At 48.7% G+C, this 279,464-nt stretch overlaps 2 protein-coding genes across 6 annotated transcripts; both read right to left on the bottom strand.

Moving 5' to 3' along the window:
- Positions 1–5,306: 5,306 nt before the first annotated feature.
- Positions 5,307–79,659, bottom strand: limd1a (LIM domains containing 1a). 4 transcript variants are annotated; one of them, XM_038796572.1, is made up of 8 exons: positions 78,448–79,654; positions 47,086–47,187; positions 26,009–26,076; positions 25,092–25,154; positions 20,686–20,816; positions 15,493–15,544; positions 13,863–13,931; positions 5,307–7,329 (listed from the first exon to the last, which is right to left on the bottom strand). In XM_038796572.1, exons 1-8 carry the CDS (start codon positions 79,523–79,525, stop codon positions 7,195–7,197), a joined length of 1,698 nt encoding a protein of 565 aa, XP_038652500.1. In that variant the 5' UTR covers positions 79,526–79,654; the 3' UTR covers positions 5,307–7,194. The 4 variants fall into 4 exon arrangements, with proteins under 4 accessions (XP_038652500.1, XP_038652502.1, XP_038652501.1 ...); XM_038796574.1 differs by lacking the exon at positions 78,448–79,654 and adding an exon at positions 55,153–55,194; XM_038796573.1 differs by lacking the exon at positions 15,493–15,544 and having other exon boundaries at positions 78,448–79,659.
- A 42,239-nt stretch (positions 79,660–121,898) lies between these two features.
- lars2 (leucyl-tRNA synthetase 2, mitochondrial) lies at positions 121,899–225,168 on the bottom strand. Of its 2 annotated transcripts, none has more exons than XM_038796576.1 (21): positions 225,107–225,168; positions 221,650–221,902; positions 219,539–219,667; positions 214,919–215,010; positions 197,391–197,451; positions 195,041–195,130; positions 193,902–194,045; positions 188,784–188,891; positions 187,505–187,664; positions 174,953–175,057; positions 173,218–173,333; positions 171,164–171,447; positions 169,761–169,859; positions 167,273–167,410; positions 163,585–163,688; positions 160,728–160,910; positions 157,524–157,693; positions 148,458–148,535; positions 139,627–139,738; positions 128,777–128,904; positions 121,899–122,555 (listed from the first exon to the last, which is right to left on the bottom strand). In XM_038796576.1, the coding sequence occupies exons 2-21, from the start codon at positions 221,881–221,883 to the stop codon at positions 122,376–122,378; spliced, it is 2,715 nt and encodes a 904-aa protein (XP_038652504.1). In that variant the 5' UTR covers positions 221,884–221,902; positions 225,107–225,168; the 3' UTR covers positions 121,899–122,375. The 2 variants fall into 2 exon arrangements, with proteins under 2 accessions (XP_038652504.1, XP_038652505.1); XM_038796577.1 differs by lacking the exon at positions 225,107–225,168 and adding an exon at positions 223,224–223,241.
- Between the last annotated feature and the right edge of the window lie 54,296 nt (positions 225,169–279,464).

Here is a 279,464-nt window from a genome sequence, read left to right on the forward strand (position 1 = left end):
TCATTTACTTTATTCTGAATACTACGAGCATTCAGGTAAAGTACACTTATGTTGGCTTTTATACCTCTGTTTTGAATCTTAACACCTTGATCAGTAGCCTCTCCTAAGTTATTTTTCCTCTTAACGTTTCTCCTAATTTTCCTTGTCATTGAACCCATCACTTCATGTAACAACCTGCCGCGTCACTTTCCATTTAGTTTTTACTTCCCGTTTTATTCCTGTTAGCATTACTGGGCCTGTTCACTGAGCTCCCCTCAGTTACTGTACCCTGTACTGTGGCCCTTTTTGATTTTTGATTATGGCTTCTCTGCCTTACACTTTCCCCCTTACTGCCTTTTGTTGCTGTCCCTGTTTTACTACATTTACTACATTCTGACTTCCTTCATGGACATTATTCATTATGCACTTTCAAGAACTGGATAACATCGAACATTATTTGGGGCGAGTGGGTGGGAGGGGTGCTGTGTGGGTTAATGGTGACTATGGGTGATTCCTGATTCTTTTTTGTCATTTGTTTGTGTGAACATGTGGGCTAATGTTTGGGGTTTGGTGGGAGGATGGGATCGTTGTTATTAATATGGGGATTGACATATTTGTTACTGATTATTGTTTTTTTTTTAATAAATTTAGATTACCCAATTATTTTTTCTATTAAGGGGCAATTTAGAGTGGCCAATCCACCTACTCTGCACATTTTTGGGTTGTGGGGGCGAAACCCACGCAGACACGGGGAGAATGTGCAAACTCCACACGGACAGTAACCCAGAGCCGGGATCGAACCTGGGACCTCAGCGCCGTGAGGCGGTTGTGCTAACCACTAGGCCACCGTGCTGCCCTTTACTGATTATTGTTGGTGGGTGTAAATTTGGGAGAAAATGTGAAAAAGGAGAATTAAAAAAAACAGTAGGGTGCTCTTTCTAAGGGCTAGTGCAGACTCGATGGACCGAATGGCCTCCTTCTGCACTGTAAATTCTATGATTCCACGCCACTATTCTGACCGGGGGTCTCTCACCACCACCCCCCTTCCTATTCGCCATCATCGTGACCCCGGGCCCTGCCCTTCAGGATTCACATGCCCCATCCCTTTGTTGCCATTGACACCCTCCCCTCTCTCCCAGAATCCCCCCATCCACTTCCTCTTGCAAACACCTCTCCCAGTATCGATCCCATCGCCCCACCTTTCACACCTCCCAGGCCCATCAAAACCTTTTCAAACAGATCCTAACACCCACGGCCCCTCTCCCCACCACATTCCCATTCAGTAGCCAACCTTCGCTTGCTGGTGTGGAGGCCCCTGCCCAGGAACCCCCTCCTCTCAATCTCCTCCCCCAAACTCCAGTCCCTGAAAAAAACTAACAAAGCCAGTGCCAAACCGCGCCCCAGAGAGCCACCATAACTGCAAAGCCCAATATAATTGTAACCAGCTATAAACAAAGGTAAACCACCCTCCCTGTTCAACAAGCTCCAAAGCCCAGACATTCCACCCCGCAAATACAGAACAAGAAACAACCAAAACCCCACCCCCTCAATCCCAGTCCCATCTCTCATTTCAGTCCCAGTCCTTCGGCCTTCACGAATGCCTCCTCTGTCTCGAAGTAGAAGTCCCTCCCATTGTAGGTCACCCTCAGCTTCGCCGGGTAGACCTTGGCAAACCTCACGCCGTTACTGTAGAGTTCCTGTTCCCTCGGAAGGCCGCCCGCCTTCTCGCCAACTTCACCGTCAAGTCTTGGTGTATTCGAATACCCGCACCTTCCCACTTCACCTCGCGCCTTTGCTTCGCCCAACTCAGGACCTTCTCCTAAAAGTGAAACTTATGGAAGCAAATTACAATGGCCCTCGGTGGGTCGTTTGGTTTCGGCTTCGGCCTGAGCGATCATAGAATTTACAGTGCAGAAGGAGGCCATTCGGCCCATCAAGTCTGCACCGGCTCTTGGAAAGAGCACCCTACCCAAGGTCCACACCTCCACCCTATCCCCATAACCCAGTAACCCCACCCAACACTAAGGGCAATTTTGGACACGAAGGGCAATTTAGCCTGGCCAATCCACCTAACCTGCACATCTTTGGACTGTGGGAGGAAACCGGAGCACCCGGAGGAAACCCACGCACACACGGGGAGAATGTGTAAACTCCACACAGACAGCAACCCAAGCCAGGAATCGAACCTGGGACCTTGGAACTGTGAAGCAATTGCGCTAACCACAATGCTACCGTGCTGCCCTGTCCAGCTCACATCAGGAGGGTTCGTCCCCCTCCCCCGAACAGCTCTGCCAACTTCTTCGCGAAGTACTAGGTCACCCTCGGACCCTCCACCCCCTCAGGCAGGCACACGATTCGTAAGTTCTGCCTCCTTGGCCTGTTCTACAGGTCCTCCACCTCGTCTCTCCGCCCTTTGTTAGCCTCCGCCACCCTCTGCAGCTCCTCATCCATCAAGGTGAACTGGTCGCTGTGCTGCGACAGAGCCTCCTCCCCCCCCTTCAACTTCTCTCTGATTATGCCACGTAAATATGGTGAATAAATATTGCAGGCGAGAGGATGGGCAGAAACAAGTGTGGCTGGTGGTAGGAGTAGTGGAAGAGGACAGAGACGGCAAGAGTGAGGTAGGAGACGAGATCGCTAGCTTAAAGAGGGGCCCTCCTGTGGTGCGACCAGAATACTAGGACAGTTAGATACTGAGTTTACATTCTTAGAAGAGGAGCGATGAAAAGATCTCAGAAGGCTACTGCAAAAGCAAAAGAGGCAGTCTGGAAACCAGGCAGATTTATTTTTGACAAATTAACCAGGTTAGCAGTCATTTCAAGTTAAGTATGTTACTCCACTGCTCATTGATAATGCAGTAGTTTAAACTCTCACCTTGTTCGCTTAAGCAAACTCTTTGATAAACCAGCAAAGAGAAATGAATCAAACGGTGATCAGGGCAGCGCGGCAAATAAATGCTCGGTAAAGAAATAACAGGTAGCTCAGCATTCGTGACTGTGTTAAACCATGGCCGAGCTCTCAGTTCCCCCGAAGGCTCCCCTTTCTCTGGTCCTCTAGGGACTGAGACAGCTTTTCTGGACTTGACAACTGGTTGTAAGGATTCGCCTGTTAACAAAGGCATTTTGCCAGGTGTTTTAAAAACTATTTGAAAACATAAAGCAGGGAGGGTATTTGGGCAGCGCGGTAGCACAGTGGTTAGCACAGTTGTTTCACAGCTTCAGGTCTCGGGTTCGATTCCCGGCTTAGGGTCACCGCCTGTGCGGAGTCTGCACGTTCTCCCCGTGCCTGCGTGGGTTTCCTCCGGGTGCTCCGGTTTCCTCCCACTGCCCAAAGACGTGTGGATTGGACATGATTGGACCTTTTGGTTAGGTGGGGGAACACGGATAGAGTGGAGGTGTGGGTTTAAGAGGGGTGCTCTTTCCAAGAGCCGGCGCAGACTCGATGGGCTGAGTGGCCTCCTTCTGCACTGTAATTTCTATGATTGATGGGGTATCTTTAAAGACTGGACTGACAGAGTGAGGAACATCCACTACACTGAGAAACAGACTGTTAGCTTTTCCCGATTACACTTGGCACAGTTCTGTAGCTTTGAGATTTGTTTGAGCCCGGCGTTGGGCAATGCGAACATTTCTGTAAATCGTCAGTCGTTAAGCAGAATCCTCGGGGACGGGGGGGAAAGCATCACGGCCCCTACAATCCTTACAGAGACAGCCAGCGCAGATGAAAATGTGTTACTGTGGTTACCGAATCGCCCACTAAGATTTGCGTTGATTTAATCTTTCCTCAATATAACTTGTGCTCTAATGTTTAATATAATTTTCATTTAAATTACTAGCAAACAAATGGAAGAAGGGGAGATGGTGGCATAGTGCTATTGTCACTGGGCCAGAGTCCCAGGGTGATGCTCTGGGGACCCAGGTTCGACAGATGGTGAAATTTGAATTCAATCTATAAAACTAATCTGGAATTAAAAGTCTAATGACGGCCGTTTGTCGATTGTCTTAAAGACCCATCTGTTCACTAATGTCCTTCAGGGAAGGAAATCTGCCGTCCTTACCCGGTCTGGCCTATATGTGACTCCAGACCCACACAGTGATGCCCCCCCCCCCCCCTCCCCCCACTGAAAAGGCCCAGCAAGCCACTACAAGGGCAATTAGGGATGGGCAACAAGTGCTGGCCAAGCCAGCGATGCCCACATCCCAAAGAAAGAATTTTTTAAAAACACAAGGATTTTAATTGCAATTTATCCTTCCCGTTTATTAGAGATCATCAAAACAGGGGAAGATCAGGAAACAAGCCAAGATTTGAATCCCACTGCCATACATATCCATCCCCCACCCTCCCACCTAGGCAAGCAAACCCCCATCAGAGGCTGCGGACAAGGACAGTAATATGATCCATTGTTAGTAACCCATTCTCAATCATCTCTCCAGAATAAGAAATGTTTTAAAAATAAATTTAGAGTACCCAATTCATTTTTTCCAATTCAAGGGCAATTTAGAGTGGCCAATCCACCTACCCGACACATCTTTGGGTTGTGGGGGTGAAACCCACGCAGACACGGGGAGAATGTGCAAACTCCACCCGGACAGTGACCCAGAGCCGGGATCGAACCTGGGACCTCGGCACCGTGAGGGAGCAGCGCTAACGACTGCACCACCGTGCTGCCCTCCAGAATAAAAAGTTAGCATTGCTCCATAATATGTTTTAAAAATCAGACAAGTATGTCACATGGAAAGTTGAGTAACATGACGCGGCCCAAATTTAGAAAACCATTTCCAACTCCGCGCAGATTGTTTGGACATGTGCAATCACCAGGGTTGTCAACTCATGACTGAATGTATTCTTGTGAAGTTTCATCACATGACTTTCAACTCATCCACCCTTGTGACGTATGACCTTCCTACGCCAATTAGAAAACAACTGGATGATGCTCGGCTATCGGCCAAACAGCCTTTGTTCTTAAACCCCCATTTACAACAGTTGTGCATCTGATAAAAAAAATAAATTCATAAAGAAAATGGCAAAAGATAACAATCTTTTTTTTTTTAATGCCCCGATTTTTTATTCTCCAGGGTCGCAACCAGCAGCTTCCTGGAGACCCCGGACCGATCCTGGAGGGTTGGCAACAGTAACAATCACTGCTACAGGCGAGGGAATCACTTCACACACAAGCCTTCCAGGTGGGAGACCTTCATTCCACTTGTACGGGCTGGATTAGAATTCAAATGCTGGAGGCCCCACCTAGCCCCAATTGCGAATGTTTTCCTAACTACAACAGTGCAACACCCAACCAGGAAAACCATGTAGTGCCATGAATATTTAAATAATGTCATAAGTTTCTTTATTTCATTGATGTCCCATTGTTTATATGCAATTTTGCCTTATCAATTACATGCTATTAACTGTTTCCAATGAGTTCAGTACCTTGCTAAGGTTCCATCAAATAGAAATGCTTCCGCATTGAGGAAGAACTTTTGTTTTTGCACTCGAGATAAATAAACTTACAGGATTAGCGGAAGAGAGCCGGGGGGGGAGGGAGACAGAGAGAGACAGAGAGAGACAGAGAGAGAGACAGAGAGAGAGACAGAGAGAGAGACAGAGAGAGAGAGAGCGAGAGAGAGCGAATGGGACTGATTGGTTTCCCCCTCCCGAGAGCTGGCAGGGATTTGATGGGCAGAATGGCCATTTTCTGTACCATAAATGAGACCATATGCAAAGACGACGTTCCCGAGAATGCAATTTTCCCATTTCTTGTCCCAGAGTGGAATCTGAGTTCAGACTTTTAAGAAAGGTCAAGGGGAAATTTAACTTGGAACCGTGCCGCTTTAAATGAAATGGGTGAAAATAAAAATCAAAAAGTAGATTCCCAACATGAGTTTGTTGTTTGAGGGTTTTTTTGCGATTTAGAATGCAATACATTTTTTAACCTTTTTATTTCAGATTTTTTTTTGGATGTGCAATGTGTTTCGGTTTCTTTAAATGATAGAACTTCCTAATTGAGAACTGTTTCTTGCAAAGGGCTAGCAGGATGACAACGGGTCGAATGGTCTCCTTGGTGCTGCAACTATTCTGTGATTCCAGAAGCACATTCCTCAGTTTATCCCAACACTTCAAATTAAGACCATCATATTTTTTCTTCAAATCAGCTACAATGCGAGTTATTACACGTCATACACGATTACAATCTTCGTAAATCCAGGGCGTGGGTGGAGGAAACCGGGAGTCACATTTGAAATTTGGATGCCACTTCAGCATTGGAACAGCGAAACGTGTCGACTAAATCAGGAGAGTGGATTGAATTTCAGTCATTAAAAAATTAATAATTCACCTGGAAAACAGTCTTGGCCAAAGAGCAGAAAACACAGCACCAAAGATGTCTGCAGATCCTCAAAGCAGTTCCATTTCCCCAACTGAGTTACGCATCGTCGATGTGCCAATCAATCATTTCTGTTTCTCCTTTCACGGGCTGTGGGCGTCGCTGGCAAAGACCCAGCATTTATTACCCATCCCTAATTGCCCTTGAACTGAGTGGCTTGCTCGGCCATTTCGGAGGACATTTAAGAGTTGCATATAGGCCAGACCAGATCCGGAGGCCTTCATAATACTGGACCAGATGGGTTTTTAATGACAACTGATGGCACCATTACAGAGTCCAGTTTTACATTCCAGATTTTTAGCTAATTTAATTTCCACCAACACCCCTGGTGGGATTTGAGCCCACATTCACTGGAACTTTCATCTGTCTCTCTGGCTTACTAGTCCAGTGACGTTGCCACTAACACCACCGACTTCCCCCTTCAATCACGTTGATACTGCAGCAGACCGTTCCACAAAGAGCCGTTCCTGTTTTGGGAATTTAATTAATGACAAATTCTGTTTCAATACACAAAAAAAACTTTTTAAAAAATGTGCATCCTTTAGAACATTCATGTAAAGCTAACTTCAATACATTTTGGTAACACTATGGTTCTGTAAAACAGGGATTCTCAGATCAGTCTTTCCTGTCTTTTTTTTATATAAACGTTGCGATTGAATTGATCGAAAATGTATTTGGAGAAATGTTACTCATTGAAAACCTTGTGTCCGCTTCTGATTTCTCCCTCTTCAGCGGGCATTAACATCACTGCCATTGTGTGGACTCTTCCAAGTGATCAGACTCAATGCTTCATCGTCAGTCTAGGCAGACTTGAACTGAACCTCTTAGTGGCGGGTCTAGTATTTAGGCTGGTAGATGGAGCCAGGGGTCCCGCTGTCAATGTGTTGCAGGTGGCACGCGTGGCATAGCAAGCGTCCGTCCAGTGGGTAGCAACGGTGATCCTCTTCGTCATTCAGCTCCATCCCACATTCCTAGAAACGGTAGAAAAATGAGCATCAAGATGATGTTAGCAAGGGGGAGTGGGAGGGATCATTACAATGGGACAGGCAGGCATGCATGGTGAGGGGACCAATGAAACCATTCACATATTGGAACAACGTGGATTGCTTTGGTGAAATAATTCAACAACCAATGGCACTGATGACGCACCCAATTCTGCTGAGAAAATGCCTCTGTTCTCAGCTGCCCTGTCAGACTGCCAGGGTCATCGAGTATTTTGTAAGGCAGAGATAAGATAGATTCTTGACTAACGAGGAAGTTGGAGCATTTCAGGGGTAGGCAGGAAAGTGGCATTGAGGCCACAATCAGATCAGTCGTGATCTTATTCAATTGTGAAGCAAGCTCCAAGGGCCCAATGGCATCTCCGAATTTGTTCCTTTGTATGATTCCACATCCTAACAACAGCCATTTTAAAATGTTTTCTTAACTCTCTGTTACTTGACTGTCAATGATACCTTGGTGAGTTCTGCCATGCATCTTGTAGATGGCACACAGTGCTGCCATTGTGCGTCAGTGGTGGAGGGAGTGAATGTTTAAGTTGGTGGAAGGGGCACCAATCAAGCGGGGCTGATGGTGTTGAGCTTCTGGAGTGTTGTTGGAGCTGCGCTCATCCAGGCAAGTGGGGAGTATCCCATCACACTCCTGACTTGTGCCTTGTAGATGGTGGACAGGCTTTGGAGAGTCAGGTGGGGAGTTATCCGCTGTAGCATTCCCAGCATCTAACCTGTTCTTCTAGCCATAGTATTTAAGTGGTTGGTCCAGTTCAGTTTCCAGTTAAATTGATCAATAGTATCCTTCAATATGGCATGAGATTCAACATTCAACATCATGAGGGGGCGGTTAGAAGTTGGAGATGGTCATTGCCTGCGAGGCAAAAATATTGCTTGCAACTTATCAGCCGAAGTTTGAACGTCATCCAGGTCTTGCTGCACACAGACCAGTATCCCTCTGGAATGTGGCCCAAATTCTCCTTTGTTAACTCTCAGCATATCAGGCTCTGGGACAATGCTGACTGGGAAGCTGCTCTTAACCGAGCCCTCATCCAGAATCACAGTTACAGTGCAGAAGGAGGCCATTTGGCCCATCGTGTCTGTACCGGCTCTCCAGACGAGCATCATGACTCAATGCCGTTCCCCTGCCTTTTCTCTGCATCCTTGCACAAATAATCATCTAATTCCCTCTTTAATGCCTCCATTGAACCTGCCTCCACCACAATTCCAGGCCGTGCATTCTAGACACCAAGCACTCGCTGTGTGAAAAAAAAAAAATTCAGCACATATACTTCTTTTAAATCCGTGCCCTCTCGTTCCCGGTCCTTTTACGACCGGGAGCAGTCTCTCCCTGTCTACTCTGTCCTGTCCCTCCATGATTATGAACATCTCGATCAAATCTCCTCTTAACCTTCTTCTCCCCAAGAAGAAGAGTCCCAACCTCTCCTATCTACCCTCACAACTGAAGTTTCCATTCAACCATTCTTGTAAACCTCTTCCTCGCTCTCTCAAATGCGTTCAAATCCTTCCTCTCGTGTGGCGCCCAGAAAGGTGTACAATATTCCAGCTGAGGTCTCACTTGCGTTGTTAAGTTCAGAATAACCTCCTTGCTCTTGTACGGAATGCCCCTATTAATAAAGCCCAGAATACCATCTGCTTTATTGACTGCAGTCTCCACCTGTCCTGCTACCGCCAATGATCAAGGCACATCTGCACCCAGGCTCCTCTGCTCCTGCACCTCCTTAAGAATTTTACTCCTTATTTTTCATTCCCTCTTCACGTTCTTCCCACCAAAACGCATCACCTCACACTTCTCCACATGGATCCAAAACCCACATACATGCATTTTCCAGCAGGGGTCAATCGGACAATCAGCAGGAGTGGAGTGGAAGTCCTTCCCGATATTCTCAGACCCAAGGAGAAACAAATCCAGCTATTAGTGCCCATTGTTATGGGCCAGGGTTTAGAGAACCACAAAGTGTATCATGGAGTTCACCTGACCCGCAACGTTTAAGAGATTGTGGTATGGGGAGCACACGGCCCACTCTACAGGTGTGGCACAGCAGAAAAGTATTTTTTAAAACAAAACAATGTTTAGTCTATGAACTCAAGTTAACCTTTTTAAACCTGTGGGCAGCACGGTAGCATTGTGGATAGCACAATTGCTTCACAGCTCCGGGGTCCCAGGTTCGATTCCGGCTTGGGTCACTGTCTGTGCGGAGTCTGCACATCCTCCCCGTGTGCGCGTGGGTTTCCTCCGGGTGCTCCGGTTTCCTCCCACAGTCCAAAGATGTGCAGGTTAGGTGGATTGGCCATGATAAATTGCCCTTAGTGTCCAAAATTGCCCTTAGTGTTGGGTGGGGTTACTGGGTTATGGGATAGGGTGGAGGTGTTGATCTTGGGTAGGGTGCTCTTTCCAAGAGCCGGTGCAGACTCGATGGGCCGAATGGCCTCCTGCACTGTAAATTCTATGAAATATAATTCTATGAAAAACACAGAGTGAACATCTTAGCAACCATTAATTCAAATACAACCCCCAAAGAATACAATACTAAGTAATCCTTTAAGCTTTCCTTTTAACATCCATAAGACTTAAAACACCTTTTACCAGAAGCACATCAGGTTAAAGTCACAACTGTTATTAGTTTTAAATCACCAGGATCGATTTACAGTCTTTAGGTTACAGAGAGAGACCCTCATACCCCTTCTGGCTGTGACTGCAGCTATCCAGCTCTGAAAACGAAACTAAAACACACCCTGCAGCAAACAGCCTAAAACAAAAGTAAAAAGCTGACAGACAGCCCAGCTCCACCCACTCTGACATCACTGCAGTAATAAACACCCATTTCTGAAAGGTACTCTCACATGAGACCATCATTGAGCTGGCCGAGATCAGAATTTGGATCTCCCTCTATTGGATACTCAGTTATTCTATGGATGGTGTGGCTATTACTGTGGAGGCTGCAGTCTTTGCATTGTACGGTTCCCCTGATATGCCTCCATCGTGATGTTGCTTATTGTTGCAACTGAACTGCGCCCATAACTGAAGAATAAACGTACTTGAAGTTTACAGCAAAGGTCCCGGAGATGAGGGGATTGTCGCATGATGAGTGGCTGAGTAAATTGGGCCTCTACTCTCCAGGAGAAGAGAGATGGTCACATTGCGACATACAAAGTTCGAAAGGGGTTGGACAGGGTCAAGAGCCCGTTTCCTCAGACTGGGAAATGTAGAACATGGTGTCAGGATAAGTGGCCGGTCATTAGGACTGAGATGGGGAGAAATATTTTCACTCCAAGGGTTAGAATTCTCTTACCCCAAAGGTTCGGCAAGCGTCAAGGCTGGGATAGAGTAGAGGCAGGAATACTGTCATGGACCCAGCGGGGGTGAACTAGGTATTTAAGGACTTTTATAGTAAATTATATGAGTCAGAACCCCCGGCTGGGGTGGAGGGGATGAGGCAATTTCTGGATCAGTTGAGGTTCCCGAAGGTGGAGGAGGACCTGGTGGAGGGGCTGGGAGCCCCAATTGAGATTGAGGAAATAATCAAGGGGCTGGAGGGCATGCAGTCGGGCAAGGCCCCGGGGCCTGACGGCTGCCCGGTGGAACTCTATAAGAAGTTTTCAGAGATATTGAGCCCACTGCTGGTGAGGACATTTAACGAAGCAAGAAATGAAAAATGAAAATCGCTTATTGTCACGAGTAGGCTTCAATGAAGTTACTGTGAAAAGCCCCTAGTCGCCACATTCCGGCACCTGTCCGGGGAGGCTGGTACGGGAATCGAACCGTGCTGCTGGCCTGCTTTAAAAGCCAGCAATTTAGCCCATTGAGAGAGGAGGGAGTTCTCCGCCCAACAATGATCTTGAAACGGGAGAAGGATCTGGAGCAATGCGGGTCATACAGGCCGATTTCTCTACTGAATGTGGATGCGAAACTGCTGTCTAAGATACTGGCCACAAGGATAGAGGACTGTGTCCCGGGGGTGATAGGGGAAGACCAGAAGGGATTTGTTAAGGGCGGGCAACTCAAGGCCAATGTTCGAAGGCATCTAAATGTTATTGTGATGCCCTCGGAAGGAGAGGAGGTGGAGGTAGTGGTAGCGATGGATGCGAAGAAGGCTTTTGATCGGGTGGAGTGGAATTACCTGTGGGAGGCGCTGGGAAGATTTGGGTTTGGTGAGGGCTTTATTGACTGGGTGCGGTTGCTCTATCAGGCACCAGTAGCGAGTGTGCATACGAACCGGCTGAGGTTGGGGTACTTTAAACCACACCGAGGGACGAGGCAAGCGTGCCCCCTCTCCCCGTCACTGTTTACTCTGGCCATAGAGCCATTGGCAATGGCGTTAACAGCATCTAGGAACTGGACAGGGCTAGTTCGCGGGGGGGGGGGGGGGGTTGGTGGAGCACCGGGTCTCGCTCTACGCAGATGACCTACTCTTGTATATTTCAGACCCGTTCGAGGGGATGGAGGAAGGTAATGCGAATCTTGGGGGAATTTGGCAATTTTTCAGAGTATAAAATGAACATGGGGAAAAGCGAGATGTTTGCGATCCAGGCAAGAGGGCAGGAGAAGAGACTGGGAGAGCTGCCGCTTAGAATGGTTGGGAAGAGCTTTTGATATCTGGGAATCCAGGTGGCCCGGGAATGGGAGGCACTGCACAAGTTAAACCTATCCCGGTTGGTAGAACAAATGGAAGAGGACATTAAGAGATGGGACATGCTGCTGCTATCACTGGCGGGGAGGGTACCGACCGTGAAAATGACGGTCCGCCCCAGATTTCTGTTCGTCTTTCAGTGCCTCCGCATCTTCATCCCGAGGGCTGTTTTCAAGCGGGTGAATAAAATTATTTTGGGCTTTGTGTGGGCGGGTAAAACCCCGCGAGTGAAGAAAGTGGAGTGCAGTCGGGGGGAGGGTGGGTTAGCGCTGCCGAACGTCTGCAGCTACTACTGGGCGGCTAATATAGCGATGATTAGGAAGTGGGTAGTGGGGATGGGAGCAGATGGAGGCAGCGTCATGCAAAGGCACCGGTCTGGGAGCATTGGTAACGGCACCTCTGCCGTTCTCGCCGGCCCGATACTCCACAAGTCCAGGGTAGTGGTGGCTCTGAGGGCAGTGGAGGAGATACAAGAGAGTGGAGGGAGCATCGATTTGGACCCCGATTTATAACAATCACAGGTTTGTACCGGGTAGGCTCGATGGCAGGTTCCAGAGGTGGCAGAGGGCAGGAATTTGAAGGATGGGGGATCTATTTATAGATGGGAGCTTTCCCAGCTTTAAAGCTTCAAAGGATAAATTTAAATTGCCAGCAGCGAATGGGTTTAGGTATTTGCAGGTGCGCGACTTCCTGAGAAAACAGGAACAGGCCTTTCCGCTGCTGCCACCACAGGGGATACAGGATAGAGTAGTCTCCAGTACCTGGGTGGGAGAGGGGGTATCAGATATTTACCAGGAGCTTTCGGAGGCGGAGTGGAGGAGCTTAAGGGCAACTGGGAGGACGAGCTAGGAGGAGAGATAGAGGCGGGTCTATGGGTGGATGCCCCAAGCAGGGTTAATACCTCCTCATCATGTGCCAGGCTGAGCCTGATACAATTTAAGGTAGTCCATCGGGCACACATGACGGTGGCCAGGATGAGCAAGTTTTCGGGGTAGAGGATAGGTGTGTGAGGTGCGCGGGAAGCCCAGCAAATCATGCTTAAGTGGGTCGGTGCAGACTCGATGGGCCGAATGGCCTCCTTCTGCACTGTATGTTCTATGTGAACTAATTCCCAATGTTGTTGGTGGATTTGACCCAAACGCTTCACTGCCGCAATTCAAGGGAGTGAGGTCACTTCCCTGGACATGAGATTAATGGATTGTGGAATTCTGTCATTGGCTTAAATCGAGTTTTCACCCACTTCCTATTTCCATGATTGGGATGAGGGAGCCTGGACAATGTGTCTCAGTGCTTTGTCTGGAGTGGCTCTTAATCTGATCAGAGCATTTCGACTGGGGTAAGGTACATCCTCTCATCAAATTATGGGGGAGGAGTCGGATCTGAAGGAGCTGATATGCGATGGAAGCATATAAATTTCTTATAAATTTAGTGTACTCAATTATTTTTTTCCAATTAAGGGGCAATGTAGCATGACCAATCCACCGACACGGCACATCTTTGGGTTGTGGAGGTGAGACCCACACATACACGGGGAGAATGTGCAAACTCCACACGGACAATGACCCAGAGCCGGGACCGAACCTGGGACCTCGGTGCCGTGAGGCAGCAGTGCTAACTACTGCACCGTGCCACCCGCAGTGGAAGCTGACCGTGATGGCAACATTCAAATTTAAATCTCCCGAGTCGCATGGTCACGTAACTCAAAAGGAAATTGCAGAAAGACTAGCTGGGTTTTATATGATTACTGCTAGCTTCGAATACATTTATTTTAAGGCTTTTCTTCCTCGGCTGGGACTCGTTAATCCGAGATTTATGGTCAAGTTAGACCTCCAGTTTCCTGCCACTTTAAATTGACACACATACCTCGCACTGATAGCAATCCACATGGTAATCCTTATCCATAGAAACAACACGAATCGTTTCATCAGAGCCCTGTGGATATAAGAGGATCAATGTTAAATATCTATAAGCAGTTGTCATTTCCACTATGGTCAACTTGTATCACCCAGCAAACCCGCCCAATGAGGATGTGTTTGAGGTCAGCTTCCAGGTGCCGGGCAGTGTGCCCAGTGCTCACATCCCAGGAAAACCGGAAACACGGGAACAACAGTAGGCCATTCAGCCCGTTCAACGTTGCAACATTCAATTAAATAACGGCTGCTCAGTGACTCAACTCCACGGAACCTGCCTTTGCCCCAAATCCTGAACCTGTTTAGTTCATATAAACTCTACCAATCTCGGGGTTAACATTAACAATTGACCGGGCATCAATTGCAAATTGCGGAAGAGAGTTCCAAACATCTGCCACCAAGTGTTTCCTCATTTCATTCCGTAAAGGTCTAACTCAGCTTTTCAGACTCTGCTCCTCTAGTCCCAAGACTCTCCAACCAGTGGGAACAAGTTTTGTCCATCTACCCAATCAGCTCCCCTTATAATCTCGAAAACTTTGATCACATCACTCTTTAGTTTTCTAAGGTACAACCCCCATGTGCGTAATCTCTCCTTGTGATGTTACATTTCAGGATGCAGGTACGGCGCTAGTGAATCTACACTGTACTCCACGCGGACTGCAGCGGTTCAAGACGGCGGCTTACCACCCGGCAATTAGGGATGGGCAATAAATTCTGGCCGAGCCGGCGAGACTCGTATCCCACGAATGAATTTAAGAAAGCCCCCAACAAGCACAGTATCATCTTCCAAAGCTGTGGTGCCCCACAGCTGCCCATAGTGACTCCAGGTGTGGTAGGTTCAACCATAGGTTTGTATAACTGAAGCAGGACTTCAACACACAGCTCTCGCTACCCCCCCACCCTCCCATATTCTAATCTCCCAGATACAAAGACCAGCATCCTTTTGGGACAATTATGGTCAGTGCTATTTCTCCACTGACGCTATCTAAGTAACACAGCACCGAGCAAGGACCCATTCAAATGAACAGAGGCGCATTTCTCTTTCCAGCCATTGAGTGGCGCCAGATCGTAGGCATGAAGTTCAGAGACAGAACTGAGGAATCGGGTTTCTAAGTTTACACTGGATCCACACACAGGTGTACGGAATTATTGGGATAATTCTGTTCCTGGCTTCCCCCCCACACATTTCTGGGAACTCACTAATCTGAGCTCGAACCCCTGAACATCACCACTTCTACAAGAGGCCCAACAGTTGTTGAAATTATAAATGGATGCTGTTAACATGGGGCAGTGCCTTAGAAATGAAGTTTGCAAACAGGCTGTCTCGTAACAGGATAATATGTAGACACACTTCAAAAGGTTGTGCGAGAAGACAAGTCTTGTCGAGGCCACCAAGATATAGAACTATTGAGGTAGTATGGCAACCACAGTTACAAGCTAGAGCAGCCTAGTTATGAGGGGAAGAAGCCATATACTGAGCAATATTGGTGAGTAAAATGGGGCGTAAGCTCGCTCTAACTTCAGTGACTGTCCTCAGTTACATATCTTGCCCAAAGCAAATAAAACTTCAGTGCAGTACTGACCTCTGCTGGTAGGATGGCTTGACCACATGCAGCACACTTTGGAGCTAACACTCTGGAAGGGAAGAGTAAGCAGAAAGACACAAGGTTTTAGATGTTTATCTACACTGGCTGTATCTCAAAGCCCACAGTGCACCATATTAAACAGAATCCAAGCTGATTGATGAAATCAAAACCAAGACAGAACTTTACTTCACCGAGTGAGGTTGGATTTATCCATTCTCACAAAGGTGAAGACGGCACAAAGGAAGCGGCTGAACTCTTCACCGGACATGCACATTGTCCATCCTCTCCTCCTGTGGACCTGATTGGAGCGAGATCGTGAGGCCCAAGCGAGTTCCCTGTCACAGTAAGCAAGCGTGGCGTGTCGCCAAGGTTGGCAAAATTGGATCCCAGGAGAAAAAGTTTGAAAAACACCAAATTACTGAGGTCTCCAGGGTTGTGGGGGCGAAACCCACGCAAACGCAGGGAGAATGTGCAAAATCCATACGGACAGAAACCCGGGGCCGGGATCGAACCCGGGACCTCGGCGCCGTGAGGCAGCAGTGCTAATCACTGCGCCACTGTGCCGCCCCTAATTTGCACCGGATGCTAATAGAACACACACACACCACATTGAATTGGAACGACTGTTGTTTGTCCACGCACTTCAATATAGACTCAATGTGAAATCCCGGATCAGAGCTTGAAACTGTAAATACTGGCATAGAGAGGAACAAACACACCACTGGGATTGACGGAATAGGAGTAAAGTCCAGCCTTCGCTTTGTTGGATAGTTGTGCCATTGAGGACGAGAAAGCCATAAAATACCGTCCCGCCAAAAAGGGTTTCTAATCATTGCTAATAAATTTTGGCATCAGAAGTCGACAGCCTTGTGGTTCACTCCAGCCTCTGGGACCCTTCCTTAGCTCCGGGAAAACTGAACAAACTCCTTTGATGGGAGTTTTCCCAACACTTTTATTTCAAAAGCATTAAAACCAGAAGAACACAGCCCGATGCCAGTCTCCCTGTCCTTTCCCCCTGCAACAAGAGCACTAAATGATCATTCCACACAGACACAATCATTCTATGGAACTCAAAATCTATCGACTGACAATCTATGAAGAGATTCTCATTGTCTTTCACCTCGCAGGAACGTGGGTAAAATTTACCAGTGAAACTTGGTGACGTCAATAATAAGAACATGCAGGGCAGGAGCTGGCGCCTTTCATGGCTGAACTGACTGTTGCATCAACTCCACTTTCCTTCGACCCCTCATAACCCTCGCCTCCCATGTCAATCAGGAATAGGTGGCCAATCCATCTACCCTGCACATCTTCTTGTGTTGTGGGGGATGAGACCCATGCAGACAGGGGTAGAATATGCAAACTCCACGCGGACAGTGACCCGGGGCCGGGATCGAACCCGGGTCCCCGGCGCCGTGAGAGAGCAGAGCTAACCACTGCGCCCCCGTGTTGCCACCTACTCCCTATTCTTGCGTGTTCCTGTAATCTCAATCACACCAGGGCTTTGTAACGATTTTAAAACCTCTTCATTCCTGTCTTACAGCTCTGTCTCACAAACTGCAGACTTCACATTGACCAGTTCGGCCCATGTGGCCAGATCCCTCCTGGCTACACCACTCAAACAGGTCCCAAGAGTCGGAATTTAAAACAGTTTAAGTTAACAAAAAAAGCTCGTGCTTCCTGTCCATTTTCCTTTGCTCCCACCGGAGAGAAAAAACTTTTAATTATTTTTGTTTTATTTTGTTTTGTTTTATTTAATTAGTTAATGCCCAATTCCAACTAATCAAAGTCATTGCTGGCTCTTTTTGTTTTATTTTGAATTCACATATCTTCCACTGATCAACAGGAATATAGGATCAGCTGGAGATACTACGGTTCTTTGCTCTGGGGCCACTTCGAGTTAACTTCCCACGGGTACCAGGCTGTTTAGCCATTTAAACAGGGCCAGTGGTAACAGCAGATAGATTCATCCTTGGGGACCATTCCTGGCAGTGAGTGGCATTTGAATAATATGGGGATGGGGAGAAGGCCACATTCGTTCGTCCACAGCTGCCATAGAATCCATACAGTGCAGAAGGAGGCCATTTGGCCCATCAAGTCTGAAAGAGCACTCTACCTCGGCGCACTCCCATGTAACCCAATCCAACCCACACATCTTTGGGCTTTGGGAGGGAACCACAGCACCCAGGAGGAAACCCACGCAGACACAGGGAGAACGTGCCAACTCAACACAGGCCAAGACCGGAATCGAACTCAGGTCCCTGGTGCTGAGAGGCAGCAGTGCTAACCACTGTGCCCCACAGACGACGACATGATTACAATACTTTCTGCTTCCATAGTAATGTTAGGTGGGGTATAGTGATGCCAGTGCACTAGAATCCAGAGGCCCAGGCTAATTCTCTGTGGACATGGGTTCAAACATGAACAATACATGCAGGACTATCCCTCCCCATCATCATGATCAATGCTTCATTGTTTTTCACCCGATCAACATTCCATGACACTCCCAGTGTCTGGAAGCCTCAACCATAGCTTGCATAAAATCACCCGCAAGTTTATTTTTCATATCATTTATTTTTAATCTATATAATTAAACTGAAACAAAGACTCCTTTCCTGAGGCACAGCGCCAAGCGATAATGTTGTGTCGCCTCAGGAGATTACATTTATTCTTGTGAGAAACAAGCAAAAATCTTTTTCCCAGATTAACGATGGATTTGTGGGAGAATTTCTCCTCCGGAGTGGTGAATCTTTGGAATCCTTTACCCAGGAAGCTGCAGAGGCCGAGATTGTAAATCAGTGGGGGAATTCAGGGTTAGGGAGATAAGGGACGGAATTCGCCGTTTGGGAGACTAAGTGCCCGGGCTGAATCACGTGCAGTTCGCCTTCCCGTTAGGGGCGCTATTCGGGGAACAATTCAGGGTTTGCTAATGGGTCAGCACTCTACTGGTGCGAATGACAAGCAACTGCCGGCCCAGCAGGCGTTCTAGCCACCGGGGCCTGAGGTGGCGCCAAAAAGCCTGGCAGCTGGAGCTGTTTTAAGCGCTCCATTTACCACACACTCATTGCAGCCACCAAGATGGCCGAGAGAAGATCTGCACCCCCCCCCCCCCCCCCCCACACACCCACCCCGAGGTCGAGTGTCCGAGGTGGACCCACAGCTCCAGGCCAGTGAGAAACAGAGGGACACCCTCTTCCCCATGGGTGGGCCGCAGACTCAGTCTGACCTTCTGAACACTGCCTGGGAGGTGGTGGCAGAGGCAGTCAGCGCTGCCAGCCTCGCCAGGAGGAGACCGCTGGTGGTCCGGAGGGATGGGGGGGGGGGGGGGTTTGGACAATGGTGAGAGGGGCAAGGAACCAGGGAAAGTGCCAAAGGCTGTGGTGCCGGTGCCCTCTGCTTGGGGTGAGCTCAGCTGAGCCCCTGCTTCCTCTGCAATGGGGCAGCGCTTCGAGGAATGCCAACACTTGGTTGGCTCCTGATTTGAGCTTGGCCCTTGATGATACAGCTGGGGGCTGAGGGAGTCCAGAGGGGCGGCCTGGGTGGGCTCCCAGATGACCCGAGGCCTTCTGAACCATTAAAGGACACCGGCATCGCTCAGCAGTGTGAGCGGCCAGGAGCCTGGAGGTAGCACCAAACGGGTGAGTTTAAAAGACAGACGGCGGGCGGTCTGAGCTTGGCCACCCCGATCCCGAGCGTGACATTCCAAGGCCACGGACTTGGCACCAAAACGCTACTCACTACTGCTCCCGGCCCGAGCAGCCACCCCCACACAGGCCCGATGGTTTTTCAGTGTTTTTTTGCCTCCTGCTCCCCCTCTGCAACCATGGTGCCCAGTCCACATTTGTCAATACTTGAAGTAATTCACGCCCGGGAGACTTCCGCTTGAGAGATGCGGAGCATCATGGAAGTGCAGAGCATATTGTGTCCAACCCGCTATTCACATTTAAATGCATGCCGGCGCGGGGCGCTAACCTAGTTAGGGGGTTCAATTCCCGTACTGGCCTCCCCGAACAGGGGTCGGAATGTGGCGACTAGGGGCTTTTCACAATAACTTCATTGAAGCCTACTTGTGGCAATAAGCAATTATTATTATTAGTTACCGCCACCAGCAAGGCGTCCAAATCAGCGCCAGGCACGGACCTCAAATTTGGCCGGATGCCCGATTCTCCACCCAACCGTGCATCGTGTTTGCGAACTCACCTAATTTAGCCTAAGGCAGGAGAGCGGACTGAGTGCGAGATCAGCCATAATCCTGTTAAATAACAGGGCAGGCTCGAAGGACTCAATGTCCATCTCCTGTTCCTATTTTTTATGGTATTAAAAGGTGGAGATGGTGGCATAGCAGTAATCGAGGCACAGCCGAATGCTCTTGTGACAAGGGTTCAAATCCCACCATGGCTACTGGTGGAATTTAAATTGAGTTAATCTGGAGTATAAAGTTAGTCTCAGTAGTGGAGACCATGGAACTATGACAGATTGTCTGGTCTACATGTGACCCCAGACCCACAACAAAGCGGTTGACACTTAACTGTCCTCTGAAATGGCCAAGGGCAATTAGGGATGGGCAACAAATGTCGGCCTTGACAGTGACGCTCATATCCCATGAAATAAAGATTATAAAAATCAGTTACACCTGCCTCGTGTTAACTGCTGGCCCTCAGCAACCATCCTACAGAGTATGGAAAGAGCAAATGTCCAGTATTCCACTCAGAGCTGACCATTACGGTAGCACAAGTGGATAGCATTGTGGCTTCACAGTGCCAGGGACCCAGGTTCGATTCCCCGCTGGGTTATCCTGTGCGGAGTCTGCACGTTCTCCCCGTCTGTGTGTCTGTGTGTCTGTGTGTGTGTGTGTGTGCGCGCGTGCGTGGGTTTCCTCCGGGTGCTCCGGTTTCCTCCCACAGTCTAAAGACATGCAGGTTAGGTGGATTTGCCATGCTAAATTGCCCTTAGTGTCCAAAATGTTAGGAGGGGTTATTGGATTAGGGGGATAATGTGGAAGTGAGGGCTTAAGGGGGTCAGTGCAGACTCGATGGGCCAAATGGCCTCCTTCTGCACTGTATGTTCTATTACCCTCACCTGCAAACAAACTGATGATTTGTTATCAGTGTAACAAAGAGGATAGGAAAGACACACCAAGAGTGAGGTCAGTTATTGCAATACTCCACAGGGAAGGACTGTATCCCTTACTTGTGATAGTCTCTGATGCAGTAGATCTTGTTCTCTGTGTCGACTGTGAACGGGACCCCATCCAGGCACTCATTGCAGATGACGCAGCGGAAACATCCGGGGTGGTACGACTTGCCCAAGGCCTGGAGAATCTAACACAGAGAACACAGATGATTGGTGACAAACAGACTGCAGTCCCTCAACACCGAAACCCGCATTTTATATTCTGGCCGACGATGGCCAGAAACGAGGGGTTCGACTGGATGGAGTAGGGCGAGTGATCCGGCTTTGGCTACACCGGGAAAACTAGACTGCCAACCAGACTGACACCGCAGTTCGTGTCTAAACGGCATTTACATGGAAGTGGATTCCCAATGGATGTTATTTTTCAAATCTCTTTGTTCACAGTCAGAAAGGAACAAAGGCACCCAACACATAGAAGGTGAGGCGTTCATCAAAGCCAAAACAAGCTAATGAATTGATTGTATCTCGTCTATGAGAAGCTCCCAAGCTAACTCATTAGCATTTAGTCACCTAATTATTTTGCCTTTTTTTACTTAAAAGAATCGGAGAGAGTATTGTGTGGTTTAAAAAAATAGATAGTCATCCTTCTTCCTGAAGATGTGAAATTTGTTCAGATGGTTGAGAATCTTTGGAACCCTCTGCCCCAGAAATCTGTGGTACACAGTCGTGGAGTATATTAAAAACAGAACATTAGGTTTTTTGGGCACATTGGGAATAGGCGAGGACTATGGCAATAGTGGAGAGGTAGAGCCGCCATGAGGAGCCACAAAGACCCGATCGACCTGCACCAGCGCCTTTTAATCTTTTTAGAAAACCACAGAATCCCTACAGTGCAGGAGGAGGCTATTCGGCCTATCGAGTTGGCACCGACCCTCTGAAACAGCACCCTACCCAAGCCCGCACCCCTGCCCTATCCCGTAACCCAACCTAACCTGCACATCTTTGGACGGTGGGAGGAAACCGAAGCACCTGGAGGAAACCAACACAGACACGGGGAGAACATACAGACTCTGCACAGTCACCCGAGGCCGGAATTGAACCCGGGTCCCTGGCGTTGTGAGGCATAGTGCTAACCACTGCGCCATCTGGGAGCCTATAAATTTAAGCATGGAATTGTTAGCTCACAACAAGGTAAACTGGAGATGTCCTTTCTGAGTCAGAGAGACAGAGAGAAAAAAAGAGACAGCAAGAGATCACATGCGCACTGGAGTGGTAGATCTGGTCAATCGCAAAGCGGCTTTTGCAATGCCTGCAAATCCTGCTGAGCAAGCAGCTTACAATGCTGACACTTGGTGCAAAGTAGGTGTTGGTTTCTGTGGTGACAGCATCACTCTCCAAACCGACAGGCACAGCCGTAGTTTCTCTTTACAACAGACAAGGAATTATCCCAAGATTCAACTAATATTCAAGTTGCTTTTGTCCAAACAACAAGACAGTTGAGGTGACGGGAGTTTCACTTTGTGTTGGGGGGGGGGGGGGGGGGGGTATAATGATATGTCTAATGTAGGGAGTGTAAAGGGTTAACAAGGTGATGTTCATGTATCTCAACACTAGATGGCACCACATAGTAGTCATATAAATAGACTGTGCCTCCGAGAGTTCTGGGAGAAGGTGTCGGAGGAAGGTTGAGATAGGGCGTTAGTTATATTATAGATTTCTGTAGCATAAATTTAATACTGTTCTTTTCTTAGCTATTCCTTGGTACGGTGTGTGAATCATTTAAAGTACTGTAAATAAACTAGCTTTGTTTCAAATACATAGCTTGACGTGCTTTGTCAGCACTACGACTTTAAGCCATCTTGAAGGACTTTTCAAGGAACATCACGGGGGTGGTGTTTCTGCTTCACATTAGCTGCTGCAGAGTTTGACAGGATACAAATCATTGGAAACTTGGCACGGCTTGTAGTCAAAGCACATCAGAAACATTGAATTGTGTTCCCAAACATCAATACCTCCGTCGACTAATTTGGGCTCCATTCCATTCCAAAGCAAACTGATTTTTCTTACACAAGCCTGCAGATGTTAGGAAGGAGGACCTTGCTACCCATTTGGCCCAGATTCAGGGCAGGGTGATATGCAGATGTATCTGAATCCTAACTTGGAGGAGTGTGGAAGGGCTTTTTGAAGTGGACTTAATTGCTCTGGAATTGCCGACTGTGCCCAAGGTGGAAGCTCTATCCCAATTAACAGCAACCTTTTTTTTTTAACCTGAAGAGCCTTTCTTTTTTTTTTAAATGGCCAAAAATATAACATTGGTAGCCATAGGATAAAAATTTGGCATTTCTTATCCAAATCTCTCTCTCTTCGGGCCCCAGATCCTGAGGGTGTTGGTGACTATGGGCCTCCATGTTAATCTTGCTCTGGAGGTGCGGATCACTGTTGCTGCTGGTGCGCTGGTCTAGTTTGTAAAGCTCTTTAAAAAGATCGCTCTTTATTTACCTCAATCTCTTTTGCCATCTTTCCCAACATCATCGGGACTTTCTTGGCACTGCCCAAGAAATTCCAATTTTCTTTTCAATACTCTCGATCAGGAGGGTTGTCCTGGTCTCTGATTTTACATGGCAAATTGCCAAGTGCAGAATTGCAGATTTCCTTTTTTAAAAAATATTTTTTATTCTCCTCCTTTCTCCCATTTTCTCCCAAATTCACACCCACCAACAATAAACAATAATCAGTAACAGATATGTCCATCCCCATATCAATAACAACGATCCCATCCTCCCACCAAACCCCAAACATTAGCCCGCATGTTCACATAAACAAATGAGAAAAAGGAATCACCCATAGTCACGATCAACACACACCGCCCCCCTCCCCAACTAATGTTCGATGTTATCCAGTTATGAAAGTGCATAATGAATAATGCCCATGATTTGTAGAACCCCTCCGTCTTTCCCCTCAGTTCAAACTTAACCTTCTCAAGGGTCAAGTATTCCAACAGGTCCCCCCGCCACGCTAGGGCACAGGGTGGAGAGGCTGCTCTCCATCCCATCAGGATCCGCCTTCGGGCGATCAATGAGGCGAAGGCTACAATATCTGCCTCCGCACCCATTTCCAACCCTGGCCGGTCCGACACCCCGAATATAGCCACCCGGGGACCTGGGTCTAGTTTCACGTGCACCACTTTAGAAATTACCCTAAAAACCTCCTTCCAGTAATCCTCTAGCTTTGGACAGGACCAAAACATATGGCAGACTACCTTTTTAAGCATAATGAAGTATCATATAAATTTAATGTAAAAAGGGCCCATTTCCACTTGCTAAAAAATAAACCAGCTTCCGATCTTGCACATTCGAATAATTTATAATTGCAGCTATATTCGAAATAATACTTGTCACAACCGCCAAAAGCCTGTCCCTTGAACTAAAGGTGTTATCTACAGCCATGATAAGGCTAAAGCAATCAGACAGGTTTGTTTGGAGCACGGTGATGTTTTTTGTTAAAACAATCATTTGAAACCAGAAAGTGCAGCATAACATTAGCCTGCCAGCCCCATCATAAAAACACAACACTTGGTTTTCTTGTCTTAATGTGAAAAAAGCCGGAAAAAAAGGTTACCGTAATCCAAAGAGAAAAGGTTTGGAGCCTCGAAGGAGATGCGAAAGATTCACACGCAGCTCTTAAGCCAATGGTTGCAGAGTCCTGCTCTGTCCCAATGACCATATTTTTTCATTGTTTTTGTTTTAATTTTCTGTCCCAATAACCATACTCAGAACCCGAAAAAACATAGATCTTGGGAATTAAAGATACCCCATCAATCATAGAATTTACAGTGCGGAAGGAGGCCATTCAGCCCATCGAGTCTGCACCAGCTCTTGGAAAGAGCACCCTACTTAAACGCACACCTCCGCCCTATGCCTGTAACCCCACCTAACCAAAAAGGCAATTTATCATGTCCAATCCACCTAGTCTGCACGTCTCTGGAATGTGGGAGGAAACCGGAGCACCCGGAGGAAACCCACGCAGACACGGGGAGGCTCCGCACAGACGGTGACCCAAGCCGGGGAATCGAACCTGGGACCCTGGAGCTGTGAAGCAACTGTGCTAACCACTGTGCTACCATGCTGCCCAAATACCCTCCCTGCTTTCTGTTTTCAAATAGTTTTAAAACACCTGGCAAAATGCCTTTGTTAACAGGTGAGTGTATGCAGAAGGGGAGGAAAACGGATACCAAAACAACTGCCTCAGCTTCAATAGGAATTCCATCGCTGGAATAAACAAGCTGCAGAGCAGACCGTGTGCGGGGGGAGGGGGGGTGGGGGAGAGAGAAATCGGAATGTAGCTACAACCTCGAGACTGCAACTTTCAGACGCATTGGCTCCAAGCACTGGAATGCCAAATCTCCAGGAGTTAGCAGGATTACAGTCGCCAGAAGATAACAACGTCATTTGTCCTCAACTCACCATGTCCATTATCAGGTGGCCGCAGGCAAAACACTTGTCAGCTGATTGCTGGAAACCAGAGTACTGGAGAGAGGAAAATAAATTGGAGTTACTGACTTCCGACATTCTATATATACACAGCGGGAGAACAAGGTACGACATTAGACCGATCAGAGGTTTCACCTCAAACTCCCATTTTGTTCAGATAGGTATTAGATCAGATTTTAACCTCAGGCACTACAGCTGGCCGCCTGCCCTCCCATGCTTGTTAGCAAGAGACCAGAGCCATTACCAAGGACGCCACCTCATTTAAAGGGCCAGCAACAAGCTTAAGGCACCTCACCAATTGTGGGGGTGGTGGGAGAGTCAGAAGGGGGGAGATTGGCTGGTTAGGATGTTGAACTGACTGGAAGGGTTTAGGTGAAGGTTGGAACCTCAGGCTGGACTTGTCTGCACAGATTTCAGAGTCCAGGAGTAGCAATCCCATATTTCCTGGCTCGTCTTTCTTTTTTTTTTGGATCGGCCTCCAGTGGTTCCTTTAAGAGTCACTGGTTTAGACTGCTCACCGCTGGATCCAAATGCATGGCAAATGCTCTGCCCGTTTGTACTCAAAACAGGCATTCAAGGCCGCCTGTATGTGGTCAGATTTTCACATTCCACTTAGGTGGCCAGAGTATCTGCCTGCTCCATCTCGGGGCTTCACCCAAGATGGTGGTGGTGGAACGTGACCCAGTATCACGTTCGGGCACTCTCGCCCAGTGGGTCAAGTTAGAACTCAGCCCTTTATTCTCAAAGAATGACCATGTCCTCCAACTTCCCAAAAATCAGAGGTTGTGGCATACGCAACGTGCTGATCCTCAATTAATATCCATCCTGGGAGGGAAATTATTCAGCACACCCAAGTTAGCACCAAACTACTACATGGAAACGAGCCTTACCAGAAAATCCTCTTCACAGTACACTCTTCCATTGACAAAGTAGAAAGCTTTCCCCCGCAACCTTCGACCTATGGAGACAGCAAAATAAAAAGGGATCAGTGATTTTTAAAAAAACAAACTCTTGAGCGCGAGTCATAAAGAGGTACGGTTCTGGAAACGCAGAGTTAACACACAAACATCTGAGAGAAAGAGAGGTTTACATTGCGAGGGAGGGCTCTGTAGTGAAAGAGTCTGGCACACGTAGGGTTAACGCGGGACTGCGAACAATACTGCTCACACAGGTGACAAGAGAGCGCATGACCCAGGGACAGTTGAGCGTTGGATAGAGCCATGTACACCAGCAGCAGATCAGAGCTTGTACCCGTTACTGTAGGCGGAATTCTCCGCTCCCGGGAAAAATCAGGAAGGCCGTCGTGAACTCGGCCGAGTTTCACAACGGCCTCGGAGGCCGCACCTCTCACCGTATTCACCCCCACCCGGGGGGCTAGGAGCGGCGCTCCGTTGTTCTCGGCCGCCGGGCCTTGACGCCCGGCGCGCTGAGAATGACGCGACGGCGGCGCCTATGTGACGTCAGCCACGCATGCGCAGGTTGGCTGGCTCCAACCCGCGCATGCGCGGTGGCCATCTTCCCCTCCGCTGCCCCCGCAAGACGTGGCGGCTTGATCTTGCGGGGCGGCGGAGGGGAAAGAGTGCGGCGCTTTTAGACGCTGGCCCGACGATCAGTGGGCACCAATCGCGGGCCAGTCCCCTCCCGAGCACGGCCGTGGTGCTCACTCCCCTCTCCGCCCCCCACAAGATTCAAACGGGCCTTTGGCGCCAATGTTCACGACGGCAGCGACCAGGTGTGGTTGCCGCCGTCGTGAAACGGTCGCGAACGGCAGGCCGCTCGGCCGGAAAATCGCCGGTCGCCGTGAAAAACGGCGAGCGGTGATTCTGCGAGCGGGGGAGGGGGGGGGGGGGGGGGGGGGGGGGGGAGAATCGCAGGGGGCGCCAGGGGGGCGTGAAATGAGTCGCCCGGCCCTCCCGCGATTCTCCCACCCGGCGTGGGGAGCGGAGAATCGAGCCCTGTATATTTGTAAATACTGTAGTTCTAAGAGTCAATGAAGACCAACAGTTAATCTACATTCGACAACAAAGACTTGTTCATATCTACCGAATCGTAAACACCCGACAACAGGCTCCTCATTAGAAATGGCAGATTCAACTGCGTAGGTGGGTGGGAATAGGGAGACTGGTTGTGTTTATCCAAGAGTTTGGATCTAATCCAGTTTTGAGAGAACATAGAAAATACAGCACAGAACAGGCCCTTCGGCCCATGATGTTGTGCCGAACTTTTGTCCTAGATTAAGAACAAATTAATCTACACCCCACCATTCTACCGTAATCCATGTACCTGTCCAATAGCCGCTTGAAGATCCCTAATGTTTCCGACTCAACTACTTCCACAGGCAGTGCATTCCATGCCCCCACTACTCTCGAGGGAGCGTTCTCCGTTGTATTATCTACCGCCTATTGATGGCTTCTGGAGATGAAAAGCAAGATGTTGAAATGCTGACAATCATAAGAGATTGATTTAACTTAAAGCCAAAACCATCAGAATCAGCCATCTTTTTAAATTAGTTGATGGTCAAGTATGTCCCTCTCTGTGCAGTTTGTCCGATTCTTGCTTTTATTTTAATTCAGATTGTCAGCTGGTAACACTGCCACCTGCCAGGTCTCCTCCGCCATCCTGGGGGAAGATGGTGGCACCGAGCTATTGTCACTGGACGAGTAATCCAGAGACAATCCACTGGAGTCCTGGGTTCGATTCCCACCTCGGCAGAATTTAAACTCACTAGAACATCTGGAACTAAAAGCCTAACGATGGCCATGAAATCATTGTCAATTGAAACCCATCGTGTTGCCGAATGCCATTTCAGGAAGGAAATTTGCTGTTCTTGGCCTACATGCCCCTGCTGATCTACAGCTATGCGGGTGACTCGTAAATGGTCTCTGGTGCCCAGCAAACCACTCAGTTATAGCCACTGCTATGAAGAAAACGCAAAGGAATGACACCATGGGAACACCTGGCATCGACCCAGGCAGCGGAAACCCAGCCCTGGTGACCCTGCAAACTCCTCCTTACTAACATCTGGGGGCTCGTGCCGAAATTGGGAGAGCTGTCTCTCAGGCAACAGCGTAAAATGGTCATACTCACAAAATCATACCCAGGAATAGTGATTGTCTGCAAGGCATGCCCTGTCTCACCAGCAGGGCAGACCCAGCAGAGGTAGCAGCACAGAGTTGCCCTGGAAGTCCTCATGGCACCAGGTTAAATACATGGGCAAGGAAACCTCCTGCTGATTACCACATACCGTCCACCAATAGCTGATGAATCAGCACTTCTCCATGTTCAATACCACTTGGAGGAAGCACTGAGGGTGGCAATGGCGCACAATATACTCTGGGTGGGGGAGGGGGGGACTTCAATGTCCATCACCAAGAATGGTAGTACCACCACAGACCGAGCTGGCCGGTTCCTAAAGGATATAGCCTCTAAACTGGGACTGCAGAAGATGGTGAGGGAACCAACAAGAGAGTGGTGAGCATACTAGACCTCATCCTTACCCAACTTCCACAGATGCATGTGTCCATGGCATTAACAGTGGGAGCGACCAGCGACCATAGTCCTTGTGGAGACAAAGTCCTGTCTTCACATTGAGGATACCTTCCACCATGTTGTGTGGCACGAACACCGTGCTTAATGGGATCAACTTCAATCTAGCAACGCAAGACTGGGTATCCATGAGGCGCTGTGGGTCACTGTTGTTTGGAATTGTACTCCACCAAAATCTGTAACCTCATGGCCCGGCATATCCCCCACTCCACCATTACCACCAACCCTGGGCATCAACCCTGGTTCAATGCAGAGTGCAGGAGGGCATGCCAGGAGCAACATCAGGCAGACCGAAAAATGAGGTATCAACCTGGTGAAGCTACAACACAGGACTACTAGTGTGCCAAACAACATAAGCAGCAAGTAACAGACAGAGCTCAGCAATTCCACAACGAATGCATCAGATCTAAGCTCTGCAGTCCTGCCACATCCAGCCGTGAATGGCGGTGGACAATTTAACAACTCACTGGAGGAGGAGGCTCCACAAGTATCCCCATCCTCAACTATGGAGGAGCCCAGCACACCTGTGCAAAAGATATGGCTGAAGGATTCGCAATACTTTTCAGCCGAAGTGCTAAGTGGATGACCCATCTCGGTCTCCTCCAGAGGTCCCCAGCATCACAGATGTCAGTCTTCAGCCAATACGATTCACTGCAAGTGACAAACATCTGCACTGGATACTGCTAAGGCTATGGGCCCTGACATTATTCCGGCAGTAGTACTGAAGACTTGTGTTCAGGAACTTGGCGTTCCCCTAGCCAAGCCGTTCTGGTGCAGCTACAACACCGGCATCTACCTGGCAACGTGGAAAGTTGCCCAGGTGTGTCCTGTGCACAGAAAACAGGGCAAATCCAACCCAGCCAATTTCCACCCTATCAGCCTACTCTCCATCATCAAAGTGACGGAAGGAGCTATCAAGCGGCACTTACTCAGCAATAACCTGCTCACGGACGATCAGTTTGAGTTCCAGCAGGGTCACTCAGCTCCTGACCTCATTACAGCCTTGGTTCAAACATGGACAAAAGAGCTGAACTTCATAAGCAGCATTTTACAGAGTATGACATCAAGGAACCCTAGCAAAACAAGTCAATGGGAACCAGGGGGGGAAACTCTCCGCTGGTTGGAGTCATACCTGGCACAAAGGAAGATGGTTGTGGTGGTTGGAGGTCAATCATCTCCGCTCTAGGACATCACTGTAGGAGTTCCTCAGGGAAGTGTCCTAAGCCCAACCATCTTTAGCTGCTTCATCAATGACCTCCCTTCCATCATAACGTCAGAAGTGGGGATGTTTGCAATGACTGCACAATGTTCAGCACTATTCACAATGCTTCAGATAATGAAGCAGTCCATGTCCAAATGCAACAAGACCTGGATAATATCCAGGCTTGGGCTGACAAGTGGCAACTTACATTTGCACCATGCTTTTACCAGGCAATGACCATCTCCGACAAGAGAGGATCTAACCATCAACTCTTGACATTCAATACCATTGCTGAGTACCTCAACATCTGCATCCTGGGGGTTACCATTGATCAGAAACTGAACTGGACTAGCCATATTAATACAGTGGCTATCAGAGCAGGTCAACGGCAGGAATCCTGCAGCAAATATCTCACCTCCTGACTCCTCAAAGCCGGTCCACCATTTACAAAGCGCAAGTCAGGGGTGTGACGGAATACTCTCCATTTGTCAAGAAGCTCGACATTATCCAGGGCAAAGCAGTCCCGCTGGTTTGCCCTTCCACAAACACAGAATCTCTCCACCACCGACGAACGGTGACAGCCTTGTGTACCATCTACAAGGGCACTGCAGTAACTCACCAAACCCACGACCACTGCCATCTAGAAGGACAAGAGCAGCAGATACCTGGGAACCCCACCACCTGGAGGTTCCCCATCAAAACACTCACCACCCTGACTTGGAAATATATTGGCCATTCCTTCAGCGTCGCTGGGTCAAAATTCTGGGAAACCCCCCCCCCCCCCCCCCCCCCCCCCCCCCCCCCCCCCCCCCCCACAAAGAGCACAGCAGTGCACCTCCAGGACTACAGCGGTTTGAGAAGGCAGCTCACCACCACCCTCTCAAGGACGACCAGGGATGGGCAATAAGTGCTGGCCTAACCACCCACATCTCGCAAATGAATTTTTTAAATATTGGGAAATGAATGCTGTTCTTTCACCGTCGCTGGGTCAAAATCCTGGAACTCCCTCCCTAACAGCACCATGTTCGACATTGTTACCTCACTGCTGTGGTTGGGCAACCTGATCCTCAGTTCACTCACAGCTCAAGATGATTTGTTGAAAGGTTTTCATTTTTGAGTCCTCCGTTGCCAGAACCTCTGGCTTGATCCAAGTAGTTAATAGTTTCATTCTCAGTCATGTGACTACAATTAAGGGCAGCACGGTGGCGTAGTGGGTTAGCACCGCTGCCTCACAGCGCCGAGGTCCCAGGTTCGATCCCGGCCCCGGGTCATTGTCCATGTGGAGTTTGCACATTCTCCCCGTGTCTGCGTGGGTTTCACTCCACAACACAAAGATGTGCAGGGTAGATGGATTGGCCACTCTAAATTGCCCCTTAATTGGAAAAATGAATTGGGTACACTAAATTTTTTTAAAATGTGACTAAAATTATAGAATCATAGAATCCCTATAGTACAGAAGGAGGCTATTCGGTCTATCGAGACTGCACCAATCCTTTGAAAGAATACATTACCTAGGCCCAATTCCCGACCTTATTCCTGCAACCCCACACTTGGGGGCAATTTGGCACGGCCAATTCACCTAACCTGCACATCCCTGGACCTGGACTGTGGGAGGAAACCGGAGCAGCCGGAGGAAACCCACGCAGACCCGGGAAGAAAGTGCAAACTCCACATTGTCACCAGAGGTCAGAATTGAACTGGGGTCCCGGGCCTTGCGAGACAGCAGTGCTAACCACTGTGCCCCCCTAAAATTATCCCATCAAACTAGTGTGCGCTTTTAAAAAATAATATCATTCGGCTTTTTATTTTCAAGTCCTCAGTTTGCATTTGGTAGCCTTCATCAGAGCCGTTTCCCCAGGCTGCAGATGTACCAGGCAGCTATACGGAGAGAAAAGAGAGGAAGGAGAGAGAGGAGAGCGTGGGAGAGGAAAGAGCGCACGAGAAAGAAAGAGGGGAGCAAATTTGAAGAGGGGAAGGGAAGAACAGATGGAGTGAGGGAAACACAAGTGGGGAGAGAGAGGGAGGGAGAGAGAGGGGGAGAGAGAGAAAGAGACACACACAAACACAGTGCGAAAGAGTTTTTCTTCAGTTAATAACAGTGCAGCTAAACACCATCTGAACATCAAAGTCAATTGCTCAGAGCCTCACGATTCAGAAAGTGCTGGGTATGAATTACAACAAGATACATTCCAAAAAACTCAGCCCAAACAAGGCTTTCCACATCAAATCAAATCTCCCGATTGTCATTACTATTTTTACCCCCCCCCCCCCCCAAAAAAAATGAACAGCTAATCTCGGATGTAGCAGACCACAGCAACTTCTTTCACATCCTTTGTGATAACATTCCAGAACATTCCACACTTGTTGGGGGGAGGGAGTTGATGTTCCAAAAAAAAAAGAATGCACAGCTGGCTACACACACACACACACCAGCTGGGTGGAACGCAAAACAGTAATGTTGCCAAACTCGTAAAAGAGCATGTTTCAGCATGAAAGAGTGATAAACGAATCAAATTTATATTGGGACTACCAAACATCACTGGGTGATTATTTTACTCGCATTCTGTTCCTGGCCATGGAGTTAACCTTCCACTATAGTGGAAGAGATTGATTCATTGTATTGTTGAACTAAGCTGAAACGATTTCCTTGTCCGTATGGCACGCGACCAAATTTCTGAAAGTCCGCCAATGGACTCCCAGCATACATCAGAAAGGAGAGCAACAATATCGCCTGTGATTCTGACCCAGACTGGGGGGGGGATTGGATTCCGGACAGCTTTTGCACAGGTTCCAGCACCAATCACCTGACCCAGCGCGGAAAGATTGGAGTATTTTAAAACACTCTTCGGTTATCATAGAATTTACAGTGCAGGAGGCGGCCATTTGGCCCATTGAGTCTGCACCGGCCCTTACAAAGAGCACCCTACTGAAGCCAATGTATCCACCCAATCCCCGTAACCCAGTAACCCCCACTTAACAAGGGCAATTTAACATGGCCAATCCACCTAACCCGCACTTCTTTGCCCAAAACGACTTGCGTTCATGTCTTCCACCAACCTTCCTTTGGCGAACACCGCCTCAAGATTCAATTTGTGGGGGCAGCATGGTGGCGCAGTGGCTAGTGCTGCTGCATCAGGAAAACAGTCGACCGCACGCCTCAGAGGTTGACAGAGAAACATCGATTGCAGGTTGACCTTGCCTTTGTAGGGATGTTTCTCTTGAATGGATGTTCCCCACGTACCTGCGCCCGACTTTGTTCTCAACATAACTCAGAACGACAACGGACCACTTTCTGAAATGATGACTCCTAGAGTCGAGCATGGTCCACTTCCAACAGTATCACATACTTTGAACATACGCACAAAACCACGCGTGTGCCGTGATTTATTTTCTGATCGCTTTGCATCTGTCTCACGTTCCCCACCAAATCCAGATGTGCGCGTTGGCAATGTTTCAGCGGCAACTCTTGACGGCGTGATGCCAGTCGTAGCCTGTGGTACTTTGCGGTAACTCAGGAGGAATCTGGGAGACTACCCTCCAAATCACATCTGGATAACCTCTTCACACCAGCTTTAGAGGTCTGAAGTGCTCTTTCGGTGAGATCATTTGACAAAGGATGCCGGGGGCCAGATGTGGCGGACGCCATTCAGGTCGGTGAACCTTGGGAATTCTGTGCTGGTGAAAGCGGTTCCATTGACAGAGACAATGATCTCTGACAAACCAGTGGAGTGACACAGCTTCCCAATAGTTGCAGCTGTTGGTGACTTTACCCGATAGGCATCAAGCCACTCGAATGTGGAATATATAGCAAGGACAGGGTGCCTAGAAATGGTCCCACATTGTCAATGTGCACCCAACCCAAGGACATCCAGGCAACCAGGTTTAATGTTAGAGGCCTCCGGAGTATCGATTGCCACACATTCCTTGATGTGCTGTCCAATTTCGACTGCTGATAGACATGACATGACTAGCTTGGTGTACATGTCATCGATGCTGGGAATGGCGTACTCGTCTAACCTTACTGCTCGGTTAACCAGCAGGTTGCAGTCACCACATAGATATTTGGTCTGGGCACACTTGAGAACTGGGACGATAGGTGTGGCCCCTCAAGAGAATCGGACAGGCCGAATTATTCCCAGGTTTTCCTACTTACATAACTCTGTTTTTCCCCCCCGAGGGAGTAAGTCACCGGCCTGGCCTTGAAGAAGCATGGTGTTCCCTGGGGATCGATGTGTATTTTGGCTTGCATGCCCTTTGCATTCCTCAAAGAGAGTCACGTTTCCTCAAATGGAATACATAAGACCAGTCTAGTTCTATTTTTGTTGCCAATCTTGACTCAAAAGGCTGGGCCCCTCCCCTTCTGTGACAATTACAAGACTGGCCCAGTCTGCTACAAACAGCAGATAGAACTACAACGATACCCTTGACATGAATGGACTCTCCAATGTCAACGATGTACTCCCTTCACTGAGGTGCACGAATGTGTGCTCCCTGGGAACAGTAGCTAGGGCACTAAAATCCCCCTCCACCTGCAGTTGTTTACCATTCACCTGCACAGATCCAACAACAGTCACACGATACAAAGAGAATGCAGCAACAGCATTAAATTCTGCAATGGCGTGGGCAGCACAGTGGGTTAGCCCTGCTGCCTCACAGCGCCGAGGTCCCAGGTTCAATCCCGGCTCTGGGTCACTGTCCGTGTGGAGTTTGCACATTCTCCCCGTGTCTGCGTGGGTTTCGCCCCCACAACCCAAAGATGTGCAGGGTAGGTGGATTGGCCACGCTAAATTGCCCCTTAATTGTAAATAAAATGAATTGGGCACTTGAAATTTTTAGAAAATCATAGCAATTAGGAAGTTTGGCTTTCACACCATCCAATCCTTGGGCTGTTCACAGCAAGAGGTAGGGGCTTGATTTATAATCAAAGTGATTTCAATTCAGTAATCAGCCCAGCCCAAATGAGGAGCGAGGTAAGAAGTCGGGCCATTAATTAGCCTCTGGCATTCCCAAATATCACAGTCACTTCCATTACGTCAGCTGCATTGCACACGTTAAACAGTCATACTGGTGTACATCAGAACACGAATGGAAGACGGAGTCCTCCACCCACACTACCTCAGCAGGTCAGTGGGCTGCTGTTTCAGCTCCAAGCCGCAGTTAGATTCTCAGAGACCAAAACCAACATTGAATTTCCTCTAGTTCCAGATCCTTCAGTGCACCAAACCCTCCCGCTGCTGTACAAAAGAGGTTGTGTTCAATTGGGTTGGCAAACCTTTATAAATAGAGTGCGACTGCTCATCAGGGAATACTTCAATGTGTCCAGTGTCAAATTAACTTTGTGCAAGCTCAGAAACCTCCACCTCCTGCAACCTTCACCAGCCAATGATTCCAAACAAAAGCGGCCCCCGACAAAACCGGCCCGCTCACACCCAATAGCGATCACATGGCACAATGAACACGCACCGGGAAGACCACTGGTACACCTTGGCACATCCCGACAGAAATATTCCTCTCCTCCCCTCACCCACTCCACGCCCCTGCCTCCATCCCCCTCGCCAGCACATTATCAAATGATATCTTCAACGTTTTTTCCCTTCGCTGCTTTACTCAGAAAACAAACAAACCTTGGCATGACGAAAACGTTTTCCTCCTGCTTCAGATACCCTGCCCGAAGAGCCTGGCAACCATGGACTTCCTTTTGTTTGGTCCATGATCATGCTTGGCAAAGCACTGCACCTCGCCCACTCTTGGAAGGATCTGCAGGCTGGTAATCAACCTTCTTTTTTTTTAAAAATATACATTTAGAGTAGCCAATTATTTTTCTTTTCCAATTGAGGAGCAATTTAGTGTGGCCAATCCACCCAAGCTGCACATCTTTGGGTTTTGGGGGGTGATACCCACGCAGACATGGGGAGAATGTGTAAGCTCCACACGGACAGTGGCCAAGAGCCGGGATTCGAACCTGGGTCCTCAGTGCCGCAGTCCCAGTGCTAACCACTGTGCCGCATGCCGCCCCTGGTGATCAACCTTTTTGGCAATGTGACGGACACACCTTCTGTGGCTATCAAGTCCTGAGGTTGGACTTCCACCCGCTTCTTGTTCACAGGTAAGGGCACGACGCACTACGCCACAAGACCTCAAAAATACAGATACCCGTCTGCAATTTCATTTTTACTCATTTAAACCGGAGAATGTGCAAGCTCCACACGGACAGTGACCAAGAGCCGGGATTCGAACCCGGGTCCTCAGCTCCGTAGTCCCAGTGCTAACCACTGTGCCACCATGCTGCCCTAGCAGATGGCATACTTGCTTTTATTAGTCAAGGCATAGAAGTTTAAGAGTAGGGAGGTTATGCTGGAACTGTATAAAACATTGGTTAGGTCGCAGCTAGAGTATTGTGGGCAGTTCTGGAATCCATATTATAGGAGGGATGTGATGGCACTGGAAAGGGTGCAGAGGAGATTTACCAGGATGTCGCCTGGGCGGTAGAGTGTTAGTTATGAAGAGAGATTGGATAGACTGGGATGGTTTTCCTTGGAGCAGAGGGGACTGAGGGAAGACATGATTGAGATGTGTAAAATTATGAGGGGCAGAGATAGAGCAGACAGGAAGAAACATTTCCCCTTTGTAGAGAGATCAATGACCAGGGGACATAGATTTAAGGTAAGGGGCAGGATCTTTAGAGGGGATGTGGAAAAAAAAAACTTTACCCAGTGGGTGGTGGGAGTCTGGAACTTGCTGCCTGACAGGGTTGGTGGAGGCAGAGACCCTCATAACGTTGAAGGAGTATTTAGATGTGTACTTGCAATCCCAGGGCAGACACGGCTATGGGTCAAGTGCTAGAAAATGGGATTAGAAGTTAGGTGGCTGTTTTTGACTGGTGCAATGGACCAAAGGGCCTTTTCTGTGCTGTATGACTCTTATGATTAGCATACACTGCCTATGCCAACAACCACAGTTTCAATCTATTTCTATTTATAGAGGGAACAAGTGAATCACCAGCTAATACCCACTATTTAAATACAATTAGATATAAACAAAACAAATAGATCTACTTTTTGCATGTCACTGACTGGTATCCTGAATGCTCCACTAAGATCACTCTGAACCACTTCCTCTGAGCAATGAAAAATGCATGTTTGCAAGTTCCTCGAAGCCCTTGTGGCCTTTTTCCAAACTGCTCTTGGTGACTGAACAGTTGATCATAGAGTCATAGAATCTACAGTGCAGAAGGAGGCCATTCGGCCCATCGAGTCTGCACCGGCTCTTGGAAAGAGCACCCTACCCAAGGTTAACACCTCCACCCTATCCCCATAACCCCACCCAACACGAAAGGCAATTTTGGACACGAAGGGCAATTTAGCACGGCCAATCCACCTAACCTGCACATCTTTGTACTGTGGGAGGAAACCGGAGCACCCGGAGGAAACCCACACACACACGGGGAGGATGTGCAGACTCCGCACAGACAGTGACCCAAGCCGGAATCAAACCTGGGACCCTGGAGCTGTGAAGCAATTTGCTATTCACAATGCTACCGTGAGTTCCTTTGTATCTCACGACCAGAAGTGATCAAAGGTGTGGTTTGACCGAAACGTGACCTTCTCTTACTATATTTTATTGATAATGGTAGAGTCTGCAGGCATTCATCCTCGGGGCTTTGGGATAATCACTGCCTTTGTTTCCGAAAAGACAGATTCAGGTGAAGAAATCTCTTCAGAATGGTCTCAGGAGATGAGTAGTGACACCCTTAGCCCAGAGTGTGTCCCCTTTTGTCTTTGGGACAGGGTGTGGCAGTGCTTAAACGTGCAAATTATGTCAAATGATTCTCAGTGGCCATCTTGTGCAGCCCACTGGTGCCCTTTTTCAAAAGATATGCCTGTTCCAGACAATTCCGCACCAAAATGCAGTTTGTGTTTCAAAATGTTCAAGAGCCGCCACTGTAGTTTCTTCAACACGGGATTCCAATTCTAGATCATTCCCATTTATAGAAAGCCTCGTCATCTCCCTCCTTACTTCTCAGGGGCTGGTTTAGCACAGTGGGCTAAACAGCTGGTTTGCAATGCAGAACAATGCCAGCAGCGCGGGTTCAATTCCCGTACCGGCCTCCCCGAACAGGCGCCGGAATGTGACGACTAGGGGCTTTTCACAGCAACTTCATTGAAGCCTACTCATGACAATAAGCGATTATTATTTTGTGGTCTGGTTCCTGACCTTCCTGAATTTGGAATATTCTTTCATGGATTTGGACATCATTGGGCAAGGCCAGCATCTGGTGTCCATCCCCAACTGTCCTTGAAAAGGAGCAACCCGCTGGCCATGTCACAGGGTAATTAAGACTCGACCACATTGCTGTGGGTCTGGAGTCACATGTAGGCCAGAGCAGGTAAGGATGGCCGACTCCCTTCCCTAAAAGGACATTAGTGAACCTGATGGGGTTTTACAACAAGCGATGATAGTTACTCCCCATGTATATTTGATCAAAACATTTGATCCTCTTTTTAGAATTTGGTAAACATTATGCGCTCAAATTCGATTCAATTGCCCATCGTAAGTACATGCTTAATCGGAAAGGGAGGTGCTGTTCCTCCTTTGCAAGGGGCTTCACTGGAGCACGGCACAGGTCAAGGACTGACATGTGGACGTGACAGCAAGATGCTGAGTTGAAATGACAAGCAGCAGGAAGTTTGGGATCGTATTTGCGGACTGAATGAAGGAGTTCCGCAAAGTGGTCACCCAGGCTGCATTTAGTCACCCAGCGTAGAGGAGACCGCATTGGGGGCAGTGAATACAATCAGAAATGTTCCAGCCCTCAGGACTCAGCATTGAGTTCAACTGCTTTAGACGGTGATCTTTCTCTTCCACCTTTTAAAAAAAATATAAATTTAGAGTACCCAATTTCTTCCCCATTTTAAACGGGCACTTTAGCGTGGCCAATCCACCCAACCTGCGCATCTTTTTGGGTTGTGGGAGTGAGACCCACGCAGACACGGGGAGAATGTGCAGACACGGGGAGAATATGCAATCTCTCCACAGACAGTGACCCGGGGCTGGGATCGAACCCAGGTCCACGGCGTCGTGAGCCAGCAGTGCTAACCACTGCGCCACCCTGCCGTCCTTTTTCTCTTCCACCTTAACCATTCTTTTATACATCCCAAACCTTTTTGTAGTTCCAATGCAGAAACCCTCCCTTCTCCACCGGGCCACCTGTCACTTGTTTTTACATCTTTGTGGCAATCTCTCCCAGCTCCTACTGATCACCGGCCTTCAACGCTGTCCCAGCCCCGCTGATGCAGGATATAATCCAACAGATTTCTCCCTCTCTTCAGCTCTGAAGATGCATCAACCGGACTCAAAAGCATTTTCTTGCCCTGTCAGATGTGCTGAGATTTATCAGCATTCCCCTTTCCTGTTTCAGGGGCAGAGGGACGCGGCTGTATACGCACTTAAATATTTGAAAGTAGCAGGATAGGTTGTGGGAATGATTGATAAAGCAATAGGGGCTTAGAGTACAAATGCAAGGCGGCTATGTTAAACTCCGCAAAATACTGGTTCAGCTCAGCTGCAGTATTGCGTTCAGCTTCGAGCACCACACTTTAGGGAGGGGATGCGAGGGCCTTAGAGAGGTTGCAGAAAAGATTCACGAGAATTGACGCCGGCATGAGGAACTTCAGTTACTTCGAAAGATTGGAGAAGCCGGGACTGCTCTCATTAGAGAAGATCCAGAGATTTATTAGAGATCTTCAAAATCATGAGGGGTCTGGGCAGAGTCGGACAGGGAGAAACTGTCCCCCATTGGTGGAAGGTTCGAGAACCAGAGGACATGGATTGAAGGTGATTGGCAAAAGAAGCAGCGGGTTTCCGTTGGCGGCCATGCACGAGATGGCTGTGTACCTGGTGGCTCCCGCGCGGGGAAACTGTTTTACACCCCGTAAATCCCAGTCGGACCTCTAAACGCGGTCCCGACTCTTGCAGGGGACGGTGTTGGCAATATTTTGAGGGAATGCACACGGCCAAGAGCAACGGCAAAAAAAAACCTTGGCTGCAGGCAGATCGCGAGGCACTGTAGAAGGCTCAGTGGTGGTGGACCCGGAGTCCGCACTTCCGGCCCAGTGGTCCACAGCTAAGTCGGTGGACCTTTTGACATGTGAGTTCCATAAACAGAGGCTGGAAATCTCTGAAGATCCGGAAAGGGCCATTGATCCGATTAAGACCGCAGTGGTCAGAGTAGAGTAGACGCGAGGCTCAGGGTGCATCGCTCCAGAAACTGGAGGAGTCTGGTGCCGACCACGAGGACCGGCTGTCCTTGGTGGAAGCAGAACTTTCCTTGGTGGCTGACAGCTTCAAAAAAGTACGTGACGTGGTTGACGCGTTGGAGAATCACGGAGCGTCGGCAAATTATCAGAATGGCGGGTCTGCCAGAGGGGTTGGAGGGCTCACAATTCTCGGAGCAGGTCGCACAGATGCTGCAGAAGCTGGGAGGTGAGAAGGTTTTCAGTCAGCCCCCCCCCCCCTGGAGATTGATCGTGTACACAGAGCGCTGGGGCGAAAGCTGAAGGTGCGCGAGCAGCCAAGGGCGATGGTGGTGCGTCGGCACCGTTTCCTGGACAAGGAAATCATTCGGAAATGGGCCAGGCAGGCGAAGAAGAGCTTGTGGGAGGGCAGCGGGGTACGGAACTGGCTAAACGCCGGCAGGATTCAACAAAGTCAAGGCGGTCCTGCATAAGGAAGGTGAGAGATTTGGAATGTACCTGGCCTGCGTGTGGATCACCTTTCATAACCAGGTTCACTTTTCAGACACCCCGGAGGAAGCGAGCAAGTTTCCTCGTGACCAGGGGATTGGAAATCCGTAAATATGTTGAAATGCGGTTGTTCTGTGCCGTTGATGACATTGTTGTTAGTTTGGTTGCTTTGAATTTCTGTACCTTTGTTATGTTCTTCTCTATCATTCTCCTTCCTGTTTTCTTTTTATTGAGGTGTGTTTGACGTTCCGGGATTGGGGAGATGTGGAGAGTAGGATAGTGGTTATTTTTGGATCGGGTTCGGGCGATATGGCAGGCTTGGAATCTCCGCGGCCTAGACGGACCTGTGAAAAGGGCGCGCGTATTTACTCGTCTGAAGAACCAGAGTGTGGACTTGATGCTTCTCCGGGAGATTCGCTTAAAAAGGTGGCAGACCAGGTAAGGTGGAGAAAGGGGTGGGATGGTCAGGACTACCACTCGGGGCAGTACGGTGACACGGTGGGTTAGCACTGCTGCCTCACAACGCCGAGGTCCCAGGTTCGATCCCGGCTCTGGGTCACTGTCCGTGTGGAGTTTGCACATTCTCCCCGTGTTTGCGAGGATTTTGCCCCCATAACCCAAAGATGTGTAGGGTAGGTGAGTTGGCCACGCTAAACGGTCCTTTAATTAGAAAAGAAAATGAACTGGGAACTCTAAATTTAAAAAAAAGGACTATCACTCAGGACTTGACATGAAGTCAAGAGAGGGGGCTGTGTTAATAAGTAAGAGGGTGGGGGCAGCACGGTGGCGCAGTGGTTAGCATTGCTGCCTCACGCGCTTAGGTCCCAGGTTCGATCCTGGCTCTGGGTCACTGACCGTGTGGAGTTTGCACATTCTCCCCGCGTTTGCGTGGGTTTCGCCCCCACAACCCAAAGATGTGCAGGGTAGGTGGATTGGCCAGGCTAAATTGCCCCTTATTGGAAAAAATTAATTGGGTACTCTTAAATCTTTTTTTTTTAAATGCAAAAGGGTTGTGCATGGACTTTGCACATTCTCCCAGTGCCTGCGTGGGTCTCACCCCCATAACCCAAAGATGTGCAGAATAGATGCAGACTAGACTATGTGCAGGACACGCTAAACTGCCCTTTAATTAGAAAAGAAAATAATTGGGTACGCTAAAAAAAAAAATTTCTTTTTTTAAAAATAAGTAAGAGGGTGTCTTTTGAATGAAGGTCATTGCTGATCCGTGCGGAAGATTGGTGCTGGGTAGTTGAAGGGTTCCCGGGTAGTGCTGTGCAGTATATACTATCGCTCATGTTCTAGATCCGGGAGGAGATCGGTGATGGTGGGGGAGCTGTCGAGATTCATGAAGCTTATGGGTGGCGTGGATCCATGGCATTTTGGGAGACTCAAGACGATGGAGTTTTCTTTCTTTTCATATGTTCACAAGTGTTATTCCCAGATAAACTCTTTTGTTTTAGATAAGACGTTGATTTCACGAGTGGCAGGGAGAGAGTACTCGGCGATCGTGATGCCTGACCGCGTTCCGCACCAGGTGGACCAGTGGAGATTGGACGTTGGTCTCTTCGCAGTGAAGGGAATATCTGAGGTTGGAAGGGGCCATTTCTAACTATGTGAATCAGAGCGTCACAGGTGCACTCTCTGCTCTGGTGCTGAGAGAGGCACTGAAGGCTGTGGTTAGGGAAGAGCTCATCTCGATCTGGGTGCACAGACCAGCAATGGAGCGAGAGGAGCAAACAAGATTGTCGACAAAAGGAACTGCGGTGGACCTTGTGCTGGTAGGTTTTCAAAAGTGTTTGACAGATAGAAACTTGAAGTCACATCATATTAAAGAGAATGTAGCAATATGGATAGGATTTATAGCATAAAAGACGGCCATTTAGTCCACCGTAACCCATGCTGGCTCATTGTTGGCGCTGTCCAATTAATTACACCCTGGCCCTTTCCCCAGAGCCCTGTTTCTCCTTTCAAGCATTTCTCTTTTAAATGCTGCTCGCCAAATCTTCGTCCACCGTCCTTTCAGGTAGCGCATTGTAGATCACAGTAACACTGCGCAAATAATGAATTCACGTCACCTCTGATTCTTTTGCCAATCTCCGTAAATCAGTGTCAGTGTCTCTGCCTCTGGAAACAGTTTCTATTCATTTACTCTCCGCAAACCCTTCACGATTCTGAACGCCTCCATTAAACCTCCTCTTAACCTTCCCTGCTCGAGGGAGATCAACTTTTCCAGCTTTGGACTTCCGGTTGCGGCTATGCGGAGCTAAGCCGCACGTTCGGCAGCTCCCGCCAGGAACGGACTTTTGGGCTCTTTTAAGGGCCCCCAGCGGTACTTGCTCGACGGTTCCCGACGTGGGAAGGTGTCTGCAGCGGATCCCCAGTGGTCTATGGTCTTGATCAGGAGTGGGGCCAGCAAAATAGCGGTGGCAGCGCCTAAGAAAAAGCGGGGGAAGAGAATCAAGATGGCGGCCGGCAGGGGCCTCGAGGAGTGGAGGCAGTGGGCGCAGGTGCAGCAGGAGCCTCTCCAGCAATGTTTTCAGGAGCTAAAAGTGGAGCTGCTGGACTCGCTGAAGGCGAATACGGACAAGCTGCTGGCGACGCAGGCAGCCCAGGGGGTGGAGATCCGGGAGCTCCGCCAACAAGCCTCCGAAAGAGAGGATGAGGCCGCGGCCCTCGCGGGGAAGGTGGAGATGCACGAGGCGCTCCATAAGAAGTGGCAGGAGCGGTTCGAGGAGATGGAGAACCGGTCGAGGCGGAAAAATATGCGGATCCTGGGCCTCACGGAGGGGCTGGAGGGGTCGGACCTGGGGACCTATGTGGTCGTTTTGTTGAACTTGTTGATGGGAGCTGGGTCCTTCCAGGGGCCCCTGGAGCTGGAGGGGGCCCACAGAATACTGGCTAGGAGGCCCAAGCCGAATGAGCCGCCACGGGCGGTGCTGGTGCGATTCCACCGGTTCACTGACCGAGAGTGCGTGCTCCGGTGGGCCAAGAAGGAGCGGAGCAGCAAGTGGGAGAACACGGAGGTGCGGATCTACCAGGACTGGAGTGCGGAGGTGGCTAAGCGGAGGGCCGGGTACAACCGGACGAAGGCGGTGCTCCACAGAAAGAGTGTGAAGTTTGGCAGGTTACAGCCGGCGCGTCTGTGGGTCACTTTCAAGGACCGGCACTTTTATTTGAGTCCCCGGAGGAGGCGTGGGCCTTTGTGTAGGCCAAGAAGTTGGACTCTGACCGAGGGTCGGGGGTTTGTAAATAACTGTTAACTTTCGGTGGGAAGGGTCTCTGTTTTATGCTGTTTTAAGCTGGGTGTGTGTTGGTTCTTGGGCGGGTGGGGTGCTGCCATTTTTGCGTGGGGGGGTCGGGCAGAGGGAAAGTGCGGGCTTTTCTTCTGTTTCCCGCGCTGAGGGTGGATGGGGGCGGGGTCGGAGCTGAGAAGCGCGGGCGGCGGAGGAGGAGGGTCTGCTGATGGGTCTGGGGGAGGAGGAGTAGCGGCAGTCGCCGGGGTCAGCAGAAGTTAGCTGGCTCACGGGAGTGCTATGGAGGGAGTAACGCGGCTGGGAGGGGTCCTAGCCTTTTGGGGAGGGGGGGGGGGGGCGGGGGGTGGTTGTACCGGGTTGCTGCTGAAATGGCCAGGAAGGAGCTGGAGTATGCAGGGGGGGGCAGGGGATGGGTAATGGCTAGTTGGCAGGGGAGGGGGGCAGGGAGCCCTCTGATCTGGCTGATGACCTGGAATGTGAGGGGGCTGAATGGGCCGGTCAAACGGGCCCGGGTGTTTACGCACCTGAAGGGGCTGAAGGCAGACGTGGCTATGCTCCATGAGACGCACCTGAAGGTGGCGGACCAGGTTAGACTGAGGAAGGGCTGGGTGGGCCAAGTGTTTCATTCGGGGCTAGATGCAAAAAATCGGGGGGTGGCGATTCTGGTGGGAAAAAGGGTCTCGTTTGAGGCATCATACATGGTGGCTGACAGTGGAGGGAGGTATGTGATGGTGAGCGGCAAGTTCCAAGGGCAGCGGGTGGTGCTGGTGAATGTCTATGCCCCAAATTGGGACGATGCGGGTTTTATGCGGCGCATGCTGGGCCGCATTCCGGATCTAAAGACCTGATACTGGGGGGGGACTTTAACACAATGCTGGATCCCCCATTGGATCGATCCATGTCCAGGACGGGCAGGAGGCCCGCGGTGGCTAAGGTGTTGAGGAGGTTTATGGACCAGATTTGGGGGGGGGGGGGGGGGGGGGGGGGGGGTGAGACTGCTGGCGGATGAGAAGGTGGGCGGGTGGGTTCGGGGTGTATCAAGAGGTATTTAGAGGCCAATGATAATGGGGAGGTCCGGGTGGAGACGGTTTGGGAGGCATTGAAGGCGGTGATTAGAGGGGAGTTGATTTCCATCCGAGCCCATAGGGAGAGGGGATAGCAAAAAGAGAGGGAGAGGTTGGTGAGGGAGATGGTAAGGGTGGACAGGAGATACGCGGATGCTCCGGAGGAGGGACTGTTGAGGGAGCGACGTAACCTTCAGGCCAGGTTCGACTTGCTGACCACCGGAAAGGCGGAAGCTCAGTGGAGGAAGGCACAGGGAGCGGTGTACGAATATGGGGAGAAGGCGAGTAGGATGCTGGCGCATCAGTTACGTAAACGAGACGCGGCCAGGGAGATTGGTGGAGTGACGGATAGGGAAGGCAATGTGGTGCGAAGGGGGGTGGACATTGATGGGGTCTTCTGGGACTTTTATGGGGAATTGTACCGGTCCGAGCCCCCGGTGGAAAGGGGGGGGATGGGGCGCTTTTTGGATAGGCTGAGATTTCTGAAGGTAGAGGAGGGACAGGTGCAGGGGCTGGGGGCGCCGATTGAGCTGGAGGAGCTGGTCAAAGGGATAGGCAGCACGCAGTCGAGGAAGGTGCCGGGGCCAGATGGGTTTCCGGTCGAATGTTACAAAATGTGTGCAGACCTGTTGGGCCCCCTGTTGGTTAGGACCTTTAACGAGGCAAGGGAGGGGGGGGGCTTTGCCCCCGACTATGTCACGGGCGCTGATTTCCTTGATCCTTAAAACGGGACAAGGACCCCCTGCAGTGTGGATCATATAGGCCAATCTCGCTGTTAAATGTGGATGCCAAGCTGTTGGCAAAGATCTTGGCCACAAGGATAGAGGACTGTGTGCCGGGGGTCATTCATGAGGACCAGACAGGGTTTGTGAAGGGAAGGCAGCTGAACATCAATATATGTAGGCTTCTGAATGTTATAATGATGCCGGCGGTAGAAGGAAAGGCGGAGATAGTGGTAGCATTAGCCGCGGAGAAGGCCTTTGATAGGGTTGAGTGGGGGTACTTGTGGGAGGAGCTGGAAAGGTTTGGGTTTGGGGAGGGGTTTGTCAGTTGGGCGAGGTTGCTCTATGAGGCCCCGATGGCGAGTGTAGCCACGAATAGGAGGAGGTCGGAGTACTTTCGGCTGCACCGGGGGACGAGACAGGGGTGTCCCCTGTCCCCCTTGCTCTTTGCGTTGGCAATTGAGCCCCTGGCCATGGCGTTGAGGGAGTCGAGGAATTGGGTGGGGTGTTTGGTTTTGAGGGTTAGTGTGTTTTTCTTTTTGTTGTTGTTAATACTGTTTTCTTGTTGTTATTTTCGGTTTTTGATATGTTTTTGAAAATCTCAATAAAAATTATTTAAAAAAAAAAGCTTTTCCAGTTTTGCCCCGTAACTGAAGGCCCTCACCCCGGGGTACCAGCCTAGTGGATATCCCTTCCCTTCGACACTCCCTCGACAATGCCTTGGCCGTTTTAGGCAGCTCTTCGAATTCTGATTCAACGTCGCACGATGGAAACACTGACCTTGCTCTCGGGAGTGTGCATTACCTAACGCCACAGCAATCTCACCATCTGGGACCCTGGCCTTTACAAATAGAAAGCACCGGGCACAACAGTCAAAAGGTTAAGCTGGACCTACATAAGAAGCGAAAAGAAGAGCAAAATACTACAGATACTGGGACAGGAGCCTGCGCGGCGAGGAACCTTGCAAGGCGAGGGAGCGCGCGGGCAGGTATTCAAAATCATGAAGGCATTAGGTAGAGTAAAGAAAGAGAAATTGTTACTGTTGGCACAAGGGTGTCGAAAACAGGGGGCACAGATTTAAGGTAACTGGCAAAAGAACCAGTGGCAAGATATGGAAACATTTGTTTCTACGCGAGATTTGGAACGCACTGCCTGATAGGCTGGCGGATACAGATACAGATTCAATAGTAGCTTTCAAAAAGGAATTTTGTAGATATTTGAAGGAGAAAGGAAGGTGAAGGGGATTGCTCCTCAACTGGCACAGCCTTGTGGGGCTGAATGGCCTTTCCCCGGCGCTGCATTGACTCTTACAAGTTCAAACAATCGAGGGGCTGCTGTGAGGCAGCGTTATTCCGAGGTAAATTTCCGAACAGGTTGGTCGCCCTGCCCGTGACTGGGCACTCAGTCCCAGCACATGGCTGCTGGAGGTGTTACTTACTGCAGGCACTACAAGTGAAGCAGGCGTCGTGATACAGGTTCCCCATAGCCTGACAGGCCTGCTGCGCTCCATAAACCGCTTTGCTGCACTTCACACACGTTCCTGTAAGAAAAGCGACAGGGAATGTTCGAGTTAGTTCCCGTTAATGGCAGGAGGAATGTCAACAACATGAATGTAGAGCAGTGATGAAAGCAGCCAGTACGTAGAGCCAATAACTTTTTAATAAAAGCGCCACCTCAAGGGGGCAGCAGAGAACCCGCACCGTGTGGAAGTGGCAACATACTTTGGCACAAGGATATTTCAAAACAAGTAGCAGCTTGCGTGGTTCTACAAGCAAGTTACGAAAGAAAAAAGGCTTATTAAATACTTCATTTCAGTTTTCCCTTCTGCCACACATCTGGCTCTATCTAGGCTGGGCAGCATTCCATTAATTTTATGGAGTACAACACTACACCTCCCCGCAGAGAGGCCCTGACACCAAGGCCCTAACACCAAGGCCCTAAATATAATGTGTTCCATTCACTAGCTCCAACAGCACACAATTCACACAAAAAAAATAAAAATAAATGACATTGAATTGTTGGGATTGTTTGAAATGTAGCATTCTAGAACTTGTACTGATGAGTGCAAAATGAAAAGCTTCGACAGCATGTCCCTTTTCAGCAAGATTCAAGTTCACCTCTACCAAAGCGACGGATTGAGTTTTCAGTAGGGAAACAGGCCATTCAGCCCAACTAGTCCGTGCCAGTAATGATGATCCACACAGCCCTCCCTCCATTCCACTGCACCTCGCCCATCAGCAAATCCTTTCACCTTCATTAATACTTCTCCATATTCCCCTTAAATAAGTCGCCTCAACTCTCAAATCCCCCACATGAAGAGTGTTGGCACAAAGATGTACAATATGCCATTGAAAAAACAGAAGCTGTTTTGTCGGTGTACCATTTGTCAATGATTTCTGTTGATTATTCTTGTGTCTACGATGTACATACTGTGTACGTTCCTCGGCCGCAGAAAAATACTTTTCACTGTACTTTGGACAAATGGTACATCGACAAAACAGCTTCTGTTTTTTTAATGGCATGTTGTACATCTTTGTGCCAACACGTGACAATAAATCAAATCAAATATTAAACGGTGTGCGTTAGCATAGAGTGCTGGGCGGGTTTTGCTAGTTACCTGCCGCTTGGCAGAATGTTAAACGGTGTTCACACATGGCATTAAGTATCATCTTCTTAGGCATGCACTGGACTCCAGTAAACAACAAACACGCACAGACAGAGCCAGCCCCCCACACGCAGGCAGACCCACCCACCCCACACGAACACGCACAGACAGACCCACCCCACACAAACAGACAGACCCGCCCACCCCACACGATCACACACAGACAGAGCCAGCCCCCCACACGCAGGCAGACCCACCCACCCCACACGAACACGCACAGACAGACCCACCCCACACAAACAGACAGACCCGCCCACCCCACACGATCACACACAGACAGAGCCAGCCCCCCACACACAGACAGACCCACCCACCCCACACAGACAGACAGACCCACCCACACGAACACGCACAGACAGACCCGCCCACCCCACACGCAGGCAGACCCACCCACCCCACACGAACAGACAGACCCACCCCACACAAACAGACAGACCCGCCCACCCCACACGATCACGCACAGACAGAGCCAGCCCCCCACACACAGACAGACCCACCCACCCCACACAGACAGACAGACCCACCCACACGAACACGCACAGACAGACCCGCCCACACGAACGCACACAGTTAGATACCCATGAACACACCTCCCGCACACAGATAAGACAGACCCTCCACACACACACACAAATAAATTAGAAAAAATATTACATGCAACAAGTGAGTTTGGAAAACAAAACATTTATCACCTTCTCAATGCCGCCGGCAGTATTTTACACTGGTGCTTTTGTCTCTGCTTTACACCCGTTCAGCAACTGTAAAAGAGAACCCCACCTGCCCCTCACCCCCAAGCCCCCTTTCAAGCAACCATTTACTGTTGGAACAGAAGTCACATCAATAATCTCATCAAATCTGAGGGACTACAGGATTTTCCCATTTCCAAATACACGGAAGTGCTTGACTGATCCAATCGCAAGTGGCTCGGGCCAGCGTGGCCAAGAGACCATCAGCGGAGGTGGGGGCCTGACGTTTTCATGTCATGAGCCCTTGAACTAAACAAGCTATAAAATTTATCCTTCCCAAACTATATTTTGCATTCTGAGCTGTTTAACTCCGCTGACATTTGGGCTAACAGCACCTTTCGATTCCCAGCTATCCAGCCTATAGCCTGCCATTTGCTTGCATCAATCTCATACATTCACCTTTTATATCTCAATTCATTACTACCTCCCACCCTGGTGCTCCCATCCGGTTGAAGGGACACACTACACAATACACAACTGGTTAGCTATTCATCAGAGGGACTGGTTAGACCATGTCAAGCATCATCCTTCTCCAGTTTCTCTCTCATCTCCCCTCATGCCTGCTGCAGCTCACCTTGTTCATGAGGCCTACGCCTTGTTCACTTGACTCGATCACCACTTAACCTCACTCATCTTCTCTCCTGGATCCCATGTTAGCAAATACTCTTAAATCGTTCTTTCTCCTCCCGTCAGTACCTATTCTCCACGCAATACGACCACCTTTCAACCTCCTGTTTCTAGCCAATCACTTTAGACAAGGTACAGTCTCGCAAATCATGCCCATCTCCTGGAGCTCCATGTTTGAATCTTCCCGATTGACAAAGAGTTCATCCCAGGAATCTGCCTGGTAACCCTCTCTCCAAACGGCTTCCAATTCCAATATCTCCGGTCATAAATCAGGAAAAAGTTACAAATGACATTTACTCTTCCTTTAACCATGGTGGGCTATTTCCCCCCCCCCCCCCCCATCCCTCGCTTCTTGACCGGTCTCCAGCCTCGGACACTGCTGACCCCACTATCCTCCTCCAATCTCACTCCTCCGTTGGGTTGCCCTGCTCTGCTCCACCCTTAGCAACTCAGACTACAGCCACAGATCACCTGCAATGGCTTCTCAATTTACAAATGATGCCAATGTAGCAAATAACCTTGGGGGGGAGGGGGGGGGGGGGGGGTGTTTAACCTTTTGCCGTTTGCAATGAAAATTAATATATCCTTTGCACGAACATTTATGATTGCACTACACAAAGCATAAAGGGGACATCTGTCTACCAGTTGACAACACTACATCCACTGATATCCACCACACAGACAACCTGGGTTTACATAGCGCCTTTAACTTCGTAAACTATCCCAAGGTGTTTCGCTAGGGGCTTTATTAGACTAAATTTGATAACACAACACATGGTGTTAGGGCAGGTATGAGGTAGAAGGGCGAAGGGGTCTAGGGAAGGTGTTCCACAAGGGCCTTGGGTAGCTGCAGGCCCAGTTGTTAATTAGAGGCCTATTCCAGGGGATGTGTCAGAGAGCAGAATTAGAGCAATAGGGCAGCTCAAGTGGCCAGCACTGTGGCTTCACAGCGCCAGCGTCCCAGGTTCGATTCCCCGCTGGGTCACTGTCTGTGCGGAGTCTGCACATTCTCCCCATATCTGCGTGGGTTTCCTCCGGTTTCCTCCCACAGTCCAAAGACGTGCAGGTCAGGTGGATCGGCCGTGATAAATTGCCCTTAGTTTTTTTTTTAATAAATTTAGAGTGCCCAATTCATTTTTTCCAATTAAGGGGAAATTTAGCGTGGTCAATCCACCTACCCTGCACATCTTTGGGTTGTGGGGGTGAAACCCACGCAGACACGGGGAGAATGTGCAAACTCCACACGGACAGTGACCCAGGGCCGGGATTCGAACCCGGGTCCTCAGCGCCGTAGGCAGCAATGCTAACCACTGTGCCACCGTGCTGCCCAAATTGCCCTTAGTGACCAAAAAGGTTAGGAGGGGTTATTGGGTTACAGGGATAGGGTGGAAGTGAGGGCTTAAGTGGGTCGGTGCAGACTCGATGGGCTGAATGGCCTCCTTCTGCACTGTATGTTCTATGGTCTCAGTGCCTTCTTCAGACAGAAACATGGGCGGGGGTGCATTCCGGCCCTGCCCACAACCGGGATCTTCCAGTCACGCCAAAAGGCGATGGGCTTGGCTGGCGAGGTAAATCCCGGCCTTCGTCCGTCATCGCCCACCAACAAAATCTGATACGTTTTGCAAGTGCTTCCCACAATTTATCCTGCAGCTGTATCGAGCAGTATCGGAGGGCTCCCAGCACCCTCCCAGGAGGTGGCAAGTGCAATAGCCAGGCACGTTGCGAGCACTGGGTTTAAGCAACCGAATCAAGTGGAACAACTAATCTCAATGAGCAGTTTTACAAAAACAAGTTAATTAATTTCCTGATCTTTCCAAACACAAGCTTGAAATGTCAAAGGTTTATTTCATTATGTCTCGCTAGGTCAGGCTGGTTAGTGTCACTAATGGTTAAAACGCAGTCCTGAATTAATACCGGCCATAAATCTTGGGTGGAAGGGAGGGCAGAGTTCAATTTTCAAGGATTCCTGTTTGAGCATCAATGGACTCATGAAGGTGCTACATGCTCAGTATGTAAATACAAGCATGAGGCGCTCAACCAGTCTTGAAATGCGTTGCTTCTTTAATATAGGGGCTGGTTTAGCTCACAAGGCTAAATCGCTGGCTTTTAAAGCAGACCAAGCAGGCCAGCAGCACGGTTCGATTCCCGTACCAGCCTCCCCGAACAGGCGCCGGAATGTGGCGACTAGGGGCTTTTCACAGTAACTTCATTGAAGCCTACTCGTGACAATAAGCGATTTTCATTCATTTTCATATAGGCTGGGAAGTTTAGAAACAGGGGTCAGGATAAAGGTCAGCCATTTGGGACAGAGAGGAGGAGAAATTTCCTCACCTCAGAAGGTTGTGGATTTATGAATTCTCTAACCCAGAGGAATGTGGATACTCTGTCCGTGTACTGTGTTGATTTCTGAATATTAAGGGATACAGGGGTCATCTGGGATAGGGTAGTTGAGGTGGAGGATCAGTCACGATCATATTGGAGGCATGGCAGCACAGTTGTTAGCACTGTTGCTTCACAGCGCCAGGGTCCCGGGTTCGAATCCTGGCTTGGGACACAGTCTGTGCGGAGTCTGCACGTTCTCCCAGTGTCTGCGTGGGTTTCCTCCGGGTGCTCCACTTCCTCCCACAAGTCCCGAAAGACATGTTATTAGGTGAATTGGACATTCTGAATTCTCCCTCTGTGTACCCGAAAAGGCGCCGGAATGTGGCGATTAGGGGATTTTCACAGTAACTTCTTTGCAGTGTTTTTGGTTTTTTTTAAAAATATTTTTATTCTCCATTTTCACATTTTTTTCAGAATTTACACCCCACCAACAAACAGTAAACGGTAACGAATACAATGTCAATCCCCCTACCAACAACAACGATCCCATCCTCCCACCAACCCCCAAACAATGGCCCACCTGCATCAAATAACACCGACACCCCAAAGAACCATCATTGCAAATGAAAGTCCCAACTCTTCCCTTGCCCAAATATACAGCGTCGACTCATTTAGTACATACACCAACACGCAGTGAAAAAATAAAGTTACATGAGGCTACATCGGTACACGACCTGCTCTCAGTCCCATTTCTCAATTCTGCCACAGTCCTTCTGCCTTCGCAAACTCCTCCACCGCTTCCGCCGTCCCAAAATAAAAGTCCTTGGATTTGTAGGTCACCCTCAACTTAGCTGGATATACTATGCCGCACTGCATCTTGCTGATGTACACTGCCTTCTTCACCCGGCTGAAGACAGCCCCCCTCCTAGTCAGCTCCACCGTAAAGTCCTGGTATATGCGTATACCAGCTCCAGCCCACTGCACCACCCGCTTCTACTTTGCCCAGCACAGGACCTTCTCCTTCACACTGTACCTACGGAAACACACAGTTACTACTCTTGGCGGCTCACTCGCCTTTGGTATCGCCCTCCACGACCGATGAGCCCGAACCAGTTCATATCGGGAGGGATCGTCCCCCTCCCCCAATAGCTCCGCCAACATCGTGGCAAAATACTCCGTCGGCCTCAGGCCTTTCACCCCTTCAGGCAGACCCACAATCCTGTCGCCTGGATCTGTTTTCCAGGTCTTCCATTTTGGGCACGCAGAACCTTGTTGGCCTCTGTCACCCTCCGCAACTCCTTTCCCATCGAGGGGAGTTGATCACTGTGCTGCGATAATGCCTCTTCCACTTCCTTCAGTGTCTCACCCTGCTCCCGCACCTCCGCCACTGCGCTCGATACCTCCTCCCTCACCGGGGCAATCGCCTCCTCCACCAGCACTTTCAATACCGCCCCCATCTCCTTCCTCATCGCTTCCATGTGCTTTGTGAACTGTTTTTCAAGTTCCACAGCCATCACTTTGGCCATTTCTTCTGCTGTGTGAGCAATGCGGCCTCCCCCTGGTGCTCCAGCCTCCGCTTTCCTTACAGTTCCTGCGCTGACTTTTCCACTCACCCGTGGACTTTCGTTAACCCCCTTTTTCACGGCCATTTTTTTCCCCCAAGCTTGGACATTTCTCCTCCCTGTGCCTTCTTACAGCTTTTTCAGCCTCCGTTGCCCCTGGAACTGGGCATTAAAATCCCGAAATTGCCATTCCCAAGCGGAAGCCCTCCAGTGTCTGCCTCCTGCCCACCATCACCGGAAGTCCCACATTCACTGCAGTGTTAATGTAAGCCTACTTGTGACACTAATAAAGATTATTATTGAATGGTGGAACAGACTCAATAGGCTATTTTGCTTACTCCTGCTCCAATTTCCTCTAGCAATTCATTGACGGAGGTCTTACGATTCAGTGGGCAGTGTCTCTGCCTCGGAATCAGAAGCAGACAATCCGGTGGAGTACCAGCTTAAGAAATCCTCCGCAACACAGGCCAAGGACAGGTGGTAAGAGTGGGAGAGATAGTCCTGGTCAGCCATGCAATGGAAAGAAGGTCGGCTGCTCTATCATCACTATCCATAGGTCCCGGCTACAACATGCATGCACGGGCGCATGCTACCGTGGCAACTTTATCAATTGGAGGGCTGGTTGGCGAGAGAGCCGGGATGGATCAGAATGGTGATAACAGCATGGGGTTCGATCCCCGTTCCAGCGAGGGCGAATTCGGGATCTGCCTCCTTCACCCTACCCCTGGTGGAGGTCGTGACGCTGTGAGTCGACCCGCCTTTGGGCAGAGGACTGAAGGGGAAGTTAGTTGACGATGGGGTAAACCCTCGTTACCATTTAGGTTTGTGGAGCAGTGGCTGTTTTGACTAAAGACATTGAAACAACGTCATGAACTCTAACATGTCCTAAAAGCATGTGCAAAGCAGGAGAAAAGTGGTTCACCAGACAGCTCCACAATGACAAGAGGGCACAAGATCGGACCTTCAAGCACAAGTAGCACCAGAGTCACATCTGGATTAAATACTAGCTTGATTTATGGTCCTAATAATCAAAATTATGATCCAAGTCCCCCAATAAAACATTTTTATTTCTTCCCCATTCCGGGCAGAAACATTAGTCCATGCATTATTTTATTTAAGCTAGATCGTGCATTCTCCCAGAATGGAAGGGACCGCAATCTTCTCGACGTTTAATTCCCTCCGGTACTCGATCGGTTAATGCGTTTGTGCAAGGTTGTTTCGTGCACCATGTTAAATCCATCGTAAACCGATTTAAAATAAACACACTGGTAACAGTGCAGAATTAAACCTTACGGGAACGTGTTAAATAGTTCAACAGCAGCGGAAATTAGACCCTGGTGCATAAATCTGTGCCCAGGCGCAGAATATGCTGTGTGTGTTCATGCATTACCTAATATGTCCACAGAAAAAGGCTTTGTCCTTAATCCCAGCAAACCTGCTGTGTTTACTCATCTGTTCAAACACAGCGCAGCTCAAAACAGGAAAGACCCCATTGCAAGTGACAAATATCAACCATAATAGATCGCAAACCAATAAAAATGATTTAATTAGAATGAACTCCACACAGATGCCCCACTCCTAACCTGATGGCAAGGGCGTGCTTGCTGCGAGATTGAAATTCATAAAACAGCTAATCGGCTCCACATAGGAGGAGGATTATTTACATTAGTTTTCGTTTAAAACAAACATCCAATGGGCTGCCAATTTAAAGTTTACAGCGCCTAATCCATGCCTTTACTTTTAAGGGAATATTCTCAAGTTGCAAGCCTATAGTGATCTTATCCTCAAATATCTGCCTAAGTAGTACAGTAATATATTCATTTAAACTCAATTAGTTTGGCGTGGAGATTTGTTTGAAAGCAGGTTAGTACAAGGCCTCACCTTCCTATCAGGTCTACCTCATTCCAGAGATACTCCACGCTGAATACAGGAACACTGAGCCCCATTTACGGCCACCTTCCCCTTGTTGCGCTACAGCAGCACTTTGTATATTGCAACAAGCTGCATTCATATAGCGCCTTTCGAGTAGTAAAATCTCAAGGTACTTCACAGGGGCATTTTCAAATTGATTTCGACACAGAACCACAGAAGGAGATGTGAGGGTGTGTGTGACCAAAAGCTTAGTGCAAGAGGCATGCCTTAGAAGAGGAGGAGGAGAGAGGGGTAGAGAGGACAAGAGGATTAAGGAGGCAATTCCGGAGCTTGGGGTCCATGGCATCCAAAGACGCAACGTCCAACTAAAATCAGGGGTGCGCAAGAGGCCAGATTATTTGGAGAAACTGTAAAATGTAAGACGTAATAAAAAGCAAAATATTAAATTGGAAAATGCAGGAGGTTCTAGATGAAAGTAGAGGAAGCTGGAAATAAACCAACAGCCTGCCCGTTCCAAAGAGAAAAAAAAAAATTGAGGGAAAAAAAAAGCCAAAACTGCAAAATGCAGACATGTCCGCCGACCGAAATACCAATGTCCAACCCATTCCACAAACGCTAATCACCCTCAGTTAGGATCGCCCAGTCCAGATTCTTTATGATTTTAGGTTATTGCTCTCCACGAGAAACTGGAAGTTAAAATGGGAGGGCTAAGGTCAATCACTGCGGAGTGCCAAGGGGAAAGGTTTTCGCAATCACGTAGCTCCTTTGATGAATCCTTTGATTCCAAAGACACTTCAAAATAAAAAAATCAGAAATCAAGACAAATTGGGATATTAGAAAAGGTGATCAAAGGCTGAGTCGATGACCCGGTTTGAAGCAGGGCTCAAAAGGAAGAGGGATTGAAGGTTGGGTGGAATTCCTGACTGAAGGACCTTGGACGTGGAGGGCTCTGCCATCGGTGATGGGATGGCTTCTTTCACCTCCCTTTCCTGTATGCAGGAACCCGCGCTGAACAAACAACTGCCACCTGGACCCTATTAACGGGCACCTGGACCGACGTAAGGAGGCAGTGCTGACCACTGTGTCACCCTCCAAAAGTCAGGTCTTCTTTAGATTGAAGTACATCCAAGAGTATCGTCAACCACTCCCATTACTATTCAGTCTCTATGAGCTCCAGCTTAAGGTCACCATAGTCACAGTTTTTAGCCAACCTGTATAACTCTTTTATTTTATTTATTTTTTTAAATTTAGAGTACCCAATTTATTTTTTCCAATTAAAGGGGCAATTTAGCGTGGCCAATTTACCTACCCTGCACGTATTTTTTGAGTTGTGGGGGTGAAACCTATGCAAACACGGGGAGAATGTGCAAACTCCACACGGACAGTGACCCAGAGCCGGGATCGAACCTGGGACCTCGGCGCCGTGAGGCAGCAATGCTAACCACTAGGCCACCGTGCTGCCCTTGTATAACTCATTTATGAATGTGGCTACAGGTTCCCTCGGTTTTTTGGACTGAAATTTTGCTCACTCCAAAATATTGTTTATTAGATTAAAGTTGGTGTTTCAAGGACTTCATGACCTCCTCAAAGTTATCAGAATATTCATTTATTCCTCGTCTGGCATTTAAGTCATTGGCACTTGGATCTACTGAATACAAGAGTGCATTCACTTGTTCAAGTCTGATGCGACCACACATCTTAAAAATCTTCTTCTCTGGAGCGGCACGGTGGCGCAGTGGTTAGCACTACTGCCTCATGGCACCAAGGACCCGGGTTCGAATCCCGACCCTGGATCACTGTCCATGTGGAGTTTGCACATTCTCCCAGTGTCTGCGTGGGTCTCGCCCCCACAAGCCAAAGATGCGCAGGGTGGGTGGATTGGCCGCGCTAAATTGTTCCTTAATTGGGAAAAGAATCTTCTTCTCCATAATGCCCAACTTTGCACCTGGTCTGGCCGTTCCATCTGCCTTGATTGGTCTGACGGTATTGATTTACCATCCATGGACATTTTCAGCACAGCTCTATATTTTTCTTTTTAAATGGCACTGCAGTAATCAAATTCTTTCCCTTCCCACACCCACCAGGATTAGACCGTCTCCCGTCATGGTTACAGAGCCATTGTAAACTTCAGCAATTCTGCAGAAAATGGTTCCAATTAATTGCTCTGACCAGCTAGTTGCTTTCCTGAGCTTGCAGAATCAAACTGATGCTGATTTTTTTTTTCTTTGGTTTTGTTCACGCCCTGGGTCCGACATCGACTCTGGATCTGGATCTGGGCTGAAAATCAATCAACCTGGCCAGCGCTACCCGATAATTGCGCCTCATCTAAAAATTCATTTCAGCCTTTTTACTCACCCTTTTGTGGTCTAGCTGGGTCCTTTGACTCTGCTTTTGATCAGGTCTGGCAATGGACCTCCACTTGCTCTGGTGGAGTCCTTCGACATTTGTACAATGGACCTTCTGCCCCTCAGTCCCCACAACTGCAATTAGGCAATCTCCAGCCGTGTATTCAGGTCTACAGGTTAGGGGCATTTCGTTCCGATCAGACGAATATTTGGCATCCTACGCCTGCTGCCACCATGTTCTCTCAGGAAGAGGCCTAGAGGCTTATATGGTTGAACAATAACTGTTTAACCTGACTCAGTGCCATCTTCATGTTGACTTCACAGAATCCCGACAAGTGCAGAAGGGCCTACCGAGCCTTCCCTGCCCTCCAAACGAGCACCCCATCCAGACCTCCACACATCCCACCCTACCCCCACCCCATAACCTAAGCTGAACATCAAGGAGAGATTTAGCATGGCCAGTCCACCTAACCTGCACATCTGTGGGAGGAAACCGGAGCACCCCGGGGGGAAAACACACGCAGGCAGAGGGGGAACGTGCAAACTCCACACAGACAGTCACCCAAGGATTCGAACGCAGGTGCCTGGCACTGTGAGGCAGCAGTGCTAACCACTGTGCCACCATGCCAATTCTACCAGACTCACCACTCCACTATACTCGTGCGAATCGCTGCATCATAATGTGGGTGGTACTGTTTCCTCAGTCCCCCATTAACCCTTAAGGTTCAGAACACTAACGCCAGAGTATCTCACGCAATCTGCAAGGACTATAAATATACAATGTCCATATTGAAGTGTAAAGGTTTGAACAGAGTGGATTTCCCAGACTAGGGCTCTGACCTTTCAAATACTATGATCCCCACTCCTTATACTTGGCTGTCCCCTTCTCACGGCAGAAAGTTTCGTGAGGGTCTCCAACATAACAAGAACTTGGTATCCAGTAACTGTGAGCATTTGAGCATGGAGGCAAAGCATCTTAGAAAATGTATTTACTCGGTCATAATCAGGACAGAAGAGTTAACCACATGATCCTTGATTGAATTGCACTGTTGTTACACATGAAGCCATGTTAACACCATACCGAACAAGAGAGAATAAACACTCGCCCGGGGCAATGCCACCTGCACATCTACACCAAGGCAAAAATACAGCTCATCTGTCGAAAGACGACAAGACATTTCTCCCGGTTCCTGCAGTGATGTTGCTACTGTACATTCTGTCTGGCTTTCGATGAACCATAACCTCAAATTCTGCCCGACTGCAAAACCAGTGCCTGAAAGAAAAATAATCAACGGAAAGATTTCTCTTTGCTGTTATTTCCACTGTTAAATCGCCTCAAGTTCGACTCCACGTAACAACGCCAGGCATGAGTGACTGGGAAAGCCAAAGGATCAACTCGCGACGATGGCCTGGTCAAAAATTCTTTCCAAGCTAACTCGCGTCTAACTGGTACTAATTCTAGATCACGTACAGCACTGCTTACTCCAATGTGGGTGTATGCAGTGAAGCAGTCTAATCATTTCCCAATATCGATTCCTATATCTGACGTATTGGTCGCAATTCGGCGGCCTCGTCGCTTCCAACTTGGTCTCGGGACCAGGCGGTTGAATCTCACGAGAGGCCTGCATCGATGTTCGCAATGCTTGAAACATTGAATCGCGCAGCCATTAGGCTCATGTGAATTTACGTTGACCCAATTCCCCCGGGACCCAGGATTCATCGGTGTTGCCAGCGAGGCCTCAACCGGCCGCCATTTGGTGCTGGTTCATAAAGTCGTGATGGCAGCTAGTGGGGGGCGGGGGTCTCGCTGGGTGGTTGAGGCCTCCACTGTCAGGGAGCCAGGCTAGCAGTGGCAAGGCAGCCAGATGCCAGGTTGCCCAAAGCAGGGGTCAGGCCTGAGGGGGGGGGGGCTTTCCCATAAGAGGTGGGGTGAGGGGGTGCTAGAGGACCCTGGAAGAGGTACGTTGGGTGAAGTAAGGATGGGAGGGGGGTCCTGAGGCAATGGTAAACCCAAAGGGTGGGAAGAGTGGGGCTGCCTTTAAAAATGGTACCCCAATCCACAAGTGGTCCCAACAGCCTGGAGCCTGGTGTGCCAGCTGAGGACAGTGTCCAGTGCTGCCACACTTGGCCAAGATTCATGCCGATGGACCGGGGGGGGGGATTCTGTTAGGGCCCGGGGCAGGGGCTGTGGGGTCAGGATGGGCGGGTACGCGGTTCAGCATGGCCATGCCATGTTTTCCAGCACGACCAATTCACCGGCCGATTTCCACTCAATCTGCAGGTGTTCCACGGTGCTAGCCCCTCACTGGTACCGGAATTACACCGATTTTTCTCTAGTGGAACGCCACAGATTCTACGTTGGCGCCAGCACGTAGCCTCAGAAACGGAGAATCCAGCCCAATGGCTTTGGTTGCTCCAATGGTCAACTGGTCTACTCGATATTTAATTGGAGGAAATTAGGGCTCATTCAGGACCAGATGCTGGCCAAGGAATCTGACACCACCAAGGAAGTGGTGGTGGTGGTTTGGGGGGGGGGGGGTCACGTGGTGTGGTCAGAGCGAGAAACCAAAATCTGTGTCGATGGGTAATGTTGTTGAGGGCAGCCTGCAAGTGAGAACTGGGAGGGGCCGTGGATGACTCTGGGTGGGAGACGAGGGGAGGGAGGACGTCTCAGAGATAACGATACGGATTCTGCATCTTTTGCAGTTCGGTTAAAGGCATGGGATTCACACTTCCCTGCAACAAGTAAAAGGCAGCAGGGTGGTAGCATGGAGGCTAGCACAATTGCTTCACAGCTCCAGGGTCCCAGGTTCGATTCCCGGCTTGGGTCACTGTCTGTGCGGAGTCTGCACGTTCTCCCCGTGTCTGCGTGGGTTTCCTCCGGGTGCTCCGCTTTCCTCCCACAGTCCAAAGATGCGCAGGTTAGGTGGTTGGCCATGCTAAATTGCCCTTTGTGTCCAAAATTGCCCTTAGTGTTGGGTGGGGTTACTGGGTTGTGGGGATAGGGTGGAGGTGTGGCCTTGGATAGGGTGCTCTTTCAAAGAGCCGGTGCAAACTCGATGGGCCGAATGGCCTCCTTTTGCACTGTAAATTCTATGATTCTATGATCCCCATTGTTAAGACTAATAGGAATCATGCCCTGGTATTTAAATCAATGTGGAGGTAATAAGCCTGAATTGAGTTTTAAAGAAGCCTTGGAGTCAATGGGTGTGTGCATCAATGTACGGTGTTCAAGCCCCAACTCCCATTCTCACCATTGGAAATGCTAATTGAAAGACAAATCCCTCTCACTTCTTTCCATTGAGCTGTGCAATAGCTGCACGAGAGACAGCGGCAAAATGGCAATGTCCCTGGACTCGTAAACTCTAATGTTTTGGGGGACAAGGGTTCAAATACCACAACCGCAGTGGATGGAATTTAAATTCAATTCATCAATCTGGAAATCTGGGTTACGGAGATAGAGCGGGGGAGTGGGCCTAGGTAGGCTGCTCTTTCAGAGGGTAGAATCATAGAATTTAGCGTGCAGAAGGTCATTCGGCCCATCGAGTCTGCACCAGCCCTTGAAAAGAGCACCCTACTTAAGCCCACACCTCCACCTTATCCCCGTAACCCAACCTAACCTTTTGGACACAAAGGGGCGATTTAGCATGGTCAATCCACCTGACCTGCACATCTTTGGACTGTGGGAGGAAAGCTACACGTTAGCGAGTACAGAAATTGGAGAACAGAGTAGATGAAAGCGTGGCTAAAGAGTTGGTGCAGGAGGGAGGGTTTTAGGTTCCTGGATCACTGGGACCGTTTCTGGGGAAGGTGGGACCTGTACAAATGGGACGGTCTACATCTGAACCAGAGGCGGGACTAACATCCTTGCAGGCGGGTTTGCTAGTGATGTTGCGAGGAGTTTAAACTAATTCAGCAGGGGGAGGGGGGTCAGACTGTTAGCAGAATAGGGACACAGTATAATACAATAAAGCAATCAAGTCAAAGAGAAAACAGCTGTATTAAGCATCAAGGGAGTACGGCAAGGCCAGATGGCCTCTACTTTAATGCCAAGAGCATTACAGGTAAAACGGATCAGTTAAGGGCGAGGATGGACATGTGAAATTATGATATAGTAGCTATCACGGAGACATGGCTGAGTGAGGGGCAGGATTGGCAGCTCAACATCCCGGGATACAGAATCTTCAAGTGAGACAGAAGAGGGGGTAAAAGAGGGGGAGATATTGCATTATTAGTTGAGGAGTTAGTTACTGCGGTAAGGAGCAATTATATCTTCGAGGGGGTATCAAATGAAGCTTTGTGGATGGAGCTGAGGAATAAAATAGGGATAGCCACATTGCTAGGTGATTACTATAGGCCCCAGATAGTCAGCGGGAAATTGAGGAGCAAATATGTGCTTAAGTCGCAGAGGTGTGCAAAATATCAACAATAGGGTGATTTCAACTTTCTCAACACTATAGGGCTTAGATGCGGCGGAGGTCTTAAAATGTATACAGGAGAATCTTTTATGTCAACAAGTGGAGGGTCCGACAAGGGATGGTGAAGTGCTGGACCTAATTTTGGGGAATGAAGCCGGACAGGTGGTTGAGGTGGCGGTGGGGGAGCATTTCAGTGAAAGCGATCACAACATGGTGCAATTTATGTTTATTAAGGACAAAGAAATAGACAAGTTGCAACAAAAAAAAAAGATTTTAGATTGGGGGAAGAGCGGATTTTAGTAAAATAAGGCAGGATCTGGCCGAGAGAGGCTGGAAAGAGTTACTTGTGCGGAAACCTACAGAAGATTTGTGGGGAGCATTCAAAAAGGAGAGGGTACAGACCCAATATGTTCCCTTCAAGGCGATAGGAAGGAGTAACAAGCCCAGAGAACCATGGATGACCAGAGATAATCAGGATACAATGAGAAGAAAAAGGAAAAGCGAGGCTTTTAGCAAATACAACGGGAGCAAATCAGCAGAGGAATTAGTAGAGTACAGAAAGTTCAGGATGGAGCTTAAGAAAGCAATCAGGAGAGCAAAGAGGAGATATGAGAAAGCTCTGGCTGGTAAAAGTAGGAAAAATCCTAATATATTCTATGGGTATATCAATGGGAAGAGGATAGCCAGGGAAAAGTGTCGGGCCAATTAGGGACTAAGGGGGCAATCTGCAGGTGAAACCAGGGAACATTGGTAGGGTGTTGGCCGAACACTTCACATCTGTCTTCACCCAAGAGAATGAGAATGACAAGGTATTGGAGATGTTGGCAGGCTTAAAAGTGGACAAAACCCCAGGTCCAGATGAATTGTACCCAGGCCGTGGGAGGTGAGGAAGGAGACTGCAGGGGCTCAAAGGCTCCGCTCTGGCCCTGGGGAGGTGCCAGAGGACTGGAGAACAGTTAATGTGCTCCCACTATTTAAGAAGGGTTATAGAGATAAGCCGGGAAATACAGACCAGTAAGTTTCACATCAGTGGTAGGGAAACTGTTGGGAGAAAATTCTGATGGAGAGAATCTATCTCCACTTGGAGAGGCGCAAGGTTTGGTTATGGAGAGTCAGCATGGCTTAAATAATTTGTTCATTGGATGTAGATATCACCAGCTGGACCAGCATTTATTGCCCATTCCCGAGGGCACTCAACCTCATTGCTGTGTCACATATATGCCAGACCAGGTAAGGTCGGCAGATTTCCTTCCCAAAAAGGACATTAGTAAACCAGATGGGTTTTCATGACAATCGGCAATGGTCGCCATTAGACGTTTAATTCCAGATTTGTATTGAATTCAAATTCCACCAACTGCCGCGGTAGGATTCGAACCCAGGTCCCCAGAGTCTCTGGATTACTAGTCCGGTGACAATACCACTACGCAACTGTCTCCAGGAAGTTATGCCTCACACAAATGTGATTGAATTTTGAGATGGGTGACCAGGTTGAAGATGAGGGTAGTGCAGTTGATGGTGTTTACATGGATTTCAGCAAACCTTTGACAATGTCCCACATGGGAGACTTATAAAAGGTGGCAAATGCACATGGGATACAGGGTAATATGATACGGTGGATTCAAAATTGGCTTAGTTTTAGCAGACAGAGGGTGAAGGCAGACAGCTGCTTTAGTGTCTGGAAGCAAGTATTCAGTGGTGTACCACAAGGATCTGTGCTGGCTCCCCTATCGTTTGTCATTTATATAAATGACGTAGATGACTATGTGGGGGGTGGGATCGGTAAGTGTACAGATGACACAAAGATTGGCCGGGTGGTTAACAGTGAGGTTGATGGGCAGCATGGTGGCACAGTGGCTAGTATTGTTGCCTCACAACGCCGAGGTCCCAGGCTCAATCCCGGCTCTGGGTCACTGTCCGTGTGCAGTTTGCACAATTCTCCCCGTGTTTGTGTGGGTTTCACCCCCACAACCCAAAGATGTGCAGGGTAGATGGATTGGCCATGCTAAATTGCCCCTTAATTGGAAAAAAATAATTGGGTACTCTAAATTTAATTTTAAAAAACAGTGAGGTTGCGGAGGAGGCGTCAGTAGAGGAGCTGAAAACGAAGTGGGAGGGGGAACTGGGGGAACAGATCGAAGACGGGACATGGGCTGATGCCCTGGAGAGGGTTAATTCTTCCTCCTCGTGTGCGCGGCTTAGCCTCATCCAATTCAAGGTGCTGCACCGGGCCCACATGACTGGGACGAGGATGAGTAGGTTCTTTGGGGGTGAGGACAGGTGTGTCAGGTGCTCGGGGAGTCCAGCGAACCATGCCCATATGTTCTGGGCATGCCCGGCACTGGAGGAGTTCTGGAAGGGGGTGGCGAGGACGGTGTCGAGGGTGGTGGGATCCAGGGTCAAGCCAGGATGGGGACTCGCGATTTTTGGGGTTGGGGTGGAGCCGGGAGTGCAGGAGGCGAAAGAGGCCGGTGTGCTGGCCTTTGCGTCCCTAGTAGCCCGGCGAAGGATCTTGCTACAATGGAAGGATGCGAGGCCCCCAAGCGTGGAGACCTGGATCAATGACATGGCGGGTTTCATTAAGCTAGAGAAGGTCAAATTCGCCCTGAGAGGGTCGGTACAAGGGTTCTTTAGGCGGTGGCAGCCTTTTCTCGACTTTCTGGCTCAACGATAGGGTACTGGGAAAGTAGCAGCAGCAACCCCGGGGAGGGAAAAGGGGAGGGAAAAGGGGGGGGGGGGCCGACAATGACTATGTTTGTTTATTTAATTTTAATATTTTTAAAGTTCTTTTGTTGTTCATTAGGGTTGGGGGGGTGGGGGGATGTGATACATGCGCCGATACGGTCTGGGGGTGTTACAGTTATTATGGGTTATTTTGTTGCATTTCATTGTTTGTCGTTATGTTTTATATTTTCTGTAAAAAATTCCAATAAAAATTATATTAAAAAAAACAGTGAGGTTGATTGTCTTGGGTTACAGGAAGATATAGGCGGGATGGTCAAATGGGCAGATAATGGAATTTAACCCTGAAAAGTGTGAGGTGATATATTTTGGAAGGAGAAATTTGACAAAGAAGTATTCAATCAATGGCCTGACACTCGGAGGAACAAAGGGACCTTGACGTGTTGGTCCATAGATCTTGGAAGGTAGGTTAATAAGGTGGTGAAAAAGGACGGGACACTTGCCTTTTTCCAATCGGGGCATAGATTACAATATAAGGGAAGTCATGTTGGAGTTGTATCGAACTTTGGTGAGGCCATAGCTGGAGTACTGTGCGCAATTCTGGTCGTCACATTATCAGAAGGATGTGATGTCACTGGAGGGGGTGGAGATTCACCAGGATGTTGCCTGGGATGGAACATTTAAGTTATGAAGAGAGGTTGGATAGGTCTGGGTTGTTTTCGCTGGAGCAGAGAAGACTGAGGGGTGACCTGATCGAGGTGTACAAGATTATGAGGGGCATGGACAGGGTGGATAGGGAACAGCTGTTCTCCTTAGTTGAAGGGTCAGTCATGAGGGGACACAAGTTCAAAGTGAGGGGTGGGAGGTTAAAACTTGTTTACCCAGAGGGTGGCGACGGTCTGGAATGCACTGCCTGGGAGGGTGGTGGAGGCAGGTTGCCTCACATCCTTTAAAAAGTACCCGGATGAGCACTTGGCACGCCATAACATTCAAGGCTATGGGCCAAGTGCTGGCAAATGGGATTAGGTAGGTCAGGTGTTTTACATGTGTCAGTTCAGACTCGATGGACTGAAGGGCCTCTTCTGTACTTTTTATGATCTTGCGAGAGTGATCGGCAACTTCCTCCAGGACCCCCAACAATCCAATCCTAACTGGATGCCTGGTGGTGCTCAAGACAGCTGAAGATGCCGGCTCTCCCCACGAGATGTCAGTATCGCTGTCAATGGTTATTGAGCAGGAGCTGGGTAAACACATTGGGATTGAGTGACACAAAATCCCATGAACAAAATGGGCCGACATCCAATGACGGAAACTCGCCCGGTGAGAAACTGTAACCAGGGCCACCATCTGCATGGTTGCACATCTGAACACAAAGTAAATGTCACCGGGTTCCCGTCAACAACAATTGTGATTAATGTGTTGCCTGCATCTACAAAGCAACAAACACGCCACTCCTATTCCTACCTCGCGACCCCTTTTCAAACGTTCCTTCAAATCTACCTCTTTGGCCAGCCTTTCTGTCACCAGTTCTAGGTGACTCGGTGTCGAACTCCATTAATGCTCCTGTGAAGCCCATTTGAATATTTCACTATATTAAAAAGGGTGCTACAAAAATGCGTATTGTTGCCAATTTAATTGGACCTTTAAGGGTAACATTGGGTACCCCAATGTCCTCAAGACAGAAACCAGCACCATCGGCCTCCTCAACCCAAGGAAATCAGCCCAAACAAAACCATCTTCCACAAGTCTCAATCAAACTAAACAAGGTTCAATTAAATCAGGATCTGTTTTGATCATACAGCTTATTTCCTTTCTTGCCCAATAGTCACAGAGCTATAGCGAAAGAGCAGGAGGATCCCATGAGAGGATCTAGATATCCCAGTCTGGGGATATCTGGTCAGTGATCAGTATCATATTTTATTTCAATTTAGAGTACCCATTTTTTTTTCCAATTGAAGGGCAATTTAGCGTTGTCAATCTACCAACTCTGCACATCATTGGATTGTGGGAGTGAGAACCATCCAGACACGGAGAGAATGTGCAAACTCCGCACAGACAGTGACCCGGGGCCAGGATTGAACCCGGTTCCTCAGCACCCTGAGGCAGCAGAGCTAGTCACTGTACCACCGCGTCCCCCTCAAGTGATCAGTACCATTGCCCTCCTCATGTGGCAATGTCAAAAAATAATAGTGAAGTGGGTTCTGATAAGATACAGAAAGAAGAAAAATCACATTGTGCCACATATATTTAATATCGTGCAACTATATTTCTTGTGGGACATTCTTAATTCAATAACTTCCCCAGCACAACCACTGCTAGTGACAGATCATCAACTCCCAATACTTCTGTTTCATGTTATACTGTATATCTCAAAACATCCTCAAGGCCCAATCCAAGTTTGAAAGGACAACTGATATAACTACAGCTAGGCTTTTTTTAAAAGTATGAATTCTGCAAATAAGCCTGCATAAAATTGTTAGCACAATAAATTCTCACAACAGAAAATGAATGACAAGTTCATTTGTTTTCTGATAAATATTGACCAGGGCACAGGAAGAACAGGACACGGAAAGAACAATGAGATCAAGGGATCTTCAATGCCCACCTGAGTAAACAGGCTTGGCTACAGCATCCCATCGTAAATAACTGCACATCCAACACAATAGAACTTCCTCATTACAGCACTGCAGTGTCTGCCACGATAACGTGCTAAAGTTCTATCTTCTTGGAGGTTGTGTGTACAATCAGGTGTTGCAGCAGTGAGCAAGACAGGATAGCCCAGGTTGAACACCAGGATATGTTAAGACCATAAGACATAGGAGCAGAATTAGGCCATTCGACCCATCAATCATGGCTGATATTTTTCTCAACCCCATTCTCCTGTCTTCTCCCCATAACCTCTGATCCCCTTATTAATCAAGAACCTATCTATCAGTCTTGAAGACACTCAGTGATTTGGCCTCCACAGCCTTCAGCGGCAAGGAGTTCCACAGATTCACCACTGAAGAAATTCCTCCTCATCTCAGTTTTAAAGGATCGTCCCTTTAGTCTGAGATGGTGTCCTCTGGTACTAGTTTTTCCTATAAGTGGAAACATCCTCTCCACATCCACTCTATCCGGGCCTCGCAGTATCTTGTAAGTTTCAATAAGATCCCCTCTCATCCTTCTAAACGCCAACGAGTACAGACCCAGAGTCCTCAACCACTCCTCATATGGCAAGCTCTTCATTCCAGGGACCATTCTTGTGAACCTCCTCTGGACCCTTTCCAAGTTCAGCACATTCATCCTTAGATACGGGGCCCAAAACTGCTCACAATACTCCAAATGGGGTCTGACCAGAGCCTTATACATCCTCAGAAGTACATCCCTGGTCTTGCATTCTAGCCCTCTTGACATGAATGCGAACATTGCATTTGCCTTCCTAACTGCCGGCTGAACCTGCACATTAACCTTAAGAGAACCGTGAACAAGGACTCCCAAGTCCCTTAGTGCTTCTGATTTCCTAAGCATTTCCCCATTTAGAAAATAGTCTATACCTAAATTCCTCCTTCCAAAGTGCCTCACCTCACACTTTTCCATATTGTATTTCATTTGCCATTTCATTGCCCATTCTCCTAGCTTGTCAAATCCTTCTGCAGCCCCCTTACTTCCTCAATACTACCTGGCCCTCTACAGGACTCTCTATCATCTGCAGACTTAGCAACAGTGCCTTCAGTACCCTCTTCCAGATCATTAATGTATATTGTGAAAAGTTGTGGTCCCAGCACAGACCCCTGAGGTACACCACTAGCCACTGGCTGCCATCCTGAAAAAGACCCCTTTATCTCCACTCACTGCCAGTCAGTCAATCCTCTATCCATGCCAGAATCTTACCCTTAACACCATGGACTCTTAACTTATTCAGCAGTCTCCTATGTGGCACCTTGTCAAAGGCCTTCTGGAAATCTAAATAAATCACATCCACTGCTTCTCCTTTGTCTAACTTCCTTGTTACCTCCTCAAAGAACTCTAACAGATTTGTCAGACACGACCTCCCTTTGACAAAGCCGTGCTGACTCAGTCCTATTTTACCATGCACTTCCAAGTACTTTGCGATCTCATCTTTAATAACGGACTCTAAATCTTAGCAATGGCCGAAGTCAGGCTAACCGGCCTATAATTTCCCGTCTTCTGCCTCCCTCCCTTCTTAAACAGTGGTGTTGCATTAGCCACTTTCCAGTCCTCTGGGACCCCCCCTGCCTCCAGTGATTCCTAAAAGATCACTAATGCCCTAGTAACATGGGCAAGAGTAGCAGATACATGGTCACAAAGTAAAGAGAGTATTAGATTTGGTTGGGATCCAGTCAAAACAATCACTGTTGGAAGCTCATACATTAGCAATGGTAGCCATGATGTGGAGATGCCGGCGTTGGACTGGGGTGGGCACAGTACGAAGTCTTGCAACTCCAGATTAAAGTCCAACAGGTTTATTTGGAATCACTAGCTTTCGGAGCGTAGCTCCTTCATTAGGTGAGTGAACCTGATTACCTGGGGAAGGAGCCGTGCTCCGAAAGCTAGTGACTCCAAATAAACCTGTTGGAGTTTAACCTGGTGTTGTAAGACTTCGTAATGAACAAGGTGACAAAGGTTGGGTATCAGAGATGTTAGTCTCTGTGCTCTCAAACACCAGAAGGTGTACCTCAAGAGGAAACATTGACATTTATCAGAGGCAGGAGTACATTAGAAATTTGACATCGGCACTGGATCATCTCCTCCAACTGAACATCACGAGACTATTCCAACTCAAAGCCACAACAATCAGTGCATCCTTATTCTCCAATATCTAGCTAAAAGCCAGTTAACGATGACACATCTTGCTGAGCAAATTGGACATTGGAATATTCAAATTTTAGGGACTGGTTTAGCACACTGGGCTAAATCGCTGGCTTTTAAAGCAGACCAAGGCAGGCCAGCAGCACGGTTCAATTCCCATACCAGCCTCCCCGAACAGGCGCTGGAATGTGGCGACTAGGGGTTTTTCACATTTGAAGCCTACTTGTGACAATAAGCGATTTTCACTTTCATTTTCATTTTCCAAATTGATAAATCTAGAGGCTAGTCTTAGTAACGGTGGCCATCAATCTAACATCAATTGTTGGAAAAACCCATCTGGTTCCCTATTGTTTCCTTTAGGGAAGGGATTCGCCTGACCGACACGTGACTGGAGACCCACAGCAATGTGGTCGACTTCGGCCCTTTGAATTGGCCCCGCAAACCGCTCCAGAAATCAGGTGGACTGCAGCCGTTCAAAAAGGCAAGTCACCTCTCAAGTCTCCGGGGCAATCAGGGTTGGGCTACAAATGCTGGTCCAGCCAGTAACACCTACATCCCATAAAATAATTTTTAAAATTGTCTGTATGTTTCCCCATTAAGCCAGATGGGCAATAATGTGGGTGGCGCAGTGGTTAGCACTATTGCTTCACAGCTCCAAGGTCCGTGGTTCGATTCCCAGCTTGGGTCACTGTCTGTGCGGAGTCTGCACGTTCTCCCAGTGTCTGCGTGGGTTTCCTCCGGGTGCTCCGGTTTCCTCCCACAAAGTCCCGAAACACGTGCTTGTTAGGTGAATTGGACATTGAATTCTCCCTCCGTGTACCCAAACAGCCTCCGGAATGTGGCAACTAGGGGCTTTTCACAGTAACTTCATGGCAGTGTTAATGTAAGCCTACTTGTGACAATAAAGATTATTCATTGGAAGAGCCAGACCCCAGGTGTCCCTGAATTCTAGCAACGCAAGCTAGAAGATTCAGTCCTATCAAGTTCTCATTGCCATTTGCACTGCTGGAAATTACCCTTGTTGAAAAGACCATTTAAAAATAAGAGGCCGCTCATTTAAGATTCTGAGGGCCGTGAATCTTTGGAACGCTCTTCTTCAAAAGGCGGTAGAAGCAGGGGTGGCATGGTGGCGCAGTGGTTAGCACTGCTGCCTCACGACGCCGAGGACCCGGGTTCGATCCCGGCTCTGGGTCACTGTCCGTGTGGAGTTTGCACATTCTCCCCGTGCCTGCGTGGGTCTCTCCACCACAACCCAAAGATGTGCAGGGTAGGTGGATTGGCCACGATAAATTGCCCCGTAATTGGAATAAAAAATTGGATACTTTAAATTTTAATAAAAGGTGGTAGAAGCAGAGTCTTCGAAGGTTCTATAAAGGCAGAGGTAGATAATGAGCCAGGGGGTGAAAGGTTAACAGGGAGTGGGGTGGAGGTTCAATCAGATCAGCCATGATTCCATTGAATGGGGAAGCAGCTTTGAGGGGCTGAGTGGTCTACTCTTGCTCCTCATTTGTATGTTTGAATGTTTTTCGAGCAGTTACCTTGTGGATGAATCCTAAATCAGAACATCAAGATCTGTCGATCTTTAAATGGCATTTCTGAAGCTCCATATTAAACATGGACTGGGTCAGAAAGCGTGACATTCCTTTACAAAACCATTGGGGGGGACTTTGGCAAAGCTACAAGATAAAATGACAAAGGTATTTTGCTTTATTGTTACCTGATCCTTTATCATTCGGCTGGAAACACCTGGACAGTTTGTGACATACAAAAGATTGCGGTCAGAGACACAAAGTAAATCATTTTGTGCCGGCTTACTCTCCTGAAATGGGGCAAGGCTCTTAAAGCAAGAGAGAAACTTCACAAGAGGAAAGACGTGAATTTTAATCAACTGTTTCTGACCAACAGCTTTAGTTATGACAACAAGGAGGGCGTACACAGAGAACTAAAATCGCTGCTCAGAACCCAACCAGAGGATCAGGCCTGGAGTGGGTCTCAGAATCTAACACTGCAGGAGAGTGGGAATAAATCGAGAACCTAGTGGAGTGGTGCAGCGACAACAATCTATCCCTCAATGCCAGTTACTAAAGAGCTGGCCATTGACTTCAGGAAGCAAAGTATTGTACACACCCCAGTCAGCATCAACGGGGCCGAGGTGGAGATGGTTAGCAGTTTCAAATTCCTCGGCTGCACATCTCCAAAAATCTGTCCTGGTCCACCCACGTCGACACTACCACCAAGAAAGCACAACAGCGCCTACACTTCCTCAGGAATCTAAGGAAATTTGGCAAGTCCACATTAACTCGTACCAACTTTTACAGATGCACCATAGAAAGCATCCTATTGGGCTGCATCACAGCCTGGTATGGCAACTGCTCGGCCCAGGACCGCAAAAAACTTCAGAGAACCGTGAACACAGCCCAGACCATCACACAAACCTGCCTCCCATCCATTGACTCCATCTACACCTCCCGCTGCCTGGGGAAAGCGGGCAGCATCAAATTTCCCTCCCACCCGGCTTACTCACTATTTCAACTTCTTCCATCGGGCAGGAGATACAGAAGTCTGAGAATACGCACAAACAGACTCAAAAACAGCTTCTCCCCGCTGTTACCAGACTCCTAAATGAGCCTCTGATGGACTGACCTCATTAACACTACACCCCTGTATGCTTCACCCGATGCCGGTGCTTATGTAGTTACATTGTATACCTTGTGTTGCCCTCTTATGTATTTTCTTTTATTTCCTTTTCATGTACTTAATGATCCGTTGACCTTCTCGCAGAAAAATACTTTTCACTGTACCTCGATACACGTGACAATAAACAAATCCAAACCAACAGTGTAAGGCTATGAAAATGCTCAGGCCTGTACGCGTAGCAGCCCACTTGATTGTTCACAACTGGGTTCCCCAAATTCAGCTGGTACGAGGTGATTGTACCCCCAGCAGCCTCCGCAAAGCTGCAACTTTAACCAAATTCGACTCGTAAACGTATTCCTCCAGCGGAACCGCTGCATTCAAAAAGCCCAGACCCCAGAACACATTTAAACTGGTACAGCACTGCTTTCAGTGGGGTCACTGACTGTAGAGTCAACAGCAGGGCCTTACAGAGAGCATCGCGGATCGGGTAAGTGAAACATTAACAAAGACCCGACTCAAAGAATTTCATTTGTTCAAAACACAAGTAAGTAGCAGTGATACATTTGTTGGCATTTTGTCTGTTATTTGCCCAGTGATTGGCCTTTTTTAAGTTCAGTCCGGTTGCAATGGTGATTTTAGCTTTTACATCAATGCTAAACTGGCGGTACGGTGGCACAGTGGTTAACACCGCTGCCTCACAATGCCAGGGACGTGGGTTCAATTCCAGCCTTGGGTGGAGTCTATATGTTCTCCCGGTGTCTGCATGGGTTTTCTTCCACAGTCCAAAGATGTGCAGGTTAGGTGGGGTTACGGGGGCTAGGACAAGGGAGTGGGCCTAGGTACGGACCTCTTTCAGAGGATTGTTGCAGATTCAATGGGCCGAACGTCCACCTTCTGCACTGTAGCGATTTGATGGTTCTAAAAGTGGGGAAGTGTAGTTTTGGTGTCCCAAACTACTTAGAAGGTGGAATTAAACAGGATCAGACTGGGCCAGGAGTCCAGCTTCAGACAAAGCGAACTTCCCACAGTTTTAATAATAATAATCTTTATTAGTATCATAAGTAGGCTTACATTATCACTGCAATGAAGTTACTGTGAAAATCCCCCAGTTGCCACATTCTGGTGCCTGTTCGGGTACACGGAGGGAGAATTCAGAAAATGAAAAATGAAAATCGCTTATTGTCACGAGTAGGCTTCAATTAAGTTACTGTGAAAAGCCCCTAGTCGCCACATTCCGGCGCCTGTCCGGGGAGGCTGGTACGGGAATCGAACCGTGCTGCTGGCCTGCTTTAAAAGCCAGCAATTTAGCCCAGTAAGCTAAACCAGCCCCAGAATGTCCAATTCACCTAACAGCACGTCTTTCGGGACTTGTGGGAGGAAACCGGAGCACCCGGAGGAAACCCACGAAGACACGGGGAGAACGTGCAGACTCCGCACAGACAGTGGCCCAAGCTGGGAATCGAACCTGGGACCCTGGCGCTGTGAAGCAACTGTGCTAACCACTATGCTACCCTGCTGCCCACTTGCTGGTTTATATGCATCTTTGAGATCACATGGCTCTTAAAAAAGAATGTCAACTACGCTGACAAGAGGGACCCCAGATAAACAACTCTTGCGCCTGATATTAATTCATCCTTGCTATGGGGCGGCACAGTGGAGCAGTGGTTAGCACTGCTGCCTCATGGCACCGAGGACCCGATTCGATCCCGGCTCCGGGTCACTGTCCATGTGGAGTTTGCGCATTCTCCCCCGTGTATGTGTGGGTCTCACCCCCACAACCCAAAGATGTGCAGGGTAGGTGGATTGCCCACGCTAAATTGCCCCTTAATTGGAAAGAAACTAATTGGGTACTCCAAATTATTTTTTAAAAATCATCCTGGTTTCAACTTTGGGTTCAGGTATTATTTTAAGTTAATTTTGATGGTGACTACTGATAGTTTAAGAAAATGTTGAATGGTGGAAGGATGGTTAACCAAGGGGCCGATTTGAGGACCAGAGGCAACCGGAGGAAACCATTTTTTTAAAAAAGAAAACACAGCAAGTTGCGATCTGGGATTGCCTGATAGGGTGATGGAAGCAGAGTTAGAGAGGTCTACAGCACAAACAAGGCCCTCCTGTCCATTGCTTCTGCATCGATCCAAAACAACCACCTCGGTATTCTAATCCCATTTTCCAACACTTGTCCCATAGCCTTGTCTGCCCGGAGATCACAAGTGCACTAAATGCCTCTTAAATGTTATGAGGGGGCAGCAGGGTGGCGCAGTGGTTAGCATTGCTGCCTCACGGCACCGAGGTACCCGGTTCGATCCCGGCTCTGGGTCACTGTCCGTGTGGGGTTTGCACATTCTCTCAGTGTTTGCGTGGGTTACACCCCCACAACCCAAAGATGTGCAGGGTAGGTGGATTGGCCACGCTAAATTGCCCCTTAATTGGAAAAAATTAATTGGATACTCTAAATGTTTTTTAAATATTGAGGGTCTCTGCCTCCACCACCATTTCAGGCAGCGAGTTCCAAACTCCCTCCATCCTCTGAAAAAAACATTTCCTCACGTCCCCTCTAAACCTCTTGCCCCTTATCTTAAATCTGGGCCCCTGGACATTGATCCCTCCACCAAGGGGAAAAGTTTCTTCCTGTCTACTCTATCCTCACAATTTTATACATCTCAGTCATGTCCCTCCTCAAGCTCCTCTGTTCCAAGGAAAACAACAACAATCTATCCAATTTCTCTTTTTACAAATTTAAGAGTATCCAGTTATTTTTTTCTCCAATTAAGGGGCAATTTAGCATGGTCAATCTACGTAGCTGCACATCTTTGGGTTGTGGGGGTGAGGCCCACGCAAAGACGGGGAGAATGTGCAAACGCCACACGGACAGTGACCCGGCAGTAGTGCTAACCACTGCACCAGCCTTCCAATCTCTCTTCATAACGAAAACATTCCAGCCCAGGAAACATCCTGGTGAATCGCCTCGGCACAGTGCTACCACACCCCTCCTATAATGCAGATTTCAGAAATGCACACAAGGTGGGCATCACAATAGAACAGTGGTTAGCACTGTTGCTTCACAGCGCCAGGGTCCCAGGGTCGATTCCCGGCTTGGGTCACTGTCTGTGCGGAATCTGCACGCTCTCCCCGTGACTGTGTGGGTTTCCTCCCACAAGTCCCAAAAGATGTGCTTGTTAGGCGAATTGGACATTCTGAATTCTCCCTCTGTGTACCCGAACAGGCGCTGGAATGTGGCTACTAGGGGATTTTCACAGTAACTTCATTGCAGTCTTAATTAACCTACTTGTGCCAACAATAAAGATTATACTCTAGCTGTGGCCCGACCAACATTTTATACAGTTCCAGCCTAACCTCCCTGCTTAAAGGCAAGCATATCATATGCCTTCTTAACCACGTGCCCTGCTACCTTAAGGGACAGGTGTACATCCCTCTGACCTCGGTGCTTCCCAGGATCCTGCCGTTTATCATGTATTCCCTTGCCTTGTTTGTCCTGCCCAAGTTCATCACCTCACACTTATTCGGATTGAATTCCATTTGCCACTGATCAGCCCATCTGACCAGCCCGTCTATATCCTCCTGTATTCGAGGGCTATCCTCCTCAATGTTTACCATACCAACAATTTTTGTATCATCCGCGAGCTTGCTAATCAATCCCCCTACATTCATGTCTAAATCATTTATATAAACCACGAACAGCAAGGACCCCAATACTGATCTCTGTGGGACCCCACAGACAGGCTTCCAGTCAGAACAACGCCCCTCAACCATCAGCCTCTGCTTCCTGCCACTCAGCCAATTCTGGATCCAATTTGCCAAATTTCCTTGGATCCCACGGGCTCCTACCTTCGCTATCAGTCTCCCATGTGGAACCTTCTCAAAAGCCTTGCTGAAGTCCAAGTAGATACATCAAATGCATTGCCCTCATCTATGCACCTGGTCACGTCTTCGAAAAATTCAATCAAGTTGGCCAGGCATGACCACCTCCCCCACCTCCTTAACAAAACCATGTTTTTGATTAATCCTTGCCTCTCCAAAAGCAGATTTATTCTGTGTCTCAGAATTGCTTCTAATAGTTTTCCTAACACTGATGTTAGACTGACTGGCCTGTAGTTTCCTGGCTTATCACTTCCACCCTTCTTGAATGATGGTGCCACATTGGCTATTCTCTAATCCTCCAGTACCTCTCCTAAGGGAAGTGAGGAATTGAAAATTATTGCCGGCGCCCCTGCTATTTGCTCCCTTGCCTCACTCAGCAACCTGGGATACATTTCATCCGACCCTGGAGATTCATCAAATTTTAAGCCTGCCAGACCACTCAGAATCTCCTCCCTCTCTTATGTTAATCTCTTTAAATCACAGCATTCCTCTCCAATTTCTATACCCACATTCATCGGTAACTCCTAAATGAGGGTTTCTGCCCCCACCACCCTTTCAGGCAGCAAGTTCCAGACTCCCACCACCTTCTGGGTGAAAAGGTTTTTCCTCACATCCCCTTTAAGGGAAATAATTTACAGAGCTACGACAGAAAGAGCAGGGACACTGGGCTACTCGGATCTGTACAGCACAGGTATGATGGATGGAGTGGCCTCCTTCTGTGTTGTTTCATTCCATCGTGAATGAACGACTCGCATTTCTTTTGATACATTTAGCGTACCCAATTATTTTTACCCCCAATCCACCTACCCTGCACATCTTTGGGTTGTGGGGGTGAGACTCACGCAGACACGGGGAGAATGTGCAAACTCCACATGGACAGTGACCCAGGGCCGGGATTCGAACCCAGGTCCTCAGTGCCGTGAGGCAGCAATGCTAACCACTGCGCCACCGTGCCGCCCTCACGACATGCATTTACCTAGCACGTTTCATGGCCAGTGGACATGTTAAAATGCTGTACAGCCAGTGAAGGATTGTAGTCGCTGCTGTAATGTGGGAAATGCAGCAGGCAATATGTAAACAGCCAAGATCCTACAACAGCAATAATGTCATAGGGAGATAATGTTCGTTTTTGGCAATGTTGATTGAAGGATAAATATTGACCAGGGTTCTGAGGATAACTCTCCTGGCCTTCTTCGAAATGACGCCATGGGATCTTTCACACCCATCCTGGCAGGTAAATGGTTTTAACTCCTCCGACAGTGCGGCACTCCCTTAGCAGCGCACTGGACCGCCATCCTCGGTTTGTGTCCTCAAGTCTCTTTGTACAAACATTGACTGTGAAACCTTATCTGGATAGTTTCACGGATAACCTTTTGTAAACATTCATCCTTGAATGGCTCCATCTCTATAACATGCGAGGGATAAGATCATCACGCTGCTGACAAATGAACGATGGGAATGAAGTTTAAACCTTCGCAAATGTCCGCTGTTCACCATGGGGAAAGGCGGGGGGGGGGAGGTGACCCACTCTCTGTTGCGCTGGTAGCGGGTAATAATCTTTTTACTATCGTCACAAGTAGGCTTGCATTAACGCTGCAATGAAGTTACTGTGAAAAGCCCCTCGTCGCCGCACTCCGGCGCCTGTTCGGGTACACGGAGGGAGAATTCAGAATGTCCAAATAACCTAACAGCATGTCTTCCGGGACTTGTGGGAGGAAACCGGAGCACCCGGAGGAAACCCACGCAGACACAGGGAGAACGTGCAGACCGTCCGCACAGACAGTGACCCAAGCCGGGAATCGAACCTGGGTCCCTGGCGCTCTGAAACAACAGTGCTAACCACTGTGCGACCGTGCCGCCCAACTCTTGTTCTGTAACCAAAAGAATGCTGGGTGAGGAATTAACTTCACCCACCTTCTCCCAGACTCAACAGGATGATCAGGCCACCTGGGGGGGGGGGGGGGGGGGGGGGGGAGGAGAGAAGTAATTCCACTTGTACAAACGCACAGAGAAATGGGACATACTGTCTGTAGACAAGTGCAATAACTTACTGTTATGTACTTTTACAACATTTTGAGAGCATATTTTGGGGGAACAAAATCAATTTCCAACAACAGCTTGAAATCCACAACAGCAGCAAAACAGACACACTGCAAACTGCCTGAAATAGACAGGGATTCACACAACAAAAAGCTCCTGCAGCGACAACACTGAAGGCAAAGAATAATCTCACCGAAATATTCCGCTTTGGGGTTTGCGTCCATTTCCTGCTCCAGCCTTTGGGTGAGAGCTTCCAGTTTGAGTTCAGCCCTGGACGCTCCGCTCTCCGGCTGGATGTGAAGGGTGTGCCCGGGCAGGCGGACCCTGCAGGCGGGCTCCTCGCCAGCCAGCGGCGCCGGGCTGCAGTCGGAAAGGTGCGGGAAGGCGGCCCGAGGGAGGTGGCATTGCCCCGGGCTGGCAGGGGAAGGGGAGGTGCTGGCGGGCAGCCGGGACTCGGGCTCGGGCTGGGCTGGAGGGGCCGGGGATCCCGCCCAATTCAGGGGCTCCCTGCCGGGGAGCGGGGCGCGGTGCCCATTGGGGTGGGCAGGGCTGGGCAGGGGGTGGGCAGGGCTGGGCAGGGGGCTGCCCGGGGGGCTGGCACCCTGGCTGGGGGTCTTTGGGGGGCTGTAGGGCACTTGGGCAAAGTGCAGGAGGCTGGACCTGGGGCTGCCCAGGCTGGACCTGGGGCTGGGGGTGAGGGTGGGGGTAGACCTCAGGCTATGGGCACCCCCACCCTGCCTACTGGGGCTGGAAGGGGGGTGCTCACAGGGGGAGACCAGGCTGGACCTGGGGCTGCTCCAACTGGACCTGCCGCTAGGCTGCGGGTAGAGGGGCTGAAGGGCCTGCGGGCTAGCCCCAGCCGGCTGCTCCGGCCCAGGGTACCTGTCCCAGCTGGAGCCGGGGCTCAGCTCCTGCGAGAAGCGGTTGGGGACTCGGGGAGCCTCGGCCCCGCTGACCGGGGGCTTGGCGGAAATCTCGCCGCTCAGGCGCTTGTGCAGGCGGGGAGCTCGCTCCGGGCAGCCGGGGGGCTGCAGCTCAGGCTGGCTGGGGGGGTTCGAGCCCCCATTCAGCCCCATCAGCAGCATCTCCTCCTGCTGCCTCTGCAGGTGGATCCTGCCCATCTTAGCGGCGAAAACCCTCCGCGTCTCCTCAAACTCGGGTTTGCAAACTTCCCGCTTCACCCGGAACAGCCCGTCCTTGGAAGCTTCGTACATGTTCAGGTCCTCCATAAACTTGCTGGCCTCCAAACCCAGGTCCTCATATCTATCCATGGGGCCAACTGGGAGGGAGCCTGGACCCCCCCAAACTGCACAATCCTGCACTGCAGAGAGAGGGAGGGAGAGAGAGAGAGAGAGAGAGGGAGGGAGAGAGAGAGAGGGAGAGAGAGAAAAGGAGGAAGGAGGGGGGAGAGAGAGAGAGAGAAAGAGGGGGAGAGAGAGAGAAAGAGGGGGGAGAGAGAAAGGAAGAGAGAGAAAGAGGGGAGAGAGAAAGAGAATGGGGGTGAGAGAATGGGGGGGTGAGAGAATGGGGGGGTGAGAGAATGGGGGGGTGAGAGAATGGGGGGGTGAGAGAATGGGGGGGTGAGAGAATGGGGGGGTGAGAGAATGGGGGGGGTGAGAGAATGGGGGGGGTGAGAGAATTGGGGGGGAGAGAGAATTGGGGGGGTGAGAGAATTGGGGGGGAGAGAGAATGGGGGGGAGAGAGAATTGGGGGGGTGAGAGAATTGGGGGGTGAGAGAATTGGGGGGTGAGAGAATGGGGGGTGAGAGAATTGGGGGTGAGAGAATGGGGGGGGTGAGAGAATGGGGGGGGTGAGAGAATGGGGGGGTGAGAGAATGGGGGGGTGAGAGAATGGGGGGGGGTGAGAGAATGGGGGGGGGGTGAGAGAATGGGGGGGGGGGTGAGAGAATGGGGGGGTGAGAGAATGGGGGGGGTGAGAGAATGGGGGGGTGAGAGAATGGGGGGGGGTGAGAGAAGGGGGGGGTGAGAGAATGGGGGGGTGAGAGAATGGGGGGGTGAGAGAATGGGGGGGGTGAGAGAATGGGGGGGGGGTGAGAGAATGGGGGGGGGTGAGAGAATGGGGGGGGGTGAGAGAATGGGGGGGGGGGAGAGAAGGGGGGGTGGAGAGAATGGGGGGTGAGAGAATGGGGGGGGTGAGAGAATGGGGGGGGTGAGAGAATGGGGGGGTGAGAGAATGGGGGGGGTGAGAGGAAGGGGGGGGGTGAGAGAATGGGGGGGGTGAGAGACTGGGGGGGTGAGAGAATGGGGGGGGTGAGAGCATGGGTGCGGTGAGAGAATGGGGGGGTGAGAGAATGGGGGGGGTGAGAGAGAGAATGGGGGGAGAGAGAGAGAATGGGGGGGGTGAGAGAATGGGGGGGGGAGAGAATGGGGGGGGTGAGAGAATGGGGGGGTGAAGAGAAATGGGGGGGTGAGAGAATGGGGGGGGTGAGAGAATGGGGGGGGTGAGAGAATGGGGGGTGAGAGAATGGGGGGGGTGAGAGAATGGGGGGGTGAGAGAATGGGGGGGGTGAGAGAATGGGGGGGGGTGAGAGAATGGGGGGGTGAGAGAATGGGGGGGTGAGGAGAATGGGGGGGGTGAGAGAATGGGGGGGGTGAGAGAATGGGGGGGGTGAAGAGAATGGGTGGGGGGTGAGAGATGGGGGTGGGTGATGAGAATGGGGGGGGTGAGAGAATGGGGGAGGTGAGAGAATGGGGGGGGGGGTGAGAGAATGGGGGGGGTGAGAGAATGGGGGGGTGAGAGAATGGGGGGGTGAGGAAAGGACGGAGAGGGGGGGAGGAGAGGGAGAGACGGAGGAGAGGGGAGAGACGGAGAGGGGAGAGAGTGCCCAGAGGAGAGGGGGAGAGAGAGTGCCCAGAGGAGAGAGAGTGTGCCCAGAGGAGAGGGAGAGAGAGAGTGCCCAGAGGAGAGAGAGAGTGCCCAGAGGAGAGGGGGAGAGGGAGAGTGCCCAGAGGAGAGGGGAGAGAGAGAGAGTGCCCAGAGGAGGGGAGAGTGCCCAGAGGAGAGGGGAGAGAGAGAGAGAGTGCCCAGAGGAGAGGGAGAGAGAGAGAGAGTGCCCAGAGGAGAGGGGGAGAGGGAGAGTGCCCAGAGGAGAGGGGAGAGAGAGAGAGTGCCCAGAGGAGGGGAGAGTGCCCAGAGGAGAGGGGAGAGAGAGAGAGAGTGCCCAGAGGAGAGGGGAGAGAGAGAGTGCCCAGAGGAGAGGGGAGAGAGAGAGAGTGCCCAGAGGAGAGGGGAGAGTGCCCAGAGGAGACAGGAGACAGAGAGAGTGCCCAGAGGAGGGGGGAGAGAGAGAGAGTGCCCAGAGGAGAGAGGAGACAGAGAGAGTGCCCAGAGGAGGGGGGGGAGAGAGAGAGAGAGTGCCCAGAGGAGAGAGGAGACAGAGAGAGTGCCCAGAGGAGGGGGGAGAGAGAGTGCCCAGAGGAGAGGGAGAGAGTGCCCAGAGGAGAGGGAGAGAGAGAGAGAGAGTGCCCAGAGGAGAGGGAGAGAGAGAGTGCCCAGAGAGGGGGAGAGAGAGAGTGCCCAGAGGAGAGAGAGAGAGAGTGCCCAGAGGAGAGGGGGAGAGAGAGAGTGCCCAGAGGAGAGAGAGAGAGAGTGCCCAGAGGAGAGGGGGAGAGAGAGTGCCCAGAGGAGAGGGAGTGCCCAGAGGAGAGGGAGAGAGAGAGAGAGTGCCCAGAGGAGAGAGGGAGAGAGAGAGAGTTCCCAGAGGAGAGAGAGAGAGAGTGCGCCCAGAGGAGAGGGGGGGAGAGAGAGTGCCCAGAGGAGAGGGGGAGAGAGAGAGTGCCCAGAGGAGAGGGAGAGTGCCCAGAGGAGGGGGAGAGGGAGAGTGCCCAGAGGAAAGGGGGGAGAGAGAGAGAGTGCCCAGAGGAAAGGGGAGAGAGAGAGAGAGTGCCCAGAGGAAAGGGGAGAGAGAGAGAGAGAGAGAGTGCCCAGAGGAAAGGGGAGACAGAGAGAGTGCCCGGGGGGGGGGGGGGGGGGGGGGAAGAGAGAGAGAGAGTGCCCAGAGGAGAGGGAGAGAGAGTGCCCAGAGGAGAGGGAGACAGAGAGAGTGCCCACAGTGGCTGCTCACAGGAGCTGGATGAACTCAGTGAGGAATTTCATTCAGCGATTGCCACCCACTCTGGAGTCCAACCCAAAGTTGTCCCTGTCCATTTCCACAGTGGATCAAACCCGAATGCAGGGCTGGGAGCTCAGACTGGGCAGCTGCTCAGGAATCTCTGCAGGTTCCCATGTCCCAGGGATTGGAGCTGCCTCTTTCTTCTTCTCCCTCCTTTCCCCACACGAGTGGCCTCTCGATCCACTTCCCGGCTTTCTCCAACCCGCAATGCGGAAGTCTTCCAACAACAACAAAACTTTTCCCAAAGAAAAAAAAGTTTGTAAAAAGTTTTCCTTTGCACACCAAAGTTCCAGCCAAAGTGGCACTAAGTTGCCCGGCTGCAGCCCCAGCCCCCAGGCAGCCACCTCTGTGACTGAGACAAGTCTCAGGGACTAGGGTTGAAAGAGTTTGAAGAATGTGGCGGACGGGCACAGAGGCAGGGAGATGTCTCACTGGGAACAAATAGAGATCAATGCGCGGAATCCGGAGCCCAGACACAGCGGGACTCTTTGCTCTTAAAGGCGCAGGCACACTTTACAAACCGCCTGTTTGAACTGTGTGAAAATAAACTTGTTGATGAGAAACCTGAATAGTGTGCCTTTGTTTCGTGAGGGCTGTTAAGTTCTGACTTAAAGATTCATTATTCATGCTTCCTTTAATTGTAAATAGATGCAGTTAACTGCGAACTGAGGTAGATTATGTAAATTGTACATTTTTGTCGACATGCCTGACCCTCAAACCCTCTTTACATTTGTCCAGAACCTGCAAACAGGCACACTCCAAGTGAAGCGGAATGTGCAGCGTGCTGTAAAGGCTTGCATTTATATAACGCCTCTCACAACCAAAGCACTTTAAACCAAAGAAGTACTTTTGAGGTACTCCACTGTGATGTAGAAAGCTCGGCAGCCAATTTGCACACAGAAAGCTCCCACAAACAGCAGTGTGACCGTGACCAGGTCAACTCTTCCTGCCTCAATGTCAAATTTTTATTTTATAACAGTCCCGTGAAACACCCCAAGATGTTTTATGATGTGAAATGTGCTATATATAAATGTAAGTTGTTGCTGCAATTCATTTTTTTTTGGGTAATGGTGGTTGAAGGATTAATATCGTCCAGGTCACCCCCCACCCCACCCGCTCTTTTCCACAATAGTCCCGTGGGATCTTTTACAGCCACCCGAGAGGGCAGAAAGGGTCTTTCTATAACTTCTCAATTGGAAGTCAGTACCTCTGACAGTGCAGCACTCCCAACGCACCGCACCAGAGTGTCAACCTTCATGCTTGTGCTCAGGTGGGTTAGCACGGTGCCGAGGTCCCAGGTTCGATCCCGGCTCTGGGTCACTGTCCGTGTGGAGTTTGCACATTCTCCCCGTGTTTGTGTGGGTTTCGCCCCCCCACGACCTAAAAGATGTGCAGGGTAGGTGGATTGGCCCCTTAATTGGACAAAATGAATTGGGTACTCTAAATTTATTTTTTAAAAGTTTGTGCTTAGGTCCCCTGAGGCCAACGCTAACCTATAACCTTCTGCCTCAGAAGTAAGAGTGATATCCCCTAAACCATGACTAGCGCCATTCCAACATTTTGCTTCAATGCCAATTTCACATATCTTTACTAGTTTGTTATAAACCATTAATGATCATCCTTGTGGCTACTTTGGGCAGGATTGCCAATCTAGAGCGAAGGATAAAGTGGGTCAAGCGTGATGTCGAGCCAAACCTCAAAAGTATCCCCTGAGTCCGAAATCCCAAAAGTCCAAAAGCCTTGAAACGCTGTTGGTCAATTGAAATTGACAGCCAGAATGTGGAGTTAACAGGTCTGATTACAGATGTTGGTCTATCTCTGTCGATGATGTGGAGATGCCGGCGTTGGACTGGGGTGGGCACAGTAAGAAGTCTTACAACACCAGGTTGAAGTCCAACGGGTTTGTTGGGAATCACTAGCTTTCGGAGCGTAGCTCTTTCCTCAGGTGAATGAAGAGGTGGATTCCAGAAACATTTATATAGACAAAGTCAAAGATGCAAGATGATACTTTGAATTCAAGCATTTGCAGGTAATTAAGTCTTTACATTTCCAGAGAGAGGGTAATCCCAGGTTAAAGAGGTGTGAATTGTCTCAAACCAGGACAGTTGGTAGGATTTTGCAAGCCCAGGCCAGATGGTGGGGGGGGTGAATGTAATGTGACATGAATCCAAGGTCTCGGTTGAGGACGTACTCATGTATACAGAACTTGGCTGTACATTTCTGTTCGGCGATTCTGCATTGTAAGAGTTCTAACTATCTCTGTTGAGAGGTCTCAGAAATGAGTTTTCTTCATTTTGTTCAGTTTTGGAAATGGTGAAAGTAAACATTTTACAAATGAAGGCGTATCTGGAATAAAAAACAATCACCTGAGACGTTCTCCATTATCACGGCATGATTGTGAATAGTATTTTGCAGTTTTCTGTTACGATACTCCCTCCAGACGTATGCCAACTCCCAATTACCCCCTCCACTGCGATGTCATGCCAAATGTGTCGTAAAACCCCAGCAGCCATATTCCAACACTGCCACCATCCAGCCACCCACTCCTGTTCAATCAAAGTCCAGGAGACCCCAGCTCCCCTCCTCCAATCGTGATAAATGTAAAATCCGTCCTTTTCTTAATTTATTCTTGGGATGCTGGTATCATTGGCAAGGCCAGAATTTGGGACACGCCTTGGGAAAGTGGGCAGCATAATCAAAGACCCCTCCCACCCGGGTTAATCTCTCTTCTAACCTCTTCCATCGGGCAGGAGATACAAAAGTCTGAGAACACGCACTAACAGATTCAAAAACAGCTTCTTCTCCGCTGTTACCAGACTGCTAAATGACCCTCACGCCGACTGAACTGATCTCTCCACGCTGCTTCTCTTTTTTTCCTTGTATAAATTTAGAGTACCCAATTCATTTTTTTCCAATTAAGGGGCAATTTAGTGTGGCCAATCCACCTAGCCTGCACATCTTTGGGTTGTGGGGGCGAAACCCACGCAAACACGGGGAGAATGTGCAAACTCCACATGGACAGTGACCCAGAGCCGGGATCGAACCTGGGACCTCGGCGCCATGAGGCCGCAGTGCTAACCCACTGCGCCACCGTGCTGCATCTTCTCTACTCTTCTGTATGCTTCACCCAATGCCCGTGTCTATGTATTTACATTGTGTATTTATGTATGTCCTGTGTTTTATCATGTGTGGAATGATCTGTCTGAACTGTACGCAGAACAATACTTTTCACTGTACCTCGGTACATGTGACAATAAATCCAAATCCATATTTATTCCAGATGGTTATTCCATCCCAAAGTGCTCTGAAGCAGTGGTCTGCTGAACCATTTCATACACGTTAACCACCTTGCTGTGGGACTGGCGCCACATGTAGGCCAGGCCAGGCAATGACAGCAGATTTCCTTTCCTAAAGGACATCAGTGACCATTTGGGTTTTTATGGCAATTCAATTGTTTCATGATCATTATGACTAGCTTTTTATTCCAGATATATTAATTAAACTACCCCAGCTAACAGGCAGCGATTTAAAATAATATTCTAGAGCATTCAGCTGGGTCTCTGGATTACTAGCCCAGTGACATTACCACTGGGCAACCCCCCCCGTCCATGCTACTTGGCCTGTAGCCGAGTGTCCAGGGGTGGCGTAACTGTTCAGTATTTAGCTTGAGGGAGGCTCGTTTATTATTGGAAGTTTAGTTATAGTTTGGGAGGTGTTTGTTAATTTTAGGCCCAGATTAATGACAGCATTGTTATTTTGACGGTTGCTTGGCATCTATAATAAAGTGTGACTTCTGGTGTGTGATATTTGGAATATTTTGGACAGGTGAAGATAAACAGGTGTTCCATAAATGCCGACCATGTATCTCTCATGTTGTTTTTCACAGTCACCTTGCCATAAGGCCTCAGCTAGAAAATTGGTCAGAATACAAATTAAAACATAGGTAAAGGAGTATATCAAAGTTAGTTGGAGGAAAAAAAGAAGTGCTGCGGGATTCTCCGTCGGCGGGATTCTCCGCTTTGCCGGCAGCGCACCCACACCTGCGGATTTCCAACGGCGTGGGATGGCCATAATGGGAGACCCCATTGGCCGGATGCCAGAACGGAAGATCCCACTGCCGGTGGGGGAGCGCCGCCCCGGAAAACGGGGCTGGCAGGACGGAGAATCTGATTTGTGATCTCAACAGAATTACGGATAAAGCAGTAGAATTCAAACAGAAATGTGCCTGTAAAAATCCCAGAACATAATGCCATAAATTTGAAATTTTTCTTGACATTTTTGGCATGAACGACCTTATGACTCACTATGAAAAACAACATGAGAGATACGTGGTCGGCATTTATGGAACACCTGTTCATCTTCACCTGTCCAAAATATTCCAAATATCACACACCAGAAGTCACACTTTATTATAGATGCCAAGCAACCGTCAAAATAACAATGCTGTCATTAATCGGGGCCTAAAATGAATAAACACCTCCCAAACTATAACTAAACGTCCAATAACAAACGAGCTTCCCTCATGCTAAATACTTAACAGTTACGCCACCCCCAGGCACAAGGCTACAGGCCAAGTGCTGGAAAATGGGGTTAGAATACTTTGGTGGTTGTTTTTGACCAGCAGATACGATGGACCGAAGGGCCTTTTCTGTGTGGCAGACCTCTATGACTCTGTGACTCGAAGTGACTTTATTCTGCATTTCCTGCTGGGAAGAGAGTTCGAGGGAGCACAGTTTCAAAATAAAGGGTCTCCCTTTTAAGATGGAGACAATAAGGAATGTCTTCTCTTAGAGGGTCGTTAATCTTTGGAATTCTCCAGGGCCAGGGAAGGTGGAGGCTGGGTCATTGAATATAGTCAAACTTCAGTGAGACTAATTTTTTGATCTACATGGGAGTTAAAGCTTTGTGTGTGGGGGTGGGGGGGAAATAACGTTGAGGCCACATCAGATAGGTGGTGAAGTTGTTGAATGGCGGAGCAGGCTCGAGGGGCCAAATGGCCTTCTCGTGCTCCTATTTATTATAGTCTTATTTGCTGAACAGCAATTAGAGTTTGTGACCTAAAAGGGACATGCCTGGGGTGGCACGCGGCACAGTGGTTATCACTGCAGCCTACAGCGTTGAGGACCCGGGTTCGAATCCCGGCCCTGGGTCTCTGTCCGTGTGGAGTTTGCGCATTCTCCCCGTGTCTGCGTGGGTTTCACCCCCACAACCCAAAGATGTGCCGGGTAGGTGGATTGGCCACGCTAAATTGGCCCTTAATTGGAAAAAAACCATAATTGGGTACTCTAAATTTATTAAAAAAGAGAGACATTCCTTCATCTTAGCAACAGATTAATATTCTTTGTATTGCACAGCATTACGTTTATCATCCAAGTTATCATCACCAGTCCCTTTCAGTTACAATAGGACCGATCGATGGAGGGGGTGGGAGAGTGGGAATCAGCAAATGCAAAACAGAATACATTGGAATGAACGTGTTCAAATGCACCATCTGAACCCCCCCCTTCCTGAGACTGGCACAACTCAGGTGCAACGGACAGAGCAGGGTGATGGGGCAACACCAGTGCCACTCAAAAGTAGGCCGGGGCCCTCCAGGGACGCCAGCCAAGGGTATCTCAGGCAGCAGGGCGTGGAAGATAGCATGTCTCTCTGATGTGCATCCTGAGCTCTCCGAGACATAGTGGGAGTGTTTGCAAGCGTAAGGAGTTGTAGGGGCATGGTGTGGGCAAGTTAGGCACAGGTAGTTTTGGGGAATTATCACTTGTAATATGTCACCGAATTGAATATTATTGTTCTTCGCCACCGTAACACCTCACATTCTTTAACCTCCCCCCCACTCCCAGTGGCAGGGTGCAGCACCCCAGCTGGTCACAGCCGTTCTCACTGGGCCTCCATGTCCACCAGCCAATTAGGCCCATTCAGTCCGAATGCTTCACTCGCAGTGATAGGACTCAGGCGTGATTCAGTGAACCCTAGACCCTCGCTCCTAATCCCTCTCCAGGGCTAAGGGACAAAGGAATGAAGGGCCAAATCTCACTCAGACATGAGCCGGGGAGTCAGCATGCCGGCAGCAGACAGACGGGGGTCAGATCTAAGCAGCGGGTGAGGAGCATCAGAGACCATTCCTCACTCAGAGTCGTCATCACCCTCCTGCATTGACCTTGCAGCAGGCACTCTCCAGCCCCAGCAGCCTCATGACTTAGATCGCTGCAACCTTCATCCCCTTGTCGCAGAAGGCTCACAATGTCCTGGGGTGGGAGGCTGAGGGTGTCGCGCTATTGGATAAACACGCTGGTTCACGATGCGGGAGGCGATGAAAGCATCCCGAGCCCTCCTGCCCATGTGGAACCTTGCCCCTACATGGCCTCCATCCTTTGGCTCCTTAGCGGCTTCTTCCTTGACCCCTCCTGAACGTTCCCCTATCCAAGGAAATGTGGCATTCCTCGAGTTCTTCCCCATGAAGGACGCTGCCCCGCTACAGACTCAAGTTACATTGGGCACAGCAGAGCACCATGACGTGGGAGGCCCTCTGGGGGCTGTACTGAATGGACCCACTGGACCGGTCAAGGGAGCAGAATCACAAGTTGAGGAGGCCGATGCACAGCTCTATCACAGACTGAATCAGCTTCCCCCGCCCAATCAGTCAATGCAGTCCAGATCAAATATGGAGTCACCAACCATACAAAAACAAACAACTTGCATTTATATAGCACCTTTAACAGAGTAGAACCAATGTGACACTGAGCCACACAAGAAGATTTGGGGGACTTTGTACCCATAATGTGAGTTTCTGTGAATGACATAACAAACATATGAAGAGGGCTCTCAGACGAACGCATCCCTCCGCCATTCAACATTATTATAACTATACAACATTTTCTTTTTTTTAAATAAATTTAGATTACCCAATTATTTTTTCCAATTAAGGGGCAATTTAGCGTGGCCAATCCACCTACTCTGCACATTTTTGGGTTGTGGGGGCGAAACCCACGCAGACACGGGGAGAATGTGCAAACGCCACACGGACAGTGACCCAGAGCCGGGATCGAACCTGGGACCTCAGCGCCGTGAGGCGGTTGTGCCAACCACTAGGCCACCGTGCTGCCCCACTACACAACATTTTCTTGAGGCTTTTCCCTGCCTGATGCTCTGCAACTACAAAGCTGGGGGAAAAAAACGTGCTTTTTTTTTAAATTAAGGGTTCCCATCTCACTGAGGAGGCTTCAGGTCGGTTCACATCCAACAACCTGCTCTGAAAACTCTGCCCATATTTTGACAGCTGTGGCAATTTGCACCACAGCAGTTGAAATAATCCACAACAGCCTAAAACAATGGACAGCATCCTTAATTTAAAAAAAACCAGACTAATCTGAAACAAAATTAAATTTGCCCTACCTCCCAGTGCTAATGGATCCTTTAAAATATTTGCAGGATCCAGATCCAGAACTGCATCTTCCTTGGGTTATATCTTTTCCGTGTACAAAATTTTGATGAAATCCGTCCATTCGTTTTTGAGATATATTGTTTACCAACAGACAAACAGGGTTGAAAACATTAACTCTGCCCACAACAGAAGCCCAATTTAATAGGACTGGCAGTGTTGTACAAAAGAGAAATTAGCACACAGTTCCTCCCCATCCCTTCAAACCATTGAAAGCTATGACTCCTATACAGGAGTCGGTTAGCTTGGGTGGCTGGCTCGTGGTGTGGAACAACGGCAACAGTGCGGGTTCAATTCTCGCATTGGCTGAGGTGTGATGACCCTCATGTTAAATCACCACCAGTCAGCGCTCCCTCAAAGGGAAAAGCAGCCTATGCCCCTCTGAGACTGTGGCTACACTTACATGTAACACCCCGCTTTAGGAAGGATATGAAGGCATTGGCGAGATGCAGAGAAGATCCGTGAGGGACTTTGGTTATGCAGATGGCTTGGTGAAGATTGTTCTCCTCAGAGAAGAGAGGATTAAGTGGAGATTTTGATGGAGTTTGACAGTATCATGAGGGACAGAATGGATAGGGAGAAACTGTTCCCATTGGCAGGATGGTCGAGAACAAGGGAACTCTGATTTGAGGTGATTGGGAAAAGAAGCAGGGGTGATGTGAGGAGAGGACATCTTTACCCAGCAAATGATTAGGATCTGGAATGCGCTGCCTTGAGAGTGTGGTGGAGGTAAATTCAACCTTGGCCTCCAATGGAGAATGGGACAACGATCTGAAGGGAAAATATTTGCAGGGTCATGGGGAAGAGGTGGTTTGGGGGAGGCGGGGATGGTGCTTGCTAGCCGAGTTGTTCTCGCAGGGAGCCGGCATGAATGGAACACAGCTCAGTCCATGGAATTCTGCAGCGGTGCCTGGAGGCAGAGGGACTGAACTGCTGCCTCGCTTCAGGAACTTCGAGAATTTGACCACTAACAGCATTAGGGAGGCATGCTTTTTTATTGATCGTGATGAAGGCAGTAGTTTTATTGCATTTGTTCATATTTGCATATAAAGTAAATCAGCTTGCTGATTTCCATTGGCCAGGGTACGGCACGGTGGCACAGTGGTTAGCGCTGCTGCCTCACAGCTCCAGGGACCCGGGTTCAATTCCAGCCTCTGGACACTGTCTATGTGGAATTTACACTTTCTCCCCGAGTCTGTGTGGGTTTCCTCCGGGTGCTCCAGTTTCCTCCCACAGTCCCAGGATGTGCAGGTCAGGAGGGATTGCGGCGGAATGGGCCTCGGTAGAATGCTCTTTTGGAAGGTCGGTGCAGAGGCGATGGGCTGAATGGCCTCCATATGCTCCGTAGGGACTCTTTGATCTTATAAAGTCTTGCGAGGGTGTACATCAATCCCCTATCTCAAGAATAGAAGAGAAAGTCACATAAGGCTGCTTGTGAGGTACAATGAGAGGTTTCATTGTAAACCTCTGGGCCATACTATTCCATGTGCAGACATGGTGATAAGCTCCTGATTGTGGGGGATACAGTGTGGTTGGCAACAATAATTCCAAGAGAATATCCAACCCCCCTCCCCCCCCCCCCCCCCCCCCCCCCCCCCCCCCCCCCCCCCCCCCCCCCGCCTCTCCCCAGACTGGAATTTATAACATGACATTACACTTGTAGCACTGAGCATCAAGGACAAATTGAGACCCTTTCAGAACTTCGGTGTCCATTTTAATTGAGAGAATTTGAAACCGAAAGAGTTTTGATGGTTGAGTATTTATGAAGCATGAAATATAAATGTCAGAACAAAGCTGGCCAACAGACGTTCAGTATAATCACGAGGAAGGGTCCGGCTTGAGATTGTTTTGGATTTAGATGCGGATCAAGTAACATCTGCAAACACCTCTGGCTAAATGATCATTATTTATCACATCCTCCGAGTTTACAAGGCCCCACTGTATTTCTGGAACTATTTGCAGTACTTTTTTTTTCTGGTGTACATGCAGTTTGTCTTTGGACCGAAACCCAATGTCAATGTTAATCCTCTCCCCGGTCTGCTGAAGCGTTTTTTACTTTATTCTTTCACGGAATGTGGGCATCGAGCACAAGGCCAGCAATTGTTGCCCATCCCTAATTGCCCTTCAATTGTGTGGCTGGCTAGATTATTTTAGCGGGCAATTAAGAGTTACCCACATTGCCACCTCACAGCACCAGGGACCAGGGCCGGCTCAAGGCACCGGCAACTCGGGCTGTCGCCCGGGGCGCCATGTGCTCGGGGGTGCCAGAGACTCGGGTCCCGCGCATGCGCAGTTGGGCCGGTGCCAACCAGCGCATGCGCGGTGGCCGCCCGCCCCCAGGGCGGCCCCCCGGCTCGGTCCGCCCCCCCGCTCGGTCCCCCCTGCCCCGCCTTCGGGTCTGCCCCCCCGCCCCGCCCTCGGGCCCGCCCCCCAGCCCCGCCCTCGGGCCCTCCCCCCCCGCCCCGCCCTCGGGTCCGCCCCTCCTCGGCCCCGCCCCCCCTTGGGTCCGCCCCTCCTCGCCCCCGCCCCTCCACGCCCCCCCCGGCCCCGGCCCCGCCCCCCGCCCCCCGCCCCCCCCCCGGCCCCGCCCCTCCACGCCCCCCCCCGGCCCCCCCACCCCCCCCCCCCCCCCCCCCCCCGGGCCTCGCCCCCGCCCCCCCCCGGCCTCGCCCCCGCCCCCCCAGCCCCCCCCCCGGCCCCCCCCCCCCCGGCCCCACCCCCCCCCCCGGCCCCACCCCCCCAAGGGCGCCGAGGTTCAGCTTGCCCGGGGCGCCAGCAACCCTAGAGCCGGCGCTGCCAGGGACCCGGGTTCAATTCCAGCCTTGGGCAATTCTCTGTGTGGTGTTTGCACTTTCTCCCCGTGTCTGGGTGGGTTTCCTCCGGGTGCTCCGGTTTCCTCCCACAGTCCAAAGATGTGCGGGTTAGGCGGATTGGCCATGGTCAATTGCCCTTCCGTGTCCTGGGATGCGTGGCTTAGTTGGGGTTATGGGGCTAGGGTGGGGGAGTGGGCCAAGACAGAGCGCTCTTCCAGAGGGTCGGTGCAGACCTGATGGGCTGAATGGCCTCCTTCTGCACTGTAGGAGTTCTATGCTTCTATGTTGAAAGAAAATGAGCAAAGAAAACTATCTTTTAAAAATGTCCCACGGTTTTCTTTGCCAGGGTTTCACACAGCAGGACCCTGGGAATGAATCTTCAATTCCTGGAGACGCCAGGCCAATCCTGGAAAGTTGGTGACCCCAATCGGTGTGGATGGGGTGTACCTTCCACGCGTATGTTTTTCGGTCGCCCATTGTAGGCTTGTGACTCACTGATGGACAATCCAAACCTACCTCCATGGCCAGGAATGTCCCATCCACATTCGTGCAGAAGCACAGGCTTGTCGATAGGAGTCGGGTTTTGTGAGGGAGCGCATACACAGGAACCAGGATCGCAACAGCGAAGCAATTTCATAATGTCAACACTTACACAGGAAGATTCAAACAGCAGAATTAAAATATACATAGGGATCTCACAAACTGTGAACCCACCCTCCCCTTCCTCCCCCCATCATTAGTGTCAGTCTAACAGTGAGCCCACCCCCACCATCTTCCAAAATTCATTCATAGCTGATGTTTTTCCAATGGTGATCCATCCCATCATAGCTGTGCCAACTCTTTGAAAGAGCTTTGCCTTTCCCCCATAGCTCTGCAATTTTTCTCCTTTTAAGATATTTATCTAATTCCCTTTTTAAAGTTATTATTGAATTTACTTCCAGCAAGCAGCACGTTCCACATCATTGTGTAAATAATTATTTCCTCGTCTCATCTCTGCTTCTTTTGCCAATTGTCTTATCTGGTTTATATTTGATGCAGTTGGGGATCCCACCTTGATGGTTTTACCTTTAAGTTTTTAAGAATAGCACCGAGGAAATGTATGTGCTATTTGCGGAAAATTTGTATCGTAACAACACGTTGATTTGAAAATTCTCATCTGTGTTTTCAAATCCCTCCACGGCCTCACTACTCTGGATCTCCGTAATCTCCTCGAACTCCACAACGTCTCTGCGCTCCTCTCATTCTGGCCTCTTGCACATTCCTGATTTTAATCACCCAACGCTGGTGGCCTGCACTCGCCTGGGTCCCAAGTCCTGGAATCCCCTCCCTAAACCTCCCCCCCGCTCTGCCTCAATTGCCTCTTTGAAGACACTTCTTAAACCCTACCTCTTTGACCTAACATCCCTTTGTATGACTGGGTGTCACACTTTGCCTGATATAACACTCCAGCGAAGCATGTTGGCACGTTCCATTATGTTAAAAGGTGCTATTGAAATCGAAGTTGTTGTTGTTGAAGAGAATGTCAGGCCTGTTCCTATCTGCAGCGCTGATAGTAATTTGCATGATATATGGAAACTCGCTGGGGTAAAGGAGTAGCCACCTTGTAAACAGGGTACAAAAGGAACAGAGTTAAATATCATCCACTGGAACAGGACACAGGACTGGGGATAAGCAGATGCATACATGTCCATAATTTCTCCTGAGATGCGTTTAAAAAAAAATGTATTTTATTACAAACATGTATCAAAAACGTTACAGCACATAAACACCCTGGGAAATTTACTTCCCAACAATCAACTATACAGTCTATACATTCCCCCCCCCCCCTTTTCACCATTCCCGCCCCCCACGATGAACAACTCCTCAAACACAGTCACAAACATCCCCCACCTTGCCTCAAACCCCCCCACCCCCTGGCTGAGCCCCCTAACTCATACTTTATCTTTTCCAGCCGCAGGAAGTCGTACAGGTCACCCCGAGATGCGGATTTTTTAAAAATAGCCACAAAGCTGAGAAAGGGAATGCTGTTTGGTTGTAAATACTTCATCACCTGGGCTGTAGCTGTAATTCTAAAATGGGTCCGGGTGTGATCTGACAGGCAGTAACACGTCCCATGATATAAAGACAAAGGAAGGCGTGAGAGTGCTGTGTGTCAGACTCCCAAGGCCGGAGAGATGGGGGAAGCGAGGCTGATTTTCAGACACAGCTGCCGATGGCTACACCCACCAGGAGGCTCTGGAGGCATCCCAGCATTTCGCTGAAAAAAATGCTTTGAAGGATAGAGAAGAAAAGACGCGTCCCCTCTTTCACGCCTTTTTGCTGCTCCCAGTCATGTGTGCGTAATATAATTCAAAATAAACAAAAGTAACATTCATGCAAAATGAGAGCTCGGAGCTTCTTTTAATCTGAGGCACTTCCCAGCAGACATCAAAACCTGCTTTTAGAAGGCAAAACAAGAACAGCACTGTCTTCTCGTTTCCATCCCCTCTGACTTGTTTGCGGTTTTAAAAATTAAATCTCGGCTTCACAGAATCGGAGGGCGGTACAGGCAGGAGGAGGCCGCTCAACGTGTTGAGTGTGCATGGCTCATTCACAAGGCAATCCAGTGAGTCCCCCCCCCCCCCCACCGTTCCTCTCTCATATTCCTGCATTAATTTTCCAATCTAGGGCTGAGATGGGGAGCAAGGGATTTATCTCTTCACTCAAAGGGCTACAAACCCTTGGATTTTGCAACGCACAAATTGGCTGCTGCGTTTCCTGCATTACGACAGTGACTACGCTTCAAAAGTTTTCATTGGCTGTAGAGCACTTTGAGACATCCGGTGGTCATGCTAAGTGCTATAGAAATGCAAGAGTCTTCTTTTCCTTTTGAATGTTGTAACTCTTTCTGTTTTATAAGTAGGGTGGCGTGGACCCCTTCCATGAGGCTTTCGGACATACGGTGACCTTCAATGGATCACAGATGGCTCTCTATCACAATTCGCATGGACACATTCCTTGCACTTTCGAAGTTGACCCTCTCTGACGTGGTTTTCAAAGAGCCACAGGAATTTTCTTTTTGTTTAAATTTTATTTTTTTTCTCAATTTCCCGTCCAGGACTGGAGGGCATAATCTCAGAAGAAGGCGTCGTCCATATCAGACAGAGATGAGGAGTAATTTCTTCTCTCAGAGGGCAATGAATCCGTGGAATTCTTTACCACAGAGAGATGGAGAGGCTGGGTCATTAAGTACATTCAAAACTGAGAGAGACAGATTTCTAATCAGCAAGTGAATCAAGGGTTATGGGGATAAGGCGGGAAAGTAGAATTGGGGATTATCAGATCAATCGCATTCTCATTTGATGGTGGAGCAGACTCGATGGGCTGAATGGCCTTCTTCTGCTCCTATGTCTTATGGCCTTAGCCTTCAAACTAGGCACTTTGTAATTTTATCTTTATTTCGCCTGCTCCATTAAATGCAATTAGAGGAAGCAGGCAAAATATTAAATTAGTTTATTTTATGGCTTTGGGCTCCAATAAAACTCAATTTCAGAAAGACAATGGTTTTGACTGTGGATAGAGGTTCCCTACTCAAGGGTACCTTCGCAATAATATTTCAGGAGAACATTTCATATTGGATTGGCTCACCAGTCTTGTGTTGGAGCTAAAATTGAAGTGTTGCTGACTGGAGCTTTTAGACAGTTGCACTCCTCAAAGCATTGGAGAGGTATTACCAGCGATGCCTTCTCAAGATCCTCCAGATTCGGTGGACGGAAGGTGCTCCAATAGCCTCATCTTCTCCCGAGCTTTTTCGTCTGTATTCACACAGGAAAAAGACACAGTTGTCGAGGAGAATACTGAGATACAGGCTACTAGACTAGAAGGGCTTGAGGTTCATAAGGAGGAGGTGTTAGCGATTCTGGAAAGTGTGAAAATAGATAAATCCCCTGGGCCGGATGGGATTTATCCTAGGATTCTCTGGGAAGCAAGGGAGGAGATTGCTGAGCCTTTGGCTTTGATCTTTAAGTCATCTTTGTCTACAGGAATAGTGCCAGAAGACTGGAGGATAGCAAATGTTGTACCCTTGTTCAAGAAGGGGAGTAGAGATAACCCCGGTAACTATAGACCAGTGGGAAAAGTCTTGGAAAGGTTTATAAGAGATAGGATGCATAATCATCTGGAAAGGAATAATTTGATTAGAGCTAGTCCACATGGTTTTATGAAGGGTAGGTCATGCCTCACAAACCTCATTGAGTTCTTTGAGAAGATGACCAAACAGGTGGATGAGGGTAAAGCAGTTGATGTGGTGTATATGGATTTCAGTAAAGCATTTGATAAGGTTCCCCATGGTAGGCTATTGCAGAAAATTCGGAGGCATGGGATTCAGGGTGATTTAGCAGTTTGGATCAGAAATTGACTAGCTGATAGAAGACAAAGGGTGGTGGTTGATGGGAAATGTTCTGACTGGTATCCAGTTACTAGTGGTGTACCACAAGGATCTGTTTTGGGGCCACTGCTGGTTGTCATTTTTATAAATGACCTGGAAAAGGGCGTAGAAGGATGGGTGAGTAAATTTGCAGATGACACTAAAGACGGTGGAGTTGTGGAAAGTGCAGAAGGATGTTGCAGGTTACAGAGGGACATAAATAAGCTGCAGAGCTGGGCTGACAGGTGGCAAATGGAGTTTAATGCAGAAAAGTGTGAGGTGATTCATTCTGGAAGGAGTAACAGGAAGACAGAGTACTGGGCTAATGGTAAGATTCTTGGTAGTGTGGATGAGCAGAGAGATCTCGGTGTCCATGTCCATAGATCCCTGAAAGTTGCCACCCAGGTTGAGAGGGTTGTTAAGAAGGGGTATGGTGTGTTAGCTTTTATTGGTAGAGGAATTGAGTTTCGGAGCCATGAGGTCATGTTGCAGTTGTACAAAACTCTGGTGTGACCGCATTTGGGGTATTGCGTGCAGTCTGGTCGCCACATTATAGGAAGGATGTGGAACCATTGGAAAGGGTACAGAGGAGATTTACAAGGATGTTCCCTGGTATGGAGGGAAGATCACATGAGGAAAGGCTGAAGGACTTGAGGTTGTTTTCATTAGAGAGAAGAAGGTTAAGAGGTGACTTAATTGAGGCATACAAGATGATCAGACGATTAGATAGGGTGGACATTGAGAGCCTTTTTCCTCAGATGGTGATGTCCAGCACGAGGAGACATAGCTTTAAATTGAGGGGAGATAGATATAGGACAGATGTCAGAGGTAGGTTCTTTACTCAGAGAGTAGTAAGGGCATGGAATGCCCTGCCTGCAACAGTAGTGGACTCGCCAACACTAAACGCATTCAAATGTTCATTGGATAGGCATATGGACGATAAGGGAATAGTGTAGAGGGACTTTAGAGGGGTTTCACAGGACGGCGCAACATCGAGGGCCGAAGGGGTTGTACTGCGCTGTAATGTTCTATGAGCTAATTTGTCCTGCTTCGAGGCACTGACCTTTCCAATCCAGCTCCGCTGGGTAGGACGTGTCGCTCAAATGCCTGACACAGGACTCTCAAGGCAATTACTCTATTCGCAACTTGATCTGGGCAGGAGATTCCCAGGTGGATGATGGAAGTGCTTTAGGGACGTCCTCAAAGTATCCCTGCAGAAGTCAAAAATCCCCACTGACTCCTGGGAGACCTGGCTTGTGACCAATCAATCTGGAGAAGCCCCTTCGAGAAGGCACCGATCACATTGAGACACTTCATCGGGAAGGTGTAGAGGTGAAGTTGAGGCTTTGATGTGAGAGCACAAACCTCCAAACGACCCATCCCCGCTGTTACATTACCGTTGGTGGTAATATGTCGTATTCTTTGTCTTTTCTTCCAGAATGGTCAGTTGAGTTGATGGCAAAGAATCCACCAATTATTAGATTGAAACAAAACTAATTTATTGTGTAACGATTAATTAAAAGAAGTTTGCACACGCTACTGAGCTATAGTTAATAATAAAGTAATATTGAATCTGTCTAGCAGTAATCAATAATCTAAATAGTCACTAATAATAACCTCGTGTTAACTCTCTCTAATCTAAGCTACTCCTAGTGCTGTTCGCAGACATTTTCCTTCACTAACTACCCAGCATTCCCTGAGGTCTGATTTATATACAGCGAAGTGGTGGTGCCCTCTAGTGTTTGAATTACACAGAGATGTAATAATTAACCCTTCACTAACGTGCCTATGTACATATCATTACACACCCCACCCTTCAACATGCCTCGCGTGTGGCAGAGCCTGCAGATTACATTGGATTTATCAGCCAGCTCAGAACCCATTAAATTGGAGTGGAAGGTGGTCATCCTCAATCACAGTGGGCTGCCTAAGAAGAAGGCACTCTGATAACCAGCAGACTCAACAATGGCTTAAACATTAAGGGGAACTACGCATGTGTGCCTTTTTAAGCTTTCTAGCTAACACATTCAGGAGAGACTAGAGCATGAACAAGGAGTGACAAATTGATAGATTGGGAGCACCTACTTTACACATGTAGAACTGGATTTACACAACATGTGGACTAAGGTGATGAAAACTCTGCTCTCTGCCAATGTAAAACAAATCCATTCACTTCTGTAACTCAGTTCCCACTGCAGATTTGGACACAGAACTTCAACTGTTGACAGCATGAACTTCCAGCCATGCAAGGGGCTGTTTAGCTCACAGGGCTAATCGCTGGCTTTGAAAGCAGACCAAGGCAAGCAGCATGGTTCAATTCCCGTAACAGCCTCCCCGAACAGGTGCCGGAATGTGGCAACTAGGGGCTTTTCACCGTAACTTCATTGAAGCCTACTCGTGACGATAAGCGATTTTCATTTACAGGGACAGCTCATGACAGAAACATTACCCTATTCACACCATCAGAGGGTGGAGGATCAGCAATTATAGATAAGATTATTACGTGCCCCGCTGAAATTCTAAGTTTGAGATAGTCGGCAAAGTCCACCTGCTCTTTCTGGGACAATATTGCAGGTGGCACGTGTGAGTTATTCTGACAACGTACACCCACAAACGGCGCAAAGCATTGGGCCACTTACATCGGTAACTGGAGAAAACAGCACTAGAGAAACCGGATTGTATCAATAAGGTCAAAATGTGTGAGGTCTGTGTCAACTTTTTTGTACACATGTTAGTGCAAGTTGAGAAGTTATGGCACATACCAGGAGATTGTGCAGTCAGACATCTGCCTGTAATTATATTTGTATGACTCACGTTGCAGCTGTACAATACAGTGTTATGCTTTATATTGAAACAAAACCCATCTTCAATGCTCAGTAACTTTTAGTGGAACAGTTTATACTTTGAAGAAAAAAGGGAGGTTGGAGCTGGAAGGACAGAGGGGTCACGGGTTATTTTGTTGGGGGAGGGGAGGGGGGGCGGGGTGCCTGGGCAGGGCAGATAGCAGCGGCTTGCTAAAAGGAGTGTATCAGGGTAATGTCAGAGAACCAGTCAGCCACAGGGGAGCCAAGGGGGCAAGATGAGTGCGCAGCTGTTTGGCGTGAATGCGATTATGGGATTCGGGGATAAATCTCATGGGCACAAAGATGAGCTAGAGGGAGCACTGGGGGGGGAAAGAGGAGAGAATTGGCTGAAGGATGTAGGTTCTGAGCAAAGGAAGGGGGAAGCAGCAGAACAAAAGGTCTCAGTCTAACTGAGAAAGAAGTTCACTGACTGGGGTGGGGCGAGAAAACTGCGGAGAGGGGTCAAAATGGAGTGGGTGTTGGTAGTGGAGGGGTCATTGGTGATCAAGCAAACTCCATGAGACTAACCTACCTTCTCTCCCACTCAAAGGCTCCGGGGTCCTGGGAGGGGGAGGCGCGGGGCGATCTGACCCCGGTGGCCTGGCCCGCGATCATGGCCCACCAATCGGCGGGCGGGCCTGTGCCTTGTGGGCACTTTTTTTTCTTCCGCCCCCGCCATGACCTTCACCATGGCGGGGGTGGAAGAGACCCCCGCCCCTGCGCATGCGCCGGTAGCATGTCAGCAGCCGTTGATGCTCCGGCGCATGCGCGGACTTCCGCCGGCCGGCGAAGGCCTTTTGGCCCCGGCTGGCGGGGCGCCAAAGGCCGTTCGAGCCGGCCGGTGGTGTGGGAAACCACCCCGGCGTGGGCCTAGCCCCTAAAGGTGCTGGAGAATTCCGCACCTTTGGGGAGGCCCGACGCCGGAGTGGTTCACGCCACTCCACAATGCCAGGTCCCCCCACCCGCCGGGTAGGGGAGAATCCCGGCCATGACTCCTACCCAGTGATTAGAGTCCGTCCATTTACCGTGCTGGCCCATACTTGAAGGACATTTGGGGAACTTAATGGGTGCATTCTTCCATGAGACGTGGTTGTCGTCGCTGGCAACGCCAGCAACTGTTGCCCTTGACTTGAGTGGCTTGCGAGGTTATTGCAGAGAGCAGTTAAGAGTCGACCTGTGGAGTCACATGTAGACCAGACCAGGTAAGGACGTTAGTGGACCAGGTGAGTTTTGACAACACTCAACATGGTCACCATTACTGAGACAAGCGTTTTAATTACAGATTTAATGGTTGAATTTAAACACTGCGGGGGTGGGATTTGAACCCCTTTGAACTGTCACATCATAACAAGTACATTTAATATGCAGGCGTCTGGGTTCTCTCTGCCTTGAACTGCTCCATTAAAATGGTGGAGTGAGAAACGTGATCTGACTGTCCCAGCTATTTGTGTTCCAATGCCCATATTGGGGATTTGTGTGGCCCCTCTGCCATCTATACAGGAAGCCTCCAGCAGAAATTAATTCCCATCGTGTCTAATCCTGGATTCTGATCTCAAGTTGTCCTTTTTTTCCCTGTGAGAGCTTTTTTTATGCAGCACATCACACGCTCAGCCACAGGGCGTGGTGCCCACTCCCATTCAATGGAACTAAAAGGAAAACAAGAATTTTGTTGAAAAATCAAAGAGCATTTTTGTTTGGAGAGGGAAAATGTCATCACAAACACTGGCTGCTGAAGTTTATTTTTTTTTAAAGTGTGCTTTTCCATTTGGTTTCATAAATCGAGGAATAACTTGTGTGGGTGGTTCCGTGGCTCAGTATCTCTGTACATATGACCTGTTAATCACACCAATGTATTCAGAGGCCTGTGTGCAAATATACGCGGTAGCATAGTGGTTAGCACAGTTGCTTCACAGCTCCAGGGTCCCAGGTTCGATTCCCGGCCGGGTCACTGTCTGCGCGGAGTCTGCACGTTCTCCCCGTGTCTGCGTGGGTCTCCTCCGGGTGCTCCGGTTTCCTCCCACAGTCCAAAGATATGCGGGTTAGGTGGATTGACCGTGCTAAATTGCACTTAGTGTCCAAAAAATGTTAAGTGGAGGTTACGGGGATCGGGTAGATACGTTGGCTTCAGCAAGGTGCCCTTTGTAAGGGCCGGTGCAGACTCGATGGGCCAAATGGTCTCCTACTGCACTGTAAATTATATCATTCTAACTGTGCCTTCTTTACATAACAGCAAATCAAAACCGCAAAAAACCAAATGAATGATTGGTACGGATATGGATATCTTTTTTACACAGACATTAAGTACAGGGGTAAACACAATAATATCCCACACGTTACCAGATGCTGGCCACAAAGACATTGATGCTTTGTTCCTGTTTGCAACCTGTTCATGACCTCACAATAGCGGACCAGAGAGTCAGTTATTTTACACTTTGTGTTGTGCAATGTGACAGGATTAACTAATGCCCTCAGAATAAAGGTACCCCGAGGTAGCAGCGACCACAATATGATTGAATTTTGCATCCAGATTGAAAGGGAGACGAGTGGGTCTAAGACTAGTATTTTAAACTGAAAGAAGGGCCACTACGTGGGCATGAAAGCTGAACTAGCTGAAGTGAACAGGGCTTTTCAGCGAGGGGATAGATCAATGGAGTAGCATTTAAGGGATACTTCAGAATACTCAGAATAAGTATATTCCCGGTGTAAACAAAAATTTTAAAGGGAGGGGCCACCATCTGTGGTCAACTAAAGAAGTTAAGAAAAGCATCAAATTTAAGGAAAAACGCATAACTGCGCAAAAGTGAGTGGCAGGTCAGATGATTGGTCAGAATGTACAGAGTGGCAGAGGAGCACTGAAAGGTTAATCAGGAGAAACAAATTACAGAATGAAAGGAAGCTAACCAGGAATGTAAAAACAAATAGCAAGAGCTTCTGGAGGCATTTAAACAGGAAATGAAAAGATAAAGTGAGTGTTGGTCCTCTGGAGCAGTATTTTTCAAACCTTTTTGCTCTGGACCCATTTTTGCCAACTGGCCATCCTTCGGGACCCACGCCGGCCGACCTTTGCGACCCACGCCGGCCGACCTTTGCGACCCACGCCGGCCGACCTTTGCGACCCACGCCGGCCGACCTTTGCGACCCACGCCGGCCGACCTTTGCGACCCACGCCGGCCGACCTTTGCGACCCACGCCGGCCGACCTTTGCGACCCACGCCGGCCGACCTTTGCGACCCACGCCGGCCGACCTTTGCGACCCACGCCGGCCGACCTTTGCGACCCACGCCGGCCGACCTTTGCGACCCACCATTTGTGCTTACCATTAATGTGACAGGTGAGCCTGCTTGGTCCTCACGATCTCACTTGCTTTTTTATTCAATGTTATATTTCTAATAATGACTTCCGGCTGAAGATTTAAGATCTCACTGCCTTCATTGAAAAAAATAGGTTTGTCCTCAAACTCGTCATGCTTAGTTATCAAATGTCTTTGAAGTTTTGAGCGTTTTAAACTTTCATTTGTCAGTGCTTTCCTGCATCTTACACACACACACGGGGCTGGATTCTCCGCACCCCGACGCCAAAATCGCGGCCGGCACAGAGGCAGAGAATCCATTTTCCCGCAAGGAATGGTGACCAGCGCTGGTTCCCCCATTCTGCGGGCCCCGAAAAGCGGCATGCTCGGGAAGTGCACCGCGCCACCCAGGACCTTCCTGGGGCCATTGCCAGAGGCCCGCTCAGCCATTCACCTGCCCCGGCCGGCCAAAGTCCCGGCGGCGTGGTAGTAATGTGCTCCAGCCGGTCAAGATACGTGCCTGGCGGCTGCTGACTCAGTCCGTGGCTGCTCTGGTCGGGGGCGGGCCGATCGGAGACCGTGGGGGGGGGGGGGGGGGGGGGGGGGGTCTTATAGGCGGCCAGGAAATGTTTGTGCGGGCGTTGAGGGTCGGGTGCGCGGCCGATTGGGAGGCTTATTTTTTCGGATCCAGCTCCACGGTCCGAGTCCGCCATGGAGCACGGCGAGGCCGCTGGAGGCCGCCGCGATGCACATGCGCGGCCTCTGACCCAGAAGTGCGGGGACCCGCATCTGCAGCAAAAGGTGCTAGATCCACGCTGGGTCTCTGCTAGCCCCCTGCAGGGCTAGGAATTCGTGGCCCTTTCACGCCAGTTTTCCTGGCGTAAAACTCCACACTTGTGACGATGGCGTGGGGACATAGTCCCAATAACGGAGAATCCAGCCCATGAACTTTGAATCCTGATTTGCAGTGGCACAATTAAGAAACCCACACCTCAAGCAATCATCTTTATGTTGCTTTGTTCCTGTTCTCAGCTTCTTCATCATGGGTTGTTCACCAGAGGCCCTGGAGCTCACTGCTACCAGCTGCAAAATGCAGGAATCTCTCTCGCGCCCAGAACATGTGACATCAGCGTGACCTGCTCTCTGCTGCCGCCTCTGGTGGGAGGACTCCTTCATTTGCCGAAATAAACTGGCCCCGGACAGCGTGCTGACGTATGGAGGAGGTGGTCCACCCCACTGGGCTCCAGGCCTGCGCACGGCTCGGTCTGGCACGCAGGCGCGGGATGGCCGGCAATCTCAAATGTCCGACCCTGCCGGCATTTTTAAAAGCCGGTCGCGGCAGATGGGCGTCCCTCCCGCGATCGGGAACGTCGCGACAGAGTGCTGTGACCCTCCCGAAACCAGCCCCCGACCCACCCGTGGGTCGCGACCCTGAGTGTGAGGCGGCAGTGCTAACCACTGCGCCGCCATGCTGCCCTGGAAAGTACTAACTTTACCCCCTCTATTCAAGAAGGGAGGGAGGCAGAGAACAGGTAACTAGTGGCCAGGTTGTAGCTGCGCACATGGAAAAACGCACGGTAATTGGGAAGCATCAGAATGGTTTTGTGAAATGTTCCCATCGTCCTGGCTTCACTTCCAAAAATCCATTGATCTCTTTCATGGATAAAACCAACAACTGAGCCTCTCTGGGTTGGAAAATTCCAAAGCTTCCCCAGCCTCTGATTGAGAGAGGTTCTCTTCATTTCAGTCCAAAATGGCTGACTGCTTATTCTGCAACTGAGACCCCGAGGCTTAGACATCTCCCCGCATCCAACCTGTCAAATCCCTTCAGAATGTACATGTTTCAATTGGATCACCTGCCATTCTTCTAAACTCCAAGGATTACTGGCCCCGTCCACTCAATCTCTCTTTGTTGGATCATTTCCTCCTCCAGGAACCAATCTCATGAATGTTCCATAAGACCATAAGATATAGGAGCAGAATTAGGCCACTCGGCCCATCGAGTCTGCTCCGCCATTCAATCATGGCTGATGTTTTTCTCATCCCCATTCTCTTGCCTTCTCCTCATAACCCCTGATCCCCACAGATTCACCACCCTCTGGCTGAAGAAATTCCTCCTTGTCTCTGTTTTAAAGGATCGTCCCTTCAGTCTGAGATGGTGTCCTCTGGTTCTAGTTTTTCCTACAAGTGAAATGAAAAAAAAATGAAAATCGCTTATTGTCACGAGTAGGCTTCAATTAAGTTACTGTGAAATTCCCCTAGTCGCCACATTCCGGCGCCTGTCCGGGGAGGCTGGTACGGGAATTGAAATGTGCTGCTGGCCTGCTTGGTCTACTTTAAAAGCCAGCGATTTAACCCAGTGAGCTAAACCAGCCCCTGTGGAAACATCCTCTCCACGTCCACTCTATCCAGGCCTCGCAGTATCCTGTAAGTTTCAAAAAAATCCCTCCTCATCCTTCTAAACTCCAACGAGTACAGACCCAGAGTCCTCAACAGCTCCTCATATGACAAGCTGTTCATTCCAGGGATAATTCGTGTGAACTTCCCCGGACCCTTTCCAAGGCCAGCACACCCTTCCTTAGATACGGGGCCCAAAACTGCTCACAGTACACTCCCCCAAAGACAGATATTTACTTCCTAAAACAATAGGGGTAAAACTGTACCTGGTACTCCAGATGTGGTCTCACCAAAGGCCCTGCACAGCTGCAGTAAGAAGTCCCACATTCCAAATCCCCTGTAATCCAAAGAGAGGATTCCGGTTTTACTGAAACGTGAATGAAGATTTGAAATCTGATTATATAAAACACGCCTGCAGTGCCTCTACACTTACTGTTCTTGCTGCACCGCCGCTCCCCTGAAGGTGTGTGAGGCCAGTTGGAGGGAATATCAAATTGAATTAATTCAGCATGGAGAAGGTTGGGGGGGGGGGGGGGGGGGGGGGGGGGTGGTGTCAGGAGTAATTGCAGGGTGGGGGGGTAGTGTCAGGAGTAATTGCAGGGGGGGCTGGGGGGGGGGGGGGTTCAGGAGTAATTGCACAGGGGGTTCGTATTTAGGGTTCGAGGGACACATGGATTTGTGGTATTGGAGGATGTTGCAGAGACCAGAGACCCTCTTCCCAGCCAAGGAGCTGGGGCTGGGGCGGGATTTGCAGCTGTCTGTTTAACAATCCTAATGAATGAAACAGCAGCCCTTTCTCCCAATGAAAAGCTGGGTGATTTCTTCAGCAACATTGCAGTCAGTGGACAGTCCAAAGATATGCAGGTGAGATGGACTGGCCAGGCTAAATCGCCCCTTCGTGTCCAAAGATTTAAAAAAAAATAAATTGAGAGTACCCAATTTTTTTTTCCCAATGAAGGGGCAATTTAGCGTGGCCAATCCACCTAGCCTGCACATCTTTGGGTTGTGGGGGTGAAACCCACCCAACATGGGGAGAATGTGCAAACTCCACAGGGACAGTGACCCAGGGCTGGGATTCGAACCTGGGACCTCAGCGCTGCAGTCCCAGTGCTAACCACTGTACCGCACGCCGCCCTTCGTGTCCAAAGATGTGGGGTTACAGGGATAGGTGGGGGAGTGGGCCTAGATAGGGTGCTCTTTGGGAGGGTAAGTGCAGACTCGACGGGCCAAATGGCCTCTTTCTGCACTGTAGGGGTTCTGTGGCAAATGCACAAAATTGATCCCAACTGCTTACAGCCGTCACAGGCGTGACCGGCTGGGAAATTACTCAATCATTCCCACTTTCACTGAGAATTATAGTGTCACTATAACCTACAGAGGTAGGGCGAGGCAAGGCCCTGAGGGATTTAAACGCAAGGATAAGAATTTTAAATGTGTGACTGGAGCCATCAAGGGGCAGCCTGAAGCGGAGACAGCCATGGATAGATCCTTAGGGAATACCAGAGGAGTGTGATTGTGAAGAAGTCATCAGTAGAAACTGTAGTTCCAGCCACGATTGGATAGGTTTAGAATCACACAAGGGTATTTGCATTGAGCTGGGGAGCAGAGACAGGTATTGGAGGATAGTTTGGGAAGTCCCGTGGGTGGCTGCAGAGAGGTTGAAGAGGATTAGGAGGGATAAGACACGGAGAACTCACTGCAGTGTTTACGGAAGGGTTCTGGAATTAACGTTATGCGGCAGGTTAATGTGCCGAGGTGGGAGAATAGGATAACTTTATCGTTGCTTTTGCCTACACAGCATGGTGAATAATGGGGAGTAAGTCAGAGGCGACAGGTCAGAAGTGACTGTAATTCTCTTCACAATGTGTGGAGCGTCTCTCACGGAGATGGTACAGATTGTCTTATACTCAGTGTTGAACAAACTTTTTCATCAGATTGGAGAAAAGCTCCCACCCTATTGATCAAATGATATTGGTTTTACCCAAATTTCTATTTCAGAATAAAAATAGTATAAATTTAAAACCTTACAAATAAGTAAATACTAGGCGAATTAATAGATCTGCTGGGTAAGTAGTAAAGTTTTTAATTGTTTGCGCAGGCCCATAACAGCTGATTGCTGTTCTCATGTGGGGTGCAGTGGTTGCTGGTTAAGTGTTTTATTTTTACCTGTATTTAAGTTGGGCAGTTCCTAAACCCCAGACACTATACTTGTAGTGTCCCCCACCCTTCAGCTCCTCTAACCTAAGGGGTAGAGTGAATAACAGGTAAGCTCTTTCTTTCTTTTTCTTTTTTTTAATCTAGAGGGGATGGCAGGGAAGGCAGTGCAATGTTTCTCCTGCAGAATGTTTGAGGTGAGGGACGCCGTCAGTGTCGCTGCTGATTTCACCTGTGGTAAGTGCTCCCATCTCCAGCTCCTCAGAAACAGCGTTAGGGAACTGGAGTTGGAGCTGGATGAACTTCGGATAATTCGGGAGACAGAGGTGGTCATAGATAGAAGCTTCAGGGATGTAGTTACTCCGAAGAATCAAGATAGATGGGTGACAGTGAGAGGGGCTGGGAGGAAGCAGTCAGTGCAGGGATCCTCTGTGGTCGTTCCCCTCAGTAACAAGTATACCGTTTTGTATACTGTTGAGGGGGATGACCTACCAGGGGTAAGCCACGGTGAACGGATCTTCAGCACTGAGTCCGTCCCTGTGGCTCAGAAGGGAAGGAGGGAGAGCAGGGGAGCAATAGTTATTGGGGACTCGATAGTTAGAGGGACTGATAGACGGTTCTGTGGCAGTGAAAGAGACTCATGGATGATATGTTGCCTCCCGGGTGCCAGGGTCTGTGACGTCTTGGACCGTGTTTTCAGAATCCTGAAGGAGGAGGGGGAACACTCACAAGTCGTGGTACACATCGGTACCAACGACATAGGTAAGAGAAGGGATGGGGATTTAAAACAGGAATTTAGGGAGCTAGGGTGGAAGCTGAGAGCCAGGACAAACCATGTTGTCATCTCTGGTTTGTTGCCGGTGCCATGTGCTAGTGAGGTGAGGAATAGGAAGAGAGTGCAGATAAACACGTGGCTGCAGGGATGGTGTAGGAGGGAGGGTTTCAAGTCCGTGGATAATTGGAGCACATTCTGGGGAAGGTGGGACTTGTACAGATAGGACGGTTTGCACCTGAACCAGAGGGGCACCAATATCCTGGGAGGGAAATTTGCTGTGGCTCTTCGGGAGGGTTTAAACTAATTTGTCACGGGGATGGGAAAACGAGCTGTAGTCCAGAAGCCAGTGTTGAGAGTAGTGAGGTACTGAGGAGGGTATCAAGGTCGCAGGAGTGTACCGGCAGACAGAAAGGTGGGTTGAAGTGTGTCTACTTCAATGCAAGGAGCATCCGGAATAAGGTAGGTGAACTTGGAGCGTGGATTGGTACTTGGGACTACAATGTGGCCATTACGGAGACATGGTTAGAACAGGGACAGGAATGGTTGTTGGAAGTTCCGGGGTATAGATGTTTCAGTAAGAGTAGGAAAGGTGGTAAAAGAGGTGGAGGAGTAGCATTGTTAATCAAGGATAGTTTAACAGCTGCAGAAAGGCAGTTCGAAGGGGATCTGCCTACTGAGGTAATATGGGCTGAAGTTAGAAATAGGAAAGGAATGGTCACATTGTTAGGAGTTTTCTATAGGCCCCCAAATAGTAATAGAGATGTGGAGGAAGAAATTGCAAAACAGATTATCGATAGGTGTGGAGGTCTCAGGGTAGTTGTCATGGGTGACTTTAACTTTCCAAATATTGATTGGAACCTCTATAAGTCGAACAGTTCGGATGGGGCAGTTTTTGTACAGTGTGTGCAGGAGGGTTTCCTAACACAATATGTGGATAGGCCGACAAGAGGGGGGGCCACATTAGATTTGGTACTGGGTAATGAACAAGGCCAAGTGTTAGATTTATTTGTGGGAGAGCACTTTGGAGATAGTGACCACAATTCGGTGTCTTTCACTATAGCAATGAAGAGGGATAGGGCCATACGGCAGGGCAAGGTTCATAATTGGGGGAGGGGTAATTATGATGCGATTAGGCAAGAATTAGGGAGCATAAGATGGGAACAGAAACTGTCAGGGAAAGGCACAAATGAAAAGTGGAGCTTGTTCAAGAAACAAATACTGTGTGTCCTTGATAGGTATGTCCCTGTCAGGCAGGGAGGAAATGGCCGTGTGAGGGAACCATGGTTCACAAAAGAGGTTGAATGTCTTGTCAAGAGGAAAAAGGAAGAGTATGTAAGGATGAGAAAACAAGGTTCAGTTGGGTCGCTTGAGGGTTACAAGGTAGCAAGGAATGAGCTAAAAAAAAGTGCTTAGGAGAGCTAGGAGGGGGCATGCCGAGACAAATCTAATGTGGCCCCCCCTGAAGACTTCCAGCCGACACACGTGAGGATTCAGATAAAGGGCTTATCTAACCTGCATAGAGCCGGTCACTTGGGTTGTGGGGGTGAGACCCACACAGACAAGGGGAGAATGTGGAAACTCCACAAGGACAGTGACCTGGGGCTGGGATCAAACCTGGGACCTCGGAGCCGTGAGGCAGCAGTGCTAAACACTGCACCACTGCGCCACCCGAATGTGTAGAGCGAGAGAAGAAGTTACAAGGGGCACTCGTCCCATTGCTCATTCAGAGAGTTGGAACAGACACAACGGGGCCAAATGGCCTCCTTCTCTGTTGAAACAATTCTGCGATTTAGTTCTGGCATCTTTCCATCTACGACAGATGGTGGACATAGAGCAAACACATCCTTTGAGGTGGGGTTGCTTCGATACGGCACGCCTTTGCTGTAGGCCGGAAGATCAATCCTTGAGATGCAGGTTCTGCCAAAAGTGCCGACCAAGAAGTTGCTGAGTGTCGTTGTGGGTTTGTTACAACATCCTGGGCCAGTGTCAATTCCAGCCCCATTCGATCCGCAGTCGCAACACAGTTGAACATAGCTTTTATTTTTGGACACCCAAGGTCTTTGACTGCTGACTAACTACAGTAACAAAAGGGAAAATGCTGGAACATTTCAGCAAGTTTGGCAGCATCTGTAGGGAGAGAAAAGAGCTAACTTTTCCAGTCCGATGACTCTTTGTCAGGCAGCTTTGACAAAGAGTCATTGGACTCGAAACGTTAGCTCTTTTCTCTCCCTACAGATGCTGCCAGACTTGCTGAGATTTTCCAGCATTTTCCCTTTCACTTCAGATTCCAGCATCCGCAGTAATTTTCTTTTATCCAGTGAATAACTACAGTAACCAGGTTTGTAAATTTAAACACAATCATCTTTTTATTGGTAACAGTAACAATAATTAAATAGGTGCCAAATGCAACTGGTTAACTAGCATCTAATTGCTACTCCCCCTTTAACTCACCCCACCCTAAACATATACGCACACAGACACAGACAAACAAACACAGAGGGAAAGAGGGGTGTAAAATAGTGATGAAAGTAAAAGGATAAGAGTCTTTGTTTCAGATGGTTGTCTTCCAGTTAGTTTCTTCTTCAGTCTAGGCTTTCAGATGGATGTTATCTTTTCTTTCAGCTTGTGATGGTTCTTACTGTCGACTCTCCGGTATAGCAGGCAGCATTCGAGAGAGGGTGAGAGATACAGCTTCTCATTTCAGAGTCTAGAGGCTTCTGCCTTCAGACAGTAGGCAGCAGAGCAGAGCAGTGAGAGAGAACTGCTTCGACCTCCAGGGTATAGTGGCTTCTCCTTGGTTCTTTCATAAGAACTCTACCTTACAGCAACCTTACGCTGTTGGTTGCTGGGCAGAATTCTGTCCTTGGCCAATCCACTGGCCATCAGCCAACAAATCGAAATGACTCCCTCTAATCTCTTGGGTGCCATTAGGTCTGTGTTCTTCTGCTTAAAGGACAAAACCTAGTAACGCAGTGTACTATTTTGATACATTGAGCTCCGTTGCTCGACTTTAACAATCCCTAGACCAGAAACGATAAAGACAAAATTGAAAAGGTGGGAACGAAGGACATCAACAGGAAGGGCTGTTACAGGTTGTTGTTGTTTTCGGCATTGGCGTCAGCCGCCAAGCCACTGCTCATTGTGTCATGTGAGTGTACCTTTTAAGAAATGAATGTTTCAGAAATGTACCTTTAAGAAATGAAGCTGCTCATGTTACTGGAGTGATGTCAGAGTGTGGGTGGAGCTGAGCTATACTTCTGCTTTTTAGTTTCAGTTTGAGAAAAAGCTTGGGTGTGTCTGTGTTTTTCAGTGAGCTGTATCTGAAGTCTGCCATCCAAAGACTATCTCTTAATCATTTGGCGAATTCAGAATTATAAATGTTTTCAGTATTGAATGTAAACTCTGACGTGCTTCTGTTTAGAGGTTTGTTAAGTCTTTTGGATGTTAAAAGAACAGCATACAGATTACTTAGTGTTGTATTCTTTGGGGGTGTATTTGAATTAATGGTTGCGAAGATATTCACTGTTTGTTTTAAAAAGGTTAACTTGAATTCATAGAATAAACATTGTTTTGTTTTTTAAAAATACTCGTCCATTTCTGCTGTACCACACCAGTAGAGTGGGCCATGTGCTCCCCATACCACAATCTATTAAAAGTTGTGGGTCAGGTGAACTCCATGATCCCTTTGGGATTCTCTAAACCCCTGACCCATAACAATTGTGGCAGTGCACGTCCGACCACAGGAGGTGTCACCATTTCCCTCTTTCAACCGCTAGTGACTTCCTGGTGCAATGGTCGATGTTTAGGGCAGTCATGCCATGTCATGTGCAGAGGAGATTCACTAGGTTAATCCCAGAGCTGAAGGGGTTGGATTATGAGGAGAGGTTGAGTAGACTGGGACTGTACTCGTTGGAATTTAGAAGGATGAGGGGGGACCTTATAGAAACATTTAAAATTATGAAGGGAATAGATAGGATAGATGCGGGCAGGTTGTTTCCACTGGCGGGTGACAGCAGAACTAGGGGGCATAGCCTCAAAATAAGGGGAAGTAGATTTAGGACTGAGTTTAGGAGGAACTTCTTCACCCAAAGGGTTGTGAATCTATGGAATTCCTTGCCCAGTGAAGCAGTTGAGGCTCCTTCATTACATGTTTTTAAGGTAAAGATAGATAGTTTTTTGAAGAATAAAGGGATTAAGGGTTATGGTGTTCGGGCCGGAAAGTGGAGCTGAGTCCACAAAAGATCAGCCATGATCTAATTGAATGGCGGAGCAGGCTCGAGGGGCCAGATGGCCTACTCCTGCTCCTAGTTCTTATGTTCTTATGTTTGCAATCGTTCTTGAAGTGGAGCCTTGGGTGCTACATTGGCCGTCCTGCCTCAGCTAAATCACCATGCAGGAGGTCCTTGGGTATGCGACTGTCTTCCATCCTGCGGACGTTCCCGAGACTCCGAAGAAGCCAGTGTTTAATTAGTACCAACACACTTGGGAACTCTGCCTTTGAAAGGACGGCCACATTCGTACTATTGTCCTGCCGGGATACACCCAGAATGCACTGCAGACAGCGAAGATGGAAATTGTTGGTTGGCATGGCGGCGCAATGGTTAGCACTGCTGCCTCACGACGCCAAGGTCCGAGGTTCGATCCCGCCCCCGGGTCACTGTCCATGTGGAGTTTGCACATTCGCCCCGTGTCTGCGTGGGTCTCACCCCCACATCCCAAAGATGTGCAGGGTAGGTGGATTGGCCACGCTAAATAGCCCTTTAATTGGGAAAAAAAAATTTGGGTACTCTTAAAAAATGGAAATTGTTCTGTTTATTTTCTTGATAATTATAGTCATCCATGTTTCACAGCCAAACAACAAAATGCTGTGAACGCAAGTTTTTTAAACCCTCACCTTGGTCCCAAGGATTAATGTCATTCCATGCCCATTTGGAGCGTTTGCCAAAGGAGATAGCAGATTTCCCGATGTGTGTATCAAACTCTGCATCAAGGTACAGATTGCCTCTCTCTGTGGGCCTGAGGTAGAAGGATGAGCTCACCCCTTCCAGCAAAATGTCATTTAGTGTGATTACATTAGTGAAAATGTCTTAGGATAACACAAAATTAAACATCAACAGAGTATGTAATGTAATCGCACCATTAAAAACAGAGCTAGGTAGTTATGCCATACCTCCGCATTAATTGTGGCATCCCTAGTCACGGTAGCACAATGGTTAGCACTGTTGATTTACAGCGCCAGGCACCCGGGTTCGATTCCTGGCTGGGTCACTGTCTGTGCGGAGTCTGCACGTTCTCCCCGTGTCTGCGTGGGTTTCCTCCGGGTGGGCCAGTTTCCTCCCACAAGTCCCGAAAGACGTGCTGTTAGGTAATTTGGACATTCTGAATTCTCCCTCCGTGTACCTGAACAGGCACCGGAATGTGGCGACTAGGGGCTTTTCACAGTAACTTCATTGCAGTGTTAATGTAAGCCTGCTTGTGACAATAAAGATTATTATCATTAGTCTACGGCATAATATTCTGGCCTCTTAAACAAAGCACATTCTCCGATGTATATGGGAGGTTTGCTGGTAATATATTTTTTTCAAATGGTGCAACAACACATGCAAACATTAGACTTCAGGCACTGCATTAAATACAATCTGCTTCCCATGGAGAAAAATAGGCCAATGTTGCAAGGCTGGGTCCTCTGGCCTTCTGCCAAAATCGATCAAGCACTTTCCCCTGTGCAAAATTCCCTTGTCCGAACAATTAAACTGAACTTCATATTAGCCTCTGCTTCCCGAAACATTACAGGTTTTCTTTTCATTATTGTAGGGCAGAAGTACTTTAAACCACTCCCGGAGTTAACACCCAGGCAATTTCCGAATATCTTAAATCCGAAGGAACGCAAAGTTTAACGCTTTTCTTCCACAATGCCTTAATTTTTCTTGATGGATCTGGGCAGAGAAGGGAGAACCGTTACTCGGGAATAAGGAAACGACAGAGATAAATATGTCTTCATTGTGAACAATATCAAGAACATATCGGAAATAAGGGGGAAACTAAGGGTCCAATAAGGGCACGGAATCTGGCTGTTATCACTGGAGAAATTATCAGGTTAAAAAGAAAATGACAAATTGGTCGGTCTGGATGGCCCGCTCCCGAGGATTTCAACGTAAATCACTGCGGAGATGGTAAATGTATTCGTTTTGATCTTATGCAATTTCTAGATTCTGGAATGTGCTTCTGCAGATTGCAACGTAGCAATCTATTCAAGGCAGAGGTTGAGAGTTTCTGCCATGGGGCCTTCCTTCTTGTGAGTGAGCAGATTCTTGAAAAACAGATCTTTGGGTACGTTGCACGGGATAGAACATAGAACAGTACAGCACAGAACAGGCCCTTCGGCCCTCAATGTTGTGCCGAGCCATGATCACCCTACACAAACCCACGTATCCACCCTATACCAGTAACCCAACAACCCCCCCCCCCTTAACCTTACTTTTATTAGGACACTACGGGCAATTTAGCATGGCCAATCCACCTAACCAGCACATCTTTGGACTGTGGGAGGAAACCGGAGCACCCGGAGGAAACCCACGCACACAGGGGGAGGATGTGCAGACTCCACACAGACAGTGACCCAGCCAGGAATCGAACCTGGGACCCTGGAGCTGTGAAGCATTTATGCTAACCACCATGCTACCCTGCTGCCATGGGATGTCCCATGAGGTAGTGGCACTGGACAGCTGGGGTTGCTTCATAGAACATAGAACAGTACAGCACAGAACAGGCCCTTCGGCCCTCAATGTTGTGCCGAGCCATGATCACCCCACTCAAACCCACGTATCCACCCTACACCCGTAACCCAACAACCTTACTTTTATTAGGACACTACGGGCAATTTAGCATGGCCAATCCACCTAACCCGCACATCTTTGGACTGTGGGAGGAAACCGGAGCACCCGGAGGAAACCCACGCACACAGGGAGAGGACGTGCAGACTCCACACAGACAGTGACCCAGCCGGGAATCGAACCTGGGACCCTGGAGCTGTGAAGCATTGATGCTAACCACCATGCTACCCTGCTGCCCTTTGCTAAACATTGAAATAACAGTAACAGAACAGAAAGAGCCAACAGCAGTTGAATACGAATATACATAGGAAGCAACAATAACTAAGGATGTCACAGCACTGGATTTAAAGATGTATAATAACAATACTCTGTAACAGTGATGCAGCTTGGTGGACAAGTCGTTGCCATTCTGAAGGTTTGATGGAAAACTCCTCCCAGTCATTAATGTCAGTGCTGCCGCACTTAAAAGAGCTTCAGTGCTTCTTTGAAGTATTTTCTTTGTTCTTCCCTGACGTTTGAAAGTTGAGAAAACAAGACCTGATGGCAGGGGAGGAGGCATCTTTCGACTATGCGGACAATTGTTGTCAAGCACTTGCTACTGTAGTTTGTGGAAGGCTGAGCTGATGTGTTGTTGGATCTGCTGGTTTTAGAGAGAGGTGGCTGCCAACGTCATGGGAAGTGATCAACATATTCCAGCGTCTCTACTTCCAACATAAATGGGAGGTAGAACGTTTGGTTGGCCAGATGTGGGTTGATATAAGAGTTTCATTTCTGCAACATTCAAGACAGATCAAGTTTCATGTAGAATTGAAGAGATCGAGAGTGCCTTGTAAATCTGGTTCAGAGTGGGTAATACTGCAGTCATCTGCAAACTGTAGATCATGTGTATCTATGGTGGTCAAATTAGTATTGGCAAAGAGGCAACTGAGGTTATAGAGTTTTCCATCCAAGTGGCTTTCAACACTCCCACCAGAGGCCAGTTGATCGTTGATGAGGTCAATAGTCATTGTCAAGTAGATTGTAAATAGTGGTTGGCTGGGGCGGGGGGGAAGAGGGCGGGGAAGGTGATGGGTATCGCACGGCCTTGCCTGACCTCCAATCCAGATTTTTCTCAGGCACGTGTTTCGGGTCTCCCAGTCAAGACAATCAGCCTCATATTTTTCATGAAACAATTGCGGCATTGTGAAGAAGTGTTTTTTTGGATATCCAGATATTTGGAGCACAGTTCACAGAGCTTTGTTATTTACTGAGTCAAATGCTCTGGGTCAATTCAATGAACATAATGAAGAATTGTAGGTGTTGTCTTTGACATTTTTCTCGGCTCTGTCTTGCAACAAAGACCGTGTCGGTGGTTCCTTCGAAAAGGGCTAAACATACTGAGCTGGATTCTCCGCACCCCGATGCCAAAATCACGGCCGGCACGGGGGCAGAGAATCCATTTACCCGCAGGAATCGGGACCAGAGGGGCAGCACGGTGGCGCAGTAGCACGGTTGCCTCATTGCAGGTTTTCTCCCGGCTCTGGGTCACTGTCCGTGTGGAGGACAGTGACCCGGGGAGTACGCTGCGCCACCTGTTACCTTCCTGGGGCCAATGCCAGAGGCCCGCTCCGCCATTCTCCGCCCCCGACCGGCCGAAGTCCCGACAGCGTGGACCTAATGTGGTCCAGCCAGTCGGGATACTCGCGTGGCGGCTGCGGACTCAGTTCGGGGCTGCCCTGGTCAGGGGTGGGCCGATCGGAGGGCGGCTCTTATAGGCGGCTGGTAAATGCTTGTGCGGGCGTTGAGGGTCGGGCGTGCGGCCGATCAGGGGGTTTCTGTTTTGGGTCCAGCTCCGCATTCCGAGTCCACCATGGAGCACGGTGCGGCCGCTGGAGGCTGCCGCCGTGCGCATGCGCGGAATCTGACCCGGAAGTGCGGAGGCTCGTATCTGCAGCAAAAGCTGCAAGACCTACTCCGGGTCCCTGTTAGCCCTCTGCAGGGCTGGGATTTCGTGTCCCTTTGGGGCCAGGTTTTCTGGCGTAAAACTCCACCGTTTTGACGCTGGCGTGGGGACATAGTTCCAATAATGGGGAATCCAGCCCACTGGAGTTGATGTAAAACTTTAGTTATGGTCTTAGTCAATAGGCGCGAGAAGCTCCGTGGCCGCCTATTTATGTTCTATTTGTTCCTTATTCTGCCAATGTAAAATTAATTATCCCCAATCATGTTTGCAGCATTTTCATATCTATCTAAATTACATATGAAAAAGAACAAAATCCAATAATCTTAAGTTATGCATGAAACATGTTTTTCTGCAGTGTTCCACTTTTCGGGGTTGTTAAGAACTGCACAAGTGTCTCCAAACACTGAAGGATAACTTGAAACCCTGGTTCTTAGTGGTGTAATTTTGTTTGGTACAATGTGCATCCCGGTGAGGAACCGGTCCAGTCGTTGTGGAAACAATTAATGAAGACTATTTATTAAAGTAAAAGAAAAAAAACACACAAAGGACTGCAATACTTAAGTATACGAATAACGTAACACACCATTTTACGTAAAGTTACCTTATTCCCAAAATATGCTCTTGTTCCATGAACTCACTTGAAACGCTCCTTTTCTCAAGCAACATCCAATTTTACTAACTCTATAGGTCAAATCCAGTTTATAGTTACTACACAATAACGCTTAGGTGATCAAGCCTGGGAAAATATCTCTTCCTGTCTCAGCGAAGGAACAAAACTTGAGTCTTTGAGAGAAGAATATGCAATCCGCTGTGGCTCTGATCATAGAATGGAACTGACCTGCCCCGGACTGTTAGGTGGAGAACTAGCCCCCTGCCCAATGAGGGTAGTAGCAGTTATACTGATCAGTCTCTTTGATTTTCCACCCAGTGGATTCTACTGTCTGCCTCGCTCAAATCCCTTGGCTTTAAAAGTTATCGTTTGTATAGCCCCACTGATCTCTGATAAACAATTTTCTGATGTGGCAATTCGCACCTCAATGTCTCTGCTTTTAGGGCAGCATGTGGCGCAGTGGTTAGCACTGGGACTGCGGTGCTGAGGACCCGAGTTCGATCCCAGCCCCATGTCACTGTCCATGTGGAGTTTGCACATTCGCCCCCCCCCCCCCCCCTTGTCTGCGTGGGTTTCACCCCCACAACCCAAAAGATGTGCTGGTTAGGTATATTGGCCACGCTAAATTGCCCCTTAATTGGAAAAGAAAAATAATTGGCTACTCTAATTTTTTAAAAGTAAAAGTAACTTCTTTTGGTTCCTACACTAAGTTCCATCCTCAGGCTTAACGATAGCAAGACTATGGTGCAACTTCCAATTGTTTACATCAACAAGAGTCAGAACTTGGGCTTACCATCACAAAAGGAATAGTGATGTTTAGTAATAAAAAGAAAACCTCAGCAGGTCCGGCAGCATTTATGGTGAAGGAAACAGAGGAAATGTGAAGTCCGTTTTGACTCAACTTTGGAACTCACTGGCCTTTAATGTGCTGAAGCATCGAGGAAAAACGAACCACAAAGTGTCGATTTCCCTAGGTCTGGGGAGGGTGAAGACCTCACAGTTCAGACTGCTTCATCCAGCTTTTACATTTCATTCCAGTTTGCAGATTCATTCATTCATTTAAAAGCTTAGTTCCACCCCATCTTGTGTACACAACATGAGAACTAGGAGCAGGAGTTCGCCATTCAGCCCCTCGAGCCCGCTCTGCCATTCAATACAATCATGACTGATCGCATCACGGCCTCAGCTCCACCTCCCTGTCCTTTCTCCGAAACCAGTTACTAATTAAAAACCTCCTTAAATTTACTCACTGTCTCGGCATCCACTGCATCCGGGGTAGTGAAATCCAAATTCACCACCCTTAGAGAGAAATAATTTCTCCTCGTCTCTGTTTTAAATCTGCTACCCCCATATCCCACAGCTTGGGTTATTTCCAGAGATGATTTAAGACTTTTTGGCAATTCTGCAGGTTTACTAAATTAAGGATGGAGCCAGATTGTTAAAGATGCGGTGAAGAGTGGGAGAAGGGAGGGATAAGGAAAGAAAATCAAATAGTGGCTTTTGTGATGAGAAATTTCTAACAGCGATGAATGCACACCATGTGTTATTACCAGTACAGAACACGGAGGAAATACTAAAAATAGACACTGCAGTCAACCTTGGCAAACTGCACCGGACTATTCGTGTCTCACTGTCCGAGAATGATGAGCACAAATAGTTTCTTGATCATCTAAATGTGACCATTGAATGTTCTGAAGGTTGCGTTTCAAGATGCAAAAACCTTGTACAGCATAACCCAAACACTGTGGGCAAAACTTACTGGGGGGGGGGGGGGGGGGGGAAAGAAAATCAAACAGTGCTGTTATTGTAGCACTATAAGGGTGGCACGGTAGCACAGTGGTTAGCACTGTTGCTTCACAGCGACAGGGTCCCGGGTTCGATTCCTGGCTTGGGTCACTGTCTGCACAGAGCCTGCAGGTTCTCCCCGTGTCTGCTTAGGTTTCCTCCGGGTCCCGAAAGATGTGCTTCTTGGGTGAATTGGACATTCTGAATTCTCCCTCCGTGTACCCGAACAGGCGCCGGAATGTGGCGACTAGGGGCTTTTCACAGTAACTTCATTGCAGTGTTAATGTAAGCCTACTTGTGACACTAATAAAGATTATTATTATTAGAACTTAACCACACCCACATATGTTCTGGTCTTGCCCCAGGCTTGTGGCATATTGGACAGCCTTCTTTGAGGCAATGTCCAAAGTGGTGGGGGTGAGGGTGGAGCCATGCCCGAAAGTGGCGGTCTTCGGGGTCTCGGACCAGCCAGATCTATTCCTGAGGAGGAGGGTGGACGCCCTTGCCTTTGCCTCCCTAATCGCCCGCCGTAGAATCCTGTTCGGCTGGCGGTCAGCAGCACCACCCAGAGCTGCAGACTGGCTGTCCGACCTCTCGGAATCTCTCCAAATGGAGAAAATCAAATTCGCCATCCGAGGGTCAGACGACGGCTTCCACAGAACGTGGGAGCCATTCTCCCAATTGTTCCGGGACCTGTTTGTGGCCAATGAACAAACAGAAGAATAGCCAGGTAGCCAAGAATCAGGGGAAAGTAGCCAAGGCATGAGAGGGAGGGACAGACCGTGGGTGGTACAGCTAAACCTAAGAGGAAAGAAAGGCAAACCACAGGAGGGGGGGGGGGGGGGGGGGGGGGGAAAGAGGAAAGGGACAGGGAACAATAGAGGAGAACCAGGGAGATGGGAGAGGGGGCAGGGAAATGATAGCCGGAAGGAAGGCACGGGAAACAATAACAAACTTGGCATCTACAGGGACAGAGAGCAAGGTGAATCCAGGCGAAAGACGGGACGAACGGAGGTGAGCACGAGATAACAATAGCAGCGAAATCCATCCGGGAGAAGCAAGTGACAACACCAACATCAGACCCATTTGAGTATTGTCCTCTGTAATTGTTTCTCCGGCACCCAAATGTATATCTACCTCCCCAGTCTCCACCCCGCCTCCCTGCCCCGCACAAACAGATGCCTACTTATGTGTTGTAAATAATTTTGCCAATTGTACAGAGTTGCTGCTGTTGAGCTGGTGCATAAAACCTTAACAATTACTTTATTTTATATTATTACTTTTTTCTGGTATGTTTGTGTGTGCCCTTCTGTCTTATTCCGTGAACATAACGGTAAATATACTTTGTTCAAAAACCCAATAAAAAACATTTATTAAAAAATTATTATTAGAACTTTCTCACATAACAGATTGAAGGGATGGTCACTGCAGCTCTTGTCTCTTTCTAATTTGGCCAATTACAGATGGAGGAAGAGGCTTCTTCCCTTAAATAAACTCATCACTTTGCTTTCTTTTTTTTTAAATTTAGTGTACCCAATTATTTTTTTTTTCCCAATTAAGGAGCAATTTAGAGTGCCCAATCCACCTAACCAGCACATCTTTGGGTTAGAACATAGAGCATAGAACAGTACAGCACAGAACAGGCCCTTCAGCCCTCAATGTTGTGCCGAGCCATGATCACCCTACTCAAACCCACATATCCACCCTATACCCGTAACCCAACAACATCCCCCTTAACCTTACTTTTATTAGGACACTACGGGCAATTTAGCATGGCCAATCCACCTAACCCGCACATCTTTGGACTGTGGGAGGAAACCGGAGCACCCGGAGAAAACCCACGCACACAGGGGGAGGACGTGCAGACTCCACACAGACAGTGACCCAGCCGGGAATCGAACCTGGGACCCTGGAGCTGTGAAGCATTTATGCTAACCACCATGCTACCCTGCTGCCCGTGGTTGTGGGGGCGAAACCCACGCAAACACGGGGAGAATGTGCAAACTCCACATGGACAGTGACCCAGAGCCGGGATCGAACCTGGGACCTCAGCGCCGTGAGGCAACAGGGCTAACCCACTGCGCCACTGTGCTGCCCTTCACTTTGCTTTCTTTCGGACTTCTGCATTAACAGCCATGGCACCACATCGCATTTTTGGCAGAATTGTATTTTAGAATTTCCCAAATTATTCCTCGACTTTGGTATCAAAACAAAAACCTAGTACGTTGTTCCATTTGATTTGAGATTTATTAAATTCACCGTGATTGGAACGCCAAATTGCAGAATGTCGGTCTAGAAATGATCACTAATTTTGCACCATAAAGTTGAGGCCAAATTGCTTTGATTTCTTGACTCAATAAATAATTTGGTCTGCTGTCCATTGCTGTTGGCCATTCTCCATCTCTCGCGCTTCTCTCCAGCTCAAACAACTAACTGATCGGTGCCATTGTCCTCAGCATTTCATCGTGCAATAGTTTCACTGCCCAATCACTCCCAACTCTAACTGAAGGTCCACAAGCTTGAGGAAAGAGTTGAAGAAGTAACTGCGAAATCCGAGTCACGAGTTTGATCGTCTCTGGAGCTTCAGGGCACAGCTCTTGGAAGTAGCAAATGGAGCCCAAGTAATGAGTTAGTGGTTGAGAACTGTTGGCCTTCGCTTTGAAGTGACCTCAAGTCCGAAACAACACAACGTTTGAAGAACGTTATTCTTCCACAAGAAAATTGATGAGGGCGGTCCTGGGGGACAGGATGGCTTTCTTGATCACCCGTCCCTGGAGCTGTCTCACCCCCAGTTCGCTTTGTAGAATTAGCTCCTGTGCTTGCTCCGCATTCCTGGCCACTTTTTGGGGCAAACTCACCGAGCCACAGACTTTGTTGTTGATCTGGTGCAGCAGGGAAAGAGAAAGAGAGATGGATGAGAAACGGTGGAACAACAGGCCAATCGGCAACAGGGCAACATGTTATTAACGGGCTTTGGCATCTCTCGGTTTACACATGGAGGTAACCGAACCCAGATTCCCAGAGATGGCCTCTGGTGCTGTACTCATTTCCAATGCAGTTTCTCTGCAAGCCCCTGAAGCCATCTGCACTGTGTTCCTCTGTAGTTCCCGGCTGCTTGGCCATTAACCTGCTCAGCTCATCTCAAGCTGGAGCGTAGGCAAGGAGCCAGGAGCTTCATGACATCATCCCTATGAGAATAGGGTTGACAGTTACATGGAATTTAACAGTTAATTAGCAAACATGAAGCTTTTGAGATCACATATTAGCTTGGCTTTGATATATACTAGCATTGCATCTGCACATTCATGATTAAAAGCACGTGCCGATATGATACCATAGAAACCCCAGTTCTCCACTACATTTAGACCGTGCGGTTGAGAACAACCATTTGCAGTCATAGAACTCCTTCTATGTGCTATAATGTCCCAAGACGCTACACAGGAGTATTATCAATCAAAGCTTTACTTAGACCCACTTAGGGAGATATTATGGCAGGTGATCAAAGAATGTAAGGAGCATCTTAAAGATAGGGCGGCACAGTGGTTAGCACTGCTGCCTCACGGCTCCGAGGTCCCAGGTTCGATCCTGGCTCTGGGTCACTGACCGTGTGGAGTTTGCACATTCTCCCCATGTCTGCGTGGGTTTCGCCCCCACAACCCAAAGATGTGCAGGGTAGGTGGATTGGCCATGCTAAATTGCCCCTTAATTGGAAAAAAATGAATTGGGTACTCTAAATTCATTTTTTAAAAAGGAGCGAGGCGGGGAGGTTAAGGAAGAAAATTCCAGGTTTTAGGGCTCAGGCAACCGGAAGATGGCCACCAATGGTGCGGCAGAGACATGGATACACAAGATGGATAAATTTAGATTCTCTTCCCATGTCGCCTCTTGCACACACTTCACACTGAGAGGCAGCTCCAACGTCTGCTAGTTTGACATTTGTCACATAATTAGATTTCAACGTCAGAGAATCACGATCACATCTGGTCCTGTCCTCGTCTAATCCACCCCATGGTCACTCTTCACAGAAGCTGCGGCAACAAGTGTTGGCTATCTGGCTGATGAAAACCCTCCCTAAACCCAGAGGACTGAGCTAATTCCTGAACCGCCTTCCCACCAGCCCCGCCACCCCCACGACGTCCCTGCCTGCCTGGCCATGTCCAGATGGTTCCGTGTGGGTTGAGGATTAAAGTTTAGATTTTTCAGGTCCACAATCTTCCACAGGGTAAAATAAGAGGAGTGAGTGACGATGCCACAGAAACGTCACGAGGGCAGCAGGTTGAAGGCAGATTGTGCTCAACGATTACATCTCTCAGATATCACAAAACGTGTGGCCGTAGGCATGAAGCTGAGCGTGCGAAGCTGAGGTGACAAGCGTGCATTACAAACTTAGGTCCCGGAGTTGGACTGATTTCTGATCAGAACGTATGAAATAGTACTGGAACATTCGGCCCCTTGAACCTGTTCCATCATTCAATAAGACCATGACCTTGACCGTAACTCCACTTCCCGACCTGAGCGCACCCCCCCCCATAACCTTTGACCTCCCTTGTCGATCAAATATCTGTGAAATCACTCAAGATTGACATTTGAAGGGGTGGTAAAGAGCTGATTACTCTTTGCACTCGGGGGAAATGGTGGTAATGTTCATTGGGTTAGTTATCCAGGGGCCACAGGTTAGTGCTCTGTGGACACAGGCTTAAATCCCACTACTGCAGCTGGTGCAATTTAAATTCTGCTACTTCATGAAACTACGGAATTGCAAGTTAGTCTCTGTAATGACGACCACGTAACTATTACTGATTGTTGTAAAAACCCCTTTAGGGAGGGGAATCTGCCGCCCTCACCTGATCTGGTCAACACGTGGCCCCAGACTCACATCTGCCCTCCGAAACAGCCCCGCAAGCCGCTCAGTTTGAGGGCAATTAGGGATGGGCAAAGAAATGTTGGCCCAGCCAGTGACACCCACATCCCATGAAGGAGTAAACAGTTACCAGCCTGGGGCGGAATTGACGTCAGCTACAAAGTCCACACCCGCACCGTGGAATGTTCAAAACGGTCAACAACATTTTCACCTCTCAGCAGCCTGGACGGCTCCCAGTGGAAAGTTGGAATTTTCTGACAAGTTGAAACATGCACAGATAATAGTCACACGCAGCTCCTCCAAAATGCACCCTCTGAACTGAGCCACGATCCTCTTGTAGCAGAGGGGATAGGGACCAGAGACAGGCGGGGGGGGGGGGGGGGGGGGGGGGGGGGAGGGGGGGGGGGGGGGGGGGGAGGAATATCTTTTCGTAAGATAAAAGGGATGGGATTTTTGTTTTTAGCTAGAGAGAAGTCTTTGAAAGACTCAAGTTGAATACTTGAATGCAGCACCAGTTGTGCATTTTAAGAGTCAAAAGTTCAATCACACAAGTGCCGCCCAAAGCTACAAATTAGAATCATAGAATTTACAGTGCAGAAGGAGGCCATTCGGCCCATCGAGTCGGCACCGGCCTTTGGAGAGTGCACCCTACTTTTTTTTTCTTTCAAAAAAAAATAAATTTAGAGTACCCAATTCATTTTTTCCAATTAAGGGGCAATTTAGCGTGGCCAATCCACCTACCCTGCATATCTTAGTGTTGAGGGGGCGAAACCCACGCAAACACGGGGAGAATGTGCAAACTCGACATGGACCCAGAATCGATATCGAACCTGGGACCTCGGTGCCATGAGGCAGCAGTGCTAACCACTGCGCCACCGTGCTGCCTAAGAGCACCCTACTTAAGCCCAGGCCTCCACCCCATCCCCGTAACCCCACCTAACTTTTTTGGCACTCAGGGCAATGTATCAAGGCCAATCCACATAACCTGCACATCTTTGGACTGTGGGGGGAAACCGGGGAAGGCTTTACTTTCAACACATCTCCCCTTGGTTCTTAACAGCTTCACCTAGTCTAGTGGGACATACAGGAAGTGCGATGCACGAGTGGGAGGAGAGAAGTTTAAAAATATATTGGACAGCATGTGGCACAGTGGTTAGCACTGGGACTGTGGCGCTGAGGACCCGGGTTCGATCCCGGCTCTGGGTCACTGTCCGTGTGGAGTTTGCGCATTCTCCCCGTGTCTGCGTGGGTTTCACCCCCACAACCCAAAGATGTGCAGGTTAGGGATTGGCTTCTTAATTGGAAAAAAAAAGAATTGGGTACGCTAAATTTATAAAAAAGAAAATATAAATATATATATATTATATTTACCAATTTCAATTCCACCTTTTACATGATTCACAAAATCTCTTTTAGATTTTCTAATGACCCCTGACCCCAGCCCAAACCTAATCCCTATGCCTCGTGACCTTTTTTTTGGTCACTCGGGAAATCTAAGATACGGAGCATTAAACAGAGCAAGTTCGCCCGGCTGATTCTTGAGATGATGGGTTTGTCTTATGAGGAAAGGTTGTGCAGATTGTGCCTCTGGTCACTGGAGTTTAAACATGTCAGATAGTGAGGGGGGGGGGGGGGGGGGGGGGGGGCGTGACAGGGTAGGTGTTGAGTGCGTACACCTCTCCTCATTGGGGGCGTCTGGAACAAAGGTGGTACAATCCCAAAATAAGGCACTTCCCATTTAAGATGGAGATTTCTTCTTTCGCAGGCTTGTTAGTCTTTTGAATCCTCTCCCCCAGAGAGCAGTGGAGACGGGATCACTGAACATATTCAATGCTGTATTAGACAGATTTTTGATTGACAAGGGTATTGAGGGGGAGAGGAGTTAGGCAAGAACAAAGAAAGGTACAGCACAGGAACAGGCTCTTTGACCCTCCAAGCCTACGCCGACCATGCTGCCCGCCTAAACTAAAATATTCTACAAGTCCGGGGTCCGTATCCCTCTATTCCCATCCTATTCATGTATTTGTCAAGGTGCCCTTAAATGTCACTATCGTCCCTGCTTCCACCACCTCCTCCGGCAGCGAGTTCCAGGCACCCAACTACCCTCTGTGTAAAAAACGTGCCTCGTACATCTCCTCTAAACCTTGCCCCTCGCACCTTAAGCCTATCCCCCTAGCAATTGACCCCTCTGCCCTGGGAAAAAGTCTCTGACTATCCACCCTGTCTATGCCCCTCATAATAGACCTCTATCAGGTCGCCCTCAACCTTCTTCATTCCAGTGGGAACAAACCGAGTTTATTCAACTTCTCCTCATAACTAATGCCCATCATACCAGGCAACATCCTGGTAAATGTCTTCTGCACCCTCTCTAAAGCCTCCACATCCTTCTGGTAGTGTGGCGACCAGAATTGAACACTATACTCCAAGTGTGGCCTAACTAAGGTTCTATACAGCAGCAACATAAGGTGGAGTTAAGGTTAGATCCACCACGATCTTAGTGACTAGTGGAGCAAGCTGGAGGGGGCGAATGGCCTTTTTTCCGATCCTATTACTTTTTTTTAACATTTGGAGTACCCAAATAATTTTTTCCAATTAAGGGGCAATTTAGTGTGGCCAATCCACCTACCCTGCTCATCTTTGGGTTGTGGGGGTGAAACCCACGCAAACACGGGGAGAATGTGCAAACTCCACACGGACTGTGACCCAGAGCCGGGATCGAACCTGGGACCTCGGCGCCGTGAGGCAGCAGGGCTAACCCACTGCGCCAACGTGCTGCCCTTCCGATCCTATTCCTTATGGTCTTGTGTATTAACTTCAAGTAACTTTGGTTACCTCTCTCCATTAAATGACTTTATTAAATATTAAGCCAGCCCACACCACCTGCAGCAGAGGCAAAAGCATACTCTCAGAAAGGCTCATGGGATATGGAGTGAAATATTGCCTCAGTGCTTGTGAGAGTAAGAGTGGCAGGGATAGTTACAGAGTAACCATATTCCCTTGCCCCATTGAGAGGATGTTATGGATTGAGGAAGGGAATGGTATCTTGCTGGAGTCCTCCCCAGCTGAGATGTTGATTTTGGTAAGGGTCATCCAAGGGTTGCTGACCACGTGCCCACACTGTTAACCAAATGGGTAATGATGGGAGGGGAAGGGAATAAAGTTTAGCTGCCTACTTTCCCATGGAATCAGGACTTTAGCATCCATAGAATCCCCACAATGCAGAAGGAGGCCATTCGGCCCATTGAGTCTGCACCGACCCTTCGAAAAAGCACCCTGAAAAAGCGCCAAGCCCCGCTCATTGACCGTGACCAATCCACCTAACCTGCACATCTTTGGACTTTGTGGAAGGAAGACACCTACCCCATTGATAAGTCAGTTTCTACCACCTGACAGGACACGGAGGTACTTTGCCTGTCCTTCACAGAGCCCATAAACATCCTCCTCCCATGGGCAGCGCGGTGGCGCAGTGAGTTAGCACTGCTGCCTCACGGCGCCGAGGTCCCAGGTTCGATCCCGGCTCTGGGTCACTGTCCGTGTGGAGTTTGCACATTCCCCCCGTGTCTGCGTGGGTTTCGTCCCCACAACCCAAAGATGTGCAGGGTAGGTGGATTGGCCACGCTAAATTGCCCCTTAATTGGAAATAATGAATTGGGTACTCTAAATTAAAATTTTAAAAATCCTCCTCCCTCGCTCGTCCATCATTGCCCAATTCAATCCTGCGTTGAATAAACCACCGCCCCACTCAATACCCACCAGATCCCTTCCCTGCTCCAGCCACCAGTCCTGCAGCATGACCCAAGCACTGCAAACTGACCGCGAGTCCCCACGGGCAACACCTCTGGAGACTGGACTCACCAAGTCTGAGGATTTTTGTTTGAATTCATTCAGAGGGCACGGCCGTCACAGGCAAGGTCTGCATTTATCGCACAGCCCTGTACAACTGAGTGGCTTGCCGTGTCTTTCATTTCAGAGAGTGAACCACATTGCTCTGGGTCAGAGGTCACGGACGGAGTCCCGACCAGGTTTCTGGAAGGGTGGAACTCAGCACCACATATCCCGGAGACACAGAAAGGAGGAGCACTCAGGAATGAAGCAAGTTGAAATGTGCCAGGCCGGCATAATGAGAATAGCGAAGAACACAGGACGGTTGAAAAAGAATAACAGATGAAGAAATGCTGCGAGGAAGCAAAAGGTTAGACTTCAGATTTGTTTCCTGCAATCGTTTCCGACTTCAGTTCTTACCCTCACAATCATCTGGACGGTGTCCGGCTGCTGGAGATACATTGTGTCTACATTTGGCCACTGCTGAAACAGCACGTCTGTGTCCCACTGATAGTCAACGGTCAGCTTATTCTGGACGCTGCAGAGACCTGTAACAGACAGGAATGCATTCACCTTGCACATCAACGCACAGATTCAAATGTGCTTTCCCAAAAGGCACCTCAGAGGAAACAATGTTTAAAAAAAAAATAATAATTTAGAGTACCCAATTCATTTTTTCCAATTAAGGGGCAATTTTAGCGTGGCCAATCCACCTAACCTGCACATTTTATTTCATAGAATTTACAGTACAGAAGGAGGCCATTCGGCCCATCAAGTCTGCACCGGTTCCTGGAAAGAGCACCCTACCCAAGGTTAACACCTCCACCCTATCCCCATAACCCAGTAACCCCACTCAATACTTTTTTTTTAATAAATTTAGATTACCCAATTATTTTTTCCAATTAAGGGGTAATTTAGTGTGGCCAATCCACCTACTCTGCACATCTTTGGGTTGTGGGGGCGAAACCCATGCAGACACGGGGAGAATGTGCAAACTCCACACAGACAGTGACCCAGAGCCGGGATCGAACCTGGGACCTCAGCGCCGTGAGGCGGTTGTGCTAACCATTAGGCCACCATGCTGCCCCTCCCCCCACTCAATACTAAGGGCAATTTTGGACACTAAGGGCAATTTATCATGGCCAATCCACATAACCTGCACATCTTTGGACTGTGGGAGGAAACCGGAGCACCCGGAGGAAACCCAGGCACACACGGGGAGGATGTGCAGACTCCACACAGACAGTGACCCAAGCCGGAATCGAACCTGGGACCCTGGAGCTGTGAAGCGATTGTGCTATCCACAATGCTACCGTGCTGCCCACATCTTTGGGTTGTGGGGGGCGAAACCCACGCAAACACGGGAAGAACGTGCAGACGCCACACGGACAGTGACCCAGGGCCGGGATCGAACCTGGGGCCTCGGCGTCGTGAAGTTGCAGTGCTAACCACTGCGCCACCGTGCTGCCCGAGGAAACAATGTTTCATGTGCCACAGAGGAGGAGTACTTCAGATCCGATTGTGCTCATCGTCAGGATACATACCCCCCGGGCTTGGAAAAGCACAGGCCACTCTGTGGACACAGGACTGGACCTCCCACACTGTAAATCAATGGGGTTTCACAGAACAGCTCCCTCAAGCTACACAAAGACAAATCTGCACCATCAGACGCCGAATGGCTGGAATAACGGCCCAAATCTTCTCGGCAGGATTGGAACCCCAATTTCTGACCCGATCAGAGATAAAAACAGCAGCCCACTAACCTTCCTCCGATTATTCTGGCTAATTATCGGCTGGAGGATCCTGCAGAGCTCTGTCGCCGAGATTAGCGAAGGGAATCCACGCAGGAGCATTTTTACTGCCTTAGCTACTGCAGTACGGTAAGTGTTCACTAACACAATAAACAGCTTTGGGACATTATTTAACATGAATTATTTATTTAAAATGTAGCAATTATTTCTTTCCAATTAAGGGGCAATTTAGCGTGGCCAATCCACCTACCCTGTACATCTTTGGGTTGTGGGGGCGAAACCCACGCAAACACGGGGAGAATGTGCAAACTCCACACGGACAGTGACCCAGAGCCGGTATCGAACCTGGGTCCTCAGCGTGCGAGGCAGCAGTGCTTTAACCGCTGCGTCATCGTGCCACCCACTGCTTTGGCACATTTAAACAGCTTTGCAGTGCGTCAGTGAATGAATGTTGTAGGGTGGCTGAGCTAAGTGGGTAAGGGGGTCTGGGGTGGTGGTGGGGCTGGTCAAGTCGGGTCGGGAGGGGGCAGAGGATTAGGTGGTGGGGGGTATTCATATCAGGTTGGCTGGCTGTTGGGGGCGGGAGGAATTTGTGGTGGTGGTCAGTTGGTCAGTCGTATAGCTATCCAGGAGTTAGACCAGAACTTATGGTGGATAACTACCCAGTTAAGTTGGAAATGTTCAAAGTCTCCGACTCCAAATCAGACTTGGGAGACTTTTTAAGGGAAATTGCCTATTGGAAGTTGAAGCTTCCTGGATGGCTCCGAGTCAATGTGCCGGAACTTCAGACGGGTCCTGTAACACCTCTTGGGACACCTCCAACGATTTGGAGAACAGAATATCTGGGCTTTGCTTTGAAGAGCAGCAATGTTTGCACAAATTATTCTAAATTCTGAACCCAAGTCAACCAAGACTCGTCACTGAAATAACTTATTGAGTAACTGGAAGAACTGGTGGTGTTGGTGTTGTTGGCATTCCAGCACACAAACCTCAACTTTGACTCAAGCACCAAATAGAATAATCACATGAATTTTGAGTTCGATGTTTGGATACAGCTGCATCATCAGCTACTGGGCCGGCAAAGCTTTACACCGTTTTTTTAGAATATCAAAGGCGGATCGTTAAACCTCCCCCTCCATACGCCCCAAACCATGGTTCGCTATTCCTGGTTCTTTCATTTCTTTTACCCTTTGTGGTCCTTTATTTCCACTTTTTTTCCTCCAACCCCACACCGGATTGTTTGCTGTGGATGTACCGGCCCCACATGGAATTCAGCGGTTCAAGGCAGCTTGCTCACTGATGTGTTGAGTACTCTGGATCCGTGGAGACTGCGTTTACCCTCAGCAGTAACACATACAGGCTACTAACACTTTAAAGAGTACAACACTATTTTATTAAGCTAGAAACTGTTGAACATACTTTCACTGTGGGTCGACACTATGTTAGATTAAACTAAAAACCTATGCCTATCCTAACCAGTCTATGAACTCAGCACATGGTGAAGATCTGTGCTGTAAGCTGTGAGCTCTGTCCTTCTGAGAGGCTGCATCCCTAATGAGCGGGAAAATTGATGCCCTCTGTCTTTATAGTGAGTGTGCTCTAACTGGTGATTGGCTGCGGTGTTGTGCGTGTGTTGATTGGTCTTGCTGTGTGTCAATCAGTGTGTGTGTCTGCACCATGATATACTGGTGTGTATATTATGACACTCACCACCACCTTCTCAAGGACAATTAGGACCGACGGCTCATTTTGGGAAATGTAATTTACGCCATCATGGCTGATCTTGCATAAATTTGTGTGTTCGCGTATTACTTTCTGGTCTAAACCCTTGGAAGAGATGGTTGGGGGGGGGGGGGGGGGGGGGGGGGGGGGTCGTCCAGTAATCCGGAGGCCCCAGGCTAACGCTCTGGAAAAAGGGGATTAAATCCCACCACGGCAGCTGGTGGTATTTAAATTCCATCAATAAACAATCTGGAATACAGAGCTGGTCTCGGTAATGGTGACCAAGACAACTCTCGTGGATTATTGTAAATGTCCATCTAGTTCACATCCACTAGAGAAGGAAATCTGCCGCCATTACTTAGTGCTCCAGAGCCTGAGCACTGTGGTTGACTCTGAACTGCCCTCTGAGATTGCCGAGCAGGTCACGCTTTTCCAGGGTAATTAGGGAAGGGCAATAAATGCTGGCCCAGCCAGCGACCGCCCACATTCCCGTGAAAGAATAAAGGGTTAAAAAAAAAAAGGCGGTGCCAGAGCATTTTCAAAACCGGGTTTGCAAAGAATAATGGAGCTGCCTGGCACACGGGTTTACAGAAGCAGAGAACTGAGCTTTGTGGCTGTCTCTGCGGATGCCACAAACATTGGGCTGGATTCACCGCTTTTGAGCCTAAGTGCGGAGGATCAGAGGCGTTTTACGTCAAAAATATCGGCGCCGTACCCAAACCGATCCTGCGACCAGTGAGGCACTTGCAGCAGCGCCACGTAAAACCCCCAGCTCCCACAATAAAAACGGCCGGAGAATGGCTGGATCCGTGACTGCACATGCGCACGGACCTGACCTGCCCCCCCCCCCCCCCCCCACTAGCTCTCACGGACCCCCCCTCGCCACGCCGGGTTCCCGACCGCTGAGACCACACGTCAACCGCGCAGTCAGGAACTCGACCCATCGGCGGCAGGCCTTCGGGGTGACACGCTGAGGCCGCCCCAACGGCGTGTGATGTGCTCCGCGATGCTGCCATTTCGGAGGGGGTGCAGGATACAAAACCTGCATCAAACAGGCACCGCCCCGATTTCGGCTTCAAAGGGATTCTCCGCCCAATCGCCAATGACGAAATCTGCGCCGGGGAACGGTGAATCCCGCCAATTATTTCTTAACATTATGGTACAAATATAATGGCAGAATCACACTAACATGTCTGACCCCTCGCTTCAGGAAGGAACTATGTGCTTCCTTATCCTGTTAATATTAGTCAAGTTCCGAAGGTTAAACATCAATATCATTGTTCGATGTACCAAAACTAGGCACACAAGTACAGTGATGACTGGGTTTATATAAACATTCACCAGTCCTAAAAACATTTACGTTTTTATATGTGTGGTAAACACGGACTCGAATCTGCAAAGCAGGCGCAGCAGGCATTTGGGAGGTGGAGATGGCTGCCGACTTGAATCATTCAAGCAAGAATCTGTAAGGCGTGTCTGGAGTCAGTGTAGCTCTGTGTAAATTGGAAACAGTGAGGAATGGAGAAGTGACACGTTAAGAAATGAAAATCACACCCAGATGAATGGTTTCAGTAACGTCCTGGCTCACTCAGACGGAGCAGCTGCTTCCTGAAGTGGTACACGGTGCAGCAAGAAATGAGTACAAGTGGCAGATTTCTTTTTAAAATTTTAATCCACTCTCGGGTTGTGAGTATGGGTGGCTGGGACATATTTTTAAAAAAATCTTTATTGTCTCAAGCAGGCTTACATTAACACTGCAATGATGTTACTGTGAAAAGCCCCTAGTCGCCTCATTCCGGCACCTGTTTGGGTACACGGAGGGAGAATTCAGAATGTCCAATTCACCTAACAGCACATCTTTCGGGACTTGTGGGAGGAAACCGGAGCACCCGGAGGAAACCCACGCAGACACGGGGAGAACGTGCAGACTCCGCAAAGACGGTGACCCAATCCAGGAATCGAACCTGGGATCCTGGCACTGTGAAGCAACAGTGCTACCATGTGTTGCCCATCGCTAATTGCCTGTGAGAGGGTGGTGGGTGAGCTGCCTTCTTGAACCGCTGAAGTCCATATGGTGTAGGTACACCCACAGTGCTGTTAGGGAGGGATTTGTCACAAATTGGCTTGTTACTGTGGATCTGGAGTCACACGAGGGCTGCAGATTCCAATCCCAGAATGACCTTCCGAAGGTGCTTACTGAACCAGATGTTTTCTTTTCCTTAAACGACAACCCAGTAGTTTCACGATAATTATTAGAGCGACTAACATTTCATTCCAGATTCGGTAATTGAATTTAAATTCCTCCAGCTGTCGTGGTGGGATTTGAACTCATTTCACCAGAGCTTTAGTCGAGGTCTCTGGGTTACTCGTCCAGTAACGTTACCACTGTGCTACCACTGGACACATTCCTTCAGAAAGAAAAGATTAGGTGTTTGGAGATAAGTAAAACAAAGTTGAAAGGGTTGGGCCATTGGATGAAATATGCCTGCTCCTGTTCCTAAGAGGCATGCACTTGAAGCCAAATATGTTAATGCGTTTGGACACATTGCTCCAACTCAGAATCATTTGAGCTTTCTCTTCTCCTTCCGAAGTCATGTTGTGCAAAAGCACAACGGTGCATTGCGACTGTATAAGGAACTAAATGATGACAGAAGATTCAAAAAGCAAAAGTTTGTAACCACAGGGCTCCGCTGAGCAATTCCCTCGTGAGCTACAAATAGAAACATAAACATTAGCTCCAAAACCACAGAGCTCCAGGCTGCATAAGGCACTGGGTGCAACTGCACAGTTTCAATTCCTCAGACAGTACATAACCATACTCATCATGGGCAAGACACTCCAAGCAGACGAAGGATCCCGCAACCTCTTTCGTAAGGCAGGGAATTCAGCAGCCACCATGAGCTCAGCGAGCTCACACAGACGGCGACGTAACAATGACTCAATCATCTGCTTTTTCCTTTGGACACTGGGAACACCCATCTCCTTCTTCCAAACGGTGCCACGGGATCACTTACTTCCGCCCGAGGGGGCAGATAGTTCCCCAAGGAAGACGGCACCTCCCTCAGCTAGAATGCCAGCCTGGATTTTTTGTGCTCAGGACTGAGTGGGATTTGAATTCAGAACCTTCTGACTCGGAAGTGAGAGCGTTGCGCCACCTGAGCCACCGCCGCCACTAGAATGACAACCTCCAGAAGGGAAGGTCGGGTGAACAACCTTGGCAAGCAAGAAGGCACATTGATCAATTTATTAATTGTACAGAGAGTAAGCAGCCTCACTGACATTAATTGCCTGCGCTGCTCCTTTGGGGAGGTGCAGCAACAGGGGACGGCCTGTCTGCGTCTCTGGAAATTTCAGTCACTCCACTGTTCAATGTTTCCGCTTGAACTAGATTAGTTTCAAGAAAATAACCCGACAGAATGGTCGGCTGGAAACGTGTGACCGATGAAACGGATCTCGTTAAAAGTAAGATAAGATGGAAATGACACAGGGCAGTCATTGCGAAAGAGAAGATGAGTTGGCTACAACTCACTGCTCATTCATCGAGCTAAGGAGGAATCTACAGCCAGTCTTTCCTTACGTTTGTTCATATTGGGCGGCACATTGCTCAGTGGTTAGCACTTCAGCCTACGGCGCTGAGGATCCGGGTTTGAATCCCGGCCCTGGGTCACTGTCCGTGTGGAGTTTGCACATTCTCCCCATGTCTGCGTGGGTTTCGCCCCCACAACCCAAGAGATATGCAGGGTAGGTGGATTGGCCACTCTAAATTGCCTCTTAATTGGAAAAATAAAATAATTGGGTACTCTAAAATGTAAAAGTTTGTTCATATAACGCAGAGAACAGATGCAGAGCCCATTTTCCTCCCCCCCCCCCCCCCCCCCCACACACGCCAAAGAATAATGCCCCGACCTTGCCCCAATTAATACCTGCTGCTTTCGCTGACAACTAGCGCATGCACCTTACTGTGGCTGAACTGAAACATTAACAGACCTGCCGTAATTAATTATTTGCTCCAATCAGTAAGCCAGTAAAAAACACTTCAAGGTGGAGTCAATTCTAGTTGTTCAACAAACAGGCTGGAAAGAATGCATGACAAAAGAAACACTTAAAGAACTATTTTACACCACAAATTGCTCTCATGTGATCAGCACTCCTATAACTAGAACACAGCTGAGGGCATTGGAACTTCCTTACATATAACGGTAGACCTTTTTTTTGGTACACTTATAGGTGCTTATGTTACATTATAAATTTGATTTTCAAGTTCTATTTGTTAATCAGAATACAGGAGGAACAAAGGGACTGTAAGCAGCTCAAAGAAATGACTTGGGCAATTTTATTGGCAGCCATTGGTTTTAGCTCTCTCAGTCCGAATTATTTGAATATTTTTAGCGATAAAATGTGAATTGTTTGGCTGGGCGTTCGATCATTCTGGATGTGGAGATGCCGGCGTTGGACTGGGGTGAGCACAGTAAGAAGTCTTACAACACCAGGTTAAAGTCCAACAGGTTTGTTTCAAACACAAGCTTTCGGAGCGCAGCTCCGGAAGGAGCTGCGCTCCGAAAGCTTGTGTTTGAAACAAACCTGTTGGACTTTAACCTGGTGTTGTAAGACTTCTTACTGTGATCATTCTGGAGCCTCTGGACTATAGGGGATTTTTCAACCAATCTCTATTTCTTACCCGGTGGTCAGGTGATGCTTTGGATACAATCCCTGTGACACCAGCTCTCCTTCAGTCGTGCGTCAAAGTGTCAGCTTAGATTTTTGTTTTATGCTCAAGTCTCTGGAGTGGGGCTTGAACTCAGAACCTTCTGGCACGAGGAACGAGTGTAACTCAGTGAGCCATGACAAACACCTCAGAATGGGGAGGGGGGGGGCTCCAAAACTGTGGGTCGCGACACTACCCGGGCGGCATGGTAGCACAGTGGTCTCAGGTTCGATTCCCGGTTTGGGTCACTGTCTGTGCGGAGTCTGCACGTTCTCCCCGTGTCTGCGTGGGTTTCCTCCGGGTGCTCCGGTTTCCTCCCACGAGTCCCGAAAGACGTGCTTGTTGGGTGAACTGGACATTCTGAGTTCTCCCTCCGTGTACCCAAACAGGCGCCGGAGTGTACCGCCATTGCAGTGTTAATGTAAGCCTACTTGTGACACTAATAAAGATTATTATTATTGCCTGCGAGCTCCGAGGCAGCAATGGTTCTGCAACAGACAGCAACAAGGCCCCTGCAAATGCTTGTGTTTTATTTCCTGTTGTTGGGAATGGCTTAGTCACCTGTTCTGAGGCCCTATCGCAACATGCTGTAGAAGATGTGTGGCTGCGCATTCTTAGACCCCCTTCCCGCTCAACAACTTCCTGCCTCTCTCCAAAATGGGGGGGGGGGGGGGGGGGGGGGGGGGGGGGGGGGGGGGGGAGGCTCGCACAAAGTCCGAGGCATTAAAATGGGGTCACATCGGGTAAACACCTGGGAAGCACTGCCTTGAGAATGGCTGTTACAGGAAGCAAGGACATAAAGATGTAGCAATCCAGCTGTCACTCACTTTCCATTCCGCCCCACCCACCTCTCCAAGTATATCATTCAGCACATTCCCACCCCTCTTCAGCTCTGAAAAGAGCCACTGGACTCGAAACGTTAACCCGGTTCCTTTCTCCACAGGCGCTGCTTGACCTGCCTGAGCTTATCCAGCATTTTTCCGTTTTTTATTTTCGTGCTCTTTCGTACTTGGGTTAAAGCGAATTGTTGAGTCAAGTCACATAAACTGCAACTGGCTTCTAGTTATTGTTTCAAAACCACCACCTGGAAGGAACTTGCACATCTGGAGAGACGACAGACCCCGGGTCAGACAATAATTTTATTTATTCACGGGGTGTGGGAGTCACTGGCAAGGCTGGCACCTACCCATCCCCGAGTACCACGCTGAGCCATAAATCGCTGGCTTTGAAAGCAGACCAAGGCAGGCCAGCAAAGCGGGTTCAATTCCTGTACCAGCCTCCCCGAACAGGCGCCGGAATGTGGCGACTAGGGGCTTTTCACAGTAACTTCATTGAAGCCTACTCGTGACAATAAGCGATTTTCATTTCATTTCATTTTTCAGAGGGCGGTTCTGGAGTCACATGTAGGCCAGACCAGGCGAGGGGTGGCAGATTTCCTGCCCTAGAGGACATTAGTGAATCGGACGGCTTTACGTGACAAATCAATGATAGTTTCACGGTCACCATTACTGAGTCTATATTCCAGATTTTAACTGAAGTTTAAAAGTACATTCCACCAGCTGCCGGGGCGGGATTTGAACCTGTGCCCTCGGAACTCCGAAAGGCTGGGCCTCCGGATTGATTACCAGTCCAGTGACATTGCCACTACACCACCATTTCCTTTTATTGTATCTCATTTCCCAATGTGCCGTCTCTCACACGCCAAAGTCAACAAGATATTAGCGATAACCAATAATGCGCACGTGTTGAGTGGTTAGGAGCACACAAGGAAGCCTATGTCGGCTCCCTGCAGAGCATTCGAGTAGGTCCCATTCTCCCGCTCTATTCCCGAGGCCGCTAAGTTTATTTCCATCAAGTGCCCATCCAATTAATTCCCTTCTATATTCATTCGCCGCCTCTGCTTCCACCACCTTCAAAGGCAGTGAGTTCCAGGAGCAAAATGGGAACGGCTTCTTTGTCTGTCGTAGCAAAATGTGCCATTATCTTGCTTCAATGTATGATAACAAGGAAAGGTCACGAAGGCCAACAGGTCTAGAATTAGTCAAACAGAATGTTACAGCGTAACCAGGGTGTTTTTAAAAAAAAAAGTTGGCTCAGGTGCAGAGAAGGCAGTTTTACATTGCAACGTTAGTTATGGAGAGTAGGACAGCACGGTGGCGCAGTGGGTTAGCCCTGTTGCCTCACGGTGCCGAAGTCCCAGGTTCGATCCTGGCTCTGGGTCACTGTCTGTGTGGAGTTTGCACATTCTCCCCGTGTTTGTGTGGGTTTTGCCCCCACAACCCAAAGTTGTGCAGGGTAGGTGGATTGAACACACTAAATTGCCCCTTAATTGGAAAAAAATTAATTGGGTACACTCAATTTTTAAAAAAAAAGTTATGGAGAGTAGTGCTACACAACCTTAGAATTCCTACAGAGCAGGAAGGAGGCCATTTGGCCCATCGAGTCCACACTGACTCTCTGAAAGAGCGCCATAACTAGGGCCACTCCCCCACTCCACCTCTGGAACCCCAGCTAACCTGCACATCTTTGTACACTAGCATAGCCAATCCACCTAACCTGCACGTCACTGGACTGAGAGGGGAAACCGGAGCACCCGGAGGAAACCCACGCAGACACTAGGAGAACGTGCAGACTCCGCACAGTCACCCGAGGCCCGGAATTGAACCCGGGTCCCATGCGCTGTGAGGCAGCAGTGCTAACCACTGTGCCGCAGACGGTCCCGCTCAAGCTGCTCTTTCTAATAACATACAGCAGTGTCCATTGACAACCGTTGGGCAGGTGTGAACACAGCGGGGCTGCTGGGATCCAGGTTCAGGAAACAATTGTGTCTCCACTGCCAATTGCACGGGAGCTACATGTTCGCTGTCAACTGCATATCTCAAAGCAAAATTTATTTTAAAATGTTTTATTTGTTCACGGGACGTGAGCATCATTGATCAGGCCAGCATTTGTTGCCCATCCCTAATTGAGTTTAACGTTTAAGTGTTTACTCAGCAAAGTTCACCCAGTGATGAATTTAATATTGCATTCAATAATTGGGACTACAAATTCCGTTTGCCGGCACCTAACTAAAAATGTAATAAAAACGTTACCTTTCCACAACTCCGATGCTAGGTATGGGACCATGGGCGCAGTCATAATACACAAGGTCGCCAGCGCCTCTTCGTACTCAGTGCTGTGCATTACCACTCGAGAAGATGCTTGCTGAAGGTAATGGAAGAAAAGAGGAGAAACCACACAATCTTTAATTGCTGAATAAAACTAGAATCAATTTCCACAAGAGCCACTGTGAACAAGGGAGGTTACTAAGTAAAAGCAAAATACTGTGGATGCTGGAAATCTTAAACAAAAACAGAAAATGCTGGCTAAACTCAGCATGGCTGACAGCATCTGTGGAAGGGGGGGGGGGGGGGGGGAACAGAGTTAATGGGCGGAATTCTCCCATACTTTGTGGTAGCGTTGGGCGGCACGGTGGCGCAGTGGTCAGTACTGCCGCCTCACGCGGCCGAGGAACCGGGTGCGATCCCAGCCCAGGGTCACTGTCCGTGTAGAGTTTGCACATTCTCCCTGTGTCTGTGTGGGTTTCACCCCCCCACAACCCAACAACCGTGCGCAGGGTAGATTAATTGGTCACGCTAAATTGCCCCTTAATTGGGAAAAAAAAGAATTGGGTACTTTAAATATATATATTTTTAATTGTCATAGTGTCAGGCTCTGTCTGAAAATTGGCGAGCATCTAGACATAGACATAGAACGGTACAGCACAGAACAGGCCCTTCGGCCCTCGATGTTGTGCCGAGCCATGATCACCCTACTCAAACCCACGTATCCACCCTATACCCGTAACCCAATAACCCCCCCCCCCCCCAACCTTACTTTTTAGGACACTACGGGCAATTTAGCATGGCCAATCCACCTAACCCGCACATCTTTGGACTGTGGGAGGAAACCGGAGCACCCGGAGGAAACCCACGCACACACGGGGAGGGCGTGCAGACTCCGCACAGACAGTGACCCAGCCGGGAACCGAACTTGGGACCCTGGAGCTGTGAAGCATTGACGCTAACCACCATGCTACCGTGCTGCCCTCCATCTCTCCAGTTGCACTACAGAGTTTTCAGACCAGATCTTCAGCTCATAGAACATACAGTGCAGAGGTAGGCCATTCGGCCCATCGAGTCTGCACCAACCCACTTAAGCCCACACTACCAGCCTATCCCCGTATCCCAATAACCCCTCCCCCTGACATTTTTGAACACTCAGGGCCATCTTTAGCGGGCTCCCCGATCAACACAGAGCTTAAACTCCCCCCAGCACCCCCCGCCCCACCCACCCCCAAATGGACCAGAGTCGGGGGCTCTCTTTCCCTCATCCTCCCAACCCCTCAATGCCCAGTCCCCGCTTCAAAGGCATCAGCCTTCCCCACCCCAAACAAACATAACGGTAACCCCCTCCCACCCCACCCATGGAGCTCCCCAGAGGGCCGGCCCCTGGCCCTGCCTGCTGGCACAGGTTGGCCCTGCCTGCTGGCACAGGTTGGCGCTGCCTGCTGGGCATGTCCCTCTCCCCCCTGGGGCTACACCTACTTTGCTGCCCCCAGCAGGATTCCCTTGACTGATCCACATGTCTATAAATCCGTTGTCAACGTTGGCACGGTTAAATATTCAGTGAAGGGCGATCATATGGTGGGGAGGCCCGTTAATAGTTTTCAAATCCATTAAAATGTATCCTTGGTGGTGGCACGGCGGCTCAGTGGTTAGCACTGCTGCCTCATGGCACTGAGGTTCCAGGTTTGATCCCGGCTCTGGGTCACTGTCAGCGTGGAGTTTGCACGTTCTCCCCGCGTCTGCATGAGTCTCACCCTCACAACCCAAAGATGTGCAGGCTAGGTGGATTGGCCATGTTAAAGTGCCACTTAATTTAAAAAAAATGTTTTAAATTATTTTTTCCCAATTAAAACGCAATTTAGCATGGCCAATCCACGTTAGCACAGGGCTAAATCGCTGGCTTTGAAAGCAGACCAAGGCAGGCCAGCAGCACGGTTCAATTCCCGTACCGGCCTCCCCGAACAGGCGCTGGAATGTGGTGACTAGGGGCTTTTCACAGTAACTTCATTTGAAGCCTGCTTGTGACAATAAGCGATTTTCATTTCATTTAATTTCATTTTTCATTCCTTTGGGTTGTGGGGGTGAAACCCACGCAGACACGGGGAGAATGTACAAACTCCACACGGACAGTGGCCCGCGGCCGGGATTTGAACCCGGGTCCTCAGCGCCGTGAAAAAGCCGTGCTAACCACTGTGCCCCCCCCCCCCCCCCCACAAAGTGCAACACTTAAAATACTCACTGCGGCAGGTACAAGAATGACAGGTAGGTACAGACTGAATTTAGTATAATATTTACTAGGAGATCCACCGATGGTGGTGGTTACTGAAATACAGCAGATGTAGTAAAGTCAGGATTAAATTATGGAAAATGTAACGTCTTATGGTTGTGTATTTCTTTAAGACCAAAATATCTAATTGTTACTTAGTAAACATGGAGTCAGTTCATGAGAATTCAATTAAAAGGCAACAGGAACCCTGGTCCCACTTGGTACAAATTCATCCGTCTCCAAAATCTCAACAGCGTACATTCTTTCCCACATAAAATGCTAGCGCCTGGATAGCCTCAATTTTGACAACTTCCATTGGTTTTATCTCATTCTCTTAAACATTGAATTCAAAATCGTCAACCGAACGTTGCAATTTTCGGGTCCACAATGCGCTTCACGTGGACAAAGATGTGTGCGAACGTTCAGTTAAAGGAGGGGATGACAATGAAAGCAAGCAAGAGAAGGAATGGAAAATGTGCAAAGAATTTGCAGACGTGGGAAATCAAAGGTTTGGTTGAAACTTTGGGTTTTGAGGAGATTTTGGTTAAAGCAGGGAGGTGGCACAGAGGACTGGGCATTGGGCTCCTCACAGTTTGTGGTGATGCAGTCGTGCCTACGTGCAAGGTTTGGACCATATCCAGTCTTGAGCTGATAAATGGGAACTAATACTTGTGCCTTATAGGTGTCAAGCAATGACCATCTCCGACTCGAGAGTCGAACCATTTGCCCTTGATATGCAAAGGCATTGCCATCGCTGAAACCCTCACCATCAACATCCTGGGGTTGGTGCATAACATTAACAAGAAACCGAACTGCACCCGCCATATAAATATTGTGACTACAAGAGCAGATCAGAGGCTGAGAATTCTGTGGCGAGTAACTCACCTCCTGACTTCCACAAGCCCAGCTCCAAGGTACAAGTCAGGAGTATGATGGAATACTCACCACTTGCCTGGATAAGTGCAGCAAAACAACACTCGAGGAGCTCGACACCATCCAGGAACCCCCACTCAAACATTCACCCGCTCCACAAACTCATTCGAGTTCTTTGAGGAAGTAACACACAGTGTGGATAAAGGCGAGTTTGTAGATGTTGTGCATTTGGATTTTCAACATAAAAGGCTACTACACAAGTTAAGAGCTGATGGTGTTGGGAGGGATGTATCAGAATGGATAGAGGATCGTCTAACTAACAAGAAACAGAGTCAGAAAAAATGGGTCATTTTCGGGTTGGCAAAGTGAAATCCCACAGGAATCAGAGCTGGGGCCTCAACTATTTGGGGCGGCACAGTGGTTAGCACTGCTGCCTCACAGCTCCAGGGACCCGGGTTCAATTCCAGCCTTGGGTGACTGCCTGTGTGGCGTTCGCACTTTCTCGTCGTGTGTGCGTGGGTTTCCTCCGGGTGCTCCGGTTTCCTCCCGCAGTCCAAAGGTGTGCAGCGTAGGTGGATTGGCCACGCTAAATTGTCCCTTAATGTCCACCTTAGTTGGGTTATGGGGATTGGGTGGAGGCGTGGACTTGGGTAGGGTGCTCTTTCCAAGGGAAGGTGCAGACACGATGGGCCGAATGGCCTCCGTCTGCACTGTAATTTCTATGATCTATGATTCTATTTATGATCTATATTAATGACGTGGTTGAAGGGACCAGAAGTTTTAACCAAAGACAGGAAAATAGTTGTGAGGAGGACACGGAGGGATACGGGGAGGTTAAGTGAGTTGGCAAAAAGTGGGGTTATCCACTTTGGTGGAGAGAATATTAAGTCAGAATATCTAAACAGTAAATGTGCAGAAAGCTGTGGAACAGAGGAACCTGGTGTCCTTGTACATGAATCACAAACGGTTGGCAATCACGCAGGGACAGGAATTAGGAATGTTAATCTTTATTGCAAGGCAAATGGGGTATAAAGGGAGGGAAGCCTTGCTAATGTTGAATTACTAAAACTGCACCCGAGGTGCTGTTGTACAGTCTGATCTCCTTATTTAAGGAACCATACTTACACTGGGAGCAGTTCCGAGAAGGTTCACCGAGCTGATTCCCGGGATGAAGGGGTTGTCTTTCAGGAAAACGGTTGAGCAGGTTTGGGCCTATAGCCCTTGCAGTTTGGAAAAACGTGCGATGATCTCACTGAAACATGCAAGATCCTGGGAAGGCCCGGCAGAGTCGATGCTGAGAGGGTGCTTCCTCTCGTGGGGCAATCTAGAACTAGGGGGCATAGTTTTGAAATAAGGGGTCTTCCATTTAAGAGGGAGATGAAGAGGAATTTCCTTCTCTCAGAGGACCATTCATCTTGGAATTCACCATTCTTGTGAGCAGTGGAGGCTGGGTCATTGAATATATTCACGGCTGAATTAGACTTTTCATCTGCAAAGGAATCAACAATTGTGGGGAAAGACAGGAAAGTGGAGTTAAGACCTCAGTCAGATCTTATTGAATGGAAGAACAGGCTCCAGGGGCCGAATGGCCTACTCCTGCTCCAATTCCTTATGTTGTGTTTCAATCCTGGCGCACCATAGCTCCAGTCTGCACCCTGCAGCAAATCATCAATAAGATGTCTTACAACACCAGGTTAAAGTCCAACAGGTTTGTTTCGATTCACTAGCTTTAAGAGCGCAGCTCCTTCCTCAGGTGAATGAAGAGATGGGTTCCAGAAACACCTATATAGACAAAGTCAATGATGCAAGATGATACTTTGAATGTGAGTCTTTGCAGGTAATTAAGTCTTTACATGTCCAGACTGTGTCACTGGAGAGAGAGACAATCACAGGTTAAAGAGGTGTGAATTGTCTCAAGCCAGAACAGTTGGTAGGATTTTGCAAGCCCAGGCCAGATGGTGGTGGTGGTGGTTTGGGGGGGGGGAGGAGGCCTGCTCGCCGATTATACGTTGTCGCGCACCCTGAAGGCCACCTTGGAGAACGCTTAACCGGAGATCAGAGGCTGAATTCCCCTGACCGCTGAAGTGTTCCCCGACTGGAAGGGAACATTCCTGCCTGGCGATTGTCGCGCGATGTCCGTTCATCAAGTCTTCGCCGGTACCTTCAAAGCCTGGTCCCTCCATCGCTCGACGGAAAAGGGCAGCAGATCCATGGGAACACCACCACCTGCAAGTTCCCCTCCAAGTCACTCACCGTCGTTGACTTGACTCTAAACCTTCATTCCTTCACTGTCGCTGGGTCAAAATCCTCTAATTCCCTCCCTAACAGCGCTTGTGGGCGTACCTACATCACATGGATTGCACCGGTTCTAGAAGACAGCTCACCACCACCTTCTCAAGGGCAATTAGGGGTGGGAAACAAATGCTGGCCTAGCCAATGACAGCCACGTCCTGTGAAAGCAGAAAAAAACAGGGCACATTGGCTGAAATCGGGGTCACGTGAAGAGAAGGACAAAAGAGAAGTCAAACATGACAGCTATGGTGCACGCAAAGATACAAGGTTGTCAGGGTGAGATAACGGAGTGATGAGAATTTTGAATTCAGCCTCTGGGGTTTGAGAAACCTGGAGAGAAACAAATCTGCTGCACAGTCCACAATGCAATGCAGAAGCCCTCCCTGCAGTCTTTTTTTTTATATAAAAGAAATCGCAACACAAACGCTGAAACGTCCAGGCTACAGTGTTCTCACACACCACAAATGGTTTTTGGCCTTAAAAAATGAATCTGAAATATTTACAACACAATCAGGAGAACAGCCCTAACAACTGGGGGCTTAGATAAACAGAAATTTGGAATACCCTTTATGCCTGAGGGAAGATTTGTATGAACTGTATTCTTTGGGGAGTTTTTCTAATAAAAACCACCTGAACAAACTTCAGAGACAAATCAAGGGAGTTCATGACTAACTGTATCCATTTGAAGATATCATTGCTCATCACATGAGGCAATGCATGTATAGACATCAGCTGTTAATTATCTGCCGTTTTAGGTGTTACTTTTCGGCCAGAAGCCATCATGCTTTGGAGATTGGTCCTTTAACCGTTGCTGAAAAATCTGGTCTTCGTTCGTCAGAGACAAGTTATTTTAGAAGATTGGCCCCACAGAATAAATACTTCCACAGATCTGTTTATTCAATCTGTGTGGAACAGAAAGAGTGGGAAAGGATAGAGTTCAGAAGATGCCAACATTTTTCTCATTATTGCGAATAGTATTTGTGCTGCAATTAATTGCCCAGGCAACTGCCTCAGGGAATTTCTTTCTCGCAACTGCTCAACACTTGATTATTCTCCAGCCTGATTGCGCATTTCCACAATGGACCACCAGAAAAACTGGAAGGACATCAAGATGATTTAGGGAGTGGGCGGAGGTGCCCAGCATCTGTGTCCCCGAGAAACAAATTCTGTCAAAGTTGGTCTCCTCAGCAACCATCCACTTTGCGATCTAATTAACACTGGCCAATTATGTGAGTCATTCCTTGAATTTGGGTACAAGTGGATCTCAATCAGAATGGTAAGACAAATTGGCGACCGCAGCAGGACTCACCGGTGCCTCCAGAGGCTGAACCAGAAGAGGTAAACGAAACAACATAAAGATACTGACCCTCGGATAAGAGTGAACTGAGATGAGGAAATAAATGATCTACGATTCTGAAGTGACATACATTGTCAAAATTGCATCTTTCCACCATTCCCCCCCCCCCCCCCCACCTGAACCCTATGACTACAGTTCTGAAGATCAGTTATGTAAAATCTTAGTTTATAAAGTTGGACATGTGTGTTGAAATTTTTTAAACAAAAGACACATCCTACATCAGCTACAATGTTGTACTAGCGAAGGGCACAAAAGTGTTTTATGGATACAGAGAGTTGACGGAGCTCTCGGAGACAGTGGCTAAGATGAGCCCAGATTGAAATCAGAGAAGGTCCAGAGTGAAATCTACTGGATTTGAACTAATTGTCAAATACAGGCTGCCCACAGGGACGGAAGGGGGCAACAGCCACACCCTCTCTTCCTTCTTCTAAAACCTCTCTCACCAAAGCGGAGCTGTTTGTGCTTTGAAAACCCACCAGAGACCTCTCTGCTGCAAAGAGCCAAGACCACCATTCCCGAGAAGAGACTCCGCCAGCCTCGGCTGCAGGCTAGTTGCTTCAGCGAGGAACCCAAGTCGCAGCAGCTGCTGTCGAAAGCGACCCCCTCAGCTGCATCCGGACAATCCGGGAATTTCCTTCTCTGAACTTTACTCGTCACTTGGTCCAAGTTTTACGACCAAATAGTCGAAAAGGCTTCAATCGGCTGAATGATTTACTCCTGTTCTTGGATAAACTCTTGCACCAAATTCACTCACCTCGCCTCTAACACACCGTCTGCTGGTGGGGATGAAGGACGTGTGATAGTTGAGCTGAAGCCCCTCACCCTCAGTTTGTTTCCCTTCTGCCAACCTCCATTTCTTTTTTTTTTTTTATAAATTTAGATTACCCAATTATTTTTTCCAATTAAGGGGCAATTTAGCGTGGCCAATCCACCTACCCTGCACATTTTTGGGTTGTGGGGGCGAAACCCACGCAGACACGGGGAGACAACCTCCATTTCTAAACGGCTTCCCTCAGGGGCTTTTGCTTGTAAATTTCTACTTGGTTTTATAGAAGCTAGGATTTGATACGGTCGTTTTGTATTTTCTAACTCTCCCTCCCTCTTTTAGGTAACACTGCAATAGTGTGGAGAAATGAAACCCCAGCTTGCTCAAACGCCTCCCCAAGAACCTCCATGTATCTGGTTTAGACAGTCTTATCTTGATTAATAAGGCGATCAGTGGTTATGGGAGAAGGCAGGAGAATGGGGATGAAAAACATTTCAGCCATGATTGAATGGCAGAGCAGACATGATGGGCCGAATGGCCTAATTCTGCACCCATGTCTTATGGTCTTATCCGCAGATCATCTTTTCCTCCCTGTAGTCAGGAGCTCCTCATTGTCACTCGATAGCGCAGCACATCGCTCGCAGAATTCTACCCATGAATCCATAGAACCCACCTACAATGTGAAAAGGAGGCCATTCGGCCCATCGAATCTGCACCGACACATTGAATGAGCACCCTAGCTAGGCCCACTCCCCCACCCTATCCCCGTAACCCGACCTAATCTGTACATCCCTGGACACTAAGGGGCAATTTAGCATGGCCGATGCAACTAACCTACGCACCTTTGGACTACGGGAGGAAACCGGAGCACCCAGAGGAAACCCACGCAGATACAGGGAGAACATGCACGCTCCACACCGACAGTCACCCAAGAACAGAATTGTACCCGAGTCCCTGGCGCCGTGAGACAGCAGTGCTAACCACTGTGCCACCATGTCGATTGGGGAATTATAAATATTTATTGCAACAGCACATACTGTTGCAGTACACGTTATGTTAGAACAATTATAAAAATAGGTGTTTAAGGAGATCAAATTCACAGATCTTTGCTTTGTACTGGAAAGGACGTTCTGGTGGTTTTCACCTTAGTACCAACTAAGAAAGCTGAAGTTGCTCGACAGGTATTGTGCCCTTTCCCTGACATGCTGTACTCCTCAGCCTCCCACTTCTTTGCGAGCAGAGATTTGAGGAACTGCACTTACTGATAGAGCGTTTGTGAGGCCCATGAGCCGGGAGATTGCAGCATTCAACAGGAAATCCTCTGTCATGTAGCCGGTTACCTAAACACATTTAAAAGCAAGAGAAACAAAATTAAAAACAATCGTTGGCTGTACTTGCCCAGCCGGGTGGAAGCCGCAAACATTTGTCCCCTTTCCAAAATTTGAACAGACCTTTGTGCAGCTTCACCCTCCCATCGAGGGTACAATTAATAGCTGCAAGGCAGAGGTGAGGTTCAGGTCACAACGCTAATCATGCAAATAACCTGAATAATTAACTATTGCTCATCTGAACCCAGAGGTTAAAGCCTTGTTTCTTTTTAAATGATGGAGAGAATGAAGTTCTGTTCCGGTTATTAGCAGTGTGATCTGTAGGGCGAGTCGCTTTATGCCATCCTTTGATCAAAGATTGAAGGCTGCATCAAGGTTGTTGCAACTTGTTTTTATTTCCCCTCCCCCCGAGGAGGCGGAAGCATAGTGGTAACCCTGGACTAGTAATCCAAGGGGCCCAGACTATTGCTCTGGGGACATGGGTTCAAATCCCATCACGGCCGCTAGCGGATTTTGAACTCAGTTGATAAACACCGGCCCGGTAGCAGAGTGGTTAGCACTGTTGCTTCACGGTCCCAGGGTTCGATTCCCGGCTTGGGTCACCGTCTGTGCGGAGACTGCACGTTCTCCCCGTGTCTGCGTGGGTTTCCTCCGGGTGCTCCGGTTTCCTCCCACATGACGTGCTTGTTAGGTGAATTGGACATCCCTGTGTACCCGAACGGGCGCCAGAATGTGGCGACTAGGGGATTTTCACAGTCACTTCACTGCAGTGTTAATGTAAGCCTACTTGTGACAATAATTTTTAAAAATCTGGAATATAAAGCTCGTCTCAGTAACGGTGACCACAAAACTATCAATTGTTGCAAAACCCAACTGGTTCAGCCATGGAGGGAAATCCGCCGTTCTTACCCGGTCTGGACTACGTGACACAATGTGTTTGGCTGTCAACCCACCCCTGCAATAGCCGAGCCATCCACTCAGTTCAAGAGCGATTAGGGATGGCCAACAAATGGTGCCCTTGCCTCTGATGCCCACATCCCCTCCCCCATGAAAGGATAAAGAAAACAAAATTGTAGTTTCCCCCATTTTTCTGCCAATTTCCTCCTCAACCCCCCCCCCAGCCCCGGGTTGCCATGTTGGGTATTAATTAACTGCACCCCTCAGTAATTCAGCCAAGTGGCTGTTAATCACAGGCAAATCTGGACAGCAAGTGGAACCGCGCATCCCACCCTCAATAAATAACTACACGCGGTTTCAGAAATTGCTCCCAGTAACCAGATTTAAGATTGTTGGCAAAAGAAAAAGGTGATGTCACAAAACATTCAAAAAGAACACACCAAGTTAGGATAATCTGGAACACGCTGCTCAAAAGGGAAATGGAAGGAAATTCGATAGTAAACTTTCAGAATAGGTCCGTAAATATTTGAACAGGCTGTTGAAGCTTTTCATCTTGGACTCATCAGGACAAATGCTAGGATGTCAAATTTCAAATGAGCACAACAATTTATACCACAGGGGGAAAAAGGGTGGCGATTGGTTGGCAAATTGACTCTGATTGGCCAAGGAGAACTATAGGCTCTCCAAGCTCCAGGGTAAAGTAAAAAAAAAAGGCACATGGCTTGAACATATTCCTTTTGTTTGCAGAGAACAGTCACTTCTAGCAAGGGTAAATGAGCCATGTTATGAGCGTGACTGATCATCTTAGATTGGCTGTTAGCGTAGCTTTCGCGCACTCTGGATTGTTGAACACTGAGACTGAGCTATGGTGAAGGAATTGCGGCGAGGAGGCGGGGGGGGGGGGGGGAATTGTTTGAATGCCGTCTGTTTTGTGTGGTCCCATTCTATGATTTCTACTGGAGGTCATTTCAAAGTAATCACCAGCAGGAATCTCAGTCCACTCCCCCCCCCCCCCCCCCCCCCCCCTCTACAAGCCAAAGGCATGTTGGCCAAGTGTAACGCCACAGTGGAGGTCTACCGATTTGTGTATAGATTGGAGACTGGTGTTAGTACCCACACCGGCCTGGCCTGTATAATTCAGCTGCTCACTACAATTGCACAAGCTCCAGCCCATTCTATAGTCAGTACATAATGCTAACCTAGTTTTCTTATTTCATTCATCCACTTCCCATCCATCCTCATTCCTCCTTTAATCAAGAGATCTCCAATCTGCTCAGCCTCTCTCGGCCTTGGACAACCAGCCTTTAGATGCCGCGACTATTTCTGACAACCATGATCAACGGCACAAAACATAAGTATCGGAAAGATACAAGTCGATTTTTTTTTTTGACTCCTCTGTCCTCCATCCAAGGAAAGAGACTCGAGGCTTCCAGCTCCTGCAAACACTTTGCTGAAATGTAACCATCAGGCGAACGTGAAGAACATGGTAGGGCAGTGATGTGAACTAGGAGCCTTATACGATATTCAGTTATAAGCTGCTTTCACTCTTGAACAAGTCGTTTTCTTTCTCCTATTTTCCCCCATCCTCTTCCATCAAGATGAATCGTGCTGCATGTTAGAACATAGAACATACAGTGCAGAAGGCCATTCGGCCCATCGAGTCTGCACCGACCCACTTAAGCCCTCACTTCCACCCTATCCCCGTAACCCAATAACCCCTTCTAACCTTTTTGGACACTAACGGCACTTTAGCATGGCCAATCCACCTAACCTGCAAGTCTTTGGACTGTGGGAGGAAACCGGAGCACCCAGAGGAAACCCACGCAGACTCGGGGAGAATGTGCAGACTCCGCAGAGACAGTGACAGTAACGGGGAATCGAACCCGGGACCCTGGCGCTGTGAAGCCACAGTGCTAGCCACGTATGCTAACCTGCTGCCCATGTTGTACTCCAGCTAAAACGGATGGGCAGATAATTAATCCCAGAAAGTTTGGTTTTAAAAGCCACCGCTCGTTAGCATCATGGTTTTTAACAACTGCAATTTAATCTGGTTATTTGGATGCTGCTGGTCGATGCAAGCCCTGTCGCCCTAATATGCAGGTTCTATACAGAGAATCTCATCTCACTCTCTACACCCAAACCACAATCCCCCCACACCCCCCACTCTAAATGAGGCTTAGGGGGTTTTGTTTATATTTTTTGAAAACCTTTCATTCTGGTTGTCTTGAAGATGATATTGGTTGACCACACGTGTAGCGTTGCACATAGGGGGTCAGGACTTAGCATGACAGAGGTCAAGAAGATCAGAAGGCAGGGCATAAACAGAGTGAAGCGAGAGAGGGCAGGGTCGAAAAAAGGGAGGGAGAGAAATGGAGAAAAGGGAGGGAGAGAAACAGAGAAAAGGGAGAGGGTGCTGAGGGTCGCAGTCGAGAGAAGAGTGGGGGGACTGGTGGGAGGGTGATCTCCCGTGTTGACTTTCTTCATGGGTCAGTGTGGTGGAGTCATTTAGTAGAAAGTGGATTGCAAAGCCGGGCACTATATTTCCGCTTTGTGGGGCAGGTGTTGTTGAGTGTACATTGTTTGGGTTTGGGGGGGGGGGGTAGAGTGATGTTTCTTTTACATGTTTGTCAAATGCGGGAGGGAGTCACAATTCCAATTCCTCTGCTTACTGGTGGAGGGGATCAAAAAACGCAATGTTGGGGTCCGACATTTCTATCTGAGGTTGAAGAGATAAACTCTAATCATCAATTGTTACTTACAGCACCAGGTCCTCTGGTTTCCAAGGTACAGCACCCAGATTTCATCAGTGACATAACTTTCCAATGTTCCTCAGCTACAGAAAGTTATTCTAACAGTGCCATCTACAGCCACATTCTTCTTAAACATACATTCGGAATTGTGTAACCGCAGCATTTACAGCACCTTTCAGCCAGTGTTAATGCTCCACATGAGCCTCTTCCCCATCCTTCTTCACCCAACACCATCATAGAATTTACAGTGCAGAAGGAGGCCATTCGGCCCATCGGGTCTGCACCGGCCCTTGGAAAAAGTACCCTACTGAAGCCCGCACCTCCTCCCTATTCCCATAACCTCAACTAACCTTTTTTTTTCGGAGACTAAGAGCAACTGGCCAATCCACCTAACCTGCACATCTTTGGACTGTGGGAGGAAACCGGAGCACCTGGAGGAATCCCATGCAGACACGGGGAGAACGTGCAGACTCTGCAGAGAGTGACTCAAGCCGGGAATCGAACCTGGGATCCTGGAGCTGTGAAGCAACAGTACAAACCGCTGTGCGACCATGCCGCAATCAGCATACCCTCTATTTCTTTCTCCGTCGTGTTTAGCTAGTTTCTCCGTGGATGTACGCTTGCTATTTACCTTGATTTCTAGTGGTAGTGACATCGGGTCATAAGAGTACAAAAGCCAGGAAGTTGTGCTGAACTTGTATCTCAGCTAGAATATTGTGAGCAGTTCTGGGTGCCAAACTATAGGAAGGATGTGAATGCATTGAAGAAAGTGCAGAAGAGGTTTGCAAGAAGGGTTCCAGGGATAAGAAACTTCAGTTACGAGGATCAATGGGAGAGGTTGGGGCTGTTCTCCTGGGGGAGGAGAAGGTTGACCGGAGAGTTTAGAGAAATGTTCAAAATCATGAGGGGGCTACCAGAAGGATGTGGAGGCTTTGGAGAGGGTGCAGAAGAGATTTACCAAGATGTTACCTGGTATGGAGGGCATGAGCTATGAGGAGAGGTTGAATAAACTCGATTTGTTCTCACTGGAACGACTGAGGTTGAGGGGCGACCTGATAGAGGTCTACAAAATTATGAGGGCATAGACAGAGTGGATAGTGAGAGAAGTTTTCCCAGGGTAGAGGGGTCAATTACTAGGGGACATAGGTTTAAGGTGCGAGGGGCAAGGTTTAGAGGAGATGTACGAGGCAAGTTTCTTACACAGAGGGTAGTGGGTGCCTGGAACTCGCTGCCGGAGGAGGTGGTGGAAGCAGGGACAATAGTGACATTTAAGGGGCATCTTGACAAATACATGAATAGGATGGGAATAGAGGGATAACGGACCGCGGAAGTGTAGACGATTTTAGTTTAGGCGGGCAGCAGGGTCGGCGCAGGCTTGGAGGGCCGAAGGGCCTGTACCTGTGCTGTACTATTCTTTGGCTGGACAGAGTAGATGGGGAGAGACTGTTCCTGCTGGTAAACGGATCAAGAACGAGAGGGGCATAGATTTAAAGTGATTTACAAAAGAAGCAAGTGTGATGTGAGAATTTATTTTCCCCGCACAGTGAGTCTGGAGTGCACGGCCTGGATGTGTGGTGTAGGCACATTCAATCGAGGCATTCAAGAGGGCATTAGATGATTTCTTGAATAGAAACAATGTGCAGGGGTGCGGGGCGAGGGGGAAGAGGCAGGGGACCGGCACTGAGTCAGGATGCTTGTTTGGAGAGCCAGCACTGACACGCTGGGCCAGATGGCCTCCTTCTGCACTGTAACGATTCTGAGTTCCATTAGATTCCGAGTTATAAAAGGGCAAATTTGCATTATGTAAATACACTTGTCTCGGCTCACAATGCCATAAAGTGACCCGATTTTGGCCGCTTGGACGTTAATGCCCAGTGTCCTCAATTTTCCAAATTGCAGTGCGAGAGATGTGCCCACCTATAAATGTGTGACTGTGGCTCAAATTCCCCCCTCTGCATCGCTGAGTGTTTAAACGCAGGCTGCCTCACACAAGATCTCATTTTCAATCAGCTGGGTAAGGAATGGATTTAAAACTCAGATGCAAACACACAAAGACCCCACACCACACCAGCGAGTGTCACATCACAGGAAATTTGTTGTTCAGGTTCGAATAACATGAACAGCGTTTATTTTGAAATTCTGGAGTTGGCACCGGTGAGGAAATATTGAAACCAAGTTTGGAAAATATTGTATCTGTGGGAAAGCATACTGTGGGAACACATCAGCTTATCAGAATCCAGACTACAGATGTGCCAATGTAACAAAGTTAGCACAGCCAGTAAGTTAGATACCAGTGAGTCTGCTGGTATGGAGCGCCAATCAGAAGTCGCAATTCAAAGCTTGTAAGCCAATAGGGGGCAGAGAGGAGGACAGTACCAGAATGTGCAGGTATAAAGTTCTTGGTGCACCCCTTTCCCCCCCACACTTCTTTGTTCTCCTGCCATTGTTCTCTTTGTGTAGCCCTGCTGGGTTTTTATTTCTTTTGCTTGCATTTGAAAGTGCGCTGAAGAAGTTTTGCAATAAATTCGATCTCAAACTACCACCCAACCTAGTATCTCATCAGAAAATAAGAGATCCTACAGCAGCTGATTATTGTTTCGTGGAGCGGAGGAAGCAGAATATGGGCGGCACAGTAGCACAGTGGTTAGAACTGCTGCCTCACAGCCCCAGGGACCCTGATCAATTCCGGCCTCGAGTGACTGTCTGTGTGGAGAACCCCAGACCCCCAGACCACCCCCCCCCCCCGCCGCCGCCGCCATCTGCGTGGGTTTCCTCCGGGTGCTCCGGTTTCCACCCACAGTCCAAAGATGTGCAGGCTAGCCGGATTGGCCGTGATAAATTGCTCCTTAACATCCAGGGTTGTGCAGGTTACGTTACGTGGATAGGGCAGGGGAGTGGACCTAGGTAAGGTCCACTCTTTTGGAGGGTTGGTGCAGACTCGATGGGCCCAATGGCCTCCTTCAGCACTGTAGGGATTTTTATGGAGAATGTACTGGAGATTTGGGATCTCGGAATTAATTTCACTGCTCCGGTTTTCTGCTCCATTAGGGCACGAACATCACTAATCAAGGTAACAGAGTTAGGCATTTCAATGCAGCAGCAGCAATGGCCAGATTGGCGCTGCGCTCGTAATTTCCCAACACTCTAATGTTGCGGCGCCTTTCCTCCGAGGCATTCCGGCCCCGGCTGTCACAAATACGCACTGCAGCATCCCTCAGGGAACTCCTGCTGAAGCAGAGTAAAGCTAGCGGAAGGCCAGTAGGCTTGACGAGTCGAGTGGCCTTTGCCTGATCCTATTTCCCAGAGCACGCCCCCATTTTATGGCACTGGCTGCCTTACGGTAGGCTTTAAGGTCCATTGTGGATGTTGGTGAATAGGTGAGTGGGGTGGTTGAGATGGTCAACGTGGGTGAACAGGTTGCTGATTGGGTGGGGGGGGTGGGGTGGATGGTCAGTGAGGTGGGGTGGGGGGGGGGGGGGTTCAGTTTGGTACTTGCCCAGCTTTATATCTAATACTTACTGAGTAGCTACCCAGGTAAGTACTGGGGAACTGACCAGAGTATCTGACTCTAACACAGGAGTTGGAGACATTCACGGGAGGTTCAGAGGAGCAGGGGGAACTGCTGAGCGGAAATTTAAACAAATTCCCGCAAAAATCCATACCGTAGCCCATCCCAGGCTGCTGACAAGCATCGTCGGCCGTATGTCCTCTCACAGGTAAACCGGAGAACCAAAGATTTGGCCCAGTGTTTATTTTTAAAGAGAGGGAATAAAGCGATACGCGGAAGAGACTTTTCAACATACCTTAGCTGTCCGGCGTTCTAGACTAACTGCAAAAATGGCTGCACTCCTGCAAGCAACACACCGGGCGAAATTCTCCCCCCCCCCACGACGGGTGGGAGAATAGCGGGAGGGCCTTCCCGACTTTTTTGACGCCCTCCCGCTATTCTCCCACCCCCCCCGCCGCAATCCCGACAAGAATCGCTGCCGCCGTTTTTTTACGGCCGGCAGCGATTCTCAGCTGTTAGATGGGCCGAAGTCCCAGCCCGTTACGACCTTTTTACGAACGGCAAACACACCTGGTCCTGCCGTTCGTAAAAACGTCGTGACAAACTCGCAAAAAATAACCATGGCACCGATTGGCACGGCAGTACCACGGCCGTGCCAAGGGTGCCATGGGCCCGCGATCGGTGGGCACCGATCGCGGGCAGCGGGCCCGATGCCCGCGCACTATTTGTCCTTCCGCCGCCCCGCAGTATCAATACGCGGGGCGGCTGAGGGGCAACCCGGCCCGCGCATGCGCGGGTTTCGCGCAAAAACGCGATGACGTCACCCGCGCATGGAGTCTTCCCACCTGCGCATGCGCGGCTGACGTCATATGACGCGTCAGCCGGCGCTAACTCCGGCAAGCGGGCTTAACGATTTTCGTTAAGCCCGACTTGTCGGAGCCTCCGACGTCGGGCTGCTAGCCCCGACGGGGGACCAGAATCGGTCCCCCGTCGGGAAGGGGCGCGCTGCCGTAAAACCCGCCCGGGTTTTACGGCAGTTTTACGATTTCTCCCGTTTTGGGAGAATTTCGCCCACCATGTTAGGAATGGGTCAAGAGACATCCCAATTACCTGTCTAATTGATGTTAAGTATCCAATAATTGGCACTGATATATAAAAGGGTTGCAGGTGGCACTTGTGGTGCGGTGATAAAGTTTTTGTATGGAGTATGTTCAAGGTAAATAAGGGCGGCTTGGGAAAGGAGCAGAACTCTTGACCCGACAGCAGCCAGAAGCTAACATACCACACACATTTACCTGTGACAGAGTGTAGTTTGTACCTGTGACAGAGTGTAGTTTGTACCTGTGACAGAGTGTAGTTTGTACCTGTGACAGAGTGTAGCTTTTACCTGTGACAGAGTGTAGTTTGTACCTGTGACAGAGTGTAGTTTGTACCTGTGACAGAGTGTAGTTTTTACCTGTGAGTGTAGTTTTTACCTGTGACAGAGTGTAGTTTTTACCTGTGACAGAATGTAGTTTTTACCTGTGACAGTGTAGTTTTTAACCTGTGACAGGGTGTAGTTTTTACCTGTGACAGAGAGTAGCTTTTACCTGTGACAGAGTGTAGTTTTTAACCTGTGACAGGGTGTAGTTTTTACCTGTGACAGAGTGTAGTTTTTATCTGTGACAGAGTGTAGTTTTTACCTGTGACAGGGTGTAGTTTTTAACCTGTGACAGGGTGTAGTTTTTAACCTGTGACAGAGTGTAGCTTTTACCTGTGACAGAATGTAGTTTTTACCTGTGACAGAGAGTAGTTTTTACCTGTGACAGAGTGTAGTTTTTACCTGTGACAGAGAGTAGCTTTTACCTGTGACAGAGTGTAGTTTTTAGTCTGCCAGATTTTCTTGGCTTCCTCTTTCTCCTTTTTGCTCAGCAGGTCAGGACTGGGCATCATTCCAGCATTCCGAGCGTCAACCAGCTTGGTAACCAGGGCCCAAAGGCGGACCTGCCACCTCAATACACCAGGAATGGCATCCGCTGGGTTCAAAGGAGAAAATATATATATATATATTTAAAATTCTTTCATGGCGCCACGGGATATCAGCAGAATTTGATTTGATTTGTTGTCACATGTATCAAAGTACAGTGAAAAGTATTTTTCTGCGGCCGAGGCAACGTACACAGTACGTACATGGTAGACAAAAAGGAATCATCGACAGAGAACATTGACAAATTGTACATCGAAAAATAGTGATTGGTTACAGTGTGGAACAATGGGCCAAACAAAGCAAATACATGAGCAAGAGCAGCATAGGGCATCGTGAATAGTGTTCTTACAGGGAACAGAGCAGTTCGAGGGGGAGTTGTTGAGGAGTCTAGTAGCTGTTAATGGGCATCATGGTAGCACAAGTGGATAGCACTGTGGCGTCACAGCACCAGGGTCCCAGGTTAGACTCCCCGCTGGGTCACTGTCTGTGCGGAGTCGGCACGTTCTCCCAGTGTCTGCGTGGGTTTCCTCCGGGTGCTCCGGTTTCCTCCCACAGTCCAAAGACGTGCAGGTTACGTGGATTGACCATGCTAAATTGCCCTTAGTGTCTAAAAAGGTTAGGAGGGGTTATTGGGTTCCGGGGATAGGGTGGAAGTGAGGGCTTAATGTGGGTCGGTGCAGACTCGATGGGCTGAATGGCCTCCTTCTGCACTGTATGTTCTATGTTCTGTGGGCAAGAAGCTGTTTCTATGTCTGGATGTGCTTCTCTTCAGACTTCTGTACCTTCTGCCTGATGGAAGGGTCTGGAAGAAGGCAATGCCTGGGTGGGAGGGGTCTCTGATAATGCTGTCTGCCTTCCTGAGGCAGCGGGAGGTGTAGACAGAATCAATGTGAGGGTGGCAAGCTTGTTCAAGGTTAAACCTTTGCTACTGTGCTCCAAAAACATGCCCTCACCAATCTTGGACCAACACCCTGCTCCACCAGTGTCACATATCCATCTCCCAACAGGAGCCACCCATGAGGAAAATTGGGAGTTGTGTGCTAATTTTGGGGTCTTTCCTCTCAATATCATTAAAATAAGAAAACACTGCGGATGCTGGAATCAGAAACAAAAGAGGCAGCATCTGTAGGGATCCGAGGTAACCCGGACTGGATACGCTTTCTCTCCCTACGGATAGATCCAGGCCTGCCGCGTTTTTCCAGCTTTCTCAGTTTTTGTTGCGTACGAAACTACCATCGCTTGTTGCAAAAACCCATTTGGTTTAGGGAAGGAAATCTGCCATTCTTACCCCGGTCTGGCCAACATGTGACTCCAGACCCGCAGCATTGTGGTTGGTTCTTATGTGCTCTCTGAAATGTTCAGTTGAAGGGCAATTGGGGATGGGCAACAAACGTTGGCTTTGCCCGCAACGCCCACATTCCCAGAAAAATACAATGATGGAAACAGTCACTACCTTGCATCAGGCAGGTAGAAGACACTTTCTTTAATAATAATCTTTATTAGTGTCACAAGTAGGCTTACATTAGTACTGCAATGAAGTTACTGTGAAAAGCCCCTCGTCGCCACATTCCGGCGCCTGTTCGGGTACACTGAGGGAGAATTCAGAATGTCCAATTCACCTAACAGCACGTCTTTCGGGACGTGCAGGAGGAAACCGGAGCACCCGGAGGAAACCCACGCAGACACGGGGAGAACGTGCAGACTCCGCACAGACATTGACCCAAGGCGGGAATCGAACCCGGGTCCCTGTCGCTGTGAAGCAGCAGTGCTAAACAACAGTGCTACCGTGCCATCCTTTCATCTGATTACTTGGAGATGGGTTTAAATCCAAGTGTCACTATGGAAAGGAGTATATGCCTTAAGTATACGCGTTTAAAAGAACACTTTATTTGAAAAAAATGATTTTTATTTCAGAACACTGACTGAATTGCAATGAAACACAAGTTTCCTTTCACTTTATTGGGCGGGAGTCAATTTAAAAATCTACCACCTCGTTCCCCTCCCTAAATGCACGCTGTCAGTCTTCTCTCTCCGTGGAAAGAGTGTGTGATTCTCAGGCAATAGCCTGGTTACCTTTTTAAAATAAATTTAGAATTTAGAACAGTACAGCACAGAACAGGCCCTTCGGCCCTCGATGTTGTGCCGAGCAATGATCACCCTACTCAAACTCACGTATCCACCCTATACCCGTAACCCAACAACTCCCCCTGAACCTTACTTTTTAGGACACTACGGGCAATTTAGCATGGCCAATCCACCTAACCCGCACATCTTTGGACTGTGGGAGGAAACCGGAGCATCCGGAGGAAACCCACGCACACACGGGGAGGACGTGCAGACTCCACACAGACAGTGACCCAGCCGGGAATCGAACCTGGGACCCTGGAGCTGTGAAGCATTGATGCTAACCACTATGCTACCGTGCTGCCCCAAAGAGCACCCAATTATTTATTTTCCAATTAAGGGGCAATTTAGCGCGGCCAATCCACCTAACCTGCACAACTTTGGGCTGTGGGGGTGAAACGCACGCAGACACGGGGAGAATGTGCAAACTCCACACGGACAGTGACCCAGGGCTGGGATCGAACCCGGGTCCCCGGCGGCGTGAGGCAGCAGTGCTAGCCACTGTGCCGCCCCTTTGGTCTAGTTACTGGTCAGGCTCTGCCAGAGTCACCGTGGCCAGGAGAGAGACATCATCTTCCATCTACAACAACTCGACTTCGCGTTTGGGGTAGGTAAGCACAAGCAAAGCCCACCCCATCAAAAATATCGACACCTCCCTGTGATAAAAGGCAGCCTGCTACTGCGGCCACCACCAGCCCACCCCGGTAAATACCCCGGTGGTACAAGAGCCAGGGCAGAGGAATAAGAATAGATAGGGAAGGAAGAAAGGAATGGAGAAGTATGCCATGCCAAAACTCGGTAATCCATTCCAGCATCTGGATTTGATGGGCCGAGTGGACTGCTGGGCAGACAGGACTATGATTTTTCTTTGATGAGTCAACACGCCCCAACAGTATCAAAAAGGTGTCATACACAATGTTCTTGCTGGCGGCTTGAACTAGAGGAGCTCAGTCACTTACTCTTAATGTCCCACAGGATATCTTGCTGAGGAGGGGCAGCATACAGGATGTACAGGCGAACAGTGTCAATCCCATACTGCCGGATCATCTCTGCTGGGTCAACCCCATTGTGCTTGGATTTGCTCATTTTTTCCCAGGTGATCTGCAGTGTCTCGGAGGTACTGGCATGGAGCGGCTCGGGACCTGGTTGTGGACAGAAGGAAAGGGTAAAACTACTTGCATCGCACTTAATTTCCAGAGGCGTACTTTACATCACCCAAAAACGATGCCAACTTCACCCAGGCAAGACCGGTCAGGTCCACTCTCACTGGGCTGAAGAATTAACACAGCAGACACTTAATGCTGACCATCTGAACTGGAGCCAGATATATACAGAAAACCGGCACACAAAAGGAAGTACATTTTAGTATTTGGTTTTTAAATTAAAACTCGCGGTTGCTGCTGTCCAAATCAAGCAGTACAATTAGCAGGGGAACCCAGCAAGAGTCCCAGGATAAGGGGGCGTCCGGAGAGGAATTTCTTCACTCAAGGAAGTTGTGAATCTTTGGAATTCTGTAATCCAGAGAGCTCCGTCGTTGAGAATATTCAAGACAGAGGTTGATAGGTCTTGTGGCACTGAGGGAATGAAGGGAAATGGGAATAGTGCAGGCAAGCGGAGCGGAGGTCGAAGTTCAGCCCTGATCTTACTGATTGGGGGAGCAGGCTTCCAGGGCCATTCCTTCTTCAGGCAGAGACGAGGAATTTCTTCCCTCAGGAGGTAGTGAATCTGTGGAATTCTTTACCGCAGAGAGCTGTAGAGGCTGGGTCGTTACCCATTTTCAGTGCTGAGATAGACAGATTTTTAATCAGCCAGGGAATCGAGGGTTATGGGAATAAGGCAGGAAAACGGAGTTGACGATTATATCAGATCAGTCATGTTCTCCTTGAAATGGTGGAGCAAACCTGATGGGCCGATGGTCGACTTCTGCTCCTATGTCTTATGGTCGTAGAAGGAGCAGACATGAGGGATGGGAGCTAAGAGAGAGGGGAGAACGGGGGGGGGTTTCAGGTTAGGATCTGTTTTTGAGGTACCAGCAGCGAATCGAGCTCAATCTCATGGGCAGGGCCGATTTGAGCTCAGGCAAGCAGCAGGTGTGGGTCAGGAGATCGAGGGGTGGTCGGGACGGAAGGAGTTTACAATCGATGAGTTCCCGTGATTCTCCCGCCATTTTAACTGCAACTGAATTCAGGCACGTGTAAAGGCCACCTGTTCCCAGAGAGACGAGGGCCTATTTGCAATGGCAAAGCTGCGGCCTGCGCACACCATTTTTAAAAAAATGATCCAATTAAGGGGCAATTTTGCGCAGCTAATCCACCTAACTTGCACATCTTTGGGTTGTGGGGGTGAAACCCACGCAGACACGGGGAGAATGTGCAAACTCCACACGGACAGTGACCCAGAGGCGGGATCGAACCCGGGTCCTCAGCGCCGAAGTGCTATTCACTGCGCCACATTCCTCCTCCCACCCCGTGCACACCATTTTAACCAGTGGCCTGAAGAAGGCCCACATGGTCCTGCCTCAGTGTTAAATCCAAACGGGTGACAGGAGAGTGGGAGCAGGTTCAACAGTAACTTTCTAACAGGAATTGGGTAAATGTTTGAAGAGGAAACGTTTACTGTGGGGGGGAAAACAGAGCAGCAGGGTGAGGCTAATTGGGTAGCACTAACTAAAGAGCCATCACAGACACCATGGGCCAATTGGCCTCCTGGGCTGTATTATTCTATTGGATGCCCCCCCCCCCTTATTCCTCATATGTTATTTTGTTAATTCGCTCCAACTCATAGAATAGAATTTACAGTGCAGAAGGAGGCCATTCAGCCCATCGAGTCTGAACTTGCCCTTAGAAGGACCACCCCACCAAAGCCTACACCCCCACCCTATCCCCGTAATCCATTAACCCCACCGCACCTTTATGGACACAAAGGGGCAATTTAGCATGGCCCATCCACCTAACCTGCACATCTGTGGACTGTGGGAGGAAACCGGAGCATCCGGAGGAAACCCACGCAGACACGGGGAGAACGTGCAGGCTCCACACACAGTGACCCAAGCCGGGAATCGAACCTGGGACCCTGGACCGTGAAGCAACTGTGCTAACCACTGTGCTACCGTGAAATATGGCGATGGAGGGTTGGAGCCTGTCATTTGACAATGTCCTTGGAACAGGCTGCCTCCAAACACCTGCAAAAACAGAAGCAGAATGTTTGAAAACCCGGCCAAATGAACCCCAGTTACAGAGTCGAAGAAGATGACGGGGTGGATGGGCAGGACAATACAGGCAGGTCAATCTGAACCACCGGTCTTTACTGTCATGGAATAGAATCCCTACAGGGCAGAAGGAGGCCATTCGGCCCATCGGCCATGGTCCTTGGAAAGAGCACCTTACTTAAGCCCACACCTCGAACCTATCCCTGTAACCCAGTAACCCCACCTAACCTTTTGGACACTAAGGGGTAATTTAGAACGTCCAATTCACCTAACCTGCAGATCTTTGGACTGTGGATGGAAACCGGAGCACCCGGAGGAAACCCACGCTGACACGGGGAGAACGTGCAAACTCAAGACAGACAGTGACCCGGGGCCAGAATTGAACCCAGATCGCTGGTGCGGAGGCAGCAGCGCTAACCACTGTGCCAGCCTGTCCTGTAACACGCTGTGTATTAAACAATCGTTACGTTTAATAACCATTAACGCACAAGAAAATGATTCGCGCGTGTGGTTTAGATTCAAATAGCAGCACTTTTCCTCCTTTACATCCATCTAATTGTCACTGATATCCTTCCTAATTCGCTCGATAACTTGCAATGGCCACTTACCACTGAAATCTATTTCCTCTTTCTTCAGATACTGGCCGTTTGAGGTCACCCGGAATGTTTTCCCCTTGATGAGCCCATGCACCAGGAGTTTGCGGAATGGTTCCCTGTGGGCAGGGCCAGAGGACAGGAGGTCACAGATTAGGCAAAGGAAAATTTCAAATGACCAAACCACGACAGGCGGACGACAGCTACTGAGGCGTCTCAGCAACATCTGAAGCAGAGAGAGACACCAAAAATAATCGATTGGCCCACCCAGGCCAGGCCAGCGTGGGGATTAATTTGAAGGTAGATTTCACGCTGTGGGAACAGCAAGGAAAGGTCCGCATCAAAACAAATTAAATTCGAATAAAAATCAAAGGGCGGAAGTGGTTACAGCACAGAAGGAGGCCATTCAGCCTATCGCGCTCATGCTGGCTCTCTGTAACAGGAATTCAATTGATCCCACTCTCCCACCTTTTCCTTTCTACCCCACAATGTTTTTTTCTTCTCCCAATAATGATCCGATTCCTTTTTGAAAACCACCATTGAATCTGCCTCCACCACAATCCGAGGCACTGAATTCCCGATCCCAACCACTCGCTGCGTATAAAGGTTTCTCGTGCCACCTCTAGTTCTGTTGCCAATTACCATAAATCTGTGTCTTCTGGTTCTCGACACTCGCACCGATAGGAACTGTTACCCCCCCTCACCCACCCTTCACACAACGTAGTTATCCACATCCACCATCTCCAAATGCCAATCTACCAGTCCTGGTCATGCCACGGGAGAAGGGTCTGGGCATTCTCCCATGCAGACAGAAGGAGAACGAGGCGTTAATCACTCTGAGCTGTTTACGGGCCTTTGCAGCCCGGTCACCATCTGCAAGAACTCCCCAAGCCTCCTTAAACAGCACCTTTCAAACCCACGACCACCACCATCCAGGAGGGCCAGGGCAGCAGACCCATGGGAACACTGCCCCTCCGAGTCACTCACCGCCCTGACTTGGAAATATATCGGCCGCTCCTTCACTGTCGCTGGGTCAAAATCCTGGAACTCTCTCCCTGACAGCACTGTGGTTGTACCTACACCTCATGGACTGCAGCGGTTCAAGGCAGCAGCTCTCTCGGGCAATAAATGCTGGCCCAGCCCAAATTCCATGAGTTAATTTTTAAAAAATGATGGCCTGGGACTAACATGACTTGCTGAATAGAAAGGGTGATAAGTGTCAGAAAAATGAGCAATTGTAATATATTTATTTTGCTAATAACTCTATCCTATTCTTCATGTACCGGAATACCGGCTGGGAGGGGTGTGGATCAGTGCAATTGGATTAAGGGACAGGGAAACATCGGTAAGAAGTTGATTTGATACGTTAATGAACATAGGGAACCAAGAGGAACTCCAATATTAATGTACATAAGGCAATTTAAAGTAGTACAGTAGTTTTGAAGTGGATTGTTTTACTTCAAAGGATGTATAAAATTGTAAGTAAGTGAGGCAAAGATAGGGTAAGTTTATTTTTTTAAAATAAGGGAGCTATGAAGTAAAGGAAAGAGGTTTGATCAGTTCTGGAAAAAGGGAACTTCAGAGAGACTGGACGAAACAATAGAGGGTTCTGGCAGCACGGTGGTGCAGTGGGTTAGCCCTGCTGCCTCACGGCGCCGAGGTCCCAGGTTCGATCCCGGCTCTGGGTCACTGTCCGTGTGGAGTTTGCATATTCTCCCCGGGTCTGTGGGGGTTTTGTCCCCACACCCCAAAGATGTGCAGGGTAGGTGGATTGGCCACGCTAAATTGCCCCTTAATTGGAAAAAATTAATTGAGTACTTTAAATTTATTTAAAAAAAAAGAAACAATAGAGGGTAGAGATCAAAGAGAACTCAAGACCATGTGAGGGGGGGATAGCTGCTTAGATATCCCAGAAAACAGTGTGGTCACTGGTAATATCTCTAAGCAGATAGTGTTGTGGCTGGTAAAAACTAAATTGCACTGTGTGGACAAGGCCAGACCTTGAGAACCAGTTTGCTGTCATTCTCAGAGAACACCCCAAGAACAACAGGGCATTGTATGGAATTCCCTAGATTTGAAAAGCTATAAGGACCGTAGCCATCAGAAGAGGGAAGTTTAGCTCTGAGTGTAGGTTAAGCCAAGATCATTTTGGAGCTCTCTGAAAATACTGGTAACTGTGCGAAGCTATTCTCGTGTTGAAGTGTTTTAAAAAAGAATTATTTTTTTAAAAAGGTTAAATTTAATATTAAATCATCACAACTATTCAGAGAAGTCATTTCCTGACTTCAGAAAACCTCCTCATAATATACAAATTGAAAAACCATTTTGGCAGCTGTTTCGTGTTTCCCTTTGGGATTTGGGCAGCTCGGCATTTACCATCAGCCCTGCCTTAACATGTGTCAGAAAACAGTCGAGAAAACAACAAGGGATTTAAAGAAATTCATATTCTTCACCTAGATGGCACCTTTGACAGTGCGGCACTCCCTCAGTGTTCACTGGAGTGTCAGGCTAGATCTTTGTGCTCAAGCCTCCGGGTTGAATGGTCTACACTGGCAACTATTTCTTCTGATCTTATGAGTGGGACTCCTCTGACTCCGGGAGAAGGACACCTCTGGTTAGATCTTCCCTTCCATTTTCTCTGTCACAAAAGGGGAGCGATTCACATCTCACTTCCCACAGGTGAAGTGCTCTGAAGGCAAGGGGGGGCCACTCTTCTCAACACAGACAAAGCCTCACTGCCGGACTAGTATTGGCAACTTCAAACAGCAGGCACAGCAGGACGCTCATCGAGCTTGGCCACTGGACTTTGAAAGATGAACTATTCTTGTGAAGCACTTGGGAGATACTTCGACGTGAAGAGGCATGGCCGCAAGTGTTAATTTACAAACAAATGCAAGCTCACCTACCAGATAGCCATCGTAGTCAAATGGTCCCAAATGGTGTCCAATACATAGAATCCGAGAACTCCTACCGTGTAGGAGGGGTCCATTCAGCCCATCGAGTCTGCACCGACCCTCCTACCTGTGCCCACTCCCCCACCCTATCCCCATAAGTCTTTTGGACATTAAAGGGCAATTTAGCATGGCCAATCCACCCAACCTGCACATCTTTGGACTGTGGGAGGAAACAGACACGGGGAGAACGTGCAAACTCCCCACTGTCAGCCGAGGTGGGAATCGAACCCTGGTTCCTGGCTCTGTGAGGCAGCAGTGTTAACCACTGTGCCACCCCATTACATATTTTGTTCAGTTTAAACATTCCCCCCCCAAAAAAAAGGGGGGGGTGGATAATGCACTGGCCATGGTCAAAAAAGCCCGTCAGCTGGGTGTTTTGCCAGATAAATCAGAGGAAATATCCGCCTTCAGGCCACATCGGGTATAAGCAGAGTTTGCAGCACTGCAGTAACAAACCTCTCCCACTGGAGGGCACTTTGGGATGTGTACAGCTCATTGGCACCCCCTTGGGGCAGATGCCCAGAACTGCAGCGGGGGGCAGTCGATTGGCACATTTCGTGGAGACTGGCACATCACATCAGCCGTATGCAAAACAAATAAGCTCCCGGACATCATGGTGCATTTTAAAAAAAAAAAAGTCTACTCAAGCGAGCCAGCATGATAACGAGGTTACAGACCACGAAAACCTATGACACAACCACGGTTACACAATTGTTTGTGACATCTTTCTGCGGAGCGGTGATACCTGCCTGTATTTCACCATGTTTTGGTCATTGCAGAAATGACTAATAAATCTTGCATAGTACAGATGCATGACAGCATGTTCTTTTCCTCCAATGTACAGATCTACAGGCATCCAGACGTCCGCTAGCACCTTATCAAACGGTCTTGAAAACAAATGAACGACACACAGTTAGTGACGCACTACATTCACAGCAGAGGCATTGTTTTTGGAACTTACTTGTATAGGTGCAGAATATTCAATCCTCGGTCAAGGGAATATAGGAACAGGAGTGGGCCATTCAGCCCCTCGGGCCTGTCCCACCATGGCTGATCTGTGACCTAACTCCATTATATCTACCCTTGGCCCCATATCCCCTAATGTCTTGGCTAAACAATAATCTGTCCCTCTCCGATTTCAAATTAACATCTGTTCTAGCTTCAGCTGCTGTTTGTGGGAGAGAGTTTCAAACCTCGACCACCCTTTGTGTGAAGAAGGTCTCGCTAACATCTCCCCCGAACGGCCTGGCCCTAATTTTTAGACTATGCCCCCCCCCCCCTTGTTCGAGAAACTCCAACCAGGGGAAGTAGATTGTCCACCTTGTCTTTTCTGTTAATATCTTAAGAACTTTGACCAGATCACCCCTTGACTTTCTAAATTCGAGCAAAAACAGGCCTAATTTGAATAATCTCTCCTCAGAGGCTGGTTTAGCTCACTGGGCTAAATCGCTGGCTTTTAAAGCAGACCAAGCAGGCCAGCAGCACGGTTCGATTCCCGTACCAGCCTCCCCGGACAGGCGCCGGAATGTGGCGACTAGGGGCTTTTCACAGTAACTTCATTGAAGCCTACTCGTGACAATAAGCGATTTTCATTTCATTTTCATTTCATTTCATAACTTAACTTAACTTAACTTAACCATGGTTCAGGTATCATTTTTGTAAACCCACACTACCTGCAAAGGCTAAAATATCCTTCCGAAGGTGTGGTGCCCGGAACTGCTGACAGTGACTCCAAGTGGGGTCTAACCAGGGTTTTGTAAAGCTGCAGCATAACCCCTGTGATTTATATTCCTGTCCTCTAGATATGTAAGCTAGCATTCTATTAGCCCGTATAGATTATTTTCTGCACTTGTTTGTGGCATTTTAAGGATCCGAACCCCCAAATCTCTTTGGACAGCCACTGTACCGAATCTCTTTCCATTTAGAAAGTGCTCTGCTTTTCCCTTTTATGGTCCAAAATGGATCACCTCACAAAGTTTAAGAAAAATATAACCGAGACATTCCCTCTTCCCCACCATGATGGAATAATTGGGGCAGCACGGTAGCACAGTGGGTAGCACTGTTGCTTCACAGCGTCAGGGTCCCAGGTTCGAATCCCGGCTTGGGTCACTGTCTGTGCGGACACTGCACGTTCTCCCCGTGTCTGGGTGGGTTTCCTCCGGGTGCTCCGGTTTCCTCCCACAAGTCCCGAAAGACGTGCTTGTTAGGTGAATTGGACATTCTGAATTCTCCCTCTGTGTACCCGAACAGGCGCCTGAATCTGGCGACTAGGGGCTTTTCACTGTAACCTCATTGCAGTGTTAATGTCAGCCTACTTGGGACACTAATAAATATTATTATTATAGTTGGTTGCCAAGCAACCAGAAGAAGACTTGCACCATTATATGGGACTATAGGATCCCGTTACTGCCTTCATACGGGATACTCAGTTACAACCATATGGATGATAGGTGACATTTTACCCTCAACCTCAAAGATAATGATTTATGTGGCTCCTCCTGCCTCGGTCAGACATCACAATTATATCCCAAACCTGGAAACGAAGCAGCAGATTAGCCCAATCCCGGAAAACCCTTCCCAGGTGCAGCTCGCAGGGGGATGGGGGGAATGACGCCCCTACTCTCAGCTTCAGTGCACAAAGCGAGTTACCTCGCCGAGTGTCAAAATGAACTGTAATTTTTCCAACGGGTGTAATGCTGTCAAAAGGCCGGCACCATAAGAATTAATTGTCTGTAGGAAGTGATAAATTCGGAGGGTGAACGGAAAATGCTCAACGTTAAAGGTCAGGGAACACAAAAGGGTGGACACCATGCTGCAGTTGTACAGAGTTCCGAACAGGCTGTCCCCACAGTACTGCATTCAGTTCTGCAAACCGCACCCTCAGGAGCTAAAAAAAGGGGTACGGGGGTAACACAGAGAGGTTTATATTACCTTGTGTTTAGGTTATGGGATGGATTACTTGAGGTGTCTCAGAGAATTGAAGGATTAGATCGGGTAGAGGAGATAGGATTGCCCAAAAAGGTAAGGTGGGGTTACTGGGATAAAGGGGATAGGGTGGAGGCAGGGGGCTTAAGTAGGGTGCTCTTTCCAAGGGCCGGTGCAGAGTCGATGGGCCGAATGGTCTCCTTCTGCACACTGCCAGAAAGGGGGGGGGGGGGTCGGAAACGGCAAACAACCGTTTTAGGCGAGGTGATTCTATGGAGATAGAAAAATGTAAGAAGTCACTTTGATACTTACTTTTCACTATTATGAGAGTCTGTGTATCTGTAGTAATACCATGCTGAATCCACAAAGGTATCCATGGTATCGGTCTCTCGCTGAGCGACTCCCTTACATCTGCGCGAGGAAGAGGCAGGTTACACAATCTGGGGCTTCCAGTGTCAAACAGTTTAGTGATTAAGCCACATGGGTAAAACCGCTCACCGAATTTTAACACCGTAACTAGCTATACCGTTCCGAGCACCGTGAACAAGCAGCAGCCTAAAGGGAATGGGCCAAAGCAAAATGCCACAGGTGCTGGACATCTGGAATTATAAACTAGAAAGCACTGGAAATACTGGCAGCATCTGTAGTGAGGTAAACAGGGCTGACGTTTCAGGGCAACGATCTTTCAACAGAACAGCACTCTTTCCCCTTGATTTCTGTGGCCATGAGCACCCGGTTTCCCTGGGTTTCTGTGGCTGTGACTCATCTTTCATTCTCACTCCACAGTATAAATATTTCCCACTTTGTCTGTTAGCTTTGACAAAAAGAGTCATCGGACTCAAAACGTTGGCTCTTTTCTCTCCCTATAGATGCTGCCAGACTTGCTGAGATTTTCCAGCATTTTCTCTTTCGTTTCAGATTCCAGCATCCGCAGTAATTTGCTTTTATTGATTACCATGGGTCCATTGTCGACTGTCGTAAAAACCCATCTAGTTCTCCAAAGTCCTTTAGGGAAGGAAATCAGCCGTCCTTACTTGGTCGTCTGGTTTAGCACAGGGCTAAACCGCTGGCTTTTAAAACAGACCAAGGCAGGCCAGCAGCACGGTTCGATTCCCGTACCAACCTCCCCGAACAGGCGCCGGAATGTGGCGACTAGGGGCTTTTCACAGCAAATTCATTTTGAAGCCTACTCGTGACAATAAGCCATTTTTATTTCATTTCACGTGACTCCAGACCTGCAGCAATGTGGTCGACTCTTGAAGGACAATTAGGGATGGGCAATAAATGACGGCCCAGCCCACACCCCCATGAACGAAAAAGGAAAAGGCGTAGTCCCGGCAGCACTTGAATAACCCAGAGTTCTTTCTTTTGCAAACCCAGCTGACCAAATTGTTCTATTTGCGTTGCAGAGTCAGTGCAAACTGAACCAGTCGCTTACTCATGCTTGGCTGGGAGAAACCAACATAAACGGTTGGTTAACTCTCACTCTGCAATTTATTGTACTTTTAGAAATTAAACTTGCTCGTCTCATCAGTTAACTCTGCGAACCATTTCCAATTCTCATTAAAATTAGTGGCAGTGGGACATCGAGCGGAAACGTTAATTCTGGCACGCCTCTCTCCACAGACCCCGCACGTTTCCGGCAGCATTTTCTGTTCTTATTTCGAGAACTACCGCAGCAGCTTTTATTCAGCACCGAGGAACATTTGACTTACTTGGGACAGGTACAGTTGAGCCACTCGGAGGCCGTCGTTAGTGGGGAAAGTCCTTTGGCTGTAAGCGACTTAATCTTGGGTAAAAGCACAGGTAGGTCTTCGCAGGGGACGGGCACAGTGCCACAAGACTGACAATGGATGATGGGAATGGGGGTGCCCCAGTAACGCTGCCGAGATATCAACCAGTCACGCATTTTCGGGCTCGTCAGGTAGCCACCGATCCCAAGCTCCCTTGCACGTTTCAAGATGGCTTGAGTTGCAGACTGTCTATCAAGCCCTGTAAACTGAAAGATTAAACAGTCCAAGATTTATTTTAAATACTTTGGTTTATGTAACAATCTGCCAACAGTAAGCAAGCTCTGAAGAACACCATTTTTATAACGTTTGACAAATTCCTGTTTGAAAAAAATAACACCATTTCCCAGTTCCCTAAAATTTCCTTCTTGCTCTAAGATATTAATGATCCACTGGAATAGTTCAATACTCATAGTGGATATTTATTATTATTTAAAAAAATAAATTTAGAGTACCAAATTCATTTTTTCCAATTAAGGGGCAATTTGGCGTGGCCAATCCGCCTATCGTGCACATCTTTGGGTTGTGGGGACGAAACCCACACAAACACGGGGAGAACGTGCAAACTCCACACGGACAGTGACCCAGGGCCGGGATTCGAACCTGGGACCTCGGCGCCGTGAGGCAGCAGGGCTAACCCACTGCACCACCATGCTGCCCGTGTCTAGATATTTATTACCAACAATCGATAGTGGCTAATAGTTCATAATCACTGCCAAACACCCCCTCTGGTTCTGAAAGAGTAATTTTATATTTACTGAATGTTGAATTACTCCATCAAATTCTGTGCATATTATTTTTTTAAATTACAAGTTTGTTTGCGATATTTTAACTTTTACCTCAATCCCACGAGCGTCCCAAATGAAGGGATTTCATGGTTTTCAACATCTAGTTTGCTGTCTGTGGGAATACTTCAATGTGATTAGCCGCCAAGTCTGCTTGGTGACATCACTGCTGTTGGGATACCTGGAGCGCCCCTCGATCTGGCTCCAGGTGCAAACAGACGACGGGCAAAGGGAAAGTCGTGCCAGAGAAAGAGATCGTGAGATTTTGGGGACAGCTTTCTTTGGCGTCTGTGGCAGGCGCCGTTGTTTCACAGCTCAACACGAAATCTGGGCTCATGGATTAATTTCTGATCTCGGATGTCTGCCCAGTATTTGACGTGCACATTAAGTTGTTCGAATCTCATTCAAGCAAACGCAACCTCACAAAACCTTCCAGCTCAAGGAGCCAAATTTCACATGGTTCACCAAGACTTTCCAGACTGATCGCTGGGGTGGCAGGATTGTCCTCAAGAGGGAAGACCGAGCCTGTGGTCTCTTAGCACTTCGAAGAATGAGGTGTGATCTCACTGAAGTGTACAAAATTCTTACAGGGCTCGACAGGGTAGATGTAAGAAGGATGCTTCCCCTATTTGTGGGGTGTGGTCCAAAACCAGGGGACATAACTCTCGGGATAAAAGGTAAGCCCATTCGGGAGGAGAGCAGGAGAAATTTCTTCACTCAAGAGGGTGGTGGATATTTGGAATTCTCTAACCCAGAGGGCTGTGGAGGCGCAGTCATTGAGTACGTTCCAGACAGAGATCAATAGATTTTTTGATACCAAAGATATCAAGGGATATGAGGGTAGTGCGGGAAGATGGCAGAGGTGGAAGGTCAGCCATGATCTAGATAAATGATGGAGCAGACTCAAGGGGCTGAATGGCCTGCTCCTGCTCCTATGTTCCTATAGCAGAGACCAATCCAGCAGACTTCCATCGATATTGATGCCGCAACATCAAACGTGGAATACACGAGCACAACTTGTCAAAGCTAGATCAATCGATAATTTTAAAGAGATTGACTGACTTCCCTTTTGTTTCCAGTTGGATTAGCTAATCAGAGTTTGTCAGAGAGTGCCTTGCTAAGGATGAAAACCCACTTCCAGCGCAGACTAGCCCCGAGTGTCGAAACCACAGCTCCAGCAGTCACATCACTAACCTCGGCTGAATTCCGTAACTGCTCCGTGCCATCAGACAGGGTCTCAAAGACCTCGCGCCACTCCAGACCCAACCGCTTTGCGACCGCTGCATCTTCCGGACTAACGCTGGGAATACCTTTATTGACAGAGACAAAACGGAAGGAAGAATTGTCGGACAACATTAAGCAACATTCCTGTCCTCTCAAAACTCTGCTCAATCTTCGGAGAGTTTCCCTTCTCCTAACTCGGAATTGCGAAGCCCTTACCCTTTCCCTGCAGCGTCAGAACGAGGACCACGGAGTAACTGAGGCTCCACCTCCTCCAATCCTGATCTCAGGAGTGAGGCACGTGATGACCGTCTCTGTCCCCACCTCCCTGCACCGGGGGAAGAACCTCATTGTTGCCATCGCTGGGCACGTGTGTGCAACACTGCTGCAAACACACTAACGACACCCGCTTACTTCAAAAAGGGGCCAAGGGGATCTGGCAGGGGTTTAAGAGGTCGTCTGATGTACCCTCTACTGCAACCTATGGAGGTTAGCACAGGAGGTTCTTACACCTCAACAACAATGTGCATTTGTCTAGTGCCTTTAACATAGAAAAACATCCCCCAAGGTACTTTGCAGCAGTATAACCAAACAAAATCAGACAGCAAGCTATATCAGGAGATATGGGACAGCTGAGCAAACGTTTGGTCAAAGAAGCAAGTTTTAAGGAACATCTTAAAAGAGGAAGTGCGTGGACCAGCGGGCCCGTCACAGAGCCTGGGACACGTCACAGCGCCTGGGCCGGAGGGCCCGTCACAGAGCCTGGGACACGTCACAGCGCCTGGGCCGGAGGGCCCGTCACAGCGCCTGGGCCCTGGGCCACGTCACAGCGCCTGGGCCCTGGGCCACGTCACAGCGCCTGGGCCCTGGGCCACGTCACAGCGCCTGGGCCCTGGGCCACGTCACAGCGCCTGGGCCCTGGGCCACGTCACAGCGCCCGGGCCCTGGGCCACGTCACAGCGCCTGGGCCCTGGGCCATGTCACAGAGCCTGGGCCCTGGGCCACGTCACAGCGCCTGGGCCACGTCACAGCGCCTGGGCCACGTCACAGCGCCTGGGCCGGCGGGGGATGCGACAGCTCCAGGGTGAGGGACGCAAAAGGTTACACAGCCCTCACCCAGGCTTGTTTTTCCACTTTGCTGCTCCCTACCAGGCCCTGGTCCCCTGCACTCAATCGCAGTTACGTCTTCCTAAAGGGGGGGGCAAAGAGGAAGTGCGCAAGATATAAATAAATATGTAATAAAAATCCCAAATTTTTCTTGTTTCAAAAGAAGAAAATCATAGCACCATAGAATTTACAGTGCAGAAGGAGGCCATTCGGCCCATCGAGTCTGCACCAGCCCTTGGATTGGAAAGAGCACCTTACCCAAGCCCACACTTCACCCTATCCCCGTAACCCCATCCAACCTTTTTTCGACACTAAGGGGAATCGAACCTGGGACCCTGGAGCTGTGAAGCAGCAGTGCTACCCACTGTGCTACCGTGTTGCTCAGGTTTTTGGTAGATTTTTTTGTTTGCCCAATGCCACGAAGCATCCACTGGGAAGGTTTACAGGAGAGGATGGGAGCAAATTGCAAAACTGGCACATTTCACTGAAGACATTTAAAGATGTGAAGAGTCTGTCCTCACAATAACGTAAAACAATCTCCCTTTTACCCCCCCCCCCCCCCATCAAACAGGACAATGAGAAACAGGAATGGTTGGCGTACCTATCACTGTGTCTAAGTGGCCTTCAAACTCTCTCTGGGCTGAAATGACAACAGGAATCTCCTGGCCATTTAGAAGGTTCACCCCCGTCACTGGCGTCTGGCAATCTTGAAAGCAAGCATAAAGGAATCGTGTTTAGGCACGTAATAGCTCATTGTCTTTTCAACATGTGTATGGGTGCTTATCCGTGAGGGGAGCTCATGGCTTACAGATAGCAATTGCAATCTCTCTTTCTGACCTTTGCTCTCAGCAGTCGGAGGCAATTCAGGTCCATCAACGACGGCGATAATATTTCCATTTATATAGGAAATTTCCTGATGAAAGATCATACACGCCTTCACACAACAGATTACTTGCTGAACGACAAATGCGGAAGAAAAATCGATTGAAGACAGACAAGACACGGATGGAGGGAGAGCGAAAAAGCAAAGAGCAAAAGGGAGGACAGGAGACGGAGGAATTAGTTACAGAAATAAGATAGGATAAGCGTGGAAAAAAAGGGAAAGGTGATGAATGTGAGTGAACTCTGTTCAGATAACACACATCCATCAAAGGAGGAAACTGGGGCCTGTTTGTGTTGGTCATGGATTTATTTATAAAACCAGCGCAACATCGATGCAGACTCCCTTTTAACTTCAATCTGGCCCCTGTGAGAACCGGCTCTTGTTCAAATTTAAAGAATAATGCCCTAATCGTTCTCCAATTAGTAAAAGCTCCTCTCCCTTCCAACTAGAGCACCGGACTTTTTATTTCAATCACTGGATTAAAACATTGACAAACAGTGGTTAAGGTAGAGTGGGGGATATGTCGGGCCAGGAGGTTAGATTGTGATTGAGCAGAATTCTGCTGCTGCTGATGGGACAAGTGTCTCAAGTTGCTCGATTGTGCCACACAACACGATGGAAGACGGAATTTTGTGTCCGCAGGGACTGTGCAGTGGTCACTCCTACAGGTGCATCTGTGGCAGACAGGTTGAGTGGGAATACTGTGAAATGTTTCCCAGTCCAACCATTTTGTGTGAAACCAAATAAACTAAATTAAAAGAATTCAGGGACAAAGGAATAGGGACTCTGCCTTAAACAAAAAACAAATCACAAATTAAACTAAAATGTGATTAAAAGGGTAAATAAAGCACCCCGGCCCCTACGGTGCCCAGCGAGCACGGAGGACCTCGATGGTGCCAGTGGACACCTCCTGCTCCCTCTCTCGGGACATCCGCCCGCAAATGTAGCCGCAAACGCCAGGTCAGACGACCCCCTCAGTCGCCCGCTGCCTTGACCTGCAGATGGCAAGTTTGGCCAGGCCTAGGTGCAGCTTCAAGGGGAGCCCCCCCCCCCCCCCCCCCCCCCCGCGCCTCTCCGCGCCGAGTGCCCGTGGATCAGGAGCGCGGGACTGAAGTGAAAACAAAACTGCAACAAAAGGTTTTTCAAATAACTAAAAAAAAGGGGGTGCAGTCTGAACCAACCGTTTCCCATCCCAAGCTCAGGAATACCGTGGCCCATTGCAGCACCTGCTGCCGCCTGGGGTGGGACGGGTAAATTCAGCAAGGCTCAAGATGGAAACTGGGGCCTATCCAGTCTGTGCATCATGTGCACATTTAATCACCAAAATTCTTTTTAATAAGACCTTTGTTTGTACAGCATTTCTAAAGATAATGTCATGACTTGGATTATTGCAGCAGCATGAACCCCATTAGGTCAGTTGTCAAATATAGCCACAGATAAAACCAGTGGGCTTTTGGGGGGGGGGGGGGCGGAGAGAATGAGCATAAATACCACAAATTGCCGGCAAAAGAAATAAAATCATGTCATCAAAGTAGACGTAGTCCATTCGCAGTGACTGTCATGATTAGGTACCCAAAGCCCTTTTGTGTATCTTTAAGCAAAGCTACTAGTTTCTCAGGGAAAGCACAACAAAAGGAATCGCATAATGACGGTCCATCAAAATAGGAGCGAATAGAAAATCCTACACTTTAAGGCAAAGAAAACAGACCGAACTATAAACCAGGTAGGGCAGGGCTGGTTTAGCTCAGCGGGCTAGGCAGCTGGTTTGTGAAGCGGAACAAGGTCAGCAGCGCGGGTTCAATTCCCGTACCAGCTGAGAATTCTGAATTCTCCCGCCGTGTACCCGAACAGGCGCCGGAATGTGGCGACTAGGGGCTTTTCTCAGTAACGTCATTGCAGTGTTAATGTAAGCCTGCTGGTGACAATAAAAAGATTATTATTATTAAATGAAGAGGGCTGGATGAGTGAAGGCATGTGAATCATCAGCAGTTTAACTTCTTTGTACACGGGGCCCCAAGGCGCTTTACAGGACCGCAGTACGAGAAAGACCGTTCCACTGAAAATATTTACGGGCAAGTTACACTTTCCCAGTCGGCAGATGTTTTGACAGGATATTTCCGCGAATGGCAATTCACAGAAACGCAGAGCGAGCGCCCAAAATAAGTTGATCACAACAGGAAGTCCTTCAAAAGGCAGCGGAGCTAAAAGGGGATAGTCTGGAGAGAAATAAAAAACAATTGCTTTTTATTGCGGCCAATTCTTTTTCTCGTCAGTCCAAATATCGCCGACGGTCCTTTGAAAAATGAACTCAACTCAACTGGTTACTGGGGGAAAAAATATCGCACCGTCTGTCTTCTGATGACATGTGGAAGGACATTCCTAAGCGCAGGCATTTCCTGATGGAGACTAAGGTCCCACGACAACAACTTCCGCTAACTCTGTACTAAAAAAAACACATCTGTGAAAATTAAATCCCACTGCAGGAAAATTGCTGCAATTGGCATTTCCTGTTCGAACACCATCACTTGCCAAACATGTCCTTGTCCGCAATACTCCGCGCTAAATTGTCTTAACAGCTTTTCTCCAGTCTGCCTTGGCAAAAATGGACTCAAATTTCCATAACTTCGCCAAATTGGGGCTACAATTAACAAGAGAACAATGTGAATGACAATATGAATACACCCAACTTCTGTATTGTGACTACAGAATATTCAGTAGGACCGAAAATGCCAGTCACCTGTTATTACACAACTTACACACCTTTATCGCTGGCTTTGAAAGCAGACCAAGGCAGGCCAGCAGCGCAGGTTCAATTCCCGTACCAGGCGCCGGAATGTGGTGACTGGGGGCTTTTCACAGAAACTTCATTTGACGCCTACTTGTGACAATAAGCGATTTCCATTTCATTCAGATGGTATGTAACTGTTTTGTATTAACTTCTCACCAATGTGATTTGTGACATCTGGTTCTCTGATTCTGAGACAAAGCGCTGACGCCGGTGTGGGAACGGCGGCCTTTTACGGCCGAACAAAACTGCGCAAAATGGCCATCTGGTGGGGGGCTAGCAGGCTAGCAGCCTGAACGGCCGGAGAATTGCTGGGTCCGTGACCGCGCATGCGCCCGGCGGCTGTGCCGTGCAACATGGCGCCAGCCGCGTACGGACCCGGTCTGCCAATTAGCGGCCCCCCCCCTTTGGCCAGGCTCACCACCCCCAGACCAACCCCCAACAGTGCCCCTAGCTGCTGCCAAAGCCCCCCCCCCCCCCGGTCCCCCACAGATAAGGATGAGTGGGGGGAATAAAAAAAGCAGGGAGCCAGTAAAAACAAACTTTTGTAATAAATACACAAAAGCAAAACAGCCCCGTGACTGGAACATTGCAATCCACGTCATGCTTACCTGTCCCACGTATTCGCTACAATAATTGGTGCAACACCACCAGATTGCAATTGAGAAGGACACAACTGTGCTGTTGCCCAGTGAGAAAATGTCCACATATAGATCCACTTTATGTTAAAATCCCCCCTTCTCATTCTACCCATTCTATGAGGTTAGCTGTCAGAGGGTCAGGGAAATCTAGGTGGGAAATTATTACCATATGGTCGTCAGCCCCGGGGTGAGAATGGCACTCCCAGTGATTTGCCTGTCCCCCTTCGTCCAAACGTGTCAATGTCTGGGGAGGAATGGTAAAGGGGGAGAAGAAGAGGCAAGATAAGCATAAGCTGCCGAAGGAGTGGCTCGAATCGAAGAATTCCCCCCATCTGTCCCTGGACTGGCTGCCTTTGCATTACTGGTTTTGCACAGGTTTAGGTAGAGAAATATGGGAACGATTTTGGTTTCAACCATATCGGGTGAATGTGTTGGAGGTGGTTGAGGAGGTTTACTAGATTGATCCTTGGAATAAGCAGGTTGTCCTACGAGGAGAGGTTGGATAGACTAGGCTTGTTTCCACCAGAGTGGGTAGAGTGCTGGTGACCTGCCTGCAGTATATAAGATGGGGGAGGCCGTGGCATAACGGTGTTGTCATTGGACCAGAGACCCAGAGTAATGCTCTGGGGACCCAGGTTCAAATCCCACCACGGCAGATGGTGAAATTTAAATTTAATAGAAAATCTGGAATTAAAAGTCTATTGATGACCACGAAACTATTGTCGATTGTTGTAAAAACCCATCTGGTTCATTAATGTCCGTTAGGGAAGGAAATCTGCCGTCCTTACCTGGTCTGGTTTGGCACACAGGTGACTCCAGACCCGCAGCAACATGGCTGATTCTTTTTTTTTTTAAATAATTTTTATTGAAGAAATTTTTCAAAATACAAACATTTTAACCCCCCCTACATTTACATTTAAATTATAACAAAACAAAGTCAAACCCCCCTACTTAACAAGAAAAAGAAAAGAAAAAAGTCCCCCCCCCCCCTACTCGCGCGTCCCCCCCGCCGGCGAACCGACAGTCAGACCAACTTATCATTTCTAGCAGCGTCCTCGGGCAGGCCTTGCCCGTGCCACCACCGCTACCGTACTTCCTTCGTCTTTGTCCCCCCTCCCCCCCCCCCCCCCCCCTCCTCCCCCCTCCCTCCCGCCCTCCCCTCCCCTCCCGGGTTGCTGCTGTCACGGCCTCAGTTTCTATCTCTGATCCAAGAGGTCTAGGAAGGGTTGCCATCGCCTGAAAAACCCCTGCACCGACCCTCTCAGGGCGAATTTGATCCTTTCCAATTGGATGAAGTTTGCCATGTCGTTTAACCAGGTGTTAACACTCGGAGGCCTTTCGTCCCTCCACTGAATCAGGATCCTCCTCCGAGCCACCAAGGACGCAAAGGCTAATATTCCAGCCTCCCTCGCCTCCTGTACCCCCGGTTCCACCCCAACCCCGAAGATCGCAAGTCCCCATCCTGGCTTGACCCTGGACCCCACCACTCTCGACACCGTCCCTGCCACCCCCTTCCAGAACTCCTCCAGTGCCGGACATGCCCAAAACATATGTGCATGATTCGCAGGGCTTCCCGAACATCTAATACACCTGTCTTCACCCCCGAAAAACCGACTCATCCTTGTCCCCGTCATGTGGGCTCTATGCAGTACCTTAAATTGAATGAGACTTAGTCTCGCACATGACGACGACGAGTTGACCCTCTCCAGGGCGTCTGCCCATGTCCCGTCCTCTATCTGTTCCCCCAGCTCTAACTCCCACTTATCTTTCAGCTCCTCTACTGGTACCTCCTCCACCTCCTGCATAATCTTATAGATGTCCGAGATCTTCCCCTCCCCGACCCAGACCCCCGATAGCACCCTATCACTCACCCCCCTGTCGGGGAGCGCGGGGAACCCCGCTACCTGTCGTCTGGCAAATGCCTTCACTTGGAGGTACCTGAACGTGTTCCCCGGGGGGAGCCCAAATTTCTCCTCCAGCTCTCCCAGGCTCGCAAACCTCCCCTCTATAAACAAGTCCCTCAGTTGTCTAATACCCGCCCTCTGCCAGCTCTGGAATCCCCCTCCTGTGTTTCCCGGCGCAAATCTGTGGTTCCCTCTTAGTGGTGCCCCTATCAGACCTCCCACTTCCCCCCTGTGTCGCCTCCACTGCCCCCAGATCTTGAGGGTGGCCGCCACCACCGGGCTCGTGGTATACCTCGTGGGAGGGAGCGGCCATGGTGCCGTTACCAGTGCCCCTAAGCTTATGTTGCCGCAGGACGCCCTCTCCATGCGCTTCCAGGCTGCCCCCTCCCCTTCCATCATCCACTTTCGTACCATCGATGTATTTGCCGCCCAGTAATATCCTGAAAGGTTGGGTAACGCCAGCCCTCCACTATCCCTACTCCGCTCCAAAAAGACCCTTCTAACTCTCGGGGTGCCATGTGCCCACACATACCCCATGATACTACTCGTTACCTTCTTGAAAAAGGCCCTGGGGAGGAAGATAGGCAGACACTGGAACAAAAACAAGAACCTCGGGAGGACCGTCATTTTAACTGACTGCACCCTCCCTGCCAGCGACAGCGGCACCATGTCCCACCTCTTAAACTCCTCCTCCATCTGTTCCACCAGTCTGGAAAAGTTAAACTTGTGGAGGGTCCCCCAGTTCTTTGCCACCTGCACCCCCAAATACCTAAAACTTTTAACTGCTCTTTTGAAGGGGAGCCTCCCAATTCCCTCCCCTTGGTCTCCCGGGTGTATTACAAAGACCTCACTTTTCCCCAGATTTAATTTATATCCCGAAAAGTCCCCGAACTCCGCTAGTATCCCCATTACCTCCGGCATTCCCCCCTCCGGGTCTGCCACATACAACAACAAATCATCCGCATAGAGCGAGACCCGATGTTCCTCCCCTCCCCTTGTCAGTCCTCTCCACCCCCCTGAAACCCTCAGTGCCATCGCCAACGGCTCAATCGCTAATGCAAAGAGTAAGGGAGATAGGGGACATCCCTGCCTAGTACCTCGATGGAGCCCAAAATATTCTGACCTCCTCCCGTTTGTTACCACACTTGCCATCGGAGGTGAATAGAGCAGTTTTACCCACTTGATAAATCCCTCCCCAAACCCAAACCTTTCCAACGTCTCCCACAAGTATTCCCACTCCACCCTGTCAAATGCCTTCTCCGCGTCCAGCGCTACCACTATCTCCGCCTCCCCTTCCACTGCTGGCATCATAATCACATTTAACAATCTCCGGACATTTGTGTTAAGTTGGCGTCCCTTCACAAACCCCGTCTGGTCTTCATGGACTACCCCTGGCACACAGTCCTCTATCCTGGTTGCCAGGACCTTTGCTAACAGCTTGGCGTCAACATTCAGGAGGGAGATGGGCCTGTAGGACCCGCACTGGACCGGGTCCTTGTCCCGCTTCAAAATCAAGGAGATCAGGGCCTGCGACATTGTTGGGGGCAGAACCCCCCCCTCGCGCGCCTCATTAAAGGCTCGCACCAGCACTGGACCCACCAAGTCCACAAATTTCCTGTAAAACTCCACCGGGAACCCATCCGGCCCCGGCGCCTTCCCCGCCTGCATCTGGCCTATCCCTTTAATTAGCTCCTGCAGCTCTATCGGCGCCCCCAACCCTTCCACCAGCTCCTCCTGTACCTTTGGGAACCCCAATTTGTCGAGAAAGTTCTTCATTCCCCCTCTCCTCTTCGGCGGTTCAGACCTATACAATTCCCTATAGAAGTCCCAAAAGACCCTATTCACCTCTTGCCCCTTCTGCACTACATCCCCACCCCTCTCTCTCACTCCCCCAATCTCTCTGGCTGCATCTCGCTTACGAAGCTGGTGTGCCAGCATCCTGCTCGCCTTTTCCCCGTACTCATACGCCGCACCCTGCGCCCTTCTCCACTGCATTTCCGCCTTCCTAGTGGTCAGTAGGTCGAACCTGGCCTGCAAGCTACGCCGCTCCCTTAATAGCCCCTCCTCTGGTGCCTCCGCATATTTCCTATCTACTTCTAGGAGCTCCCCCACCAGCCTCTCCCTTTCCTGCCTCTCCTTCCTCTCTCTGTGTGCCCTTATGGAGATCAGCTCTCCTCTAATCACTGCTTTCAAGGCCTCCCAGACCGTCCCCACCTGCACCTCACCTGTGTCATTCGTACCCAGATAGTTCTCCATGCCCGTTCTCACCCTTCTGCACACCTCTTCGTCCGCCAACAGCCCTACATCCAGGCGCCACAACGGGCGTTGGTCCCGCGCCTCCCCCATGTCCACGTCCACCCAATGTGGTGCATGGTCCGATATCGCAATGGCCGAGTACTCCGTGTCCTGCACTCTCGGTATCAGCCCCCTGTTCAATACGGAAAAAATCGATCCTAGAGTACACTCTGTGGACGTGGGAGAAAAAAAGAATACTCCCTCGCCCTAGGCCTACCAAATCTCCATGGGTCTACCCCTCCCATCTGCTCCATGAACCCCCTTAACACCTCTGCCGCTGCCGGCCTCCTATTCGTCCTGGAACTCGATCTATCCAGCCCAGGGTCTAACACCGTATTAAAGTCCCCTCCCATGATCAGGCCCCCTGCCTCCAGTCCCGGGATGAGGCCCAGCAGGCGCCTCATAAAACCCGCGTCGTCCCAGTTCGGGGCATACACATTTACCAGTACCACATTCTCTCCCTGCAGCCTACCCCTCACCATCACGTACCTGCCCTCCTTGTCTGCCACCACCTCTGCCGCCACAAACGACACCCTCTTTCCCACCAAAATCGCCACCCCCCGGTTCTTGATATCCAAGCCTGAGTGGAACACCTGTCCCACCCACCCCCTTCTCAGGCGGACCTGATCTGCTACCCTCAAATGAGTCTCCTGCAGCATTGCTACATCAGCCTTCAGTCCCTTCAGGTGTGAGAAGACCCTTGATCTTTTGACCGGCCCATTCAGCCCCCTTACGTTCCACGTGATCAATCGGGTCGCAGAGCGACCCGTCCCTACTCCCTGTCGATTAGCCATGTCTTGTCCCTTGCTCGCCCTGGGTCATCCCTTCTTTTCTGACCCGCTTCCCATAGCGATGGCCCCCCCCCACCCCCCCGGCTCTCCCCTTCTCGTCCCTGGTCTTTCCAGCAGCAACCCGGTGTCCCCCCCCAGCCCCCCCCCCCCCCTGGCTAGGACCCCTCCTAGCCGCGATGTACCCCACATCGTACTCCCGAGAGTCAGCTGGTCTCCGCTGACCCGGCTGCTCCTGCCACATTCCGACTCCTCCCGGTTCACCCCATCTGCGCCCGTGAAAGATCCCCTTAAAACCCCCGAGAAAGACCCGCATAATCAACCCGCTCCCCCCCGTCCCGTCTCCCCAACTTAACGATATAAATACCCAATGGCAACCAAATACATAAATACTTAACTACATACTTAAATAACAAAATAATTAACTAACTATCAACTAACAGTGTGCCCAACCATCACCCTCCATCAAACAGTATAAATAACCGCAGATAACCATAACCCAAAAAGAAAAAAAGAACAAAAAACCCCCCCAAGCACCCAAAGAAAAAGGGTAAGAGGGGTAAATAACTAAGGGAAATTGGAAACGGGAAAAAACACCCCATAAGAAGCCAACGACCCACAATAGAGATTTCAACAGTACAAATATACAGAAACACCCAACAACTCGAAACCTTCAAAATATTCAGAAAAGTCAACCGTTCGAGAAAAAACACCCCAAACAATCCACGAAACTGTTACCCAGTTCCGACCTGGCCTGAAAAAGAAAAGGGCCACTTGCTCAATCAAGAGTCCCCCGGCGGCTACGACCGCCGGTGCTCCCAGGTTTTAGTTCGTGTCCAACTTTTCCTCTTGTACAAAGGTCCAGGCCTCCTCTGGGGACTCGAAATAATGATGTTGGTCCTTGTAGGTGACCCACAAGCGCGCCGGTTGCAGCATTCCAAATTTGATCTTTTTCGCGTGTAGCACCGCCTTTGTCCGGTTGTACCGGGCCCGCCGCTTTGCCACCTCCGCACTCCAGTCCTGGTACACCCTTACCGTCGAGTTCTGCCACTTGCTGCTTTTCTCCCTTTTTGCCCACCTCAGGACTTTCTCTCGATCACTTAGCCGCTGGAACCGCACCAGCACCGCCCTCGGGGGCTCGTTTGCCCTAGGCCTCCTGGCCATGACCCGGTATGCCTCTTCCAATTCCAGGGGCGCCGGACCGGCCCCTTCCCCCATCAGGGAGCTCAACATCTCCGCCACATATCCCGGGAGATCCGACCCCTCCAGGCCTTCTTCCAGGCCCAGGATCCTCAAATTTTTCCTCCTCATCCGAGTGTCCAGCTCCTCGAAGCGGCTCTGCCACTTCATGTGGAGTGCCTCGTGCACCTCCACCTTTGCCCCGATGACTGTGGCCTCCTCCTCCCTTGCGGTCATCTCCTGCTGCAGATCTTTAATCGACGCCTCTTGGATCGCCTGGGCTCCCACCAACCTGGTGGCCGTCGCGTTCATGGACTCTAAGAGCTCCACTTTCATCTCCGTGAAAAAACGGAGGAGAGCGGCCTGCTGCTCCTCCGCCCACTTCTTCCACTCCTCCGATGCACCGGCGGCCGCCATTTTGATTTTCTTCCCCCGCTTTTTTTGGGGAGCTGCTGCCATTTTTCTTGCCGCTCCACTCCGGGTACCGACCATAAAATCGGTCTAGTTCTTACATGGCTGATTCTTAACTGCCCCCCTCAAGGACAATTAGGGATGGGCAATAAACGCTGGCACAGCCTGAGCCCACGTCCCATGAACAAATGATTTTTAGAAAATGACCCTGAACAGTCTTGACAAGGTGGATGTGGAAAGGATGTTTCCCCTCGTGGGCGAGTCCAGAACTAAGGGGCACTGTTTTAAAATGATTGGTTGCCCTCATTGGACAGGGAAGATGAGAATTGTTTCTCTGAGAAGGTTGAGTGATTTCGGAACTCTGCCTCAGAAGGCGGTGGAGGCGGGGCCACTAATTAAATGAATGAAAGTCGCCACAGGGATGGATGGAAATGAGGAATACAAACAGATTGGCCAAGATCTTATTGAATGCCAGAGCAGGCTCGAAGGGCAAAGGGCCTAATCCTACTCCAATTTCATATTCTCGTATTGTCTCAACACAGAAAATCACTGTTAGCTTAGCTCAAAAGTTAAATTATTTTCCAGTAGATGTAAAATGGTGTCAAATCCTAAAAATATCAAAAACTCCTGCAGTCCGTTAACAAGTTGGAAGTTAATCTAAACTCTCACTGCGGATGAATGGGGTGCGACATTGGGCTAGCATATTGATCTTCCACCTTAGTTGTTTCCTCGGCGGCAAGAGCTGCCTGCAAACCAGTCCCGGTGGACATGGGCCCATAGCAGAACACCATCCCAATTTGGCATTCATTGAGGTTAGAAAAATGACAATCGTACTCAAAGCCCAGACCAGCTAGTGTTTCAGGAAAAGGATATGTCACACCTACATTGGGGTGAATAGCTAAAGCGAAAACAAGTGCGTTACTTATGGAATCATAGAATTTACAGTGCAGGAGGCTATTCGGCCCATCGAATCAGCACCGGCCCCTGGAAAGAATATCCCACCCAAGCCCACACCATCCCCGTAAACCATAACCCCACCTAACCTTTTTTTTTTTTTGGACACTAAGGGCAATTTAGCATGGCCAATCCACCTAACCCGCATATCTTTGGACTGTGGGAGGCACCCGGAGGAAACCCACGCAGACACGGGGAGAACGTGCAGACTCCGCGCAGACAGTGACCCAAGCCGGGAATCGAACCCGGGACCCTGGAGCTGTGAAGCAACAGCGCTAACCACTGTGCTACCGTGCTGCCCGAGCGGGAGACTAATCCAAAGGCATTCAACATGGAATTAATCCGTGCTTTTCAGCAACAAGTATGCCAAAAGAAACAGGTGTACAATCTAACTGGTCTTCTTCCTCTGCTCACATCGTCTCTGCATCAGCTTGGCAGTCAAGGGAAATGGAATACATTTGACACCACCCTAAACAATAGTGAGAGGATACAGATACCAGATAAAGGAAGTGAGCTTGTATCATACAATTCCAGGAGTCAATAGAGGTCAAGGGTGACAAACAAAGATTCACACATTATTCGCATACCTCAGAGATGTTTTTTATGATCTGCAGACCTTGGAGATGTAGCTTGTTCACTGACGTTTAACCCTCGGCTATCTGCAATAAAAACTATGGCGTTCTAGGATCGAGCTCCTGAGGCACCAGCTCAGAGACCTTACCACGGCGGTCATTTCCTCTGTTAGCATCAAGCTTGTGATGGCATTACATCTAAATCTTCTCCAACTATCATCCAAAATTCACCACTTTGTGTCAGCGATTACAAACTAATTTTCCCCTATCCTTATGTAAGTCGTTCTTGAGATACTGATTGTAGAACAAGATTGTAATACTTGATTAGTTGGAATGAATACACACACATTTATAATATATATTATAGATATCACATACATAATCACACAAACCAATGTTTTATATATACACACACATATAAATATAATATGTATTTAAATGAGAGAGAGAGAGAAAATAATTGTTTTTATTTTCTGTTGGCAATTTCCCACATATTCCTTTTTAAAATAAATTTAGAGTAGCCAATTCATTTTTTCCAATTAAGGGGCAATTTAATGTGACCAATCCACCTACCCTGCACATCTTTGGGTTTTTGGGGGCGAGACCCACCCACAGGAGAGAATGTGCAAATGCCACATGGACAGTGACCCAGAGCCGGGATCCAACCCGGGTCCTCGGCGGTGTGAGGCAGCAGTGCTAACCACTGCTCCACCGTGCCGCCCCCTTTCCACATATTCTTACCTGTGTCAGGTACAAAACACTTTTGAAGAATGTCTCTCAGGCAACTGTTGCCACACAGTAATCTGTGACTAGGTAGGATAGAAAGGTGGGATGCACCATATACCGCATCTGGACTGGTGGCATAGGCAGGCAGCTTTTCACCAACATGTTTCCCGTTTACCTAGGACAGAATGCATGTTTGTTTGAATAATACAATAACTAGAATTTCTCAGCTACATGTGATGTGAGCAACAATTCTGTAAACAGCGGGAGGAAGTTGTAACGGGATCAGGCCGAATAGGTGACTGACCAGTTTTCTGGAGCTGTTCTGTTGACAGGCAAGAAAGGAAAGGTGGTTTAAAGGGTATTAACGCCCAGATCGACACATGGCAATTGTCCATTCACATCACAGCAGTATCTGAGGGAGTTGGGCTTGAAACAGAGATACAGCGCAGTTGGGGCTATATCCCCCAGGTTTAAAATAAGATTTTGTTTGTACAAATTGGTCAAATGTGGAGGTGGGGGAAATTTAAAACAAAACTACCATTTGTTTACATTTTTTAACAACAAATTTTAATTTGTCCCCAATCATGGCTGAAATCTTTAAAAACAAAGAAAAGTCAACAAGGGAGGAGAGAGTGACCGGAGGTTGCCTCCAGTCTAGTTCAGAGGGTGGTGAGACCATGCGCTTTACAGAAGGTTCTCTATCTGGTTACGTCCTCCCATCAGCTGTCCTGGCCAAACTGGCACAGTAACAGTGTGGCCTTTAGCAAGTCTTATGGTCTCCACCGTATTCCAATTTTCTCACCTCCATTAAAACTTGCCAACAGCGAGGGGCAGCACGGTGGTGATGTGATTAGCACCGCTACCTCACGGCGCTGAGGACGTGGGTTCAATCCTGGCTCCGGGTCACTGTCCGTGTGGAGTTTGCACATTTCCCCCCCCCCCCCCCAACCCAACCCAAAATGATATGTAGAAGATTTGAGTTTAGACGGGCACCGTGGTCGGCACAGGCTTAGAGGGCCGAAGGGCCTTTTCCTGTGCTGTACTTTTCTTTGTTCTTTGTTCACTAACAAGGCTGTGGACATCCGACTCCGTACATCCCTCAAACCTGAAATCGCCGCTGTCTTCTAACCCAACAGCAGAAAGAGAACATTTTGCTGTTAGTGGTAGATTGGTGAACAGCATTAAGATCCACGGCTGAGGTTTTTAAACTTTTTCTATCCGTTGGGGAGAATGGGCAGAAAGCCGCGGGGGCTGGCAAGTGTTGGAAGAGATGGGAGTTCCACAAAATGGATACCTTCAACTCAAAGTCCAAATAGCAGCCAGTGCAAGTTCCAATCCAGTTCGCTTGCATTTCTTTAACACCATACCAATCAGGGAGATCTTCCAGGGCATCCAGCAAGGACTGCAAACCGTAAAAATGAGAAAAGGAAGCACGTCAACACAACTAAAAGTCTTCAATCCAGCAATAACTCACCCCCTCCCCCCCCCCAATAAATGTGCGCACCACGCGCAAGCAGCTCAGATTCGAATGACTATGTAATCATGGAGGTTTGCCAGGTTAATAAACGAGCAGAAATAGCGATTAACCAGGAACAACAACCAACAGCACGCGCACATTTTTATAAAATCAAATTGCTCAAATGTATTTTCAAAGCTATCAAAGAGAGACCAGAAAAGACAGGAACCTGAATCAGGCCAGTTAAAATATTTTAATTCCCCCACCTAATTTCAGTTAGAGACCAATCACTTCCAGGAATGTTAAATTGAGCATGCAGCCAACTCAAATGTATTTATTTGATAAAGACCAACGGGGGGGGGGGGCTGAATTTGCTGAATGCTTATGCCATTGTAATGGTGCATAAATGGCATGCGTTATTACTGCCCTGCAGAAATTCCAGTTAATTCTGGTGTGAGCGACTTGTGCCATTGTGTGCACAATGTCGAAATTCACTTGGTTTCTCAGTCCCCCCACGTCAGAAATGTATCACAGCTCCACTCCCCCCTCTACCCCACCCCCAGCCCCGTTAACATTAATGGTGTGATTCCCACAGCCACTGAGATCGTTACAGAATGACGCTGAAGAACGCGAGTTCTGACTCAGGCAGCAGGTTGCCCGAGGGCCACCTTTTCACCGACATGTTCCAGACACTTCAATTAAATCTCAAACCTCGCGGAGGCAGTAAAACAAGCGTTTTGACAGTCGGATTTCCTCCCTTGGACATTACTCAAAATGCCAATTATTGAAAGCGTACATCAAACATGACAGCACAGATGCAGGTTACATTTGCTAGGCTGACCCTAGAGATGGTCAACAGCTCAATTTAACTTGGAATAAACATTCAATAATACTCCTGTCGTGAGAAAGAATAATAGTAACACTAAGCATTTGAGAGCCAATTTAGCAGTATGGTCCTACTCTGAGACCTTAACCAAAACCCAGGGGGGGAGGTACAGTGGTTAGCACCGCTGCCTCACAGCTCCAGGAACCCGGGTTCAATTCCAGCCTTGGGTGACTGGCTGTGTGGAGTTTGCACTTTCTCCCGGGTCTGCGTGGGTTTCCTCCGGGTGCTCCGGTTTCCTCCCACAAAGTTGTGCAGGTTAGGTCGATTGGCCATGCTAAATTGCCCCCTAGTATCCAAAGGTTAGTTGGGGGTAGGGGAATAGAGCAAGGTGGGGGGTGGGCTAGGTAGGGGCTCTTTCAGAGGGTCAGTGCAGGCTCGATGGCCATGATTATTAAAAACTCCAAAAAAGGCCATTCTTTAGTCTTTGCTGAAATAAACAAAAACCTCAAATTCCTGTTAGTTTAAACTACCAACAAATCTGAAATTTGAAAAACACATAAAAATGCTCAGGCCGCATCTGTGGAGAGAGAAAAAACAAAGTTAATATTTCAGATGAACGATCTTTCATCACAACCTTGATGAAAGGTCATCGACCAGAGTCATTAACGTTTTTAAAAATTTCTTTCATGGGTCCTGGGTCTCGTTGGCAAGGCCATAATCTGTTGCCCATCCCCTAATTGCCCTTGAACTGAGTGGCTTGTCCGGCCATTTCAGAGGGCAGCTAAGAGTTAACCACATTGCTGTGGGTCTGGAGTCACATGTCGGGTCCGGAGACCAGGCAAGGGCGACGGATTTTTGGCGCTGAACGATTAGTGAACCAGATGGGTTTTTACAAGCGATGATGGTTTGAATCCTCTGGGTTACTCATCTAGTGACATTACCACTGCACCACAACTATCCCCCCCCCCCCCCCCCCACACAATGGAGATTTGATGGGCTGCGACAGGGAGCGGCTGGGGGAAAGCGAGAGGGAGAGAGCAGGATTTAGAAGGAGCCAGAATAAATACACTGATGTCTCTTATGATGCAGCAATTCCCACGGTTTCCTCAACTCTTCACCGACCCTCCGAAAAGAGCACTCTAAAATTAAATTTCACCAGTTGCCGTGGTGAGATTGGAACACATGCCCCGAGAGCAGCATCCTGGCCCTCTGGATTACTAGGCCAGTGATATTGCCACCACATGAGCTCACATGAAGACATGCCACCCCCTGCTGATACACATACAAACTCAGTCAAGATTAAGCCTAACTTTGGCAGACAACAGATTGATTGGACATGAAGTCTGAAGGTTTCAAATCCCTTTAGAACACACACAGGAATTTTTTTTTGCAGTTGTCAATCTGTATTGCAATTCAAGTGTTCGCCATCGTGTCACATCTGCAGCAATTGGGAATGTATGCGATTTAAAAACAAACTCCAGAGACACCGCATCAAAATTGTCTTGCTATTCGCAACTTAATGCAGTGGCTGTAAACACGGTTTTCTTTCTTCAGTGGCAGCAACTGAAATCTATGCGGCAGGTACAATATTTCTGCTTCCAAGTTGAAAGTGGTTTTACTCGAGAGATACAGCACGATATGGAGCGCCTGCATGCAGAGTCAGTCTTCAGCACACACTCAATTAATTACACCATTTTAGTTTAACAATGCAGTACCCCTTGAAGCAGGTAGCCCAGTCATGCTTCCTTAGAGGCTGATTACAATTGAAATTAGACCAATTCATCGATATGCATCAATTGAGCAGGGGGAGCGTGGGTGCAGTAATTATCGCACAAAGCTACACTCCAAGCAGCTGTCAACTTGCGCTGCTAAATTGCTCATCACCGACTAAAAGCTGATACTGTGCCTGTTGGAAACCTACACTATTTCAAATGCAAAAAAAACCCCCTTCATTTGTAATTCTAATGTTCCATATATTACTTTTAATTATAGCTTACAAATCCAGCACTTAAAAACACATAACGTCAGATTTACAAATGGTATACAATGAAGAGAAACAGCATTTCGGCCTTTAATACAGTGTTACTGCAACACTGTTTACCGTGCCCTCTACCCCGGGGGCTTCAGGTGGTAGCTGTGCTGAATTCCTGGGTTTTGTTTTGCAAGTGTTATGCCGCCTTCTTGTGCCAGTTCACGACTTTACCCCTCCCTCCCATTCCGGTCCCTTTCGTCGCCGGCCTGTTTCACCGTCCCTGTCAAGATTAACGTGAGCCGCAGGCGGAGGTAACTCAATGAACAGTTTGCAATCCCCACAGCTGAACACTGGCTTGAGTAAACTTCAGGTTGTGGCTATATTCTCCCAACATGCAGTGTCGCAAGTGATGCTGGGGGTCCTGGGAGTGACACAGTTGGGTTTTGTGGGTGTTGGCCTGTTTTACACTCCTTGTGGGACCTATACTCCCTTGGTGTTCCCAGCCTTTTTAAGCCTTCATTTTACATCTGCAAGCGCGAGGTCTTAATTCCTCCCCATTTTCCTCTGGTTGGTTTGCCCACTGTCTTTCTCCACTTTCTTTCACCTCCTCCAGGACTGAAGTGATCTCAATAAATGACCACCGGACAGCACAAAGCGTTCGACTTGAACATATATATTTTTTTGAAACGGGGTCCGCCGTTGTGATGTGGTAAATACCGCAGCCGATTTGTGCTCAGCAATCTCCCACGGACAACAATGTGATAATGACCAGACGATCTGTTTCGAGGTGCTGGCTGAGAGATAAGTACTGGCCAGAACACTTTGGGAGAACATCCCTGCTCTTCCTTGAATAGCTCCCTGGGATCTTTCACGCCAAGCCGAGCGGGACAGTCAGGGTCTCGGCTTGGCGTTTCATCCGAAAGTTGCACCATCAACCGTGCAGTACTCCCTCAGTGCTGCACTTGGGCAGTGTTTTTCCCAAAGTGGGGGGTGCAACCCTCGGGATGTTGAAAAATGGGTCGCCAAAAATGATCCCCACCGTCTGTCACCGTTTAAAGACCCCCCCCCCCCCCCCCCCAAAGAAACACAAACAGCTGAATATCTACTGCTACAATGTATGTTTGATAAAATACTGCACAAACGAAATATTTCCTGAGCTCTGTTGCCACTGGTAAAGCTCTTCTGATTGAAGTCACATTCTCCTCCCAGGGCCCTGCGGGAAACAGGAGTCCGGCCTCTCAGTGACAACTCCAAGTGCGGCTGAAGACCACCACCCAATGCTCTGGTCCATTTTAAACCCCACTCGCACAGGCGGTAATTGGACCCTCGAAATCTAACCCACTTTCAACCGCGGACTGGGAGAGGAGAAAGGATTCGTTTTGTCCTGAGAATTATTTCTCACCAAGAAATGAGAGGCCGGGCCTACGCCAATCATGTTCCCCTCATTCCAATAGAATTCCCAATGTTCCCACCCAGCCTGCATTCGCACCCATTGCTGATTGAAACATAACAATGCCCATTGAACGTGCACAACCATTCCCATCGACTTGTGAAATCAGAATATATTAAATATCTTCAATTCTGTGCGTCCTGGACCAGGAAACAGAGTTCAGAAGACCAACATTTTCTCAGAAACCTTTGCTACATAATCGTGGGTGGCGAGGGCTGATCATTTGGTCAAAGTGGGTCATCAGAAAAAAAGTTTGCAAAACATTACATCAGTGTAGACTTTGTGTTCTAGTCTCTTAAGTGGGACTTGGACCCACAGCCTTTTGACTAAGAGGTGAGTGTGCTGTCCATTGAGTCATGGCTGACATCGGGAAAAGTAGCAATTAAATGGCCCTTAAAAGTCACAATCAGAGATTTAACGCAGGTGTACTCTGCATGTTCCGACTGAACTTCAATTCCCCTGTGTGGTCGAAATTCTTATCCCGATCATTTAATACATGTTGAATTTGCACAACTCACAAGACAAAATCTTACCTGATTATTAATTTTTGCGCGGACTGGGAGAAGCATTTCCCAATTAAGGAATTCTTTGCATTAATTTAGGTGAAAGGTGCTACTCGAGGGGAATGACAATGTTGAATACTTGGTGTACCGCGGGGTTAGAGTTCCTGCTCTTCATTGCCGCATCTACACCCTGCTGCCTGCTCACCTTTGCATAGTTGGTCGTCTTAATGAACCACTGCTTGAGGTACCGCTGTTCAACCTGAGCCCCGGAGCGCCAGGAACAGCCGTTCTCATCCACTTGCTCGTCTGCCAATACCGTCTGATCCACTGGGTCCCAGTTGACCAATCCCTGAAGAGCAGTTGGAAACAGGTTACAGCCCAAAACTGCTAAAATAACCCAAATATGTAGTCTATAGAGTTCATCTGAACCAGCACACTGGAGCTAGCAAACCAGAAACTTTCGCCCAAAGGCGAGTTCCTGAAACATCAGCTGCTAAGTAGAAGTGGATTGTTTCCATCACATCCTCCCTAGCAAAAGAGGCAAACTGGACCAAAACCTTTCAAACTAATTCACAATACAACCTATTTAACTAAAAGCTGCATGGGACTGATTCGAAGGTACTAATCCCACCTCAAGATTTGGACGTTATTTACAGCATTGCATTCATCATTCATAGTATCGACCAGACCCAGGTTTGTCAGCCTCATCTTACTTGTATATTATATATGGGCCATGTCACTTCTATCCACCCTTGCCTTCAAATTGTTTCAGGACAAAACTGAATGCAACATTATAAACCGTTGCAGGGCGATATGGTGGTGCAGTGGTTAGCACTGCTGCCTCACGGCGTTGAGGACCCGGGTTTGATCCTGGCCCCGGGTCTTTGTCGGCGTGGAGTTTGCACATTCTCCCCGCGTCCACGTGGGTCTCACCCCCACAGCCCAAAAAGATGCGCCGGGTAGGTGGACTGGCCACGCTAAATTGCCCCTTAATTGTAAAAAAAAATAATTGGGTACACTAAATCTATTAAAAAAAACATTATAAACCATTGTTGCGGACAGCTCCATTCACCAACACACACAATTACCTGTGCCAAACGTCATGAACAACACGCCAAATAACCACAGACGGAATAAAAGCACCACAATGAAGCACATATTACAGACTAGCACATGGGCCAAATGGATTCAAGGCAACCATTAGCTTGAGCGCTTGCAGTGCATCCGATTTGCACCTCTGGATAGATCACTCTGCAATTCTCCCTGACGCTATTCTGCGTACAGTTTTATGACATTTCCCAAACTCTCGCGACCCTCTGACGATCTGGAGTGACTGGAACTCACTTCCTTTTGGTACGCCAGGCCGGCCGCGTGCAACTTGAGGAAGAGGAATTGGGTCCACTTGTAATAATCAGGCTGACAGGTGGTCACCTCCTGAAGGGGAAAGGGAACAGAATGAAACACAGCTCAAAGCAAAACTATTTGATGCACATGTCAATCATGATCACATCAATCGGCCAGTGGGAGAAGCAGATTGTTAAATTAGGCTTGTGCAGTTTTAGTAAGGCCTACCGATTATACCCATTCTTTCTGCACTGCACTGTCATTTTCTTTTATTTTTCAGTTCGTACCCAATTCCCTTTTGAATGTTGCTGCTGCACCCGTCTATACCACCCTTGGCAGTGCATTGCAGACCTAAGTAATTGCGATGTAAAATAATTTTCTCCATCGTCCGTCAGCCTCTTCTCGACAATCCGGTTTACTGACCCACCCACCAGATAAACAGTCCTGCTTTATCTGTTCTATTGAAACCTCTCCTAATGTTGGACGCCCTTATCAAATCTTCCCTCGACCTCTCCTGCTCCAAAGCAGAACAATCCCAGATCCTCCGGGGTCTCCATTTAAATGAAGTCCCTCATCCCTGGTATGATTCTGGCAAATGCTTTCAGTACCTTGGCCACGGCCTCTCCATCCTCCCTAAAGTGTGGCGGCCCATTATAAAACGCATTAATCTAACTGAGGACTAATCAGTAAACGTAAAGGTTTCGTATCAATTCATTGCGTCTGTCCTCTAGCCCTCCACAAAGCCAAATTGTTCTCTCCTTCTGTGCACTCCCTTCACAATTGATCAGTTGAAACCGTCTTTTCTCGTTCTTCCTCCTGACTTCACACTTCGCTGTATTCCACTGGATCCGCCAATTCATCAGTCTATATCCTCGTCAATTCCGTTTCCACCCTCTCGGTTTTGCCAAACTCGACTGAGTTCTTCAGTCAAGGGAAGGTTTGGAAAATATCTCATCTGCTGACTTTCAAACTGTGAAAACAGATGCAAAGCACTCCCTCTGCACCCTGGCCGTGCCCTCCGCCTTCACAGAATTGCCGTTCTCCTCCACAATCGCACCACCCATCTTTTGAACATCATCTGACTTCCTATGTTTAGAAAATGTCCCGTGTTCTCATAACCAGAACTGAAGTTATCACAATAGTTTTATGGGGTTCATATTTGTATTGGCAAACATTGGAAATAAGGTGTAGTTTTAGTTGGGTTTAATTGAATGTTTCTGTGCCTGAAAGGGACCTACAGATAGATTCATGCTGGACAAAGGGTGTTTGTAGGTTGGGGGTGAGGGGCGTTGGTTAAGCTCCAACTGTGATAAAGGGAGCCACAGTGTGAAAGATAAATATAGTTGTTTAGCAACTAGTGGCCCTTGTAAGGAAAAAAAATTCCGTTGCTCTTTAGCTTTAACTGGAAGCAGTTGGGGACAGGCAACCAGAGAGGGAACATCTCTCTCAGCTTTGTTAGAAGAAAATACATACAATGGAGCAATGGTTAAGAAATCCAGCGCCGTGTGGCACGGTGGCGCAGTAGTTAGCACTGCACTGAAAAAGAAATGTTTTTAAAAAAGAAAGCGAGGAGATCCGGTGGGGTTACTGGGTTATGGGGATAGCGTGGAGGTTGGGCCTACGTAAGGTGCTCTTTCCAAGGGGCGATGCAGACTGATGGGCCAAATGGCCTCCTTCTGCACTGTAGGGATTCCATGATTCTGTACATTTTTCTGTACATTCTGTACAATGTTTGCCAATACAAATATGAATCCCGTAAAACTATTGTGACTTCAGTATGGGGGTGAAGTATATGTTTGTGCATCATAGTAATATTATATAATAATAATAATAATTGTTTATTGTCACAAGTAGGCTTCAATGAAGTTACTGTGAGAAGCCCCTAGTCGCCACATTCCGGCGCCAGTTCCGTGAGGCTGGTACGGAGGCTGGTACGGGAACTGAATCCACGCTGCATTGCAAGCCAGCTGTTTAGCCCACTGTGCTAAACCAGCCCCTGGACTTCTTCCAATTAGTTTCTTCTTCAGTCTGGGCTTTAAGATGGATGTTATCTGCATGGGTCTGACCCCCACTACCCTAAGATGTGCAGGATAGATGGATAGGCCACGCTAAATTGCCCCCTAATTGGAAATATATTTTTAAAAATACCATGGGATATTTTACATTCATCTGAAGGGACAGGCGGAGCTTCAGAAAAGACAGCACCTCTAAGTGCTGCACTACAGTGCCGGCTGGGAGTTTGTGCTTTGGATTCGATTTAAACCTTTCTTTTTGTTAAACACATCATTTGTTGTTTTTAAAGTAATATTTCAGATACCAGTAAGTAATATTTTTGATTGTGGTCACTCACCTTCTCCCAGTCAAAACAGAGCCCAAGGTTATGGAGCTGTTCTTTCATGTGCGCAATGTTACTGGAAGGAAGCAAAATGGAAATGGTCTATTCATTTTGATCTGTGTATTTCCAAATAGAATCATAGAATTTACAGTGCAGAAGGAGTCCATTTGGCCCATCGAGTCAGCACTGGCCCTTACAAAGAGCACCCTACTGAAGCCCACATATCTACCCTATCCCCGGAACCCAGTAACCCCCACTTTACATTTTTTGGGCACCAAGTTGCAATTTAGCATGGCCAATCCACCTGACCTGCACGTCTTTGGACCGTGGGAGGAAACCAGAGCACCCGGAGGAAACCCACGCAGACACGGGCAGACCTCGCACAGACAGTGAGCCAAGCCGGGAATCGAACCTGGGACACTGGAGCTGTGAAGCAACTGTGCTAACCACTGTGCTGCCCACTTAATGTGGAAACAACAAGAGGACAAATTTCATAGATTCAAAGAAAAATGGAGCTACATTGTAAACCTGCAATGCAATAATAAACCTGCAATATAATAATAAACCTGCAATGTAATAATAAACCTGCAATGTACATAATCTGGTCTTTTTGTAGCATTGGCTAAAAAAAAAAATCTCGAAATCCATTAAGCAACCAGTTTTGTTATAAATTTAAAGCACCCAAAATGGTACAATAAGATAATATGTCACAAGTAGGCTTCAACGAAGTTTCTGTGAAAAACCCCTAGTCGTCACATTCCAGCGCCTGTTTGGGGAGGCCGGTACAGGAATTGAACCCACGCTGCTGGATTTGTTCTGCATGACAAGCCAGCTGTTTATCCCACTGTGCTAAACCAGCCCATGGTGTGCAGGATAGATGGATTGGCCAGCTAAATTGCCCCTTAAATTGAAAGAAAACCCAATGAATTAGGTACTTCCTAAATTGATTTAAAAAAAATATATTGTCCCTCCGTCCCAACAAGATCCGTCTCCGGGTTACCAAAGAGGCAAAGGCCGAAACGCTGGTCTCTCTCACCCCCTGGACCCCCTTCCGACGCTACAGAAATCGGCACTTCTGGACCACCTCCACCTTCAGCACCTCAGACATCACGTCAGCGAGCCCCCAGCAGAATCCCTCCAGCTTCGGACAGGCCCGAAATATGTGGAAATGGTTAGTCCCCCCCTCCTCACCATCCACACCTATCCTCCACCCCCTCAAAAAAAACCTGCTCATTCTGGCCACCGTCGTATGCGCCCTGTGAACTACTTTGAATTGGATGAGATTAAGCGTAGCGCACAAAGAGGATTCCCCCCCTTATGTTGCCTCTATTTCTCATGCCTGCTGCCTCACATCTGTGCCCTTTTGTGGTCAAATCCAGCCCAGGCTAATGGGCTAAAGTTGTCTGGCTCCAAGGGGCGTGTATGAAATATGTTTGTGCATCTACGATCGTTTAAAGACCCTCTAGGGCGGCACGGTAGCACAGTGGATAGCATTGTGGCTTCACAGCGCCAGGGTCCCAGGTTCAATTCCCTGCTGGGTCACTGTCTGTGTGGAGTCTGCACGTTCTCCCCGTGTCTGCGTGGGTTTCCTCCGGGTGCTCCGGTTTCCTCCTACAGTCCAAAGACGTGCAGGTTAAGTGGTTTGGCCATGATAAATTGCCCTTAGTATCCAAAACGTTTAGAAGGGGTTATTGGGTTATGGGGATAGGATGGAAGTGAGGGTTTAAGTGGGTCAGTGCACTCGATGGGCCGAATGGCCTCCTTCTGCACTGTATGTTCTATGTTCTCTTGTCTAAGCGGTCTGCCCCTACACAATGTGAGATACTTCAGAATCACACAATACGTACATAATAATAAAAGCAAAAGTACTGGGGATTCTGGAAATGTGAAATGAAAATGCTGAGACTCAGCGGGTCTGGCAGCATCTATGGAGAGAGAAACAGAATTAATGTTTAGAGTCTGTATGGCTCTTCTTCAGAGCTAAAGAGGGGCAGAAGTGTGATGGATCATGTCGGAACATGTGCGCACTATACATACTTTCCTCTCCACCCAAAAAACACATCAGGTGGCAGCACAAAACAGGCACCATTAGACCAGCCATTATACACAATGCCTGATATTTAGTTCCATTGACAGCATAGACAACTGGTCCAATACCACCTGTCTTGCTTCGTTGCTTTTTCATTTCTTCCAGGAGATTGTGGGCAGTCAGAACCAGGGCAGTTCAGGGGAACAAAATATGAGAAACTCCTCTCTGATCCAGCTAGGCTTTCAGAACAAGTCCAGCCGATCGCTCTGGTCCTGAACCTCCCCAGCCATAGACAGGTTGAAGTTTGCATTTGAAGAGTATCAGCACAATCAGCATCTCCTGTGCACAGGTTGGCAGCCTATTCCTGAGGTCCATTGAGAAAGAAATTTTTTTTTCCCCCCCTCTGTCCACTGTTTAAACGAAACTGACAATCCCTTTCAGGGAGTAAAGAATGGCACAAGATCGCAATAGAGGCAAGTTGGACAAAGGCAACATCAATGGGACCAAGTTGTCTAATTGTGCCATTCCTGACCTGGCTGCTTGCTGTACTATGACTGTTTGCCAGAAAATGTTACTTTCACTATTAAGTAAAAAAACAATGGTATTTTAAAACCATTACCTGGCCAATCAGCACAACAGCAATGCTCAGTACGGCTGGAATGGGTTGCTGAACTTCCTGATATTGTACGCCTATCAACCCCCATTCACTCTTCAAAAATCAAGAGCCTACAAAAATTGTGAAATGAAATGAAATGAAAATCGATTGTCACGAGTAGGCTTCAATGAAGTTACTGTGAAAAGCCCCTAGTCGCCACATTCCGGCGCCTGTCCGGGGAGGCTGGTACGGGAATTGAACCGTGCTGCTGGCCTGCTTGATAAGCCAGTGATTTAGCCTTGTGCACGTCAGGCATGCCTGCTCCCCCGAGCACAGCTCCGGATTGCTTCCTTGCGCATGGTGCTCAATCCACAGCAGAACAAATAAAATAGACTGTGCTGAACAGCTCTTACAAACATGCATTTGTTAACTGAATGGCAGAGGGATGAGACTCGTGGGAACAGGAGCCCATGCTGTGAAGAAGTCTGAACTATCCCAGCTGCCGACTGCAATTACTTCTCTTTCCCTTGCAAGATTATTAAAGAGGGTTTTGCCTCTGAACATTCGTGAGCAGCCATTGACTGGAGGATGGCAAACCTCGGGAAAGGTTTTAGTCACCTAGATTCTGCGGTGGAATTTAAAAGGTGAAGCTTTCAGTGCTCACTGTTATTGTTGGAATCAATAAGAGAGCAACTTCCGATGAATGGCAAAACATGGGAATTCAAAAGCTGTCTTTGTCCATTTTCCTTGTCCTCCACAAGCTTCGAAACCCACGCAAGGGTGCGAATTTGCAGTACTGACCCACTAAACCTTCCAGAACAAGTTTCTGTCCTTACCATTTCAATATAAGTGAATTAATACCCGATTTATCTTTCCTGACCTCTCTTTATTTTGCTTCCTGCACATGATTTTACATGGAATTAAATAATCTAACTTAGTCCGAGCTTGGACCGAGTCTGATTGAGGATTTCTCAATCTGCACAATGCCCAGCTTTGAAGACGCACTGGAATACGTTGCTCTGAACGGTTCAGTGCCTTTCAGCGAGGGACACAGATAAGCCAAAGACTGCACCAACGTGGACTGCTTTGCGAAAAATGCCGCATTTGGTTGGTTGAGCCAAAATGTCCTGCCCGACTGCCCACTGAATCAGGTCATCAATTCTGAAGACAGGTCACGGGCCTGAAGCATTAACTCGGTTTTTCTCTCTGCCCCATGTTTTTTTAAAAATTAATTCATGCGACGTGGGCATCGCAGGCTGTGCCGGCATTTATTGCCCATCCCCAATTGTCCTTGAGGGGGCATTTAAGAGTCAACCACTTTGCTGTGGGTCTGGAGTCACGTGTAGGCCAGACCAGATAAGGACGGCAGATTTCCTTCCCGAAAGAACCAGATGGGTTTTTACAATAATCGACGATGGGCATTAGATTTTTAATTCCAGCATTTAAATTTTTTTTTATTGAATTCAAATTTCAACATCTGCAGTGGCGGGATTTGAACTTGGGTTCCCAGAGCATTACACTGGGTCTCTGGTTTACTAGCCCGGTGACAATACCACTACTCCACCGCTTCCCCTACATTAGTATTTCCAGCGTTTTCGGTTTTCAATTGCCCACGGAATCTACTGGGGTTTGTGGGGTTAAATCTAATTTCTGATTCACACACACACGCGATTGGCTAATGAGCTGTTCGGCCATATGTATCTGCAAAAATAAAGCTGCGCCGAAAAGATCTTAGCTACAGGAAAGCAAGAGGGAGCCTAGTCAATTGGGGAGTGTGCCGAGTGATGTGTGCTTGTTCATTTGCTCTTTATAGATAGTGCTCTCAGCTGCCAGCTTTTTATTACACTCACTGAACTTTCAAGTCAATTGCCCAATAGATTGCCGCACTAATTATTTATTTACACTGTTGAGAGAGTCTCTCTTTCTCACCTGCTTATCAGCCTATTACAACAAGAGTCACACATAGAACTCTGCACAATACCACCGATCTATCTCCCCAACGCAGCATCATCAGTCTGATCTCATACTTTAATGTCTCGGCTGAAGCTGTGATCAGCCGTTTTAGAGTGCCCTTGTCTTAGGGGCGTCCTGCATCGATAGGCGCGTGAGGCAGAAAGAGCACGCGCTAGTATCTGTTTTCGAGTTTGTTCTTCCTGGAACAGGTCGCTAGCCAGTCGCCAGAATGCGAAAGCTTGTGGGGCGCCGCTCTGCATCAGGCTGGGCTGATCAGGGTTCTCTCTTGCTCTTGATGCCTGCCACGGGCAGACTGGAAGGACTTCCAGGTTGATCAGTAATCTGTCCGGCTGCATTATGAACGCACCTTCCATGGCCTTCAATTGCCGGAGTTGGACTCGGACCTGGAGCTTCTGGTTCAGAAGCAGGGACAATGTGGTGCAAGCCCCCTTTAGACTACCTGCCTGATATTCAGAAAAGGGTGGGCGGCAATTTTCTCTGTAAACATCACTTTGGCCAAAGTAATTGATGTCAGCACACTGCCCTATACCCTCGGCACTGATTTCATCCCCTCATTCAGACTGCATGAGACATTAACATTCTGTGTACGGCTGGATTGAGCTACAGAGCCAGTATTTTAAAATCAAGGCCATTTACCATTATTGCCTCCACCTTCACCTGATCATCACTTGCGGCCCAGGATCTTTCCCACCTCTCAATTGCTTCTCCAACACTTCCGAGCGTGCACCCTCAATAAATGTGGCCATTTAACTGTCTGCATCCTGTCGTCGGCACGGTAATTAGTACAGCTGCCTCACAACATCCGTGACCTGGGTTCAATTCCTACCTTGAGTTTGCACGTTGTCCCAGTGTCAGAGCGGGTTTCCTCCAAGATGTACGGTTTTGGTGGATCGGCCATGATCAATGCGTGGCGTTACAGGGATAGGGAGGGGCAGTGGTCCTAGGTAGGGTGCTCTTTCAGAGGGGCGGTGCCGACTCAATGGGCCGAATGACCTCTGTGCATTGTAGGAATTCTATCCAACGCCAAGTACACAACCAATCCACTGTCCCAACACAGGCTCCACATCATAGCATCATTGGAATTGAGGGACAGAAAATCATCTCATTCTCCACTCCCTAGTCACCCTGGTAAATGCCTGATAGGATAATAATGGAGCTTCAACGAAGTGAGCGGAATATCAAATCCTCATGCCATCTCCAAACTTGCACCATGGCCCCAGCCTACCCTATCTCTACTGCCTTCTCCAGCCTCATGTTCCCTACTGTGGGCTCTGGCCTCCAATGCACCTTTAATGATACAGCCTCAGGCTACCAGGCCCCAATCTGGAACGTCGCGCTCTTACCCCAACCTTAGAACCAAAGAATTCCTACAGCGCAGAAGGAGGCTAGTCAGCCCATCAGGTTTGCACTGACCCTCTGAACGAGCACCTCACCTACACCTACCCCAGCCCTACCCCCATAACCACAGAACCCCACCTAACCTACACATCTTTGGAAACTACAGTGGCAATTTATCACGGCCAATACACCTGACCTACACAGCTTTGGACTGCGGGAGGAAAACGGAGCACCCGGAGGAAACCCACGCAGACACGGGGAGAACGTGCAAACTCCACACAGACAGTTACCCAAGGCCAGAATTGAACCCCGGTCCCTGACGCCATGAGGCAGCAGTGCTAACCACTGTGCCGCCCTTAAAGCTCAAGCAAACCGTTTGTCAACCTCTCCTAACCATCCTGTAAAGATCTTGCGTCTGTTTCTTCCCTCCCCGGCGAAGCATGTTGACATAGTATTCCTCTTCCTGAAATATCAGACGCTATTTGTTACTGCTGCCAGAATAGAGACTTTTCCCCCAAACCTTTATAGCAACGACACAAAGTCCAAAAGATACACATTTGCACATCCTACTGAATGTATACTCGTCAATGCAGAGTCTCTGGGAATGAGGTTACACGGGGGTCTCGCGTCCATGGGAACAGCACATAACGAGTAACAATTCCGCAGAGTATGGGGTACAGTGTATAGGCAGACTGCTCAGTTAGTGGGCATAAAGAATGTGTGCAATTCACTCCTCCATCATGACAGACTGGAAGATGACTTGTGTGCACAGTAATCAAATAACTGAAAAAACAGAGCTTGAGACAGTAACATAACCCTGGTAGCGGAAAGTTTAGAAGATATTGAGAACGGCCAACAACAGTTTGTTGTTGTTACGGAGAGGAAAGAGGGGTTTTCCTTTTCCTTGTTCGCTCACTTCTGGGTTGCACACAAGGTGTCTGTGTTTCGAGTGAGCATTTTTAAACCTTTTGTTTGGGGGTGTTGTAATTTTTTTGAATAACAGACACAAAACAGGCCTCCTGGTAAATCAAAAGAAAAATGTAAATGTTTATTCACACAACACTGGGAATGTAAAAGCAACGAAACACTCACTGCCTCAAAGACACGGACGCATACACAGAAAGAGATGGGTTTTACAGATAACGGGCGAGTAGTTTTTTCAAAAATAATCTTTATTGTCACAAGTAGGCTTACATTAACACTGCAATGAAGTTACTGTGAAAAGCCCCTCGTCGCCACATTCCGGCGCCTGTTCGGGTACACGGAGGGAGAATTCAGAATGTCCAATTCACCTAACAAGCACGTCTTTCGGGACTTGTGGGAGGAAACCGGAGCACCCGGAGGAAACCCACGCAGACACGGGGAGAACGTGCATACTCCACACAGACAGTGACCCAAGCCGGGAACCAAACCTGGGACCCTGACGCTGTGAAGCCTACATATCTTTGTGTCATCTATCATGTCTTCACTCCCCTCCTCTAAGTCTACCATCAGCCACAGTTAGGATGGCTCCACCATAGGAAAGGGGGTCCGACCATTCACATAGGTTGCTGTAAAATTTAAGCTAGCCAAACAATAGCATTCCAGGCCACAAGATCTTTCCCCATACACATTATCCTTTGATGCAGAATAAGCAACAGCAAGGGAGTATTGGTGGGGGTGGCGGTTGATGAAATACTTTATTCAATAACCCTTCAAACCACCCACAATTGAAACTCTGCACCACCTTGAGCAGTAGAATAAAAATCAACTTCCAACACTGACCCCAGCAGCTGCAGTGTCAACTTGCACGGAATGGCTCCTCCGTGTCAAACCGGAATCGACAACAGAAAGCTATCGGTTCAAGGATGTTCCCCTCCACAGTCAGAGGCAACACAGCTGATACCAACATCCAAAAGGATGCAGCCAAGGGGTGACCTTCCTTCCTGCCCTTCAACGGGCAGAATGTTCAACAGCCAAGACCGACAACCATGACATAATGGCAACTGTTGTGGGTGGAGGGCGGATTCTCTATTCATCAAGGTGATGGGTGTTGGCGCCGGGAATGGAACACATTTAGTGGGGGGGGGGGGGGGGGGGGGGGGCTGGAGCAGGAGGCTGTTTTGAGGTGCAGACTTTAAGTCGTACGGGTTTCCCAAGTGTCCTGCATTTTTTTTTCTCATTTAAAAAAAAAATAAATTTAGAGTACCCAATTCATTTTTTCCAATTAAGTGGCAATTTTAGTATGGCCAATCCACCTACACTGCACGTCTCGTGATGGCAAAACCCAAGCAAACTCAGGGAGAATGTGCAAACTCCACACGGACAGTGACCCAGGGTCAGAATCAAACCTGGGACCTCGGGGCTGTGAGGCAGCTTGTATTTTCCCCAAGGTCAGGGAAACCTGGCAGAATCAGATAAAATGAAGACATGGGACCTCATTAAAATATGTGTGGCTAATGCACCGGCAGCAAGCTCATCCTCCTTCCATTAAAAACACAGCTGGGCAGGTTCAAATCCACTTTCAGACTTTTAGCTTTTCTGACCTCCCACTCTAAACTAACCCACCCATTTTTGTGGGTTAAACTAGTCTCCCCACGCCCCCACTATTTCCACATTAACTATCCATTGTTACGGGGGCACAGTGGTTAGCACTGCTGCCTCACAGCACCAGGAACATGGGTTCAATTCCGACCCTGGGTGACTGTGTGGGGAGTCTGCACTTTCTCTCCGTGTCTGCGTGGGTTTCCTCCCACAGTCCAAAGATATGCAGGTTGGGTGGATTGGTCAGGCTAAATCATCCTTCCAAAGATGTGCAGATTAGGTGTTACGGGGCAAGGGTAGGGGAGTGGGCCTGGGTACGGTGCTCTTTCAGAGGTTCGGTTTAAACTCAGTGGGCTGAATGGCCTTCTTCTGCACAGTAGTAATTGTACCTCTGATTGAGGGCAGTTTTGACCTCCAGGGCAGCACGGTGGCACAGTGGTTAGCACAGCTGACTTACAGCACTATGGACCTGGGTTCTATTCTGACCTTCGGTGACTGTGCGAAGTTTGTACTCGCGTGGGTTTCCTCCGGATGCTCCGGTTAGGCGGGGCTACGGGGATGGGGTCAGGCATGGGGGGGGGGGGGGGGGTGCGCTCTTTCCAAGGGTCGGTGCAGACTCAAAATGGGCCAAATGGCCTCCTTCTGCACTGAAGAGATTCTAACCCATTTCACAAAGAACTGTCAAAGCCCAATAGACGCAAAACATTCATCAGTCTGTGAACTCAAGAAGCCATAGGCCAAGCTAATGCTCAAACTCAGTGTCGAAGGCTGGTTTAGCTCAGTGGGCTAGACAGCTGGTTTGTAATGCAGAACAAGGCCAGCAGCGCGGGTTCAATTCCCGTACCAGCCTCGAGAACAGGCGCCGGAATGTTGCAACTAGGGGCTTTTCACAGTAACTTCATATTTTGACAATAAAAGGATTATCAATCTGATGTTGGCGCGCTGAAATCCAATCAACGAAAGGAAATGGGGCAGATTCCAAAAGTGTTAAGAGGAACGGACACAGGAGCTACTATTCGAGGCAATTCTGCGCAGTATTCAAAAGGCAAGAATTGAGCCCACAAAGAAATCTGGCAGACAATAAATAAATTCACCAAATTGATCAGGATGGTTCCACATCCTTGCATCGTCCTTGAAAATAGATTTACGCTCATTATTTTTTTTAATGATGTTTCCCACCAATTACTGCACAGATTGAAGCAGCAGGCTCATATCATCCAGCCCAATTAGCAACACTTCACAGCATTTCATGCTTTTTAATTCAAATGTGCCTATAAAATAATAAACAACATTATGCGCTTCAAGGTAGGAAAGCAAGTGTAACAAGATACGGTTATGTTGCGCTCCAATGAGATGTAAAGAAACCCACCCTTGTACATTTAAAAACTGTATCCTTATTGCCTTTTATTTATTTATTTATTTATTTTTTTTTTTTAAATTTAGATTAGCCAATTATTTTTTCAAATTAAGGGGCAATTTAGTGTGGCCAATCCACCTACTCTGCACATTTTTGGTTTGTGGGGGCGAAACCCACGCAGACACGGGGAGAATGTGCAAACTCCACACGGACAGTGACCCAGAGCCGGGATCGAACCTGGGACCTCAGCGCCGTGAGGCGGGTGTGCTAACCACTAGGCCACCGTGCTGCCCTTTTTATTTATTTATTTAAAAAAATTTAGAATACCCAATTCATTTTTTCCAATTAAGGGGCAATTTAGCGTGGCCAATCCACCTAGCCTGCACATCTTTGGGTTGTGGGGGCGAAACCCACGCAAACTGCACACGGACAGTGACCCAGGGCTGGGATCGAACCTGGGACCTCGGCTCCGTGAGGCAGCTGTGCTAACCACTGCACCACCGAGCTGCCCTTTTATTTTTAAAACTGGTCTTTTTCTACTGAACAAAGAAAATTAAATAGGCTGCTGCTAGTCACCTGATTGCAGGGATGGCCCACTGTATGGTAGCCACCCCCAGGAGTTTCAATTACTTTCTCAGTTTCTGGAACGTCATTATACCTAGAGCGCGACTCACTGACGCTCATCATAGCAGGAGCTGCTCAGGCTGATTTTTAGGCGGGAACTACTGGAACTTTTTTTTTTGTTTATTTGATAAGCCAACCTTGTTAGCGGAGTCAGTAGGTCTGCCACGGCAATGGCTTCCCGCACCATCAACAAAGGTGCCACCCCTTTGAACATCTAATGACGGAGACGGTGTCGGGCCCGAAATCAAAGCCAATTCCAGACACCAGATCCACATCCCTTTTGCAGTCATTCAAAATATCACATGACCCAAGCCTCCAGCCTTTTGGACAGTTTAATATTGCAAATCTGGTCTGCACAACCAGCTGTATTATCAATTGAACACAACAGGCTAGGTAAACAAGCTTTTTTTTTAAAAATGTATTTTATTACAAATGTGTAAAAACAGTAACATACAGCAACACACTCCACAATCTCACAATCAAAAGATTGGACAGTTTTCCCCCTTTTTACCCCCTGCTCTCTCCCACTATGAACAGTTCCTCAAACGTCATCACGAACAATCCCATCGTGTCTCGAAGCTCCCAGCAACGTATCCGACCTCCAATTCCGCAAGATCCTACACCGGGCAATTAGAGAAGCGAAGGCCACAACATGGGCCCCCTTCCCCCTCCATCAACTCCGGCCTGACCGCCGCCCCCCCCCCCCCTCCCCTCCACCCCCCAATTATAGATAGTGTATCAAACACAGTTTCTCTGTACCTCTCCAGCTTCTCTCAATCCCAGAACACATGCGCATGATTCGCCGGCCCTCACTCACACTTCCCGCACTGTCAACCACCCCTTGACATAACCCACTCAACCTCACCACAGTCATGTGCATCTTATGCAGCACCTTGAACTGAATCAAACTCATCCTCGCGCAAGAGGAGATGGAATTCACCCTCTGCATCGCCTCGCACCGCAGACCCCAGTCTACTTCCCCACCCAGCTCCTCCCGCTTGCTTTTAATACTCACCATTTGCACCCTCCAACCAGACATTTATGTCCCCAATTTTACCTTCTCCCAACTCATCCGGGAACAGCGGTTGCTCCAATAGGGTACACCCGGCAATCTGGGACACGCCCTCCACTCATTTCTTGTCCTGCACCTGCATGTATCTAAATTCACTCCCCGTCAGCAACCCCCATAACCACTGGCTAAGCAATCTTAACTCCACAAAAGCGGCTGATCAACGTCTGCCAAGTGATCCAAAGCCGACTTGGCCACCGTTTGTTACCCATCCCCAACTGCCCTTGAGAAGGTGGTGGTGAGCTGCATTCCTGAACCGCTGCAGTCCATGAGGTGCAGGTAAAACCACGGTGCTGTTAGGAGGGAGTACCAGGATTTTGACCCAGTAACAGTGAAGGAACGGAGATATATTCCCAAGTCAGGATGGTGAGTGACTTGGAGGGGAACCTCCAAGTGGTGGGGCTCCCATGTAGCTGCTGCCCTGGTGCACCTAGATCAGAGCAGTCATGGGTTTGGAAGGTGGTGCCAGAGGAGATTTGGCGAGTTCCTGCAGTGCATCTTGTAGATGGTGCACACGGCTGCTACTGTGCGTTGGTGATGGTGGTGGAGGGAGTGAATGTTTGTGGATGGGGTGCCAATCAAGCTGGGCTGCTTTGTCCTGGGTGGAGTCAAGCTTCTCGTTTTGTTGGAGATTGACTCCACCCAGGCAAATGGGAAGGATCCATCACACTCCCGACTAGATGGTGGAGGCGCTTTGGAGAGTCAGGTGGGGAGTTACTCATCACAAGATTCTTAGCCTCTGGGACAGCACAGTGGTTATCACTGCTGCCTCCCGGCACCGAGAACCTGGATTCGATCACGGCCCTGGGTCACTGTCTGTGTGTGGAGTTTGCACATTCTCCCCATGACTCCGTGGGTCCCACCCCCACAACCCAAAGAAGCACAGGGTAGGTAGATTGGCAACGCTAAATTACCCCTCAATTGGAAAAAAAATTGGGCCCTCTAAATTTATTTTTAAAAGTTTCCTGGCCTCTTACCTGCTCTTGTAGCCACAGTATTTATACCACTACAGTTCAGTTTCTGGATCAATGGTAACCCTCAGAATGTTGATAGTGGGGGATTCAGTGATGGCAATGCCATTGAATGTCAAGGGGCAATGGTTTTATTCTTTCTTATTAGAGAAGGTCATTGCCTGGCACTTGCGTGGCGTGAATGTAACTTGGCATTTGGTTGCCCAAGACTGGATATTGTCCAGGTATTGCTGCATTTGGACAGGGACTGCTTCATTATCCGAGTCGTCGCGGATGGTGCTGAACATTGTGCAGTCATCGCAAACATCCCCACTTCTAACCTTATGATGGAAGGGAGGTCATAATGAAGCAGTTGAAGTGGTTAGGCCAATGCACTGCCGTGAGGATCTCCTGTAGTGATGTCCTGGGACTGAGAGGATTGACCTCCAACAACCACAATCATCTACCTTTCTGCTAGGTAGAACTCTGTACCCACCCACCACCCCCCACCCCCCAGATTCCCATTGACCCACTTTTGCAAGGTCAAATGGTGTCTTAAATGTCGTCAAGGGCTGTCACTCGCACCTCTGTGGTTCAACTCTTTTTAAAAAAAAATTAATTTAGAGTACCCAATTATTTTTTCCAATTAAGGGGCAATTTAGCTTGGCCAGCCCACCTACTCAGCACATCTTTGGGTTGTGGGGGCGAAACTCACGCAGACACGGGGAGAATGTGCAAACTCCACACGGATAGTGACCCAGGGCCGGGATTCGAACCCGGGTCCTCAGCGCCATAGGCAGCAATGCTAACCACTGTGCCACCGTGCTGCCCTGGGTTCAACTCTTTTGACCATGTTTGAAGCAAGGCTGCAATGAGGTCAGGGACTGAGTGACCCTGGGGGAACCCAAATTGAGCGCCACTGAGCAGGTTATTGCTAAGTGCCACTTGACAGCACTGTTGCTGATGATTGAGGCTAAACTGATAGGGCGGCAATTGGTTGGATTTGTCCTGCTTTGTGTACACAGGATATACCTGGGCAGGTTTCCACATTGCCAGGTAGAAGCCAGTATTGTGACTGTACTGGACCAGCTTGGCTAGGGTACGGCAAGTTCTGGAACACAAGTCTTCAGTACTATTGGCGGAATACTGTTAGGACCTATAGCCATTGCAGCATCCAGCGCCTTCAGCCTTCTCTTGATATCACGGCAGGTGATTCGAATTGGCTGAAGACTGACATCTGTGATGCTGGGGACTTCCGGAGGAGACAGATATGGATCATCCACTCGGTACTGGCTGAAGATTATTGCAAATGCTTCAGCCTTGTATTTTGCACAGATGAGCTGGGCTCCTCCATCAGAGGATGGTATATTTGTGGTGCCTCCTCCCCCAGAAAGTTGTTTACATAGATTATACAGTGCAGAAGGCCATTCGGCCCATCGAGTCTGCACCGACCCACTTAAGCCCCACTTCCACCCAATCCCAATAACCTACCCCATCCCCTCCCAACCTGTTTGGTCACCAAGGGCAATTTATCATGCCCAATCCACCTAAAGTGCACATCTTTGGACTGTGGGAGGAAACCGGAGCACCCGGAGGAAATCCACGCAGACACGGGGAGAACGTGCAGACTCCGCAGACTGTGACCCAGCGGGGAATCGAACCTGGGATCCTGGCACTATGAAGCCACAGTGCTATCCACTTGTGCTACCGTGCTGCCCACCATTCACTGCTGGATGTGGCAGGACGACAGAGCCTAGATCTGTCCGGTGGTTGTGGGATTGTTTATCTCTGTTTTTAATTGCTGCTCTTATGTTGTTTGGCATGCAAGCAAGTCCTGTGTTGTAGCTTCAGCAGGTTGATACCTCATTCTCAAGTATGCGTGGTGCTGCTGCTGCTGGCATGCTCTCCTGCACTCTTCATTGAACCAGGGTTGGTCCCCTGGCTTGGTGATGGTAGAGTGGGGGTTATGTTGGGCCACGGGGTTACAAATTGTGGCCGAGTACAATTCTGCTGCTGCTAAAGGTCCACAGCGCCTCATGGATGCCCAGTCTGGAGTTGCTAGATCTGTTCTGAATCTATCCCATTTAGCACGATGGCAGTGCCACACAACATGATGGAGGGTATCCTCAGTGTGGAGACGGGACTTTGCCTCCACAAAGACTGCGGTGATCACTCCTACCGATATTGTAATAGGCAGATGCATCTGTAGCAGGCAGATTGGTGAGGATGAGCTCAAGCATGTTTTTCGCTCCTGTTGGTTCCTTCACCACCTGCTGCAGTCCCAGTCTAGCACATATCTCCTTTCGGACCCGGCCAGCTCGGCCTGTGGTGGTACTACCCAGCCGCTCTTGGTGATGGACATCCAATGCAGAGCACATTGCGCCCTTGCCACCCTCACTCAGTGCTTCCTCCAAGTGGGTTTTTAAAATGGAAGAGCACTGATTCATCAGCAAACAGTGAATGGTGTGTGGTAATCAGACGGAGTATACCTGGCCCATGTTTGACCTGAAGCCATGAGACATCAGCAGTTGATGTTGAGGACTCCCAAGGCAACTCCCTTCCTACTGTACACAACTGTGCCACCCCCTCTGCTGGATCTGTCCAGCCGGTGGGACAGGACATATTCAGGGGTGGTGATACCAGTGTCTGGGACATTGTCTGGAAGGTATGATTCTGTGAGTATAGAACATACAGTGTAGGAGGCCATTCGGCCCATCGTGTCTGCCCCGACCCACTTAAGCCCTATCCCTGTAACCCAATAACCCCTCCTAACCTTTTTGATCACTAAGGGCAATTTATCATGGCCAATCCACCTAACCTGTACATTTTGGACCGTGGGAGGAAACCGGAGCACTCGGAGGAGACCCACGCAGACAAGGGGAGAACGCGCAGACTCCGCACAGACAGTGACCCAGCAGGGAATCGAACCTGGGACCCTGGAGCTGTGAAGCCACAGTGCTATCCACTTGTGCTACCGTGCTGCGCTTGTTGTGTTTACATAGTAGACACAAGAATAATCAACAGGGAACATTAACAAATGGTACATCGACAAAACGGTGATTGGTTACAGTGTGGAACAAGGGGCCAAACTAAGCAAACACATGAGCAAGAGCAGCATCCATTGATGGTGGGATTGTTTAGCTCAGTCTACTGCATGCTGTTTCTGCTGTTGGCATACAGGTAGTATTGTTGTACGACTATGTCAGGCTGTCACTTGACCAGTCTGAGAGACAGCTCTCCCAACTTTGGCACAAGCCAAAAAAGGACTTTGCAGGGTCGACAGAGTTGGGTTTCGCCGATTCCAGTATCGAGGTCGATGCCGGGTGGTCCGTCCGGTTTCTTTCCTTTTTGTTGACTTTGTCGTGGTTTGAGACTATGGAGTGGCTTGCCAGGTCATTTCAGAGTCAACTGCATTGATGTGGATCTGGAGTCACATTTAGGCCAGACCAGGTAAGGATGGCAGATTTCCTTCTCCAAAAAAATATTCGTGATCCAGATGAGTTTTGTTTTAAAAAAAAACAACAATTTACAACGGTTTTATGGTCATCATTAGACTTTTAATTCCAGATATTCATTAGATTGGATTTCCATCAGCTGCAGTGGTGGGATTCCAACCCAGGTCCCCAGGGTATTTTTTTATATTTGTTTGGGATTTGGGTGTCGATGGGCTGGGCCAGCATTTATTGCCCATCCCCAATTGCCCTTGAACTGAGTGGCTTGCTAGGCCATTTCAGAGGGGTACAGATAAGAGTCAACCGCATCGCTATGTAGGTCTGGAGGCTCATGTAGGCCAATTGGGCAAGGACGGCAGATTTTCTTCACCGGGTGGGATTTTAACAACAATCGGCAATGGTCATCATTATACATTTAATTTGAGATTTGTTTTTAATTGAATTCAAATTGCACCATCTGCCACGGTGGGATTCGAACCTGGGACCCCGGAGCATTACCCTGGGTCCCTGGATCACCCCAGTCCAGTGACAACACCACTGCCTCCCCTGATGCAGCAGCATCAATTGCTCCAGGGATCTTTAACCAGCCAAAACACATCTGAATGGAACCTCATCACAAAGGAAATACCCTCTGGACTCAAACTCACATGAACTATACACGTGTGCGTGGTCTTTATGCTGCAAAACTCCTAGTAAAATTGGATAACAAAATGCGAGGGATTGGGTAAAACACGCCAACGTCTATTCTTTTAACAAACAATTTGAAGCACCTTCTGCTTACTGACAGCTGGTATGAAGCAATTGGGGCAGTTTGAACTGTCCTGCGCCGGTCTGTAACAGGTTAAATAAAAACCACCTAAACAGATGATAGATAACCTCCTAGAGCTCAGGTTATAACACATCTCAACGAGGGAAAACTGCAATCATAGATAGACAGACAGATAGATAGACGTTTACAGCATGGAAACAGGCCCTTCGGCCCAGCTGGTCCATGCCGCCCAGTTTCTATCACTAAGCTTGTCCCGCTTGCCTGCATTTGACCTATTTCCCTCTATACCCACCCTGCCCCATGTAACTGTCTAACTGCTTTTTAAAAGGACAAAAATGTATCAAAACACGGAGCATCGCAATAATCTGGATTAACCATTCAGTGAGGGCTCACACTCTAGACACTGGTCACATTGTGACGCGTGGCAGATTCCCTGAAATTCCATTACACATTTTGCAGACAGTTTAAAATAAAAGCACAGTTTAAAGGTTTTATGTCAAGGTGTTTCATGAAAATCTGTGCTTGGAAAGAAGAACCGCTTTTTTTTGCCAGATTGAAATAACCAATTGATGCGACGCCCTGGATATCGCCTTCCGCTGTATCGGAGACGTAAAGATCTGTCGTACACATTTCAACAAAGGCCCCCACAGCAATACAACTCTGTCCTTTTACCTTTCTTTTTTAGAAAATATTTTATTGAATTTTCACAGTTTAACACATTAACATTTCTTAAACAACCATGTGGGCCGACACATGTAAAAAAAAAAAACGCAAAAAAAAAAACACAATGTCTCCAACTGCCCGCGTCCTATTTCCTAACTGACCGTATACCGAGTTCCCTGTCCTTATCGAAGTCCTTTTACCTTTTTGTCCATTCTTCTGGATCCAGGCCCCGCTCGATTGCAGCGTTTTCGGCAGGCAAGCCAAACGCGTCCCACCCCATCGGGTGCAAGACCTGCAATTTACAGAGAGAACGGTAGTTACTAAACCCCTTCCTGAAACAAGCATTTTGTTTTCACAAGTGTTGTCCCAGCGACGCTTAATAAAGCTCAGCCAATCAGGTACAAGCCTAATCTTGCTCCACAAAATGCAGCAAGGCAACATGCTTGGTGGCCATGCCTTCAGCAGACAAGGTCTCGAGCTCTGCAATTCTTTCCTCTCCATCTCACTTTTCCTGAAGCTGGGTGGCAGAGTGTGCTGTGAGGAGGATGCAAAGAGGCTGCAGGGTGACTTGGACATGCTGGCTGAGTGGGCAAATACAATATAGCGTGGGTAAATGTGAGGTTATCCACTTCGGTGGCAAAAACAGGAAGGCAGATTATCGGAATAGTGGCAGTTTAGGAAATGGGGAAGTGTAACGAGGCCTGGGTGTCATGGTGGAACAGTCACTGAAGGTTGGCATGCAGGTAGAGCCGGAGGTGCGGAAAGCTAATGGCATGCTGGCTTCAAAGAGAGAGGATTGGAGTATAGGAGTAGGGATGTCTTGCTGCAGTTATACAGGGCCTTGGTGAGGCCACACCTTGAGTATTATGCACAGTCCAGGTCTCCTAGTTTGAGGAAGGACATTCTTGCTATTGAGGATGTCCAGCAAAGGTTCACCAGACTAATTCCCGGGATGGCAGGACTGACATATGAAGAAAGATCAGGTGGAGTTTAGAAGAATGAGAGAGGATCCCGTAGAAACATAGAAAATCCTGATGGGACTGGGCCGGCTAGATGCGGGAAGAATGTTCCTGATGTTGGGGATGTCCAGAACTAGGGGTCACAACCGAACAATAAGGGGTAAGCCATTCAGGAATGAGATGAGGAAGATCTTCTTCTCTCAGAGAATCATGAACTTGTGGAATTCTCTGTCACAGAAAGCTGTTGGGGCCAGTTCGTTGGATATATTCAAGAGAGAGCTGGATGTGGCCCTTGCAGCTAAAGAGATCCATTGAGAAAACGGGAATGGGATACTGAATTTGCATGATCAGCCATGATCATATTGGATGGGGGTGCAGGCTCAAAGGGTCAAATGGCCTACTGCTGTACCTATTTACTATGTGTTTGTTTTTCCCCTTTATCAAGCTCCTTAAAATCTACTTCTCTAACAAAGCTTTTGGATACCTGTCTAACATAGAACATTACAGCGCAGTACAGGCCCTTCGGCCCTCGATGTTGCGCCGTCCTGTGAAACCCCTCTAAAAGTCCCTCTACACTATTCTCTTATTGTCCATATGCCTATCCAATGACCATTTGAATGAGTTTAGTGTTAGCGAGTCTAAGGTGGATTACCGACAAGCTTTGCTTTATAATGTTCCTGTGAATACCTTGGCTTAGTTTCTTACATTAAATGTATACCTAAATTGTTACATTAAATAACCATTGTTCTGTAATAACAATGTTTTAAAAAAATTTTGAGTACCCAATTCATTTTTTCAAATTAAGGGGCAATTTAGCGTGGCCAATCCACCTATCCTGCACATCTTTGGGTTATGGGGGCAAAACCCACGCAAACACAGGGAGAACGTGCAAACTCCACACGGACAGTGACCCAGAGCCGGGATCGAACCCGAATCCTCAGCGTCGTGAGGCAGCAGGGCTAACCACTGCGCCACTGTGCTGCCCTAATAACAATGTTAAAAGTACATCTATAGCCCCATGCTGTGATCTGTGACTTTTATGAGAAAGTTAATCTGTTGCCATTTTACAGAGGAGTAATCTGGTCAAAGGAAGCCAAAGGAAAATGGACTCCCAATGAACACGGGAAATTTTAATTTTACGTTATTTATGGATGCAGGTTATTTCCCCTCCTCCCCTACCTGTTGCCTCTGTCTAACACAATGATCTAAAGCCCAAGGTACTGGAAAGAGAAGCTGGAGGAAGGAACCAGAAGGATGTCAAACACAGAAGCAGCAACTGCATTGGCAATCTTAAATATGTTTGCTAGGAATTGTGATCGTTTACCGGCTGGGGGCATCTTCTCATTGACAGGACCGACTCCAAGCCGATACGCATCGAGCAAGGGTTACATGCTCAAAGCGGTTTATGGTGGAGATGGTGGTGATGGTCCTGGGGTCGAGAGTGCATGTATGATTAAACATCAAAGACCAACGTTGCACACCAACGCAACTGCAAAAGTGCAGACTCTGTTCCGTGATATATACTGCAGGTGAATGGTGACGCAAAACGAAAGAGTGAAATGCGTCACCTATTGAAAAAACGGCTGCACATTTTACTGCTGGGACAATACAAGCGTCTTCTCTCTATATGAAGGTCAGACCACATCTCGAATATCACGTCCAGTTTTAGAACCCCTCCTCCCCCTAACAGGGTAGAAAATAGAAAGCTCCAGGAAGAACTATATTATTTATGCGGCTTAAAAATCCCCCGCCACCAAGGGAGGCTGAGAGAGCTGGAACTTCAGGGAACATTTCATTGAAGTCTTCCAAGAACCAAAAAGAATTAAACTTTGCCTGTGAATAGACTAGATTTGGTAAAACTGGGGTGGGCCAAAGTAGCGAAGGTCTGCAGCTGGCATGCCAGAATGGGATGAGGCTGAACATCACCTATTTTTGATTTTAAAAAATTATCCTTAATCTTTTGCCCCTATCTGCCATTGGTATATTTTCTATCAGATTACGGCGGCACAGTGATTAGCGCTGCTGCCTCACAGCGCCAGGCATCCGGGTTCGATTCCGACCTTGGATGACTGTGTGAAGTTTACACGTTCTCCCAGTGTCTGCGCGAGTTTCCTCCGGGTGCTCCGGTTTCCTCCCATAGTCCAAAGATGTTAGGTGGATTGGCCATGTCATAATTGCCCCTTAGTGTTCAAGATGTGCAGGTTAGGTGGGGATATGGGGATCTGGTGGGGGATTGGGCCCAGGTAACACCCTCGATGGGCCAAATGGCCTCCTTATTTCTGTAGGAATTCTGTGATTCTACTTGTGATTTGTTGGTTTGTCAGGACTATTAAACAAATTGAATATGATTGTGATGCATATTTCTGATAGTGAAGACTGTAGATAAATCACACACCACACATCAAAATTAGAGTGTTTTATAGAGATGCTAGAACTTATTTAATCAAAAGAAATCTTGTAAGTTAATACTGGTATGCATCAGATAAAATTGTGATAACTCTTTCCTTCCAAACACGTCATGTGAAAATAAAACAAAGACGTTTGCTGCAGCAGGGGCATTTAGCTTGTATTTTCCAATATAAAATGATTGAAGGAGAGTGATTGTATGATGCAGAAGAGAATTGTACTTTGGAATAACGGCACAGAAACCCTCGAGAGAATCAGTTGACTGAATGTGGCCAGTGTGTTTACGACTTCATTTAAGCCCCTTGAGCCTCAGTAATACACTGCCAGCTTTAACACTGACACTGCTGACTCCAATCACATCTCACTGCCTTTCTACAAAATCCTTTCATGCTAATAACACCGCATGATCTCAACCTATTGTGTTAATTACCAATTATATTGGACTCTGACCCAGCATGTTACCCAGAGAAGGGCGATGAGAAGCGGATTAAAAAAAGGACACAAATGCAAAACCAAGTAAAATTGCCATTATAAAAGAGACAACATTTAGGGAGTGTGTACTTTTAAAATGGCACCAAAAATATCCTTCACATTTAAAGAGGTTTTTAAATGAAAAAAGCTCCTAGAGATGGAAAGCTGTCTAATTGTATCTGTGATTTTCAGCACTGCGAAGATTCACCATTTCAGGTTTCCGCTTCATGCTGGGAAGAAGCTGCTCTCCTGACATTAATTCCAGTGGGGTCCAGGAATTACTCCCTCAGGAATCCTTGGAATCATATAGAATCCCGACAGTGCAGAAGGAGGCCATTTGGCCCATCGAGTCTGAAACCAGCCCCCTGGTCCTAGGCCCTACCCTCACATTAACCCCGTAACCCCACCTAGGGTCAATTTAGCATGGCCAGTCCACCTAACCTGCACATCTTTGGACCGTGGGAGGAAACCGGAGCACGTGAAGGATACCCCACGCAGACACGGGGAGAAAGTGCAAACTCTGCACAGAGAGTCACCTGAATCCGGAATCGAACCCGGATCCCTGCCACTGTGGGGCAACAGTGCTACCCATTGTGCCACCGCGCTGCACTGGATTGTCAATAGGGAAGCACCACAAATAGTGATAAGTATTTAGCACTGACCAAGAACTGCTTCGAGGCCCCAATAATTATTCATTTAGTGCATAGATTGCCTCAATAATACAATTGTCAATTAAAGGAGGTGCTCTCTGGAAAAGTCTTTTAAGGTTGCACACAGCACCCAATGAGGTCCAACATTTTCTGGGTCCAAAGAGCAGAGGTTGGAGGCAAGGAATGTGTGTGACTCCTTCTCTTAGCTGTGTTATCAGTTGACATTTTCCATTATAATATTCAAGTCTTCATCTTGCTACTGTATCAGACGCAGGAGAAACAAAATCACGGATGCAAAACACAGTTTGTCATTTGCCATTATAAATGAGGTTACCTGAAATCCACGCATTCTCTGGAAGTGAGCCATTGTGTCACTGATTGTGTAGACCCGAACATGCCCCATGTGGAGGTTCCCCGAAGGGTACGGGAACATGGAAAGGACATAACATTTTGGCTTCGATTTCTGAGGGGAAAAATAAAGATAATCTGTGAAAAAAAAACATTGTCTGTAATCGCCACTGAGCATTGAGTTTATCATTGACTGAAACATTTTATTTCCCAATCTAAACCAGTAATTTACTGTTGCACACAGAATGTGAGAAAGATTAGGATCAGCCAGGATAAGGAGTTAGGCTTGGATACCTCATTTTGCACTACAGCAAAACAAAAGCAAAATTTCTGAAATAAAAAGAGAAAATGCTGAAAATACCCAACAGGCTGGCAGCATTTGTGGAGATAGAAGTGGAAATTTAGAGCATTCAATTATTTTTCCAATTAAGGGGCAATTTAGCATGGCCAATCCACCTAGCCTGCACGTCGTTTTGGATTGTCGGGGTGAGACCAACACAGACATCAGGAGAATGTGCAAACTCCACATGGACTGTGACCCAGAGCCGGGATCAAACCCGGGTCCTCGGCGCAGTGCGGCAGCAGTGCTAACCACTGTGCCACCATGTTGAAATCTACCATGCGGTTTAAGCATAGTCTCGTATACATTTTGAACTCAGTAGAAAATTAAGCTACACGTCTCGGATGCAAAATGAAATCTTTTATTGTGTCTATTGATTATAATGGAGTTTGAGATCTTCTTGTGGTTACAAATCAAATGTTCTCAAGAAAGCCCCTGCAGAAGGCTTTTAAGAGCTACAATTAACTTAATGGTTTACAAACAAATTGAATTTTCAAAATACAGTAATGGTTTCTTGCTCAAAGCAAAACAGCTTGCGCAGACTTTTAAGAGCTAGAGTGGAAATATGAAAATACGAAATAAGGATAGCGAGTAGCTAGGTAAAAAGTATAGTGTGATGCTGGATGGAAAATGGCTGCCCAGACCTCTATCTTTAAGGAAAATGTTATCAGTCTGACTCCATCTGTCCCTACCCTTGTAATGTGCTGATTGGCTTGGATGAGTCTTAAATGTATTTGATTGGATAGTTAGTTGTCAATCATCAATGTGCATGAATATACTGCATCTTTGAATGCTTGTTGTATTGTATTGGAATGTGATTTACACTTTTAATCAGCTCTGGTTTCTACTGGTTTTTTGCTGACTGCACATTTTGGACAATGGCAGATTCATTTTATCCACGTTAACTTATTGTGACTTTCATTCAATTGTTTCATTCCCTTCGCGTTAGACCGTGGATGTTGCAAATGTTTCTTTCATAATTGCAAGCTGTACAATTTGTAATCTGAAATTATGTTTGCAGTCTTATGATGGAGTTCATTTTAAAAAGTGCTATATTGTGTGTGTGTATATATATATATATATAAAAATAAATAAATAAAATTGTAAATAAAGTTATTTCTTTCTATTCTACAAACTCGTGCTGGATTCTTCATGGCCCTCATAAAAGCACCTCCGGTTTTGGTGAAAAGTCACAGACATCTACACTACAGAAATCAACCGGATCAATCAATTCCCTTCACTTCCTGTATACTTAACAGTGCTAATATAACTAACATACCGTTAACAAAATGGGACAGTCCCCTTTATTCCGTTCAGATCTTGTGAGTGGTGGAACTGCACACAGGACTAACTGCCCAAATAGTAGTTTTAAAAAAAAACGAGGGAAGAATGGGCAAATGTCAGCATCACGGGGCAGCACGGTGGCAGTGGTTAGCACTGCTGCTTCACTGTGCCGAAGTCCCAGGTTCGATCCCGGCTCCGGGTCACTGTCCGTGTGGCGTTTTCACATTCTCCCTGTGTTTGCGTGGGTTTCGCCCCCACAAAGATGTGCAGGGTAGGTGGATTGGCCACTCTAAATTGGGAAAATGAAAAGTGTCAGCATCACTGGCAAGGTCAGCGATTATTGTCCCCCCCCTAATGTCGAGTCGTCAGAGAGGGAATGAGCTCTGCCTGTCCATTGTCCCCTTCCTCCCTTAATCAAATTTTACACATGGTTGTTTCCTTCTGTAGGATTATGAAAACTTTTAAATACTTACACCCATTTCAGAAATCATCTGGGATTGTTCCTTTAGTCGAGTGTGCCAGTGTTCTTCCACACGTTTCCTCGTCTCTTCTCTGTACTCTTTTTCCCACACCCCTGCCTCTCTGGAAATGTTTCTGCTGAGTCCCAGCACCTGCCTCCCATATTGCTCGAGTAAACTGGTCCAGCCACTAAAGGGTTTTTTCAAGCAGGAAGAGCAAGGCCCCAGCTTCCACAGGGCAGCCTTCATCTTTTATACAACCAGACACCTTAAAAAAGATAAAGCAGACAACAGTCATAACAGGGGAAAGATACAAGCTTCCCGTTTTTAATGGTGGAGTAGAGATCTTGCACGTGCACAATTTAAAGCTTTAAAATTCATGTTCAGGCATAATTTTTCTTCATCAGAAATAACAGCCCGCAGCTTAGCAAATATGCATTCTACAGGGAATATAATGAGCCACTTGTTCCAGGTTATCTTCATGCTAGCAAAATGTGATACTGTTTTAAACAAATCCCCACCTTAAATGGATAAACAATGGCATTTTTTTTATTCCTTCATGGGATGTGGGCATCGCAGAATGTGGCAGCATTTATTGCCCATCCCGAATTGCCCTTGAGGAGGCAGTTAAGTGTAAACCATGTTGCTGTGGATCTGCAGTCACATGTAGGCCCGACCAGTGAAGGATGGCAGATTTTCTTCCCTAAAGGACATTAGCGAACCAGATGAGATTTTACAACAAGCGACAATGGTTCCATGGTCATCATTAGGCTTTTAATTCCAGATTTTTATTGAATTCAAATTTCACCCTCTGCAGTGACGGGATTTGAGCCTGGGTACCCATTACCTTGGGTCTCTGGCCTATTAGTCCAGTAACAATACCACTATACGACCGCCTCCCCAATCTCACTTTGATGACTTTAAAGATGATTTATTTCCTTGCAGGAAATCAGAAGTCGAGCAAGAGGAGAATAACCGCTGCCAGAAGGAGTTAGCGTGGAACATTCCCAGATTACATGGGCGGCACAATTGCTTCAGGGTCCCAGGTTCGATTCCCGGCTTGGGTCACTGTCTGTGCAGAGTCTGCACGTTCTCCCCGTGTCTGCATGGGTTTCCTCCGGGTGCTCCGGTTTCCTCCCACAGTCCAAATATGTGCAGGTTAGGTTAGGATTGGCCATGATAAATTGCCCTTTGTGTCCAAAGGGGGTAGATAGAGTTACTGGGTTATGGGGATAGGGTGGAGGAGTGGGCTTAGGTAGGGTGCCCTATCCAAGGGCCGGTGCAGACTCGATGGGCCGAATGGCCTCCTTCTGCACTGTAAATTCTATGAAATTACTGGTCCCCCATGCTTGCACAGCTGAGACCAGTACACATTCTCCTGTGACAGTTCACTGATCGGGAGGCAAGAAATCAGGTGCTGTTGCCAAATGCAACGACATGCAACAGTTTAGAAGAGGGACCAGGCAAGTAACTCTGGAGCTGCAGACAAACCCCAATGGTTCAGGTGTTGAAGGAGCAGTCTTTACATTTTTAGAAGCTTTTATTACCAGAAATACAAATACATTGTGCATCACCTATTTCCAACCTACATCTGGCTGGTCTCCCACATTCTACCCTCCATAAACCGGAGGGAATCCATAAAATAGTTAGCCCCGTCATGACTTGCACCAAGTTCCATTCCCCTATCAGCTCGCGTTTATTGATCCACATCGGCTTCATGTCAAGGAACATCTTGATTTTAAAATGCCGATTTTCAAATCGCTCCATGGTCTCGCTCACCTCCCTCTGTAATGGCCTTCAATCTAACTTCCCTGCGAGATATTAGTGTTCCTCCAACTCTGACCTCTTGAACATCCCCAATTTGAATTAGACCATTATTTGTGGCCATGTCTTCAGATGCCTGGACCCCAAGCTCTGGAATTCTGTTACACTCTACTTTTTGACCTCCTTTTCTTCCTTAAAAATCTACCTCTCAAGAGTAAGCTGTTGGTCATGATCCTTATTATCTCCATTATGTAGCTTGGTGCCAAATTTTGCTTTATAATACCCCAGTGAACACCTTAGCCAATTTTCTTACATTAACACATGCATATACCAGTTGTTGTAGTTTGACAAGGGCAGATGCAGTATAATTTAGATAAAGTAGAGGCTATCCAATTTGGTAGCAAAAACAGGAAGGCAGATTATCTTCTGAATGGCCATAAATTGAGAGGAATGTGCAACGAGACCTGGGTGTCCTCGTACACCAGTTGCTGAAAGTAAGCATGTAGGTACAGCAGGCGGTAAAGGCAGCAAATGGTAGGTTGGCCTTCATTGTGAGAGGATTCGAGTACAGGAGCAGGGATATCTTGCTGCAATTATACAGGGGCCCTTGGTGAGGCCACACTTGGAATATTGTGTGCAGTTTTGGTCTCCTCGTCTGAGGAAAGATGTTCTTGCTATAGAGTGCAGCGAAGGTTTACCAGACTGAATCCCGGGATGGCAGGACTGATGTACAAGGAGAGATTGAGTCGGTTCTGAGTGTATTCGCTGGAGTTCAGAAGAATGAATGGGGAAATCACATAGAAACCTATAAAATTCTAACAGGACTAAACAGGGTAAATGCAAGAAGGATTTGGTGTCCAGAACCAGGGGTCAGAGTCTGAGGATATGGGGCAAACCATTTAGAACAGAGATGAAGAGAATTATCTCTACCAGAGGGGGAGGGGGGGATGTTGGATTAGAATTGATTTATTGTCACATGTACCGAGGTGCAGTGCAAATTATTGTTCTGCGTACAGTCCAGACAGATCATTCCATACATGGCAAGCCTGTGGAATCAGTTACCATAAAAAGGTCAGAGACCAAAACATTGTGTGCGGGATCATCCATCAGCAGAATCCTCCACTCTGCCGGCAGCGCACTCACGGATTTCCCGATGGTGTGGGGGTGCCCGGAATGCAAAAACCCATTGGCCAGCTGCCAGGGCAGAGAATCCCACTGCTGGCAGGGACACGCCACACCTGAAAACAGATGCAGCGGGACAGAGAATCCCACCCTGTATGTTTTCAAGAAGTAGTTAGATATAGCTTGGGGTGAAGGGGATCAGAAGAATAGGGGGGGGGGGGCTATTGAGTTGGATGATCAGCCATGATCATAATGGAGGTGGAACAACTCGAAGGGCCTCTTCCTGCTGTCCCTATTGCCTACGTTAACAGGGGGCAAAAAGAGGCTCCTGCCCACAGGCGAAATAACTCCGGGAGCTGCCGCAATTACGGGCGGAGAGGGGGTTCTGAAATAATCATAAATAAATCGGCCCAGCGCCATCGATCAGACCAGCGACTGGTCCTGGGAGTGAAAACAAACCCGCGAAACAACACAGCAAAGGCGGCCTCGGGGAGCTTGGCAGCGCCTCGGGGAAAGCCTCCCCGGGCCGTGCGGATCTGCCCGTCCCCGCAGCGAGCGGAGGGGGTGCAGCGCAGCCAGAACTCACCTCACTCCCTGGGCGCCGCCATCTTGCCGGATCTCCCGCCCTCTCTCAACAAAACTTTATTTAAACGGCATCCGGCCGCAACTTTATTGACGCCAGTTTGTGGCTGGGGAGTGCGCGTGCGCGTGCGCGTGCCGCGCTTTGGAACCCAGAGTCACGGCCCCACGTGGCTGCCATTATTGCTACTCCTGAATGCAAGGCAGCTCCAACCCTGTAGCAACCCCGCCACTTAACCCTTCTCATCCGTTCCCATGGCACAGCTATAGGGTTGCCCCACCCCCCCCCCCCCAGGCCTGGCACGGGACCCCCAAGGAATTGAAGACCAGTGCCCAGGTCACTGCTGCAGGATAGGGGTGGCACAATGGTTAGCACTGCTGCCTCACGGCGCCAAAGACCCAGGTCACTGTCCGTGTGGAGTTTGCACATTCTCCCCGTCTCTGCGTGGGTCTCACCCCCACAACCCAAAGATGTGCAGGGCAGGTGGATTGGCCGCGCTAAATTGCCCCTTAATTGGAAAAAAATAATTAGGCACTCTAAATTTATTTTTTTTAGATGGAAGGCCGTAGATCACAAGGATGGATGTGTTGGCCAATTCATGGTTGTGGCGGGAGAGACAGGTCTTGATGAAATCTCTAAGAACACATTTAATCACAAATGGCAACCGTGGGGAGCTTTCAGAGTCTCCATGGAGGCCCTGCATTGCAGTGGAAAACATCCCTTGCTGCTGAAGCAGGAGCTGCCAGGCTCGTCTCTAGCGTTTCCTACCTTCTAGAATGTTCCGTTCAGGAAACAAAGTTCACAGCAGCAAGTAAAACACAGGAGGAAATAGATTGTGTGTTTATTTTTGGAACACTTTGGTTATTTTTTTTTCAGAAATGGCGATTCATACAATTTATAGTGCAGACGGAGGCCATTCGGTCTATCCCGTCAGCAAACAAGGCAATCCACGGGATTAATCACCAATCTGTTCACTTTAAATAAATTGCCGGAGAAAGATGATGATCTGCAGATGGGTGTGTCATGATCAATGTGGGCGATGAAGAATTGGGAAACTAACGATGAAACCTCCAGGAAGCTACCCCACCAGGATTGCATGGAAAACCAAAAGGAATTTCAGTGTCTCTCTTTGGTACACAGCCAATGCATTATACTTCTGAGCTCACACTGAAGAAGATTGACACAGTCCAGGAGAAAGCAGCCTGCTTGATTGGCACCCCAACTACCACCTTAATCGTTCATCCTGTCCATCACTGGCACACAATGGTAACAGTGCATCATCTACACGATTCACTGCATCAACTCACCAAGCCTCCTTCACCAATATTTTCCACACCCGTGACCTCAACCACCTGGAAGGAAAAGGGCAGCGGACGCCATATGAACATCATCGCTTGCAAATGTCGCACCAAGAGGTGATGGTGTGCAGTGGTAATGCCACTGGGCTAGTATTTCAGAAGCCCAGGCTAATGGTCTGGGGACATGGGTTCAATTCCAACTTTGCAGCTGGTGGAATTTAGATTCAGTTCATTAGATCTGAAATGTAAAGATAGCATGTCCTTCAGGGAAGGAAATTTGCCATCCTTACCTAACCTGGTCTATGTGCGACTCCATAACCAGAGCAATGTGGTTAACTCTTAAATGCCCTCTGAAATGGCCGAGCAAGCCTTTCAGTTCAATGGCATTTGGGATGGGCAATAAATGCTGGCTTTGCCAGTGATGTCCACATCCCATGAAGGAATAGAGAGGAAAAATGCCACTCACCATCCCAACTTATAAATACATCACTGTTCCTTCACTCATTGGAACAAAAGCACTGTCATTGGGAACTCCCTCCCTAACAGCACCGTGGGTGTACCCATACCATACGGACGGCAGTGGTTCAAGGAAGCAGCTCACCACCACCACCTTCTCAAGAGTGATGAATGCTGACCTAACCATTGGTTTTCACACCCTAAGAACAAATAAAAACAATTGATTGTGTGACAGTGGTCAGGGAAATGAACGTTTCTGCACATGGTCGGGTATACGTCGACATTTGAAGCCTAGAAAAGTCCTTTGACTTATATGTCAGGTATAACAGGTGGATAGGTAGTGCTGGTGTAGGTAGTCACCATTTTGAAATGTTAAAAAAGAACGTAACGTCAGTAATTCAGTTTAAATCAGTGGGCCAGGTTTTATTGAATGAATTAATTCTACCTGCACTTTTAACCACAAAGGAAATGTTTTAAAAACTGTTAAATTCATTGTCTTCTGCATCTGGCCCAAAGAGTTTGTCGGAGGATTCATTCTGAGTATCTTTGGCTGCGGCGTCATCGTAAGGATCCCAGTCTGGATCAGATTTGACGCTTTCAGTTTCAGAGTTAGCCCTCCCACAGAAAATCATCTTCCTCCCCATCCACAGAATTGGAATTTCCGCCGTATGTGATCTACTATGGGGGTGCCTTAAACCGCCACGCATCACCTTGGCAACACGGCCTGTACCATCTGCTTGATTCCACGTGCGTTTCTGAGGTGAAAAGTTGAGGTCAACTCCTTAACGCGAGTGCAACAAACACTTTATAGAAAAGGGGCCTAAACGTGTACATCGAGTTTAGGCCTAAACACAGCTTTGGCACAGAAAAAACGGGGTCATCTTAGACGCAGGGCTGATTTATGCGCCATGATCTACGGAAATGCTCTGAGATTCTCTAATGCACTCTGCCTTCCTAATCACTGCAAATCCTTCACTGAATAGTTATAATGGATTGAATAAACCTGGCATCTGGCCTTGGGCTTCAAAGACATATGCTGAACTACATTTATAAAGGATGTGGGATAAATCAGTTAAAGCTACAAAATTAATCACGGGTTAAATAACCGATGACTAGATTTATATATTGGATTACTTTAACAATTGCTATAATCAGAGTGTCAGTTGTGCGTAGTTTGTTTGGGGGTGATAATTTTTTTATTTGTTTATGGGATGTGGGTGCTGTCGGCTAGGCCAGCACTTAAGATCCATCCCTAATTATCCTTGAGAATGTAGCAGTGAGCCACTATCTTGAACCGCTGCTGTAGGTACACCCACTGCAATTTGCTGTAGCAGTTTGATATAACTGGGTGCCTTGCTCTGGATAATTGCAGACAACAGTTAAGAATCAATCACATTGCGGGGGGGGGGGGGGGGGGGGGGGGAAGAATCAATCACATTGCGGTGGCTCTGGAGTCATGCCCAGGCCACACCAGGTAAGGACGGCAGATTTGCTCCCCTCAAGGACATTTGGATTTTTACCGCAATCTGGTCGTTCATGATCATTATTAATTAGACTAGAGTTTGTATTCATTCAGTAAACGCAAATTTCCACCCGCTGCCGTGTAGTATTTGAACTCGCATCACCCGTGGATTACTGGTCCAGTAATATTGCCACCATCACCAAAGTTATGCAACAATTTGCTTCATTAAAACTGGAAGACAAGATCATAAGAAATATCGTCAGCAGTCGGCCATTTGGCTTATCAAGCCTGCTCCACTATTCAAGAAAATCTTGGCAGATCTGATTGTGATCTTAACTCCACTTTTCTACCACCCCCAATAACGCTAAACTCATTCGTCGATCAAAAGAAGTCCGTCTAACTCAGCTATGTATTGACACTTTGCTTTAGTTACAGATTTTTACCTGACAATAACTCATTTATCGTGACTGTTTCTGTTAGTTAGCCAATCCCCTATCCATGTTAATACATTTATTCACAACATCTTGAGCTCTGAAATGTGTGGCACCTTTATCAAATGCCTTTTGGAAGTTCATACACTGGTTCCCCTTTTTATACACCCTGCTCATGACATCCTCAAAGAACTTCAAAAACAATTTTCCTTTCATAAAACCATGTTCATTCTGCCTGATTGCATGTCCTTCTTCCTTAATAATGGATTCCAACATTTTTCCATTGACTGATGTTAGGTTAACTGTTCTATAGTTTTCTCCTTCCTGTCTGCTTCCTTTATTAAATAGGGAGTGTTACATTTGCAATTTTCCAAACTGTTGGGACCTTTCCAGAATCTAGAACATTTTGGACGATGCCAACCAATGTATCCATTATCTCTGGAGGCACTTCGGAAAAAAAAATCCCACGATGCACATCATTAAGCCCAGGGGGTCTGTCAAAATTTAGTCCCATTAGTTTTCTGAGTATTTGTTTCTGTAGTGGTCATGACTGTTATGTTTCTCCCTCTCTTTTATGATGTTTTAAAGTTTCTCCCTCCCCTTTGCCCCTCGATTTTCTACTATTATTGTGTGTTTTGGATTCTATTGTGAAGACAGATTTAAAAGTATTTACCCAATGTCCCTGCCATTTCCTTGTTTCCCATTATTAACTCCTCAGTCCTATCGTTTAAGGGACCAGCATTTACTTTAGCTACTCTCTTCCTTTTTATATACTTATAGAAAGATGCTGTTTTTATTTTCTTGCTAGTTTACACTCCTAATCTATTTTCTCCCCTTTATTATTCTTTTAGTCACCCAAATTTCTTTAAAAATTCACAGTCTTCTGGCCTACTGCTAATCTTGGCAGCATTGCATGCCTTTTCTTTCAATTCATTATCATCCTTAACTTCCTTATTTAGCTAAAGATGGTGCATCCTTCTTGTGGAGTCTTCAATCCTCACTTAGATTAAGGGTTGTGAAATATATCTGTAAATGTCTGCCACTGCTTATTTTTACCTTACCTTTAATCTATATTCCCAATGCACTTGAACCAACTTGCTCTTTTTTCCTTGATTTAAATTTTGGGGCATTAGTTTCAGAACCAAATTTCTCACCCCTAAAGTTGAACGTGAAATTTCTTGTGCATTGCCCATGTAAATTCTGTAATTTATGGCCACATTTCCTGATTTATATCCATCTGACTTGATTGTTGGACAATTGGCAGGTCAAATTGCTGCCAATATGAAGCAGAAGGAGAGCAAGTTGTGGCAGAATTTGTGCTGGAAATGCCGTGGCACTGAAACAGAACCTCTGAAATCCAACTAAAAACAAATAATGTAAAGCCAGCAGCTTCAACCCAAAATATATATTTTTTTCATGGGATTTGGGCGTTGCTTGTCCCCAATTGCCCTTAGAATTGAGTGGCTTGCTAGGCCATTTCATGGGCAGTTAAGAGTTAAGGATACCCTTAAGCGTGGAGGCATTAACACCACTGTCTGGGAGGAGAAGGTTGCAGACTGCTCAGCTCTGGTCCATCGAGGCATAACGGCGGCCACAGAGGAAGGAGAGGGAAACTTACCTGTGACTACAAATTCCATTCCCCACAACGTGCCCCCATCGCAGAAGGACATGTAGATCCAGAGTTGGGCTCCTCAGTCATCTGAAGACTCACCTGATGGACATCATCCTCGATATCGAGGGACGCCACCCGCCCACCAGCGTGATGATGGGTCAACCACATTGTTGTGGGTCTGGAGTCACATGTAGGCCAGATCAGGTAAGGACAGCAGATTTCCTCCCCTGTAGGATACTCATGGACCAGCTGGGTTTTAAATAATAGGTAATAGATTGGACACCATTACTGAGTCCAGTTCTCAATTGCAGATTTATTAATTGGATTTCAATCCACCAGATGCCTTGGTGGGATTTGAACCTGTGTCCCCAGAGAATTAGCCTGGGGCCTCTGGGGACATGGGTTCCAATGATTTGGCCCATGGTGACACAAGAATCTGACTGGTACTTGAACCGTACATTTCCACGAAATACCAGTTATCCACTGGTCCACGGATAGCACAGTAGCATAGTGGTTAGCACTATGGCATCACAGCGCCATGGTCCCAGGTTCGATTCCCGCTTGGGACACCTCCGTGTGGGTTTCCTCCGGCTGCTCCGGTTTCCTTCCACATTCCAAAGATGTACAGGTTAGGTGGATTGGCCATGCTAAATTGCCCTTAAATTAGATGGGGTTACGGGGATAGGGTGGAGGTGTGGGCTTAAGTAGGGTGCTCTTTCCAAGAGCCGGTGCAGTTTCGATGGGCCGAATGGCCTCCTTCTGCACTGTAAATTCTATGATGATTCTATGATATGTTCAGAAGCTTTTTCGACCTCCACTTTATTCTCTAACGTGTCTGGTGCTAACAATTACCATACATTTCATTAGCAAGTATATCAGCAAAAGTGATTCAATGGCTGTACAATAGATGATGTGTGACTTTACTGAATTATACATGGTATATGTAACACATTGTGATTATGCATTATCCTCTTTCCAATGTTCAGATTTGTAACAATGCTTCATTCTTTACGTACTTGTGGATTCACAGAAAACATTTTAAAGTTTTTTTTGCCAATTGTATGTTTGCCAAATTCAATTTCTTTCTTCCTTTATAAATTCAGAGTACCCAATTATTTTTTTCCAATTAAGGGGCAATTTAGCGTGGCCAATCCACCAACCCTGCACATCTTTTTGGGTTGTGGGGGTGAGACCCACGCAAACACGGGGGAGAATGTGCAAACTCCACACGGACAGTGACCCGGGGCCGGGATCGAACCCGAGTGTTCGGTGCCGTGAGGCAGCAGTGCTAACCACTGCGCCACCGTGCCGGCCCACCAAATTCAATTTAAATACAGAGCCCAGATTAAGTTAACTAAACACAAGTTACAGAACCAGTTAATCTACCAGGTTGAGCAATGCTGCTCACAAAAATGTGGATTGAGGGTTGGCTAAAGGACAGCAAACAGAGTTGGAAGAAATAGGTAATAAAAGTTCGGGGGAAGGATCATTTAGATCCAAAACATGAACTCTGCTTCGCTCCGCAGATGCTGCCAGACTTGCTGAGTTTATACAGCCTCATCTGTTATTATTCAGGAATCAAAAAGTCATTTTCCAGCTGGGAAGCTGTTGCTCGTGAGGTACGGCAAGGATTGGTGCTGGGGCTTCAGCTCTTTACAATCTATATCAATGATTTAGCAGGGGGAGCATACGCTGGAAAATAACGCAGGCTGAAGTGATGCCAAATGGTAGGCTCGTGTACGGAAAGTACTTTTGAAGTGGCGTTACTGTTGTACCGTTGGAAGCACAGTAGCCAATCTGCACACTGGAATCACTCGTGAGGGACAGCATAATAATGAACAGATTTTTGATGTGGATTGTGGCTCGAACTGACACCAGAGGCTTCCAATAGTTAACAAATTGATGAAAGGCAAAGGCAGCAAAGTAACAGGCACAGATCTCAATATAACAGATCTGATCAGTTTGGCTCCGGGGTCCACACGGCCCCGGGTCCAACTCCCAGGGCCCTGCGCAAACTCCCTATTGATCAGGGTCCACGTGCTCCTACGTGATTGGCCCGAGTCGGACATGTGGCCTACATGTCCCCTTAAAGGGGCTGCGCTACCACATTGATTGAGGGGTAAATATTGGCCAGAACACCAGCACTACCTTCCCTGCTCTTCTTTGTAATAGTGCCCCGGGAAGAATTTACACCCACCTAACAGGATAGATAAAGGCCTGGATTTTCCGGCTTCTTCCTGCTGGTTAGATCTTCCGACCCCCCCCCCCCCCCCCCACCCCTACCTCATAGCGGGTTAACCAACGCCACGCCCGTCGAGCAACTCAAATGGCCATTGACATCGGTGGGATCTTCCAGCCCCGTGGGTAGCCCACCCCGAGCCGCCGGCGCCGTTGGAAAACACGGTGGAGAGGGAGGTGCAGGGAGCCCCTCACCAGCCAGGATCTCCGGTAAACACCTGATCTGAAAGGCACACCTCCGACAGTGCTGCACTCCCTCAGTACCTGCATCGCTGTCCTCGATTTTCATAGTCAAGTCCTTGGAGTGGGAAACTTGTAGCATGAGTAGATACAACCAGGCAGCGTTGATTCATTAACAAAGGAAGAACTTTGTATTTATAGGTCAACACAAGTCCCACACAGGACTCGCACCCTAGAATCCCGGGCTTACTCTGAAGATCTCCCACTACCTGGGTCCGCGCCCCGACACCCAACAGGCACACGTTCGCGCACTCAGTCCCCATAAGTTCTGGGCGGGCCATAAAGGGTTGCCCTTCAAGGGGTCACGCCACCACAGAAATCCACAACCTTCTGTGTCAGGAGGAAAGAGTGTTAACAACTGTGCCATGAGAGACACACAAACCATGGCCTTCGGTTAAGCAAACAGCCAGTGCTGCCCATTATCTGGCCTACATGAGGCTCCAGTTTCAAACGCAACGGTTGACTCGTACCTCCATCAGGGCACTTAACAGAAGGGCAATAAATACTGCCCAGTGACCTGTCCAAAAAACAGTTTAAAAAAGCGTTGAAAATGGTGATATCGAGTCCATAATTTACCAATACACATGGTTGGCAAGCACTTTTCCCTGATAGCAGAACACACTTAGAACATTGGCTCAAAATATGCGGACGTTTCTCCTCTGATCTGTCTGGGTTACTGAACTTTCCCTGGCTAAATATAGATCTATTATAACAACATATGCAGAGATATGTGAACGGCAAAAGGTTATCTTTACAAGAACACGCCAAGTGAGATCTGAGCCAAATATCCTCCTACTCTTCATCTGTTGTCTTTTCCTGTGAATCTTGATTCCCATGTGGTTTCCAACGGTGTTGCTTGAATGAAGAGAACTGCAGAATAATTATTATTTTTGCAATTTTGCACAAAACATTGTTCCTTCTTTATCGTCTGACCCCTCCTGTTCCCAAAGCCCCCCTCCCCCCCCCCCCCCCCCTCCCCACCTTCCATCTTCTTTTACTCAAAAAAATGAATTTTATTTTCTTCACTGCCAAATATAATTTTCCAGCCAAGCGTGCGAGCAGGAGACCTGCTCTCATTTAAGTGATAGCAGATGGGAGACGGTGGCCTGGCGGTATTGTCACTGGATCAGTAATCCAGAGGCCCAGGCTAACACTCTGGCGTGGGACAGGTTCAAATCCCACCATGGCAGCTGGTGAATTTAAATTCAGTCAATAAAACCTTCAATTGAAAACTAGCCTTGGTGATGAATCTTGAAGTGATTCATTTTGGATGGTCGAATTTGAATGCTGAATACAGGGTTAAAGGTAGGATTCTTGGAAGTGTGGAAGAACAGAGGGATCTTGGGGTCCAAGTACATAGATCCCTCAAAGTTGCCACCCAGGTTGATAAGAAGGCGTATGGTGTGTTGGCTTTCATTAACATGGGGATTGAGTTTAAGAGCCGTGAGGTTTTGCTGCAGCTTTATAAAACCTTGGTTGGACCACACTTGGATTACTGTGTCCAGTTCTGGTCGCCTCATTATAGGAAGGATGTGGATGCCTTGGAGAGGGTACAGAGGAGATTTACCAGGATGCTGCCTGGACTGGAGGCAGCGCCGGCCCTAGGGTTGCTGGCGCCCCGGGCAAGCTGAACTTCGGCGCCCTTCGGGGGGGGGGGGGGCCAGGGCCGGATGGGGTGGGGGGGGTAGGGGGGCCGAGGGGGGGCGGGGCCGAGGGGGGGGCCGAGGGGGGGGGCCGAGGGGGGGGGGCCGAGGGGGGGGGGGCCGAGGGGGGGGGCCGAGCCCGAGGCAGGGGGGGGGCCGAGCCCGAGGCGGGGGGGGGGGGGCCGAGCCCGAGGCGGGGGGGGGGGGGGCCGAGCCCGAGGCGGGGGGGGGCGGCGGGCCCGAGGCGGGGGGGGCGGGCCCGAGGCGCGGGGGCGGGTCCGGGGGGGGGGCGGGGGGGCCGCCCTGGGGGAGGGCGGCCACCGCGCATGCGCATTTGGCACCGGCCCAACTGCGCATGCGCGGGACCCGAGTCTGGCGCCCCCTAGCACATGGCGCCCCGGGCGACTGCCCGAGTTGCCGGTGCCTTGGGCCGGCCCTGACTGGAGGGCATGTCTTATGAACAAAGGTTGAGGGAGCTAGGGTTTTTCTCACTGGAGCTAAGAAGGAAGAGAAGGACATGATAGAGATGCACAAGGTGATGAGAGGCATGGATAGAGTGGATAGCCAGAGACTTTTCCCCAGGGCGGAAATGGCTGTCACGGGGGGATATAATTTTAAGGTGATTGGAGGAAGATATAGGGAAGATGTCTGGGGTAGGTTCTTTACACAGAGAGTGGTGGGTGTGTGGAATGCACTGCCAGCAGAGGTGGTGGAGTCAGAGTCATTAGGGACATTTAAGTGACTCTTGGACAGCCACATGGACAGCAGTAAATTGAAGGGGTGTAGGTTAGGTTGATCTTAGATGAAGATAAATGGTTGGCACAACATTGTGGGCTGAAGGGCCTGTACTGTTCCATGTTCTATGATGAAACTATCATTGATTGTTGCAAAAACCCACAGATGTCTGCGTAGCATCCCAGACAGATCTGTGGAGAAAATACAACATAACCCACATTAGGGAAGGAAATTTGCCATCCTTCCCTGGTCTGGCCTACATGTGAATCTAGACCCACAGTAATGCGATTTACTCTTAACTCCCTTGAAAGAATTAAAAAGTAGAACAAACATTTCCTAATCATGCAATCAGGCTGGGAATAATCATTGTGTGATTTTACACCAGCCTAGAACTCACTAAGGTGGCTAATGTTGCACTCGCGATACAGGGCAGTAAGGTCCTTCGCAATCAGGATACTGCCATTTGCCAATATCTGCCTTCACAGTCCTCTGAAACTAGCACAGTTTTTGTGTCATGTGGCTGGAAGTGCAAGATCATCCATCCTTATCAACAAACCCGAAGGTGCCTGCAGCGAGAAAATACTAATTATGCGGCCTGTGTCTGCAGGCTTCACTGTACCCAAGAATGGAATCATACAGCTCAGAGGGAAGTCATCTGACCCATCGTTCCTGTGCCAGCTCTTTGAAAGACCTACCCCATTAGTCCCACTCCCACGTACTTTGCCTATAATCCCCTGTCTTGAGAGTATCTTTAAGAAATGGGTGTTTATCAGTGATGTCAGAGTGTGGGTGGAGCTGGGCTGTGGGTCAGCTTTTTACTTTCATTTTAGGCTGTTTGCTGCAGGGTGTGTTTTAGTTTCCTTTTCAGTGTTGGAGCTGAAGCCAGACAAAGCAGATGTACTGTTGATCTCTCTGCCATGAAAAGACTATCTCTTGATCATTTGGTTAATTCAGAATTATAAATGTTTTCAGTAGTGAATGTAAACCTGATGTGCTTCTGTTATAAGGTGTTTCTTTTGTCTTCTGGATGTTGTTTGGGAAGTTATTAAGGATTACTTAGTGTTGTATTCTTTAGGAGTTGTATTTGAATTGATGGTTGCTAAGATGTTTACTGTATGTTTTAAAAAGGTTAACTTGAGTTCATAGAATAAACATTGTTTTGCTTTAAACAATACTTTTCCAATTCTGCTGTACCACCCTGTAGAGTGGGCCATGTGCCCCCCATACCACAAATAACAAAAGTTGTGGGTCAGGTGCACTCCGTGATACACTTTGGGGTTCTCTAAACCCTGGCCCATAACCTGACCCTGACCCTATACCATCCCACGTACTTTCCCTGTAACCTTCCAATGTTTTACCTGCTCAAACAGTTATACGATTCCCTTTCGAATGCCCCCCCCTGACCTTTTCATGCAGCGCTTTCTAAATCATGATACCTCAATGCTTAAAGCTAATTCTCCTCATTCCCTCGGTAACTCTTTTGGCAATTCTTCATCTTGATTATTGTCCCGATGGAAACATTTTCCTTTTACATTACTGAAAAGAGACGTGCTGCTGAAGCTTTTCATCGTCACTCATCAGGCCAAATGCAAGAATGAAATAATAATAATAATAATTACCACAACAATTTATATGACAGGAGAAAATGGTGCTAATTGGTTGGTAGGTCGACCCTGGTCGGCCGAGGCATTTCCATGGAGAAACCAACGGGGAACTATAGGTTCTCCAATTCAAAAAAAGGCACAAGACTTGGACATATTGCTTTTGTTTGCAGAGAACAAGCCCCATGTGAATTGTCGTGTGCCTGATCTTCTAGTCACTAAGGTTAAGCACCAGAAAACCTGGAGTGCAGCAAAGCAAATACACAGGCCTACACAGTGAGCACCACCTCCCATAATTTACCACACTCTGCCTCCCCCCCACATCCATTTTAACATAGATGCTCATCTTCCCCTCATCTCTTTATTGACATGGGGATTCCTTACTGACTAACGGTCGCGATTTTCAATGTGTTTTCTTCAGCAGCAAAGCAAACACCAAACAATAACCCCCCCCCCTCCCCAGCCCCCTTCCCCCCCCCCCACCGCCCCGTCCCAGAGCTACTCCTTCTTCAGTCTGAAAGGGGGGAATATTACATTTGGTGCTAAATAGACCATGTTGCTCACTGACAACAGTCTGCCTGGAGGTTAAGAAAATAAAGCATCCTTACAAAACAGCCCATGGCACGGTAGCACAGTGGTTAGCACTGTTGGTCCATAGCGCCAGGGTCCCAGGTTCGATTTCAGGCTTGGGTCACTGTCTGTGTGGAGTCTGCACGTTCTCCCCGTGTCTGCGTGAGTTTCCTCCGGGAGCTCCGGTTTCCTCCCACAAGTCCCGAAAGGCGTGCTTGTTAGGTGAATTGGACATTCTGAATTCTCCCTCTGTGTCCCCGAACAGGCGCCGGAATGTGGGGACTCGGGACTTTTCACAGTAACTTCATTGCAGTGTTAATGTAAGCCTACTTGTTACAATAAAGATTATTATTGTCATTTCTCTTTTCATTTAGTTCAATCCGAGAATTAATCTGATTAATTGATTAGTTGATTAACTGATACTGCCGTCTTCTAGCACACCGGGCAATGTCACTGTCTCCGAGCCGGAAGCTCTGAGTTCCAGCCCCACCCCAGGACTTAATGGCCAAGAAAGGTCCATTCACAACGCAACCAAATGGGTTGATTATCGGCCTGCAAATCCTTCTGACACACACCAACGGCAGGTGACGAGAGTGGGAGTGACTCCTGGTTGGCCGTGCTTGATGCAGAGTGTTGCTCCTGTTGCTTCAGGCTAATGATTTGTTCTATGAAATATGGATACAGAGGTCGGCATGTGCTTTGTTTGCCTCTTACATCTCTAGACCAGGAGAATCCTTCAAAGTCTATAATGATACTACCAGCTGATAGGTATGAATTTGTTTCAAATAATTTCTGAATCTAGATCATTTCCACTCTCTCACTGCATCAATCCTGAATGAGGATGTGTGGATTGCTACATTCCAACAGTGGCTACATTTCAAAGCTTTACTTTGCAGTGGGGGTGGGGGGGGGGGGGGGGTGGGGTGGGGGGGTTGCGAGGTTGCTTCGTTCAGTTGGCTGGGCGGTTGCTTCGAAATACGGAGCATCGCCAACAGCACAGGTTCACCGTCTTTGAGAAGCTATTCGTCCGGGGGGGGGGGGGGAGGATTTGTACAGACTGTAGAATTAATTGCTGGGAAGTATGTTTCCCGGGGTGCTTATGTGTTGTAATCTATTTTGATACATGTTGGTATTAAAATACATTTATAAAAAAAACAGCGCGGGTTCAATTCCCGTGGTTGCTGACGCTTTTCATGCCTTCTCAACCTTGCCCCTCACCTGAGGTGTGGCGACCCTCAGGTTAGATCAGAGGTGGGCAAACTACGGTCTTTATGCGGCCCACCAAGGTCAAGTCATTAAAAAAATATATATATTTAAAAAAAAAAATTTTTTTTTAATAATAAGGTTAATGGGGGGGGGGGGGCTGTTGGGTTACTGGTATAGGGTGGATATATTGACTTGAGTAGGGTGATCATTGCTCGGCACAACATCGAGGGCCGAAGGGCCTGTTCTGTGCTGTTCTATGTTCTATATGAGGCGCCCAGAATCATAACCGGGTGAAGCGCCATTTTTGAAAAGTAGACAAAAAGAGGGCTAAAGGCAGGATGCCGCCGGGGGAAGCGCTGAGGTAAATGCCGCACGCTAATTGGTTACAACCGGGACTATTAATTAATATACTATGCGGCCCTTTGAAATTGTGAATTTCTGAATGTGGCTCTTGCACGGAAAAGTTTGCCCACCCCTGGGTTAGATGAAATGAAATGAAAATCGCTTATTGTCACGAGTAGGCTTCAATGAAGTTACTGTGAAAAGATATCTACCAGTCAGCCCTCTCTCAAAAGGGGAGAACAGCTCCTGGTCCCTAGGGACCATGGCGACTTCCATTTTACACTTCAAAAGTACTTCATTGGCTGCAAAGATCTGAGATCGTAAAGGGTGCTATATAAATGTAATCATTTATTTTCTGAATAATCCTCTGGTTCACATCTAATAATCAATGCCATTATCTTACGCAAAAAGGGACACCAAATGGGTCTCTGGTGAACAATATGTGTTTTGCTACATTTTGGAAACGGACAGGGTGTTAGTCTTATGGAACTTCCCAACTGTCCAGTTTAATTTGCAATATCTCACGGAGCAATGGAAAACCAAAATAACAATTATTATAACATTGTAGTTCTGGGAAACACCACATATTCCATCCGTATACACAGGTATTTCCCCCGAGGGTGTATTGATGGCAACTAATTGCTTCTGCCCCTTTCAAGAAAGGTTTCTGATTTGGTGAATGTATTGCTACTGCAATTCACTGTATTGTACTGTATTATGTTGATGCCCCTGTGGGCTCCGCCTGTGGCTCCGCCCCCTGGGGGGTGGTATATAAACCTGCAGCCTGTAAGCGGCACTCAGTACAGAGCAGTCGCAGGCAGGCACATATCTAGCTTATTAAAACCACTGTTCACTTCTACTAATCGTCTTGTGTGAATTGATGGTCACATCGGATACATTTGGCATGTTAATTGGAACTCTATCTGCAGAGTTGATGGTGTTTGTGACCATATTGAATTGTAAACAAACGCGTGATGTTGATTAATCGTAAAAAAAAAAACCCACATCAAATTGCCCCGGTTCAGAAGTCAGATTAACATCACAAAGAAAGATTTAACAATAGAGGAAGCTTCAAACATTAGAAGATTGATCAAACACCCGTGTCTGCCATTCAGGCATTAATTCGGTACTCTTAGAATAGCAATGGAGCAGCCTCTCAGTCAAGCAACTTGAAACTTTACTGCTGGATTTATGTCTAATTCATAGCAAATCAGGGAAAATGTAGCTCAAAAATATATGTCAACTACTGACATTAAAACCCAGTTGCAATTAGTGAGGTGCCACAGGGTTTGGTACTTGGGCCCAAGCTGTTTACAATCTAAATAAACAACTTGGATACAGGGATAGAAAGCTCTATAACCGAATTTGCAGACAACACACAAATAGGTGGAACAGTAAGTTGCAATGAGGAAATAAGAACCTTACAAATGGATATAGATAGGATAGGAGAGTGAGTCAAAATGTGGCAGATAGAGTTTAACGTGGATAAGGGTGAGGTCACGCATTTTGGTCGGAAAAATGGGAAGGCAACTTATTGTCTAAATGGGGGGAGACTTCAGGATACTCCATTGTAGAGGGATCTGGGTGCCATCGTTCATGAGTCACAGAAAACGAGCATTCAGGTACAGCAGATACTAAATAAAGCAAATGGAATGTTGGCATTTATAGCTAAAGGAATAGAGTATAAAGGTAAGTGTTGGTGCAACTGCACAGGGCATTGGTGAGACCGCACCTGGAGTATTGTGCACAGTTTTGGACCCCTTAGTTGAGGAGGCAGTTCAGAGGAGGTTCACTAGGTTGATTCCAGAGATGAAGGTTTGTCGAATGAGGAGAGATTGAACAGTTTAGGCCAACACTGTCTAGAGTTGCGAAGAATGAGGGGGGGATCAAATTGAGGTATACAAGATGATTAAAGGTATGGATAAGGTAGGTGTGGAGCGGATGCTTCCTCTTGTGGGGCATCTAGAACGAGGTCATTGTCTTAGGATAAGAGGTAGCAAGTTTAAAACAAGAGTTGAGGAGAAACTACTTCTCCCAAAGGGTTGTGAATCTGTGGAATTCGCTACCCCAGAGTGCTGTGCATGCTGGGACAGTGAGTAAATTTTAGGATGAGTTAGATAGATTTTTAATTGGTAATGGGTTGAAGGGGTATGGAGATCAGACAGGAGAATGGAGTTAAGGCCAGGATGAGTTCAGCCTTGATTGAATGGTGGAACAGACTCGATGGGCCATATGGTCTAATTCTGCTCCTGTGTCTAAATGAAGCTCAAATGCAGCCAGAAGCCTGGGGGCAAAGTTCCAGGTTCATGTCCAGCAGTTATACTGAGAAGGCACTTTATTTATATGGAGCTGGGCAGGGCCTATGTCTCTTTGGACATCTCAGGTACTTGCCTGATGCCGAGAGACACTGCAGCATCCAACAACTATCCGGAAGGATGTTTCTCAATATCCCATCAAATCCGTAGTCACCGATGCCTTCCACAAATTTAATCTGTCTCGTGAATATTGCTGAAACGAGAAACACGCTGCCGAAGTTTTTTGTCTTGCACTTATCAGGGAAAATACAAGAATGCCAAATTTCAGATAATCGCAACAATTTATATCACAGGAGAAAAATGGGGCTGATTGATTGGCGAGTCTACTCTGATTGGCTGAGGCCTATTCATGGAGAAAGGAATTGGGATTTAGAGGCTCCTCAAGCCCCCAGGTATTTAAAAAGAGGTGCAGGGCTTGAACATATTCCTTTTGTTTGCAGAGAATGGATTCCTATGTATTATCCTTGCATTTTGAATTACCCGTGAAAAATGAATGGCTTCAGAAACATGTCTCTCATGACAGGAATATTCAAATTGTGTACTACCACCAAATGACTGGTTACACACAATTTTCTTATCTGGGATTGCCCAGAATCTCTTCTCGTGTTACATAGGAACATACCAAGAAAATAGAAACAGGAGGAGGCCATTCGGCCTTTCCAGCCTGCTCCGCCATTCATTATGATCATGGCTGATCATCACATTCAATATTCTAATCCCGCCTTCCCTCCCATATCCCTTGATCCTTTTAGTGTTTTTCATCTGACCAGGTATGCTGCACATCAGGTTCACACTCGCTGCCATATGGAACTCCTGGCACAAGGAGGCACTGCCTTTGATCCTGGCCTCTCCATGTCAATGGCCTTGGAAGGAGCAGCTGAACTCCCTGGAAGGCCCAGCGGGAATCCCCAGACGGGAGCTGGCTCATTGGGTCTGGTCTGGCCTGGCCTTGCTCTGAGCAGCTCCGCCTGCCTCTCACTGGATTTAGGTGGCGGTCTGGTAGAATAGTCAAGCCAGTTTGGCCTCAAACACCTTTAATTGTCACGGAGCCAATAAAATGGAACATCATGCAGCAGGGCTGCATTACATTTTTAGGACTTTTGATAATCATTGATGCACAATCAATGGACACGAAACGTAGGTGAAGTCCGAAACGAAAGGCTTCAATTAGCAAGAAGTGAGCCCGGCAGCAGACGTACAGGAAATGGCCCGGCTGCAGGGGGACACGGATTCTTATACCCCGCCTCGCAGGCGGAGCTACCTTCCTCTTAGCCAATAGGAATACGGAGAGCACAATACTTGGGCCAATGGGCAGCGAGCCCTCTGCACCAATGGCAGCTCACACTCCCAGGTACTGTAATACCCCTAGTCTTACTACCACAATCGTTCTCTTCGTGGAAAGGAATTTGTGATCGAATCGTGAAGAGTTTGAAACAAAGTCAATTCGCATCGAGTCCACTGCTGCCTCACGGCGCCGAGGACCCGGGTTCGATCCCGGCTCACTGTCCGTGTGGAGTTTGCACATTCGCCCCGTGTCTGCATGGGTCTAACCCCCACAGCCCAAAGATGCACAGGGTAGGTGGATTGGCCACGCTAAATTGCCCCTTTATTGGAAACGTTTAAAAACAAACAACTTGCATTGATTTCAGTAAAAACCATTGCTTGGGGGCATTGAAGACAGATACACACAAAGCAGATGGTTCGGTCTGCAGAACATCATACTGACACAATTACAGCCATTTTCTTTTAATCTCAGGAAATCATCAAAGTCATTGCTTATTCATTTAGTAAAACCCACAATCCATAATGGAGGGGAAAGAGGAGCCATTTTGTTTATTGCCAGGGACAGGCTTACTGCTGCATCACTGTAATAAGTCCACGGAGGCAGAAGGCCCGTCACCAGAATTCCTTTTATTTGCTGTCTACACAGGGAGTGCAGAGGATCTGACACTCCCTGTTATATACACAGAAAGGGGTTCCCTGGTTGGACCACTAATCAGGGAACTCGTATTCTAATTGGCCAATCTCAAAGGCTTGGCCTAAGTCACTACACCCCTTCCCCCCAAAGTCCGAGGAGCCCCCATGGTCCGTGACTCACGGGTCTCCTGCTTCCTTTTTTGCGCCGGGTCCGGCTCCTCCACTTTGGCCTCCAACGTAGGGGGGGTATAACGGTGAGGCGCCCGTCTTTGCCGATGTGAGCACCTGAGGGGCGGTTCGCCCAATACCTCTGGCGGCAGGGGTACAGCTGCGGCATCACCACGGTGTCCATATCAGAGTCCGATGTCCTCACAGTGGTGCCGGTGGGGCGTGAATAGTTTGTTGGAGGAGTCTCCACAGTCCTTGGTAGGCTGGTCTGAGTCAGCTCCGGAGGAAGAAATTAGTCTGAGGCCCACACATGTATCTGATACGACACAGGTCCTGGCCTGGCCTTGACTGTTCCTGCTACCCATGTGGGGCCATTCGCATAATTTCTGATCCATACATTTTCACCCGTGTTGAACTGCCTTTCTCGGCGAGTGTTGTCGTGGCCCCTGCATTGGGCCTCTTGGTGTCGCTCTATTCTGCCACCTAATTTCGGGAATAGTAGATTCAGCCGGGTTGGGATTTGTCTGCCCATGAGTAGCTCTACCGGTGCTATTCCCATGGTGGCGTGTGGGGTTGTCCTGTAGTCAAATAGCCAGCACAACAGTTTGGTGTCCTATGATGCTGCTGACTGTTTCTTCAACCCAACTTTTAAGGTCTGGACGGCTCTCTCCGCCAAACCATTCGATGCCGGGTGGTATGGTGCCATCTATGTGCCGAATGCCATGCGACTTCCTAAATTTTGTGAAGTCCTGGCTGGTGAAAACTGATCCATTATCTGAAACTAACACCTCCGGGATACCATGAGTTGCGAACGAGGTGCGGAGTTTTTCCAATGGTCGTTGTTGAATTTGCAGAGTTCATTTTGTAGACGTCCAGCCATTTGGAATGAGCGTCTACTATTATAAAAAACATTGAACCCATAAACGGGCCTGCAAAATCGACAAGAAGTCGCGACTATGGTCTACCTGGCCATTCCCATGGGTGCAGCGGGGCTGACGGTGGCACCTTCTGCCCCTGTTGGCATTCTTGGCACCGACATACCAATGCTGCTGTGTCTGTGTCCAGGCCCGGCCACCAGACATAGCATCTGGCCGCTTCATTTTTGAGACTCCGGGGTGCCCATGACGTAGTTCAGCCAGTATGGCTCGACGGCCTTGACTTGGAACTATTACTCGAGCCCCCCATAGCAGGATCCCATCTTCCACGGTGATCTGCTCTCTTCTGCTCCAGTAAGGGTGAAATTCCGCCTGGACCGGTCTTTCCATCTCCCCAGTTAACACCATCTGCTTTATTTTTGATAAAACCGGGTCCCTTTGGGTCCATAAACGAATGTTTTGTGCGGCCACTGGAAGGGTGTTCAGGGAATGTAACGTCATCACCGTTTCCTCTATTTTGGGTACTAATGCCGGTGTGCCCAGTAATGGCAGCCTGGTTAGGGCATGGGTGTTTGCCACCCGAGTTCCTGGCCGATGCTGCAGGTGATACTGGTACGCTGCAGGTGATACTGGTACGCTGCAGGTGATACTGGTACGCTGCAGGTGATACTGGTACGCTGCAGGTGATACTGGTACGCTGCAGGTGATACTGGTACGCTGCCAGTAGTAGGGCCCAGTGTTGGATCCGGGCCGAAGCTATTGGTGATATTGCTTTGGATTTTTTCAACAAATCCAGCAATGGCTTGGGGTCTGTAATTATAGTGAATTTCCGCCCGTACAAGGACTGGTGAAATTTCTTCACCGTGAAGATCATAGCCAGTCCTTCCTTTTCGATTTGGGCGTACTTTTGTTCTGTTGCTGCCAGCGTCCTGGAAGCAAACGCTATAGGTCGTCCCTGTCTGTTTTGCCCTCTGTGTGCCAAAACTGCACCAACGCCATATGGAGACGCATCGCACATGAGCACCAACTCCTTCCTGGGGTTGGAGTGTGCCAAGACGTTCTCTGAGGAAAGCTGTTATTTTATCTTCTTGAAGGCCCTGTCTTGGCGGGCGGACCAATTCCAGGCTTGCCCCTTTTTTAGTAATTGGTGTAGGGGGTCCAAGATGGAAGCTCTGTTCTGTATGAACTTTCTATAGTATGTCACTCGTCCTAAAAAAGACCTTAACTCCTGGATTGTGGATGGGGGCCGGGGCATCTTTAAATCGCCCTCACCCAATCCTCCAAAGGGTCTAGCCCTGATTTGTCAACCTTATACCCCAGATTAGGTTACTTGAGGTGCTAGGAAAACACATTTCTCCCTCTTTAGGCGCACGCCTGCTGCTGAAAACCTCCTGAGGATTTCCTCCAGGTTTTGCAGGTATTCTGCCTTTGTTTTTCCCACTGAGTGCTGAGCTTGTGGCATTTGAGTGCTACAGTGAGAGTTTGGTGACTGAGGGAGTTAGGTGAGGAGGGAGTAAGGTACTCCTTTCATTTAATTTCCTATATTTATCAAAGAGCGTGAAGGGAACCAGGAGTTTAGAGTACAGCTGACTGGGAGCAGAGCCGGAGGGCGGAGGTCCAGTTGGTCCACAGGGCAGCTAATTCTGTAAAGTAAGAGGGGATGGAGGCTAGGGCAGTTGCATGCTCCTCCTGTAGGATGTGGGTGGTGAGGGATACCACCGGTGTCCCCGCTGACTATACCTGCGGGAAGTGCACCCAACTCCAGCTCCTCAGAGACCGTGTTAAGGTACTGGAGCTGGAGCTGGATGAACTTCGGATCATCCGGGAGGCAGAGGGGGTTATAGAGAAGAGTTACAGGGAGGTAGCCACACCAAAGGTACTGGACAAGAGTAGCTGGGTTACAGTCAGGGGAAAGAAAGCTAACAGGCAGACAGTGCAGGGATCCCTCGTGGCCATTCCCCTTCAAAACAAGTATACCGTTTTGGATGCTGTTGGGGGGGATGACCTACCGGGGGAAGGCCCCAGCGGCCAGGTCTCTGGCACTGAGTCTGGCTCTGGGGCTCAGAAGGGAAGGGGGGAGCATAGAAAAGCAATAGTAATAGGAGATTCAATGGTTAGGGGAATAGATAGGAGATTCTGCGGTCGCGAGCGAGACTCCCGAAAGGTATGTTGCCTCCCGGGTGCCAGGGCCAGGGATGTCTCTGATCGTGTCTTCAGGATCCTGAAGGGGGAGGGTGAGCAGCCAGAAGTCGTGGTGCACATTGGTACCAACAATGTAGGTAGGAAAAAGGGTGTGGAGGTAATAAACAAGTTTAGGGAGTTAGGCTGGAAGTTAAGGGCCAGGACAGACAGAGTTGTCATCTCTGGTTTGTTGCCGGTGCCACGTGATAGCGAGGCTAGGAATAGGGAGAGAGTGCAGTTGAACACGTGGCTGCAGGAATGGTGTAGGAGGGAGGGCTTCAGGTATTTGGATAATTGGAGCGCATTCTGGGGAAGGTGGGACCTGTACAAGCAGGACGGGTTGCATCTGAACCAGAGGGGCACCAATATCCTGGGGGGGAGGTTTTCTAGTACTCTTCGGGAGGGTTTAAACTAATTTGGCAGGGGAATGGGAACCGGATCTGTAGTCCAGCAACTAAGGTAGACGATAGTCAGGACGCCAAAGCACGTAGTGATGCAGTGGGGAAGGTAACAATGACAAAGGAGAGTACTTGCAGGCAAGGAGATGGGTTGAAGTGTGTATACTTTAATGCAAGAAGCATCAGGAATAAGGTGGGTGAACTTAAGGCATGGATCGGTACTTGGGACTACGATGTGGTGGCCATCACGGAAACTTGGATAGAAGAGGGCCAGAAATGGTTGTTGGAGGTCCCTGGTTATAGATGTGTCAACAAGATTAGGGAGGGTGGTAAAAGAGGTGGGGGGGTGGCATTGTTAATTAGAGATAGTATAACAGCTGCAGAAAGGCAGTTCGAGAGGGATCTGCCTACTGAGGTAATATGGGTTGAAGTTAGAAATAGGAAAGGAGCAGTCACCTTGTTGGGAGTGTTCTATAGGCCCCCCAATAGCAGCAGAGATGTGGAGGAACAGATTGGGAAACAGATTCTGGAAAGGTGCAGAAGTCACAGGGTAGTAGTCATGGGCGACTTCAACTTCCCAAACATTGAGTGGAAACTCTTTAGATCAAATAGTTTGGATGGGGTAGTGTTTGTGCAGTGTGTCCAGGAAGCTTTTCTAACACAGTATGTAGATTGTCCGACCAGAGGGGAGGCCATATTGGATTTAGTACTTGGTAATGAACCAGGGCAGGTGATAGATTTGTTAGTGGGGGAGCATTTTGGAGGTAGTGACCACAATTCTGTGACTTTCACTTTAGTAATGGAGAGGGATAGGTGCGAGCAACAGGGCAAGGTTTATAATTGGGGGAAGGGTAAATACAATGCTGTCAGACAAGAATTGAAGTGCAGAAGTTGGGAACATAGGCTGTCAGGGAAGGACACAAGTGAAATGTGGAACTTGTTCAAGGATCAGGTACTGCGTGTCTTTGATATGTATGTCCCTGTCAGGCAGGGAAGAAGAGATGGTCGAGTGAGGGAACCATGGTTGACAAGAGAGGTTGAATGTCTTGTTAAGAGGAAGAAGGAGACTTATGTAAGGCTGAAGAAACAAGGTTCAGACAGTGCGCTGGAGGGATACAAGATAGCCAGGAGGGAACTGAAGAAAGGGATTAGGAGAGCTAAGAGAGGGCATGAAAAATCTTTGGCGGGTAGGATCAAGGAAAGCCCCAAGGCCTTTTACACATACGTGAGAAATATGAGAATGACTAGAGTGAGAGTAGGTCCGATTAAGGACAGTAGCGGGAGATTGTGTATTGAGTCTGAAGAGATAGGAGAGGTCTTGAACAAGTATTTTTCTTCAGTATACAAATGAGAGGGGCCATATTGTTGGAGAGGACAGCGTGAAGCAGACTGATAAGCTTGAGGAGATACTTGTCAGGAAGGAAGATGTGTTGCGCGTTTTGAAAAACTTGAGGATAGACAAGTCCCCCGGGCCTGACGGGATATATCCAAGGATTCTATGGGAAGCAAGAAATGAAATTGCAGAGCCGTTGGCAATGATCTTTTCGTCCTCGCTGTCAACAGGGGTGGTACCAGAGGATTGGAGAGTGGCGAATGTCGTGCCCCTGTTCAAAAAAGGGAATAGGGATAACCCTGGGAATTACAGGCCAGTTAGTCTTACTTCGGTGGTAGGCAAAGTAATGGAAAGGGTACTGAGGGATAGGATTTCTGAGCATCTGGAAAGGCATTGCTTGATTAGGGATAGTCAGCACGGATTTGTGAGGGGTAGGTCTTGCCTTACAAGTCTTATTGAATTCTTTGAGGAGGTGACCAAGCATGTGGATGAAGGTAAAGCAGTGGATGTAGTGTACATGGATTTTAGTAAGGCATTTGATAAGGTTCCCCATGGTAGGCTTATGCAGAAAGTAAGGAGGCATGGGATAGTGGGAAATTTGGCCAGTTGGATAACAAACTGGCTAACCGATAGAAGACAGAGAGTTGTGGTGGATGGCAAATATTCAGCCTGGAGCCCAGTTATCAGTGGCGTACCGCAGGGATCAGTTCTGGGTCCTCTGCTGTTTGTGATTTTCATTAACGACTTGGATGAGGGAGTTGAAGGGTGGGTCAGTAAATTTGCAGATGATACGAAGATTGGTGGAGTTGTGGATAGTGAGGAGGGCTGTTGTCGGCTTCAAAGAGACATAGATAGAATGCAGAGCTGGGCTGAGAAGTGGCAGATGGAGTTTAACCCTGACAAGTGTGAGGTTGTCCATTTTGGAAGGACAAATCTGAATGCGGAATACAGGGTTAATGGTAGGGTTCTTGGCAATGTGGAGGAGCAGAGAGATCTTGGGGTCTATGTTCATTGTTCTTTGAAAGTTGCCACTCAAGTGGATAGAGCTGTGAAGAAGGCCTATGGTGTGCTAGCGTTCATTAGCAGAGGGATTGAATTTAAGAGCCGTGAGGTGATGATGCAGCTGTACAAAACCTTGGTCAGGCCACATTTGGAGTACTGTGTGCAGTTCTGGTCACCTCATTTTAGGAAGGATGTGGAAGCTTTGGAAAAGGTGCAAAGGAGATTTACCAGGATGTTGCCTGGAATGGAGTGTAGGTCATACGAGGAAAGGTTGAGGGTGCTAGGCCTTTTCTCATTAGAACGGAGAAGGATGAGGGGCGACTTGATCGAGGTTTATAAGATGATCAGGGGAATAGATAGAGTAGGCAGTCAGAGACTTTTTCCCCGAGTGGAACACACCATTACAAGGGGACATAAATTTAAGATAAATGGTGGAAGATATAGAGGGGATGTCAGAGGTAGGTTCTTTACCCAGAGAGTAGTGGGGGCATGGAATGCACTGCCTGTGGTAGTAGTTGAGTCGGAAAATTTATGGACCTTCAAGCGGCTATTGGATAGGTACTTGGATTAGGGTAGAATAAGGGAGTGTAGGTTAACTTCTTAAGGGCAGCACGGTAGCATTGTGGATAGCACAATTGCTTCACAGCTCCAGGGTCCCAAGTTCGATTTCGACTTGGGTCACTGTCTGTGTGGAGTCTGCACATCCTCCCCGTGACTGCGTGGGTTTCCTCCGGGTACTCCGGTTTCCTCCCACAGTCCAAAGATGTGCAGGTTGGGTGGATTGGCCATGACAAATTGTCCAAAATTCTATGATTAACCTAGGACAAAGGTTCGGCGCAACATCGTGGGCCGAAGGGCCTGTTCTGTGCTGTATTTCTCTATCTATAATGAGGACTTCATCCAAGAAAATGGCGACTTGTGGTAGCCCTTACAATATGATCTCCATTGTCCTCTGGAATATCGCACAAGCTGACGACACCCCGAATGGTAATCTTGTAAACTGAAAAAGACCCTTCAGGGTGTTTATCGTTGAGAATTTTTGGGAAACTTCGTCCAGCTTCAGCTGCGTGGCTCATATCCAGCTTTGGGAATAGGAGTCCTCCAGCCAGCTTTGCATACAAATCCTCAATCCGGGAAATTGGATATTTGTCCAGTTGTGAGCGATTAATCGTTTGTTTGAAATCTCCACAAAGGCGGACCGAGCCGTCCGGCTTAAGGACAGGCACCACGGGTGCCACCCAATCTGCAAACTGGACCCGTTTTATTATTCTCTCACGCTCTAATCGTTTTATATTCATATCTACTTTCTGCCTCAATGTGACGGGTACTGGTTGGGCCTTGTAGAATTTTGGGACTGCTTCTGGATCTACATGTAATGTCACCTTTGCTCCCTTTATTGTTCCGAACCCTTCTCGGAAAACCTCTGGGTATTGGCACAGGTGTTCACTCAGGCGGCCATTTTCTAACTAGAAAATGTTTACCCAATCCAGCTGGATCTCTTTTAGCCAGTTTCGTCCCAATAAGCTTGGCCCCATACCTTTCACTACCATTAAAGGCAGCCTAACCCATTGCTCTCCATTAGCCACAGTTACATGCGATTTGCCCAACACTCTCAGTGGTTCCCGTGTGTATGTCCCCAGTTTGCCAAGGTCCTGGTTAGGGATAAGGGTTGGAGTCCAGTGCGAATTGTATTGAATACTGTTTCCCCTATCATAGGCAAATACATGAATAGGATGGGAATAGAGGGATACGGACCCCAGAAGTATAGAAGATTTTAGTTTAGACGGGCAGCATAGTCGGAGCAGGCTGTGCTGTACTTTTCCCTGTTCTATCACTGATACGGTTGCTCCAGTGTCGACTTCCATCAGTGTGGGACGTCCATTCAACCTTATGGATAATTTAATGGGTTTTGAGTTCACCATCGTTACACAATTTAGTTGTTCCCCATCAGAGGTAGGTGGGCTTCTCGGATATGCATTCTCCTGTACCCCGGCCTACGTGACCTTCTCCAAGATGATGGTTTTGGGCTTCTGTTTCTCCTTTCTCGCTCCGATCTCTGGCAACAACAACAATATTTTGTCAGGCGAAAGGCTGCAGGGGCTGCCGTCTGTCTGGACCTAATTTTCCCTTGCTCGCCAAGTTCAGCTCGCTCTCTTGGAAGATCGCTTCACCTTCACCTTGGCCTTTGGCTCTCAGCGAGGAGAGGCCCGCCAAGCACCAGCCAAGTAAGTCTAAGGTCAATGCACGCTACGAGATAGATGCTCCTAGCTACTATTCTATACCAGTTCGAAGCCAGCAGTATCTGAACCGGACAACAGCCATTGTTCCTCTGACTGAGTGGGCCACTTGAAGCTAAGTATAGGCTTTAGTAGTAGTTGTAGTTTAGTGAGTAGAGTTTGTGCATGAGTAATAATTGACTGTGTGTGTAAATAAATGTGTATTGATTTCAAACTTACTAACTGGTGTATCGAATCATTGATCAGTATTCGGCTTTAAACCTTGTGGTGGTATCAGAAAGATACCTGGCGACTCTTGAGCAAAAGTAATTAAAACAGAGCAAATTAAGGGAAAGCATAACGAGCAACACTTAACTCAGTTTCACTGATTTGGGTGTCTACCTCCATCGGAGTGCCCTGTAACTCATGCGCTCCGCTTGCCACTTTTTCTAAGGATAAAGCCAGCTGCAAAGCTTATTTGCAATCCAGCTCAGCCTAATTATTTATTCCACATACCAAACGGTCTCGGAGCGTCTCATTTAGCATCAGGCCAAATTCGCAAACCTCTGCTAATCGCCTTGATCTTGTTAAAACGTTTGTAACTGACTCCCCAGTGTCTCGGAATGCTGAGTAAAACCGGTACCTGCACAGGATCAGAGGTGGCTTAGGGTCATAGTGCTCTTTTACCAAGTCCGTCAATTTCTGGAAAGTTTTTGTGTCTGGTGCCTCCAGAAAAGTGAGACTACCCATAACGGCAAAGGCTGCTGGCCCGCACACGGGCAGCAGAATGACCTGTTGCTTTTCATCCAGAATTATATTGTTTGCTCTAAAGAAGCACTTCATCCGCTCTACATATTGGGCCCATCCTTCCACTGCTGGGTCAAAAGAGTCCAACTTTCCGAATAAAGGCATTTGGCCTGTCAGTGACAGCAGACGCTCTCTCCCTGGCCCTACACTCATCCCTGGAGCATCTTGTCAACAAGGACTGGAGCATCTTGTTAACAAGGACCAGGGATGTACTTCTGGGGCTGTATAAGGCTCTGGTCAGACCCCATTTGGAGTATTGTGAGCAGTTTTGGGCCCCGTATCTAAGGAAGGATGTGCTGGCCTTGGCAAGGGTCCAGAGGAGGTTCACAAACAAGCATGATTTCTGGAATGAAAAGCTTGTCGTATGAGGAACGATTGAGGACTTTGGGTTTGTACTCATTGGAGTTTAGAAGGATGAGGGGGGATTTTATTGAAACTTACAGGATACTGCGAGGCCTGGATAGAGTGGACATGGAAAGGATGTTTCCACTTGTAGGAAAAACTAGAAGCGGAAGACACAATCTCAGACTAAAGGGCCGATCCTTTAAAACAGAGATGAGGAGGAATTTCTTCAGCCAGAGGGTGGTGAATCTGTGGAACTCTTTGCCGCAGAAGGCTGTGGAGGCCAAATCGCTGAGTGTCTTTAAAACAGAGATAGATAGGTTCTTGATTAATAAGGGGATCAGGGGTTATGGGGAGAAGGCAGGAGAATGGGGATGAGAAAAATATCAGCCATGATTGAATGGCAGAGCAGACTCGATGGGCTGAGTGGCCTAATTCTGCTCCTATGTCTTATGGTCTTCTGAACTGGACTAATCAGCCATCTCCGAACCCATTGAACCGGAGCAGAAACAACGCATCCTCAATCTGGAGGGACATCCTGTCTATGTGGAGCTGGTGGGGTGTATTGGCTAAATGTAACCTAACTCCCTTTAGTTCCCTTGCCAGTTTCTCCTTCTCCATGGTATTGGCGTAAAACAACACACAAAGCAAAAGAGGTCCACGTAGTGCCTTCCACCATCTCAGTCTGGCTCAAAGAACTTTACAGCCAATCAAGTGCCGTTGAAGTGTGGTCAAGGTTATACTGTAGGAAACATGACAGCCAATTATTGCACAGCAAGCTTCCACCAAAGAAGCATTGAGATAATGACCAGTAGGTTGAGGGAAAAATATTAAGCAGGGCACCGAGGGAAACTCCTTTGCACATGTTTGAAATAGTGCAATGGGGTCTTTTAGGTCCCTCTGAGGGGGAAGACGGGGCTTTGGTTTAATGAAAGAAGGCACATCTGACAGTGCAGCACACCCTCAGTACCGCACTGGGAGTGCCAGCATGGATTGTGGCCTGAAATCTCCGGAGCGGGGCTTGAACCCAAGATTAACCTGCACTGAGAAGCCCCGGCAGTGAGGGGAAGAGGTCAAAAGTCATGATTGTGGGCCCAATTGGACTGGTGGAAGATTAGATCACCTGGGCCTTACACCCCAGTCCTGGTTAAAAGTGAGGTTTCTGTGCTTTATGAGAATTTTAAAGTAACATTTACATAATTGCCCTGAATCAAAGTGACGACTCGACCTCTCTGCTGTCAGTTGTATAATTGAAAGGCAATAACATCTGATTTGGTTTTCTGACATGTCAGTGAGTTTACTGGCTGAATGGCCAAGCAACAAGCAGCAGGAATGGGTTGAGGCTGAAACACTCAATTTATTTCAAAGGTGCCTGGATCTACTTCTGGAATGCTGTAACCTATGAGGCTATGGACCAGGTGCTGGAAAATGGGATTAAAAAGAGCGTTGTTTCTTTTTTCTCGGATAGAATCGTCAAATCATAGAATCCCTACAATGCAGAAGGAGGCCATTTGGCCCATCGAGTCTACACTGACCCTCTGAAAGGCCCAATCCTCCACCCTATCCCTGTAACCCCATAACCCCACCTTTTTAAAAATAAATTTAGAGTACCCAATTCATTTTTTCCAATTAAGGGGTAATTTAGCGTGGCCAATCCACCTACCCTGCACATCTTTGGGTTGTGGGGGTGAAACCCTCGCAGACACGGGGAGAATGTGCAAACTCCACACGGACAGTGACCCAGGGCCGGGATCGAACCTGGGACCTCGGCGCCGTGAGGCTGCAGTGCTAACTACTGCACCACCGTGCTTCTCATAACCCCATCTAACCTTTCCAACACTAAAGGACAATTTGCTATGGCCAATTCACCTAACCTGCACATCTTTCGACTGTGGGAGGAAACCAGAGCACCCGGAGGAAACCCATGCAGGCACGGAGAGAATGTGCAAATTCCACACAGTCACCCAAGGCCGGAATGGAACCCAGGCTCCTGGTGCTGTGAGACAGCAGCGCTAACCCCTGTGCCACTGTGCCGTTAGTGATGGCATGATGGGCTGAATGGCCTTTTTCTGCACCATAACCTTTCTATGGTTCTATGGAATGTCTCCGATTTAATCCTTTGTAGTTTTGACGAGCTTTGTTCCCCAAGAGTCTCCTTTCAGAGACCCCCCCCCCTCCACAAGGTCATAGCCCTACAACCCTCCAACCCCGGCCTCTCAAACCAGGCTGCACAGCTACCCATCCCCCACCCTGAGCCAGAGCCTGCCCTGAAGTCTGGCCTCCATAACCTCATCTCCTTCGGTAAACGAGCTGTAGTCCCAGCAGTGGCCACCGCTCGAACCGGGTGCTGCCGGAACTGCAGAGCTGCCGGCCAATCGGATTGGTCGACACCTCTCTAAGGCGGGTATGCCCCCCAGATGGGGGCAAATGCCTTACCCTGAGGAACCGAACTCCGCACTGAGTGTAACATGCCTGCGAGGCAGTTGGCATTTTGGTGGGCATACTATCGACCGACCTTTTAGTTGGGTGGGGGGGTGGGGAACCTGTAAAATTGAGCTCATAGAGTCAGTACGGAGCAAAAGGAGATCGTTTGGCCCATCAAGTCCATGCTGGGCCTCCACTCCTGATCACCAGCAAGCAGTCGCTGCTGGAAATACCTGAGGATGTATTTCAGCCTGTGATGCCCCATTCAGTTCACTCGCCCTGCTGATGTTCACGGTTGCACGCGAATGGCTACCTGAGCAAGAGGCTGGAAAGCAGGTGGAATGAGAGTCCGAGGAGGAATCAGCTCGCGCGGGAGAGCGGAAAAAGCAGAATCTTAATTTGTCAAACTGTTGGCATGGCAGCCAATTGAATTTTGTTGGGGATAATTCGCTGTAACTCCCACTGGACTGAATAAAGGCTGGCTCATTTACTTCTTGCGAAATAGAATGATCGGACGATATCGAACCTTCCAGAAAGCGAAATCGAGTTCAGCTATTACCTGTCAGCTCAGGGATGATCAATCTCACTGCATGAGGTTCTTAATTCCCTCTTTATAACTCATAGAAAGACTCCAGTTCCTGACAGTTCATTATTGAGTCCCCAGTTAATGTGAGGTGTTCCCTGGACATCATTGCCCAACATATCGCACCCACGCCTGTACGTCACACTGGCACCGACAACAACAACTTATCTTTATGCAGCACCTTCAGTATAATAAAACACACCAAAGTGTTTCACTCACAAGAATGTTATAAATCAAGTGATTGCACTGAGCCACAGAAGGAGTCATTAGGTTAGATGATCAGGGGCAGCACGGTGGTGCAGTGGGTTAGCCCTGCTGCCTCACGGCGCCGAGGTCCCAGGTTCGATCCCGGCTCTGGGTCACTGTCCGTGTGGAGTTTGCACATTCTCCCCGTGTTTGCGTGGGTTTCGCCCCCACAACCCAAAGATGTGCAGGGTAGGTGAAATGAACATGCTAAATTGCCCCTTCATTGGAAAAAAATTAATTGGGTACACTAAATTTATTTTTAAGAAAGGTTAGATGATCAAAGGTTCGGTCAAAGAGGTACGTTTTAAGGAGCGTCTTAAGGAGGGGAGCGAGGTCGAGGGACAGAGCGGTTCAGGGAGAGAGAGCACTTGGTGCGTGTTAGGACACGGGTGGAAGAGTTTTGGGTGACCTCAGGTTTAAAGAGGTTACAATGTGGAAGAGCCACCAGGAGTGCGTTGGAATAGCCCAGTCTGGGGGGGGGGGGGGGGGGGGGGGGGGGGGGGGGGGGGGGGAGAACGAGGGCCTCAGCAGCAGAGGAGCTGAGATGGGGGTCAAAGGTCACATAGGTCCAAGCGATGATGTCACGCCTGTGAGGTCGGAAGCTCATCTCAGGGTCAAATGTGACACCGAATCTGCAACCCTACTGGCTTAACCTCAGACAGTTACCAGGGAGAGGGATGGAGCTGGTTGCCAGGGAACGGAATTTGGAGTGGGGACGGAAACAATGGCTTCGCTATTCCCAATATTTAAGAGAAGGAAATTTCTGCTCCTCTGGCGCTGGATCACAGATAAACAGTCTGATAATTTAGTAAACTATTGTTCCTCCCACGGGGTGTTGACTTCTTCACCCAAGCAATATTAAGGGAATCTGTACCTTCCTCTGCTGGTTTGGATTTATTGGAATTAATTTGCTTCCTCTCCTAATATTTTAAAAATAAATATATTGTGTTGTATTCCTTTCTAAATGTTACTAAGCAACGGTTGGCCAATTATGCTGCAATTGTCGGGCTTTGTATTGCACTGTTCCAGATTTACAGCAAAGCTGTAACATTAACTGGAGGAACACTGGCTGGAACTTTCCAGACCCACCAGCCGGGGTGGGTGGGGGTGGGTGGGGGGGGGGGGGGGGGGGGGGAGGGGGGGGGGGGGGGGGAGATTCGGTGGCCCGGCCAAAAGTAAATTGACGTCTGCCGGGGCAGGACGATGCCAGCTGCAGGCCGGATTGGATGATCCTACCCAATGAGAAACCATTTTGAAGCAGCATTTGATCTCAGGGGTTAATACGGAGAGTGGGGAGCGGGGGGGGGGTATTTTTGATTTGGGCAGTCATTCGATGGGAAGTGGGTGGGGTGATTGGCACGGGAGCGGCGGATAATTGTGTTGACTGGCCCTCGTTAACAATAATATCCGCCAGCTCCCGGCACGCAACGGGTCTTCTGCTCCTGATTGCTACCTGATGATAACTGCTGGAAAGGCCCGTGGGCATGATTCAGGCTGTGATGCCCCCTGCAGTTGAGGTGCTCACTGCCGAGGCTACTCGAACAAGATGCAGGACGGCAAGTGGAGCCATTGGAACTGTGTGCAAATGAGCCTCCTAAGAAGCAGGGGAGACGGGCGACTGTGGAGGGGCTAGCAGCAAGCTGAAGGATCTTTGTTAGGAGCCCAGGGGAGCATCAACTCCTTTCATGGTGGAGCATTATGAGGGACATAGATAGGGTAGACTGGAAGAAACTTTTCCCCTTAGTAGAGGAGTCAATAACCAGGGGGAATAGATTCCCAGTAACTTCATCGTCGTGTGTGTATTGGCCGGGGGTGGGGGGGGGGGGGGGGGGGGGGGGGGGAGACTCCCAGTGGGTTAGGATGGAGGAAGGTTTGTGTAGGGAGTCAGGGTTGAGGGCGTTGGCAACAGCACCGTTGCCAAAGGTGCCAGGCAAGTACTCTGGGAGTCCGGTGGTGGTGACAACGTTGAAGATTTGGAGGCAGGTGAGGCAGCACTTTAAGTTGGGGGTTGGGTCAAGGGTGGTTTCGATGAGGGGGAATCATAGGTCTGAGCCGGGGAGGTTGGACGGGAGATTTCGGAGATGGAACAAAAAGGGTGATCAAGGTAATAAAAGACCTGTTCCTGGGGAGGAGTTGGGGGAGAAGTACAGACTGAGGCAAGGGGAAGGGTTTGGGTACCTGCAGCTCCGAGACTTCGTAAGGAAGGAGTTCCGACCTTCCCGATATCTCGGCTCCCTCATTGTTGGAGGAGGTATTGACGGCAGGGGGATTGGAGAAGGGGGCGGTGTCGGCGATTCACGGGAAGATTCTGGAGGAGGACAGGGTGTCCATGGAAGGGATTAAGGCCAAGTGGGAAGAAGAGTTGGGTGAGGTAATGGAAGAAGATGTGTGGTGTGAGGTGTTACGAATGCCTGAACCTCATGCGCGAGGTTGGGGCTGATACAGCTGAACGTCGTGTACAGGGCGCATCTCACAAAAGGAAGGATGTGACGACTCTTTGAGGGGGTGGATGATGGCTGTGAGCGTGTGGGAGGGGCCCCGCAAACCATGGACATATATTTTGGTTCTGACGAAGCTGGAAAGGTATTGGAGGGAGGTCTTTAGCATCATCTTGGGGGTATTACATGTGGACTTGGAACCGGGTCGCCTGGAGGTCACTTTCGGGGTGTCGGACCGGCTGGAGCTATAGACAGGTTCAGGGGGCAGATGTTTTGGCTTTCGCCTCGCTGATTGTCCGGAGACAGATCCTGTTGGGGTGGAGGTCGGCTTCTCCACCCTGTACCTCGGCGTGACGGGGGGGACCCGCTGGAATTCTTGCCCCGGGAGAAGGTGAAATCTGAGCTGGGGGAGGCGAAGGAGGGGCTTTACAATTCATGGGGATTGTTTATTGTGCACTCTCGGGAACTTGTTGCCATTGAACATTGGGGGAGGGGGAATGGGTGAAGGGGTTTCCAAGGCTGGCAGTTTAGATAGTAGTTTGAGACGGACAACAATCTGCAAGCTGGGTCCTGAAGGATATCGCTTTCTCAAAGTGGTTTATCCAAGACAACAAGTATTCCTGAATCCGCTAACTATTTAAAAATACATTGTGACCTGAGAGGGGTTTTGGTTGAGTGGAGACAAACATAGCAGTTAGGATTGTTAAGCATTGTTTTTTTAAATAAATTTAGAGTACCCAATTCATGTTTTCCAATTAAGGAGCAATTTAGCGTGGCCAATCCACCTACCCTGCACATCTTTTGGGTTGTGGGGGTGAAACCTACATGAACACGGGGGGAATATGCAAACTCTACCCGGACAGTGACCCAGAGCCGGGAACGAGCCTGGGACCTTGGCGCCGTGAGGCAGCAGGGCTAACCCACTGCGCCACTGTGCATTAAGCATTGTTTAACTGGTAATTGAAAGCTAGTCGTTTTTATGATGTTAAAGTTTGTGACACTGCTTTAGTAATAAAGCTTGTTTTAATATACCATGGGCGCGATTCTCCGGAAAGATTTCTAAGTGTGGTAGCGAGCGAGAACTGCCGTGAACTTCCCGGCGCTCGACTGAGTGAAGCCAACAACGCAATAAAACATTCATTGGTCCACTTAACGAGGCCCCACAGGCTTCACACCGCAAATGATGGCTCGCCAGCTGATTCGCTGGGGCCACACCCTCCAGCCCCCGATAACAAGGTCGAGCAGCGTTTAAACAGAATTTGCACAGCCAACCCCACTCAGCTCACAGCCATGGCATCGAGACACCCGTCCCCAAGGTTTGGAGACGCAGACCCGAGGAGGGTCCTGAATGCGATCGAGGCTAGGAGGGATGTCCTGTTACCCCGAGGGTCCTGGAGGGAGAAATACCAGTGTCGCCTGGGATGAAGTGGCAGCGGCCGTGAGCTCGGGAAGCGTCACCAGGTGGACTGGCCTCCTGTGCCGCAAGAAGGTCAACAACCTACACTGGGTCGCCGGGGCGAGTTGACACTGCCACCCCCAAACCTTCCCTCACCCACTCAAGCACCTTGAAATAGGGCTCAGGAGGTGATTATTGTCTTCTCACCACGCTATGGCGAGATCCCGATTTCGCCTACGGGAGTGAACCGGTTGCATCACAAATGGTTTGGCGCCCAGCGCGGACCTCGTTTTTGCCTCTCCCGCTATTCACCGGCCTCGTCATGCTCTCACCCGAGTGAACCGAGGCCTGTGAATCGTGCCCCATATCCCTAATTGAGCCTGGAATCACTCCTGGATCAAAGTAACCTTTCCTCACAGTCTTACAAATTGAACAAAACGTTGGGGATTGTGTCGGTATCCTAGCAACTATTGCGTCCTGGTCCGGGATCGTAATATGTCGATTACCTGCACCACAGGTTACACTTCACCACAGTTGTACAGGAAATGAAATTAAATGAAAATCGCTTATTGTCACGAGTAGGCTTCAATGAAGTTACTGTGAAAAGCTCCTAGTCGCCATATTCCGGCGCCTGTCCGGGGAGGCTGGTACGGGAATCGAACCGTGCTGCTGGCCTGCTTCAATAGCCAGCGATTTAGCCGAGTGAGCTAAACCAGCCAAGTGAGTGACGGCGCCCCCCAGTGGAAGAGGTTGTTGTGGCAGGGCTCAGCTCCAGGCAGAAACCTGTCCGGTTCGACTCATTCGCCGCGTGGGAGGTCGAAGGCTGGGATTTCCATCGTGGGATCACCAATCAGGATGCTGATTCTGGGCTGTGTGGTTGGCGTTGTGGCACAGGCCCTTCCACATCGGCAGCAGAACTGCAGAACCTGGTGCGGCGCTGGAGCATCAGCCTTGATTCCAGTGTCCGTTCGAGACCAGGAGTGGGACTTGGACCCAGAATCTCGTGATTCAGAAGTGAGAGTGGAGCCCTCTATCCACCCTACCCACCTATCCGCCACCCTATCCACTCACCCACCTACCTCACCCCCCCCCCCCCCACTCACTTACCCCATTACCTCACCCACCTAACCACTCTGCCCATTCACCCTTTTGCTAACGTCCAAACAGCACCTTTAAGCTTACCAGTGACATAAAGGAGGGGGACCTATCTACCCACCTCCAAACAGCCCCCCCCCCCCCCCCACCCCCTCACTCCACCGCTCTCTGAAGGAGCTCTCGGAGGAACACCGAGCTCCGCATTTCCAGTAAAGCCAACCTTGGAAGGCCCCAGGGCGAGAGACGGTTCAAGCAGACGGCAATCCCGACGAGGATCGCTGACCCTCGGAAGATCCAAGCCGTTATCAGGATGCGATGATTTTGAGACCAGCACATTGCACGGTCTTGGGGTGGAGTTACTTTTCGCAGTCACTAGACATCGCAAAGCATTTTACAGCCAATGAGGTACCTTCATGGTGCGGTCACTGGGGTGTAATGCAGCAGTTAGCATGTGCACAGCAAGCTCCCACTAACAGAAATGTGACAATTTACATAGAATTTACGGAGAACTGGGCAGCACGGTGGTGCAGTGGTTAGCACCGCTGCCTCATGGCGCCAGGGTCCCAGGTTCGATCCCAGCCCCAGGTCACCGTCCGTGTGAAGTTTGCCCATTCTCCCATGTCTACGTGGGTCTCACCCCAACAACCTAAAGATGGGGAGGGTAGGTGGATTGGCCACGCTAAATTACCCCTTAATTGGGAATAAAAGAATTGGGTACTAAAGGAAAAAAGAATTTACATAAAATCTCTACAGTGCAGAAGGAGGCTGTTTGGCCCATCGAGTCTGCACTGGACCTCTGAAAGAGCACCCTACATAGGTTGAATTCTCCGCCCTATCCCGGTAATTCCACCTAACCTGCACATCATTGGACTAGGGGAGGAAACCGGAGCACCCGGAGGAAACCCACGCAGACACGGGGTGAAAATGCAAACTCCACACAGACAGTCACCTGAGGCTGGAATTGAGCCCGTGACCCTGGAACTGTGAGGCTGAAGTGCTAACCACTGTGTCACCGTGCCGCCCCCCCCCAAGAATGTGCAATCTTCCGCACGGACAGTCATTGTTAATGGTCATGAAACGAGAGGGATGTCATGACAAACCCATCTGGGTCATTAATATCCTGCGGGGAAGGAAATCTGCCGTCATCACCCAGTCTGGCCTACGTGTGACTGCAGACCCACAGCGACGTGGTTGACTCTTAACTGCCCTCTGAAATGGGCCAGCACGCCACTCAGTTGTAGACTGCTCATTACCACCTCTTCAAGGGCAGTTAGGTTTGGCAATGAATGGTGGCCGAACCAGCGATGTCCACATCCACCCCCCAGTATAAATTGAAAAGGACCCACTCCCCCCTTGACCAAGATTACTTCATTATTGTTTCTGTGGCTCACCCAATAAGCATGTGAGTAATTTGATTTTATCATGTCGTACACATGCAGTCATTTCCTGAGAGTGCAGATAATGGCGACGCGCTGGGTAATACGCCAGTAATTCTGCCAGTTGTGCAGACTAAGCCCCACTCCAACCATCACGATTTAAACTAAAAGGATGCTTGCTGATTAAGGATTAATCATAGAGTACAGCAACGCCGACTGCGGATCCTGCTTCGCCACTTCCAGGTTCTTATAAATAGACCACGCGGAATGCACCCAGGGTTACCCTGAGTGATGTTCAAGTATCGTAATCATTTCAGTTTTCTGAAGTCAGTCCCCATCAGCAAACACCGCCCCCATTTGCCTGAAATCATGTGGCAGGTTTCTGAAATGTTACAAAGTCAAACGACAAGGTCAAATCTTTTCTCCCGCATCAAGTGGGTTTCTCCTCTCGGAGTGTATTCCCCCTGCCCCAGTTCCCACCGACTTCCCGTCCTCCCCTGAGCGAGGTTAACATCGTGGATTTCGCTCAGCGTTTACAAGGTTCTGCTGCTTGGTAATTACGTCCTTGAGAATGACGTCATGGGTGGGATTTATTGACCAACCCGCCGCGGGTTTGTCGACGGTGGAGGCGGCCCCACCGGCAGGACTTTCTGGACCCCGTCGTCACCGGGATTTCCGATGCTCTGTCGTTGCGACCGGAATATCCCGATGGTGGGAACAGCCGGTAAATTCCGCCCCACGCTCCCAATGGATTAGCAGATGGACGGTAGAGCTGCAGACGACCTTATGGGTGGCGTGTATTGATCTGTAAAGTGAGTTGATCTATAAAGGTCGACTGATCTTTCATGTTTTAAATCCCAATGCGGTAACATAATCGGGGCCTAGTTTTAAGGCCGATTAAATTGGATATCCTAAATTAAAGAATTGGGCACAGTCCGCAGTCCGCTCCAGCAAGAGGCCTGCAGAATCCGAATATACAGATCTCAGACAGGCTGCGGGGAGTAGGGGGGGGGGGGGGGGGGATGTCTGCAGCAGCTCCTGATACCCCATCAAGGGGTACTTGAGATGCATTAGCCTATTGTCCACAGTTCCTGATACCCCATCAAGCAATCATCGCTCTTCCTCAGACGATGTCAACAGGTCATCAACCAGACCATTGGGCGCTGAGATCCTGCCTCCTGAGACTGCATTGGCCAAAGGCCAAGGGCTGCTGGAAAAGGAGGTGGGAGGGGGATAAAAATAGGCATTCCAGACATCTAGGAACCGAAGACTCGAAGAGGAGACTCGAGATGGGAGGCAACCGAGAGCAGACCAGACCAGGAAGGAAGCAAGCAAGGAAGAAACAGCCAGTAAGAATCACCTTCGCAAAGAGGAACCAGAGGGACTCAGTGATCGGATCTACAGCTTACCAAACCACCTTTACGGTAAGTATAGTCGAATCCTGGGTGTTTCTTGTCTGTATAGTGGGTAATTTACAGGTTAACTATATTTAATAAAGTGTGTTGCATTGTATCTGTGTCTGTACTTTATTCTCCTCATAAGTAAAGACACCATGTAAACTTTCATTAAGGAGCTGGTTGAAGTATCTGAATTGGACAGATACATACTATGCACTCTTGGGGAGGATTTGCACAGATTTGAATGAATCTGCAGATTTCAGTGCATTTTTGCTGTGCCTTCAGAGTCCCCCATTCAGAAAATACTCATTGCATTAAAATCTGAATAACTATGGAATTTCTCCAGTGCAGAAGGAGGCCATTCGGCCCATCAAGTCTGCACCGATCCTCTGAAAGAGCACCCTACCTCGGCCCACTCCCCTGCCCTATCCCTGTAACTCCATAACCCCACCTAACTTGCACATCTTTGGACACCAATTTAGCGTGGCCAATCCACCTAACCTGCGAATCTTTTGAATCATTGGAATAAGCTGTGGCTCCATTAATTACCAAGGGCAGAAAAGGTGCATGGTTTCCAGTTTCGACACCATCCAGGACAAAGCAGCCCACTTGGCCGGCACCTCGTTAAGCATTCACACCCTTCACCACGGCCGCACAGTTACAGCAGTGTGTCCCATCTATTATTACACTGCAGCATCTCACCACGGCTCTTTCAACAGCACCCTCCAAACCCTCACATTCTACCAATTGGACAATGCCAAATGGCAGGGATTGTGGGTTTGGTTGGTGCAGTAGAAGGAGCCTTGCAAGTTCCTGCCGTGCATCCTGTAGATGGTACACACGGCTGCTACTGTGCGTCGGTGGTGCAGGGAGTGAATGTTGAAGGTGGTGGTTGGGTTGCCGGCCAAGTAGGCTGCTTTGTCCTGAATGGTGTCGAGCGTCCGAAGTGTTGGAGCTGCACTCATTCAGGCAAGTGGAGAGTATTCCATCACACTCCTGACTTGTGCCTTGTAGATGGTTGACACGCTTTGGGAGTCAGGAGGTGAGTTACTCAATGCAGAACTCCCAGCCTATCAACCTGCTCTTGTAGCTACAGTATCTATATGGCTGATCCAATTCCGTTTCTGATCAATGATAATCCCCTGGGGTGGGGGATTCAATTATCTCAATGCCATTGAATGCCAAGGAGAGATAATATAATAATCTTTATAGCCCCTTTAAGAAGCTATACTTTGTAGACTGCGTGACTGACCTAGAACCTATGGGGACACAGCACACAAATATAAGCCTAACAGAGGTTTAGGCATGGCTCTGGGTATTGGGGCTTGGATAGACTTCACCTGGGTGTCGTGGGAACACGACCTGGTGTATTAGTTGTACTGCCAGGTATATATAGAATCATAGAATTCCTGCAGTGCAGAAGGAGACCGTTCCGCCCATCGAATCTGCACTGACCCTCTAAAAGTGCACCCTCCGTAGGCTCACTCCCCTACCCGATCCTCGTAACCCCACCTAACATGCACATCTTTGGACTGTGGGAGGAAACCGGAGCATCCGGAGGAAACCCACGCAGACATGGGGAGAAAGTGCAAACTCCACACAGACAGTTACCCAAGGCCGGAATTGAACCGGGGTCCTTGAAGCTGTGAGGCAACAGTGCTAACCACTGTGCCACCCTATATAACTGGTTCAATAAACCTCAATTTGTGTTTCAACACTGCCTCGCAATAAAATAATAACAATGTTTATTGTCATAAGTTGGCTCACATTAACACCGCAATGAAAATGTTGCATAATCTTTATTATCACAAGTAGGCTTACATTAACACTGCAACAAAGTTACTGTGAAAAGCCCCTAGTCGCCACACTCCGGCACCTGTTCGGGTACACAGAGGGAGAATTCAGAATGTCCAATTCACCTAACAGCACTTCTTTCGGGACTTGTGGGAGGAAACCGGAGCACCCGGAGTAAACCCACGCAGACACAGGGAGAACACGCAGACTCCACACAGACAGGCAGTGACCCAAGCCGGGAATTGAACCTGGGACACTGGAGCTGTGAAGCAACAGTGCTAACCACTGTGCTACCATGCCACCATTGTGGGATTATCCTTGGGAAGGACAAATGGTCTTTTTTTTAAAAAATAATTTTTATTGGAATTTTTTACAGAAAATATAACAACAAACAATGAAATGAAACAAAATAACCCCATAATAACTGTAACACCCCCCAGACCGTATCAACGCATGTATCACATCCCCCCACCCCCCCAACCCCAATGAACAACAAGAGAACTTAAAAATAAATTAAAATTAAATAAACAAACATAGTCATCATCCCCCCCCTTTCCCTCCCCCTTCCCCCCCCCCCCTTTCCCTCCCCCTTCCCCCCCCCTTTCCCTCCCCCTTCCCCCCCCCTTTCCCTCCCCCTTCCCCCCCTCCCCCCCCGGGTTGCTGCTGCTGCTGACCCCGTACCCTATCGTTGAGCCAGAAAGTCGAGGAAAGGTTGCCACCGCCTAAAGAACCCTTGTACCGACCCTCTAAGGGCGAATTTGACCTTCTCTAGCTTAATGAAACCCGCCATGTCACTGATCCAGGTCTCCACGCTTGGGGGCCTCGCATCCTTCCATTGTAGCAAGATCCTTCGCTGGGCTACTAGGGACGCAAAGGCCAGCACACCGGCCTCTTTCGCCTCCTGCACTCCCGGCTCCACCCCAACCCGAAAAATCGCGAGTCCCCATCCTGGCTTGACCCTGGATCCCACCACCCTCGACACCGTCCTCGCCATCCCCTTCCAGAACTCCTCCAGTGCCGGGCATGCCCAGAACATATGGGCATGGTTCGCTGGACTCCAGGACAAATGGTCTTTGTAGTTTGTGTGGATGGTTACTGAGTGGTTTGTCATTGCCAGAGGGCACTGGGTGCCTGTTTCCGGCAGGGCGGCAGTGACACAGTGGTAAGCACTGTTCAATTCCAGCCTTGGATCACCCTCTGTGTGGAGTTTGCAGGTGCTCCCCGTGTCTACATGGGGTTCCTCCCACAGTCCAAAGGTGTGCAGGTTAGGTGGATTGGCCATGATAAATTGCCCCTTAGTGTCCAACGGTTAGGTGGGATTACAGAGATAGGGCGGAGGCATGGGTCTGGGTTGGGTGCCCTTGCGGAGGGTCGGTGCAGACTCGATGGGCCAAATGGCCTCCTTCTGAACTGTAGGGATTCTATAGTTTGCACCAGTCCATTCCATATTTTATAGAACATGGTCAGTCTACATTTCTCCTTCCTTTGCTGTATGATTCCCATTCCAAACCTTTAATCCAGGATGTGACATGGGTGTACTTCTCACGGATTCTTTTACCATTCATTTTAAATCTGTGCTTTGTAGTCTTCAACCTTTGTGCCAATGGAAACAATTTCTCCTTAATTTTCGCTCGACACAACCCTTCATGATTTCGAGCACCTCTATCAAGTCTCCTCTGACCTTTCTGCTCTGAGCAGAACAGCCCAGCTTCTCCAATCTCTGGCTCAGTGCCTCATTCACCCAATCTCAGCTATCCCTCCTGCATCCTCTTTCAGGCACCCTTCCGAAAGGGCATCCTCTCTCAGGCACCCTTCCCTAACCCCATCTTTGATAACAGTTCAACGTAACTTGCTTACTTTTGTACCCGAAACGTTCCTTGATAAAGCCAGGCTCCCGAATGCTCCTCTCCAGGGAATTTGGGCAGAAGAGCCTAGAGGGGCCCGATTTACCGGCCGAGTCGCGTCCGGTTTGGTGATGTGATCGCGATCTCGCCCCGCGCTGGGTGAGATCCAGATCAGCATATTTAAATGAGCCACAAGGCTAATTTAAATATACATGCGCCGGATTCTCCCGGTGCCTGGGAACTAATGGCTTCGCCAGAGCATCGTTTAGCACAAATGTGGACCCGGCGTAAATGCACCTGGGGGGGGGGGGGGGGGGTCCAAGCCATTGTAGACCCCTGGGTGGTCTCCTGGGACCCTGGTGGCAGGGTCTCCCTCTGGCCCCCAGGAACCTTGGCACTCCCCCACCCTGGCACTGCCAAGGTTCCAGGTTGGCAGGGACACTGCCAGAGTCCCTGGGTGTCAGTGCCAGGGTGCCTGGGTACAAGGGTGGCATTGCCAAAAGTCAGGGTCTGCGGGGGGGGGGGGGGGGGGGGGGCATGCCTATGAAAGGTGGGATGAGGGGTATTTGAAGGTTGGTGGGGGGGTGGGGTGAAGGGAGGGTATGAAGGGGTCTCATTAAGGTTGGGGGTTGAACGCTGGAGTCCTGAAAGGGGGCGGCCCGAAAGGGGAGGGGTGTGGAGGCCTGAAGTGGGGGGCTCTAAGTGACCCCATGATGGGGTGTCCTCACTTGGGGAGCAGTGGGGCAATGCCCATATGCCCATGTGCGCGGAGGGGGGGGGGGGGGGGGGGGGGAGGAATGACATTGTCCATGGGTGAGGGTAGATCGGGCAGCCTTTCACAATCTCTGAGGAGCCGGTCTGGCCCGCAAGTTCTGCTCCCCGGTGAATAAAAGCACTTCTAGACATGGGCTAAACTGGAGAGAAATTCCCAAGACCCAAGTGTGGGTGAATACCGGTGTGAATCTCACCCAAAAAGCCAGCCAGAAACACCCCACCAAACTCCCCCAAAATGACACAGGGCTGGATTCTTTGGCCACGCCCGCAGCAAGATCGTCATTGACCTCGGACGGGAATTTCAGGGCGTGGGTGACAAATCCCGCCCATAGAAATGCTTTGGTTGAATTCCATCCAGGATTTTCCAGTATTTCAAGGCAAATCTCCCAAATGTCTTGGCACTAATTAAACATGGGTGGCTTTGGTGGATTGGGCGTGTCCACAGGATGGAAGATGGTCACATAGCCCCGGACATCCTGCATGGTGAGGTAGCTGGATTCAATGCGGGGCGGGAGGAGGGGGGCATTTAAATGCAACTAAAATATCTGAAATAAAATGCTAGTTTTATTGATGGTAATCATTGTGGTGATATGCATCACTGTAGATACACAAGGGGTTAATGTAAATACACGTAGACTAGCTAGACACTAGAGGGAGCACCAGAGACATGACACACAGACAGTCAACCAATAGGTCAGTAAGATAGGACCTGACCAATGGGCATTCACGATACACACAGAGATGACACTACCACAGGAGGGCATTACACCAACCCATATATAAGGACACAGCACACATGATCTTCCTCTTTCCAGTGGAGACACTTAGTGATTACACAGGGTTGATTTGAAACACATCACACCCACCACGTGGATTGTAGCAGACTGGTTCGTCAGTCTGACTAGCTATAGCAGGATTAACAGTAGTGGTGAATCTGAGTAGGAGAATTGTAAATAGTTTAATAAACATGTTGAAGTTATCTCCACGTCTGAACCTTCCTTTGTCAGAGTGAACATCAAGGAAGCAGCTTATGCTACGCCAAGAGCATAACAAGACAATCATTAAACTAGCAGATTGCCATAAATACCCTCAAAGTAGGAAATCGGCCATCCTTACCTGGTCTGGCCTACATGTGATTCCACAGCCAGAGCAATGCGATTGACTCACGACTGCCCTCTCAAATGGAAACAGAATGGAGGCTGAGCTTACAGTCTGACATTGTGGAATTCAATAGTGAGTCCAGAGGCTGTAAAGTGCCTGATTTGAAGATGAGGCACCCTTCCTCAAACTTGCGTTGAGTTTCATTGGAAAACTGCAGGCGACGAAGAACAGAGACGTCGGAGCAGGTGGGCACAGGATGGTGAACTAAAATGACTGGTGACCCAAAACTCAGGGACACGTCGATGGACTGAACGGAGGTGTTTTCAATCTACAGTTCCACAACTGGAACAATTTACCAGGTGGAATGGACCGTATACTTGCCCAGGGTGGCGTACAGAATAAACTATTCCTTGTGATATCTTCACTAACCAAGTGCTAGCCGCTCACATCATGCTTGTGCCAATCAGAAAGGTGGCTGTATGTACCTTAAAACCTGGGAGAGGTTTCTTTCTAAGCACGAATGTCTACCACACAAACGTCAAAGAATGCTTCACTGCTTTTTACCAGAGCACTCCTCACTGCGGTTTATCAGCAGCAGATGCCGTGTGATGAGTATTATCATACCTTTGAAAAGTTCAAAAATACAATCCTTACAAATGTTCGCCAGCAAACCCCCATTACATCGCAATCTTCGCTTGGCATTGTGTTGCTACTATCTCCATGGTAACAGCATATGTTATGATAAGGTGTTTCCATAGTTTCCATAGTCAGCTTCATCCATTGCAGCCTCATATTGTGAGAATGATAACCGGAGAGTACGATTTAACCTTGACAAAGCCACAGATTCAAATCTCTGCCCTGACGAACTGGGCCCGATTTCAACTCGGTAACCGAATGGGTTTTGAATGAGTTTAAGTCAGGTGTCCACTGTTCCTCCACAACGCCAGTCCCACCAGGTTAGGTGGGAACATTGTGCGAGAGGGACTAAAATCAAGCAAGTTGCCTGAGCTACCCAAAGTAGCTCCACTCCCGCCCTGGTCATTTCCTCTTTGGCTGAAAAGCAAAAACCGAAATGAATTGTCTAGGGATGCCATTGAAGCCAGAGTGTTATTTCAATCAGAACTGTGAAAGCTTTATGTTTTAGCTGTTGGTGTCTGAATGAGTATGGGGAATCCCTCAAATGAGCTATAATGTTGCCTGACTTGCGTTTATTAGGTTTGAGGGTCAAGGAAGTATGTGCAGGAATGAGCATCTCTCACTAGATATCTTCAAATCTTTAGTCGGTCACAAACGAATCGGGATTGAGTTGGTCAAAAGAAAACTTGGTTTATTACAAAGCAATTATATTTACAATATACATCAGATCCCAGCCGGTCTTCTCTGTCGGTTAGGGCCTGTACTGCGCTGTAATGTTCTATGTTCTATGTTTTGTTCCAAAGCTGGCCGACTTTATACAGATCTCTTCGCCCTTGGCTGTGCTTCCTGCATTGGGGGGGGGGGGGGGGGGGGCTGGATCAGGCAGTAGGACTGCATGGTGAACGCTGCTTCCGTTGGGAATGCCGTGGTGGGTGCATTGGCTGAGGCACTGCATTTGGGATTACATATCAGAATCCGTATCTATGACCTCTCTCATTTCGGCGCCTTGACCCATTTGGGGTATTGCCCCAGCCTCTACTGGCACTGGAACTGGGTTGACAGCAATTCTCCTCTCCCGAGGAGTTTTTTTGTAAGACTGCTCTTCTGGACCTTATATGATTGACATGTTTTTTTAATGACACAACCCTGTGCCTGAACTCAATAAGATACCGGTCCCGTCTGGTGGATGATGGTTCGGAGATCCACTGGGCGCCGTCTGCAAAGTTTCTAAAATAGACTGCGTCACCTGGTACAAATAGTCTGGCCGGTTTTCAGCAAATGGGGCAACGCCGTTGCTACCCCTGGTTTCTGAGGCGGTGAACCTCCTATAAATTAGTCCGCTAAATGCTCCTACGCAGTTTCCCCTGTGACTAATACATCTTCCAGATACACTGCCACTCATAACAATCCTCTCAGTATATTTTCCCTCACCCTCTGGAATATGGCACAGGCCGACGACACTCCAAAGGGCAGTCTGGTGTCCTCGTACAGGCCTCTATTGGTGTTTATAGTGACATATTTACGTGAGGCAGGGTCTAATTCTAACTGCAAAAATGCGTCGCTCAAATTGAGTTTCGTAGCACAGTGGCTAGCACTGTTGCTTCACTGCTCCAGGGTCCCAGGTTCGATTCCCGGCTTGGGTCATTCCATCTGTGCGGAGTTTGCACTTTCTCTCCGTGTCTGTGTGGGCTTCCTCCAGGTGCTCCGGTTTCCTCCCACAGTCCAAAGATGTGCTGGTCAGGTGGATTGGCCGCGCTAAATTGCCCTTGGTGTCGAAAAAGGTTGGGTGGGGTTGCTGGTTTGCAGGGATTGGGTGGAGGTGTTGGCTTGGGTGGGGCGCTCTTTCCAGGGGTCGGTGCAGACTGGATGGGCCGAATGGCCTCCTTCTGCACTGTAAATTCTATGAGTCTGTTTCCACCGGCCAGTTTTGCGTATAGATCCTCGATGCGTGGCATCAGGTAACATTCCGGAGGGGAGGCCCTGTTGACCATCAACTTATATTCGCCACACAATCTGACCGTCTTATTTGGTTTGAGCACTGGGGCCACCGACGTCGCCCAATTGGCAAAACGCACCGGTATAATGATCCCAATGCCTTTGAGTCGGCTGAGTTCAGCTTCAACCTTTGCTAACAAGGCCTAAGGGACCAGGCGAGCCCTGGAGTACCCTGGTTAAGCATCCAATTTATTGTCCTGGCCCCTTTTATTTTCTCCAGTCCAGGTTGGAAATTCTCAGGGTATTTTCCTCCTACTTCGGACAGGCCCCCTGGATCCCATTTGGGAAATTTGCTGCCAGTCCAGGGATAGGCGCTTTAGCCAATCGTGGCCAAGCAGACTGGGGTGATGTCCCTTGACTATAATCAATGGAGGTCGCACTGACTGATGCCCTCAAACTGCAGGGGTTATTGTGGTTCCAGTAATGGTTCGTCGGTGTGTGTCGCTAATCGTACCTCGTTGTCCTGCAGATCTAACTGCTGTACCCCCATCTTTATCCTGTCGAAGGGTCCAGGCTGGTCCAGGTGGAAAGTGTCAGCCTTTGGTTGGCATTTGCCTTGAACGGGGTGCCAGGGTTGCTGGCTGACTTGTGTCTTGCTCTCCCTATGGCTCCTGTGTCCACATGCCCAACGCCTGGGATCTCCTTCTTGGGACTCCGGGGAGGTATCCTACTGGGACGCTTTGGTCTTTGACCAACGGACCTGGCCCCTGAGGTACTCCGTCCAGGGCGGGGTTTCAATCTTAGGTGGAGCCTCTGACTGGAGGAGGCACATCCTGGGGTGGTTACCTCCATCCCCTGGATCTCTCCTCTCTCAGCGCTTTCACGGGAAAGCAAAATTTGCACAGCCTGCTGATAGTCAAGGGAGATTCCGGCTCAGAACTTGCTCTGAGTAGCCATGTTATTTATACCGCAGTCCAAATGGTCATGCAGCATTTCAGAAAAAGGAGTTCCATATTTAAAATATTGGGGTAGTTTTCGTAGCCTCGTCAGAAACTTGGTTACAGGTTCTTCTGGGATCCTCTCTACTGTGTTAAAATGGTAACCCTGCAAACAGTTCACAATTGCAACAGCGATTAGTCTCCATTTAAAATCTGACCTATATGCATTTACCTTACAAATCTTTCTTTTTGAGGGATAGTGCACACAGCGTACTCACAGCGACACCATATCGAGGGCCGAGGGCAACATCATCAATGCTACCTTCGAAGGGTCTTGTGAATCAAGTGGGAGAACGAAAGAATGAGCGCGAGTGATTTGATGACACAAATCAGCCAAGTGTAGCAGGCCTGATAATCTCCCAACCGCTGAGATGGGTGGAACATGTCAGCAGAATTCCCAACTCAACGCCACCCAAACAGGATGGACTCCTGGTGGAGACACGTAGGTGGAGGTCGCACGTTGGGTGCCAGAGTCCTCGGTGTTTGGCCCTTTTCACCCAGTGTTTAGGAGGAATCTGAATGTGAACTTGCCCTAAAAGAGCCCCAAAGGAGTAATGTTGGGAGAAAAGGAGCGAGCGCCTGTCCGCAGGCAGAGTTTACCACGGTGCGGAGTTCTGTTGGAGGAACGATGGTGGGAGTGAGCTCGCCGGGTGCGGCTGCGCCCATTACTGTGGACACATTGGCAGAGGTGATGGCGGTGGAACATGAACAGCCATTTGCCAAACATTTCGAGCGGCAAGGGAGGGAGGTGATGGATACTCTCAAGAAATCGGCGGAGGACTCACTGGCCCTGATAATGGAGGATCTTGGAAAGGATGTCGGAGACGGTACGGGAGCATGATGAGGTGCTGAAGGGGGTGGAGGGAGCAATGTGGCGACACAGTAACCAGCTCGCCTTGCTAGAGACAGAGCTACTGAAGATGGAAGTCAGAACTAAGGGCCTGAGGGCCAAAGGTTGAGGATCTGGAGAACGTGTCGCGACGGTAGAACCTGATGATTGTGGGGCTGCCTGAGGGGGTGGAGGACCCAGGCCGATGGGGTATTTTGCGAAGGTGCCTGCGAAGCTGTTGGGGGAGGAAAAGAATGCGTTCCCCCCCCCCCCCCCCCCGAACTAGATAGGACTCATCAGTCACTCCGACTGAAACCACAGGTGAATGAGCACCAAGGTCACTCTAAGCCAAGGCCTTTGACCCCTTTGGGGGTGCGAAGCTGTTGGCGGCGTTTATGTAGGAGATGGGGGGGCGCAGGCTCATGAAGGTGCCTGAATCCAGGGGGCAGAGAATATTCTCTGGTACATAATATACTCAAGGATCAAGTTCTTTATTATGGGGAGGTCCTTTCTGGCCGGGGGTGAGGAAGGCGGAATGCTCGACGATTGTCATCTCTGACCATGCCCCGCACCTGGTGGATGTGGTCTTGGAGAGGGGGCTGGCAGGGCAGCCGGCGTGCAGTTTGGATGTGGGGTTGCTAGCAGACTTGGTGTTGTGCGTGAAGATGATAAGGGTGATTGACGAGGAGGCAAGGGAGGAGCACCAATGGCTGGGAAATGAAATCCTGGAGGTTGATGGCAAGTACTCGGAAGATCCCAGCCCAGAGCTGTTGGCCAGTAGGAAGGACCTGCAGACATGGTTTGATCTGTTGTCCACAGGTAAAGTGGTACACTAGTGAGGCAGGCAAAAGGAGCAATGTATGAGTATAGGGAGAAGGTCAGTCACTTATTGGCTGGCGATCTTAGGCAGCAGGCGGCCTCCTGGGAGATTGTTCAGGTGCAGCATGGAAGAGGGGGCTGGTGACCACACCGGGGAGGGTCAATAGGACATTTGAGGAGTTTTGGAAGACACTGCACAGGTCTGAACCACTGTGGGATGAGTCGGATATGGTGTCATTTTTGGAGGAGGACAGAACAGGGCTGGAGGAACCATTGGGATTGGGGAGATTTGGGCGGCTATAGAGAAAATGCAGACAGGCAAGGCCCCAGGGCCAGATGGGTTGCTGGTGGAATACATGTTTGAAGCTCCTGGAGACGATGAGGCAGGCATCCATTTTGCTTCTATTAAAGAAAGATAAGGACCCAATAGAGTGCGGCTATCACTGGCCAATATCTCTAATAAATGTGGATGCCAAGATTCTTGCTAAGGTGCTGGAGTTCAAATTGGAGAGGAGTGTCCTCCACAGATTGTTGGTGAGGACCAGACAAGGTTTGTTAAGAGTAGGCAGCTGTCCTCGAATGTTCGGCGCCTGTTGAGTGTGGTGTTCTCCCATTAAGGTGGGCGGGGGGGTAGCAGGATGTTATTGTGGCGTTGGATGCAGAGAAGGCTATCGATAGGCTGGAGTGGAGTTACTTGTTTGCTGTGTTGGAACGGTTAGGGATTGGACCCAAGTTTTTGGCATGGGTCAAGTTGCTGTGTTGGGAGTCCAAGGTGAGTGGCCGCACAAATTAATTGAATTTTGGAAACGTTCAGTTGCATAGGGGAAACGAGGCAGGGCGTCCTATTTAGCGCTGGCGGTAGAGCCTCTGGTCATTGCGTTGTGGCAGCCGGATGAATGGAGGGGGATAGTGAGGGGAGGGTGGAGGATAGGGTTTCCCTAAATGCTGATGGCCTTCTTTTGTATATCTCGGACCCAGTCCACACAGTGCGGGATATGGGGCGGCTGACATGATTTGCGGCTTTCTCTGGATACAAACTTAATTTGGAGTGTTTCTCGGTTTCCTTACTTGGGGTGGTTGCTGTTTCGTTTGGCGGGCATGGAGTAGGGGGTGGGGTACCTCAGGGATCTACGGGAGGATTCTGGAGGAGGATATGGTATCACTGAAGGGAGTTAAGGCCAAATGGGAGGAGGAGTCGTGAATGTCTCTGGGGGGGACAGGGTGTGGTGTGAAGTGTCGGGTCAGATGAACGCCACAGCTTTGTGTGCAAGACCAGGGTTAATACAATTAAAGGTACATCAGATGCACAGGGCGCATCTAACCAGGCCGAGGATCAGCTGGTTTTCTGTGGGAGTGGAGGACAGGTGTGAGCGGCGTGGGAAGGACCTGGCCAACCATGTGGGAGGAGCCTGGCCAACCATCAGGCGCTGTTTAGCTCACAGGGCTAATCGCTGGCTTTGAAAGCAGACCAAAGCAAGTCAGCAGCACGGTTCAATTCCCGTAACAGCCTCCCCGAACAGGCGCCGGAATGTGGCGACTAGGGGCTTTTCACAGTAACTTCATTTGAAGCCTACTCGTGACAATAAGCGATTTTCATTTTCATTTCATGTGTGGGAGGGGCCTGGCCAACCATGTTCACATGTTTTGGTCTTGACCTGAGTTGGGGAGGTTTTGGGACTTTTTCTTCAGCACCATGTCGGTGATCTTGCAAATGCAATCCCCTAGGTTCCATATTTGGGGTCTCGGATCTGCCGGGGCTACAGAGGGGGAGGGGCGGGGGCAGTTGTTTTAGCCTTCACCTCGCTGATTGTTCACAGCATGGTAGCATAGAGGTTAGCACAGTTGCTTCACAGTGCCAGGATCCCAGGTTCGATTCCCGGCTTGGGTCACTGTCTGTGCGGAGTCTGCACGTTCTCCCCGTGTCTGCGTGGGTTTCCTCCGGGTGCTCCGGTTTCCTCCCACAGTCCAAAGATGTGCAGGTCCGGTGGATTGGCCATGATCAATTGCCCTTAGTGTCCAAAAAAAAAGGTTAAGTGGGGGTTACTGGGTTACGGGGATAGAGCAGAGACGTGGACTTGAGTAGGGTGCTCGTTGTAAGGGCCGGTACAGACTAGATGGGCCGATTGGCCTTCTTCTGCACTATAAATTCTATGATGATTCTAATTCTATGAAGGAGGGTTCTGTTGGGGTGGAGGTCAGCTTCTCCACCTTGTGCCTCAGTGTGGATGGGGAATTCATGGTATTCCTGTTCCTTGAAAAAGTTCAGTTCACCTTGAGAGGCGCGATCGAGGGCGTTGTACGAAAGATGGCGCTCATTCATTCTGTACTTCAAAGAGTTGGTCACCATCAGCCCCTGGGGGCGGTAGGGGGTGGGGGAGGATGGTCGGGGGAGGACGATTGGGGTCTGGGAGGTTGCTTTCTCTTTGTACTATTTTTTCTTTGGGGTGGTGTGCATTTTTGTTCTTGCGTATTAAATGCTAAAAACTTAATACAAAATACTATAAAGAAGACTGCCCACAGAAATGCTCCACCCAGAGCTACGCCAGGAAGCCCATTCGTACCAGAGCTGAAGGAAATATTTCAGCGACAATCTCAAAGCTTTCATGAAAGTGTGTCCCATAAGATCAACACTTGGGAGACAAATGACCAATCAACACCAAAATGGCTATCCTGGCTCAGAAATGGTGCAAAGGCCTTTCAATCGTCAAGAGCGGCCACTGAGGGGGAATGGCGTGGGAAAGAGAGGGCAGCTACTCGAGTCAACAATCCGCCACCAGCCCTCTTGGCTGACAACCCATGTCCTCACTGTGGGAGAGTCTCGAAAGCCAGCGGTGACCCCATAACCAACAACAACATCCCACTTCCACCCATCCATCCCCAAAGGTGGATTCAGCCTCAATGTCAGAGGTTGCCAATGGTGCTGGGTCGGTGGCAAGCCCCGGGCAACTAGGTGGTCACCGAGAGGGGCAAAATTTGGGGACAGGTGGCAAAAACTGAACAAGCTATTCATGAAACAACAGAAGCGAACACAGGTTTCAGCAATGGGAACAAAATGTCCAGATCTAATGATATATATCCACATATACTGAAATACATCTCGATTTCCATTTATTACATTGCGGCCTTTCCAAAAATTGCTACTTCTGTTCGTGCGAGAGTTTTACAAATTTGTGACCTACGCAACTATTCCAGAACTTGTGAACCAGTAAGTAATACCAAAGAACACAATTTAATGGAGCCTGCTCTATTGTAATTGTTACCGACTGTGTAAATTGCTCAGAAGATCAACCCGTAACTGTTGCAGGAACACAAAGTATTACATTATCTGAGCCACGTTGAACATGATGTGAATTTCTCCAGGGACACATCCTGCAAAAAGTGTGGAATGATGAGAATGTACAATCAGTGTCGTAACGTTCTCCTGTTTTTGTGTAAAATAAATCTTTAATTACTAAATTGTATTGGTATTCATGCTTAATGCTCAGTTGTGGATGTTTTTTTTTTAATTTTTTTTTTTTATTGGAATTTTTTGCAGAAAATATAACAAAAAGTATAGCAAAAAGCAGTAATATGCAACTAACAGCCCCATAACACCCACAATTCCCCCCATACCGTAACATCACATGTATCACATTCCCCCACCCCCCCCCCAAACAAGAGAACTTAACCATAAATTAAAATTAGATAAATCACATTTAAATAAAATAAGCTAACATAATCAATGCCCCCCCCCCCCCCCCCCCCCCCCCCCCCCACCGGGTTGCTGCTGCTACTGTCCCAGTACCCTATCGTTGAGCCAGAAAGTCGAGGAAAGGTTGCCACCGTTTAAAGAACCCTTGCACCGATCCTCTCAGGGCGAATTTAACCTTCTCAAGCTTAATAAAGCCCGCCATGTCATTGATCCAGGTCTCCACGCTTGGGGGCCTTGCGTCCTTCCACTGTAGCAAAATCCTTCGCCGGGCTACTAGGGACGCAAAGGCCAGCACACCGGCCTCTTTCGCCTCCTGCACTCCCGGCTCTACCCCAACCCCAAAGATCGCGAGTCCCCATCCTGGCTTGACCCTGGATCCCACCACCCTTGACACCGTCCTCGCCACCCCCTTCCAGAACTCCTCCAATGCCGGGCATGCCCAGAACATATGGGCATGGTTCGCTGGACTCCCCGAGCACCTGGCACACCTATCTTCACCCCCAAAGAACCTATTCATCCTCGTCCCAGTCATGTGGGCCCTATGCAGCACCTTGAATTGGATGAGGCTAAGCCGCGCACACGAGGAGGAAGAATTTACCCTCTCCAGGGCATCAGCCCATGTCCCGTCTTCGATCTGTTCCCCCAGTTCCCCCTCCCACTTCGTTTTCAGCTCCTCTACTGACGCCTCTTCCTTCTCCTGCATAAGCTTGTAGATATCGGATATCTTCCCCTCCCCGACCCAGACCCCCGAGAGCACCCTGTCACTCACCCCCTTCGCGGGGAGCGCAGGGAATCCCTCCACCTGCCGTCTAGCAAATGCCTTTACCTGCAGATATCTAAACATGTTTCCTGGCGGGAGCCCAAATTTCTCTTCCAACTCCCCCAGGCTCGCAAACCTTCCGTCGATAAACAGGTCCTTCAGCTGTCTTATGCCCGCTCTATACCATCCCCGAAATCCCCCATCCATGTTCCCCGGGACGAACCTATGGTTCCCCCTTAACGGAGCCTCCATCGAGCCCCCCACTTCTCAGTTGTGGATGTTAATTGTACAGGGGGGATGGGGGAGGGCGCGTGGCTGAGCGTTCTGCTCAGATGCCGAATAATCCTGCGCTGGCCCTGCTATGAAGATGATGTTGGCACACGGGGATACCATTGATCTCGAAGACGGAGACAACTGTCCTGGAGAAAAGAGTGACAGCATTGCAGGATTTGTCCACATACATTGGCACAGTCACAGATTGTCAGGGATATTGGAATAGTGGGGGAGAGTGGAATTCAGGTAGATTAGCCATGATCTTACCGAATGGGAGAGCAGGCTCGAGGGGCTGAATGGCCGATTTCTGCTCCGCATTCTTATGTTCTGGTGTCAAAATCTCCCACGAGACCCACAAAGCTTTGTTCTTTTATGCTCTCAGGCACTTTGTAACTAACTAATTACAGGTACTTTGCAGTGTCGTCGTGATTGGAGCTTAGGTGGCAGCAACATGTGCCACACCAAATGCATGACCCTATCACCTTCTTCACCAGTGTCGATTATTGTGGGAGGAATGTTGGCTAAGACATTGGGCAACCCCCTTCTCATCTTCAATTAGCGCCGGCA

The sequence above is a fragment of the Scyliorhinus canicula genome, chromosome 5, assembly GCF_902713615.1.
Source record: "Scyliorhinus canicula chromosome 5, sScyCan1.1, whole genome shotgun sequence".
In the NCBI taxonomy this organism is placed as follows: domain Eukaryota; kingdom Metazoa; phylum Chordata; class Chondrichthyes; order Carcharhiniformes; family Scyliorhinidae; genus Scyliorhinus; species Scyliorhinus canicula.

Excerpts from the sequence above, each read along its gene's own strand:
- lars2 (XM_038796576.1), bottom strand. The coding sequence starts at position 221,883 with ATGAAGGCTGCCCTGTGGAAGCTGGGGCCTTGCTCTTCCTGCTTGAAA. Across the intron at positions 148,536-157,523 it reads AAAACTACACTCTGTCACAG|GTAACCGGCTACATGACAGA; the intron begins GTAAAAGCTACT and ends AAATGTGTTTAG. Across the intron at positions 139,739-148,457 it reads GCCTCACAAACGCTCTATCA|CAAGCATCTTCTCGAGTGGT; the intron begins GTAAGTGCAGTT and ends CATTACCTTCAG.
- limd1a (XM_038796572.1), bottom strand. The coding sequence starts at position 79,525 with ATGGATAGATATGAGGACCTGGGTTTGGAGGCCAGCAAGTTTATGGAG. Across the intron at positions 25,155-26,008 it reads ACTGTGAAGAGGATTTTCTG|TACTCTGGTTTCCAGCAATC; the intron begins GTAAGGCTCGTT and ends TCCTCTCTCCAG. Across the intron at positions 7,330-13,862 it reads TGGATTGCTATCAGTGCGAG|GAATGTGGGATGGAGCTGAA; the intron begins GTATGTGTGTCA and ends TACCGTTTCTAG.